The 223297-nt window shown below is 41.9% G+C and overlaps 4 protein-coding genes across 11 annotated transcripts; 1 reads left to right on the top strand and 3 right to left on the bottom strand.

Moving 5' to 3' along the window:
• Positions 1 to 6813: 6813 nt before the first annotated feature.
• On the bottom strand, positions 6814 to 88802 carry adcy9.L (adenylate cyclase 9 L homeolog). The gene is given in 15 exon segments (NM_001085833.1): positions 6814 to 7893; positions 13594 to 13635; positions 16039 to 16101; positions 16103 to 16112; positions 16115 to 16187; positions 18700 to 18859; positions 20072 to 20280; positions 20532 to 20634; positions 21020 to 21179; positions 21181 to 21225; positions 21228 to 21240; positions 22517 to 22618; positions 29293 to 29477; positions 86684 to 88481; positions 88484 to 88802. Coding segments are annotated over 15 exon segments (4062 nt in total). The 5' UTR covers positions 88508 to 88802; the 3' UTR covers positions 6814 to 6818.
• A 9398-nt stretch (positions 88803 to 98200) lies between these two features.
• srl.L (sarcalumenin L homeolog) lies at positions 98201 to 140054 on the bottom strand. 4 transcript variants are annotated; one of them, XM_018236531.2, is made up of 8 exons: positions 139950 to 140050; positions 112809 to 114014; positions 111043 to 111141; positions 109348 to 109443; positions 106061 to 106096; positions 102656 to 102772; positions 101050 to 101283; positions 98201 to 100826 (listed from the first exon to the last, which is right to left on the bottom strand). In XM_018236531.2, exons 1-8 carry the CDS (start codon positions 140008 to 140010, stop codon positions 100015 to 100017), a joined length of 2661 nt encoding a protein of 886 aa, XP_018092020.1. In that variant the 5' UTR covers positions 140011 to 140050; the 3' UTR covers positions 98201 to 100014. The 4 variants fall into 4 exon arrangements, 3 of the variants coding, with proteins under 3 accessions (XP_018092020.1, XP_018092021.1, XP_018092022.1); XR_001933204.2 differs by lacking the exons at positions 106061 to 106096; positions 112809 to 114014 and having other exon boundaries at positions 98201 to 98870; positions 98925 to 100826; positions 139950 to 140054; XM_018236532.2 differs by lacking the exon at positions 106061 to 106096.
• Positions 140055 to 160364: 20310 nt separating this feature from the next.
• Positions 160365 to 173896, bottom strand: tfap4.L (transcription factor AP-4 (activating enhancer binding protein 4) L homeolog). 4 transcript variants are annotated; one of them, XM_018236536.2, is made up of 7 exons: positions 173512 to 173896; positions 166392 to 166557; positions 165022 to 165120; positions 164528 to 164698; positions 164010 to 164153; positions 163714 to 163875; positions 160365 to 162840 (listed from the first exon to the last, which is right to left on the bottom strand). In XM_018236536.2, the coding sequence occupies exons 1-7, from the start codon at positions 173598 to 173600 to the stop codon at positions 162667 to 162669; spliced, it is 1005 nt and encodes a 334-aa protein (XP_018092025.1). In that variant the 5' UTR covers positions 173601 to 173896; the 3' UTR covers positions 160365 to 162666. The 4 variants fall into 4 exon arrangements, with proteins under 4 accessions (XP_018092025.1, XP_018092026.1, XP_018092023.1 ...); XM_018236537.2 differs by having other exon boundaries at positions 164010 to 164150; positions 173512 to 173894; XM_018236534.2 differs by lacking the exon at positions 173512 to 173896 and adding an exon at positions 172304 to 173483.
• Positions 173897 to 191447: 17551 nt separating this feature from the next.
• glis2.L (GLIS family zinc finger 2 L homeolog) lies at positions 191448 to 219007 on the top strand. Of its 2 annotated transcripts, none has more exons than XM_018236539.2 (7): positions 191448 to 192187; positions 204542 to 204743; positions 205912 to 206054; positions 206761 to 206934; positions 207414 to 207547; positions 213860 to 213978; positions 216456 to 219007. In XM_018236539.2, exons 2-7 carry the CDS (start codon positions 204566 to 204568, stop codon positions 217187 to 217189), a joined length of 1482 nt encoding a protein of 493 aa, XP_018092028.1. In that variant the 5' UTR covers positions 191448 to 192187; positions 204542 to 204565; the 3' UTR covers positions 217190 to 219007. The 2 variants fall into 2 exon arrangements, with proteins under 2 accessions (XP_018092028.1, XP_041433521.1); XM_041577587.1 differs by lacking the exon at positions 191448 to 192187 and adding an exon at positions 204098 to 204254.
• The last annotated feature ends 4290 nt before the right edge of the window (positions 219008 to 223297 follow it).

Raw genomic sequence — 223297 nt, forward strand, 5'->3', positions numbered from 1 at the left:
ATACAAATCAGGCCTGTAAATGATGTAGAAAAGGCACAAAAGTCAGATATCTTACACATGGAAGACTTCTTAGGCTAAATGACGGTTATCTCTGCCAGACAATATTGAAATCTCATTTTGTTTGCTGCTGGCGAGTGGTTTCATGGGCCCAATTATTAGCAATGAATTAATGGCTTGAGCGCATTTTGAGACACAAGCACTGAAATTGCCATTGCAGGAATGAGATGTTATTTCACGGCGGTTGCATTTCATTGATTTAATGGTGCAATACTGACACTTAGTGGCTAGAAAGTAGTATTACAGCACAAATGGAGGGATTCTATTAGTCATATACATTTTATTGGGGTAAAATTGTGCTTGTTAAAGTGGCTTCACCTTCTTAACTTTTGGCATGTTATAGAATGATATAGAAGAAGCACACTGGCACACAAGATGTTTACATGAAGGCGAACCCTTGTGAAGTTTTTTAAAGAGGAGGTGCAATATTTCAGGTCTCCGCCACTTTGTCAAATACAGTGGACCAAGGCGCAAGGTACATTTAAAGGGCACTTTAAAGTGACAAATAAAGTGATTTAGAAAAAAAAAATTAACATATATCACAGTGTTCAATAATTGGTGCAGTTCAGAAATTACAAGAGTCCAATACAAGTAGTGGGTGGAAAGAATTCCAAATTTAAAATACGAAAACCAAAAAGATCAGTCCATTTTAAGTCCATTCAGTGGAAAGTTCATAGTTATAAGCAAAGGAATTCATTTTAAAGGATAATTAAACCTTTAAAATAAGTGAATGTAAAATTGACGAGGATGCTATTCTAAGCACTTTTGCAATGTGCATTCATTTTTTTTTTTTTTTTAATTCCAAGATATTAAAGGGATACTGTCATGGGAAAAAAGTTAATAGTGCTGCTCCAGCAGAATTCTGCACTGAAATCCATTTCTCAAAAGAGCAAACAGATATTTTTATATTCAATTTTGAAATCTGACATGGGGCTAGACATATTGTCAATTTCCCAGCTGTCCCCAGTCATGTGACTTGTGCCTGCACTTTAGGAGAGAAATGCTTTCTGGCAGGCTGCTGTTTTTCCTTCTCAATGTAACTGAATGTGTCTCAGTGGGACATGGGTTTTTACTATTGAGTGCTGTCGGATGGTCGCACACACGGCCCAATAAGCTGTCGAGTCGGTCTATCTGCAGCTTTTATTGGCCTGTGTATGGGGGCCTTAAAGGAGAAGGTAAACCCTTTTGCAAAAAATCCTGTAACCCCCACCCCACGTAGACCCCCTCCCTCCTCCCCCCAGGCTTAGTACCCCCCCTCCGGGGAAATGCCCCATACTCCATACTTACCACTCGTCACAGATTCTTCCAGCGAAGTTCCACACGTCCATCTTCGGCAATCTCTGTAAACTGACTGGGAGATCGACAATTTTCACGTAATTCTGCGCATGTGCAGTTCTCGCAAACCGGCAAACTGCTCCAACTGCGCATGCGCAGAAATACAGATCTCTTAGTCAGCTTACAGAGGACGCAGAAAATGGATGTGTGGAACTTCAATGGAAGAATCTACGTCAAGGAGTAAGTATGGAGTATGGGGCATCTCCCCAGGGGGTAGTTAGCTTGGGGGGAGGAAGGAGGGGGGTCTACATGGGGTGGGGGGTACAGGGTTTTTTGCAAAAGGGTTTCCTTCTCCTTTAAGAGTTTTAGAGTACCAAACAAGCAATTAAAATGGATTCTTTGTAAATTGGGAGGGGTTTGCTTTTGTGGTAGGATAGTGCTATCACCTGCTTCTACCAGCCTTGTGGATTTTCCTCTTTGTGGATAAATGGAGATATTTCTAAGTCATTGCTACTGCAATTTTGTTTAGCTCCCAACAGGATGGTTTTTCTCTGCTTCATCCAAGGCTGACAGTTTGTTTCCTACACTGTGGGGTTTTCCATTTACCCTGACTGAGCATAGTATGTCTATAGTACATAGTCACGGGGCTCTGTGTCCCTCTGTAACTTGCCAGATATGACACTCCTATTAGTCTTGCTTTATTGTTCTGGATTTCACTTTATGTTGTTCTATAGACGTAGGACTTTCCTTGCGAGGCTCAGCCACTCCTGATACACTCTGGTTTCAAGTATTCTAGTTCATCTGACCCAGTATAGCTCTAGTCTGGTGGATTAGAAGCCCTTCTTTGGCTCATTTTGTCTATATGTCCAGTCCAGTCCTGGGGTTGATGGAGTTCATAAAGTGTAGGATAGTTTATTTTCTCTACATATAAATATGTTCCTTACCTGCAGGATGAAGACTGAGTGGCTTTTATGTGCAATTCTGATCATCTACAGCTTGCCTCCACCGCTCATGTGATTACCTTTAGCATTACTTGGGTTATTTTATTTTTGGACCTGGAAACCTTTCTGGGTCACCACTTATACCTTCCTCACAAGGTACCTACTGTATGTTCTGCCATCCAACAAGGGTTCTATTTCCTTAGGTAGTTGCTCTGGTTTCCATTTGGACTGGATTTTCTGGATAAGAAGGTTGTACCAGTGTTTCCATTGTTAGTTGAGTTTCCCTCACGCCGGATCTTACACTGTAAGTATTTGTCACTCCATGTAGCTCTCACATGTCCTTGTCCTGTTCTCTAAGGATCCGCTTTCTGTAAGAACAGATCTGAGTGCTAGACAATTACTTATGTAGATGTTTATGGTTCATGACTCCTGTGTGGCTCTTAGTACATTGTATGCCTCACGCTTTTTGTAATATTCTAAACAGGTCATACCTACAATGGGTCTGTTTTAGGCTTCTCACTCCTACCAGGTGTTTCTTACAGGCGCCTTTCTATTTGCACTGAAACTAGGCATAAACGTGATGGATTCTTCCTGGTGAATAGGAGAGTAAGTATTTCAACTTTGTTTGAGGTCCCCATGTGCAGAAGTGTCTTCGTTTCTCTCTCTTATGTTATTGGATTCACTTTTTTGCTAACAACTCTCATTCTGTAATATAGAGTCTTTACTGTATGATTATTCTTAATTCTTCTTCTAAACTTCTTATTTCTGGGGTTTTCACCTGGGGTCTCTATGTTTACTTCTAGAAGTTGTGTGATTATGGGTAGTGATATTCGGGCCAGCCCGAAACCCAAAGGTAGGCAGGTTTGGACCGGTTCCTGCACAAAATCTTCAGTCATGGGTGGGCCGTGGGTTGAGCTCTTCTCCTGCTCTCCTGCCAGCGACCTAGCACTGCCGGGCTTCTGGACCCTAAATTTATAGACTCGGCAGGCGAGTCTATAAATAGAGGGGAACAGTGGGGCGGTTCGGGAGGGGATGGGTTAGGGTCGGGTGCAGGATCGAGAATTTCTCTACTTGCACACCACTAATTGTGAGCTGTCTCTTCAGGGTCTTTCCTGATGCCTACAGGTTCCTGTTAAGAGCCCATTACTCTCGTATTCAGGGCTGCTCCGGCCATGAGGCATGGTGAGAACTCTGACGCTAGAAGTTAGAAGCGCGAAACGGGAGGTGGCATCGGGGCTGCTGCCAAATAGTAGCTTGCTACATAAAAGTCCATGCAACTTTATCATTTCCCACCGTTTGCAAATTAGGCAATGCTAGCGCATTCGTTTGATTGCAGAAGTAACGCTAGCGAAAATTCGCCAGTGTTCGGCAACTTGTACTTTAGTGAATTGGCGTTGTCGTAGCGAATTTATGCCTGGCGAAGTGTTGCGATGGCTGCGAAAGCCGCTGCTGATGAAATTTCGCCAGTTAGGGAATTTGCCCCTTCGGGAGGATCCTTCTGATTGGAGCAGGGGGAGGGACTATCCCAGTGAGTATTGACATGGAGTTTGACTAGGAAAGGAAGTTTATGGTAAGTAATAAATAAAATACAATCTTCCCTTTTCCTCTGCTCCAGGGGCCGAAGTTTGGGACTCAGTCATGAGGACATGTCATTTTAAATGAAGGGGGGTATATACTAAAACTCCAATTTATCCCATTTTTTTTATTTTAAACAAAGTAGACCTAAGTCCCATCCATGAATTTAACTCATTTATAAAAAAAATCAGTCAGTGCGGGAAAAGTATTGACAAAATTGCGTGACAGTGCAAATCTTACCGTTTTTTTCGATTTTGGTGCTTAAATTGCTCGATCTTTTTTGAATTGTTGCCCGCAAACCCCTCATTTTTTAATTATAATACGAATAATCAGATCACGATGTCTAGAAACTTCTTCAGCTTTTTAGCAGCTTTGGGGTATAATAAATCCCTAAAATTCTATTTTTTTCCTCTAAAAATTCAAATTTTGCCCTTTAAAAATTCGAACAGAAAAAAATCGAGGTTTAATAAATAGACCGTGAAGTGTCTGATATGTTTGGCCACCATTTCATTGGCCATGTGCTAAGGTGTATGTCAGGTCAGGAGATAATGAGCTTTGCTTTATCTGTTTGGTTTGGGTTATTATGCTCCCATAGGAAACAATGAAGCAGAATATACTCTGGCTCATGGTATTCATGCAGCGGCAGCCACTTACAGGTATGATGAGTGAGCAGTTCATAGTTGGAATGAAAACATAAAGGGTAAATATTTCAGTCTCTGGTAGAAATGTTTATTTTGCTCTTTGTGGTTGTATTCCTGCAGAACATCATTTGGTCATAGTATGGCTCCCTACTCTTTCTGCTTTCCCTCAAAACTCTTTGTTCTGCTGCACCTCACTTCATCTCCTTAATTATGTTTTATAGATCCCTGGTTGTCTCCTCCATTGCTCCCAAACCATCCACTCCATTGTCATGTCCATCTCTTGCTGCTCCTTTCCTCTGGAATTCCTCCTCTTCAAAAGCTAAACTCAAGTGAAGTAGAACAACTAGAACTGTATCCCTTTCAGTCTTTGCACTTATGGACCATTTCCCCAAACCATCAGGGTGGGACTGGGCTGGCGGGATACCAGGAAAAAACCCAGACGGCCCCTCTGGTCCAGACAGGGTTGTATTGTGGCATCAGAGTGAGGATGGGGTGGAGGTCCTGGCAGGTTTGTGGGGGCCCTGAGATGGCAGCCCCAGTAGGCCCAGGACCCCCCAGTCTGATGCTGTCACCCATTGTTAAAGGAGAAACAAACCCTTAATAAAAAAAACCCTACCCCCTTACTCTACATAGACCCCCCTTCCCATGGCTGCAGCAGAACAAGGAAGTACATGGCGTAGCTCAGAGGTACACTTGGGGTACGTGGTGGAGTGGAGTAAGGAGGACAAGAGCGGTACATGTTTTGGTGTATAGTGGTGCTGTTATATAAATGTGTAGAAAATACAACCAGATTCCAAGCACCAGATGACGAGAGACTGACCTGACCCTACCACCTGCTTTTGTTAACAAAGATGACGAGACAGCCCAACATCTGAGTACTCAATGTGTTTATTTTGGCAAGTTTCTCTGCTGAACAGAATATATCGCGCAGCGGGAGGAGACGGCGGCTTGGTTGGGGGACCTTCCATTGCCCATGCTTGTCTATGTCCAATGGGATGATACATTGTAAGAGAATAAATACCTGCATTGGTGGGAAGGTGCATGCCTATAGATATATGTGTAGAAGAAATGTATTTGAGCATGTCTGTTTTATTGCAGTTCTGCGACTTAACCCAGGCTCACACACATATATGTATATACATGCAGGCTCTGTCACTTTAAATAATACATTTTCCCCAGCATTTTACACTCGATTTCTGCCACCAAATTCCCCAGTTCTTCTACTTTAAAGAATTCTTCATAAAATTCCAGGACCCGCCCCCCCGACCAACGCCACCAATATTAACGATTTTTGCATGATTAAAGAACCCTTTTCAGCCAGAGATACAGTAATACATTGTTCTGCTATGGCAAAAACAAAAAATAATATTAAATACAATTTTAATAGTAATATTTGGACAAACAAAAGATGAACTGGCAATCACTTGAATCTCTGCATTTTGCTCTAACGTTCCTGCAGGAGGCGACACATCTAACAATACCAAGAAGACGGCTAAAGTGTTAATGAAAACACATTACAATCGCTTTGTCTTACCGTAATAATGAAAGAACCTCCTCACCCCGCCCCCCCTTTTAATACAACCCTCCCCCCCAAAATAATTACCCCCCTCTGTAGGGGAGGAGTCCAGAGAGCCTCATGCTTTTGGCAAGTGGTAGTGAGAATTGTGACAAGGTGTCGCTGATCTCTCTTCTGGGCGGAGGATCTGTAGAGAGCAGAAGGCACGTAGTTCAATCCTCAGTATGGCGGTGGGAAATGGTGGAGGACGTATTCAGCCTATATATATAATAAGGAATTAGCTGTGTTGGTACCTCCCCCTGGAGTGAACGTTACAGAGAAGCCGGGCACATCACTCCTCCCCTTTGCCATACGTATAAGCAGTATGAACTTAAAGAAGATCCAGTGCCTCAACAAGAGTCTTGTTGTAGGCCTCCACCGTTTAACCATGGAAGTAAGGCAGCTGAAGCGCCAAACAGGAGCCTCTTCCCCAGCCTTGCGCTTGGTAAAGGAGACAATGGAAACCCTTGACCCAAGTGGGTCTAACCGATAACGTGACTCTTTCCCCACAATGGAGACGTAAAAATCCACTTAAGATGACAGATGTTAAATCCACAATGAAAGCCTTAGAGACCTGCCAGGATGCAGCCGGGAAGGATGAAGGAAGCCATTTATGTAGGTGACAATCATGGGACAAATGTATTGCGGGGTTATGAAACTCTGAAGGAGGTCTGTAAGCTATCTCTGTAAATGGCATTACCCCTCCCTGGACTGCCAGTCTCCAGCATGAGAATAGGTGGATTCTATCCGTGGTCCATGTTTACTGTGTCTGCCTCACCGTGCTCCGCCATCACGGCCCCTCTCTTCTGCCTTTTCTCTTTTGCGTCCAGCTTCTCCACTTCCCAATTCTACTGCCCCTTTTCCTCCTGTCACCAAGCTACTTATTTCATCAGTGGGAGAGCGGCCAATGCTTCCATCTACCTGAACACGGATGTCAGGAGAGATGCACAGCTGGTGGTGCGGGACAAGACCACCATTGTCTGTACACTTGGGGAATAGGTAGGTCTTCATCTGTCCTTTCCCCTTGACGTTGACCGTCCCCCTATAATCAAAATCGTAACCCATTTTGACCAGCACTCTGTAGCTTTCCTCACTAGCCTGGATACGGCACTCCACGCCTGTCGTGTCCATTCTGCTGGCAATGTTCACTGTGTCCCCCCAGATATCATACAGAAGTTTGGTGGTCCCAATCACACCAGCCGTCAGTGGCCCGTGGTTGAAGCCAATGCGTAACTTGAAGTTAAACCACAGCATATTGTTGTTAAAGTCGTCCACCACACTCATCATTTCCTTGGCAAACTCAAAGAGGGTCTGCAGGTGGCGGTGCGGTTGGCTGCTGTCTTGACATTGGGACGGGTTAAGTCCTGAAGCAGCCATGTATGTAGCTCCAATAGTTTTAATTTTCTCAATACAGGAGTAATGCGGTTTGCTAAGGAGCTCATCGAAGTCCCCAATAAGTTCATTAAGGACGCGGTAGCATTCCTTTCCTCCCTCGTAGTTTTCCTCATAGAACTCACTGAAGTTGACTATGCTGGCAAAGATGACACCTGCATCATCATGGTTCTTGGAGTAGCTCTGTGAGACCTTCAGTTGCTCGGCCACATGGTAAGGGATTATGTTTCGCAGGAGCCAGTCCGCTTGGTCTCTCATGCTCTGGATTTTGGTGCGATGGAGATCGGCCTCGACATCTCCATGATAATGTAGTCGATAGCTGACATCAAACTCACGGTTCAGGAACCACACCAGGAGGAGGAGGAGAAAGTAGGCTACAGCTATTTCTTGACCGAGGCGAGTGAATGGGAGCTCAGTTCTGGGGTTGTCCAGAGTCTCATAGGATGAATTGGATGTGCTGAAAAAATATAAAGTATGTGGTTATACTATAAACTAGGGATATACCTTATGGTAACTAAGCATGTTATTATACTATAAGGGCAAATGTAATGGTAACTAAACATGTTATACAGTAAAGAGGTATGAAATAGTAATTCAGTGTATTATACAGTAAAGCATATCTAATGGTAATTCATCATGTTATAGACAGTAAGGAGATAAATCATCATGGTAGCTTGCTAAGCAGCTGCATTATTCTGCCTTCTGAAGGCCTATCTAACGGTTAGTTTTCCTTACCATAAAAAATCCATTGTACATCCCCTGACCATCCTCTTAATTAGCCAAAATCACATATAATCAATACAGTGTGGCCCATTACTAGCCAAAGAATATAATCACAGATATACAGTATATGGGACCCATCTTGAAGCACCTTGCTGATGAAATTCACCATTAACGAATGGTCTAAAACTGGGTTAATAACCCTATTTACTGTTTAATGGAGTCAACTCAAAACGGTATAGTCTGATAGTCTTGGGTTAGACCAGGGGTCCCCAACCTTTTTACCCCTGAGACTCATTCAAATGTGAAAAGAGTTGGGGAGCAAAACAAGCATGAAAATAGTTCCTGGGCGGGTGCCAAATAAGGGCTGTAATTGGCTATTTGATAGCCCCTATGTGGACTGGCAGCCTACAGGATTCTCTGTTCGGCAGTACATCTGGTTTTTATACAACCAAAACTTGCCTCCAAGCCTGGAATTCAAAAATAAGCTCCTGCTTTGAGTAGGGTTGCCACCTTTTCCTAAAAATGTACCAGCTGGTGGGGGCGGGAACAAAAGGGCGTGGTTTGTGACGTAAAAGGGGGGGTCATGACATAAAAAAAAAGGGGGTGTGGCTGTGCCGCGGCGAAGACCAGAAGGAGGACAAAAGTTAAGTTTCCAACGGATTGGGGGCGGGCCAAGGGGTTTTGTTAAGGGTATTACAAATTTACCGGCAGCTACATTTCCGGTAAATTTGTAATTCCGGGCGCTGGCCTTGACAGGTGTTTTACCGGCTAGGCTGGTAAAACACCTGCCAAGGCTGGGCCGTGCAGCCAGCCCCCCCCCCACATGCTGATTTTCTTTGCGCTTGCAGCTGACTGCTCCCCTGGTAGTTACGCCACAGTAGTTATGCTACATCCAAGTGGTTGGTGAGTAACATGTTGCTTGTGAGCCAGTGGTTGGGGATCACTGGGACAAAGCGTAAGCATATCTGGTCTATCAGCCATGGATCGGCTGCTCATATACTCTGCTACATGCATCCTATTGCTGGGTTTAAACCCAAAGCCCTGTGTTTTGTGATCCCTTGGATTCCCACTACAAAGCAAGGCTGCTTGCTATTGAGCTGCTCAAAGTGCCCGACCCTTATTCCAGTCTCACCAGATTTCTTGCCTGCCCAGGTGGAAGCTTTAGGAACACCACACAGTCAGATCTAGTTGCAACCATGCAGCCGAGGGAGCCCACTTGCTGAAACGCGGCAGTTATAGACAAAAGAGGATACAATAGTTTGTCCCACATGTCCCCTCCATCTCAGGCCGAAGAGGTTAGTATTAACCTTCTGCCTGGCCAAACCGAATCCGAATCCTAATTTGCATATGCAAATTAGGGGCGGGAGGGAAATCTCGTGATTTATTGTCACAAAACAAGGAAGTAAACATTGTTTCCCCTTCCCCCTTCTAATTTGCATATGCAAATTAGGATTGGGTTCGGTATTCAGCCGAATCTTTCGCGAATGATTCGGGGGTTCGGCTGAATCCAAAATAATGGATTCGGTGCATCCCTACATATAAGGCATGTTGGCATCAAGCATCATTTTTACCGGCCAGGGGCGGTAAAATACCGGCAAGGTGGTAACCCTAAGTGCAACCCATTACATGATGATATTGTCATTATATAATTAAGGGGGAGCCCTGGGTTGAGGTGGTTTACCCTAAAAAAGATGTTAAATGGCACCTGTCACCCTAAAATAGAGAGCGTTAGGCTGCCCACACTGGTGCCAGTGGCCATGTTGTTTGCATGCATGGCTGTAATGAAATTCTCATGTAAACGTCTCACAATCTGACGTCATGCACATAATAAGCGAGTTGCGGCACTTGCTCAATGTGCACATGTGTGTGCCCCAACATGGCCGCCTGCAACGAGAGCTCCCTCCTGGTGCGGGCAGTTTAGCACTTGCAAGTGCAATTAAAAAAAAAATATATATATATATATTGTTTCCTTCGATTGGAATGTTGGGTCTATTTAGGGTGACAGGTGCCCTTTAAGGTGAGATTTGAGGAGAATGCCTGTTTAGTTTCTTGTCAGCTTGAAGGTTAATTAGGTTTTGCACATTTTGTCCCAGATCTTCATGGAACTTGGTTCACTGTATAGGACAAGAATGTTTTCATATATCTGTATCCTTGTTATTAGCTTAGGAGCAAATGATACAAGTCAAACAGAGCACTGCTTTGGGCTCATGCCAGACCAGGTATTTTTTTATGCTACAAAATGGCCAGCTGAATATTTTAGGGCTGCAAAACAACTTGTTCCAATAGTAACAGGTAGTTTCCTTCACACTTAATAGGAAGCCGTTGTGAGTCGGCAGCTTATTGGCCCGTGTGGGGTCTTCCAATGGGCTTCCCTGATCGATATCTGTCTGACCTTGATTGGGCAAGTTAAAAAATCCTGTTGGATCTCGCTCCCGCGATCTGACTGCCCGTATATGATCCATTATGATCCGATTGTTGGGCCTTAGGGCCCACGATCGGATCAGCCCGATATCGCTCACTTCAATGTGGGCATATCGGGTAGAGATCCGCTCGTTTGGCGACATCGCCAAACGAGTGGATCTCCACGTCTATGGCCACCATTAAAGGAACAGTAACAGTTTATATAAACTGCTGCTGCTGTGTAGCCATGGGGGCAGCCATTCAAGCACAGGACACACTGTAGATAACAGATAAGTTCTGAAGAATCCCATTGTATACTACAGAGCATATCTGTTATCTGCTGTTATCCTGTGCCTTTTCTCCTTTATAAGCTTTAAATGGCTGCATCCATGGCTACTAGTGATACCCACGGGTTTACCCTCTGGTTGGGTGGGTTCAGGCCAACCTTGCACTCTTCCTTGCGGGTGGCTTCTCTCCCTGCCCGCCACCATCAAATGCCGGCTTCCGACTTTTATAGACCTTGCGCCTGCTTGCCCCACCCCTTTTGTGAAGTCATTGGTGGGGCAGGTCTATAAAAGCAACCTGGAAGTCGGATGCGTCCGGGCGTGGGCTAAGGGAGGGCGGGTTAGCGTCAGGAGATGCCGACCCGCACATCACTAATGGCTGCACAGCAGCTTGTTTATATAAACTATAGTAGAATATCTCAAGTAAACACACCAGTTTTACCAGTGCAGGGCAACACTACATGATATTTTCATTACTTAAATGCACTATAATGTTTTGGTTTGGTTACTGTCCCTTTAAGCCTTTAATGTCAGTCTTTATGTGCTTAAGGGATCATCAGAACTGAACAGAAGGGAGTCAGCAGTAAATAACCATAAATCAGCACAAGAGTCATGTCTGAATCAATAATCCTATGTCTGAAGAGGGATTCTATAGTTTACACCATTTATCATGTAGATGTTTTAGAATGAACAAGAAAAGAGGTGTAAAAACAGAGACAATGGGTTTAGAGGTTGTGGGGGAGGCGGCGGTGTATGGGTGGGGGTTGGGGGTCCCACTCCCAACTGATCAACTTTATCAAGACATTTGTGAAAAACAGACCTGAAATAAATGTAATTAATACACTTTCATTCTCTTTATTTTGCTCCTTAGTTAAAGTGGAGGGTCCCAACCTAACTACCTACAATGTTCAAGTTGTTAAAATATAATTCCCAGAACCCCCAAGAGCCTTGGATGCGTCTGAAAAGCTGGCAGTTTAAGGACGTTTGAAACCACATATTTCTTTATTCTCCAGTTTAAAGACAGGGAAGACAGAAACACTGGAGGATGACGATTTGAGTGAACCCCAAACCTTTCACGAAGATTTAGGCAAATGCCTAACTGAATGTGAACACTAAGGGGCCCATTTACTTAGCGCGAGTGAATGAATAGAAGAAAAAATACTTCGACCTTCGACTACGAGTTTGAATCGAACGTTTCGAACTAAAAATCGTTCGACTATTCGACCATTCGATAGTCGAAGTACTGTCTCTTTAAAGAAAACTTCGACCCCCTACTTCGCCAAGTAAAACCTACCGAACATCAATGTTAGCCTATGGGGAAGGTCCCCATAGGCGTTCTAAGCTTTTTTTGATCGAACGAAAATCCTTCGATCGTTCGATCGAACGAATTGCGGTAAATCCTTTGACTTCGATATTTGAAGACGAAGGATTTAACTTCGACAGTCGAATATCGAGGGTTAATTTACCCTCTATATTCGACACTAAGTAGATGTGACCCTAAGAGTAACAATATATTTAACTTCAGGGGCCCAGTCCCCCCTTCCCCCGTGAAAATGTATTTCCAGGCCCCAATTGCCCCAATAACTCGCTGCGATCCCCCTGCTGCTCCTACTCATAGCTCCCAACATTTGGAAAATAGAAAGGGGGATATTTGACCATGCACATTTTATGGCCACACCCCTACATAGCACTTCCATTTTACAAAATTCGGCAGGCTAAGGAAGGTTTGAACACATTTCTGGGGGTTCCTGGTCAGTGGTATCTTTGCTTATCTTAAATAGTTACAAATATACCTAAGTGCAGCTGCCACTAGTGATGTGCAGGCTGGCCCAAAACCTGCTGGACCCACGGGTCTGATGGGTTCGGTTGGCTCATGCACAAAATCTTCTCCTAGCACTGCCAGCTTTTGGCGCCTAAATTGATGGACTAGCGCATGCCCCTTTTGTGACATCACTGCGGGTCTATAAATAGATGGGGAACGGCGGGCCAGGCCAGATACGGGTTGGGAGGGGGTGGGTTCGGGTCGGGTGCAGGTTGAGAACCACTAGCTGCCACGTATTCTGGGCTCTCAGCCAAAAGCCTCATATTTGATTCAGTTTTAGACACTTTGTATCTTTTTTTTGGCTGTTCAGTGCAGGAGATCAAAAGATCAAAGAGAGAGTTGGGACATTTCAGTAACAATCCGGGACTGCGGGCTGAGCTGTTAAAATGGGGACTGTCCCGCAAAAAACAGGACAGTTGGGAGGTATGCTCATACTACCCAGGAATCAGTGGGAGCAGGGTCTGCTTCCTCGGTAGTTATGCCACTGTTTCTAAATCACGTAATCTAAAGTCATGTGATTTGAAGGGTTTGATTGGTTTTGGCCAAATCTGAATCCTGCTGAAAAAGGCAAATATTTGGACTAATCCTGAATTATTCCTAGTTACTGACAACTTATCCACAGTGATGCTTCTCCTTTAAGTACATGGGTATCACTTTGCCCTAGAAAGTGCCCGGTCCTATGACAACTGCCCCCGCTGCATGAAAGGCAGTTCCGCTATAGTCACTTACCTACTAACACCTTCTCAATGTTACATTGTCTATTTGGGGAGTAGAAGCCCTTTGTTCATGCCTTACACACCAGCTGCTATAATATTCCCTAAAGGTCAAATTTACATTCTATGCATTTGCCTAAAACCGTAAACGGAATCTTCTGGCTTCCTTGTTACTAAGTCTTTCCCAGTATTTCCCATGGATATTCGCCACTTACCTTAAATTTGCTTCAATGTCTGTCCCAGGATCCAGCGGAGGCCTATAATATAGAAACAATGAAGCTGTAACTTTGCTCCAATAATAAGTGGCACTCAGATGTTCCTATAAAATATCTGAATAATGTCAGTATAACATAGAGGGGAAATACACCCCCTTCTTCAAGATGAGTTCACAAAACAGCCCTTGTACTTAAAATACTTTTTGTCCATTGTTACAATTAATATCTTTGTTTTTTTGTGTTCTTTCTTCATTATCTGGAAACCCAATATCCAGAAAGCTCAGAATTATGGAAAGGCCATCTCCCGTGGACTCAATTAGAATTAAATAATTTTTTTTAAATGATTTTCAATAATAAAACAGTCGCTTGTACTTGATCCCAACTAAGATATAATTAATCCTTATTGGAAGCAAAACCAGCCTATTGGGTTTATTTAATGTTTACGTGCTTTTCTAATAGACTTAAAGCATGAGAGATCCGTTATCCAGAAGGCCCAGGTCCCGAGCACTCTGGATAACAGGTCCCATACCTGTAGTAAAAAGTGCAAACTGTGAAACTGAGTACACTTTAATTTTTTTATCTTTCTGGGAGAGATGGAGAAAGTACTTCAACAATCAACTCAATCAATTTACCATTCTCAGTTATACCCCATGTATAATAGATTCCTTATCTGTAAACCTGAGACATAGGAAGCAGTTAATTTTGCCTAATGAAAAAGTTACTCAACACAGGACCTATTTATTTTGCTCATATTGAACAAAGGAATATGTTGTCCATAAAAAAAATCCCCAGTAGTGATTTTTATACAGGTATGGGACCTGTTATCCAGAATGCTTGGGACCTGGGGTTTTCTGGATAACGGATCTTTTCGTAATTTCGATCTCCATACCTTGTCTACTATAAAATCTTGTAATTATTAAATAAACCCAATAGTCTGGGTTTGCTTCGAATAATTATATATTAGTTGGGATCAAGTCCAAGCTACTGTTTTACTATTACATAGAAAAAGGAAATCATTTTTAAAAATGTGGATTATTGGATAAAAGGAGTCTATGGGAGACGGTCTTTCCATAATTCGGAGCTTTCTGCATAACACGTTTCCTCATAATGGATCCCATACATGTTTAGAAGCAGTTATTTAACTGTGCCCCAGCCCACAGATTTAACTGGATGTTGGGTTCCAATTTACTTAAAAGAGGTAGTTCATCTTTAAGTTAACTTTTAGTATGTTGTAGAATGACCAATTCTAAGGGCAGAGACAGATGAGAAGATTTGGGGAGATTTAGTCGCGCGGCAACAAATCACCACTTCTTCGGGCGACTAATCTCCCTGAACTGCCTCCCCACCAGCTAGAATCTAAATCGCCGGTGGGATGGTACTTGGAGAGCTTCGTTTTCCGAAGTTGCCTCGTGAGGAAACTTTGGGCAACTTTGGACAATGAATCGCTCCAAATGCCATCCCACCGGCAATTCTAGCTGGCGTGGGAGGCAGTTTAGGGAGATTAGTCGCCTGAAGAAGTGGTGATTTGTTGCCGTGCGACTAAAGCTGCCCATAGATGTTGAGATTGTTAAAAGATCCGATCCTCATCGTGAGACCACGATTTTCTCGGAACGATCGTCTGATCGTACAAATTGAACATCAACCCCATCTAAAAACAAATGCTCTGTAAGTCTACAAATATATTGTTATTTCTACTTTTTATTCTCATCTTTCTATTCAGGCCTCTCCTATTCATATTCCAGTCTCTTATTTGAATCAATGCATGGTTGCGAGGGTAATTTGGACCCTAGCAACCAGATTTCTGAAATTGCAAACTGGAGAGCTGCTGAATAAAAAGTTAAATAACTCAAAAACCACAAATAATAATGAAAACCCATTGCAAATTGTTTCAGAATATCCCTCTCTACATCATACTAATTACTAATATTTAATTTAAAGGTGAACAACCCTTTGTCAAAGCTCCATAATCCTCCAGGGCAGAGCTAAGGGCAGAGACACACGCTCAGATTCTGGGAGATTTAGTCGCTCGTTGACAAATCTCCTCTTCTTCGGGGCGACTAATCTTCCCAAACTGCCTCCCGCCGCTAGAATCTAAATTGCCGGCAGGATGGCAACTTCGGGCGACTTTGGAAAACGAAGCGCACCGATTGCCATCCCGCCGGCGATTTACATTCTAGCCCGGTGGGGAGGCAGTTCGGGGAGATTAGTCGCCCCAAAGACGAGGAGATTTGTCTCTGGGCGACTAATCTCCCCGAATCTGAGCGTGTGTCTCTGCGCTTAAGGTTACAATCGTTTTTACGCTTGAACTTCAATGTATTGGTGCTTTGCTCCTGCACTGTGTCCAACAGCAACAGGTATAGTGGGGATGGAAGGGGACTTTGATAGGAAGACATGTCACTATGTCTTCACTTTCAACAACAAAATGGTTCTCCTTCCAGTACTCACCTTTGTGGGCACAAGGGCAGGTAGATGAGGATGAGCATGGTGGCGCCTGCTATGGTGGCAAGTGAGGAGCGCAGCCAGGAGCTGAGTTGGCAGAAGTTACAGTACTGAACCATCGGGATGAGAAGGGCTGAACACAGGAACATTGTGTACTGTGGAAAATAAAAGTGGAGAAAAAAAATAATTAAGTCAACCCCAACTAATCCTGTTAGTTTTGAGATACTTGTGGTATTTGTTCACATAGTCATTGTGGCCAAGGACAGAAAGAGGTCAGTGCTGATACTAATCAGGTATTACTGGTAATGGCAGAAATTACTGAGTCCCTTCAAGTTCTTCTATTAAAGGGGAACTATCACGAAAATGAAAATTTTATGAAAGCTTCCTCATACTGAAATAAGAAACTTTCTAAATACAACCATATAAATATTCTGTACTGTTCCTGAAATAATCAAGTTCATCTTCACTATCCCTCTTTCAGCATCTGTTTCTGTACCGTACCGATTTCTACCAAACTCGAATCGGGTTTTTTTTCTCCGAAAATTGAATCGGATTTGACTTTTGGGGTTGTTTTACATATTCAATTTTTTTAATAAATAACCCCCTAGTCAAATTTTGAGTAAAATCTAATTTCTGTAAGTTAAAAAAACTCACATGAATTCAAAATCTTGGATTTGGCAGAATCCGTAGCCAGCTGAAAAAGGGTGAATCCCAAACCAAATCCCGGATTTAGTGCATCCCTACCTATTACGCACCACTGACTTGTGAACCTAGTGGCCTGGACACTGTTTGTGAAGATATCTACTGGTTGAACCTAGATACCTGGATCTCAAAGGGGAGAAGAAGTGTAACTGTGGCATTAAAGTAGCATTAATATTTTATTGGTTATGTCTAAGTTGTCCTTTATGCGGACTGTACTCATCTCTAGCTACTAAAAGTCATCTCCATTAAAGGGGAACTATTGCGAAAATTAAAATGTAATTTTAGATTCAGCATACTGATATTGGAAACTTTCTAAATACAATCAATTACAAATTCTGTACTGTTTCTGAAATAATTAATTTATCTTCACTATTCCTCTCTCAGTATCTGTTTCTCTTCATTCGCTATTGACTCAGGAGTTGGGTGTCAGATAAATGATCCAATATATTTTATAGGAGGCTTCTTTTGCCTAGAACAGGGGTGTCCAAACATTGGAAAAAGAAAAATTGTCTGGGGCCACACATGAAATACACAAACACGTTTGATTTGTAAAAGTAAAGGAAATACACAGAAAAGAACTACAATACCAGTTGGATAACCAGATGGAGCTGTACACTGGAATATGGGACACCTGGATAATAAATAGACGTATTATTATATTGTTATTACTAACTGGGCAATGGGCAGAGTCCCACCTCCTCCTATTTCCTTGGGAACCAAGCCTTTCCAGCTGGGCCGCATTCATATGCATCCTGGGCTGCGTGTGGCCCTCGGGCCGGAGTTTGGACACCCCTGGCCTAGAAGATGTATTAGAGCTCATTCTATTAAAATCACCAGACATCATGTCTCTCTACATGCAGAATTTGTGCAAAAGGCAGTTATTTTGTTAGATTTTGTTTGTACTGGAATCAGTTATTTGAGTGAGCTCTAATTCATCTGCTAGGAAAGGAAGCCCCCCTTTAAGATATATTGTATCTAACTGTCAATGACTATCTGACACTCAACTGCTGCAAGAATGAAGAGAAACAGATGCTGAGAGAGGGATAGTGAAGATAAAATTGATTATTTCAGAAACAATGCAGACTTTTTAATTGATTGTATTTAGAACGTTTCTTACTTCAGTATGAGGAAGCTTATATTAAATTTTCATTTTCACGATAGTTCCCCTTTAAATATTTTTCTGAATAGGACACAAAAGTTGAAGACTAAAAACAAATTACTTTCTTTTAAAGGAGATGGAAAGCTACCAAGGCAGTTTATTGCCAATAGATTAATCACAATAGTGCAAGTTATAATGCTATATTTATTCTGTAGAATGCTTTACCATACCTGAGTAAACAGCTCTAGAAGCTCTCTCTGTTTGTTTAGGATATTAGCTGCCATTTTAGCTTGATGTGACATCACTTCCTGCCTGACTCTCTCCCTGCTCCATAGCAGGCTCAGATTACAGCAGGGAGAGGGGGGAAGGGAGGGGAAGAGGAGCAAACTGAGCATGCTCAAGCCCTGGCCCTGGAGGTTTAAGTTGAAAACAGGAAGTCTGATACAGAAGCCCATGAGTACACAATAGAAGGAAAGAAATGCTGTGTTTCTTTTGACAGAGGACTCAGAGCAGCATTACTTTGAGGGTTTACTGGTATATTTATATAGACCTTTCTGATAAAGCTTACTTAGTTTTAACCTTTCCTTCTTCTTTAAGAAACAGCACAGGTAGGTTTTTATAACATTTAGCTGTAGATAAACATTTGTTTTCTAGTTAATGCTATAGAATTCACTTTGCCATATACAGTGTCTGTTAGCCACAGATTTTGGACTTTCCAACCTCATGAACTATGGTCTCTATCAATTAAATATGACAAGGGAATGTTATAAAACCTATATTATATTTTAGACACTCAATGATGAACCGTGAATGCTATTCCATGGCAGGCAGCACACAATATTTCAGCTGCATAATCACAGACTTACGTGTATGTCGGTGTAGAAGTCAGAAGAGAGGTACGAGAAGATGACAGCTGCTGGGAGACACACGAGGACAGTGCCAATGAAATGCCGAGGGACCCAACCGGAGATGATCTCCAGGAGACGTCTGGTACACAGCAGCATGTCCTCAAGGTAAAATGCCATCCTGGGTATAGAAAGTCACAATGCAATAAATATCACATGTTCTGGGTTTAGATCAATCTCTTTTTTTCTGTTGGAATGATTTTTTAAAATGTTCTCCCAGAGAAGGCTACTGGGTCAACACTGGAGGGAGGTTAATGAATTGATGGAAGATTTGAGAGTTTACATTTAGGGTAAGGTTACATGCCGCGAGTGCCATGCCGCAGGCAATTTCTCATTGTACCAGGCAGAAGACAGGGGGAAGCAGTTCAGGGAGATTAGTCGTTGGGCGACTAAATCTGCCCGAATCTCCAGGTGTGACATTACCCTAAGACAACTGATGGCTCCATAGTGGACGAGGAACAGCTTACTGGACACGTATTCGCTTTGTTTTTGGCCTCAGGAGCAACCTCCTGACTAGAGGCTTTCAAACTTTATTGGGTTGAGGCCAGGGCCACCATCAGAATTCGTGGGACCCCGTACAACTACATTTTCTGGGCCCCCCTTCAACTAAAAAAAAAACATTGGTGGCATGGATCCCCTACAAGTTAAAAAAAAACATTGGTAGACAGGGACCAGTACGAGTAAAAAAAAACCCTTGGTGGCCAGCCCCCCCCCAAGTTAAAAAAAAACATTTTTGGCCAGGGTCCCCAAAGTTAAAAAAAAAAAACATCAGCGGACAGGCTCCCCCCAAGTCAACAAAAAAAAATCAGCTGCCAGAGCCCCCCCAAGTTAAAAAAAATCAGCTCCCAGGACTCCCCAAAATAAAAACATCAGTGGCCAGGCCCCCCCAAGTTAAAAAAAAACCCTCAGTGGCCAGGGCCCCCAAGTTAAAAAAAAAGACAAGTGCCCAAAGATTTAAAAAAAAAAAAAAGGTGTTTGGCATGGCTCGGCAACTACTTCAGCGCAACTTGGCTCATTCTTGGCTCCTACTTCAGCACAACTCAGCTCCTACTTCGGCAGTTCAAGGGGGGCCCGGCTAATCCAGGAAACGCAGCATGACTGCTCCCCTTAACATATAGAAACCATTTGGCCTGGGACAATTGTCCCCCAAGTGTCCCCATGATGGCAGCCCTTGTTGAGGCCCTACGTTTGGACCAGGAGCCTGAAATGTTGCCTAGTTTTTGGCACAAATAAACACAGCTTAATCATCATTTTCAGAGTGCTGCAGCGTGATTTTTGGGATTAGTACATAACAGTGTTACAGATGGTCCAGTGTAAATACTTGTCTGCTCACCTGACAGAAACCAGCAGTGAGAGGAAGCCCAAGAGGCCACAGACAGACAGTAGCACCAGTGCCAGAGTTGGAGGAGACACAGGATTTGTGCCCGGCTTCAGGAAACAAGCCACAGAGAGAAGTACAAAGATGAAGTAGGAAAGGAGGACGTCCTGCAAGGAGCTGAATGTGGCACTGGCAAAGGTCTTCACTGGAGCCATCCGCATAACCTGCACGGGCATAGAGGAAACCATGTTATCAATGGCACAGAGTATGCACAAGAACATTATGTTTGACTGTTGAAAGCACTCACACGTCTCATTGCAACCAAGGTACTTGTATGTAAAGTCAAAATACAGCATGCGGAGTATGACAAAGCCATGAAGGATATTCATGTATCAAGTGCTACTTGATACACAGCAAAAGAAAGGCTAATCTTTCCTTTCATTTCTTTCACCGCTTCTAAATGACAATACAGTACCTCCTCCTGATAGCTGGCTCGGTATGACGTCTCCAGCTCCTTGTCCAGAAAATTCAGGCTGAGTGGATTTATAGGCGGCTTGAAGAAGTAATCTTTCATCAGGCTGTGATAAGAGAGAAAGCCCAGCAGGGGGCGATGTAATCCTCTTGTTTCCGCACACATTACTCTTTTTAAATATGCGCTCTGCAGGTTCTCTATATCTTTCTACAAGTTCTTCTTCCTCGGTGCATTATAGCATTCTCGCTTCTCCCCACATTATCATCATCATTTATTTATATAGCGATGTCAAGATACGCAGTGCTTTATCCTCGGTCCCTTTTAAAATCCAGTCTCATCCTCCCATTTTATCCTTTATGAATATGTATCCATGTATAGACCTTACCCCAAACCACCATGCCTATATAACCATTCTTGCCTATAGTAGCTCTGCCCCACCATCTTTATCCAGACAAATTCCCTCCATGCCTCTGTATCAATCCCCCATTCACCTGTCTTCCTTGATAACTTCCACAAAGTGTGCGTCGGTCTTCTCTCGGATGTTCTTAAAGCGGAGAGGAAGCAGAGCCGACTGGTCCATACTGACGCCACACCAGCGACCCTTCTCTTGGAGCATATCATAGAGTGAAGCCTGGCTGTTGGTAAGAGTGTCCTCCGGTGGAGGACTCAGGAGACCGTTCTGGGTCTTTAAGTGACGCCCAATGGCAGAAGGCTGCAAAAAAGGGAAAATATATGATAGAATACATTTATATACACCCTTATATCTTTTATTTGGCATTCTAGACAGTAGAGGTTTGTACCTAGCGGAAGTAGGAAATCATAACATTAAAGGGCTGGTTCAGATTTAAAGGGGACCTGTCAACCTAAAAAATAATTCCAAATCCTGTTTTATGATGTTAGGCAACCAACATGAACTTCACTCACATTATATAAACTATTTAAATCTTGTTTCTGTTTAGTCTTGGAATTCACAATCATGTACAAAAAGGCAGCAGTGGACACTGTTATTAAGGCAAAATCTTTTTTTATGCACCAAAATGGGGCACCTGATGCCCATGCGCATGCACTGGCTACAAAATTGTTGGAGATGGAGGGGTAATGTAAGGAGAGCAGTGACATCTAGGAATTGCAGAATGGAAAGTGAAAGTTGAGAGTTTTAAACAAGTTCATAACCAGTATGGTTGTTTTAATAAAAAATAAAAAAAAAAAGAATTTGGGTTTAATGATTCATTCTAAAACTTTTATTGTACAGATTTTCAGGTGTGGATGACAGGTCCCCTTTAAGTTAACTTTTAGTATGTTATAGAATGGCCAATTAGGCAACTTTACTATTGGTCTTCATTATTTATTCTTTAATATTGGCCATCATTGTTTATTTTTTTTTTATAGTTTTTGAATGATTTGCCTTCTTCTTCTAACTCTTTCCAGCTTTCGAATGGGGGTCACTGAACCCCCATCCAAAAAACAAATGCTCTGTAAGGCTACAACTGTATTGTTATTATAACTCATATTATATATGTATAACTCATATTACTATTCAGTCCCTCGCCTATTCATATTCCAGTCTCTTATTCAAATCAGTGAATTTCAAATTTAAAATCAATTGCTAGGGTAATTTGGATTAGCAACCAGGTTGCTGAAATTGCAAACTGGAGAGCTGCTGAATAAAAAGCTAAATAACTCAAAAAATAAAAAACTATTTTAAATTGTCTCAGAATATCCCTCTCTACATCTACTAAAAATGCATTTTAAGGTGATGCAAGGTCTATGGCAGGAGGTAGGTGAAGTTGTGGCCAGACATTGAGCAATGGGATTTTGTGCAAGTAAGTTGAGTCAGTATCAATTCTACAGAAACGAGGGGAAACAATTAACAAATTAATAGGACTTTATAGGCCCTTAATTCAATTCTCCCTTGCCCTATGGGAAGTAGAAATTTTTCTTCTTCATGCACATATCCCTCTATAATTCTCTATAATTATTATTCTTACCCGCGGGGCTCCTCCTTTCCATTCTTCACCACCCCCATTGGCAGCAGACACGCCTTCTTCAGGGCCATCTCGGGCGGCGGTTTCTCCACAGGAAGGACAGCTCTGAGCGGCAGGAATAAATACAAGACCACCGTGAACTCACTAACTGCAATTATCACATATTTATGGAGCAGAAAAAATATTCTCCAGCTGCACTGCATAATAGCACAACAAATTACCACACAGCCAAAAAGATGAATGGCGTTCCAAGAGAACTTACAAAAATAGGTTGTGGGGTGGAGGGAAAATTACAGATATTTGTGAGGAGCTGAAAGGTGGAGGAGGATGACAAGCTGGTCAAAGGAAGGAAAAGATAATCCCTCTGTCCACTCATCAGCTGTAGTTTCTTTCCTGTTCCCCACACATATTTTTATATGTAATACAGAAAGGCCCTTGCAGATTATTCTCCTAATATGTAATAGCAGCAGAAACTAAAATACAGTGATATATGTTCCTTGTGTCATTGTGACCACAATGTAAATTAAATGCTGGGGTCACAGTGACATGAAAAGCTGGGGTCACTGTGACATATATTGCTGGAGCCATTCTGTTATTAATTACTGGGGTCACTGTGACATATATTGCTGGAGCCAATCTGTCATGTAATGGGGTCACTGTAACATGTATTGCTGGAGCAATTCTGTCATGAAAAGCTGGGGTCACTGTGACATATATTGCTGAAGCCATTCTGTTATTAATTACTGGGGTCACTGTGACATATATTGCTGGAGCCACTCTGTCATGTAATGCTGGGGTCACTGTGACGTATATTGCTGGGGCCATTCTGTCATGTAATGGGGTTACTGTGACGTGTATTGCTGGAGCTAGAGTCTTGGGCGGGTCCATTTTTTGGGACCCGTACCCGATGCGTCCCAGCAACCTGTAATCCGCATCCCGGACCCGCAACCCGCATTCTTACCGGCTTGGAACCGCTACCAGACCCTACCCACAAGTACCTTATCCGCAACCCTGACCCGCTGACCATCAAGAATCAGGAAGTGCTGTCATTGTAAACCAGAATTTACATCACTGGAAGTAGACGTGAGCAGAAAAAAAACAGTAAAACAGGAAGTGCTGTCATTGTAAACCGGAAGTGACGTCATGGGAAGTAGCCGTGACCAGAAAAAAAGAAGTAAATATCGCTATTGAGAAGTCCCGCGGCCCAACCCGCAAAACCGACGACCCACGTCTTTACGCGCACCCAGAACTTCTCCCCTCAACCCAAAAAGTACTGCAAGTTTTTGCAGGTAACCCGCGGGTACCGGACCTGCTGCAGGATGGAGCCACTCTGTCATGTAATTTAATAAAATGCTGGGGTCACTGTGATCTATATTGCTGGAGCCATTCTGTCATGTAATGGGGTCACTGTGACATATATTGCTGGAGCCATTCTGTTATTAATTACTGGGGTCACTGTGACATATATTGCTGGAGCCACTCTGTTATGTAATGGGGGTCACTGTGACGTGTATTGCTGGAGCCACTCTGTCAGGTAATTTAATAAAATGCTGGAGTCACTGTGATCTATATTGCTGGAGCCACTAATTTAATAAAATGCTGGGGTCACCTCATTACAAGCTGCATTTTACATTGTATTACATTGGCCCCTTAAAACAGCAACACGAAGATGTTTCAGTTATTTAATAATTTCATTTTTAATTAATTTAATAATGGATGCGCAGGCCAGACCAAATCTGAAAGCCAAGGCACTATTATTAAACACTGTCATAGAAGCTAAAGGGGCAAATGATGATTCATTCCCTCCTGATATTTCTATTAGAGAAACCAGAAGGGAAAATCAAAATAATGTAGGTATCAGTGACCCTTTAAGGGTTGATAAATACGATGCGCAGCACCCATACTAGTAAAACAGTCCCCAGACATCTTGTTAGGGGAACAGAATTCAATATAAAGCCCACTGGAGATTGTGTGGAACAGATAAATAAGTTCATTCCTTGCAGTTGACACAATTCAGTGAGGGAATGACGCTCGCCTGCCACTAGAACATGACGTATGTGTGAGCGCTGCCCTTCTCTCTGCCTGTGGGAGGCCTTGGCACATTAATGGACTGGGATTCAATAAAAGCCTCATTACTTTTGCTTTCTACTCACTTCCCCATTGGGAGATAGACCCAGGGGATCTGTAATTAATTGCTGCTAATGAGAACAGAGTGTGGCAGGGGACCCTTCCTGTGGAACACACTTCATATCCTGCAGAGATCGACCCTTAACCCTTTCCTGCACAGCTCTGCCTTCAACAAAGGTTGGGCTGAGCATCATCTTACTGACCCATTTTTGTCTGGGATGAGCTCCATTATACATATGTACGTTAATTAGGGCTATATATATATATATATATATATATATATATATATATATATATATATATATATATATATATATATATATATATATATATATATATAGGTGTGGTGTAATACAAACTTTCTCCAACTCTGCGGAGCCAGTGGCTGCAGCAAAATAATCCTCCAAATAGAATCCCAGTTTATATTTTTAAATCTGACTCCGTGATCTTCGTCCCTGCAAAATCTCTAAACAGGTGCCAACTGCTCTACAAAAAAACAAACAAAGCTGCTTGAGTTCTACATGGCTGGGAAGTAAGGCGGGGGCTCCCCCTGCTGTTCATAAGTATAATTGTTTCGCTGCAGAGCAGTTAGGGACCGTCTAAAAATTCCTATCCACAGCAGTAAATGAAGGGAGAATTTCACTGCATACAGTCAGGTTTCTTATAAAAACGGTACACATTTTTAAATCATAATATATTGGAGATAGGTTTCTTTTTCATTAAAGAAAGTAAAAGTGGTATTTTATTTTTTTGCCATTACATGCCCTTTAAAGAGGTTGTTCACCTTTGAGATAACTTTTAGTATAAAGAGTGATATTCTGAGACAATTGCAAATGGTTTTCATCTTTTATTATTTGTGATTTAGCTTTTTATTCAGCAGCTCTTCAATTTGCATCTTCAACAATCTGGTAACCATGTATTGTTTTGAATAAGAGACTGGAATATGAATAGGAGAGGGGCTGAATAGAAGGATCAGTAATAAAAAGTAACAATAACAATACATTTGTAGCTTTACAGAGCATTTGTTTTTTAGAAGGGAGTCAGCGACGCCCATTTGAAAGCTGCAAAGAGTCAGAAGAAAAAGGCAAATAACTATAAAACTAAAAAATAAATAATGAAAACCAATTGAAAAGTTGCTGTAACATAATATGTATATTTTATAGAAAGACATTCAATTGGCCTTCATTATTTCTATAGTTTTTTTTTCTTTTAAATTATTTGCTTTTTTCATCAGACTCTTTCCAGTTTTCGAATGGGGGTCACTGACCCCATGTAAAAAGACCAATGCCCTGTAAGGCTACACATGTATTGTTATTGTTACTATTTCTAGTCTGGCTCTCTTGCTTTTCTTACCAAAAGCAGCCGTGTGCCTGCACCGAGCTGACGCAATGGTTCCAGGTGTAGGCAGGAGAGGAGGCTGATGCCTAAATAGGGGCTAATATTTGGCCTGCCTGTTTCAGCGGGCGGATTTTAGCCCCCGTGTGTGACACTAGCCTTTGAAACAGTCTAGCAGCTGATTAAGAGGTTTGAGAAGAATCATGCAAGGTTGGCTTCTGCTACATTGTTTCTACAGACAGAAAGTGTGCTTTCAGCGTTTCATTGGGCAAAGTTTAATATTTGGGGTTGTATCCCCTTTAAAAGGGGTGGTTCGCCTTTATATTTAACTTTTAGTATGTTATAGAATGGTAAGTTCTAAGCAACTTTTCAATTGGCCTTTGTTATTATTTTTTGTATAGTTTTCTTAATTATTTGCCTTTATTCTTCTGACTCTTCCCAGCTTTCAAATGGGAGTCCCTGACCCCATCTAAAAACAAATGCTCTGTAAGGCTACAACTGTATTGTTATTGTTACTTTTTATTAGTGATGGGCGAATTTATTCGCCAGGTGCGAATTCGCAGAAAATTCCCACAATTTGCTGCCGGTGAATAAATTAGCAAATTGCCACAAAAATTGCTGGCAAAAATTTGGCAGCGTCCAAAAAAAATGGACCCCGGGGTCGGTTTTTTTGGACGCTGGCGCATTTTTGCCGTTACAAATGAGACCCTGGCGTCGTTAGCAAATTTTTCAAAATTTTTTCTATTCAGGCTTCTCCTATTCATATTCCAGTCTCTTTATTCAAATCAATACATGGTTGCTAGGGTAATTTGGGTCCTTGCAACCAGATTGCTGAAATTGCTTCTGCTGTATAAAAAACTAAATAACTAAAAAAACAAAAATAATAAAAAATGAAAACCAATTGCAAATTGTCTCAGAATATCACTCTCTACATCATACTAATAGTTAATTTAAAGGTGAACAACCACTTTAAAAACAGGAACCCCATGAATTTCTGCCTTATGCATTTCATACCTTCTGGTACTTATTTTTAGGGAAAAGGGACCCACTGATTTCAGCAGTTCCAAACGCTGTTAACCCTTCCCTTCAATTGATTAAAACCAATAAGAACAAAATCAATGTAAACATCATGCTGGATAGAAGATACATTTCACAGGCCAGAAGTATACATGCAAATCTGCACAACTTAAAGGAACAGTTCGGTGTACACGTAAAAACTGGGTAAATAGATAGTATGTGCAAAATAAAAAATGTATCTAATATAGTTTGTTAGCCAAAAATATCATGTATAAAGGCTGGAGTGACTGGATGTCTAACATAATAGCCAGGACACTACTTCCTGCTTTTCAGCTCTCTAACTCTGAGTTAGTCAGCGACTTGAAGGGGGGCCACGTGGTACATAACTGTTCAGTGAGTTTGCAATTGATACAATTGATTCAGCTCAGATTCAAAAGCAACATGTGGCCCATGTGGGCCCCCCTCAAGTCTCTGATTGGTTACTGCCTGGTAAACAGGGTAACCAGTCAGTGTAAACCATGAGAGCTGAAAAGCAGGAAGTAGTGTCCTGGCTATTATGTTAGACATCCAGTCACTCCAGCCTTTATACATTACATTTTTGGCTAACTAACTATATTGAAACATTTTTTATTTTGCACAGCCTATCTATTTACCCAGTTTTTATTTTCACACTGAACAATTCCTTTAATACATATAGCTTACCAACAATATAAAGTTACTAAAACGGACATGTCCTAGTGAAGTGCGGGTCTGGATTTTCTTGACCTGCAACTGCCGCCTCCCCTCTAGTTCTAGGCCTGCCCTGCCCCACAATGATGTCACAAAAGGGGCGTGGCAAGTGTGTCTATAAAAACAGATGCCGGAAGCAGGAAGCCGGCAGTGTGCGGTCAAGGGCAGGGAGAACAGGCAGAAAAGCTTAACCCGAATCTGCCCGCAACCCGCAAAGGAAGTGCTGAAGTCGGTCTAAACCCGCCTGACCCGCGGGTAAACATCACTACCACGTGCACTTAAATATATCACATACATACAGATTACAATTAAAAGCTAAATAACTCAAAAAACACATAATTAAAAATGAAAACCAATTGCAATTTGTCTCAGAATATCACTCTCTACTTCATACTAGATGCCCTTTAAAAGGCATGTAAAGGCAAAAAAATAAAATCCCATTTTTACTTTCTTTAATGAAAAAGAAACCTATCTCCAATAAACTTTAATTTAAAAATGTTTACCTTTTTTATAAGAAACCTGACTGTATGCAGTGAGATATGTCCCAAGGCTCATCTTCAGTAAAAATAAATATTTATTATTTACATTTTTAAAAAATATTATGATACATACTGACCCCACATGGCCCACCTTACGCGTTTCGCACCCTCCAGCGCTTAGTCATCTATGACTAAGTGCCGGAGGGTGCGAAACCATTTTTAAAAATGTGAACAATAAATATTTATTTTTACTGAAGATGAGCCTTGGGACATTTATCTTTTTGATATCAATTTTTGTGGGTTGATTGCCTTTTGAACCGGGGCATGTCCCTCTGGCTCTGCCTTAGGCTACTGGACTCCTGATTATGAAATACTGTATGCAGTGAGATTCTCCATTCATTTACTGCTGTGGATAGGAATTGTCACAGTCCCTAACTGCTCTGCAGAGAAACAATCATACTTATGAACAGCAGGGGGAGCCCCCACCTTACTTCCCAGCCATGCAAAAATCAAGCGGCTTTGTTTGTTTCCCTGTAGAGCAGTCGGCAACTATTTAGAGATTTGTATTGGATTTTATTTTTGCCTTTACATTCCCTTTACTGTTTTCAACTCCAGATGCAGGGACAAAGATCATGGAGCCAGATTTAAACAGATAAACTGGGATTCTATTTGGAGGATTATTTTGCTGCAGCCACTGGTTCTGCAGAGTTGGAGAAAGTTTGTATTAAACAATACAAAAACGATAAAATCCACATTAGATTACATGACAACACAGGACCCAGTGCAGTCTGCATATTCTGATTATTAATCAGTTTTGCTGTATTGGCTTCTGGCAGATATTATTTGACTTGTGCTGTTTTGATAATTTATGACGATCCCTAAGCAGCTCAGACTATACTGAGCATGTGCACAGTCTTGGTCTTGCAAAGATGTTTAACAATGTTACAAGATGGTGACCACCTGTGGCCAACTTTGAAAGCATAAATCATTTGTTTGATTAGGCTACTGTTGCAGTAAGTTCATGTTTACAAAATACAGGATTTCGAGACTTTACTGGACAGGCAGACATAAAGACGTGGCCCTCTTGCTCACCTTGAGTGTCTCTGGCTGAGTGCAGTTAGTGTGACTGTCGCTGGTCTCGCTGATTGCCGCTTGGACGTGGGGGGCTAAGGAAGGGCTGCTGAGGTCGGTCCCCTCTTGCACCGGAATCAGGGTCTGGGAGCAGCTGCAGCTGGGCACACGAGTTCTGCGCCCGGAGATCAGGAATGTCTTTAATCCTGCGACACATGGCAAGAGAGAGAGAGAAAAGGTCATCAACAAAGCGGCTCCATTACCTTATCTGTCAGTAAAGGGGAACTGCACTTGTGATAATGCACCCGGGGGTGACCGGAAGCTTATCAATACTTCTCCTAGCACTGTCTGTTTTCTATGAGATTCCCATGATAAAAATCCACCATAGCAGGGATACTCATCCTGTCTTACATGCATTGAAGCTACCCAACACGTATTTGTTGCTGAACTACAACCCCCAGCAACCTGAAAAACATGAATCCCAGGACTTATGACACTTTGACAGGTATAGAGCTGCTTGCTGTTGATCCCTGCATGAGTCCGACTGTGCCGGAGAGATTTAGGAACAGTGTTTAGATGAATTTAAGGCTTTCCCCCAAGAGCTGTAGTAGAACTATATATAGATTTTAGGATTAGTGAGGATTCCCCTACAACTGGGGAATACTGCCAATGTGTTAGGTACACTAGGTATACATATTTTTTCTGTTTAACTCTGGTTAGTAGTGATGGGCAATAAATTCTCCTGCAAATATCCGCGTTTCGCCTACGGCGAATACATTTGTGAATCTCCCCCGAAAATTCGCCAGTGTCAATTTCTGATTTTCACGATTTTTTCATGAAAACGTTTGAATTGCTTGATTTTTTTGTGAAGGCTTTGGAATTGCTCGATTTTTTAGCGAAAACGTTCGAATTGCTAGATTTTTTCGTGAAAACTTTCGAATTGCTCAAGTTTTTTTGGGAAAATGTTCGAATTGTTCGATTTTTTTTGTAAAAGTTGCTCGATTTTATTGAAAACATTCGAATTGTTTGATTTTTCGTGAAAGCATTGGAATTGCTCGATTTTTTTGTGAAAACGTTGGAATTGCTCGATTTTTAAGTGATAACGTTCGAATTGCTCGATTGTTTTGTGAAAACACAATTTTTTTTCGTAAACTTTCAGATTTCACGGTTTTTCAAGAATTTTTTGCCGTTTTTTTGCGGGAAATTTGTGAATTTTACAGCGAAGCCAACTGGGAGAAATTCGCCCATCAATACTGGTTAGTTACCAATAGTATGTGATTGGATAATTATGACTAAGTGCGCTCTAGGCACAAAGTGCGTAAGGCTATTCCAATTTTGAGATGCTTTTTCCTTAAATAAATGATTTTTTTTATCTGCACCATTTTGAACATGTCGGTTCAGTTTGTGCCAGTCCATCTACATATCGTGTACAGACTTTGGAGCCTCCATTGAGCTGAAGGTGTGGGTCATGTTCACCCAGAACCCCCCAAATTTATTGGTGAGTTTATATAGTGAATAAAGTACCCCCTCTTGTAAAATATAAGGATATTATAAGTTACCGAGGAGTTTCATGACCAAATAAAAACACGAGGCCGAAGGCCGAGTGTTTTTATATAGGTCATGGAACTCCGAGGTAGCTTCTAATATCCTCATATTTTACAACTGGGGGTATTTTATTAATTATAATACACAAATTTTAGTGAGTCATGTGACAGAAATTACATCACTACTCACCGTTTATAACTGATGACATCACTACTCCCCGTTTATAAGGATATAATTTACAGGATATTCATGGCTTTTGTGTATTATAAATGGATAATATAGATCAGAATATTGGAAATAACATTATACGTGCATACAAATAAATCCCCAAGAATAGTGCCGGTTCAGATCACGAGCTGCTGCTGATTATTCTCTAGCCCTGGTGCTACAGGCAGTTACTGGTATCTGCAACATCCTCTAACTGAATTATCCAGCGAACAAACAAACAGCAAATGCATTTAGGGCTCAAATGGCGTGTGCACAAAAGAGCCTGCGGGGGGAAAGCAATAAACGAGCACAATCCTGAATATGAAATGAAGCCTTGCGACAGTAAACACAACTGGCAAAGGCATAAGTGATTATATTCCTCCATCACCAGCAGGTGGCAGCAGTCGCACAAACATAATAATAGACGCATTTGTGGGCAGAGCAAAAGATGGAATGGGGGTGGGGGGCACAATTTTAAAGATAAATTCAGTGTGTTTTTATTTTTGAAAGGGAAGCATCAATATTTCCAAATGCACTTTCTTGCTGTTCCTTTAAAAACCCATTTGTTTCACAACGGCTTGAATTTTAGTTCATAAGCCTGCAGGGCAATGAGTTTGCCCCCCCCCCCCCCGAACATTGGTTAAATGGGGGTCCTGCCATCTGGTCGCAATGATCACTTCTGCTTAGGGCATTCACCACAATACGGTTCAAATCAAATCTTCTTTTGTGTGGAATGGCAAACGCAGATGGACAAGTTGGAGTTTTGCACTGAATGCAGCTTGAAGATGGTGGTTAGCACTGAATGCAGTGTGCATAGGGATGTTTGCACTGAATGCAGCTTGTAGGGGTAGGTTTGCACTGAATGCAGCTTGCAGAGGGATGTTTGCACTGAATGCAGTTTGCATAGGAGTGTTTGCACTGAATGTAGCTTGTAGGGGTAGGTTTGCACTGATGCAGTTTGCACTGAATGCAGCTTGCAGAGGGATGCTTGCACTGAATGCAGTTTGTAGGGGAATGTTTGCACTCAATACAGCTTGCAGAGTGATATTTGCACTGTTGCAAATAGTAGGTTTGCATTGAACAGTTTGCAGGGGAATTTTTTTTTATGGATTGGAAAGTTGCACAAATTAAAAATTAGCAGAGGATAGTTGCATTGAACCTGGTTGCAGAAGAATGTTATATGCAATTTGCACAGAGGAAAGTGTTGAGGAATGAACAAAAGGCACGTTGCAGGTGAAGGGGTGGCTATAAAAGGCTGGCCAGGCTTGGCACACTTAGCAGAGGCCTCACTGCACAGAACACACAAGAATCGTCATAACACACAAGAGTTTGCATCAGGGAAGAGAGGAATTTGCACTACAAACAGATGAGTTGCCTGTGATGTGCCTCTTATCTGCTGTGTAGTGACTGCTTTGCATGGGCTCACTTATCTCCATGGCCCAGTGCCCTGCACACACACTTACACACACACACACACACACACACTTACTTACACACACTTACACGCACACACTTACACACACACACACACACACACTTACTTTGCATGGGCTCACGTTCTCTGATCCTGATCTGTCCACCCTTGTACTGGGCAAAATGAGGCCGATATGTTTATTTGGCTCCCAAACTAATGACTTAATCAGAATGGAGGCCTATGGAGAACTGCATCAATGCCCTTATGCGGTTTTTCATCCGAAGGGATTTCTAAACTCCCTGATAAATAGCTGGCTGATTCCGGATTGGCCCATAAACTGTTGACTCATACTGGAGGGCCGTTTAGAGGCAAATTTTTACAAATGGAAATATTCTTCTCAGTGCATCTCATGAAGTCTAATGTGGTATTGGTCCGAGGAGATCTCAGCAGCTTCCAGCATACAGTAGGTGTCCAGAGAAACCAGGAGGATCACTGTGGGGTTCTGGTTTTTATTGTGACGGGACCCAATGGACTGTTCGATGTGGACCGCCAATAGCACTATGTATATATGTACTTTTTAATTTTTTTCTAAAACAAACAGGGAGAATAGGAAGGCGTATCATTACCTAAAAGAAGGTTCCACTGCGCTGAACCTGGAATGTAAGTTCTATGGGGCAGGGTACAATTAGATTCACTGGAAGAGTAAACATCATAAAAATAGTTAATCCCTGATACAATCTCTCGGTAATTGAGAAAGGCCAGTGTAACACAGTCTTGTTACTAACAGAACCATAGTACACTGAATACTCCACAAATGTAGCTCTGACCAAGGTCTTATAAGGAATGAAAATGTTTTTGTTTTCTCTATAGAATCCCTTAGGTACTACCATGGGAGTCACTAACTTTTGTCTCTATGTTTATTTCCTACTATGTGTATATTAGGGAGGCAAGACTTGGTTTTGGAATTCCCAGCACTTTTTACAGACTTCAGATTCAAAGTTGCCATAAACTGGCTGCCAGACCAAGTGGACAGTTTATTGGTCCATGTTTGGGGTCCTTCTCATCTTTTGTGGAGGATTCTGTATTTAGGCGAATCTTAAAATGATGAATTTGGTGCATCAGTTGTTCATATAATGCTGGGAGCTCAGTCAGCCGGGGTGGATATGGCAGTGATTGTCTGGCCGGGGCGAGGAGTTGACAGATGAAAAGCTGAGGCATTGTGCCATGGAGACTTGCTGGTGTGAAAAGGACACTTGTGTCTTCATGTATATTTCACTGAGCATAAGCATTGAGCAGATAAATGAGTAATGAGGAGGGAGTGCCTGGCCGCTGTCCAACAGGCGCACGGAGAAGAAAAGGAGACAGGAAGGAGCACAGAGGGAAGGACACGTTCAACGTCGAGAGGGAAATTTAAAATGGTGATTGAGAAGCTGGAAAAGTGATGGGGGAAGTTGAAGTGAGGGGAGCAAGAATGGGGTGAAATATAAATATTTGGTAGTTAATAATAAAATACGTGGTTTTGAAATAAAAGGGAGTTGAGTGGTGACAGGTGGCAGTGTTATAACAAGACTTTATTTGATCCTAGTTCAGAAACAGAGGGCCCCCAACACTTATCACACCCGCCCTCGTACGGACAGTGCCTCGTACCCACCCTACGGACAGTGCCTCATACCCGCCCTATGGACAGTGCCTCGTACCCAACCTACGGATAGTGCCTCGTGCCCTATGGATGGTGCCTCGTACCTGCCCTATAGATAGTGCCTCAGTTGGTAGGTATGGGAATAAACTGGGGTGATACTGGGGGGGGTGACAAATAGCTACGGATTATATACATCCCACCATAACCACGTGTGTGTGGTGGGCTGTAAATAAAGGTAGTCATTGGCAATGGTTGGGAGGAGAGGGTGAGATACAGAAAGGAAATATTTGAGGAGCCAGGAAAGATTGTGGATTAGAGGTGAGGAGGTAATTGGTTGAGGTAATGGGTTGAGATACTGATAAAGTGCGAGGCGTAGTGATGGGAAGTGCCAGGGTGGTTGCAGCAAAATCAAAAGTAGCAATTTTCGAGCCAATATAAGCTGCCAACTGGGCCCCTCCCTACCAATGCATCTGTTTACTGGCCTGGGTATTGAGCCCTCCCAAAAGCCTGTCTGTTATGTGGCTTAAAACATGATTTTCAAAATACCCTCTAGTAAGGAAGGCATCTGTGAATTTATGTGGTCCTCACCCAACGGGACTCCTTAGACCCCCATTATGATCCCAACATTAGCCTGAGGACAAAGTATAAAAGCATCCCAATCTGGCCTTACATGCTTCTGGCTAAATTGGGTAAAGTTCTGCTCATCCAGCGATCCCACCAAAGTGGAACTTATAACGTCAGTGAATGAAAAGGAGTGATAGCATGATGATGAAGGAGTAAATATTGGAGGGTGAAGGATGTAGAGCAGGAGTGATGGAGAGGTGGAAGTGAAGGAATGGGGATTGATTGAGGCAGTAAATGGGGAATGTTTGGGGCTGTTGAAGCAGTAAATGAGAAGCAGAGCTACTGAAGCAGTAAATGAAATGTATACTTGTGCATTAGGGAGGTCAGTAAGGGTGTGAATAGGCGGCAGGGAACAGACAACAAAAGCCAGCCAAGATCCCTTCAATCTGTGTTTACTGCCGTTATACTTTCTCCAGGGCAGCGCACACTTTCTTCTACTTGGTAAGAACTTGCCCAGTGAGTCCTCTCTGATTTGTGGACCATCTGCCAGCATTGGGCATGGGGCCAAAGCACATAAGAGCAAAGGCACAGAGCTGGGTGAGGAGGTGCAGGCCAATAAAGGGTTTCTCTGCTCTGTGCACTGTTGCACAACAGGCACACTACACACTCCACTACATAGTCACCATCTAGGTTTCTCCATGCCTTACAGTCACACTTTCTTGGTTTCTCTAGACCTTACAATCACTATGATACACTTCCTTGGTTTCTCTGTTCCTATGGTCCCCAACCTCTTTAACCCATGAGCTACTTTCAAAGTATATAGAGTTGGGGAGCAGCACAAGCATGACAAAAACATGAAAAGTCCCTGAGGATGCCAAATAAGGGCTGGGATTGAGTATTTGGTAGCCCCTAAGTGGACTGGCAGCCTACAGGAGCCTTTATTTGGCAGTACACCTGGCTTTATGAAACCAAAACTTGCATCCAAGCCTGGAATTCAAAAATAAGCACCTGCTTTGAGGCCACTGGGAGCAACATGTTGATCACGTGCCATTGCTCTATGCCTTACAGTCTGTATGCTACACTAACTTGGTTTCTCCAAGCCTTATTTCATGGAAGAAATTGTCACACAAAGTGGTGGGTTCCATAGTGGCATAACAGGATTGTTGAGGTCTGTTAGATGAGATTTTTAGCCCCATAGATACTAGGGTATTGGTTTGGCAGGCTATAGACTTTGCCCATACAAAGAACATTAAGCAGTAAAGAGTGATTGAAGTTTATCAGAGCACAAGTCACATGACTTGGGGCAGCTGGGAAATTGACAATATGTCTAGCCTCATGTCAAAATTGAATATAAAAAAATCTGTTTGCTCTTTTGAGAAATGGATTTCAGTGCAGAATTCTGCTGGAGCAGCACTATTAACTGATGCATTTTTAATTTTTTTTTTCCCATGACAGTATCCCTTTAAAGAGCTAAATTTTCATGTTTTTAAGCAGATTGCTGGCTCTTCTAGTGTAGAGAGTTCATCTCCCCTTACCCCAGTTGAAGCACCAAAGTAAGCACCGAGTAGGGTTGCCACCTTTATTTTTAGATGAAAACAGCAGTGGGTGGGCAAGTGACATTGGGGGCAGGGAGGTGATGTCGGGGGAAGAACGGATGACGTCAGGGGTGGGGCTGATGACATGGTGATCAGCGATTGGCTGATCACCATGTCATTCTCTTCAATGTCCTGTCCAGATTTTCTAATTTGGAACTTTTTCCCCCTAAAAACCGGGCTGTCCAGGTGAAATCCAGACAGGTGTGGTGAGGTGGGGACAGGGCCGGATTTACATAGCAGGTGCCCCTAGGCCCACTGTCGTTTGTTTCCCCATCCCCTCCCTTTTATTCAAACAAATTTTCATCATCGGGACCAGACCAATGGGGATTTGCACACAGGAAATTTTAAAAACGGTTGTATCTCATGCGCCTCCCCAGTGTTTCTGAACCAATGTGGGTGTAATTGGGCAGCATGCCACCCCCAATAATCTTGGTGGCCTCTCCACCAGAGCAGAATAGTAAGGGCAACATGTCTGATGCCTCAGAGAGCCACAGATCCAAAAGTGTCCCTGAAACCAGTTCCAAGGCACCAACATACTCGACCAGAGTGGGATGATCCTATAGACCCCGTTGGGCAGGATTTTCAAGACTGACATTTGCACACAGTCTGGAGGGGTCGATTGGGCAGCTTTTCTTGGCCTGTGTATGGACGCCATAACTCTGCAAGTATGGAGAAGGGAGAGAGAGAAGCAGTGGGAAATAATTTTGATGGGACAGATGGGACAGGCAAAAAGGAGACTGCAGAGACTGCAGAGGGAATGACATGAGAGAACAATAGTAATTAGCAGAAAGCAAATGTGTGTGATGGTGGGGGGATATGGTGGGGGGGGATAAAGAGGGGGAGGGCAGAAAGTGAATGCTGATGAGCAGAATGGGGAGTAGGGTTGCCAACTGGCCGGTATTTTACTGACCTGGCTGGTAAAAATGATGGTTGATCCCAATGTTATTAATAAGGAAGAAAGATAAATATATAGGAAGGCCGGTATTTCTTTCTAGAAAAGGTGGCAACCCTGATGGGGAGAAGAAATAACAAATAGGCACAAAGTGACTCCATGGCACATGCTGGGAATGCTGGGGTTAAATTCCTGACTTTGCAGAGTAACACTAACAAATTATTCTCCCCTTGGTTCAGTGCCCGCATGGCATGGTGCCAGCCTAGGGGATACAGCCGACATGGCACAGATAAAAGGCAGGCGTGTAATTAGCTCCCCGGCCCATTGTTCCTGTGCGGGGCACACGTTCTTGTCACCCTCCTCCAGTCAATCCTGACACCTTGGCTCACACTAGAGTGCTGCCTCTGTCTCTCCACTCCCATAATGCCCCACGCTCCAGCAACGCTAGGCAGCCCAGCATGGCCCACGGGTACAAATTCTATTTTGGGATTTATTACCAGTGAAAAAAATCTCTGCCTCACAATCCACATTTAAAGAGGAACACCACCCTTAATCAGTTTTTTTTTTTTTTGCATAATAATATGGTAATTCTAAACAACGTTCCAATAGACATGAATTCCACATTGGATTTAAAGCCATTTGTAAATGTAATTGCTATTTAAAGCAGCATCTGCTGGGGTAAACAGCCCTGCCGGCTCTGGCTCCTGAAATAATAAAAGTGCTGGAAGAGAACTGACTTCTGCTACAACGTTTCAGGAGACAGAACCAGCAGTGCAGACAGATCACTAAGCGCCTTTTTCAAAGGATAAATGTTAAAGAATATTCATGGCTGTTGTACAGTGTACAAGTATGGGACCTGTTATCCAGAATGCTTGGGACCTGGTGCTTTCTGTAATTTGGATCTCCACAATTTGTCTACTAAAAGGTCATTTTGACACTAAATAAACCCAACAGGATTGCTTTGCCTCAAATAAGGATCTGTTATATCTTAGTTTGGATCAAGTATTTTATGAAAGAGAAAAAATAAATTTTTATTTGATTAAAATGAAGTCTATGGGAGATGGTTTTCTGGATACTGGGTTTCCGGATAATGGATCCCATAACTACTACGCGGGCTTCCTTGTTTCCCTGATCTTTTATTGGACGCGGCTTGCAGCTTGACTATTTGTAGGCTCAATAATGGAATTGCGCTTTTACTTTGTACATGTATTTTATTAAGCCCCTGACCCTGTCATATGGAGAATTAAAAGTTATAACACTGGCTTCCTTCTTGCTTTCTATAGGCCAAAAAAATGGAAACCAATTGCAAATTGTCTCAGAATATCATTCTCTACATCATACTAAAAGTTAATTTAAAGGCGAACAACCCCTTTAATCATACAAGTGGCAGCAGCCATATTGATTGCACTGACTTGGACATATAAAATACCATCCATATAATGCAGCTTAACAGTGACCCCAGAGGTAAAATTGTGCCAGAGGTAGAATGCTTACTTGTAGTGATGTGCGGGTCGGGTAAAACCCGACCCACACCCGCCCCTAACCAGCCCCTAACCCGCCCTTAACCAACCCACCCTCGCCCTAGCCCGACTTCCTGCTAACATTTTAAGGTCCTGACAAAGATGTCACAAAAGGGGCGGCAGGAAGTTGGAAGCTGGCAGTTCCAGGGGGCAGGCGGGGAGAGCAGGAAGAAGAGCTCAACCCGGAGGTGCGGGGTAAACCCGCGGGTCCAGCGGGTATCGGACCTACCCACACATCATTACTTGCTTGGTTTTATCCAGGAATACTGTATCTAAGACATGAGAGTTCCCTTGCCCTTTTTTTAAGCACAAAAGGCTATAAACAATATTTATAGCTTTTAAAGATCAATAGCCGATCAATATGACATCCCATTAACACTGAGGGGACTAGTAAAGTTCACAAGGAATCTAGTGAGGAATAATATGAGTTAACATTTACCAGTCCAGTGAGTTTTATGTTTATGGGATGTCAGTATAATTCACTCTTACATTCCATTGCACTGTATAACTGTAGGTGCCAGACTGAAGATGGCGGGGCAATGGCACACACCCTATATTCATATACAGATATATATTCAGGATGCATCACTGCTCCAGCAGCTTCAGTCTGGCAGGTAAGGGGTTACTCTTGTCCATTCTCTGCCTATGAAAAAGATTGGGCTGTACACCAGCTGGATGTAGCAGATACTCACTGCCTTTTATGGGCCAATATGTCAAGGTAAGGGAGGCAGCACACGGGGGAGTGGGGGAGAGAGGGATCACACATGCTTGCTTTAACACCCGCTGTCTGTGTAATGTCTGCCCTGGACATACGCCTCTGAGGAAACCTGAATATAATACACAGCAGCTTTCCTGCACAGCCATACAGGGGCCTTACTACAAGGTTAAAGGCATAGTAACACCAAAAAATGAAAGTAATGAAAATATAATGTAGTGTTGCCCTGCACCGGTGAAACTGGTGTATTTAGTTCAGAAACTCTATTATAGTTTATATAAACAAGCTGCTGTATAGCCATGGGGGCAGCCAGTCAAAGCTGAAAAAGAGGAAAAGGCACAGGATACACAGTAGATAATAGATAAGCTCTGTAGTATACAATGGGATTCTTCTGAACTTATCTGTTATCTACTGGGTATCCTGTGCTGAATGGCTGCCCCCATGGCTACACATTAGCTTGTTTACCATACCTCCCAACATTTTGGAAATAAACAGAGACCATGCCCATTTTTGTGGCCACGCCCCCTAATTACCATGTTCATTTTAAAAAAAATTGTCAGGCTATGAAAGTTTGAACATATTTCTGTGTTTTTTTTTTCCAGTTATTACAGTTTTTCTAATGAAGGTGAATTGCCCTTTAAGCTGTGAGTCTAACTTTTCCCAAGGGACCTGTTATCTTATATTGTTACAATTGCTTGTCTTGACATTGTTACAAAAGTATCTGATCTGCTGATGTGGCCGTTCTGGGCTCTCTGCCAAAAGCCAATTAAGTTAGAAACTTTTTTTCTTTTTCTGGCTGTTCAGTGCAGAGAAAAACGGGACTTTCCAGTACAAACGAGGGACTGCGGGTTGAGCTGTCAAAAGAGGGACTGTCCCTCTAAAAACTGGACAGGTGGGAGGTATGTGTTTACATAAACTATAGTTGTGTTTCTGAAGCAAACACACCAGTTTTACTAGTGCAGGCAATAGTACATTATGTTGTCATTCCATGAAAACACTTTCATTTTTTGGTGTTACTGTTCCTTTAATGAAGGAATGTTGTACAGACTCTGGCACAGCAAAAGAAAATGGCTCTGCAGAGGCGGGATTAGCAGAGTGATGTCAAGTAGGGGGATGTTGCTAACACTACTAACACAAGGTTCAGCTTGCTGGGACCCCAAGGTATGAGGCTTTGCAACAATCGGGCTTCTGAAGTATTCAGCCGGGCACAGCACACAGATGGAATGGCTGGCAACATGCTCTGCAGCAAAGGAATGTACAGTAGACTGCTCTGCACAGATGGAATGGCAAGCACCATGCTCTGTAGGCACAGAATGTCCACACACACGTGTACAAGCAGGGGACAAGAGGGACCTCCCTGGCACTGTCATTGTTTTCCATTACATTAGAGAGGATTTTGCACTTTGGGCAAATCACCTAGTGTGCCAATTCTCTATTGGGCTACAGAGGTGGAATTGCTCAAGGGATACACAGTAGTGCTGTATAATGCAGTGTTGCCCTGTGTTGGTAAAACTGGTGTGTTTGCTTCAGAAACACTACTATTGTTTATATAAATAAGCTGCTGTGTAGCCATGGGGGCAGCCATTCAAAGGAGAAAAGGCTCAGGTTACACAGCAGATAAGCTCTGTAGAACATAATGGTGTTATCTGTTATCCACTATTTAACCTGTGCCATAGTTCCATCCTGTATTGCCTGTAAAATGCTCTGCAAACACAAGTACTCTACAGCAATGAAACAACCATAAACTGCCCTCACAGAAAACTTGCCCTTACAGATAACTTGCCCTTACAGATAACTTGCCTTTACAGATAACTTGCCCTTACAGATAACTTGCCCTTACAGATAACTTGCCTTTACAGATAACTTGCCTTTACAGATAACTTGCCTTTACGGATAACTTGCCCTTACACATAACTTACCTTTACAGATAATTTACCCTCACAGATAACTTACCCTCACAGATAACTTACCCTCACAGATAACTTGCCCTCACAGATAACTTGCCCTTACAGATAACTTGCCCTTACAGATAACTTGCCTTTACAGATAACTTGCCTTTACAGATAACTTGCCTTTACAGATAACTTGCCCTTACAGATAACTTGCCCTTACAGATAACTTGCCCTTACAGATAACTTACCTTTACAGATAACTTACCCTCACAGATAACTTACCCTCACAGATAACTTGCCCTTACAGATAACTTGCCCTTACAGATAACTTGCCCTTACAGATAACTTACCTTTACAGATAACTTGCCCTTACAGATAACTTGCCCTTACAGATAACTTGCCTTTACAGATAACTTGCCCTTACAGATAACTTGCCCTTACAGATAACTTACCTTTACATATAACTTACCCTCACAGATAACTTACCTTTACAGATAACTTACCCTCACAGATAACTTACCCTCACAGATAACTTACCCTCACAGATAACTTGCCCTTACAGATAACTTACCTTTACAGATAACTTGCCCTTACAGATAACTTACCTTTACAGATAACTTACCCTTACAGATAACTTACCTTTACAGATAACTTGCCCTTACAGATAACTTACCCTTACAGATAACTTACCTTTACAGATAACTTGCCCTTACAGATAACTTACCTTTACAGATAACTTACCCTTACAGATAACTTACCCTCACAGATAACTTGCCCTTACAGATAACTTGCCTTTACAGATAACTTGCCCTTACAGATAACTTACCTTTACAGATAACTTGCCCTTACAGATAACTTACCTTTACAGATAACTTACCCTTACAGATAACTTACCTTTACAGATAACTTGCCCTTACAGATAACTTACCCTTACAGATAACTTACCTTTACAGATAACTTGCCCTTACAGATAACTTACCCTTACAGATAACTTACCTTTACAGATAACTTGCCCTTACAGATAACTTACCTTTACAGATAACTTACCCTTACAGATAACTTACCTTTACAGATAACTTGCCCTTACAGATAACAGACCATGAATAAGCATTGCAGAGACAGACTTGCCAGCCAAGGCTCTGCAGAAGGGCACTGATCATACGCGGAATCCTCTGCAGAGACTGTATTATTAGCACAAAGCTCTGCAGAGAAAACATTAGATCATGCGCTACAGAGATAGAAAGATTAGGCAGATGATGGGATTATTAGTTGGATGAGAAAAAAGATAGTTGGACCGATGAAGGGAATACCTAGAATGATATTCTACATGGATAGGGTTATTAATTGGGGGCATGGCAGAGCTGAGATTAAATGCCAGCTGTGGGCACATAGGGCAAACCACTTGACCGAATGGCAATCATATCAGTCCTGCTGGTGCACTCTTAGGTCTGCGGCATTTTCAAGAGATAATCGCCTGTCTTTAGAGTGTCTGTCAGGGTCCAGGCATTCAGGTCAACCGAGTGGCAATTACCCAACCACTGAACTGGAAATAATGTTGTGGCAAAACTCTGGCAATTGCATGTTGTGTTACTGCCAAAGGTGTTACTTCCTACTCATACTGTCAGCTCAACTGGACAGGTAGCCTGAACATTGTCAGACAGGTCACCCCAATCATGTACCCCCCCCGCAACTGACTGACAGACCAACTGACTGAGAATTAATTAATAGTTTTTGAATGATATGCCTTCCTCTTCTCCCTCTTTCCTGGTTTCAACTGGGGGTCACTGACAATGATTGCCCTGCGACAGCGCACATATAAAGCACAATAAAGACCAATTGTACCCTGTTTTAGAATATTGCGGTCTACATCTTTGTAAAAATGAATTAACGGTGAACTACCGACTACACAAAGAGCTTATTAAAGGCAATTTGTTTTCCTGGGATATGTTGGAATTTCTATATCACAGCAGGGAAGATATTTTTTTTAGAAGCACTTAACCTTATATTAGTGGAGTGTACATTTAAATTGTGATTGGGCAGCTGCACCCTCCTCCTATGGACACACAACCAATGAGCCTCGTCCTTTATGAGAGACAGTCTAAACCAGAGGTAGCCAGTAGATCAGATCTACCCTGATAATGTGCAGCAAATTTTTTTTTTGACCATTTTGTGGCCTTACATCCTAATTATCATGCTCATTTTACAAAATTTGGCAGGTTATGAAAGTTTGAACACACTCCCTTCTCCTCCGTGCTTGCTGCTCTCAGCCCTCTCGTGTCCCTGCCTGCAGCCTGTCCTTCTCCCTCCTGTGTCCTTCCCCCGCCCTCTCTCCCTTCCATCGTGCTGCACTTGTCTCCCCACCTTTCCTCCATGCTGTGCTTGTCTCCCTTCCCTCCCTGCTGTGCTTGTCTCCCTTCCCTACGTGTTGAGCTTGTCTCCCTTCCCTACGTGTTGTGCTTGTCTCCCTTCCCTCTGTGCTTGTCTTCCCTCCCTGCTGTGCTTGTCTCCCTTCCCTCTGTGCTGTGCTTGTCTCCCTTCCCTCTGTGCTGTGCTTGTCTCCCTTCCCTCTGTGCTTGTCTCCCTTCCCTCCCTGCTGTGCTTGTCTCCCTTCCCTACGTGCTGTGCTTGTCTCCCTTCCCTCCGTGCTGTGCTTGTATCCCTTTCCTCCGTGCTGTGCTTGTCTCCCTTCCCTCCGTGCTGTGCTTGTCTCCCTTCCCTCCGTGCTGTGCTTGTCTCCCTTCCCTCTGTGCTGTGCTTGTCTCCCTTCCCTCCGTGCTGTGCTTGTCTCCCTTTCCTCTGTGCTGTGCTTGTCTCCCTTCCCTCCGTGCTGTGCTTGTCTCCCTTCCCTCTGTGCTGTGCTTGTCTCCCTTCCCTCCGTGCTGTGCTTGTCTCCCTTCCCTCCGTGCTGTGCTTGTCTCCCTTCCCTCCGTGCTGTGCTTGTCTCCCTTTCCTCCGTGCTGTGCTTGTCTCCCTTCCCTCTGTGCTTGTCTCCCTTCCCTCCGTGCTGTGCTTGTCTCCCTTCCCTCTGTGCTGTGCTTGTCTCCCTTCCCTCTGTGCTGTGCTTGTCTCCCTTTCCTCTGTGCTGTGCTTGTCTCCCTTCCCTCCGTGCTGTGCTTGTCTCCCTTCTCTCCGTGCTGTGCTTGTCTCCCTTCCCTCTGTGCTGTGCTTGTCTCCCGTGCCAAGTGCCTGTTGTGCAAATAATACTGGAGACAGTGGGCAATGCCAAGAGACTTTCATGCAAAGGGTATTGTCTGAAGCGGGTTCTTCTGCTCTATCCCGTGTCTGTAAAATAAAGATGGCGGCTGTGGAACATTAAGGATTTGCGTCTGAAGTCTTGTCTAGCGAGACTTATGACGTCACGACCAGGAAGTGCTGTTTAAACCTTCAGGCAGGTCAAGGTGTACCAAGAAAATGACGGGGATCGACTGGTAGACCGCGATCGACGTCCTGGCCACCCTGGTCTAAACTATACACTTCTATTGGTATCAGTGAGGAACAGGCATGTATGGCATCCTACTATAGGCAACAGGAATGGTTACAAGTATGGCAACACCAGCATGATTGTTTACTAGGGATGCATCGAACCCCCTGAATCCTTTGCTAAAGATTCGGCCGAATACCGAACTGAATCCGAATCCGGGTGGGAAGGGTAAACCATTTTTTACTTCCTTGTAACGTGATTTCCCTCCCCGCCCCTAATTTGGATATGCAAATTAGGATTCTGATTCGGTTTAGCTGGGCAGAAGGATTCGGCCGAATCCAAATCCTGCTGAAAAGTCCGAATTCTGGCCGAATCCCGAACCGAATCCTAGATTCGGTGCATCCCTATTGTTTACATATGGCAACAATGAGAGTCAATACACACAAGCAAACACAAATACACAAGGCCTATCAGTAGGGAAAGGGTGTCTTTGGTTCTAAATCTATAAATGGAGATTCCTTTTTTTCAGGAACCCATTGGAGTGGGATTATGCTGATTGTTGGGTGTATGAATGTATTATTGTTTGTTTGTATTCGTCAGTAAGATTAGAGTGAGTGTCATACAGTTTGCCAGCAGGGGGGCCAGGGATAAATGCCCCCTAGGTTGTCAATGTGAATGATGTTCTTTAATATGCGCTCTAATTATCTTTAAAAGATATAGAAGTCCCTTGCTTTCTACAGCACCACATTTCTCATCTGGCTTCCTGTAGCTCTCATTGACTTCAATGGGAAATGTGCAGTTGGGGTTCTCCATGCCTCGTGTAACATTAATTTAAAGCAGAGCTATATTAATATATACACTATATATATATGTATATATATATATATATATATATATATATATATATATATATATATATAGTCATATTATTAACCGGCACTCACCATCAATCAGTCAAGTCCCGGGTGCTCCTCGAAAGAGAGCATATAGATATAGTTAGGAGCACTCACGGGTGTCGTGAAATAGTGGTTTTATTGGAGTATTACAGACTACCCTACAGACTATGTGGGGTAGTCTGTAATACTCCAATAAAACCTCTATTTCACGACACCTGTGAGTGCTCCTAACTATATCTATATATCTATATATAAAATAGGAAATAGAGGGCCCTAGGGTGGCAGGATTAGGGTGGCAGCCCTTGAGTGCCTATATTATAAATAAATTAAATGTTTTTCTAGAAAAAAATACTAGAAATTTCCTGTGTAAATTCAGTGGCGGGGCTGGGGTGGGGTTGAGGGGTACCTGGCTCTGTGTTGGCGTAGGTGACATCATACACCAGTGGATGTGACATCTGGGCAATTTGTTGCCGATACATGGACCAATAAGCTGCAAACAACTTTTATTAGCCTGTTTATGGCCAGTTTAAAGGGGTTGTCTACCTTTTAAGCTGGCCATACATCGCCAAACGATTACTCCCTGAAATGTCCACCTTTAAGTGGGCGATATTGAGCTGATCCAATCGTGGGTCGCAAGCAGGGCAGCTCGGGCCATGAGGCGGCAAGGTGAGGTCTTGCCTCAGACGGCATGGAGCAGCCCGTTACCATGGGGGCAAAAAGCCGTCTCTGGTAACTTTAAGAGCCATTTTTCCGTTTTTAAAACGGAAATTCAGCTCTGCTAGAGCAGCGAGCACAATATCGCTCGCTTCACTAGCAATGCAGCCCCTCCTCGACCTTCTGATTCTAGAAGTGAATAAGAGACTGGAATATGAACAGCAAAGGGCTGAAATAATTCAAAAACTGCAAGAAAGAAAAAAATGAAGACCAATCCAAAAATTGCTTAGAATGAGCCATTCTATGATATACAAAAATGAAAAGTAAAGGTGAACCATCCCTTTAAGGCTTTTGTTACATCTTAAACAGTCCATATTGAATTGCATGAGCCAGTTCCAACATGGATGGATACCGAACATAAAGCAACACCTACGCTATAAATGTAACTGTATACAAAAAAAAATGGGGTCGGCCTTCAAATGATGTATATACATAACACACAGTAGGACTGGAGCCAGGTTACAAATAATCCTAAAACTGCCTTATAAATAGATTAAGTGTCATTCCTTGAGATTTAATATATGCAATGTACTATGCCAGATCCCTTTAGAAGTATACAAGGCAAGGTACTGGGATATAAATCCAAAGCAAGTGTTCTACTTCAACGACACTTCAAAGGGTTCAACAACTCCAGTAGCCTAAGTGGGTTACATTAGTCAGAAAGTGTCAGCTTTAATATAAACTGAAGGTGCGTTCCAGTATGACTCCATTATAAACAAATACTTATTATTCTGCGGTACATGCCATATCTGGAGGCACTGAGGGAAGCAAGATGGAACACAAGCTCCTGTGTCTTATGGCATCCTAGATGGATTACTCTGCTACTGGCCTTGACTGCTTCCCCGGTGGGTCACAAGCAGTCAATTGCCTGTAACTTGTATCAGAATGTATAAGAAGTCAATACCTATATATAGAAGTCAATACTAATTTCGGAAATGGAGATTTTTGTCTATTATTTGTTAACCATCATTCCCAACCCACCATATTTTGTGTCCCCAGTGTGATGTGTTTGAGCTGCACCGTGGTGGCTTCTAACAAGTTCATAGCCATGGGCGACCACATATATGGGCACTTGCCCCCCCCCCCCTGGACTTGTACTTCATAATATAGGATATTCTCTTGCCATATATATATATATATATATATATATATATATATATATATATATATATACTGTTTTGTTCTTTTTTATATGAACATATTTCTTAAAATTACTATTAAGAACCTAAGGAATGAGAGATTCACTGAATGTATGTGTGTGTCTGTGTGTAACATGCACTGTTAGTGTTAAAGGAGAAGGAAAGGCTTGGTGCACTTGGGGGTGCCAAATGTTAGGCACCCTAAGTGATTGTATTGACTGATCTGAAACCCTGCAACACTAGTATAACCCCAGGCCGGTGCTCCTATCAGCAGAAAACTCCACCACCACGGAGTGATCCTCTTCCTTCAGGCTTCCTCTTTCCTTCACGTGGCTGCGCATGCGCAGTAGAACAAAGAGCCGAACTTTAACTAAAAAGTTGGCTGTTTCATTCAACTGCGCGTGCGTCTGCCCCGGGAAATTTGAAGAAAGAAGAAGACGGAAGTGGATCGTTCCGTGGTGCTCACTGGTATAACCAGGGTTTTGCTTGCCCGTGAATCAGACCTTTTCGTTGCAAACTTTTTCCTGGAAAAGGTCCAGACAGATGACATTTGGGGGGTAGGGAATATGGGTAACATATCTCCCAACATTTTGTAAATAGAAAGAGGGACAAAAATATTTTTGAACCACGCCCATTTTTGTGCCCACACCCCCTAATTACCATATTAATTCGACAACATTTGGCAGGTTATTAAAGTTTGAACACATTTCTGTGTTTTTTCTGTGTTATTGCAGTTTTGCTTATGAAGGTGAATTGCCCTTCAAGATGCAAGTCACAGTTTCCCCAAGAAACCTGTTTATCTTAAATGATTACAATTGCTTCTTTGTTTATCTTACATTGTTACAAAAGATTCTAAGTGCACCTGGTGGTTGTTCTGGCTCTCTGCCAAAATCCAATTAAGTTAGAAACTTTGTATCTTTTTCTGGCTCTTCAGTGCAGAAGATCAAAGAGAAAGTTGGAACATATCAGTAACAAGCCCGTGACTGTGGGCTGAGCTGTCAAAATTGGGACTGTCCCACAAAAAACGGGACAGTTGGGAGGTATGGTGTAGGAGGCAGGGTGCATCATGTTGATGGTGGTATGGGTAACATTTTAAGGGGCTTATGACATCATACATCAAGGTGATGACATGATGGGAACAGATTGGCCAAAATCCTGGGTTCTACCGGAAGTTTTGTCAGCATTTCAAACTCTGAAACCCAAAGACAACCCTATTTGTGTCTCAGGGCCCCCTCTGCCTCAGATTGCCTTCCCCCGATGGTATGTCCAGCAGTCCTGTCCTAAGGCACTGCAAAGACACACCCTGGGGCCTTATTTTTTGAGGTCCCTGAAAAACCGTAAAATGGAAGTTTGACTGTAGATGCTTTAAGAATATTTAATGATGGCCTTTTAAATGGGTTATAATTATTTTAAGGATGCTTTGTCCTTTAACCCAGGAATTAAAAGACCCACGTTGCTTTATATTGTAAGTACCGAAATGGACCTAGGACTAAGGAAATTTGTTGCCCATGTCTAAATTTGCACTACCGGGGGTGACATACTATATCTATCCGCATTGCTTTTGGTGTTTCAGGCAAGCAGGTCATGTTGTGGGTCAGTGGGGCTTTTAAGCAGTCTAGGATGGGGGTCCCCAAACTTTTGAGCCACATTCAAATGGTGCCACATAAATGCTGTGATTGGCTATTTAGTATCCCCTTTGAGGCCACTAGGAGCAACATCCAAGAGGCTGGTGAGCAACACGTTGTTCTCAAACCACTGGTTCGGGATCATTGGTATAGGGTCTATAAAATCAATTTGAGGGTCTCCATGGGTCTCCAGGTGGGCAGCTCTCTGTCATATCAGGAAAACTCAGACTTACCTTCTTTACTGAGATCCATACATTACATATATAAAGCTCTTCCAGTTAGCCTTACATGGGCAGATATTCTTTGCACACTTGGCCAGTCTGAAGTTAAATGGTTCTTGTATGGGGCCAAAAATATGGTAGCTACAACCTCATAAAAGGTATGGACGTGGTCCTCTATAGAAGGATTTGCACAAACCCCCATGTCATCCGACTGTTGCCTATAGGGCCAAATGATCTGATTTTGTATTTAGCACAGCTGGAAAGCCAAATCAGACAAAGATTCAGCCTAACAGTGTCCTTACCAAAAAAAAAACAGCTTTATATAATTTCAAGCTCCACTCCGCAGTACCTGAATGGATGGCCACTCTCTTGTTGATGTGAAACTGCAATTCCCAGTATCCCCGACAAGCCCAGGGGCTAAATATAATTATATGAAATAGCAGGTGTGACCAGTGTTCCCCCCCCCACTAAACAATCTGTTCAGCAGGCGGCTTGGAAAACTACACCCATAAAGGAGCAGGAATCAGAGGAGAATTGAACCTATGCCAGGATAAAGCGGGCAGGCCTCAGAAGGGGTTCTGTTACACTACTATTAACATTGAATGATCTCCAACCCGTGGGATGTATGCCTGGGACATGCTAATGAGCATATAACAAATATAGAATAAAAAGGAAAAGCATTAGGCCAATAGGACCAATAATATTTGGAAATGCAGCAGCAGACATAGGCGTTTCTATGGCTGTTTATACAGCAGCCAACTTGTGCAGGTTCCCTCATATATATATATATATATATATAGTGAATAAAGTACCCCTTTTGTAAAATATAAGGATATTATAAGTTACCGAGGAGTTTCATGACCATATAAAAACACGAGGCCGAAGGCCCAGTGTTTTTATACAGGTCAGGAAACTCCGAGGTAACTTCTAATATCCTCATATTTTGCAACGGGGGGTACTTTATTTATTATAATACACAAGTTTCGGTGAGTCATGTGACAGAAATTACATCAGAACTCACCGTTTATAACTGTTGACATCAGAACTCACCGTTTATAAGTATATAATTTACAGGATATTCATGGCTTTTGTGTATTATATATATATATATATATATATATATATATATATATATATATATATATATATATATATATATTTATTATATTTTCAGGGTAAGCCTGCTGCAGCTTTACTACAGGGTGGAACAGGCATGTGTCCAAGGCTCCTTTGGTCCTTATATGTTACTGCACTGCTTAACAGCCAATATTCTCAAACTTTTTGCCCTTTAGCTTTTGAACTGCAATTCTCAGAATCTCACTGGCTATTTGTGTGTGTACTGTATATTTTATATATATATATATATATATATAACCACTAACTATACTACGCTGCATTATACAGTGGTGGTTTACTGGTCGAGGATTCTCGTGGGAATCGCTACAGTCCCAGACTAATCTCCAAGACTCCTCAGAGCCGCTTCCAAGCCTGCAGGGTCCTGTATCCCACGAGAGGACGGACACAGCTTTCTAAATATACTGCTGGACCGCATTCCAGCCCACGGCCGACTGAGGGAAGGAATGGGAGGATTACTGCGTTCCTCTATTGACTCATAACAGCACTTACCCAAACAGCTGCCTGATAGTGTCAGTAGTGAACAAGCTCTGCCCACACTGAATATTAAAGCCCTTTATTTAGTGCCGACACATTTGCATTTGAAAATAGATAGAAGTGTGTGGCTCAAATGAGTTATTATTTCGCTCTAAAGGTGGTTGATAAAAGCTGCCAACTTGGCCCATCCAGACCAAGTTGGTCTCTTATTCCAACAGCCTTCCATCTTCTATCTGTTTGAAATTGATATCTATCAGGCTGTTGGGTGAGGGGTATGTTGGGCCTATTTGGTTGGTGGGCAAATTGGTTAGAACAAACATATAGATCTTATAATGTATGTCCATCTTTAGGGTCTGGGCACACACTCAGATTCGGGGAGCCCGGCGTCAAATCTCCTCTACTTCAGCGACTAATCTTCCCAAACTGCCTCCCCACCGGCTAGAATGAAAATCACCAGTGGGATGGCACTTGGAGCACTTCGTTTTCTGAAGTTTTCGTTGCCTCACGAGGAAACTTCTGGCGACTTCGGAAAAAGAAGTGCTCTGAGTGCCACCCCACCAGCGATTTACATTTCAGCCGGCGCGAGGCAGTTCGGGGAGATTAGTCGACCCGAATAAGAGGAGATTTGTCGCCGAGCGACTAATCTCCCAGAATCTGAGCATGCCCTGACCCTTACTCCACTGAATTCTGCTGGCATGTAGATCTTTTGCCTTCCTTACCCTATTTTGGGCTACAGTAGCTCACATGGTTCCTACACTTTGGGCAGATTTATCAAGGGTCGAATTGAAAAATCTAAATTCGAATTTTCACATTTATTTTATGGTCAAAACTGTCAAATTTGATTAGGGAGTTATTCAAATTCGATTCTAATAATTCCAATTGATTTGCAAGATTTATCATACTTTTGCCCTTTAAGAACGCAACCTAAAACCTGCCAAATTGCTGTTTAAATCGATGGGAGACGTCTATGGATCAATTTGGAATTGTTTGCAGCCTTCCTGACATTCCAGTTTTTTTCAGAGAAAAAATCTCGAATCGAATTCAATTCAAATTCGATAAGAGTTTTCAGGGTAGATTTAATTCCACCGAGTTTGAAAAATTAGATTTTTCAAATAAATTTTCGACCTTTGATATATGTGCCTCCCCATGTCATTCTAAGAGTTAGCAAGATGGCACACAAGTAGGGTTGCCACCTTTTCTGAAAGGTTTTACCGGCTGGTGGGGGGAGGAACAAAAGGGTCAGTCTGCGATGCAAAGGGGATGGAGCCACGTATCGTACCGTGACACAAAAAGGGGCGGAGCCACATCGCAAGATGGCAGAAGGCACAAAAAAAGTAAGGCAGAAAAAAGTAAGTTCTGAGTGAATTGGGGCAGAACAACAAGACGTTGTGAGTTTTCTCCAAAAGTAAACACCAGGGTCGGACCGGGTGCTAGGGGCCCACCGGGGCTACTGCCCCAGGGCCCCCCTCCAGCCCCCCCCTGTCGCTCTGGCGCCAAAACAACAAGAAGTTGTGAGTTTTCTCCCAAAGTAAACACCAAAATTAAGATAAAAAAGTCAAATAATTTATTGGGACATACAAATGACCGCCTAACGCGCAACGCGCTTTGTAACTGAGGCCTATGAGTAAGTGCCCCAGTAGGCACGAAACGCGTTAGGCGGTCATCTGTATGTCCCAATAAATTATTTGAATTTTTTATCTTAATTTTGGTCTTTACTTTGGGAGAAAACTCACAACTTCTTGTTGTTTTGGCGCCAGAGCGACAGGGGGGGGCTGGAGGGGGGCCCTGGGGCAGTAGCCCCGGTGGGCCCCTAGCACCCGGTCTGACCCTGCATGTGAGTGTCACAGACACTTTCCAAGATGGTGACCCCCTGTGACAAGTTTGAAGTCCTGGATCATTGCTGCTATTGACAAGCTGAAACTTTGTAACTGAGGCCTATGAGTAAGTGCCCCAGTAGGCACGAAACGCGTTAGGCGGTCATCTGTATGTCCCAATAAATGATTTGAATTTTTTATCTTAATTTTGGTCTTTACTTTGGGAGAAAACTCACAACTTACATTTTTCAAAGTCCACCAATTGACTCCAAATAGATTCTAAGAGGTCCCCCATAGGCTAAAACAGCAATTTCGACAGGTTTTAGATGGCGAATGTTCGAAGCTGAATTTTTAAAGAGACAGTACATTCTAATTTTTAAAAAAAAAATTCAAATTAGACTCGAATTTGGACTATTCCCTAGTCAAAGTACACAAAAAAATAGCTTGAAATTCACCTCGAACTTTGATAAATCTGCCCCTTAATGTTTAAATGATTTTCTAGTAGACTTAAGGTATGAAGATCCAAATTACAGAAAGATCCAATATCCGAAAACCCCAGGTCCCGAGCATTCTAGATAGCAGGTCCCATATATGAATGAGAATTGCTATATTCCATGTTCATATACATACAGTCTTCGGTTCCATAGAAAAGCATCAAATCTTCATGAAATAAAAAAAAAAAAAGACAGTTTATTGAACAATACATTTGGAATAGAGCATATTGGGAAGAGTGTATATTTCAGGCAAATATTATCTGCCCTCATACTGGCACTTCCCACCCGCTGCATTGTCAGAGCCAGTTTGTGGGCCTTGAGGCTCACCTTGCTTACAATGTGCCTTCCTGCAGTGAGGATATTTTTAGCTTGCTCCTCAGCCAACCAAGCGTCACATTATTGTGTGACATTTTGCAGCTGGGTCACATAAGAGCCTGATGGAAAAGTAATACAGAATTCCGGCTGGGGGGAACGACTGATATGTAACGATTGCAGCACCTTACATAGTAGAACAACCCCTTCCCAAAGCTCTGTCTGTTTTGGTGCCAGTGGACACAGTACTTATGCATATTACAATTGTTTCTTTGCTTATGTTGCTTATTGTGTGGGCATCCCAGATCGATATCTGCCCGAAAGTCAGCCAGATGCCGATCGGGCAGGGTAAAAAATCCCGTTGGATGGTGGCCACATCTGTTTGTTGATTCCGTTCCCGCGATCCGACTGGCCATTTAGCCTCCATTCTGATCGTTGGACCCTAGGGCCCATGATCGGATCAGCCCGATATCGCCCACATCAATGTGGGCATATCGGGGAAAAATCCGCTTGTTTGGCGACATGGCACTTGGATCGCTTTGGCTTTCCGAAGTCGCCCAAAGTTTCCTTGTTCTGAGTGCCATCCCGTCGGGGGTTTACATTCTAGCCAGCAGGAAGGCGGTTCGGGGAGATTAGTCGCCCAAAGAAGAAGCGATTTGTCACTGGGCGACTAATCTCCATATAGCAGCGTGCGTCTCTGCCTGGTCTCTGGTATCTCCTGATTATTTTGCTCTTCAATTGAATTCAATGATGTATATGCATGCCAGCAATGTACTCGTCGGGGGAGAAGCAGCATTGCACAGGTAGAGATTAGGCATTTACCCAACAATGAGATGAGTCAGATCACACAGCACTTCATGTTCCTGTTTGATCATATAAAAACAAAAAATGAACAAAGAAAAGAATTATAAGAGAAGCTGCCTCTTCTTCTTCTGAACATCTATGCTGTAAAAAAAAAAAAAAAAAAGATTTTAAAGGGGACATACCCAAGGGGACATACCCAAAAATAAAACAAATTTGAAACAGTTGACTTTTAAAAGAGCCTGCAAGGCTGATTTGTGCTACATTGTTTCAGAGACAGAACCAGCAGTGCAGAAAGGAATAAACAGACACTGCTTTTACAAAAAGAAATGAGCCGGGGTACAGAGTATAAACTTTTCTCCCAGCATGCAAAAAAGCGCAGGATGAGATCAATGCTCAGTGTGGCATGGCCCTAAACGTAATAAAATATAGTTTGTAATTGACGCGTTATGTTGGAGTTTTAACATGGTTTGAATCACAAATAGGAATTCGGCCAAAAACTGAACTGAATTGGAGCAACTGGACTATATGGAATTGGGCTAATGTGCATATTTGGATTTAAGGCACAATAGCACATGGGAAAGCAAAGAGGCTTCAAGCCCCAGAATTCACTGCTTCAATATGGATGGTACAATGACTCTGTGAGCCTAAAGCTGGCAATACATAGGGAGATCTGCTCTCTCCCTGTTATGCACCTTGAGGTGGGCAATATTGGGCTGATCTGATCAAGGGCCCTAGGGCCCAACGATCGGATCACAATGAGAAGTATATGGGTGAATGGATCGAATACTGCATAAATAAACCAATGAAGTCCTTGATCCGACTTTTTAAACCCGCCCAATCGACATCTGGTCGACTTTCGGGGATCAGGGAAGCCCTTCGGAGGGCCCTATACACTGACTGCCGTTTATATCTGCTTGTGTATGGGGATCTTAAGGTGTGTTGTACAACGGTTCCTACAAGTAAAGGTGGCCATACACAATAAGATCTGCTCTTTTGTCGAGGTTGCCAAACGACAGGATCTTTCCCCAATATGCTCATCAACTGCAGGGCATCGGGTTATTCCGAACGTTCGGCCCTAGGGCCAAACAATCGGATTATATGAAGGAAATGGGTGCCAACGGGTTGTAGGACCACATCAACTAGCCGATGCAGTCCTCGATCACAGGAAAAAGACCTGTTGGAAGCCCCCAACCTTAAGAATGGCCATACATGGTCCAATATAAGCAGCTAACTCAGTTGTGGACTCTATTGGGCCTGCCCGACCTATAGCTGCCCAAAAATTGGTTAGATCTATCAGGCAGGTTTAAAGAGTCCCACAGGTCCAGGCCCTCACTCCCGACCATTTAGCTTGAGGGACAAACATTGAAATCAGCTAGGTATCACCCAGATCAATGTGGGCATATTGTGGAAAGGTCCACTCACTTGGGGACCTCACCAAGTAATTGAATCTTTCAGTAGAGGCAGTCTCTCAGTCGGAGGAATCAGGTATGTCCGTGTAAAGAAAAACAAACATATTTATCTTCCGCAGTTCACATAGTGTTTATGTACCTTTTCTGCACAACCCAACAGAATGAGCTCATGTCAAAGAGGGGGTATTTCTTCCCAAAAAACTACAAATGTCAAAGAAAGCACATGTCTGATGTAATGGAAGTAGCTGCAGGACAACACATAGTCCTTTACACAAAAGTATACTGTTCCCACTCAGTGAGTTGAAAAGAGCACGTGGATTTGAAATATTTGAAATTCTGCAAAGGAATGAAAACGTATTCACAAGCGCTACAAGATGCCTATTCACTAACCAGCAGCATGTGATCACTGTAGTTTTCTTTAACGCTACACGCTGAAATCTCTAAATTTAGTGTAATGGCACCCAAGGTGTTTTTTCATCATTCCCATAACAACAAAAAACAGAAACATTCCAGATAGTAGATCCCATAGCTGTACGTTGTAATTATCTCCTGCTTTGGCAGATCTCCCTTGTTTGTAAGAATCAGTCTATGGGTAAATAAACCTTAGTCAATACTTTGGAATTTTGTTGAATATTTTGTAAATATTTGTGCAACTAATTGTTATGTTGTTGTTGTTACCAAGGAAGAGCAGAGGGTGGAGGATGCTGGGAGCTGTAGTTCACACATGGCTGAGCAAAGAGGTTAGTATAGTAGCTAACCAGGTTAATGTGACATCAGATGAAAATGCTGGAAACCACTTAGTCACTTCCATAGATTTCTATGGAAACCATCTGACATATTTGTTGCAGGCAGTTGCATCTACAGTCTACAGCCCTGATTGGCATAGCGTGATAGTCATCTGCATAAATATCTATGGGAGATTGCATGAGATGGTTTAACTTTTTAGCCATATACTGGAAGGTTATAACGACCTGTTGGGAGTGAACTGCATCAAGGACTGATGAGGTCCTCGCCCTTGGGATATTCTAGCCAGTCCAATCAATATCTGTCTAAGCCACAATGCAGGGCCAGCTCACCTCCCTCCCACAAGACATTTGTGAACACATAAGTGAAATGAAGTGACGAGAGGGGAACACCAAGGCTGAATCGTGCAAAGCACAAAGAAAACAGAATATGTAGTTCGGAGAAAACATAGAAGACTTTCAAGGAAAGGAAACATTAGATGGGGGGAGGCAAACTGGGGAATGTGAAAGCTAGGAAATGCAAAATAGAAGGCTGGAGGATGGGAAGATGAATTGAGTGGGAGAGAGGAAAGGATGGAGGAGGGAGATTAAGAAAGGAATGCACTTGAAGATGGTTGAAGTGGGAGAGATACAGAAGGTGGAAGAGTGGAGAAGAAAAAAGAACAAGGAAAAGAACCAAATAGATGAATTATATTTATAGGAAAGAGCTTGCCATAACCTTGCCAATGCCCAACAAAAATATTCTAGTATATTTAAAACTTTTCATAGCTCTTCAACTGCAGGCCAGCAGGCCCAACGTTACACAGCAAGCCATAATTACTACACCAGTCTGACCATGGGTTTGAAAGACCTGCTCATAGGACTTTACAATTGTCCCTGTTTAGGCAGGAGTGGTATTTGGGGGCATGACCTGATGTAACAGGTTGGGCCTGGACAGAGCAGGGACGAAAAGCCAAAAAGGTATTTTTCCCAGGCCACAGTCTTGGTATTTCTGCTATGAGGCAAGGGGACTTAAAGGCACATACTGTATCACCACTAGTTAAGAGCAGGTCTGAAGTATTTCAACTCCAACACAACAACGCCTAAACCAGCCCAGTTGTCTTCTATTTTATGATCAGAACCCAAACTGATGACTCATATATGGGTGGGATCAGTCACCATAAAGGAGGGGCCAGCACTATTACATCACAAAAAAAGATGGGCCATGTTTGACGTTTGACTTGCCACCCATCTTATTTCTTGGCCTTCCCTAAACACACCCAACCTGCAGGTTCCTGGTCATCACCACCATCCCCCTCTACCTCAATGAAATGAACAGAAAATGTCACAGCTTGGTTTGCTACCCATAAATGATGTCATTTGCAATGTTGGCCTCAAATAATGGGTGGATATCGGATGGTGGAGAAAAGTTACGTGTCCAGCCTAAGTGCAAAACTTCCTGTTTATTTTAATAGTAAACTTGGCTCTTTTAGTATAAGTGCTTAGTACTGCTTTATCTAATCTAGCAATAAGCCCCTCACCCCAGCAGGGTTTGCAACAGAAGGGCATGCAAATAAATATGGGAGTCAACAGGGCAGATTGGCTTCACGGAAAAAAAGGTGGACAAAATTGTCTTTAACAGGAGAATAAGAGGTCACAGTTTGTTCCCTTTCTAAATTTGACTTAAATTCCCCATTGCTTGCTTGGAAAGAGGCACACTCTATAGCTTGCAACAAAATATAGCAGCCGCTAGGCTAGGACTGAAATAGTAGCCAGGACTCAAATGTGTCTATCGCCTATGGGTCGAGGACCCATGGTGTGTAGGTTTGTCTTCTTTAAGATCATAAAAAGGGAATACTAATACTAAAATGAGGTCTTAAGACTGATTCCCAGATTGAAGATAGAAGAGTAGACAACTTCAGTTGTTTCAGTGCTACAGCTCCCCCTTCCACCTGCTACTGTGTGCTTGTGTAGTTCTCTAACAGCTGCAGTGTCCTGTTGTCAAGATATTTCTTTCTGTAGCCACTTGTGACCATGTACAATGCGGAATTCCTTGCCAAAATTCTGTCTGATTACAGCCCCAAAGCAAATCCCTGTGCCCCGCGATCACCAAGCGGCTTATGGAACAACACAAAAGCCCAATTCATTGTGCAATGCTGACTCTTTGCATGTTTGTTCATTGGCGACAGGCCTAAAATATCATCTCCTCTATAGGGAGGAACCACCCGATTGGGCCATGATCCATTTACTTAAACATCTGATGCAAAAGCAAAATAACTTGCACCTTGGTCACTGTGTGTCCCTAGGGTGGACAGACTCAAGCCCAGACATGATGGATGTTTTTGCCCCTGCTTTGGCATAAATTCTTCATAACGAATAATAGGCAGATGTAATATTTTTACACCAGGCGCAAAATGTCTCAGTGGCCAAATTGCTTTGAAGGTGGCATGAGGCAGCAGAGCTTTGTGGCCAGAAGAGGGAAAGCATTGGGATGGAGGGCAGCAGGACAACTGGTAGCGGAATGCCATGTCCACTTCCCATAGAGGCAGTCACACAAAAGTGTAGGTATGAGACCAAAAATGATCTCAGAAAGCTTTTTCTTATCACCCAAAAGCATGCCTTGCATCTTGCTCACACTCCCCAGATTCACAAAATCCCACACTCATTTCCCACAAACCCCACCCTTTTCTCAAGTCCACATAGATACGTAAGTGCCCCTGTACCACAGGCCTGAAGGTGGCCATAAAAGTTGCCAACTCAGTCTGCATATGGTGCCAACAGACGACCTGAATGACCAATATCTGTCTGAAAATCATCCAGATATCGATAGGCCAGGTTTGATTTTCCTGTCAAGGACAGTGTCTATATGTTGATGCGGCCCTCAATCTCATGGCCTGCATAGCTGCAATTATGATCTGATTGTTAACCAAATGATTAGATCAACCCAATATTGCCCACCTCCAGGTGGGTATATAAGATTGTCAGATGAATGGATCTGGATGACCAGCTTAAGACACCAATATTAAAAGATGTAGGCAGCACAATGGAGTGGCTCAACCCTGATTAAAAGGTGAAAAAGAGACAACTCTCCAATTACAATATAGTTGGCAAACGGTTTCATGTTACCAAACGGTTTTGCTTAAACGAAGGTTGAACATTGTTTTTGTTATGGAAACTTGTGCTAATAGTTATTTAACTGTCAGTCCTTAAACAATCAAATGTTCCATGCTAGGACAACCCGGGGCCACACCTGTAAAGTTGAGATCCAGTGTAGGCATCCAAAAATCAACAAGCCAACCATGTGGCCATATAACCAAACAATAAGATTTGAAAGGAAGTGAGGAGGAGCTGTGGTTTGTCTTAAATTCTTCATCTGTTCATGCGCCTCTACCCACCCATAAAGAAGATGACATTTTATCAGTATGGGCAGCAAACTTGGACTAGGATTCAAAATAGGCCCAGGCATTTCAAGTACACAGAGGCCCAAACAGCGGCCCACCAACCCAATAAATAGTGAATGTCTTGGCATTTTACAGCAGCCGATCAGATTGCAAATCCGGGTCCGATGGACAGATCAACTGTAAGCTGAGAAGGCAGCAGAATGGTCTGTCCAAACTAACCCCCAGGCAGACATACATGATGAGATAGTCTAGTAAATTTTTATATTGCACTTATAGTGGGGAAATAGGTACAACTCCCATCATCTTCAATTTAAGCCAATTGCAAAACGGTGACACCTGGCCAGGATCGCACAGTGGCCAAGACAATACTTTGTTCGTCCTGCTTCCCCAAGACACATAGATGCATGCCGGATGGAAGGGGGGGGGTTAGTGTGTGTTAGTGATAAGCTGGGTTAGGTTCCAGACAACAGAGGGATATGCTTAGCACCACATCCACCTAGGTACTTGCTTCTTCTGCCTACCCCTAGTTCTATATAGACACACACACTTTTAAGAGCTTGGTTAAAAATAACACATGCATATATCCAATTTTTGTAATATTGAAACAATATCATCACAACTTCACACTATTAAAATATGTTTATTTGTTACACTACTCCCTTGGTAGTCATTTGAAAGAACTAGGTTGCTTTTCAGGAGAGGCCTTGATGATTTCAGCTTGCAATTATCTCTTCCCAATTCCATTAGCAGCATGTACTTAAAGGCAAAAGCAAGATTTTTACACCCATCTATTTACTGTTCACTGGAACAACCATATCTGTTGCCATGGCGGAGACATTCTCATTCAATGTATGGTTTCCCTGGGGATCATAAATTGATTGCACTGATCTGCTGAAGACTATGAAGAATGCCGCAACTGTGCATGAAATGTGTTATGAACAAAGCCAAAGTACAGGGCCAAAAAAGGTCAAAACTCACAAGTCATAAATGTGGTCCAGTTACACCAGACCCAGACTCTCAGCTAGGGGAGCAGATATCAGAAAAAGAGGCAAGAAGGGAGGTAGGCACTCAAGGGATCCACAAAGGCCATGTAAATAAAGTCTGTCTCATCTCTGGCAGATGTTCCTTCCTTCATTCTGGGCCAAGTTGGCAGCTTTTTAGCAAGTTTATAAGGCCCTCAGATAGACCTGCCTGACCAAAATCGGCCAAATATTGATCATGGAGGTTTAAAAATCCCATTGGGATTAGGACCGCATCAGCTAATTGATGTGGTCCTCATCCCAAGAACCTGAATAGTGCTCTGATCATTTGGTGTGAGCCCGATATCACCCACCTCAAGGTGGACATATCTGGGAAATCTCTGCTCGTTTGCCAACCTCGCGCCAACGAGTGGATCTGTAAATGTATCACCAGCTTTATGCTTTTCATACTAAAGCACAATCATATAACTTTAGGGTGAAAATCAGGGTCCACTTGTCACTATTGGGAATTGCTCTGTGTAACATGAGATAAGATATAAAATATAACTGAAAGAAAATCTCATTGGAAAGTGCTTTTGTTGTACAGGTATGAAATCTGTTATCTAGAAACCCATTAGCCAGAAAGATTGGATTACAGCCATCTCCCAGACACTCCATTTTAATGAAATGATTCCGTTTTTTTAAAAATGACTTCCTTTTTCTCTATAGTAATAAAACAGTAACTACCTAAGATATTATTAAGCTTTATTGGAGACAAAACAATTCTATTGGGTTTGGTTAATGATTCAATGGGTTTTTTTAGTAGACTTAAAGGGGTTCTGTCATGATTTTTATGGTGTAGTTTTTATTTCTAAAATGACACTGTTTACACTGCAAATAATTCACTCTATCATGTAAAATTTAATTCATGAAACAATAAGTGTATATTTTTTAGTTGTAATATTGGTGTGTAGGCCACATCTCAGGTCTTTTTGCCTGGTCATGTGCTTTCAGAAAGAGCCAGCACTTTAGGATGGAACTGCTTTCTGACAGGTTGTTTTTCTCCTACTCAATGTAGCTGAAGGTGGGACCTGGATTTTTACTATTGAGTACTGTTCTTACATCTACCAGGGAGTGGTTATCTTGTGTTAGGGAGCTTCTATCTGGTTACCTTCCCATTGTTCTGTTGTTAGGCTGCTGGGGGGGTGATATCACTCAAAATTGCAGTACAGCAGTAAAGAGTGACTGAAGTTTATCAGAGCACAAGTCACGTGACTGGGGGCTCCTGGGGAACTTACAATATGTCTAGCCCCATGTCAGATTTCAAAATTAAATATAAAAAATCAGTTTGCTCTTTTGAAAAATGGATTTCAGTGCAGAATTCTGCTGGAGCTATTAACTGATGTGTTTTGAAAAAAGCATGTTTTCCCATGACAGTATCCCTTTAAGGTATGGAGGTCCAAATTAAGGAAAGACCCCTTATCTGGAAAACCATAAGCCAGGGGCTATACCATACCATAGTAGTCAGTGGAAGACAGCTGTCACTCTGTATTAGTTCAAGAGAAAATACAATGTGATCCACAAGTAAGCAGTGATGATATTACTGTATTACTGTATTACTCATACACAAACGTAAATAGGCTTTATTGACTTTTTGATATGGCTGCTTTCAACATGTCACGGCATTATTACAATATGCTTTTAAATATATGGCCGTACTATAAACTGGGCTACGGTTAAGTGGTGAATTGACCACTTACTTATGATTTTTAGATTTTATATTCAAACGACTTCTGTTGTTTAAAGGTTATTCTGAGCTCATACAAAGGAAGAAGTAGATTAGTTATACATTATTCAGCATATAGTTCTAGCTTCTTTCTAAATATAATTCCAGCTTCTGGTGGTCTAGTGGCCGACGGGGACGTCTGCCGAGTGGTTCCTCTCCCTCTGGTGCCTGTCACACCTATGGCGTGCGGCACGCACTTCTGGGTTTTTAGAATTTCACACCACAACACAATCATGTCACACGCCCGGCACGAAAAACGTAGAAGTGTGCGCCACGTGCCATAGGAATGACCGGCACCAGAGGGAGAGGAACCACGCGGCAGGCGTCCCCGCCGGCAACTAGACACCAGGATAAGCGGTCATTACAGGTGGCATCTTCAAGACCATTTTGGTCGACCCTGCACTTCTCTTTGCATTCAAATGCATTCAAACGCCAGCTTCCGGCTTTATAGCCGAGCGCCTGCTCGCCCCGCTCCTTTGCTAACTGCATCGGTGGGTAGGGTTGCCACCTTTTGCTAACTTTTTTACCGGCTGGTGGGGGCAGGTACAAAAAGGGGCGGGTGTGATGTCAAAGGGGCGGGGTTGTGCCATAAAGGGGCGGGGCCACTGCACGCCCAGGACAAAAACGGAGGAAAAAGCTAAGTTTACAGGGGATTGTGGGCAGGTCCAGGGGTCTTTTTAAGGGTATTACAAATTTACCGGCAGCTTCATTGCCAGTAAATTTGTAATACCGGCCCCGGCCTTGGCAGGTGTTTTACTGGCTAGGCCGGGTGGCAACCCTATCGGTGGGGAGGTGCGGGTCTATAAAAGGAACCCAGAAGTCGGATGCGGGCCGGTGCGGGCTAAGGGAGGGCGGGTTAGGGTCGGGTGCGGGTCAGGAAAAACCTGACCCACACATTACTACCCTGCATATATCTTACACACTACATTCAGTGCCACTAACATACATACATAAAAAATCTATGTTTAAAAAAACAATATTTGTATAGGTCTATATTCCTGTTTTTTATACTTTTATATATTATATGGTCTTTATTTTTCTTTTTATATTTTATCAGTTCCGAACAAACTCCGCTTATTTGCAAACACATATATCCTGGTGTCACTGGCCCTTTAAGTTAATGGTCAGCTGTATAATAGTGACAAATACTAAAGGGAATCACAAAACAAACAGTGCAGGAAAATTCCACAGGTGTGAGGGAGGTTTTCATCACAGTTCTGGATCCCTGACCTCCGTCGGGTCAAACGCGTTTGTCTCAATGCTGATCCTTTCACAGTTGTTAATTCTCATGACAACTCTTTATTTCCAGTTCAAGAGCCTGTAATTAGTAATTGTGATTTTTTTTTCCTCTACTTTCTTAATAAAAATGTAAGTGTCTTATCTGTTTTCTTAAAAATGGGTTTTCCCACCAGAGAACAAAGAGTAATTAGAGATCAAAGATTATCTACCAAAGATTCTCTAGTATTCAAAAACCTGAATACTATGGTGCACAGTAAGTAGTGTTAAGGACAATGCCTTGGAAGGCGTGCTACACCTTTGAAAAACAAACCCTATTTTTCTTAAATACACAAAGGCTGCAGGCAGTAATGCAGATGCAGGAAGTTATCTGCCTCCCTTGATAAGATGTAATTAGTGGTGCTCCAATGCCTTCAATATTGCTCAGCATCTTAAATACTTTATCTCTATTTTCTGGAAATATTTGTCATATAGTCAATATTTAGGCTAGGGCCAGGCCAAGCGGATCTCTGCTTGTAGAGAAACGCTCCTGATCGAAGTGCCTGCACCCGAAAGAATGTTCATGTACATAGTACATGAGCTTTGGGCTCTCTATGCCTTTTAGGGTAAGGGCACACCTGGAGATTCGGGGAGATTTAGTCGCCCGGTGACTAATCACCTCTTCTTTGGGGCGACTAATCTCCCCGAACTGCTTCCCCATGTCTTCCATCTGCTTTAATGAAAAAACGCCTGCGCCACTGCACTCGCAGCGCTTCGATTTCCGAAGTCGCCCAAAGTTTACTTGTGAAGAAACTTCGGGCGGCTTCGGAAATCGAAGCGCCGCAAGTGCATTGGCATAGGCGTTTTTTCATTGAAGCAGACAGAAGACACAGGGAAGCATTTCGGGGAGACTAGTCGCCCCAAAGAAGAGGTGATTAGTCACCGGGCGACTAAATCTCCCTGAATCGTTCAAAGAGGGTTTGAGGGGCACACACCTGGTTAATTTTCTCAATTGTTTGGGTGCACCTCCCGCAGTGTCCTTCCCCACTGGAATACAGGAATCAGAGACAAAATGGGCAGCACTCCTGGATAAAGTTAAAAAATTGCCTTTATTTACCAACAGCAGGGCAGCATAGCAAAGTTTCGAGCCTCGCACGGCTCTTTTTCAAGCTTGAAAAAGAGCCGTGCGAGGCTCGAAACGTTGCTATGCTGCCCTGCTGTTGGTAAATAAAGGCAATTTTTTAACTTTATCCTGGAGTGCTGCCCATTTTGTCTCTGATTCCTAAATCTCCCCGAATCTCCAGGTGTGCCCTTACCCCAATACTGGATTTGTAGCTTCTTTCAAAGGTACTCCAAAGATGCACCTTGTAGGCAGGTCCAGATCTGACCAAACGCGTTTGTCTCAAAGCTGATCCTTTCACAATTGTTAATTCTCATGACAACTCTTTATTTCCAGTTCAAGAGCCTGTAATTAGTAATTGTGATTTTTTTTTTCTCTACTTTCTTAATAAAAATGTAAGTGTCTTATCTGTTTTCTTAAAAATGGGTTTTCCCACCAAAGAACAAAGAGTAATTAGAGATCAAAGATTATCTACCAAAGATTCTCTAGTATTCAAAAACCTGAATACTATGGTGCACAGTAAGTAGTGTTAAGGACAATGCCTTGGAAGGCGTGCTACACCTTTGAAAAACAAACCCTATTATTCTTAAATACACAAAGGCTGCAGGCAGTAATGCAGATGCAGGAGGTTATCTGCCTCCCTTGATAAGATGTAATTAGTGGTGCTCCAATGCCTTCAATATTGCTCAGCATCTTTAATACTTTATCTCTATTTTCTGGAAATATTTGTCATATAGTCAATATTTAGGCTAGGGCCAGGCCAAGCGGACCTCTGCTTGCAGAGAAACGCTCCTGATCGAAGTGCCTGCACCCGAAAGAATGTTCATGTACATAGTACATGAGCTTTGGGCTCTCTATGCCTTTTAGGGTAAGGGCACACCTGGAGATTCGGGGGGAGATTTAGTCGCCCGGTGACTAATCACCTCTTCTTTTGGGCGACTAATCTCCCCGAACTGTTTCCCCATGTCTTCCATCTGCTTTAATGAAAAAACGCCTGCGCCAATGCACTTGTGAAGAAACTTCCGACGGCTTCGGAAATCGAAGCGCCGCAAGTGCATTGGCTTAGGCGTTTTTTCATTGAAGCAGACAGAAGACACAGGGAAGCATTTCGGGGAGACTAGTCGCCCCAAAGAAGAGGTGATTAGTCACCGGGCGACTAAATCTCCCCTAATCTCCAGGTGTGCCCTTACCCCAATACTGGATTTGTAGCTACTTTCAAAGGTACTCCAAAGATGGTACTCCTTGTAGGCAGGTCCAGATTTGTGGAAAGGCCACAAAGGCCCAGGACTAGGGTGGCAGAATTTTAGGGGTGCAGCATGCTGCCCAATGACACCTGCATTGGTTGAAAGCACTGAAAATTCGCAGGAGATACAATAGTTTTTTAAAATTTCTGTGCACCAATTCCCTCTACTCCGGACCTGATGCTGAAAATTTGAGCCTGTGCACAAAGGAAGGGGAGGGGATGGGGGCCATGAACGTCAGCGGGCCTAGGGGACTGCTTATGAGGAAGTGGCGATAGCCACCAAATGCATTAAATGTAGTCTTTGCGTGTGCTTCATGTTATTTTAACAGCTCTGCTGGTGCTCCGTGTGAAGAGATTTCTGATGAGCAGGCCTAGGGGTCCCTGCTATTTAAATCCAGCCCTGCTTGTAGGGTGAAGCACCCTGTGTGCAGGTAAAGGGTGTCTAAACTACAATTCTGTATTAGAGCAAATACATGAATTTAGTTTGAAGATCTGAACATCTTTCCACAATATGGTCACCTACATGTTTTTACACCAGAGGGGGTAGAGGGGGGGCGGTTACACAATGTCAGAGGAGGGGTCCAGGATGCTCTCTGCACAAGAAGAGACACATTTCCAGTTTGAAAAATGGAAATTCAGCTCTTAAAGTTATTAGGAGTGGCATTTTTGTTGCCACTGGTAACTAGTGCCTGAGGCTAGTTGCTAGTTTCACTAGTCTTATTGGAACAGCGCCCCTGGGTCTTTGATATTCAAACCTGGTCGATAGACATTTGTCTGATCTGTCAAGGAGGAAGTTAGTTAGCGAGGGCCCTAACATGGACAGATAAGCAGCTCCCTGACACAAATTAGCAGAAATGTGTAGATAAAAAGGCTACCTGTGCAGAACAATTGGCACCAATATTTTATCTATCAGTCAAATGTTCAGTTCCACAACTATGGCCGGGTGTAGGGGTACATGAACACTTGCTCAGAATACACACAGCTGCTTCCCAGCTCTTTCTAAGGCACATTGTTTCGCTGGTGAAAACAGTTGTTTCCCTGGACTACTTTCCTTTTTTAAAGAAATATTTCAGCTAACTAAAAATGATTCCGGAATTTATCTTCAAATACTTCAGCCTTCTGTTTCCACTTGTGCTGAGAGATTCATCATTAAAGGAAAACTATATCCCCCCCCCCGAACACTGTAGGTCTCTATAAAAAGATATTGCATAAAACAGCTCATATGTAAAACCCGGCTTCATTTAAATAGACCATTTTCATAATAATATACGTTTTTTAAGTAGTATGTGCCACTGGGTAATCCTAAATAGAAAATTGCCATTTTAAAAAATAAGGGTCGCCCCCTGGGATCGTAGGATTCACGGTGCACACAAACCATATTTGGTCATGAGCCAATTAACAGACAGAGTTCTGCCTTTTGCTTCCACACTTCTTCCTGTTACAGTTAGAGCTGTAGTATTTCTGGTCAGGTGATCTCTGAGGCAGCACACAGACCATCCCAAAATGGTGGCTCAAGGAAAGAGATGCAAAAGGGCAATATTTACTTAAATATATATTCCAGTTTGTTAAGATTCTTTAATATGTCACTTAATTTGATATAAACTATCTGTTGCTTAAGTATTCATTTTGAGGGTAAAGTGTTCCTTTAACTAAGGAAGTAATACCTATTACACAGAGCAAACTGACTTCAGGGTTAAAACTACAAGAACTGGCTGTGGATACACAACAAGGTCCTACAGTTTGGCGAGGTAGCCAAAAAGCAGATCTTTGCCAAATCTGAGTCACATTAACAGATGACCATGCATGCTTGTTTAAAAAATCAAAGCACCAATGTGGTCTTTATATGACTGTATTTTCTTATCTGCTTAATTTTGATTTCATTCAAATATCAGTGAGAAAGACCTTTGGGAAGGCCCCATATAAACAGCTGTCAACTTGGCCCATGCATAGGCAGCTTTACTATTGGCAAACTTTGCTGAAGGCAAGTGAAAAGTCAAACACAGGAACAATAGACATTACTCAGTCCTGTATCAAACAGCCAAGTGGCAGTGAGAGTGATAAGGCGGAACCCTCCAAGTTAGCCAGTCTCCATAACAAGACACCAAGAATTTCAGGGCAGTGCTGAAATGATTCCAGGGCAAGATGATGGCAGATCTCCATTTGTTTTTCTCTGCAGGCCGAGAATCCACTGCCCAGCCGCACCTTTACACCAGGTCTGCCTGCCCCCTGAAGCATTATTTCTATTGGGGTGCAGGCAGACGCGGCAGATTTTGGCACTGAAACGTGACATTTTGCATTTCACGCAGAAATCCACTTGAAGTTCAAAAGACTAGGGGAGCAGCAGGGTAGCAGATTCTTCTTCTGCAGAGAATCTGCAATGTAATTCATCGTCTGGCCCTAGCCTTAGAGCTCAGGGTGTTTGGATTACAAAAGAGCACTGATATTTATGGACTGGTCTTTGCTTGTCACAGAAAAGCCAGGTTAAAGGACCAGTTACACTAAACATTTATAAGTAAAAAACACATTGTAACCCCCTTTAGTAACACCTCTATTCAGGTCAATTGCTGTTATCAATTGTTGGTCCACTAGGGGGGCGTGCCTGATGCTCAGATTCAGAGAGATTTAGTCGAGATTTAGTCGTCCTCACTAGGAAACTTCAGGCAACTTTGGAAAACAAATCGCACCAAATGCCATCCTGCCGGCGATTTACATTCTAGCAGGCGGGAGGCAGTTCGGGGAGATTAGTCTCCCTGAAGAAGAGGAGATTTGTCGCTGGGTGACTAATCTCCCCAAATCTGAGTGTGTATCTCTGCCCTAATATCCCCTGCTACTCAGATATTGTGAATGCCTTTGAAAATCCTAAGCACTCAAGTTACTAATAGAGACTGTATCAAATGCAGGTTACTAGAACCTGGACCTGCAGTAGTTCAATTTGATGAATGATTACAGGTCAACAACAGAACATGGTTCAGATCCATTCCCTAGGATGGCAGAAGTGTTCTTGGCTCATAGTAGGCTAGTCAGTTTCAAGGAGCTAATGAAGGATCATGGGAAAGTGACTGCCAGTCACAGTATGTAAAAGGGCGGCTGTAACATCTGACTTTCCCCTGGGGTGAGGGAGTAATGGGGAATTATCTAGAGAGAGAAAGATTAACCCACACCTGGATATCTCATTAACACACCTGTTATCTGTGAACCTGCACTGGAATGCTTTTGAGGCTGTATTGCATAGATATTCCACGTAATGAGGGTAGGGCTGCTTGACTAAGCCCATTAAGCAAAGTGGGTATTTTATCATTTTGAAACATAAGTGCGTATGTCACAGTAGGGACAACAGGTGGAAAACAGCAGCTTTCAAACGTCCCTCTGCCAGTCAACTCTTTCCATAGTAATCTTTGGGAAAAGCACAAAGCAGTGACATGGATGCAGTCATAGACATGGGGGTACATTTCAACCTCCATTGTTTCTTGAGTTAAAACTTGAAGATTTAGGTTTAAGAACACGGGCAGATTTGGGGAGATTTAGTCGCCTGGCGATTAATTGCCTTTTCTGCTGGGGACAATCTGCCTGAACTGCCTTCCCCCTGCCTGCCGCCTGCTATAATGACAAAACGCCAGCGCCAATGTACTCGCGGCGTTTCAATTTTCGAAGTCACTCAATTACCTCACAAGGAAACTTCAGAAATCTCCCCAAATCTACCCATGTGCCTAAGCCCTAAGGGCTTTAGCACACGGGTAGATTCGGGGATTCGTTCCTTGTCCAGATGTCAAATGTTCAGACCATTAGGAGGGGCCCACAGACCAATAATCTGCTGACGCAGATCAGCCCAAGTATGAGCACCTTTATTTAGTTGTTATTCTATAAATACCAACGGTGTGCACTGTCACATCAGAGCTATCTTTAGTGGGACCTAATTGGGGCACCCGTAGAGCCCCAAAGGGCAACAGTTCTTGGAAGAAAAGGTGAAAGCCAACAGTTCAAGAAGGTCAAGGTGGTGTCTCCCTCAATGGTGACAATAGGGTAAGACAGCGACAGTAAAGGCTATCAGTAATGTGCAGGTCGAGTTTCCCACAACCTGCAACCGACCCTAACCCGCCCCCTCCCAACCCAAAGCCGGGCCGGCCCGCTCCGTCCCCTCTATTTATAGACCTGTGCCGGCCTGTGATTGTGTTATGACATTACTAAAGGGAGAGGGCAGGTGCAAGTCTATAAATTCAGGGAACGGAAGCCGGAAGCAGGCCCGCGACCCAAAGATTTTTTGCGGTAGCCAGCCTGAACCAGCCCAACCTTCGAGTAAACCTGGCCCACACATCACTAATGGCTATACATGGACAGATTTAAGCTTCCAATTCAGATCAAGCACTTTATCTGCTTCTTTATGAGTCCCACGACAGGTCTGCCCAACTGATATCTGATGTAAAATCATCCAGATATCAATTAGGCAGGTTTTAAAATCATGTCAGACAAGCAGCACAACGGCACATTGATGGTACCAATAGGCCCCGGCCTGATGCATATTTCAGTTGTTTGCCCTATCGTCAATAATTAGATCAGTCCAATCTGACCACCCACATGACCGCACCAAACAAGTGGATTTAGCCATATATGGCCAATTTAAGGTTAGATTTTATAAGTAGGAGAAGTGAGCAACAGTAATGCACTATACCACTGTTACCTATTGTGTGTCCCTTTAGTTGTTATTGAAGTATATTCCCTTAACTCACAAGTGAGCTACTAGAGGGGACATATATCTTGCACTGACTTGCCCTCTAAAGGTCCCCATAGATGCAAAGATTTCTCTTGCCTAATGACCGATTTTAGCAAAGTCCGACCAATCCTTCGAAATTATCATGCGGTTAGTGGGATTCGAACGATCAAACATCTTACGATTTTTCAGCCGACATCTGTCAGGAAAATGATTGGCCAGGTTAAAAAAACTTTGTCAATCCCAGTGCAATCTATCTATGTTTGCAGGGCCAAATTGCAAATTGGTCTTTTTAGTTGATAGACAATTCGTACGATCGTATGATCGTACGATCGTTCCGAAATAATCATGGTCTCACGGTGATGATCGGTTCTTCTAAAAATCTCAACATCTATGGCCAGCTTTAGGCTTAGGGCACACAAAGTAACTGCTATGGGACACAGAAGTGTTGCGCTATGCAGCCTTAATTAAATCACTAGGCTTGCTAAGACACGGGCACAATTAGCTAGGGACGATCGATGGTAAAGCATAGGCAGGCCTAAGGAAGAACTTGATCAAGCCCAATAAGTAAATGGCAAGATGTGACTTCCAGCAAAGGATTTCATATGAAAGAATATGTATAAGAATAAGCAGCTTTTTAGATTACTGGTTACCTTCAACCCCTAATGTACAACCTTCACAGGTGAGGAGCTTACCCCTTTTGTTGTAACCACCTGTGCATCAACGTTTCGGGGGGGGGGGTGGTCACCCTTCCTTCATCAGGATAAAACAAAAGGGCTACCATAACATTTAAAGCCTATCTAATCACACCCAATTACCAATGGTTCTCAAAGTCCAATGTGAATCCAAAGTGTACAGTTTCCAGTTTCCACATCCAGAATGCTTCCCTATTGAGTAAAGCCAATTTCCTGTTATTACCTGAGTGTTCTATGACTTTTTCTAGGATTCTCCATCTAATTTGGGAAACGGCATGTTTTTCTTCAAAAAAATTTTGCTTTTCTTAAGGGTATTACAAATTACCGGCAACTACATTGCCGGTAAATTTATAATGCTGGCCACGGCCTTGGCAGGTGTTTTACCGGCTAGGCCAGTAAATTACTGGCCGGGTGGCAACCCTAGATGCACACCACTGTCAAACACAGGCACAAAGTGGATCATCCATGCTTATGTTTATATTCAACAGCCACATTCTGTATAAGACATATTAACGCACAGCATGTGCACAATCACACACCCAATCTCTGCAGGTTTTGCCTGACCCTTCCCTTTAGTGTGTACAGGAACAATAGAAATCAGGTCTGAACCGCCTGCACTTCCTATAACAGAATTCCACTTACATACCAATGAGATATACAAGTGGCCCCAGATTGATTAACACTTTCATCGCTACATATGTATTAGTGATGTGTGGGCCAACGTGAAATCTGTGAGTCCCATGGGATTTGTGCACTGCAGCTGGGCTCCAGGAAGTTGGCCTTAATCGTTGGTTGGATAGTGTTTCTGGAGCCCACGATCTTGGCCTGTCAGGTAAAAATTCATGGTGGGTGGATTAGGGCGAGTGCCTATTCTCTTTACTGCTTGTCCTGAATATAGTACATGTATCACTGAAACATGACATATACGTTTTAATACATAAGAGCCATAAATAGCCTGTAAAATATATAGTGAATTACAGGGCAGGAACTAGAGGTAGGCAGAGTAGGCACGTGCCTAGGGCGCAAAGCTGGGGGGGGGCACCAGGTACCCTCTCTTTATCCTAGTCCCCCCTATTCCGGTCGCCCCTCTCCGCTATCAAGCTGGTTATTCCCGGGTGAGAGGGAGTGCGTGTACGTCTAATTGTACTCCCATCTATTTGCGTGCCTATTCGACGTGTGCCCACCCGCGACTATCCGCGCATATGCTCTTCAGTGCGTGTGAGGCGGTGCGGCCGGGCAGGTTGCCTAGGGTGCCATGGCCTGGCAGGTTGCCTAGGGCGCCTGGCCCAGCACTGGTGAATTAAGTAGCCCCTCTTGTAAAATACATAGTGAATAAAGTACCCCCTCTTGTTAATAAGGATATTATAAGTTACCGAGGCACCGAAGGCCGAGTGCTTTTATACAGGTCATGGAACTCCTCGGTAACTTCTCATATTTTGCAACAGGGGGTACTTTATTTATTATAATACACAAGTTTCAGTGAGTCTTGTGACAGAAATGACATACTTACAGTTTATAAGGCTATAATTTACAAGATATTGATGGCTTTTGTGTATTATAAGGATATTATTACAGATACAGAAGAGTTCCACGCCCCTATATTTCTATACAGGTCATGGAACTCTGAGGTGACTTCGAATAGCCTCATATTTTGCAACAGGGGGCACTTTATTTATTATAATACACAAGTTTCAGTGAGTCATGTAACAGGAATGATATCACTAAGCTCCGATTATAACCGATTACATCACTAAGCACAGTTTATAAGGATATAATTTATTGAATTTTCATGGCTCCTGTGTATTATATCTTTATATCATTATAAACAGTTCTTAGTGATACAATCAGATATAAACAGTGCTTAGTGATGTCATTTTTGTCAAATGACTCACCTGAACTTTTGTATTATAAGTATATTATAAGTGCCATGACCTGTATAATATGGTCATGGAACTCCTTGCTCACTTCTAATATCCTCATATTATGCTTTTATTTTAGATTATGGGTACTTTATTCACTATATCATTTCATTAACCGTCAGTTTCCTATATGAGTCTCTTACTCAAATTTCCATTGGTGTTTCTACTGTTTATAGAAAACAATACTGGTGTTCCCTTTTTAATATAGCACTTCAACAAAGCCAGGGGTGTAATTATCGAGGAAGCAGGACATAGTGGGCCCTATTGGATACTGATTAATACGAAGTTTCAATATATGTGTATGACAAAAAAGACTTGGTTTAATTTTGTGGGGGGGGGTACTAAAATGATTTTGCTGATAAGCCTAATAAATATACTTTATACCAGCTAGGCTTATAAGACAACAACCTTGTTGCAACCATATTTCCATTACAACTTTTTCCTTTTTTATTCTCTACTCCCCCTCATTACTCTCAGCCATGGGACCTTGGTGTACAAGGACTGAACAACAACACCATGATAAGTGGAGCACCAATGGCACCAAACATTCAGAATGTTCTGAGCTGTGACGTTACAAGCTGTATCAGAAAAAAACTTCAGCTCATCTGTTGCTCTGTGCCAGTTGTCTCTGGTCCCACACAGTCTATGCTTTGGGACAATGAGAATTTGGCCACAAATTGGTCTGTGGATCAACTAGGTAACTGCTGATATTATGCCCTGTCCTAGTCACAATGGACGACATGACTACATATGCCTTATAAAAAAAAATTCATGGCAACTCTCATTAAAAGCAATGGCCACACCCAGTTTTAGTCATCCATACCCACTCTCCAATGAACTTCACCCCCTTTTAGATCAGCAAATCAGATTTAATGGAACAGTGAAATTTAAAAAATTTTATCCATAAAATTAAAACAACACCTGGTGTTTAGAAAAAAACAAACAGTAAAACTCCTCTCCATGTTCTTCAAAGCATTTTGAAAAATGGCGATAGGTCGATAAGCTCTGCAGCTATGAAACTATGTGCGCTCCCCGACATCTCTTCTCCTCACAGGACTTCTGGCTGTGGTGCATAAGCTCTCTCTCTTCTTGTCACATGTAGTTATTGTATGAGCTTATAGTCGGGGAGGACTGCGTTTGAGAAATGCTGCAGGAAATTTGGGTACGAGAACTCGGAAGTGGCTGGTGGCTGCCCGCATGTTAGGGCTGCCACCTGGCCGGTGTTTTATGGGCCAGGCCAGTAAAAAATGATGGCTGATCCAAATGTTATTAATAGGGGGAAAAGATAAATATATAGGAAGGCCGGTATTTTTTTCCAGAAAAGGTGGCAACCCTACCGCACGTATGGAAGAAGAAGCTATCTGGTGCTGCAAGATGGAGGGGACCCCTTTGAGTGCACAGAAAAGCAGCAGTTTCAAGTGGATCGCTCCATTGTGCTCAATGGTATAACCCCGGGCCAGTGCAGTTTTCTGCTGATAGGAGCATGGGCCCAGAATTTCAGGTAATTCAACACAATCACTTGGGGGTGCCTAACATTTGGCACCCCCAAGTGCAGGATGGCTTTTCTTCTCCTTTAACAATTGGGACGAAGACCACATCAACATGCCAATGTGTTCCTTGTCCCAAGGGTTTTCAAACCTGCCCAAATTATAATCTGGGCAATTTTTTGCAGGCCCATCAGTGGAGCCCATAAACAGCCAATAAGTTGCCCACTCAGTTTGGAGTCTGGCAGCTTTTATTGGACCATGTATGGTCAGCTTTAGAAACAATAAGAAGTGAAGCTGGGGTGCATCTTTGTTTTACTAATATATTTTACATATCTCTACAATGGAAACCTTTGTCTCTTGTGTGAGCTGATTTGTTGCGAGTGAATGCACAGTGAGAAGGCATTGTGTGAAGGGTGCCACTATTTAATTGCATCCCAGACAACCACATCAGTCAAACTGTGTCTGAGCAGCTGTTTTTTATACCAACACTTGTCGTTACGGTCACAATGTGTCATTGGCGGCAGTTGGTTTTTACAGACAAGCTCCCTGTTTCTGTGTAAAATAAATAAATAAATATTGCCTGTGTCTCAGGCTTTCAGATACAGAAGCATTAATTATACCGGGGTAATGCGTGAAAGGGTAAGGGTTGACTAACTAGCATCATTGGTAGTTAATCAAATATATCAGTGGTGTATATGTCCCCTTTAAGGCAACTTTAAGAACTGCTCTTACATGTTATGAAGCAAAAAAAGTCCAAGAGATCAGAGGTCATTCAGTAGGGTTGTCTTCACAACAGTCTTTCCCCAAACACCATAAACAAATAGCTCAGGCCAAAGAAATGTGTTGTTACGCAAGTTATTGGGAGGTGGGGGCTGAAAAGGTGTGTACTCGTGTTTCTTCCCTGTTGGCCAGACCTTAGCTTCTGCTCCTGATCCAAGTCATGTATAAATACGTTACCACAACACCATCCTTACCGGGACACTGACAAGCCCTTGAGCAAAACAGTTACATAATGTACTGGATGGATCTGAATTTACAGAGCAACATATGGTGATATGAAAATGAGAAGTGAACAATATGCAAAGTAGTTATTGCTTGTAAATGTAACTTTTGTAGTGTCCTGGGTTTGCATCCTTTACTTCTTCATTAAGTGTAAACATGGTTGCAAAGCCCCCCCAAAAAAAGATGTATGCGACTTAAAGGAAACCTTTGGTACCATTATAAAAATTGGGCAAAACACAACAAATGCCAAGTTGTTTATACAAGTCAGCCATTTCCATCTAGTTAGTATAATATTCCCACTGGGTGTGGGGTCCTCAGCTACCAATGTGGTGGCTCAACAAACCAACAGGGTGAACACAGGGTGGACATCAGTAGATCATGTGTAGATGAACGCAACCTGGAGGGGAGCAGTGAGCTAATGATTGGGGGGGGGGATGTGGAGGATCTGACTAGTGCTGAAGAGTTATGAAGCAGCAAGAGAAGATCGTGAGCAACTATTGGCAAGATGGCGGGTGCTGGGCCTTGGCCACCAACAGAACTTGGTCCAGCACTTGGCCAAGTTTTGATATCCTGAAGATTAAAGTAGAACTCCAAAGCCTTCACACCTGAGCCTCATTCTGAAAAGCATAGTTGAGCAGTGTGGTTGGGGTTGCCATCACATGCCTCTTAAGATGCTCTTCTCTGAGCAAATGCACGTAAAGACTGGTCCAGATTAGCCTCAACTCTGCATAACCCTATCGGAAGATTGCAGAAAAGCAGTTCTGCTTGTAGAGAAAAAAGTACAGTAATGGCCACATTTAAGGAGTCCTCAGTATTGTGGGGAGGTGGTGGAGAGGGGTCTGGATGACAGAGCAGTTAGGTCATACACAATTACTTGCAGTTATTCTGGAAAGATGGGAATTGTCCCAATATAAAGACACAAGAACGCACAAACTCTTCCCATTAAACTGCAATGAAAAAATATAATGCCACTATCCCAGAGCTGAATTGCAACCCTACTTAGCCCCAAGGTTCTGTGTGCACTGTATTGTTAAATTACTCGCATCCAGGAAGCCTGCTCGATTAGGCAGTCAAATCCCCTTAAATAACTAGCCTCAAGTCAAATGAACTGATTTGATTGCCCCAATAATTAAAATAGTAAAAAGAGATCTCCTTTAATTTACAGGAAGGATGTCCCGTTGAGAATTAGCTTCAGCATGATCATACTGATAAACAAAGAGGCCAAAGATCTGCTAACTGTGGAAAAGCCAAACATAGACTTCCTGATAATGGCTAGCCACTTGGGGTATTTCTGCATTGCTCCAGGATGCCATATAGTTGCTTGATTAATTTAAATTAACATGCTGAGTTCATCTCTTACTTTAGTCAAAGTAATGACTGAGCATGATTAGTGTTTCTCAGTTTAATCGGAAAGCATCCCCAGACAGTGACTTCATTGCATGCTATATTTATTTTATTGCTTAAAGGGTAACTTTGCATCACTGCCCCACAGTTTGTTAATGCTAATGCATAAGGGCTAGAAAGAAGGGCAAAAATGTTTCTGAAAAATACATTGTTGACACAGCGCTGCGTTTTGTGCTGTAAAGGGCAGAAATCACACTACGTCACTCAGGTGATGTTTCTGGACACGGAATGTGAAAAAGCTCACACAGCTAGGTGGCACTTGGTTAAAGACTGGGCAAACAATGCCTGCAAGGGCAACGTATACAGTAGTGGATACGGAATATATTATTGCTGCTTGAAAAACGTCACTCAGGTGGTGTTTCTGGAGACGGTATTATTATTGATATTTAGACAGAATGTGAACAAGCTCACACAGCTAGGTGGTAGTTGTTTGAAAATGAAGAACACACTGGGCAAACAAATTGAAACAATGCCTGCAAGGTCAACGTATACACTACAGCAGTGGATACGGAATATATTATTGCTGCTTGAAAAACGTCACTCAGGTGGTGTTTCTGGAGACGGTATTATTATTGATATTTAGACAGAATGTGAATAAGCTCACACAGCTAGCTGGCAGTTGTTTGAAGAACACACTGGGCAAATAATGCCTGCAAGTGCACTACTATGAAGAACAGCAAACAGCACTGGACACGTTAAAGAACAGTGAGATAAGTAAAATAAAAATATATATATATATATATATATATTTAAAAAAAAAATTACTCTGGTTGGTGCTGAACTACTAGGAGCAGCACACCAGTCCCACTCCCCAACACAGCTAGACTAATAGCACTGGGCTCTTATAGTAGCAAAGTAAAAAAACAAAAAAGAAAATAAAAGCAGTCCTTACAAGGACTATTGGGTTACAGGCAGCAGTCAGCAGATGAGAGATCAGCAGCAGTGCCCACAGCAGCTACATACAGAGCACTGCAGTAGAAGGTAGATTACTAGCCAGCAAAGCTACCTAACCTAAAATGTCCCTCAAATCCCTGCAGAGTTCTGTCCCTACAATACAGAGCAGTATCAAGTAGATTACTAGCCAGCAAAGTTACTATCAACTGTCCCTCAAATCACTAACAGCTCTCTCCCTACACTAGCTCTTCCAAGCACACACAGGCAGAATGAAAAAACGCTGCAGGGCTTCAGTTTATATATGGAAGGGGAGTGGTCCAGGGGGTGTGGGGGTGGTCCAGGAGGGAGAGCTTCCTGATTGGCTGCCATGTATCTGCTGGTCTGGGGTGAGAGGGCAAAAATAAGCGCCAGCTAAGGCGAACCCAAATAGGCGAACGTCGCGCGACGTTCGCGAACATTCGGCGGACGCGAACACCCGATGTTCGCGCGAACTAGTTCGCCGGCGAACAGTCCGCGACATCCCTAACGGTGAGAGGGGTCCTCCAATCTGGTGTTCAGGGCCCACCGAGGGTATATATAAAGTATTTTCCATTAGCCTTACCGAGTAGCAGACTCTGAACTAAAAGTGGCCAATCTCTCATCTGGCTCTTCCAAAAAAAAAAAAAAGGCCTGGATACAACGATTGTTAGGATGTTAAATGTGCAAAAAATTCTAAATATCATAGTAACACATGCCTAAATCTAAAAAAGAATCTATGCAAAAAGTATTTGGAAGTTGTCATGTGCAACAAATGGAAGGCCCCTAGTTTGACCTCTTGCAGTTCAGGGCTGAACTACATGAAAGACTTTTAGTTAACTTCTTGTTCCAGGCTAAAGTAGGTCCCATTGTTTCCTAAAGGATAAAGAGTGCTCCAGCTGTAGGCTACAAAATGTGTCCATCAGAAACTAAACCTATTTTTAGTCTCTTACAACAATTTCAGCTTTATTTGGAATATTTTTCTCTTTTACACTATATTTCAAATAATCCAGCAAAGGTGCATAATAAGCTGTCGCTTGGTCTGGAGGGGCCAAGTCAGCAGTTTTAATGTGTGTACGGCCACTTTAAAATTAATTTTATCACTACACAATGGGATTCCCAACCTGCTGCCTTTGTTTTTTTCTAGGGATGCACTGAATGCAGGATTTCGTTTTGACCAAGATTTGGCTTTTTGCCTGGCCAAAACTAATCTGAATCCAAAAAAATCACATGGCTTTTTGTCACACAAACAAATAATACCTTTATTATTAGACATGCGTTTCATGTCTGGTTCTCTTCCCCCCCCCTAATTTCACTAATTTACATAGTTAGTTAGTTAAATTGGGTTGAAAAAAGACAAAATCCATCAAGTTCAACCCCTTCAAATGAAAACCCAGCATCCATACACACACCGCTCCCTACTTTCACATAAATGATATATACCCATATCTATACTAACTATAGAGTTTAGTATGCAAATTAGGATTTGGATTCGGTTCTGTATGCGGCCAAACCTTTCACAAAGAATTCAGGAGTCGGCCGAATCCTAAAATAGTGGATTCGGTGCATTCCTAGTTTTTTGAGGGATTTGGGAGTAGGGAGACGTGACGTTCCAGGCTACACACTAACAGATGCACACACTAAAACAAAATCCTATTTTCCAGACATCACAGTAATAACAACAACATCTCCGAGCTGAGTTGCATAACTGAGGTTTATCTATTACAAAGACGGTCAAAATCACACATTGATTCCATCTGTTTCTAGCTGCCCCAATTTACTATCTTCTGATTGCCCCTCCAGCCTCAAGGCAACACAGTGCTCCCAGACCTCCCTGACGCACAGACATCAGAAATGAAAGCTGGAAAGAGTCCAGGCAGCACTGAGAAATAATATTAGCTTGGGCTGCACGGAAAAAGGAAAATTACTATTCCAGAGGGAGATGGATGTTTTTTAACCCCTATACACTCTCTCCTGCTGAGTGCCTCTTCTATCCCAACCAGGAAATGAGGTGAAGTGACGCAAAGGAATGTGATCAGGGAAGACAAGAATGATAAGCCTGAGGTATTCAAGGCTCTGGACTAACCAAGGATGCTGGAAGTTGTACATGCTGGAAAGTCATTGCAGATACAGTAAGTGTTGTAACAAGGGACTGAGGTCATACAAGGAAAGATTTTATCCTCCACCTCCCACAAGGCTCCTGTAGCAGATCTTTACTGTATAGCACAGACTTAACCGTTGCATGGTCTACTTTTAGCCAAGTTAGATGTTCAGGTTCTACCATCTTAAATGCTGCACTGCCACAAAAAAGTTATTTCAATTGTTACACCGTATAATAACAAAACGTACAAGGGTGATCCAATGGAGTGGTTTGTAACTGGGATGTGGAGATCTACTGATAACCAGCTCAAGATCTACTGGTAGATCCCTATCATACTTTTGAAAGAAACAGATAGTGGTCTGTCCTGTCCTATAAAATTATAGTTCCATTATAAGAAAGCAAAAATAAGTCATACCCTTACAGTCCAACCAGCATGGCATTATGCTGTTGATGGTGGTTACTGCACAATAGGCCATAAATTAAATTCTCCATAGCAGGGACAACCCATAGGTTTTCTCATAGCCTTTTCTGATAGATAATGCATCTAGTGATGTGCAGGTCATGAACCTAACCTGCAAAATGTTGCTATTGTTGGACACGCAGCCAAGATATACTTGTATCTTCACAGACAATATTTCTTATTTTTAAGGGTATGAAGTGTTACAAGAATATTTTCATTAAACATGGTCTAATGCAAGTTAAAACCTGGTCAAAATGTTTTCTTTTAATTCTTTTCCTTTTGCTTTATTTCCCCAAGCTTGTTTAAAGGAATTAGGCCAATGGAAAACAGGGTCTTCCAAGTGCCACTGTCCTTTTGTGGAAAGCTATGGAGGTCAAAATGCCCTAATCTGCCTGAAGCTGCCTCCAATTTATAGGAAGCTGTCAGCCTGAAGAAACAGAACCGTGGCAATGCCACGTGCAACCACTCGTACAATATACATCTGTTAGGTCCACGGGCCAATCAAATTCCAAATATGGCCACCTCAAATGTGGGATTTTGTTCATGCATAATCGTGTAGCAGCCCTATGCAGTAAAAGTCCCCATACATGGGTAGGTATAAACTGCCAACAGATTAAGTCGGCAGCTTATTGGGCAGTGTATGGGGCCATCTGACGGGCTTCTGCGATCGATATCTGGCCTAAAGGACAGTATTCGGTCCTTGATCCGACTGCCTGTATTATTTATTGTGTGAATAATAGGTGGGCGTATTGGGGAGCGATCCACTCGTTTGATGATGTTGTCAAACGAGCAGATCTCTGTAGGTATGGCTAGCTTAAGAATGTCAAATTGGCTATAGCGGGTTTTTTCTTTCAATTGCTTGATGGTTTAATAAAACAATAATATGAATAATGCAAATATGGCAATTAGAACAATTTAACAATAACATTCAATTTAAATTTTCATATACATCAAAGCTGCAACACTAAAAAGGCCAAGAAACAAATTCCCTTTGTCTCCCCCCAAAAAAACAAACAATAAAAAAAACCTACAACTCTCATTTTCTAGAACTACAAAGAACACTGACTACTAATCCAGTTTATGTTGTGATGGTCTGAGAGGAAATGATACTAGCATCTGCAGCAAGATGGAAAGTCAAGTAAGGGCTAAATTAAATTCTCAGTGATTTGGGAATATAAAGGAATAGACAATTTCATTAACTCCAACTAATGCAAAAGACAATAGATTTGTACTAGAACAATGTTCAAGTGGGTTCACTGGCTAAACAGTATAGATCATGAATGGTACTAAGTAGTTTCAGCCGGAGGGGAGAAACACCAGAAGACAACTATACAATACCTCTTTAAGGGCTGCCTTCCTCTACCAAATTATTCTTTCACGGTTCCCTTCTAGTAGAACATGGCACTGGAAACTCTAGAGTAGACCCAGTCTCATTTTAACATGAGACAATTAAAACTCTCTACATGCACTGGCAACAAAAGAAAGCGTTAGAAACAGATAAACATGGCACTTGCAGGTTGTAGGAAAAACCTTGTGTGTACATTTTGATGATATGTATTATTGAAAGGCTGTAATTTGTACTTCATATTATATCTGGTGGTATAAAAATATGACTTTAATACAACATGCCTAAGGAATAAATCAAGTTAGATGTAGATGATTGTAGATGTAGCTCAGCAACAGATTCATATTCTAGCAGATGACTTGCCAATTCCAGATATGCCCCAATAGAATAAAGCTGACCATACATGTAATAATAAAATGTTGTCTGCTTGACAATCCCGACAGATATCTTAGAACCATGGATATAGGTTGGTTTGTCCATGATAGAAAACTTAATCTGCTGGCATGAACAAACAAAGATACTGAGAGGAGCTGGACATACACGTAGCAATAACTTTTGAAACCTTTAGTAAATGTATGCTTGGGTGTCAATCCCAAACAATATTTTCTAATCATGGCCATCGGTTGGTTTGTTACAGATGGAAAATGTCATCTTCTGGCCGAACAACAAGAAGATGACATTTTTATAAAGCAAACAATATGAATATACAAAAACAGAAAACAAATGTATGGATTTTGAGGGCATGCATTCATCCATTTAACTTCCTTCTAGAAATATATTGTATATCATGTCTTGTGAAAGATAAAAATACAACAAAAATAATATTTTTCCCACAGTCACATTCTGATGATGTCACATTAACCAAGTGTGGCCAATTGGCCAACAGAAGCCATATTATAGCAACACATTGAGTGTGTTGTGAGCCTGCAAATCATCTTGCAAGCTATTCACAAGGAATCATTATTTTAATGTACACAATGCTGATCTGTTAACAGCGTAATAATAAGTTGCTGCCCTCAATATACAAACAAAAAGGAACAGAACAGAAAAAAACTATTTCATGCCTTTTTTTATAGGTCTGAGGAACATTTCTGAAGTGATAAAATTCAAAATATTTTCTACATCAACCATTTATAACATGGTCAGATTTATCACTGGTTACAGACTCCATTTTAAAAAGCAAGACAATAGCCTAGTCAGATTTTTAGATGGGGAAATAAATGAGAGTTTGTCTTAAAATAAACTAGTAAAGTCTGAGGATTTCATTCATAAATGAGAATGACTGAGTTCCCTTAACAAGCAGAGAAAATTAGCGTTTCATTTTCCAACAATGTTCGTTTGTAACAATTTACAATAACCCTTTTTGTTTTTTCCATTGGCAGTATTATTTAAGAAAACCCTGTGGCCAATAAAGATTTTCTGTTTAATTATTCGGAAGGGTTTTTTTTACAATGAGAGCTGTGAATATGTGGAATTCTCTGCCTGAATCAGTTGTACAGGCTGATACATTAGATAGCTTTAAAAAGGGGTTGGATGGCTTTTTAGCAAATGAGGGAATACAGGGTTATGAAAGATAGCTCATAGAACAAGTTGCTCCAGGGACTGGTCCAATTGCCCTCTTAGAGTCAGAAAGGAATTTTTTCCCCCTGTGAGGCAAATTGGAGACACGTCAATTGTTTTTTTTGCCTTCCTTTTTTCGAAACTAGCAGTTAGGCAGGTCATATACTTGAACTTGATGGATGTGTGTCTTTTTTCAACCAAACTTACTATGTAACTATGTAAAGAAAACCCTGTAGCGCTGTAGCTAAAAAAGCATGCTCTGATATTTCATGACCGGCCAGTGAAAGGATATATGGACATGCCAAACAGTACATAGTTTTGTAGCACATGCGGATGTAGTAATTCTGGTTGATTAGTGACTCTAGAGGCTGGTGACAAAATGCTTAGAATTCTTATTTCGGTTCCAATGAACTCATGTATACTGTTTATTGTCTGGCCAGCAAAATGCTTGAAATTAAGTGTGCCAGCGCCCATACATATAAAGTGCTGCAGTGGGTGCTCTGTTTATGGTAGGCCTACATAGTTATATAGTTAAATCGGGTTGAAAAAAAGACAAAGCCAATCAAGTTCAACCCCTCCAAATGAAACCCACACACACCCCTCCATACCCTCACATAAATTATATATACACATATCTATACTAACTATAGAATTAAGTATCACAATAGCCTTTGATATAATGTCTGTCCAAGAAATCATCAGCTGAGTCTCTGTCATGAACTCTTGTCTACAGGGATGGGCGAATTTGACCAGTTTCGTTTTGCCAAAAATTCGCCGCCGGCGAAATGTCTCAGACGCCCATTAAAGTCTATGGACGTCCAAAAAAATTTGTCGTGCGGCGAAATTATTTTGTCGCGCGTCTTTTTTTTTGACGCACGTCTCCATACAAGTCTATGGGCGTCATTTTTTCGGCGAAACGAGGCGAAAAAATTCGTCCATCCCTACGTTGTCTATAGTATATAAGGACTAGGGATGCACCAAATCTTTCATAAAGGATTTGGCTGAATCCTGAAGGTAAGAACGGGTAAAAAAGAAAAAAAATCCACATGTCCTTGTTCTTGTGAAGAAAACTCTTGTGATTTTAAAGATTAAGATCCAATTTGGCCAAGTCTTGGATTTGACTGCATCCGAATCCTGCTAAAAAAGGCTAAATCTCAGACCGAATCCAGGAATCAGAGACAGACTACATTTCTTATTATTTGTGCCCAATGTTTTATAACCTTATGTTTCCAATTTATAATAACATGTCTGCCAGTGCAACTTAGTTTTGTGCAAATATCCATCTGAAGACATGGATTCAATAAACTGATTTAAATCTCTCCTAAAATACCATGCAATTGCTGGACCATATTTGCAAACTTTGGTCTAGCAGCCATGTGGGTCTCATTGGACATAGCCTACAGATGTACACAAGTATTAATAAAGCATAGATAAGGCCATCAGTTAGAACCTATTAAGAGGCATGTTTAATAACATTGGATATAAATGTCAACAGTGATGATGCCCATAGAAACCAATCAGCAATTAGATTAGAAAAGTCGCACGAAAATTAGTTATATTAGTTTTGTACGATTTTGGGACTATGTGTGGATCGTCTGGACATTTTTCGGACCATGGCGATTGGTCGTTTAGTTGATCGGCTGTCAGCTAACGATAATATCTCTGCATGTATTGCCTATCTGATGATTTCAGTGACTGTCACTAATATTTGTCGGACATAACTTTTATATGATTGTTGTCATAGCTAGAACATTGTCTGATTTGTTTTTTTTACTACTTTATTTAATCTGAATGGTTAGTTGCAGGTCGAAAGATTGTGACATACGATCGTTCGTCTGATATGATGCTAAAATCTGCAGGTCTATGGCCAGCTTAAATCAGTTTAACTCAGCATCGCTGTACTACAACCAAGTACGTGTATTGGATATGTTATGAAGTAAACCCAATATCCAGAACGTTCAGATTACAGGAAGGTCATCTCCCATCTCCCAATCAAATATTTAAAAATAATTTCCTTTTTAATATAATATAGAAATTTGTATATGATCCTAACCAATATGCAAAAATCCACAGTGTAATCAAAACAATCCTATTGGGTTTATTTAATGTTTAAATGTTTTTTTGTAGACTTAAAGTAATGTAATTCCAGTTCCTATGCATTCTGGATAATAGTTCCCATACCTATACGAATAAATATAGATTAATCGCTGTCATGGCCGGAAGACGGATATTATGTAAAAAATCGGTATCAGTAATAAAATTATGATTGAATGAAGTTAGTGGTTTCAGTTTGCTAGCATCTGTATTTTTCAGAACACTGTTTGATATGCCTATATCAAGCTTTTAACATCAGGTCCATAGGATGCAAGTTCATCTTTACACTATATGGAAAATGAGAAATGAAGGCGTATGTGGGACATAACAAAGCATCTATGCATGTAACCTTAGACAGATGAGGTTTGCATTGTAGACCAATTACCCCAATTACGCAATCAGGTTGCAAAGTGACACCTTCTTCATGTGCCTTGACTGCTTTGATTAGTGCAGCCATTTCTACTGCTTTTAAACACCATGTCACAAAGAAAAAAAGGATAATTTTTTTTAAGTACTAGATGCAATCTAGTACTTAAGTACACCCAAGCACTCCCAAAACACTTTGTTGACTGACAACTCACTGAAAGTACCTGGATGTGTAAATGGGCAGTAAACTACAGCTTTAACTCTACCCTTCAATTATATGTTTTTTTTTCTAATTAGTAGAACTTCTTAGTAATTTATCAGCCTCCACACAATAGAAGTAAAGGTGACACTTTGTTAATGTGCTTATGAAAATGACATAGCTGTGAAAATGATTTGCAGTCAATATGAAGAAATCAGCATTACTAAAAAGATAGCAAATCTTCCATTTTGAATAAAAAAAAACCAAAGGTCTTTACCTTTTAGCTGATCAGCTGCCACAATCTGTCCTAAACGTTCGACCACCATACTGTCCTCCATTAAGTAGCGATCATCCAGGTATCTAGCAGTTTTCTCAGAAATATGCACTTTGCCAGCAACTCCAAGCTGTTCCATCAGGTTAGCCAGGTTGACATCATTTGACCATACATCGAACTTGAACCTTCTCATTCCAAGGATACCACAAAGAACCGTACCAGTGTGTACACCAACACGCATGTTAACCATCTCCTTCTTTTCCTGGCAAAATTGGTCAATTGCCTCGATCATACCAAGCCCCATCTCAATGCAGCAATAAGCATGGTCTGGTCTTGGCTCAGGGCACCCTGCCACACAATAATAGCAATCGCCAAGAGTGCTAATTTTTTCACATTTTGTCTCCTCGCACAGGCGGTCAAAGCGACCAAAAAGGTCATTGAGGAGTCCTACTAAGGCATGAGCTGACTTGTTAGCACTCATCTTGGTAAATCCAACAATGTCTGCAAAAAGAATGCTCACCTGCTCAATCCTCTGCATCTTGAAAGGTCTAAAGATTATAGGTGTTTTCTGAATAGAGGACTTCTTTTTGCGGCTTTTAGGGCTGGAGGCTGAGTGGCGCTTCACAGAGTTTTCACTTTCATCATCTCCCTGTTTCATTAAGTCATCTGCAATGATTCTTGGCATAACTGAATGAATCATTCTCTCTTTAAGTGCTTTCTCCACTTCCAAGTCCTTGCCATGCATAATGGACTGGCCAACTTTTAAGAAGGTGCTACGAGATCGGACCTCAGACATTATGAAAAGATGAACACCTATAGCATGAATGCAAACATGCAACAGTGCCTTGCTGAGAAGCTCCCAGTGGGCCATCCTACCCACTAACAGAACAAAACAGCTTTCATCTCTAAAGTGATATCCAAATGTTTCAAACAGAATTGAGTAAGCAACACCAAGGCAGGCACTGAGGTACAGAGGCAAGTGCATGACTGTGTAGAGGAGAAGCAGGACTTCCACACATATGGAGAAACTGCCCACCTGAGAGAGGCAAGAGGATGAACCTGTTGCTGAAAAGGATGTAAGGTTTGAGAGACTGTCACTCCCTAATCCAGGGTTTAGCACTTGGAACTGAGAAGCCAAAGTCAGCGCAAAAACCAGCAGAGTAACAAGCAAGGAGATTGCTGTGCAATGGCGGGCATAAGACTTTGTAAAGGTGAAGAAAAAGAATCCTAGGCACACTATAAGGAAGCACAGGGTAGGTACCAAGTGACTAACAAGCTTGGTCTTCATGTGGACACTAAAGTAGATGCTCCACAGCAGCCCTGCTACAGAGAGGTACATGAGAGCATAACGGAACCTGCGCTGGGTCTGAGGGAAGCACCTTTCCACACAGGCTTCCTCTAGGTTATTGGAATCAAATTTAGGGTTCCACCAGTTTGATGTGGACCTCTCAAACAACTGAGGGAGCTTTTTTTGCCTTCGGGCACCCCCAGAGCCTCCAGTCTTTTTAACTCCAGACTCTCCTGAACTGCAGCTGGATGAAATACTGTACTTGCAACGTCTGGATGGCGCTTGGTGGTGCTGCCTATTGATTCTAACGGTCACGCTACTGCCGTCCCCGCTGCCATCACACCTAACCTCGGTATGATGCAGCAGCTGCTGGTTCACAGGGGAAGCCATGTTGTTGATATAGAGTTTGTCTGGGACTTTTCCCCCTACCAACTCCCCTCCACCACCTCTACTAACCCCTCCTGCTGTAAGCTTCAGACAAACAGAAGGGTTTTGACAGCTTCTAGCTTGCCCAAGACTCCAGTCACTTGTATCTCCATGCAAAGTAGTCTGTGCATTCGCTGTGCCCTGGCAGCTTCATGCAGCAACAAGGCACAATCTCCAATGTCTTCAGACTCAGGCAGACCCTTCCAGGATAAGGCGATACAGTGCATACATTTCTGTGTATGTACGTATCTATGCTTAACAGACCAGAGGCTTGTCAAACCCGCCGAGGATCATTTCCCCCCTCCTCCCCTCTGTAAATATTTAGGATCTGCTCAGTCAGAAATGCAAGCCCTGATATAGACAGATATATGTCATCCAAGGCAGGGGGCTCCATCTGTCTTTGGGGAAAGCATCCAAAATCCACTTCAGAATAATCCAATCAGGAGCTTCAGTGGTAGATAGTCCCTGTTTTTATTATAGGTGGGCTCCTTTGAAAATGCTTTAGCCCTTTTGAAAGTACTGCAGTTTCCAGTAGGGTGGTCTTCTTGGTGTGTGTCTGTTATGGGTGTCAATGGATTGCTGCCCCTTCCTTTTCACTGTCTCTTCTTCAGTGGGGTACAGCAGTGCATCTATGTCTGACGAGGGGAACACAGAGAAGAATCTGAGGCTCTTTTTCTGTCTCTTCAGCCATGAGGGGCCTCTGGCAACCGCACAGACAGGCCGCTCTCCCTTTCCTGACTGATTTTCCTATGCTGTGCCGACAAGGGAGGGAGGAGGAGTAGGAGGAGAGGAGACGGGAGGGGGCAGGCAGAGACAGGAGGGATGGGAAAAGGGGCTACACAGGAAAATAGACCGTTACACGTACGTGATTGTAGGGAAAAAAAAAACCCGAGAAGGGCAAATATAAAGTAAAAGAGTCCGACCTCCCCCCCCCCCTTTATTTCTACTTGGCGCACTCCGTGCCTTATATAAAGGAGTGCGGCTACATGTTTAATATCAGTTTTTTTAAGTAGTCGGCTGTTGCTGTTGCTCTGAGTGGGCAGGGCATGTCCCAGCACACTTATCTACAATTTCGCTGACATTTTCACAAACCCGCGGAGCCCATGGTGGCTCCCAGTGCAAAGGGTGGGTGTTAACTCTTCGTTGTCTAGAGAAAAAAAAAAAGGAGGCGGGCATTTTTGTGTGAGGTACAGTAATGGGGTTAATTGATGCCTCATTTATAGGTGCGTCAGTCAGAAAAGGGCGGCAACGTGTGAGTCGCAATCAAGCAAGACCTTGTTGGATGTAGAACTGCAGCTCTTTTCAACCTTGCTGACAGTTGCACTCACTTACTTTGATGGCTGTACATTTTCTCAAACACAGGAGTACGTTGATGAGGGAAATGTTATCAGGTCCTCCCTGTTAAATGGTATGGGGCACAGCAGGTCTGGACTGAGAATTAAAACAGGCCCTGGCATTTGAGGTTCACAGAGGCCCAATCAGCCCACACAGAGGCCCAAACTGCCCCCACCAGCCCACTAAATAGTGACTTTCTATGGGACCTTATAGCTAGGGGTTGTCAACTGGCCCGTAAAAATGATGCTTAATGCCAATGTTAATAGGAAAAATGGCAAGAATATAGGAAGGCCGGTATTTTTTTCCAGAAAAGGTGGCAACCCTACTTATAGCAGCCCCTCTGGCATTTGCCAGAACCCTGGCCTGGTGCACAGGCAAATTCCAGTCACGAGTAAACACAGGGTAGCCAAACACTGGTAAACAATATGTTTCCTGTTGGCAACATGTCATAACCTTTTTCTCTGATAATGTTGGGAATCCAGCCGCCATTGACTAATAACCTGGGCCTCCGTTGACGAACAGTAAAAACCCGGGTCTCCGTTGAATAGCAGTAATAACCTGCGCTGGTGCTCTCGTGGGTCAGTCATTTATCGGAAATTGCTAATCGCCTGACCCTTGTGTGTGCCGGCAGAGCCCAGGTAATCAGCTTATTAATAGGGCCAAAAACAATAGTCTCCATGCCCAATATATGTATCAGTGCAGTCACATATTTGATGGCTGTTGAGGGAAAGGTTATCAGGTTCTCGCTGTTTAATGGTATGGCGCACACGCAAATTCCAGTCACGAGTAAACACCTGGGCCTTGCCTGTACCCTTGCAGGTCAGTCAATTATTGGAAATTGCTAATCGCCTGATTCTTGTATGTACCGGCAGGGTCCAGGTAATCAACCTTAATTGGTGGAGGGACCAATGTCCTAAGGGAGGATTCTTGCCTTGTCCCTTTAAACTGTCTTTTCTTTGGCTATTCCTTGCAAGGCAACCACTCATAATTGAGTCATCAGTCAATTGGATTATTTATAGGGCCAAAACAATGGTCTCTGTGCCCAATATACGGATAGTGACGCAGTGTATCAGGTTGAGCTGGCCCCTAATCTCTGTCCAAATAGAGAAAGATCTACAAAATTCACAAATCTTGACATGTATGGCCAGCCTTAAACTACAAGATCTTTTTTTTTTAAACTTGTCGAGAGGGCCTTTACTTTTTGCCTATGGGTGAGTAGATTATATTGTTGTTGTTTGGCCTTTATGCCCTACAGAATTGCTGCCAAATCAAACACATAGGCTAGTTAGCTCATAATTGAGGCTGCACTGATGTCTCACTTGGAGTTATGGAGCCTCACCTGTTGGCTTGTAGTTGCCATCATTTGATACCTTTTTCACAAACGTATATTGAAATTGATCAGTCAGGGCCACGCTGTCACTGTGGGACCTCCACAGTTGCAGGAATTTCTCCCATTATTATAACCCTGTCGGATACACTACATTTTCAATAACTGCAGGTTACAGAATGAAGCACACACTGATAAATGTTTTCTGGCCATAAGATCATTGAAATTCTTGTGTGAAAAGCAGGAACGTTTCCAAGGACAATCATTTCCAGGGAGGACAGATTAAATACGAGGACTGGATTTGTGGAAAGCATGACTTTCAACTATGAATTAATTCCACGTCTTGCATGCCAAATTAGCAGTTAAATTGTGTGTTGTAAACTGCATTGCTTTCTCTGCAGCCAAGAAGAATGCTCTTTGAATTTACATCACTTATTGATTAGACTTTCAGCAGTTGAATTGTAAATATGCCTGTTAAATGGGGTAGATTCAGCAACCCTGTAGGCTGAAAGAGTGTGGTAGAGCACAATAACACACCACTATTTCCTTTATCTTCAATGGAGGATATTATCATTGGCTAAGTAATGGGGTGAGATGGTGCCTATAGTAGCAGGAGGGGTAATAGCCTATAGGAAGGGACAGTGGCTGTGGGATAGCAAGTATAGTAGGGAGATATGGTGCCTATAGTAACAGTGGGAGAATAGTCTCTGGGAAGGGAGTGTGACTGTTGGATAGCAGGTATAGAAGGAGAGATGGTGCTTATAGTAACAGTGGGATAATAGTCTCTGGGAAGGGAGTGTGATTGTGGGATAGTAGGTATAGTAGGGAGAGATGATGTCTATAGTAACAGTGGGATAATAGTCTCTGGGAAGGGAGTGTGACTGTGGGATAGCAGGTATAGTAGGGAGAGATGGTGCCTATAGTAACAGTGGATAATAGTATCTGGGAAGGGAGTGTGACTGTGGGATAGCTGGTATAGTAAGGAGAGATGGTGCCTATAGTAGTAGTGGGATAATAGTCTCTGGGAAGGGAGTGTGACTGTGGGATAGCAGGTATAGTAGGGAGAGATGGTGCCTATAGTAACAGTGGGATAATAGTCTCTGGGAAGGGAGTGTGACTGTGGGATAGCAGGTATAGTAGGGAGAGATAGTGTCTATAGTAACAGTGGGATAATAGTCTCTGGGAAGTGAGTGTGACTGTGGGATAGCAGGTATAGTAGGGAGAGATGGTGTCTATAGTAACAGTGGGATAATAGTCTCTGGGAAGGGAGTGTGACTGTGGGATAGCAGGTATAGTAGGGAGAGATGGTGCCTATAGTAACAGTGGATAATAGTCTCTGGGAAGGGAGTGTGACTGTGGGATAGCAGGTATAGTAGGGAGAGATGGTGCCTATAGTAACAGTGGGATAATAGTCTCTGGGAAGGGAGTGTGACTGTGGGATAGCAGGTATAGTAGGGAGAGATGGTGCCTATAGTAACAGTGGGATAATAGTCTCTGGGAAGGGAGTGTGACTGTGGGATAGTAGGTATAGTAGGGAGAGATGGTGCCTATAGTAACAGTGGGATAATAGTCTCTGGGAAGGGAGTGTGATTGTGGGATAGCAGGTATAGTAGGGAGAGATGGTGCCTATAGTAACAGTGGGATAATAGTCTCTGGGAAGGGATTGTGGCTTTGGGACAGGCCCGGACTGGCAATCTGTGGGTTCTGGCAAATGTCAGAGGGGCTGCAGTGAGGTCCCATAGACAGTCACTATTTAGTGGGCTGGTGGAGGACTGTTTGGGCCTCTGTGTACTTAGAATGCCAGAGCCTATTTTGACTCCCAGTCCAGACCTGCTGTGGGATAGCAGGGATAATAGTGTCTGTAAAGGGACTGTGGCTTTGGGATAGTAGGGCTTTGGGATAGTAGTAGTGTTCCATGACCACAGAACGGCATAAGGCCCAAACTCATAGAATTCCAAGGAGTTGTCTAAGATCCACATTATGTTTTATTAAAAAAAAAATCCCTGTCACATTTATCAGCAGAGGGAGACTGAGAAATTAATGGAAAACATGTGCGTAATACTGGAGCTAAACTTGTAGTGAGCTGCATTCCCCTGGATCATGTGTATTGTTTGGCATGGCTGCAACTCTGCACTTGGTTTTCCACTGACCGTGCCACTTTGGCTCCCATTTTCGACAGAGTGGCATTGACTCGCGTTGTAAGTTTGTGCAGAGCGTTTGATATAGTACACATGAAAGAGAAATGCTGCTCTCTTGTGGTAAATTGCTGAACTGCAATGGCAATTGTTTTCAGACAGTTGCACACCTTTCCCTAAAAGCAATGTTCATTTGTTCTTTGTTTTCTACTTCAGGAATGGTACCTTTGATTGGTCTAGCGTGACTTCAGTTAAAAGGTAACTATTTGCTATTTATTCTTACCAATGTACAGTTATTGGTTATATGTAAATGTATACTGCAGTCGATAGTAGTTCCTTTCTGTTCTGGTCTGACTCTTGGGAAAAATGTAGCAGAAGTCTGTTCTACTCCCGGTCTGTTAATCAGTTGCCTTGTGCTACATTGTTTCAAGAGTCTGAACCAGAAATACAGATAACATAAACAGCTGACAAATACTTCTGCCAATAGAAATTAATTTACTAATAATTTTAAAACCATTGAATATTTACCTTCAACTTTGAGTAAATTTTAGCACTTTGCACTTGCCCTTGCTTTTGTAAATTAGTCTTTTTGTCTCAAACATTTAGGACATTGATACATTCATTGAACCTAATTGTTTAGTAGTCCCGCTGGCAGGCAACATATAGCCTGGACTCGCTTCCCATCCCTTTCAGTGGCAATTGTCTGGACCTAGAAACAAAATTTCTTCCATACACCACGTACTTGAATCACCAGGGTGCATTCACTTCTTTGGCTGCTCCCAAGCCCAATCCTATCCAGTAGGGATGCACCGAATCCAGGATTCGGTTCAGGAATCCTTTTGCCCAGCCAAACCAAATCCGAATCCTAATTTTCATATGCAAATTAGGGGCAGGGAGGGAAATGGTGTGACTTTTTGTCAGAAAACAAGGAAGTAGAAAATGTTTTCCCCTTCCCACCCCTAATTTGCATATGCAAATTAAGGTTCGGTTTTGGTTCGGTATTCGGCCAAATCTTTCGCAAAGGATTCTGGGGTACTTTTTTCCATACAAAGTCGCTGAATTGTCTGGACCCACCTGGTACATTCATGGATAAGCCATTGCCACTGAAGTGAATGTGCCAGGGATTTCTGCATGTGCCACTGACCTTAAATGTAATTTAATGGATTTTCTAGCAACTGCTAATGGGTCACCCCAGTAACATCAGATAACTTTCTTCTTGGTAACTTAAAGGAAATCTAATCCCCAAAATAAATACTTAACCAACAGATAGTTTATATTGTATTAAGTGGCCTATTAAATAATCTTACCAAACCGGAATATATACATAGAAACCTTCACCTGGAGTGCTGTCCAGGTCCTGTATGTTTTTTTTACTAGCACCCAGGTTTTGCTGCAGCCTACGATGTGCACCCTCTGGACTATATATATATATATATATAGTCCAGAGGGTAGTTGGCCAGCTTAAATATATTGCAATATATGGACAAACAATCCCTGTTTTGTTTAAAGGGTAAGGCATTTTTCAGTAGCAGTATGCACAAAATGTCTCTGTCTTAAATATATTGATAATGGGTTGAGTGCTGAGGACTCTTGTAATTGTATATATATATATATATATATATATATATATATATATATATATATATATATATATATATACATACATATACAATTACAAGAGTAATATATATATATATATATATATATATATATATATATATTATTTATAGTTAAAATTGCACTTTTATATCTGTTCCCTCGTGCCACCTGCCAGAAATACTGCAGCTGTAACTGATGTGTGGGAGTAAAAGAAAGAACTTTTTCCATTCACATGACCTAACACATACGTGTGCACTTGGTTTGTTTGTATGCACTTTGAATCGTATGATCCCAGGGAGCCATCCTACTTAAAATGGCAATTTTACCCAAGGGCACATACTATTGAAAAGGTAAATTGTTTATGAAAATGTATTTAGAAGAAGCAGGGTTTTACATTTGAATTGTTATAAGTAATATATTTTATACAGTTGTTCATGGCCAGCGCCGAGTTTACAAATGAAGCACCCCGAGGCCAGCCACCTCCTGAGTTCACCTTCCCCCCAACGCACGCAAAAATTAAAATTTCATCTGTGCAAAATTGTGCCTCCTAGGCCCAGGCCTTCATGGCCACAAATCTGGGCCTACTCATGGGCATTGTTTTCTGTTAACTTTCAGAACAGAGCAACATCAAACATTTTTAGTGTTATTCATTAAGCTATGCGGGCCCCCAATGTTCTATTTGTATGGTCAGTGTTCTTCTCAAGAGGTTTTTTGCCAGGCACATTTTCTTTGGACACCAAGGCCCTGCTCCTAACTTAAATGAATATACTAATAGTTACAGACGCTGGGCCAAGTGCATAAAAAGACTATACATATACAGATAGAATCATATGAAACAAAATATTTTTGTACGTATTACATGCAAAATCAAAAATTATCTATGAATATGTCATCCCCCAATGCACCAAGTTGGCCTTTGTTTGGTTTATCAGCAAGGTTAGCTGCAGCTCCTCTACACTATCTGTTGCTCCAATCCTGAATGATGGAACAATAGCAAGGTGGCTGGGACCATTCAGGTGACTTGTGGGATGCGCCTGTGTCTGTATGCCTTCAGATATACTATTCCTATTGGAACTAGCCCAGTAGTAAGCACCATTTTCACAGCGAATCATTTGTACACATTTGTACCAGTGGTCCACGTCCCCAGTTGAAGGCCAACATTTAGGCAAACTCTAACAACTATTCATCCATAGTTCCAATAATATCTTGGAGGGCAAATAAGTGTTCTCAAATTTTACCTTCAAGCTGGATTTCAATTGTTATTTTAAATTGTACTTTTAAATCCTTTAAATTGACATATAGGCTGAGCCTTTGCAATGTAACTTCTCTGAGCCTACTGGGATTAAGAATCACTGCCTTCCAATTTACGATATATGAGCATGACTGCAAATTAATGCCTTTCAAGTGTCATAATCTGGTGGGCCTGTTTTTACCAAAGGACTCAATCTGCAATACCAGGTAACGTTATAACTCTATATTTTATTCACCTTAAACAAAATGTGTATACAATAGAAATATTGCCTCTTATTCTGATTAAAAAACTGTATTTTTTATTAAAGGGACCAGCTCTATATAAACAGTGCTACATTGTTTTACTTATTCTGCAAATTTTAAAAAGAAGCAAATCAGTTCGCTGAATCACAGATTTGATAAGCATGATTTTTCTCTTACATGGTGCAGCTGTTACTATGATTTTTGATGAAATTGGTGGAGTGCTAAGCCACAATCATAAATTAACCCATATGTATAGCGTTTAGGGCAGCATACACCAGCATGCAATAATTCTTGAGTTGGAAATGTATTCTGCCTATTATTTTAATTTTAAAAATTCAGTATTTTTGTTGAAATATACAACAATTAACCAATGAATATGCGGAACAATCTCCCCACGTTGCTTGGCATCCTTGGGTTAGCAGAAACCAATATGTGGTTGTATAACCCCTTTATTGTGTGGGTGTCAGGAAAGCTAGAGTCAATTAATAGAAGAGTTCAAGCAGTGAAAATTGCTTAAGTGTAACAGCCAATTGAAGAGAACTCAACAGAGGGGAAGACAGGCAGAAGTCAATAGGCAGGCTGAAGTCAAACATAGTTAAAGACAGGCAGAGGTCGGTAGGTGGGCTGAATTCAAGCGTAGTCGGAAGCAGGCAGAGGTCGGTAGGCAGGCTGATGTCAAACAAAGTCAGGGACAGGCCGAGGTCAAACAATAGAAGATCAGAAGTATCCGAAGGCAAGCCGAGTCAAACAGGAAACGTTCACAAGTATAGAATCACAAGCCAGGAAAATAACCAATCGATTTTAACTTCCTCAGACGTCTATTTAAAGGGGCGCCAAACGTCAGGGCGTAGCGTGATGACGCTGTGCGTCAAACATAGCGTATCCGCGTCTGTCGCGGCGCACGTCTGATTAAAGCGCGCACAGGCAACAAGCGGCGAGAATGTACAGGACCATGCACACCCCTGCGCAAAGACTTAGCTGCGTCCAGTGGTACCTTACAGTGGGTAAGCACTGGATGTGTGGTCACCAGGCTTTATATACCTTTACTGCCCCATTACCACATGATGCCTAAGAAGGGCAGGTTGGTGGTGGTGCAGTTTTTCCATTTCAGCCTGGTTTGAGTTGGGAGAGGGAGTATTGTGGTAGGAATTCTGTAAGAGCATACTTGCAGGCAGCTGTCCTGGTCCCTGTGGGAGCCAAGTACCAAGTCTAAAGTTGGTGATGACTTCTAAGCTTCCTGACCCAGCAGTCAAATATCTGATATATGATTCCTATGTGTGCAAATCAGAGTATCCCATTGCTTAGCCCCAAACTAATGGTATTAAAATGTTCCACCCAATCAATATCTTCTCCCGTCTCTTGCCCAGGTAAGTCTTGCGCAATCCACATATCGCACTGTAAAACTCAGTACCATTTAGGTGTATGGCACATATGGCATTTTAATTGCCATTATCCCCTTGTATTGCTTCAAGTTCACTTAAATTAGGAGCAACGTAGGTTGCCCAACATCTGATAAATAGTACTCCAAACATGCCCATATTTATACTTCTTATGCCTTATACTAAGTTTAAGACTGTGATCACTGGTTGCATTCCTTCCTGGAGTCTTGGGGGACAGAGTTGGTTTAGGGGAAGTGTTCTTACTTTTGTTTCTCTTAAACCAATATTCAGTGGGGAAACTGGCTACTAATGGGCTGTGCTTGTTTGAACTGAAATTGCTAAGGAACTGCTGTTTTTATTTAGGAAACATCCTTTGATAAATAAACACTGTTTTGGTATCTCAATGATGAAGTTAACAGTGGGGCAATACTGTATTATATTAAGGAAATTCTTATGATGTAACTACAGGGGTAACAGGGAACACAGGTAGATATATTATATATGATACGGAACCAAAAAAAAGAAGTGACAAATTTGTTTTAACAAGCTCAAACAATTTTATTTCAAGAGGAGAATCAGTCCAGAGGCTCATAATAACAAACTGGAAGGATAATTAATGATAAAAAAATATCGGATTCATTATTTGGACCAAGGAAGTGTCGTCTGCTGCTTATCCCATTCATTTATATCTAACTACTTTATATTAATCCAACAAAAGCTGAAGGGGCCTGCAGGACTTTGCAGGAGGATGGCAATAATCCATGCTTCCATGATGGTTTTTGATGACCCGGTCAAAATCTTCCAGAAGGAATATTTCAATTAGCTCCAGATGTATCTCAGTATAGTGATCCTTCTGCAACAGGCGCAGGACCCTTCAGCATGCAGGCGATTAACTAAACTTACATAAAATCACACTAAAGTCAAAACATTTAGACCTTTAACCCTTTTACGCTAATCGCTAACCTTCCAGTCTCCAACTCAAATATCTGACAGATAATATAATCCTGATTGACGTCCTACAGAAATTTAAAGGGTTATGGTATCCCTTAAAATGGCTGTATTTCTTTTTATTGAAACCCTTTATACTGTATTGTTTAGTGGACATTATGCAACTATATTTTAGCAGCATTACTGTCTGGTATATGTACTTATTTAGATTTACTGGCAAGTAATGATTTAATGACACTTTCTATAAAAAAAAACAAAAAAACAAGTTACTGTGATTGTGTGCAATTGTGGTAAATTGAAGCACATGAACAAAGACCATGCATCTTTATGTGTCTAACTGTCACTTGTGCGTACAAAAATCTATTAATAAATCCTCGAGCTGCTGATACTACTGGTGCATTGTAACATGCTTAGATGGCCTTGTAAAGATAAGAGAGAGAAGCATTTTTGCCTATTGCATCTTCAGTTTCGAGGTTGCTAAGGAACAGAACAGCAACCAGTGTAAAATTGTAAAAAAGTGGCACAAATAGGAAAATGCAGCAGGCAGTCGTAGGGTTTAGCAAGAAACACAATAAAAACATATACATACAGACAGTAATGTTGTTTTAAATATAGGCAGTTTAAAGGGAGCCATGGCATGTCAAACATACATCGGATAAACTCAGTACAATTATGGTAAACTGAGCATTGCTTTTCCACCCCAACAGTTACCTATAGTTTTAAACTACTGTATTGTCTTAATAGGTAGTTAATAGTAGATCCATAAAACATTGTGTTGGTATCTTAAATAATTAAAACTTACCAATTCAATGGTTGCTAGAGAGACTTTGTGTTCTATAGGACATAGGTTTAGCCATGGAGTGTACATATTTACAATGATGGAAGGACCATCACAACATAAAAAATGGCATTTTTAAACATTCTTCTTATTTGGGTTTTTGCTATGCCAGAAGTATCAGAAGAGACTACAGTAAATTGAGATTTCTCACTTGCCCTAGTCATCTCATTTCTAAAAAGAATGGTATAGAGCTATTGTATTATTGTTTCTTTTTAATGAAATGTTTGTGAAGTTAAAAACCTAGTTAGAGTAAAGTGAAATACTAATTGGCTGCAGTCTCTCTCAGAGTCCCATCACGAATATCAGACTTCCTTTTAGATACCTCAAGAGCTTTCCTTAATTCTTTAAGAATGACCACCAATGCATTGATCTTTTCAGTACAGAAGGGTTTATACAGTATCATCTTTGCAACACACCCTGAGGAGACATTGTAAGGAGGGTAGAGTCCTCAAGGTCTTCTGGAGCTGATTAACTTCATCACTGAAAGATCACGGGGCCTTGTTATGGTGCTGAAACACTTTGAGATTGTTTTTCTGGAAAATGATGGTGTCTAGAGGGAAAACAGTTAATGCTTCCTGTAGCGATTTTTTGGAGCCTCTCCGCATCCGGTCACATCACAGTTGAGTGCCCCAGGTTTTTTACCGAGGCCAATGCTGCCAAGAAGATCTGGGAGCTCATGGGTGATGGCTTTCTCAATCTTGTCTAAAAGGCAGCCACCCATGTAGGAGCACTGCTGGGAAAGGAGTTTAAAGCTTGTAATTGGGTTAACTCCAAAGAAATCTTTGTAAGCTTCTTTGTTGGGAAGATCAAACTTACTGACGTTGGTCTTAGCGAGGATGGATTTGAAGATGAAATATTTGTCAGGGTCTTCAATAATGTCCTTAAATACTAGCTCTCCATCACTGAAAAATGTCATCTTGTCTTTATAAGTATGAATATAACGGTCCACTAGAAGAGCATGGATGCGAACCCTAATAGCGTGCTGCCGGATAAAAGCAATCTTGTTTTCTAGACGATTCTCAATGACCTGGTTGAGATCTTCTAAAAGGGAGATCTCCTCCTTAAGGAAGAGTTCCCTGTGTGTATCAGGATGGTAGTCATCAGCCCAGAAAGAGCTGACATAGACTCTTGGTGGTTCCGTCACATTGATCAGTGGAGCCAAACTCCAGAACAGTGCTCCATAAACCCTCATTAGTTCTTGAGTGGCAAAGCTGTCAGCCTTATTTAAGATTATACGGATTTGGGACTCTCGTCCTTTCAGCTGGCGGAACAGCATTTCCAGCTCCAGGCCAACATCTAGTTTGGTTGGGTCAAAAACCACAAAGATCAGATCAGCACGATCAATGAACCATTGGCAAACTTCATTAAATGGGTAACCTATAAAAGATATTTAAAGTAGAGGTTAGACATCATAGACGGCGTTATCAGCTCTTATGAAACAATCTGTAAAAATATGCTATATCATATATTCAAAAGATGAAGCTGTAGTCTCATCAAGGAAGTAATGGTAATGTTTTTTTAAATATTAAATGCCACTCTAGGAAGAAATGCTGATAATTTAGGTGGAATATTGAGCCATGTTAGAGGGACTATCACCAACCTCTCTCCTGCTGTTTGCGGTTCTCAATAATCCCAGGGGTATCCACAAAGGAAACTCTCTCCAGGAGCTTGTGAGGGATCTCAATGCCGATCAGCTTCTCCAGAAAATTCTGTCCAAACTTCTCAAGTGGGGAAAAAGAGCGGGAACTATCAGCTGCCATAACAATGCCCTCAATAGTCTTCATCTTTGGCCCATGCATCAGGACTGTGAATTCAGATGTAGTGGGCTCAGCACCTATAAGAGTGATGATAAGGGCATGTTAGAAACACAATTAAGTAGTGTTTATAAATTTTCATATTATTAATTATTTATTTGCACAAACTTTGCCTTCAAATAGTAATACATATTGAGTATATTAGATGAAGCACAGTGGCTTTATAAGCAATATATGCCTCAGCGTCTCCAAGATCACCTTATTAGCATTGAAATATTATTTTAAAGGTAAAGTAATGTGTGAAGTAAGTGCATACTTACAAACATAAAACAACAAACATAATTTTGTCACTGGAAAGGGCATACTTTATTTCTTCTGATCATCATGCTTTAGGGAACATCAGTACGTATACTGGACTCCATAAATAGGGAAAAAACATTTAGAGATTCATCAGCAGTTCCTCTACTTCAGGGCTGTCCAACTGGCGGAACGCCCCCCCCCCTTGTGTGGCCCTCCCCCCACCTACCTGCTGTGTTTGCTTACCATGTGTAAAATTTAAATGGTATCACTATAGAGATTAACTGGCCCCTGCATTTTTTAAACCTCAAATTCAGACTAATCCCCTGTATTGTTCACACCTGTGACCCCCCTTCCCTATGCTCTCTGTAAGTGTCATACTCTGCCTGTGCCTGACATACTTTGCCTGTGTGTGCCCTGCTCTGCCTGTGTGTGCCCTATGCTGCCTGTGCGTGCCCTTCTCTGCTTGTGTGTGCCCTACTCTGCCAGTGTGTGACATACTCCTGTGTGTGACATACTTAGCCTGTGTGTGACATACTCTGCCTGTGTGTGCCCTACTCTGCCTGTGGAACATAAGCCTGGTATTTGTTCTGGGGCTTTGTTAGCATTTGAAAATAAATTATTGTTAGGGGCCCCTAAGGTGTTTAATCATGTGCTGTGGGTTCTGTGTTATTCACAGGGGATGATGAAGTAAATGGATTTAAGGGTATGTCTTAATATGACAACTTTTTTCACATATGAGTGAGCACCAACCATTTGGATATTTGGTGTGCTACTACAATTAATGTGGATATGGTCTTGTGGTAACATGGGTGTGGTTTAAAAACAGGGAGTGTTCAACAATGGCCTCCATTATCGTCCCTCCACCATGTAGGCCAGAAAAATTTCGGCCCTCGATAACACAGCTGTTGGACAGCACTGCTCTACTTTGCTTAAACCATATATACTTCTTGATGAACACACTTATGCTTCTTGATGGACACACCTTTTTTTTACCTTGTTTATATAATTTGATTGCCATCAAATTGTTTGTAGAGTTGTTTTGTAATATAAAAGTGTTTATAAGAACACTTGGTTGGGTGGTATGCACATACAGTTACGAAAACAAAGCCACAGCTTGGTGGAGGAAAATTTAAGAACAAACTTTAAAATTACCTGTATAAAGCTGATATGGAGTATCATCCAGTCCCAAGAGGTAGTTGATCATGGTGGACTTGCCAACACTCCAGGGACCCAAGAAGAGGACCATTGGTTTGGAAGTGATCTCACCATCTGGTGATGGAAGAAAAAAAAAACTGTCAGCACAGAACCAGGTGTGGAAATTGGAAAATAAATAAATAACCACAGTAATCTATTCACTTCAGATCAGTTAAGTATGTTTAACCAAACCCACATATGATAAATATTAACAGATTTTGCATAGAAAACGCTCTGCTAAGATTCTTGGAAAATGACACTCCCCATTAGATAGGCAACAATACCTTGGAAAAGTGGACCAGGTTGCATCCATAGACTTCTTAAGGTTGCATCTTGACCTAAAAGAGTGTACGGTAGGAGAATGCATAGAGGAGAGACCTTGCTGCTATGTTTACAGACAGCTAGGCAATACCATCCCCTTCACGGAAGTGTATTTTCTAGAAAGTACAACCTTTCCATGGGGGCTTATATGCATATATACTTTTTGATAGGTTCAATGAAGGATACGACTTACAGTGCTAAGTATCCCTTAAAGCTATCAAATGAACTAAACTACAAACCCAACTTTCCAATCTCTGGAAGTGATCGGCCCATTACATCTTCTCACTTGCAGCTAGTTGAAGAGCATGAACCCATCTTGTGATGTATTGTTCATCAGCTCATTAGCACAAGGTGAGTCAGAATGGAAACACATTTAAAACCACACTGTAATGGGGTGGTCATTACATACCAAACATTCTTAAATAGAGGATTGGGGGGGCAATCATGCAAGAATCAGAAGATTCCCTGCACATTTAATGCATTGTTGCAATTTAATGTACAAGTATTTTGGTCATTTTAGTGTTATACTGTCATCACATAATTAATTCCATTTATATAAATACTATTTGCATTTTTTTACTCAAAATTAATCCCATTTATATAAATACTATTTGCATTTTTTTACACAGCCATTACTATTATTTTGTGTCACAGTAGGGCAGTGCTGTCTGACTTTTTCAAATCAAGATCCCTTTGACGTCCAGCCAAAATATCCAGGACCCTTCATGGCCCATTACAGATCCAGATATATAACAACATTGCTATAACAGGCATTGAGTGCAGAGGAACTCTTGTACTTTGTGGCCACAGCCTCATTACACCCCCTCCTAATGGTTTTTAAAAATTAGTGGTGAGCACAACTTTCCCTTGTTTGTTATAGTTTATACAGGAGCAGTGGCCAACTCCATGTTGTAGCTCCCACCCTACCCAGCTATAGTCAGGTGATCCCACTGGTTTCTAATAAAAGGGCAACAAAGTTTGGGAGTTTTACTTTGAAAGCAGCTAGTACGTTGCAGGTAAAACTTAGTCCCTTTGTAAAATGTATAATGAAGCAATAGAATTCTTACTGAATCAGATGCAATTTGAGTATAGGACTGGCCAGATATGGGATGACTTTGATGTAGTTGGCCAGCTTAAATATATTGAAATATATTGAAATATATGGACAAACAAAATGTTTTGTTTAAAGGGTAAGGCATTTTTTAGTATCTGTATGCACAAAATGTCTCAATATCTTAAATATATTGATAATGGGTTGAGTGCAGAGGATCTCTTGTATTTGACTATAACAGGCATTCATTATAATTCTAAGAATATTTCGAACTGTACATTAATTTACACGTAAGATCTCCCCCATGCTGGGTTTTGTTTACAGTCAACTGTGTTTATATTAGAGAAAGTGCGCAGGCGAAAACATAACAAATAAGCAGGAAATACTGATTATATCTCACCTACTACATGTATATGGAGTCAGATTTGTGATCCACAAATTAATTATGCACCAAATTTAACTTGTTACTGTAGGAAGAGATCTAACTGTATTAAAGGGGATAATTAAGACGCATCATAAACAACATGGGGAGCCAGTCTGGGATCCAGGAGCATAGTTTAAATCTCTTGATTTGCCTACTGAGTTAATGCACATCAGCTTTCATTAAATTGCTTTTTTATTGTTATACTTATTCTATGTTTGGCTTTCTGTGATCTATATTAGGGCAGGCAGGTCTGTTTTAAAATAATTTATCACATCTTAAAGGAGAACTAAAGCTTAACTAAAGAAGTAGCTAGAAATGTTGTACATTATGTTTTGGGCTTCTGTACCAGCCCAAGGCAACTACAGCCCTTTAGCAGTAATGATCTTTGTCTCCAAAGATGCCCCAGTAGCTCCTCATCTTCTTTTCTGCTGATTCACTGCACATGCTCTGTGCTGCTGTCACTTACTGAACATTAACTTAATGTTATGACTTTACATCAACAATATATATATATATATATATATACAAGCTGTTGCTGTAACACTGTAAATATAAATCCTTGTTGTATACAAATATCCCTGAAAGTCAGGAATACAGAAACAATCATGATAAAAGGCCCTACTCCCTTGTTAGCCTAGTTGTGCCTCACCTTGGGTGACTATGTTCATTGCATTAAGACACCAGGCCCAATGAATCCATATGCAATGAAGCAAGTCAGTCATAAGAGACAGCATGTTAACTGAATGACCAATGAGGTCAAATATACTGGCCATTTTTTATGGATCTATGATGTTAGCTCATTTGGACTTGAGAAAAATCCATCTCCCCTAGCCTCAGGCATCACATATTATGTTGTATGTTTTAGGTCTTATGGAATGTGCCATGAAAACTCATCTTCATATGGCTTTTTGAAAACCTATCAGTGCAGTATAATAAATATTCATATTTATAAGTTCATGCAATTGTTCACACCATATGAATATTCTGCAGTTCTCTTCACTTGTTGCATATTGACAGGTACACCTGAACATTCTACATCTTTCTCTGTTGCTCGTAGGGTTCATCAAATTGCTTCCTCTGGTCAGTTTCAATGTATAATGCACTTGGCTTCAAAAAGTCTGTATTTTAAAAGAAGCAGATGTTCCTTAGTTCTCCTCTGGTTTTATTACACAGGGGAGTGCATGGCACTTAGCTAATCAAAGTACAGACTTCAGAAGCAAAACATAATACATATGTTTCATGCACCTTACAACATATTCAAAGTTCTGCATTACTCTTCTTCCATAGAAGAATCATTTAGCATTTTGCACTATAGTTGGAAACTAAGTTATTGTTAGTATAGCCCACACTTATTTTTTGGTTCTTTTGAAGCAAAAAATCAGCCTCAAGGAGAGCAAGTGGAGCACAGGCAGAAGGGCAGTGATTAGTAATTAAAAAAAAAAAAGCGGGGCCAGCCAGAAGCTATGTAAAATAATAGCCATTATCCACAAAAGTGAAAAGTATGAGGCCAGACACACAAGCTGAGAAGGCCAGGCTGGATACGTGCATCTCTGCAAGATATACCCACCTGGGGCCGAGTCAGCAAGGGTACGTCCTTGATAAGCTGTTAGCACAGGGGAGGGAAATGACATGTCAACATACAGAACAGTTAGGAAAGAGGAAGGTGAGCAATATGGCAGAGGTGTCCAATTTAAAAATTAGGACCAATTTAGTCATTGTCGTTTGTGTGTCCCGCGCCAGCCTGGCTTACAGCTCAAAATCCAGTTAGTGGATAACAGAAATGTAGCAGAGAAAGTGACCTGAGAATGTCCAGTGTTGGACTGGGACCCCAGGGGCCCACCCAAAAACCTTAGACCAGCTCCCACACTCAGTACTATTATTCTTCTCCTCCTCACCTCTATTCTCCTAGTCTCTATTCTTTACATACTATAATCTATTATTCCATCTACTTTGTTCTCAAAGGAATAGGGAATGGCCATGAAAAAGGCCAAATGTTTAGCAGCACAAGGGCCCACTGACAGATCTGGACTGGGATTCAAAATAGTCCCTGGCATTTCAATTACACAGAGGCCCAAACAGCATCCCACCAGCCCAATAAATATTGACTGTCAATGGAAACTTACAGCAGCCCCTCTGGCATTTGCCAGAACCCACAGATTGCCAGTCTGGGCCTGCCCACTGACACCTGGGCCCACCGGGAGTTTTCCTGGTATCCCGGTATCTCAGCCAGTCCAACACTGAGAATGTCCATCTAGTGACAATGATAAAGTGGAACGATATATAAAAGATAATGTACCCCTCTTATAAGCATACTGTATGATAGGAGTTCTGGGACCATAAAGAAGTTATATAATCGACGGATTAAATAAGTTACATAGGGATACAGGTTTCCTTATTATGTCTGCATTTTGAATTTGTATGTATGTCTATATATAATGTATACTTTTGTTGACTAAAGATGCTTAAAATCTATTTCTTAATTGTGGGTATTATTTGATTCTAAGAAAATCCTGCCACCTAAAACCTGCCCAGACCCTGATCAGGACAAAACATCTTGAAAGCGGGAAACAAACAAAACATAATTGTGCTTTTTGGCCATGAGTCGCAGCATAACTCAAGCTCGAACATTATAAATCAGCCCCTATGTCATTGTTTCTCAACCACCCACAGCCATCAATGTGCAGTCTGCCCATAATTAATATGCATGCATGCTTAGCACATATACTTGCTGTCTTAAAGGGTAACTATACCAATGAACATTGCAGGTCTCTTATAAAAAAAACATATTGCATAAAACAACCCCTATGTAAAAGACTATTTAATCAAAATAAAGCCTTTTCATTAAAAATATACTGTACATTTCTAATAGTATGCGATACTGGAAAATGGCAGCTGGAAAAACTAGTACGAACTTCTGACTAGTATGAAGCACCGTGCTTGCGTGCAAACCAAGAGCATACATACATGCTAAGGTAAATAAGACAATGAATGGACATAAATTATTAGTTGGTTACGTATTCATTGTGCAGGTGTAGTTTTCCTTTAAAGTTTACTTCTTCTATATGTGGGAAAATGCTAGTTATATAGAGAATAATTATCAGTATATTAGAAGTCACAGAAGGAGTTTGGCTGAGTTCTTTTATACACAGGCCGAGATTTGTGGTGCATTCACCTTCCAATACTTTTTTTTTTTAGTTTAGTTGGTTTCAGATAGTTTACCAAAAATTAAGAATTTTTACAATTATTATTATTTTTTATGTGTAACCGTTTTTTCTAATATTGAAGTGCAAAGTGTAATTGCATGTCCATTCATTGTCTTATTTACCTTTTTTCAACTTCTAAAGCAGCTCTGGGAGGGGGTCGTCGACCCTGTAAACTGTTATAAATTGATACATTTAGTTGATAAATTTCTTATTTGTCCCTGCTGAGCAGAATCCCTGGGTTTCATTACAGGCAGCTGTTAGAATTGATACAATAGTTGCTAATACTCCAGAGATGCTGCTGAGAAATGTATCAACTAAATGTTGCAATTGTAGCAGTTTAGAGTCTGCACCTGAATTACTGAGCTGCCAGACTCAAACACCAGAGACATTAAACTTTAAACTTAGATTTTGGAAAAACAGTAAAAAAATGGAAAGTAATTGAAAAAAATCTTTATTTCTGGTGAACAATCTGAAAACAATTGAACTGAAAAAAGTGTTTGGAAAGTGAACAACTCCTTTAAGTTTTCCCTTGTTTTACATTGTTGTTTTGTGGTACCAACTATATATTGTGCATAATACATTTCCCTGATTTTACATTTTCCTGGATTTTACACCATTTTTTTCTGGTCCCCTGAAAAACGTAAAAAATGGGGGTTCTACTGTATGAGGATATTTGAAATTCCATGAATTGTATAAAAGCACTTGTCCTCATGTTTTTATATGGTCATGGAACTCGTCAGTGACTTATAATATCATATATTTTATGGGCTACAATATTCACTATATACAGGGGCAATCCTGACCCCTCTGCAGCCCCCCTCTCCCACCCCCCGCACTCACCTCTTTGGCACCAGAGGGGGACTACAATGCTAGTGCAGCATGCAATTGTGCTCGCTACACTAAAAAAGCTGATAACCAGCTGAATTGGCACAAAGCCCCTGACTATATATTTCACAATCTATTTTATTATATGCCACAATCCTGGCTTTTATAATACCATTTCTATTTATATGAATGGTTTCTGCATCCCTGACCATAATAACTACTGAAACATTGAAACCCTGAGAGCTTATTTTTGTATTTATGTGTGCCTGAAGCAGAGGGAGAATGAGGGTGTTGATTTAATTTAAAATGACCTCATATGGAAATGGAACCCAAGGCTCCATGAACAAGAGGCTAATTATATAAAGAGAATATCCGCATTGAGATTTTTTTCCATCCAGTAACATTTACATTTCCTAGACCTCAGCAGTTTCGATTTTGGTCACATAGGACCCACCGGAGAACCTGATATCCAAGGCCCAACTCTCACAACAATTAATCGCAGACAGTGCCAAATGGTATAGAGGTTATGTAGGCTTATGGTGGAAGTTACAAAGGGCCAATGGGAAACTTTTCAGACTGGAGCCCACTAGACTTGGTTCTTTATATTGTACTAGATCAGTTAAAAACCAAATACTTTTTGTTTGTCCTTATTTACTGGAATTGGACAAACTGTTGCCCTGCGTTTATGTGCTTGCAAAGCTTCATCGAGGTCTCTGTTTTCCTATTTTCAGGTTTATATACTTGCGGTCAATGCATAGGCTGCTAAACAGAGGCTCAGAATGTTTGTTGTTGTGAGAGTTTTTGATGGTAGGACAAATATTTTTACCTGTAATTTCATGCTGTCTCAGCTCATTGTATTTATAAGACATTTCCAGAGGTCTGATGGCATTTTGATAGATTTTCCTTAGCTTCTGCAGTGCTCCTGTAAGAAGAAGAGACATTTAAAATTATAAAAAAAATTGTAAAAAAAAAAAGGTTTACAAACAGCCATTGTTGACAATGGAGCAATCATAATGGCTTTACACTAGGAATCTCTATTTTCTACACCCCAAAAGATGTCCCTACTGCTGTTCACTGCTGTCACTAAGTCTGAGTAAAATTAAATCATTTATTTATAAAAACCACAGAGTTCAGATTACCACTTTAGTGTAAAGTCCATATGTAAAAGCTTCTGCCAGGGTGAGGTTGGAATTTACACCAAAATAATATACCTCAATGGACTTTGCATAAGTCTACTAATGGCACACAGAAATCAACTAGTAAAAACTAATTTTAGAATCTTGTGCAATTCTACCAAATATGTAATTTTTCTGTACAAAATTTTGCATCTGAAATCTGCAGCTTGTTTTTTTTTTCCTTCAAATTTTTAATTGCAAATTTGCGATTGTGTCTAAGCTTTTAAAGGTTTACTGTCATGGGAAAAAATGTTTTTTTTCTAAACTAATCAGTTAATAATGCTCAGCTGAATTTTGCACTGAAATCCGTTTCTCAAAAGAGCAAACACATTTTTTTATATTAAATTTTGAAATCTTACATGGGGCTAGACATATTGTTAGTTTCCCAACTGCCCCACATGTTGACTTGTGCTCTGATAAACTTAAGTCACTCTTTACTGCTGTACTGTAAGTTACATAGTTAGTTACATAGTTAAATTGGGTTGAAAAAAGACAAAGTCCATCAAGTTCAACCCCTCCAAATGAAAACCCAGCATCCATACACACACCCCACCCTACTTTTAATTAAAATTCTATATACCCATACCTATATTAACTATAGAGTTTAGTATCACAATAGCCTTTAATATTATGTCTGTCCAAAAAATCATCCAAGCCATTCTTAAAGGCATTAACTGAATCAGCCATCACAACATCACCCGGCAGTGCATTCCACCGGGTGATGTTGTGATGGCTGATTCAGTTAATGCCTTTAAGAATGGTTAGTGATATCACCCCCTCCCTTCCCCCCCCTCCTCCCAGCAGCCTAATTACAGAACAATGGGAAGGTAACCAGATAGCAGCTCCCTAACACAAGATAACAGCTCCCTGGTACATCTAAGAACAACACTCAATGGTAAAATCCAGGTCCCACTGCAACACATTCAGTTACATTGAGTAGAAGAAACAGCCTGCCAGAAAGCAGTTCCATCCTAAAGTGCTGGCTCTTTCTGAAAGCACATGACCAGGCAAAATGACCTGAGATGGCACTACACACCAATATTACAACTAAAAAAGGTCTTAGTATAATGGGCTGTTCGGTCGATCAGGGACATAGCCATGCATCCGAGGGTCATTTTGATGGCAGCCCTGGCTACGGGAGCCCAAAAAATCCAATTCACTAAGGAGTGCTTTAGGAAGATGGATACATTCTAATACAATGATACACCAATTACAACACTGACAATCAATGCATTCTATTTTATTATTCTGTCAATATTCGAATTATTCTATAAATGCTATTATTTATCTTAGTTAATGTTACATGCCTGAATTCCTCTTCTTGAGTTTGTATGTGTTTTACTTACCTGAGTAATCGTCTTTTGGCTTATCCTCTGTGAGTTTTAGAGTGTTGTCTATGTGGTTCCGGTCCCTTGCAGCTATTTCTTCTTCTTTTTCCACATCATCTGTAAGGAGGAGCAGAGGAGAAATTCAGTTAGATCTCTGTGTAAAACTTTGCCAACATACAGTATTTCATCAAATTAATTGAAATATTTTTATTAATTTGAAATTTAGGTGGTGGGTGTGGTGTTGGGTATTGTATTGGGCTCTGACTAAACCCTAGCAACCATTTACACGTCTTTTCACAAATCAGACCAGGTTTCCCAGTAACTAGCTGTTGGAAATTACAGGAACTGGGGAAAAACATTACCTGCCCCTTCCCCAAATAGTAGTAATGTGCAGGTCAACATAAATTTGACCCACACCTAACCCTCCTGCACCCGACCTGAACCCATCCGGCACTTCTTTTTATAGACCTGCACCGACCCATCTCTGCTCTCACGAAATGGGGCGAACAGGCACACGCCTTTAATTAGATGCTGCTAGAAGAAGAAGCCAGCACTGGAAGGTTGTGGGCGGTGAGATTGGAAGGGATAGCTCAACCAGAAACCAACCTGCAACCGGTGTGCGGAAGGTTGCCCAAACCTGCCCGACCCCATGGGGAAATGCAGTTTTTTGGTCGTTCAATAATTTAAACACACTCAAGAGCAAGAGATGACCTTAGCTGCTATATAAAAAAGATTAACCACATATTGCTACTTAACATCTTTACCGGTGCTTATTTCAGTATGAACTAGACAGAAAAAAGGCCTCTCCACCCAACCTTTGCTCTTCCATAATTGCAAGATGCCCATTAACCATTGGCTTAACCTAACCATTATTCTGCTTTGATCTATTATGCCCAATATAAGATAGACAGTTATGTCATGAATTAATCATGCTTTAGGAATACCTGGAACTGAAACTCACTACATGATGGAGACCAACTTGCTACTTTGCCTGACTCTTACTAGGAGAATTGTGTGGCACTACATCATTACATAATATTCCTGAGTCAAGCACACTGTCATCTGTATATTTCATTAGTATACTGTATCTGTGTGGAGTGATCCATGGTTGCTTTGGTGGATATGTCAGAATTAGACACCTCTTTTTAAAACTAGCTCTGCTCATGTGTTGAAATCATATAAGGATACAATTTTAACAAGGGCTTAATATAGACGTGTAACCACTACCATCAATTAAAGACAGGAGTCTTAGTATCACATCAACAAAAATAACATTAGATGCAATATTGTTCATTGAATGAACATATAAATAAGATAAACAAAATAGATTAACCTTAGAATACACTATAATATAACAATTAGAATTGTATTAGTATAGTTTTAGTGTTATCTTAGTATGTATTAAGGTGATAGTCACTATAGTTTCTATTTCATTAACTTCGTTATGCAACAATAGATAATATGAAACAATGTGTAGGCATATCCAGTGATGATATACGATAACATTGAAAGCTCTGTTCCCAGCAATTAGCCTACTACACTCTCAAATTAAGTGATCATTTGCTGAGATTCAATTAACATTGATACATAAAATCCCTAGGCAAGGAGGTTAATAATGTGCAATTAGTTGTTAGTCATCCTGATAAATGTTTTTTTTGCCCTGGTTACTTCTGTGGTTCTGTACAATAGAAGAAATCTAAGACTATTCTAGACACTTCCTTCGGAACAGTCCACTCTCTCCAACATATCCATATAAAATACATCAATAATAGCTGGGTTGCTACCTTTTAAAAACTGTAGCCTTGGGTTTTCAGTATTCTTTGGGGTTGCGTCCAAAAGTGACTCTGCTGGTTCACCCTTATATGATGACTCAACTTCTTCACTATTCTCTTTGTCAGCAGAATTCAGAATTGCTTTCTCTGGTTGTGATGGTGGGTCATTATCCACTGTGGTCTCGGACAGTGATGGTGGGTCAGTATCCACTGTGTTTTCTGCCTGAGATGGTGGGTCATTATTTATTGTATTTTCTGGCTGAGATGGTGGACTGTTATCTAACTCTGGTGTGTCTATAACAGTTGCTTTATTTAAATTGTTGCTACCATCTGGCTCTGGAACTACCTTCTTGTTGTCTTCTATTGATGAGACATCCATATCTTCATTCTTATTATCTGGTGTGACATCCAAATCTACCTCCTGCTCTTCTACTGAAATATCTTCTTCGCTCAAATTATCCTCATTGTGTAACCTTTCCCCTTCTGTTGCTTCCTCATCAGAGGATTCATTATTGGTATTTTCATCATCATCATCATCATCATCATCATCATCTTTTGCCTGAGAACCTTGATCATCACTATCAAGCTCCATTACATCTTCCAGTCTGATATTATGTGTCTCTTCATTTGAAATGCCTTGGTTTTCTTCATGAGACTGTTCATTTACCGCTACCTCCTCCAGAGAATCATCCACAGTCTCCAACACCAATTCTTCCTGTTCAGAATCAAGGCTGTTGTTATTTAAAATATCTGTGTTAATATCTGAGGTAGAAGGATCCTTCATCTGTGATGAAACATCCACCTCATAATTTAGGTAATTTTCACCCTCTAATGTGATCTCTTTCTCATCAAGTGGAGAGTTTTGCAACTTAACTACTTCTTCAACTTTTAAAGTACCATCCACTTCATCAGTTTTTGAGGCTTCTTCCTCTTTGGAGCTAATACTTGTTACTGTTTCACAAGAGGGTACCTTCTGTGTAAAATTGGGTTGTTCCTGTCCTTCAGCCTGTACCTTTATTTCTTCCCCACTCTTTGATATGCAGTTGTGTTTCATATCTTCATCACCGCCATGTGTTAAGGGTAGAAGTAGGTTACTGTCAACTGGAATTTGTTCAGCATACAGCATCTGGTCATCCAAGCTAGGGTCTACATAGGCTGCCTTGGTCTCCACAAAGGTTCCTGCATCATCTGTGCCATCAGGTTTTGAGGCTTGCAGTTCTAAACAGAAGACCATCAGTCAATGTCATCTCAGCACTGAGCTCGAGAAACACACTTGGGTATTGTGTGTAGTGTCAATTTATCCAATATATAATAGGTACAAAACTTAGTCTAGTGGTCCTAACAGTGGTGTAACTATATGTTCCTGGGCCCCCCAGCAGCCGCAGGGTCTGCTTCCTCTGTAGTTACGCCCTTGGGGTCTAACCTTTTGGATTCATGTTTTAATATTTCCAAATCAATAAGTCTCCATAAAGTAGTAAACACTTACTATGTAACACTAATGTACCAAATGGTACACCACCATAGAGGTCGTTTCACACCCATACAAAAATAAGGCAAGAATATTTATATCTACATTTTGTCTGATCTCCATGCAACAAGATGCCATTGCTGCAGATTGTGTTTAAATTCAAACTACGTAAATAACATATCATTCTGAAAACCTTATGTACCTAATGGATGAATGGACCTTAAAATTGTTCCAAAGAGTAGTTATAACTGCTGCACCATGAGAATAATTCATGAAATGATCAAATATATGAGTAGATATAAAACCATCTTATAGGACAGTTTGAGGTTCTTGAGCCTTTGGAGAGCAGATAAAGATGGTCGTTACATTAATAGTGAAGTTTACATTCACTTTATTTTTCCTAAAATGTTCAGTGCACATATTGGTATAAGCCAATCTGAACATGGTGCTATATTTATTTGTATGCTTCTGTCGATCCATATGAGCTGGGGTGCTGTTATTACTCTAATATATAGATAATTATAAGATATATAATTATAAGATAATAATAAAAGGATGTCCCTGATTTACAAGGTTTTTATAACATATAGTAGAACAGAGGTCCCCCCCAACTTATTTTACCCATGAGCCATATTCAAATGTAAAAAGAGTTGGGGAGCAACAAATCCATGGAGATCCAAAATAAGCAGAGCCGGGCGAACCCAGCCAGGCGCCCTAGGAAACCTGGCTGGGCACAGCGCTGGCTGAGTGCGTGCTCGAGTGCGCGTGCTCGAGCGCACATGCGCCAAAGTGCATTAGAGCGCGCATGCGCCAAAATGTGCTAGAGCGCACATGCGCAGAAGCGCATTATTACCAAAAGATATGGGGAGAGACGGGACCGGATAATGGGGTAGGCGACAGAGGAGGTACGTGCCTGGTGCCCCCCCAGCTTTGCACCCTAGGCACGTGCCTACTCTGCCTACCCCTAGTTCCGGCCCTGAAAATAAGTGCTGTGATTGGCTATTTGGTAGCCCTGATAAGGACTGGCAGCCTACATGAGGCTCTGTTTGGTTCTGTTTCTGATTTTCATGCAACCAAAACTTGCCTCCAAGCCTGGAATTCAAAAATAAGCACCTGCTTTGAGGCCACTGGGAGCAACATCCAAGGGGTTGGTGAGCAACACATTGCTCGCAAACCACTGGTTGGGGATCACTGTAGTAGAATGAAGTAACAACCTATAACTCTCACAATAAACATCTCTCAGACATAGGCGTGTGTTCTTTTGCTAGGGATGAAAAAAATATTTCTAAATCATGAATTGGTCAGTATAATGAACTAATATTCACCTTTCAAGAAAATATAAAATTGTGCTCATCCCTCAGCACAGGCATATTTGCTGACTGCTGCAATATATGCGATAGAGTGGTATTAAAAGCACACATTTTAAGTGCCATAAAATGTCCATTATCTGCTTCCTTGTGTGAGTGTAGTCCTTGTGACTATTATCTGTTTAGTAGAGGTGAGGATCCTGGGCTGGTAGAGTAGGCACGAGGAAATGTTGTTTCTTGGGTTCTATCTTGGTTGAATGATGTTGCCTGGTGAGTTTGCACTTATGTCATTGTTGTTTTTGGAGTGTCAGTCAAGGTGGTTAGCGAAAGAAGCCATGGCTTTATTAATGATTGCGGGTTAGCCAGTTCTCCTGCAAAGATCACCTACACTGTAATGGGGATCATTACATTTAGCGAGGCCTCCAAATGTAGAAGCTTTCTCAAGAACATAGAGCATTGCTTCTCCTGTTTGGTGATCCATGGACTTCCTGCTAATGCAGCTGCGGAATTGTGGGTTCTTAACCTGTTACTGTAGTACTGAGCAGTAAAATAAGCACACATTTTCTCCCCCTTTAAGATAAATTGTTCCCCCCCTGTCGTAGCATGCAACAGTGGATTTCAAATGTCCTACTCCATCAACATCTCCTTTGCATATGGTATATTGGGTTCAGCAACATATGCTTCGCTCTTTAATATGTTAGTGATAAATTAGTCATGGTCAGTTAAAGCACAGCGACAGAACAATTCAGTAGCAGCCAGTGTTCCCCAAGGGGAGACAAAACCAGGTTAATAGCAAATCAGGTCTATGGTCAGATAGCTAGATGTTCCTGTGTGTGACCCATATACTGTAAAGCTACAACCTACTGAATGACCAATGAAATGAATGCGGTCTGAAAGAAAGATATGTAATAAAAAAAAAAAAACATCTATCCTAAGAATCATTCTGCATTCTGTCATAGTCACTGATACAGGTATAGGATCTGTTATTTGGAAACCTGTTATCCAGAAAGCTCTGAACTACATAAAGGCCGTCTTCCATAGACTCCATTTTATCCAAATAACCCAAACTTTTAAAAACTATTTCCTGCTTTCCTTTTGAAATATATTCTGCCATAGTCACTGATACAGGGATAGGATCTGTTATCTGGAAACCAGTTATCCAGAAAGCTCTGAAGACCATTTCCCCTAGACTCCATTTTATTCAAACAATCCAAACTTTTAAAAAATATATCCTTTTTCTCTGTAATAATAAAACAGTTCCTTGTACTTGATCCAAACTAAGATATAATTAATCATTATTGGAAGCAAAACCAGACTATTGGGTTTATGTAATGTTTACGTGATTTTCTAGTAGACTTAAGGTGTGGAGATCCAAATTATGGAAATATCTTGTGTCTGACAGACTGACATTTTTTATTTAACTGTCAATGGCAGTCCCCAGCAAGTTACTACTTGACCAAATGAATGATCCAAATGAATCCCCATAGCTTTATCAGAAGCAGAAACATTTTAAGCTTCCTAGGCCGTGATTCTTTCCAGGACAATAATCAAATGTATTTTCTGTGACAGAAACTGCTCCATGTTTGTTTTTTGCAGGTAAATAAGTAGATTCCGAGTGAACAGGTGATCTCTTTGCATAATATACTCTATAATATACTGCTAACAAAACAGTCACAAAAAAGAGGTGAAGGGAGGTGGCATATACTGGTAATCTTATCAGCCTTGCAAGGTGAAGTAGAGTTAAGGTGGCCATAGACGTAACAATTATGATCTTTCTTGGAAAAGCTCTTTCCAAGAAAGATTGTTTGTTTCAACACACACGTGTAGAGCTGAATCATCAGATATATAGACAGAAACAATAGAATTCTACCTGTATCTGACCATTCAGCACTAACAATGGGCAATGTTTAGGTCCCTTCAATGGCACCCGATCAAAATTTTTCGTCCAGCCCGATCGACGAGCCGACCGTTATCTAAGTCTTCTGCCGATATCAGTTGGCTCTTTTCCACCATACACGCACCGAATATCGTACAAAGATTAGTTTCGTATGATATTATCTGTGCGTCTATGGCCAAAGTAAAGGAGCTTTTGTTTCCCTCTTTGCCCTGTTTAGCTCAAGAATGCTAAAAACTATACAGTGAAACCTCAATTTTAAGTGTTCCCTCATTTTACTTTGTTGTTTTGTTGTCCCACCTTTATAATATACATTTCCCTAATTTTACATTTCCCTGATTTTACATTTTACACCATTTTTTCTGGTCCCCTGAAAAACATAAAATTGGGGTTCTACTGTTGATATTTTCTGATTAAAAACAATAGACAAAAAGTATTTTCAGCACAAGCCATATTCATAGTTCATGTTGAACATGGAGTATACTTCCCCTTTAACATCATTCCCACGCTTATTCTGTAAGGCCACTTGGGGGCGTCCCAGTCATCTGTCCCCCCCCCCCCCGCGCTAGTAAATTCAGCATAGAACTAGAAATATTGCTGTTATATTTTCTACCTTAGGGCTCTTACACACTCCCATTTTTACCTGCGCTCCCCTGTGTTGCGCTTTCTTCCGTTCAACCGCAGGGGAGAGCAGGAGTAGACGCAGTCAACTATTTTAAAGGGGGCTGAACTCACTCACGCATGTAAGCGCCAAACGCAGTTGAAATGCAACATGCTGCGTCCCAACCTGTGTTTGGCGCTTACATGCGTCTGTGTGAAAATAATTGACTGCATCTACTCCTGCGCTCCCCTGCGGCTGAACGGAAGAAAGCGCAATGCAGGGGAGCGCAGGTAAAAACGGCCATGTTTAAGAGCCCTTTATGATGTGTGCTGGTTGGTTCTGATTGGCTCATTAGTCACCCATGTGCACCAGCAGGAAAAAAAATGCGTTCCTCTGCTGCAGGAAACAGCATGTGTTACTCTAGAGAAAAAACAGATTATGTCTAAATAATGCCGAAGGCTTTACAGGACATAGGACAAATGCTGTAAAATTCTGCTTACCCCTCAGTGGTATTAAAGGCTTCCCATTGTATTGGCAGCTGTGATTGTATCCAATAACACAGAGTGACAAGGAGGGTGCTCATGCCCCGTCATACCTTCCTTTTGGAAACATACTGCAGCTGTTTAACTCATCATTTACAACTCTCCTGTGCTGCATTTGGTGGGCACAAGGGATATTTAAAGCTACCGAGGGGTTTGAACATTCTGAACCACTCTGGAAAATATGTTGCTAGGGTTATAGTTCAACATTCCATGTTAATTCAGATGGAAATCCCTTAAAAGTTTCCAAAGTTGCTGAACGGGCTAAATAAGCAGGTATTACAGTATATGTAATAGTGTCAATTAAAATAGAGCAGAGGAGATAAAAAATATTAAGAAAATATCTTGGGAGTGTATTTTTAGGGACCCATGTAGTAACACATACCTCCCAACTGTCCTGTTTTTAGAGGGACAGTCCCTCTTTTGACAGCTCAACCCGCAGTCCCTTGTTTGCTATTGTAAAGTCCTGTTTTTCTCTGCACTGAACAGCCAGAAAAAGAAAAATAGTTTCTAACTTAATTGGCTTTTGGCAGAGAGCCCAGAACAGCCACAGCTGCAGATAAGAAACTTTTGTAATAATTTTGAGATAAGCAAATAAGTAATTGTAACAAAATAAGATAACAGGTCCCTTGGGAAAAGTTAGACTCACAACTTAAAGAGCAATTCAGCTTCATTACCAAAACTGTAATAACTGGAAAAAAACACAGAAATATATTCAAACTTTCATAACCTGCCAAATTTTGTAAAATTAACATGGTAATTAGGGTGTTTGGCCACAAATGGGTGTGGTTAAAAAATGTTTTGCAGGTCAGTGGCCATTGGCTTCAGTGGAGGGATGCTTAAAGGAACAGTAACACCAAAAACTGAAAGTGTTTAAAGTAATACAAATATAATGCAATATTGCCCTGTACTGGTAAAACTGATGTGTTTGCTTCAGAAACACTACTATAGTTCATATAAACAAGCTGCTGTGTAGCAATGATGGAAATTGAAAAAAGTCTATATGGCACAGGTTAAATAGTGGATAACAGATAACACTATTATGTTCTACAGAGCTTATCTGCTGTGTAACCTGAGTCTTTTCTCATTTAAATGGCTGCCCCCATTGCTACACAGCTGCTTATTTATATAAATAATAGTAGTGTTTCTGAAGCAAACACAGCAGACTGCATTAAAACTATTTATTTTTGTTGATGTTACTGTTTCTAATGGGAAGTGATTACAACAGTGCCACATGCTGGTCATTTTCCAACTAGTCTGACCATCAAGTAGTCAAGGAAGTTGTCAGGAGAAAGAAAGAGGCTGCTCTGATGTTCTTCTGCTTAGGAAAAAAATAGAAACCTTTCTCAAATCTTTCCTAAGCAGAAGAACATCAGAGCAGCCTCTTTCTTTCTCCTGACAACTTCCTTGACTACTTTATGGTCAGACTCGTTACAAAATGACCAGCAGGTGGCGCTGTTGTGACAAAATTCATTCATATTAACAGTACATGTATCCCTTAATATCTTTAAAAAAATGAATGTACATTGCAAACGTTCTTAGACTAAAACCCTCATCAATTTTACATTCACTTGTTTTAAAAATTAACTTTCAGAATTGAATAATGCAAATACAGACTTTAAAGGGTGCAGGGGCAGGCCAATTTGACATCCCCAGGTATGCGGATACAACTCAGATTCCTGTGTGCTAATCATAGGCGGAAATGTGCTGCTGTGCAAGTCTAGCAGGCAAGCATCTGCCCTTTACAAATGTAAAAATATATTTCAAATTTGCTAACTGGTGTTCTGCCTGTTCCACCGGCTAAAGGGTACAGGGATAATCCTGCGAAGAGAGCTGACATTCATGTGTTCTGCTATTTTAACAGAGTTCCTTGTGGCCTTATTAACCATTTCATTCCCATTACTTCTTTTCCCTTTACGCATCATTTTGTGCTGCTGACATCAAAAATATGGGACCCTATGCAGGAGGCTTTACACCAATCATTTTCACGAGTTTTGGTAATCATATTAAAGGGATGATTCACCTTTGCGTTAACTTTTAGAACGGCTAATTCTAAGTAACCTTTTCAATTGGCCTTCATTTTTTCTTTTGTATAGTTTTTGAATTATTTGCCTTTTTCTTCTGACTCTTTCCAGCTTTCAAATGGGGGTCAGAAAAAACAAATGCTCTGTAAGGCTACACATTTATTGTTATAGCTATGTTTTAATCGCTCACCATTCTATTCAGGCCCTCTCCTATTCACATTCCAGTCTCTTATTCAATTCAATGCATGGTTGCTAGGGTAATTTGGGTAATTGCTGAAATTGCAAACAGGAGAGCTGCCGAATAAAAAGCTAAATAACTCAAAAAACACAAATAATGAAAAATGAAAACCAATTGCATATGGTCTCAGAATATTGATCTCTACTTCATACTAAAAGTTAATTTAAAGGTGAACAACCCCTTTAAAGGGGACCTGTCACCTGAAAAAATACTCTAAATCCCACTTTATCACATAAATTAAGCAAAATAAACTTTAATTACACTATATAAATTATTTGAATCTTGTTTCCTTCATTCTGGGAATTCATAATTATAACAAGCAGGCAGGAGCCATTTTGTGGAAACTGTTATTAAGACAAGCCTTGTATCATCTCAGAATCTTGTTTGTGCACCAGACTAGGGGACCTGATGTCCATCCCCATGTCCTGGCTACACAATTAAATGGTAAAGATAGAGGGGGACTGTGGGGAGAGCAGTGACATCTAGGAAGTGCTGAATGGAAAGTGAAAGTGATTGCCTGCCTTGTCTTTGATTGACAGCTGAGATTTTGAAATGAGTATACAACAGCTATGAATGCTTTAATAAAAAAATAATTTGGATTTCATGTTTAATTTGAAAAGGACTTTTATTATACCGCTTTTTATGTCTGGGTGACAGGCCCCCTTTAACCAAAACCTTATATGTGACCCTCTATATTTCAACTCCTGTCTGGGATGTCACAGACTGCCACCTAAGGCCTAATTTCAGACCTTTGGGGATTAAAGGAACAGTAATATTAAAAAATGAAAGTGTTTTAATGTAACCTTCAGCTGTCGCTGGGATCTACCATAGTAACGCCTATGTTTTATGCACTGCCAGAGCTGTGGTACATACCCACGTGCAGATCAAGCACCGTGAACTTATGCTACGACTGCCAGCCATATGCATGCAGTGAAAAACAGACGGAATTGAGCATGGCACAATTTTGGCCTTCAACTGACTTGTGCAAGTGATTCATCACGTGTCCCACTGTAGTCCCTGAACAGAAAGAGACATTTTGGAGAACACCACAGCTCAACCAGAACATAAAACATTCATTAGTTCGGCATTTAAACCTGGGTTGACAATCAGATCACCTGGAGGGTGTGTGCAGACCCACTGGGAGAGGATTACATTCATGGGCAAATTTAGTCCTAATTTATATGTTAGGTTGACAAGACCCAAGCAAGACCCATATACCTGTAATATGGCCACAATAAGACAACTCCATGCCTCCCAAAATTTTGGAAATAGAAAGAGGGACGAAAAGCAGATTTTTTGACCACGCCCATTTTGTGGCCACACCCCCTAATTATCATGTCCATTATACAAAATTTGGCAGGTAATGAAAGTTTGAACACATTTCTGTGGTTTTTATGTGTTATTACAGTTTTGATAATGAAGGTGAATTGCCCTTTAGGCTGCAAATCCCACTTTCCCCAAGAGACCTGTTTATCTTGAACTGTTACAAAAGTATCCAAGTATCGATTCTGGGCCAAAAGCCAATTGATTAAGTGTTTATGACACGAAACGCGTAAGGCTGTGGACACAATAAACTCTCTTCACTTTGAATTCATCAGCCTGGTGGAAGTTTGCCTTCACTGAGTGCCTGCTCCAAAGTTTTTTTCGGTTTGTCTGCTCCCCATGCTGAGGACTCAGGGCAGTGCACCTGGGCCTCTTCCTGAGTTATCACTTCTACTTGGAGACCCTAAACTCCAGATTTATTATCAAAAGCCAATTAAGTTAAAAACTTTGTATCTTTTTCTGGCTGTTCAGTGCAGGAGATCAAAGAGAAAGTCGGGACATTTCAGTAACAATCCGGGACAGCGGGTTGAGCTGGCAAAATTGGGACTGTCCTGCGAAAAACGGGACTGTTGGGAGGTATGTAAATCTATTGAACCAAGTGAAAAATCAAACAGAGTTGTTTAGAAAAACGTGACAACAGTACCCCTATAAAGCTGATTCAGCTGAGAGGAGCTAACCCACCAGCCTAATGTGACAATCCATAGCAGGTGTCCGACAAAGGAACAATAAATAGCCTCAAAGAAACAGCAGGTCTGGTGTCATACAGTCCCCGTCGTTGGCACCATATGGTTAATCCCAAACTCCTGCACTCTGGCTGCCAAAGAGTTAAACTGGCCAAATGCTTTAACACCTCTAATGCCAGGGGGATTAAACCTGCTCCCAGAGTGACACATGCTTTACATTGCAAACCTACAGTATCACTGATTTTTATTAGCCTTTATCAGCCACAGTGAATAATGCAAAAGGAAAAAAACACAGCCATATCATCATTATAATGTAAGGTTATGCATTTAGGTTTAAAGATCTGCAGCCTACTTATACCCTCAGTTCAATCCCCCTTAGAGGTCAAGCTTGTGGCCAAAGCTCACTTAATACATAACAGGGTTAGGGTAAGGACACACGGGCAGATTCGGGGAGATTAGTCGCTCCGGCGACAAATCGCCTCTTCTTCGGGGAGACAATCTCCCCGAACTGCCTTCCCTCTGGCTATAATGAAAAATCGCCAGCGGGATGGCACTTGCGACACTTTATTTTCTGAAATCACCCGAAGTTGCCTCACGAGGAAACTTTGGGTGACTTCGGAAAAAGAAACACCACGACTGCCATCCCGCTGGCGATTTTTCATTATAGCCAGAGGGAAGGAAGTTTGGGGAGATTGTCGCCCTGAAGAAGAGGCGATTTGTCGCCGGTTGAACTAAATTTTTCTGAATCTGTCCCTGTGTCCTTACTCTTACAAGTATAGGAAAACATAGAGGTATGAGTAAATTATGAGTAAATTAGCCATAGCTCTGAGAATATATAGGGCAGCATATACGTTTTCAACCAAAATCTCACCCTAGTTGATCTTCATACTGGGCTTTTAGGTGTATCTAGGATAGCAAATATCCATAATCCATAAAGCTTACCCCAATTGACCTTAGTATGATGCAGTGATATTCCGCGTCAATTTGCAATTGTTTTTAATTTTTTATTATTTGTGTTATTTAGCTTTTTATTCAGCAGCTCTTCAGTTTTCAATTTCCACAATCTGGTTGCTAGGGTCCAAATGACCCTAGCAACCATGCATCAATTTGAATAAGAGACTAGAATATGAATAGGAGTGGGCCTGAATAGAAACATGATTTATAAAAAATGGCAATAGCAATAAATGTGTAGCCTTACAGAGCATTTGTTTTTTAGATGGGGTCAGTGACCCCCCCCCATTTGAAAGCTGGTCAGAAGAAGAAGGCCAATAATTTAAAAACTATAAAAGAAAAAATGAAAACCAATTGCAAAGTTGCTTAGAATTATCCATTCTATAACATACTTAAAGTTAACTTAAAGGTGAACAATCTCTTTAAAGGCATTAAGATACATCCTTGAGTCCTTGATGAAGAAAGACCTAAAGCTGGCCATAGACGTAACAATTATGATCTTTCTTGGAAAAGATGTTTCCAAACAAGATCTTTTGTTTCAATACACACGTGTAGATCTGAATTGTCAGATATACAGGTAGGAAACAATAGAATTCTCTCTGTATCTGATGATTCAGCAGCACTAACAATGGGCAATGTTTGGGTTCCTTCAAAGGCACCCAATCAAAATTTTCCATCCAGCCCGATCGACGAGACGACCGATATCCATGTCTTCTGCCGATATCGGTCTGCTTTTTTCCCACCATACATGCACATGAAAATTAGTTTTGTACGATATTATCTGTGCGTCTATGGCCACTTTAAGACTACTTGTGGGTAACAAATGCCAGTGGCCCTCTTCAGCCCTGCCAACCCAGACCTGCTGCTGTTCTGCAGAGAGATCAGATTGGAGCAAAGAAGAGGAGGTACATGGTTAGAGGAGAAAGTATGTGGTGGCCCTCTAGGGAGAAATATGGTCAGCATTTGTTTCACCGTGACCTAGGCTCCTGATTGGCTATCACCTTCCTAAGTGCACATGCATAAAATACCACAAAGGACAATTAGCTGGGCCACAGACTGCAATTAATACACTCAGGCATCTTAATGTAGCCTACACACACAGATACTTCTATCCTGCTAAAAAACACTGCTTTACTTGCAGGTCAGATGCCTTTTACTTATTCAAAATATTCTGTCACCAGCTCTGCTGATTTTGTGTCACTGGCATTCAGTCGCTTGACCCAGGAAGATTATGGGAAAAGTATTTCTCAGAAGTCAAGGCTGACGCCTCAGAGTTACATTCATTACACACTCAGCATTGGGAGAGCATAGAAATATCCATCATGCAGATTTAGCTCCTTCCGTGCCCTTGTGGAACAGCCTGGCTGAAAGGGAAGCAGCTGCGTCATTGCGATACTTTCTGACACAAGTGAGACAAGTAAAATGAATGATGATTAATGAAGGTTCTATGAATGATGATTAATGACACAATCAGCAAGGAAGGCTTTTAATTTTGCTGAGGGTAGTAGATCAAGGTGCAGAAGGCTGTGTGGAGACCATCAAGAATATTGTCTTTTTATGATAGAAAAGCCTGGTTGGGCTCTCCAAGAATTTCTACACAAATTAACTAATTTATGCTACCACAAGGGTCTCCGCTCCATATTTATGACCAGGCCCCCCAAAAACCTTTCAGAAACGCTGATAGAAGTGATGCTGCTAAAGGAGCAGGTCCACTTTATTGTCTTTTTGGAGGGTGCAATGGAGACCTAGTGTTGGAAGTGGAAAGTGACAATTTTCCAATTATTGACAGCACCAATCATTGGCAACGAGACCGCCATCAGTCTTTTATCAAGCCACTTGGCTTGATAAAAGACCCATGGTGGTCTGAAACGTTGCCAAGTGCCTGGCTGAGTCAAATCCAAAAAATCAAGCGAGTTTTCGTCACATAGACAAGTAAGCCAATATATTTTTAATCGCCCACACATAAGGCGGTACTCTTTCCCCTTGTTTCCCGATATTTTGATATGCAAATTAGGGGTCGGATTCGGTTTGGGATTCGGCTGAATCTTTCAAAAAGGATTGGGGATTTTATCCCTTTTATCCCTAATGAAAAACTGAGTAGACTTAGGTCAGAATGTTGGAATATAAGTAGTTGGTACCAAGTTTACTCCATGAGGGGGCAGTAGCTTGGCTTTCTGTGCAAAAACATCAGTGCACCAGTGCATTCATTTCATAGCTGCATCATGACATGCCGCTACATTCACAACTGCTGGGTCACATAGGGGGTTATTTATCAAAGGTTGAGTTGTTTTTTTCCCTAAAATTTCAGGGTAGTTTTCAGTAAGATTTTCAGTTAGATTTATTATGCCCTGAAGCCGGAAATAGCTTGAATCTGAAAATATCTGTTGAGGTCATGTAGAAGTCAATGGCAGAGGTCCCTTCAACCATTTGAAGATGTTTGTAGCCTTCATAATGTTCAGGTTTTTTTCAGTGGTTTTCGCTCGAAAACTGTCACCCCGATTACACTGATTCAAGTTAATTTACATTCAAGCTTTTTTCATAAATTAGAAAACATTTGCGTTGTGAGTTTATTCGAGGTATAAAAAAACCGTACAAACCTGACCTTTGTTAAATAAGCCCTATAGTGTGGGGCCGGTGATGTTTGTCTCCAATGTTTTACACAGCATGATAAATAGATCCCATTTGTAAGTTATCATCCTCCTGTTAGTGGGAGTCAACGCTAACATTCTGAAGAAAGAAGCAACTAAGATAATTTAATGATGTGTGTTATTAACATATTGGTCCCAAAAAGATCAGAGAGCAACCCAAAAAAGTAGATTCTACAGCGCCAGCAGTGAGGTCCCTGACATTAAGTGCCATAGAACTAAGAATCTACGGCTAGTCAGGTTAGAGGAACAAGTCTTCGAAAAGGTGCATAGGTGACGGCACCCCCAGGGGAACTTGTTTTATAGTGTGCAAAGTTGTCTCCTAATAAATCTTATACATAAAATGACCTCCTACATTAGCAAGGTTTCCCTCTGGGCCCCTTGTGCACTTGTATAGGCTCTTAATAGCACAGGCCGACGTTTCACAGTTTTTCAAAGGAACAAATAAAATATTTACAAGCATTTTAGCTTGCACTAGAATGAAGTGATTTGCTTAGCCCTGAAAGCATTTATGACCTTCCCACAAAGGAGCCTCATTTATTCCAACATGGCACACATGGCTGTTCTAAGCTTCAACCCAAACCTTTTTCTGTGATAGGAGTGGCCATACACGGGCATAAAAAAAAAAAAAAGCTGCCAATATCATTCCTTTAGACAAATTCGGCAACTTATCTGCCCATGTATGGGGGCTTTTGATGGGTCTCCCAGATTGATATCTGGCTAAAAATTAGCGCATTGGCCAGTTGATGTGGTCCTGTAGGACCATCGGCGCCCCTCACCATTGTTAGAATCTGATCGTTTGGCCCTAGGGATCAGGGAAAGATCCACTCGTTTGGCGACCTCACCAAACAAGCAGACGTTATAGGATATGACCACCTTTATAATAGACGATAGTATGAGAGCTGTGAGACTGACATCCAAGCATACCAAGGCCATATATTTGTAATATAATCAACCAATATATGGTTCAGCCTCCTAGATAAATACAGGATAATATTGCATTGCCTGCCCAGGGAAGGCCAATGGTGTGCACATATGATACTTCATGTCAGCAACTCCCCAGTGAGATACCAATCCAATACAGGTATGAGACCTGTTATCCAGAATGCTCGGGACCTGGGGTATTCCAGATAATGGATCTTTTCGTAATTTGGATCTTCATACCTTAAGTCAACTAGAAAATCTTGTAAAAATGACATAAACCCAATAGGCTGATTTTGCCTCCAATAAGGATTCATTATATATTAGTTGGGATCAAGTACAAGCTACTGTTTTATTATTACAGAGAAAAAGGAAATCATTTTTAAAAAATTGGGTGATATATCACAATGGAGTCTATGGGGTAAATTTATCAAAGAGTGAAGTTCCGCAGCTCTCAATTCATTTCTATGGGATTTTGAAAGGCGTATTTATCAATGGGTGAAGTGAAAGTTCACCCTTTGATAAATACGCCTATAAAAATCCCATAGAAATGAATGGAGAGTGGCAGAATTTCACTCTAGTGACGGAACTTCACTCTTTGATAAATATACCCCTATGGGAGACAGTCTTTCCGTAATTTGGAGCTTTATGGATAACTGGTTTCCAGATAACAGATCCCATCATACATGTACCAGTTTTCTCCATCAGAGGCAGGGGTGCTTCGCCAATGAGGCGAGTTGAGGCTGTCGCCTCAGGCGGCAGAGCCCCACTAGGTACCAGGGGCAGCAAAAATGCTGCTCCTGGTACTTTAAGAGCAAATTTCCGGGGGAGGGGGGGCAGCAGCGACTGCTGCTGCCTCAGGCGGCAGAGGGGCCAGGATCGCCCCTGATCAGAGGTATAACGTCTAAAAGGATATTTTAAATGGCAGGGCTGGATAATTATCTGACTGATGACACAGAGTCAGTGCACTATTCTGTTGGTCAGATATACTTACCGTATCCAACTGTAACTGTGTATTTGCTAGGGATCATCCATAGCTATCATTTGCCATGCTCTGAGCACAGATGCCACCTAATACCACAAGGGAATACCCTTTCTTTAGCAAGTGCACGTCTAACCTATGCCAAGCTGTGGGGACCTCTTGCCATTTCCAAGGGATGTGCCACATATCCTGTTACATAATTACTGTTATTAAAACAGATGCTCATATCCAGAATGAGTCGGGGTTTCCCATATCCTCAGCACACTACATTAAAGGAGAATGAAAGGCTAATATTAAGTAAGCTTTATCAGAAAGGTCTATATACATACACCAGTAAACCCTCAAAGTAATTCTGCTCTGAGTCCTCTGTCAAAACAAACACAGCATTTCTGTCCTTCTGTTGTGTACAACAAACTTGACATAGACGGCACTTCTGGGAAGGGTTTATTGTGGCAGGTTGCTGGACAGAAGAGGCCTAACGCGTTTTGGGATAAGATCCCTCAATCATAGGCTAACCAAAAAAAAACAAAAAACGTGTATTGTGTACACATGGGCTTCTGTATCAGACTTCCTTTTTTCAGCTTAAACCTCCAGGGTACGGCATGAGCATGCTCCATTTACTCCTCTCTCCCTGCTGATATGAATCTAAGCCCAGAGCTATGAATGAGCAGGGAGAGATTCAGGCAGGAAGTGATGTCACAACAAGCTAATATGACAGCTGCTATTCCTAAACAAACAGAGAGAGCTTCTTAGCTGTTTACTTAGGTATGGTAAAGCATTCTGCAGAATAAATATAGTGTTCTAGCTTGCATTATTGTAGCTAATCTATTGGCAATAATCTGCCTCTGTAGCTTTCCTTCTTCTTTAACATCATCCTGCAGTCAGTGCTTTGCGGGTAATGGACATTTTTTTTGGGGGGGGGTGCTATAACTTTCCATAGGGGAATGCCAAAGAGGTAATTGCCTGGGCAAACATATTGTCAAAAGACTGGGGTAGCAGGTGCAGCAGGGCAAGATGGTGACAGTGAGACAAGATGACAATAGTAGAGCAAGATGAGTGAGAGTGGCCACTGCTAATAGGAGGGAAGATTGCTCCAGATCCTGCACTTTGTAGGGCTGATCACAGAAGATATTATATGTATACAAAAGACAAATAAACCTGTTGTCCAGTGGACCGGCAGAGACGCCTGCCGCGGTGATCTGCTCCTCCCAGGGCCCAGGGGTGTGCTGCCAGTGAGGTGAGTTGAGAAACTCGCCTCAGGCGGCAACGCCGGAGAGGTTTCCAGGGGCGGAAAAAAGACGCTCCTGGTACCTTTAAGAGCAGAATTTCCGTTCTTTAAACCAGAAATTCGGCTTTACTAATGCGAGAGAGCGCAATTTCGCTCTCCGCATTAGTGTTCCTGCCTCCCCACCCAACAGGTAAGCCGGCGAAGGGGGTGGCATTGCAGCAGCTGCCTCAGGCGGCTATTAGCTTAGAATCGGCGCTGTCAGTGCCTGTTGCTCCTATGGCGTGTGCGGCATGCACTTTCGGGTTTTACGCGCCGCAGTGTAATGACGTCACCGTGTTTTGCCATGAACTTTGAATATTTAAAGGGGCTTTGGGCTAAAAATCATTGCCCATTGTTAGGTCTAAATTGATTAGTTCCTGGGGGTGCTTTCATGTGTGATTCTCTGGTTTTTGATCCCTGCCTATTTGACTTTGCTGAACTCTGCCAATACCCAGGCACGGATTTGCGGCAAGGCCGCATAGGCCCGGGCCTAGGGCGGCATCAATTAAGGGGTGGCAATGCCGCCCAGCTGCAATATTCTTGCAGGAGCACTAGCGCCGAACGGTTACTGCTCCAGAATCAAGGCGACAGGTGTGGCTTGCGCAATCTTCAAGTTTCCAGGATGCGCGTGCGCCATCTTCAAGCTTGATGCGATGCGCATGCGCGTAATCTTCTGGGCCCTCTGGGCAAATCCGGCCCTGCCAATACCGACCTTTTGACTGCCTGACTATTCTTGAACTCTGCCTGTACCATCCCCGGCCTGTCTGACCTTACTTGGACTCCGCCAGTACCGTCTCCGGCCTGCCTGACCACGCTATATCGTCTACTCCTTGTGAAGTTGGTGTTGCCTTCCATCCTAAACTTGCATTACGAACGTGCCCCTTGTCTCAGAATATTACCCTCTACATCATACTAAAGGTTAACTCAAAGGTTATACTAAAGGTTAACTCAAAACGAACCGTTTCATTTCATTGCATTGTTCCATAGCATCCTTCAACTATATGGACAACTCCAGCATGCTCCAACATATTATCAAGGATTAAATCATGCTGAATGCTGTAGTCCTTCAAGGACAGAGGAGGATTATTGAATCAACTATTTATCTGTTGCAATCAGGGGTGTAACTACAGAGGAAGCAGGCCCTTACACCGCTGTAGCTGCTCTGTAACTATCTGGCATTACAACCTAATGTGGGACCAGGTAGATTAATATAATCACAGTAGGCAAATGCTCACTGGAGAATCCATACTTTTGAGAAATCCAGTCAATAAATGGTGAAGTTTTATGGTCAGTCATAAACACTGAGGCAACCCCTTTCACGACAGGGCAATCCCACTCCCATCCACTGACAGGGATCTCCGCTGATTACAAAAGCTATCTTGGTCACCAGCAAAGCTCATCGGAAGACGTCTCACTAACCAGAACAGGTGTCGTCCACAAGGTTACAATAAGGCTGGTGGGAAAGTTGCCTTGCTGAATGTTCATGTTGTAAAGCTTTCAAATATATGAATGGGTAATGGACTGAACACTTCAGCAGATGTGAAAAAATGGCAAAATGTCACCTTATCTAAGCTAAGCTCATGGTCCTCCACTGTTAAAACAGACACCAATACACATATATGGTTCTTCCCATATAAGGGGTATATTTATCAAAGAATGAAGTTACAGATCGCCTCAGTCCACTAGAGTAAAATTCCGCCACTCTCCATTCATTTCTATAGGATTTTGAAAGGCGTATTTATCAAAGGATGAACTTTCAGTTTCACCCATTGATAAATACTCTTGTAACAATCCCATAGAAATTAATGGAGAGTGGCGGAATCTCACTCTAAAGGACTGTGGCGATCTCTAACTTCACTCTTTGATAAATATAGCCCTAAGTATCTTCCCATAAACTGTATGTTAAATTCAGTGGTTCCCAAACTGTGGCTCCCTGGGAACAGGGAGGGCTCAGTCTGAATGCCATTTAAGGTGGCCATAGACATCAATCAGCCACTATATGCAACATACTAGCCTGGGGTCCAAATGGATGTTTATTAGAGGAGAAGCAATATATGGCTGTGCCATTCACTCAGGTCAACAGCCCAAATGATCTGAAAATGAATGAATACTATGGGGCAGATTCACTAAGGGTCGAATTTCGAAGTAAAAAATACTTCGAAATTCGACCCTCGAATTGAAATCCTTCGACTTCGAATATCGAAGGATTTAGCGCTAATCCTTCGATCGAACGATCGAAGGATTTTTCGTTCGATCGAACGATTAAATCCTTCGAATCGAACGATTCGAAGGATTTTAATCCAACGATCGAACGAAAATCCTTCGATCAAAAAAAGGTTAGCAAGCCTATGGGGACCTTCCCCATAGGCTAACATTGACTTCGGTAGCTTTTAGCTGCCGAAGTAGGGGGTCGAAGTTTTTTTTAAAGGGCAAGTACTTCGACTATCGAATGGTCGAATAGTCGAACGATTTTTAGTTCGAATCGTTCGATTTCGTTCGATTTCGATCGAATTCGAACGAATTTAACCAATTTTTTTACCCAAAAAATACTTCGAAATTCGAAGTATTTTTCATTCGAATCCTTCACTCGAGCTTAGTGAATCTGCCCCTAGGTGTTTTTCTGTATTCATATTTTAGCTAAGGAGGACTTGAACTGAAAAAGTTCAACTATGGTCAGATTAATTCTATATCTATAAATTGTTTGTTCACAAGTCAATATCTGCTGTATCTTTGGGCATCTCAACTTTAAAGGAATTGTTCAGTATAAAGACAAGAACTAGGTAAATAGATAGGCTGTGCAAAATAAAAAAGGTTTCTAATATAGTTATTAAGCCAAAAATGTAATGTATAGAGGCTGGAGTGACTGGATGTCTAACAGAACAGAACACTACTGCCTGCTTTGTAGCTCTCATGGTTTCCACTGATTGGTTACCAGGCAGTAACCAATCAGTGACTTGAGGGGAGGCCACATGGGTCATAACTGTTGCTTTTGAATCTGAGGTGAATGCTAATGATTAATTAAAAACTCACTGAACAGTTATGTCCCATGTGCCCCCCCATCAAATCACTGACCAACTCAGAGTAAAGGTGGCCATACACGAAAGTTGGCCAGATCTCGATCGGATGGGACGAAAAATCCCGTCGGATCGCGGGCGCATCTATTCATTGATACGGCCCACGATCAGATCAGCCCGATATTGCTCAGTGGGCATATCAGGGAGAGATCCGCTCGTTTGGCGACATCGCCAAACGAGCAGATCTCTCCGTGTATGGCCACCTTTAGAGAGCTGAAAAGCAGGAAGTAGTGTTCTGGCTATTATGTTAGACATCCAGTCACTCCAGCCTTTATACATTACATTTTTTGGTAAATAACTATATTAGAAACATTTTTTTATTTTGCACAGCCATACCCAGTTTTATTTTTACACTGAACTATTCCTTTAACAAAGATAAGAATTAGTTCATAGTGTGATATGTACTCTGTACCTTCAACCCCCTGCAGGGGACCCTCTTATGCCTCTCGCATTACACCGCATTCACCCCTATTGTCTCGTGTCTTTTACTCCAACCGACGTGAGACAAAAATCCACAGACAAATACATCTGCTGGACTGGAAGGGTGGACTATGGACCACCAAAAGGTTCAGCATCTCCAGAATAAGCCCCAGCTGGTTACTGGTGGTGAACAATAAGGCAGAGAGTGAAATATAACCTTAAAAGGATAGAGTCTGTGCCCTCAAGTGTGCAGTATGACAGTGTGAGAAGAGAGCAGCTGTGGGCATGACTGTAGAAAGGAGGGGTGAGTTTGCAGGATAAAGACACATTGACCATGCAGGGACAGAGGAGGGAAGAACTGAAGCTAGGCCTGGAGCATAGGGATGTGCTAGTGCTTAGCAGTCAGGTATCTGGTTACAGCAGTGTTTCCATTATTAGCCAGCTCACTAGAATCATTTGCTAGGCATCCTGAGCCCAGGGGGAGCAGAGAGCAGCCTAAAATTAACCAAGGGCGAGCAAGGGTATGACCAAGCCAGCTGATGAGGGAGATGTCACAGGCTTCCCAATCATCATGTTTTCTTTTGGATGCTCAAAATCATATACAGTGAAAATGGTGAGCCCAGCATTTCAGTATAAATAGGGGATAGCCCCGCAGAAGCCACCTTGTATTATTTTACCTACTATGCAATAGGTTTAACTGCGTTAGAGTTAGAGCATCCTGCAACAGTGAGACCGGCTGGCGTAACTAGCAGATATTCAGCTAGTCAAGCTTCGAGAACCATTATTGGGTTAACAACTGCTAATTGTACAGTCTACAGAATTAAGCATGGGGGGGGGCTTTAAACTGTGCCACCCTCTTGGCAGCCACAGGGTCTGTCTTCTCTAATGACAACAGGAAGACAATAGCAGGATTCCAGGAAATGTAAATGTAAGGCAAGATGGCATCACTAGGGCATAATGGCAAGACTAACACTCTATATCATTAGATGCCACCATGAATGGACAGCTTTATTGATATACTGTATAATACACAATATGAATATCCTGTAAATTATATCCTTATAAACGGTGCTTAGCGATGTTATCGGTTATAATTAGAGTTCAGTGATGTTATTTCTGTAACATGACTCAATGAAATGTGTATAATAATAAATAAAGTACCCCCTGTTACAAAATATTAGAAGTCACCTCGGATTTCCATGACCTGTATTAAAAGATGTTTGGTAACTTATATTATCCTTATATTTTACAAGAGGGGTACTTTATTCTCTATATATGTTTGTGCGTGTATGAAAATGTGGTTATGCTGATCTGTTTTGCCCTAGGCGCCACATCATTCTCAAACCTTCATCCGACACTTGCTCTTAGCAAAAGGTCAAAGAGCCCCTTTGAAGCCCACCCAGTGAGGACGTTATTGGTTTTCTGTTTCAGGAGAATATATGGGTAGTGATGTATGCCTACAGCATGTGGAAAATATATTCCTTTCCATATACCTCTCTGCATTCAATAATACCTGTTGTAATAAACTTCTTGTTGATTGGCCAATGGCTTCTGTAGGCATGCTGGGTACTGTAGATAAGGAAACCATGCCGTCTTTGCAGTCTTTCAATTCTATAGGAAATGTTGGCAGTCTCCTGACTTTCCAGTCACATGACTGACTAAGAACTGACACTATACATTACCCAAAACAAGCTACATTCATAATCATGTGGTTAAAGGTGGCCATTGACGTAGCAATTACGATCTTTCTTAGAAGAAAGAGCTAAATCGTAAGATATACAGACAGAAACAATAGAATGCTACATGTATCTGATGATTCCGCACTAACAATCTAGTCAATTCTAAAGCAAATCAATTTAAAGACTACATCACTGAGATGAAAGCAATCCCCTATATGGCAGACTGATTGAAGAAACAGTGACTTGAGTCTTTCTGATAGACTAAGACTCAAGGAGACACCATCATTCTCTATTATACCTGCTCTCCAAAAACCACACTCCCTTCCCAAAGACTATTATCTCCACTGTTACTATAGGCACCATCTGTCCCTACTATACCTGCTATCCCACAGTCACAGTCCCTTCCCAGAGACTATTATCCCACTGTTACTATAGGCACCATCTCTCCCTACTATACCTGCTATCCCACAGTCACACTCCCTTCCCAGAGACTATTATCCCACTGTTATTATAGGCACCATCTTTTCCTAAGGTAACTGCTATTTCACAGCCACTGATGGTCTGATCTTAGACTACCCACACACACACACAGAAGAAAACATACTATTTGCCTCCAATTAATTCCAAAACGTCAGCTTTAAAAACAATACAGAACTTTTAATACAGCATCTGAAAATATCTGCCTCGCTTTCAGAAAATTTGGTGGTGGATGCCAAAAGGAGAGTACAATAAGGAACCCCCACCCCAGAACACTGTGATTGACATGAATAGAGTATTCACTAATATAAATGATACATAACTTTATTTAACTCTAATACTGCCAGGTGATACCCTAAGCCTGGCCCTGATTCCCCTTTAGCCGCAACTTGTGCATCTCTATGACAACTGCCTCTAGCAGTTGTCATTTTACACGGCTGAAGTATCTCATCTTTCTATTATTATAATCTATCAGATCCTTAATCTGTATCCTTTCAGACGCCAATGTCAGACACAGCATTTTCTCTGGTGGTAGAGAAAACGTATATTCTGCCCTTTTCTGCTCTGGGCACATGCATTGACACTCATTTTGTGGCTGGGGCAGTAGGGAACCGAAAAGTTGTTCTTAACAATGGCCAAATTAAATTCTTCAATAGAAAAGCAACATGATGATGGAAGGGCATTTTTTAAACTGAATCAGGACCAACAACATTTTTAGGGCGACTACCATGAACTTTTTTTACTATCATTTTGTATTATCCAATTGTAAGATTTTATTTCATATGATAATATATTAGAAATTTTGAGCTGAATTAGACATACTGTATAACTGTTAGTGCTATTCAGCATAAGTGTGATCAACCGGCGATACACTTGTGTGAGCAATCATTGGCTATCCACCTCTTATAACCCAATTTCCTCCAGATTATATAGTCAATAATCTAGTCTATTGGGTTGAACTAGACCTGGCTAATCATGAGCACCATTACACATTCACTAATATTTTTCAATCCAGACTACAGCAATCACTAATCTCTTTGACTTTTACATCTATCTTTAATACTGTTCCTTGTGTCTATGATCTGTAGTCATTGGCCAAGTGGTATGTGCAGCCTTCTGTAATCTAAACCCAGAGGGTCCTAGTGCAGTGCATAGTGGGTGACATTGAAAGGGTACAGTGTTTGGTCTGTGATTGGTTGTACTGGAGAAAGGTGGTAGGAACAAAAAGGCTCTGCAGTCAGAGATGGATTAGTTCAGGGTCAGTTTGAATAGAGCCAGGAGATCTGATTTCATGAGGTTTTTTAGGGGGCATGGGTAGACACAGAAAAATATAATACCATAGTCTGTTATATAAAGGCAACATTGTGAAAATTTCTATTTTTTTCCCTCTGAGATTAAATAGCAACAGTTCAATGACATTGAAGAGCTTTTGTGGATCACGTACCAAGCTTGCTTGTGATATTCCTCTGAAGTGCTGCAATCCCAGAAATAGTATCTCAGTTCTATCAGGGGCCTTCATGCTTTCCAGCTTGCTGACTGATAGCAACTGCACCAGTTGTCAGGGGAATTTCACATAGACTTGTAGTGGGATCTGTGCAGAATTTAGTATGTGCCTTACTAGTATAAGGTCCCCTGTACCCCCCCCCCCAGCATTATCAACTTCAACAATATGTGTAGGCCCTGGTAGCTAAAAGATGCACTTGAATGAATTAGAACAGAATGATCACCAGGCCTGGACTGGCAATCTGTGGGTTCTGGCAAATGCCAGAGGGGCTGCTATAAGTTGCCATAGACGGTCATTATTTATTGGGCTGGTGGGGGTCTGCTTGGGCCTCTGTGTACTTGGAATGCCAGGGCCTATTTTGACTCCCAGCCCAGACCTGATGATCACCACTTGTGGGTTCAACTAGTGCTCTGGGCCTGATCTACCAGAACACACAGCTTATTATAATATCCAAAGACTTTAAGGGCAAAGGCACAAGGTCCTGTGTAACCTAGAAGTGTGGCCCAAACCAGCCTCCATATTGTCACCATGTCCCTGTAGCAGGAATTGGATTTGAAGAAGAAGCAGGGCTGACCGGCACGCAAATGGATCCACAAGACCAGTGAAGATTAGTTAAAAAATATATTTTATTTATACAAAGTTAAAAATATATATTTGCATCTCCATCTGCCCTGCGTGTTTTGCACCCACCCAGGGCGCTTAATCATGGGCTCTGAGTGCCGGTCGGCCCTGCCTCTTCTTCAAATCCTGTGCCGTACCGATCCCTAACCCTGGGGGGCCGGTGCACCAGAGCACATTTACTATTTGGTGAGTCATTCACAATATATTCTGGGGCACCTTGTTTTTCCCAAACTACTGCACTGTAGCAGGAATTGTCAGGCAACAGATGGAAATGGTTATTTTTGCTTTAATGTGCAGATATCGGCCGAACAACAATGGTAAAAGATATAATCAGTCAATTCCAATTGAAGTCTATGGTGGGAGAGGGAGCTTGAGGCTATTTTTAATGCTAAAAGCACCCCAACTAACACTAAGTGCCATCATACTAAGGAACACTCCTCCTGCCAAGAAGACCTAATGAAATAGGTACAATATATCTGTAATCAGAGCACACACACAAAGTGAGCTAAAAAAAAATCACTAAAATAGTCATAAAAGCCATAGTAAATGGGGTGAATTTATGACGATCCCTAAGCAGTTCAGACTATACTGAGCATGTGCACAGTCTTGGTCTTGCACAGATGTTTAACAAAGTTACAAGATGGTGCCCCCCTGTGGCCAACTTTGAAAGCATAAATCATTTGTTTAATTAGGCTTCTGTTGCAGTAAGTTCATACAGCATTTGTAGCCTTATTCTATTTTAGACTTTACTTCCTCTTTAAGACACTATGCACACCCTTTAAATTAATGCACCACTGATTTACTTTAGAAAAAATATAGAATACAATCAATTGCAGATAAATGGGGTGAGCCCAAAAATAACAAAATAATCTATGTATGCTTAATGAATCCAAACATATTTCTGTGGAAGGGTTTGCCGCATGAAGAGAGGAGAATGAAGTGACCCCTTTGATATTGAAGTGAAAAGCCACAGTCCTATTGCATAACTAAAAGCAGTCGGTCATTTAACACCTTCTCGCAGTTCTTACAGTTCCATCTGACGAATTCAATTAGCATTCTGCTGAGAATGTAAAATGCATACTGTTCAGGGTTAGGGGAAAGGACAACTGTAACACACTTGTACTTATTCTGCAGTCCTGCCCAGAATTTCCAAGTGTTTTCTAATTTCCTGGGACAGTCCCTGTTTATATTTTTCTTTCCCTGGTCAGAAAAAAAATGTATACTTGATGGCAACGAAATGGTTTCAAAATGCAAGATAACAGGGATAGGAAGGGTGTTATTTATTATTATAGAAAATATGGCAACCCCATTAGATCTGTCCATCAGAAAACAGTTTCTAGGGTTAGCTATCACCCTATAAGATATAGTTCTCTTAAAGTTGTAGACATTGCTGCTAGTGATATATTTCAATTGATTACATTTGTGGCCACAAATATTAAAGGTCACAACACAGTAAGCGACTCTCTCCTTAAAGGAGTGGTTCACCTTTATCTTAACTTATAGTATGTTATAGAATGGCTACTTCTAAGCAATTAGTCTTCATTTTTACAGTTTTTGAATTATTTGCCTTTTTCTTCTGACTCTTTCCAGCTTTCAAATTGGGGACTGACCCCCAGCTTAAAAAAAATGTTTTGTAAGGCTACAAATGTATTGTTATTGCTACTTTTTATGTCTCTTTCTATTTAGGCCTCTACTATTTATATTCCAGTCTCTTATTCAAATCAATGCACAGTTGCTAGGGCAATTTGGATCCTAGCAACCAGATTGTGGAAATTGCAAAATGAGAGAGCTGCTGAATAAAAAGGTAACTCGAATACCACAGATAATAAAAAATTAAAACCAATTGCAAATTCTCTCAGAATATCACTCTCTACGTCATACTAAAAATTAATTCAAAGGTGAACAACCCCTTTAAGCTACATTTATTCAAAACATGTATATAAAAATGGAGGTTACATCTATCCATGGGCAAGCATTTGGAATACGTATTATATATAAAAATGATATTAAGACAGGGCAAGTTTAGAGTAGGGCAAAAGAGGAATAATGAACCCTCCATGCTAGGACTACAATAAATTTGTTATATGATTCACCCACTGTTATCAGTATGGAAACCAGAGGCGTCCCAACTGCAGCCCTCTGCCTATTGAACTACAAGTCTCAGACCTGAGGGCTGACTGGGGATGCTGTGTATTGAATTTTAACTACAGCTGGAGGGCCGCAGGTTGCACACTGATAGATTACATATATTATTCCCCTTAGATAGGGCTCCAGCCGTCATGCAATAATGCAGAAAATAATTTAAAAAATACCTACTACACACATAACTTGCTCAGTAGGAATCCCCCCCCCCCGAACCCTAAAATATTACAACTTTTTGACACAAGACTAAGTTAGCTCAGCAGAAAGCTCCATGCTCACCGGTTCCAATCACCCACTCTCTCTGCTTTGACATTTTGAAACCACAGTGCTCAGAAAAGATTTGATTTTCCTTCATATGAAAAAGGAATGTCTGATAAAAGGGGGAGTTCCTACCTGCACCCCCAAGCAGCAGAAGAGCTGTCAGGCAGCAGCAGAATAACCCTGGTCCTCTCATGGTGGCAGCCAAGAAATATGGGATGGTTGGCTCCTCTATATATACAACAGCTGACAGTGAGGGGTGTGGTGGTCACACACACACAAACTGTCACACACGTCACACACTGTCACACAGGTGGCCACAACTCATTGACACAGACAGATCTCACCATTTGTGACCCTGGTCAGTAATTCAGAGCAGCCACATAGAAGTGAAGCCAAATACACATTGTTTTCTGCACATAAACAAAGCAGCACTAATACTAGGGGGCACATTTACAAAGGGTCGAATATCGAGGGTTAATTAACCCTCGATATTCGACCGTCGAAGTAAAATCGAAGTCGAAGGATTTACTGCATTTCCTACGATCGATCGATCAAAGGAAAAATCGTTTCGAAGGATTTTAATCCATCGATCTAACGATTTTCCTTTGATCAGAAAATTGTTAGGAAGCCTATGGGGACCTTCCCCATAGGCTAACATTGATGTTTGGTAGGTTTTAGGTGGCGAAGTAGTTGGTCGAAGTTTTTTTTAAAGAGACAGTACAGACTATCGAATGGTCGAATAGTCGAACGATTTTTAGTTCGAATCGTTCGATTCGAAGTCGAAGTAGTAGTTGAAGGTCGAAGTAGCCAATTCGATGGTCGAAATAGCCAGAAAATACTTTGAATTTCAAAGTATTTTTTCTTCTATTCCTTCACTCGAACTAACTAAATGTGCCCCTAGGAGTAGATTAAGCTATCACTGTGTATGTATGAAGTCCTGACTGCATTAGATCAGTTCTTGCTATGTTTTTTTTGCACTAGATGGGGGTATGCTTTGTAGTGACATGTCTCAGGGCAGTGTTGGACTGGGATGCCAAGGGTCCACCAGAAAGCCTTAGACCTTGGGCCCACCAGAAAACCTAAAACCGTGACCCCACCAGAAAACCTTAGACAGTGGACCTTTCCAAACTATTATTCCTCCTTTACTCACTCAACCTCTTTATTCTCCTAGTCTTTTATATACTTACTATATTCTCCCATTATTAAGCATGTTTCCCCATAAAGAAGTAGGGAATGACCATGAAATAGGCCAAATGTTTAGAAACAAGAGGGTTCACTAACACCTGGGCCCACTGGGAGTTTTCCTGGTATCCCGGTGGGCCAGTCCGACACTGTCTCAGGGTAAAACAGACTTTGTGTAAAATGGGTGCTCCTAGCTATTGTTTGACTACAGCTCCCAGAACACCCACTTTAGTGTGTAAGTGGCTGCGTCTTTCTTCTATGCCCATGTGTCATCCTATACATACATGTGCTTGGGGGACAGGATACCATAATAAGGACAGGGGGGGGCCCAAAATGTTTTTTGTGGTGAGATGAATGGACTAAGGCCACTAGCCAGCTTTACTGTTTGCAGCTACCTTGCCTCACTCAATGCTTCTTTTATTATTGTTCTATTATAATTGATATCCCCATCCCTGGGAAGTCACTCCTAGGCCTGGATTAGTGGGAAGGCCACAAAGGTGGGATCACACATAATCTCGTACATAATCACGCAGGATATACCCCAGAACAGGCCGCAGATAATAAAACATTTGCTGACTGGGAGTGAATGTACCGATCTAGGGGCAAATTCACTGACCTCTGAAAATTCGTCAGTGACGACTTCACTCACAGCACAATACTTCGCCAGGCGTAGATTAGCCACGGCAACGCTAATTCACTAAAATCCGAAGTTGCGTCCAGGGCGCCGAACGCTGGCTAAATTGTGCTAGCTTGGCTAATTTGCATACGGCGGGAAGTTAAAGTATAATGGACGTTTATGTTACAGCAAATACATTACACTACACAAGCCCGGGAAACCTTAATAAAATAAAATAAAGTTGTTATATTGCCCTACACATGAGCCCAGTGTATAGTTTATGTGCCATATGTTAGGAAATGTAGGGGGGAACCCGGTTACCCCCTAAAAAATTTACACTATTTTTCAGCCTATCACCCTGAAAAAGGAAAAGACGCCAGGGTTTTTTGGGACTTAGAAAAATGTTTTTTTTTTTGAGGAAGTCCTATCTACTCTATTGCACTTCGCCTGATCTGAGGTGGCGAAGACAAGTCTGACGCAAGAGGTAACGTTCAGTAAAATCTACATCTTAAGTTGGCCATAGACGCAAAGATCTGATCGTATGAATCGAGGATTCGTACGATTTTCGAACCGTGTGTGGAGAGTCCCGACATTTTTCGTCCTGCGGAGATCGGTCGTTTGGTCGATCGGATATGTTAGAAAATTTCTGTCGGCTGCGGATAATATCTCTGCGTGTATTGCCGATCGTACGATTTTCAGTGGGAGACTGTCACTAGCTTTGGTTGGACATAGATATCGTACGATTGCTGTCAGGGGCAGAAACATTGCTGATCTGTTCTTTAACTAATCTGACTGGTAAGACTTTGATCTGAATGGTTAGTGGCGGGTCGGGAGATGGGAAAGTCCGATCGTACGATGATTCGTACGATTGGATCTTTGCATCTATGGTCAGCTTTAGTGACAAGAGGAGCAAAGCAGTACTGCATATAATTAGAGGGTATTTTCCTAAGAGAGATGCATTTCCATTAAGAATCCAAATAAGGTTATAGCACATTTGATTCCAGCTGTTACTGCTTAAGGGGTAATTGGACGGTAATTGTTTAATATCCTGGATATCCGCTAGGTGTCACATGAACACATACCAATGCCTATACTGTATATGGTTACAGTAAGTTTGCTCCTGCCCCTCACAAGCCATTCTGCTGTTGTGAACTGATGAAAACTGCCGACAGACTGAGCCAGCAGCCTATTGGCCCGTGTGTAGCCATCCGACAGGCTTTCCCGATCTCGATCGGGCAGGTTAAAAAATCGATCGGGCAGGTTAAAAATAAGATGTGGTCCCACGATTATGATCCAATCATTGGGCCATAGGGCCCACGATCGGATCAGCCCGATATCGCCAACTTCAAAGTGGGCCAAACGAGCGGATCTCTACGTCTATGGCCACCATCAGTGACACTGGGGCTGAATACTATTTCCAGTTGAAGGTATTATTTTAACGTAACATATGATTTAATGTTGCTCTTTTTTCTGAAACCATATAGGTCCATGTTTCATTATGACTGTATTTTTTATTAAAGTTCGCTGGTGTGTTTGCTGTCAGGTCTGTTCTGCCTCAGCTGTCATGGCAAGGTATGTATATAGATATATGTCATTGGTATGGCAATCTATAAGGCATACCAGAGGCAAGCAATATGGCAGCTTTTAGTCAAATGCATTTACACTATTTGGTCAAAAAGTATGTGGACACCTGCCTTTCAGACATCACTTCCCAAAACCTATAGTATTAATATGAAATTGTTCCTGCCTTAGCTGTTCTTCTCTTCTGGGAAGGTTTTCCAATAGAGGTTGGAACACTGTTAGTGGGATTTGCTTTCATTCAACCACAGAAGAAAGAGATTGGCACTGATGTTGGGCGATGGTGTTTAAGTTCCTCCCACAGGTGATGGATTTGGTTTTTAGTGCAGTTCTTTTATGTTTTCTGATGCAGCGGCGTAACTAGATATTACCAGGCACCCACAGCAAATTATATATCAGGCCCCCAAAATGTCTAGAGGTTGACTTATACCTCCTGGGCCCCCTACAGCTACAGGGTCTGACTCCTCTTTAGTTACGCCCCTGCAGAGATGCCATGATCTGGGGGCATCTTGACCATGCCAATCACTACATGACCATGGCCTTGCCCAGCCCCTTGCTTGCTCCATTGCTTCAGATAATATTTGTGACAGGTGATGATTCTTTGCATTTCAATGGAGTGGATGAATTAGGTTTGGGGTGCAAATTACTAACAGTGGATGACGGACCTGTTACTTTGGGAACTCAGGTAAGAGGGGTTTAAGTTAGGGAGACCCGCTACAGGGAGACATGTCTGTGTAGGTCCTATTTGCTTGCGACTGAATTGTTATTTCTTCTAAATGTTCTATATATCTGTACTTCACAATCACTTACATTTGACCTGGACAGCTCTATCAGCTCTTCCATGAGCTGACAATATATTCTATTGTCAACCTTTACTGTTTGTCATTGCACATGACACAAAAAGGTCTGCACTTTATGATTCACTTTAACGGCACTACACTTTAAGTATTTGTAAATTAGGCAAACGCTTCATGGAATTGTTGTGCCAATTATACTCCTGGTCAAAGTTAATTGCTGATTGGTTGGTATTGGTACCCACACTGGTGCAAACAGTATCTTTATTAGTAAATCAGTAAGAAGTGTAGGTTATATTTTATCTAAGTACTTACAGAAACCAAACCTGTAGACCCATAAATGTGTTGCTTGTGGAACCTCGCAGTGCCTTTTCTATGGAACTTTCCTCTTTTTATACTCAGTAATAATTTACAGGATATCAGTTTGGTAAGTACCCTAGAGATCTGCAATAAAATGTTCTAATTCGATTATGCTTCACACGCCAAATGGAAAAACCAGCACCAAAAGTGAAGTTATGTTGACCCCTTTCTTTTAAAACAATTGAATTTCTTCTGGGAACTGACTTCTCATAGCTAATTTCTTATGGGATCTCTGTTCATCACCATTCCCACTTACTTGGGCCGCTTGAAGAAAGGAAATCAGTATAGCAGGGTGAAAACCATTGAAACATGTATTTATGCTCTTAGGACAATTGCATTTGCGGTCTCTCTGTTTTTTTCCCATAAGAAAATACAACGAAATATTGGCAAATGTCTAAAATTGCCCTTGATGTGTAATGGGAATCCTAGGTTCTATGTTCATGAGTGGTTAGGGATCTCCATGTTTTTAGGCCAATATAGATCAATGAAAACAGCAGCACTCCGGTATTGTTGAAAAAGTGAAGAAATGTACTTAAAGTGCCTTTGGCAACGTTTCGGGCTACTCAGGCCCTTTGTCAAGCCCTTTGTCCATGTTTTTAGGCATTATCTGTAGTAAAAAGACAATACCTGGCCAATTCCAAGTCAAGTCAGATGTCGTGTCAGGTCACTTGCTGTTCCTTCATACAGCAGCGTTTTTAACTGGAGGCCCATTGGAGAGATGTATTGGATAACAGTGTTAAACTGGGCTTTCTAAGGCCCACCAGAGAACCTGGCAGTGAAAGCCCACTCGCACAACGATCATATGTAGACAGTGCTAAATATAATACATTTTATAGAATGCTATGATGAAAATTAAAAAGAGCTGAAGGGAATTGCCCTTGGCCGGAGCCCACTGGGGAAATTATTTGATACTTTGGCAGGCCAGCCTCTCCCTGGTTGATATTCTGATAGACTACAGACAGCCATAGACTTGCAAACAAGGCATAATGCCAATCAGACAGATACCGTACATACATGGTAGACAAGCAAACCTCTCTTTTGTTCTGCTCATTTAAGCTGAAAGCCTCAAGAAGAGTCACAGTGGTGTTAGATACGGTGCATCAATAGATTCATTTTTTTAAACATGCTGGTCCTGAACTGACCAATATCCATAGTAAATGTTACATTAAAACCAAAAACTGTACATTTGGCCAGGGCAACTTATCTCACAACAAGGTTATGATAACATTGCTGTATGATGGTTCCAGGAATATCTAGGGCAACAAATAAGTGTTCCTCACAAATTCTACTCTAATTGACCTTCAAGCTGTGCTTTGAGGCTGGGCCCTCCTGGCTAAGGCTCTGGGTCACCCTAGGGATTCCAAATCCACAGTTTGGGAACCGCTGCCATAGAGTGTATTTCATCTGTCAAAACAACCTTCAATAGTTTAGTTTAATGTAATCTGCCCTGCTGAAATATAATATAAAATGAAATTAGGTCTCACAAGTGCCAGGGCTGGACAGCTCTCTCACTGATGATTTCAGTCAGTGTCTCTGCCAGCCTATCCTAACAAACACTGTAGACATCTGGGTTTTATAAGGAAATGCCTGAAGACTTTCTTTTCTTTGCCTTTGCCTTGAGAGCTGTGTCAAAATAGAAATCCCGATTAAAAAAAAAAATGGTATAGTAGAAGATCAATTTTATATCTATAGAGAATATTCTGTTAGTGTTCTGTATAATTAGATATTTCCTATATAGGCCTAGTATGATGGTGCAGCCGAGTATGATTGTGATGCCAACATAATAGTGTTCTTCATGCATTTTTGTCTGGTTTCCCCTCCTCTAACTCATGTTATGTTACAGACATATGAAAACATTGTTGCAGCTATCCTGATCTTATTGATTTTCTTTTTGGATTTCCCTGTACAGGTATGTGATCCATTATCTGGAAACCCGAAAATTACAGAAAGGTTGTCTCTTATAGACTCAATTTTATCCAAATAATCCATAATTTTTTTTAATGATTTCCTTTTTCTCTGCAATATTAAAGCAGTAGCTTGTATTTGATCCAAACTAAGATATAATTCATTATTTAATGCTTATGTGATTTTCTAGTAGACTTAAGGTATGAAGATCCAAATTACAGAAAGACCTGAAAGATTCTTGATAACAGGTCCCATGCCTGTGTATCAAATGTAACAAATAAGCATTCCATCCAAATAATACTCTTTTGGCCTTCAAGCAAGATTTCCAGGAAAATCTTGGTGAACAAGGAAACATCCAAACCAAATTCTGCCTAAGATTCCCATCAGACCGCTATGGACTTTACATTGGGGTTGGGTATAGTATTAGGACAGTTTGGTTGTTATTTGGATAGTATGGTTGATATTTGATTTGAATGCTTGTTCTCCATGATACTCATGGAGATGTTTGGATGAATTGCAAATGGTCTATATCTAAAGAATATTTACAAACGTGGCCTCTAGCAATTCTACCATGTGGTATTGTCACTAGTTTTGGTGGCTGGGCCCTCATCTCACACCCATACCTTTTTGAATAACACAGGGCCAGTCTGCTAATGGTGCTGTACATGGTCCATAATTCTTTAAGGAACACGTTTATTTATAAGTTTGTGTATCCAGCTGTCTCTTTAAGTAGCTTTATAATGTGTTTTCTCCATGTGAATGAAGGATAGGTCCCAGGGCAAATGTTCCCCAGACCCATCCCCCAGTCCATCATGATCTGCTCTCTAGTTTAAGCTGGTATTTATCTGTTTGCAAGAGCTACCAGTTGTCATGGAGAGATATAGGCTGTTTGTTCTTATATCAATAGAGCATTGCATAGAAATATCCATTTGGTCACTGTCACTTGGGGCATATTGTTTTTAAGAAGTTCAATAATGTGGCATTATAGCTCCGAAAACTATATAAAAAATAGCTGCAGCACCTCTTTGTTGCAAAAAGTGAAAAATGTAATTTATTAGGTCAGACAACCAGGCATCGTTTTGGGCTTAGTTTCACCCTTTCTCAAGTTATCAGCCCCCCCATGGACTAGCAGCTTCCTAGACTAAACAGAAGAGGCAGGAACCTCAGGTGTTTTATTGAAAAAGTTCCATTACCTTTTGTAAAATCCAGTTTTACTACCCCCCATTGCAACCAGGTGAATCCTCTTTCTGCTACTGAACTGAACCACCCAGTTCTAAACACAGCTGAGTTGCAAGTAGAGGACTTGTTTTTATATCAGATGGTGGAGTGGACAGAAGTGAGGAGGTACAAATACAGATTTGAGGCTGCCTCAGAATTCATTAGTCTGTTTGAAAGCAAACAACCTGTGTAGAGGTTGCCACCTTTGCCAATTGTATAAAAAAACAAATGGACAGAGAAGGCAGGGTAATGAGCTTAGGAGGACAATTACATATGGTGTCAGGGGGCTGTGACTGGCCCAATTTTGGTCCAGGTTGCACAAGGCTGAAACAGACAGGCAGTTATGAGCAGGTGGCAACACTAGTCCTTTGGCCTCATGCCTTTGTATGGTCATGGAACTCCGCAGTGTAATATCCTTAAGCTTTCTAGTAAGGGTGTAAATTATCCAATGTATGTACACTGGCACAAATAGTTTGACTCTTTTAAACGAAACTATTCTCAAGGGGCCAAAACAACATCTCACATGCAGGAGGAGACAGATGATTTGGGAATAATGCACCAAATGCTGTAAAACTGTAAAATAATGACATTAGAAGCCGACCATTTTCTGTTATAATACACAAGCTTATGGTATGTCACTTCACAGACTATGAAAATGCCCAGGGAGTTTATGAAGAGCCATGCTTCTCTGGTAACACCCACACTGACATCAAGCTACAGCCCCTCCTGACTTATATTTGAATTATTATTAATTGTAATATTTAAAAATTATAGTACAGTGATACTTAAATTACATGTTCCTGTAAGGTTATATACAGTATGTATATATTGCCACGAGTTGGAACCAGCCAAAGCGACAGCACTCTGAGGAAAGATCAGCAGGACAATGTTTCTGATGCAAAAAAATTATAGAAAGGTTTATTGGTTCCATCTTGGAACGTTCGTCAGGGAATTATATATATATATATATATATATATATATATATATATATATATATATATATATATATATATATATATATCTCTTAGTAAATGGACCCGCACTCTTTGTTTGTAGTGAAAAAATCAATGTGCTTTATTCACAAATTCATTTCCAACGTTTCGGTCCTCTCTGGGACCTTTTTCAAGGTTTTTCCTTGAAAAAGGTCCAAGAGAGGACCGAAACGTTGGAAATGAAATGCGGGTGTGGATCAAGTACAAGCTACTGTTTTATTATTACAGAAAAAAAAGGAAATCATTAAGAAAAATTGAATTATTTGGATAAAATGGAGTCTATGGGAGATGGCCTTTCTGTAATTTGGAGCTTTCTAGATAATGGGTTTCCAGATAACGAAAGCCATACCTGTATAGGTTTTTTTTAAAATTTGTTTTTGTATCGACGCCTAGTCACAGGTATACATGTTCATTCATGCATTCATGTTATTATCAGGGGCGCTCCACCAATGAGCCGAGCTGAGACGCTCGCCTCAGGCGGCAGCGCCAGAGAGGTTTCCAGGAGCAGCAAAAAGCCGCTCCTGCACCTTTAAGAGCCGAAATTACATTTTTTAAACTGGAAATTAGGCTGTACTATTGCGAGAGAGCGCAATTGTGCTCCCCGCACTAGTGTTCCTGCCTCCCCTCCCGACAGGTAAGCCGACGAGGGGTGCAGGCATTGCAGGAGCCGCCTCAGGCAGACAGAATCGGTGCTGGTCACCATTTAGCAATAAAAACATTTTGATTCATGCCGGTATTGTTTGTGTATTCTTGAATAATAACCAAAATGTACATTTAAGGGGCAAATTTATCAAGGATCGAAGTGAATTCGAGGGAATTTTCAAAGTGAAAAAATGTGAAATTCAAAGTATTTTTGGATACTTTGACCATCGAATAGGATACTACGAATTCAAATTTACTTCATATAAGATTTGAAGTTAAAATAGTTTGAATATTCGACTATTCGATAATCTAAGTACTGTCTCTTTAAAAAAACTTTCGCCAAATTGAACCTGCCGAAGTGCTATGTTAGCCTATGGGGACCTTCTACAGCATTTTTCTAAGTTTTTGAAGTTGAAGTAAAAATCGTTCGATCGTATGATAAAATCGTTCGAAACGTTCGATTTGAAGGATTTAATCGTTCGATTTTACTTTGATCGTTCGATGGCCAAATTTGATGAAAAAAGTTCAAATTCGATATTCGAATTCAAAGTATTTTAATTAGATGGTCGAATTTCGAAGTATTTTTAACTTTGAAATTCGACCCTTGATACATCTGCCCCTTATAGTACGAAGTGAGAAGGTAAGATTTGAGAAATATTACACGTTGGGTATGTATAGCTTTTTTATTCAGCAGCTGCTGCTATTTCATTGGTCTGGTTGCTAGGGTCCAAATTACCTTACCAACCATGCACTGATTTAAATAAGAGACTGGAATATGAGTAGGAGATGGCCTAAATAGAAAAATTGTAATAAAAAGTAGCAATAGCTATTAGGAATACATTTGTAGCCTTTTTTAGATGGGGTCAGTGACCCCCATGTCAAAGCTGGAAATAGTCAGAAAAAAAGACAAATAATCAAAAAACTATTAAAGAAAGAAAAGTTGAAAAGTTGCTTAGAATTAGCCATTCTATAACATACTAAAAGTTAACTTAAAGGTGAACCAACCCTTTAATGCTCTATGTGGTTATAAGGTTCGGGGAGGGCCTGTTATATTTCCAGTCCGTTACACATAGAACCTCACAGAAAATATTAATACATGTCATTTACACAGTTTGTAACTGCTTCAAATATAAAGTCCCTTTTGAACTGAACCCTAAGCATGACAGTTTTCTTTCACAACAAGCTTCTCCACACATCTCTGTCCAGCAGCAGCAGCAGAAGAGAATGTATCCTTTCCTCACACAAGCACAGGCCGATCTTTCAAAATGGCTGACACCAAGATTCACATTACCCTTATGTGTGAGGACATGTTGTAACAGTCACGGTTATTTAAGCAATACGGTATTATCTTTAGGCTGCCAACTGTATTTTAGTCTCAGTGAGTCTCTTTTTGTTAACTGAGCTTATTATCTATCCCCTCAAAATTTGATAGCAATACTCTCCCGACCAGTGGTGTGACTGGAATTTACTGGGCCCTGCAACAGGCCCGGCCTGGCAATCTGTGGGTTCTGGCAAATGACAGAGGGGCTGCCATAAAATGCCAGCGCCGATTCTGATGAAGAAGCCGTCTGAGGCGTCTTCTCAAAATGCCGGGAGGGGAGGCATCCAAGGCAGGAACACTAGTGCGGCGACTGCACTCTCTCGCACTAGTAAAGCTGAATTTTCTGTTTCAAAAATGGAAATTCGGCTCTTAAAAGTACCAGGAGCGGATTTTTGCTGCCTCTGGAAACGTATCTGGCGCTGCCGCCTGAGACGAGCGCCTCAACTCTCCCCATTGGTGGATTGCCCCTGTAAGATGCCATAGAAAGTCCCTATTAATGGGCTGGTGGTGAGCTGATTGGGCCTCTCTGTACTTGGAATGCCAGGGCCTATTTTGACTCCCAGTCAAGACCTGCCATGCAGTCCCCATAAACTTGTATGTATAATCTCTGTAAAGCACCTGGAAAATGTATGTGCTATATACAATGAAGAATAACACTAAAGAGTATTTTATTCATATTAAAACGTATTATAGAGCCACAGTACCCTGCTCTATGCTGGATATCACATCCCTGTGTGGTAACAAGTAACAATGATTTTTTTTTTTGTGCAAGCTGCCCCCCCATGACCCACCGCCCCCCCCCCCCGTGAATTGCAATTATACATGTGACTCATATAAATAGCCACGTTTAGCCTGCCTTGAAATCCTGTCGCTGCTGACACAAAGTTGCCATATTTATCCCAATCTCAGACACCTTCTCTGGGGGCAGCTGTTCCCTCTCTTTCTGTTTCTAGAGATGCGGAATGCCCCTGCCCCATAGACTGTTTGGGATTAGCTCCTATGGTTTCAGACCAGCCGCAGATTCGGGAGGGGGGGAAAGACCCATACAGCGATCATACAGTATACCAGGTTTCCGTAATGATTTTATTTTAGTAGATTTTCCTGTAAAACAGCGTTTCCATTCAGAAGGCACCGTTATATAATATAGTACATGTGCAAGGGCCAAATTATATTAAAATTAGGAAAAGCTCCGGATTCACTATTTTAGGATGCCGCCGAATCACAAATCCTTTGTGAAAGATTCATGTAAATTATGGAAAAAAGGGGAAAAGAGAATTGAGCACGCAGCACACACTTAAAAGGGAACTATCATGAAAATGACAATTTAATATACACTTTCTAAAAACAATCAATTAAAAATAATGCATTGTTTCTGAAATAATCAAGTTTATATTCACTATCCCTCTTTCAGCATCTGTTTCTCTTCATTCTGTCTTCATGCAGCAGTTGGGTGTCAGATGGATGATCCAATATATGGTTTTGTGGGGATTCCCTTTCCTAACAGATGTATTGGAGCTCACTCAAATAACTGATTCCCGTACAAACAAAATAAAACAAAATAACTGCCTTTTGCACAAATCCTGCATGTAGAGAGACATGTCTGGTGATTTCAATAGAGTGAGCTCTAATACATCTTCTAGGCCAGGGGTCCCCAACCTTTTTTTACCCGTGAGCCACATTCAAATGTAAAAAGAGTTGGGGAGCAACACAAACATGAAAAAGTCCCTTGGGGTGCCAAATAAGGGCTGTGGTTGGCTCTATGGTAGCCCCGATGTGGACTAGCAGCCTACAAGAGGCTCTACTTTGCACTATACTTAGTTTTTATACAATTAAAATGTTCTTCCAAGCCTGGAATTCAAAAATAAGCTCCTGCTTTGAGGCCACTGGGAGCAACATCCAAGGGGTTGGAGAGCAACATGTTGCTCACGAGCTGCTTGTTGGGGATCACTGTTCTAGGCAATAGGCGCCCCCCTATTTATCTGACACCCAACTCCTGAAGGAAGACAGCATGAGGAGAAACAGATGCTGAGAGAGGAATAGTGAAGATAAACTTGATTATTTCAGAAACGGTACAGAATATTTAATTGATTGTAATTAGAAAGTTTCTTATTTCAGTATGATAAAGCTTATTTTAAATTTTCATTTCTGCAAAAGTTACCCTTTAAGAAATTTTGACATTTCTATTTTGTGTAATAAAAAGTCCCATAATTTTTTTGGATTCAGATTTGTTTCACTTTTTTGCACTTGGATTTGGCAGAATCTGAATCCTGCTGAAAAAGGCCAAATCTTGGCCAAATCCAGAACCTAATCCTGGATTCAGTGCAACCCTAAGTAAAATGATAATGACAGACTGAGAGCCATACAAATCTTTCTGGATAAACACATCTTTAGAGAGCCTGGGCCTTCTCCATTTTCAAAGCTGGACCTCCTGGTCCAATCAAAATGTAGCATTATTCTGAGCCACCATGATGAAAAAGGAGCATAGATGTGGGTCAGACAATACTGGATGAAAGGAAGGGAGAACAGGAATGGAGAGAGGAGCAAAGTGTTTAGCAGGCTCTATTTTTGATTCTGAGGTTTCCTGGTGGACTTCCCTGGTCTGAAACGAAATATGTTTGCTTATTTATATACTCTGAAGCTGCCATACTGCTAGTTGTGGCAAGGTCATAGCCATTAACTGCAAAAATCTCAATAAATGTCCTGTGTATAGTATTAACCCTTTCATACCATACTGTTTCCATTTTGATATGTACCTTTTTAAATAATCTTTTTTTGGACCATCATTTCATAGTAGCTGTTTCTATTTGGTAACCCCAGTTCCTTGGATTCCTTTGAATGAACACCGGTGGGCCCAGTTATGAGAACACATGGTAATGCAGAGGGACAAAAGCAAAGTTACAGTGCCTACACACCAACAGAGGTATGTTATTTGAAGGTAGGACTCTAGGAGGAAAGGTCTGGAAAGCTTGCAGGACTATTTTAGGTAATGAGACTGCTCCCTGCTGGTCACTTTTGGTACTGACAATTTGTTGACAAAAATGTGAGATAAAAATCAGGAAAATATTCGCCAGTAAGAAGTGTAAGTAAAGTAGAGGTTACTGTGCAAAGTTATTTTAGGGCTCCGATCACTTCAGGAATAAGGCATTTTTCATAAACATGATCAGTGTTTAACTGGGGTGCAATAGGCCCATCAGAAAACCTTAGACTACATAGGCCAATTCTCCAAACTCCATTTCTTTTAACCTTCAATCTCCTTTTCTTCTGCTTTCTGCCCTTTTAATACTTTCATCTATCCTTCCCTTCATTTATTTTCTTTGTTCTCATACAGAAATGGGAATTGGGTATGATATATGCATAAAAGGCCAGTGGTTAAAGGCGTTGTTCACCTTTAACTTTAACATGATGTAGAGAGTGATATTCTGAGACAATTTGCAATTGGTTTTCATTTTTTATTATTTGTGGTTTTTGAGTTATTTATCTTTTTATTCAGCTGCTCTCCAATTTGCAACGTGTGCAATCTGGTTGCTAGGGTCCAAATTACCCTATCAACCATTTCCCGAATAAAAAGATGACTAATAAAAAGTAGCAATAACAATATATGTGTAGCCGTACAGAGCATTTGTTTTTTTATATGGGGTCTGTGACCCCTATTTGAAAGCTGGAAAGAGTCAGAAGAAGGCAAATAATTTAAAAACAATAAAAAAGAAAACATGAAGACCAAATGAAAAGTTGTTTATAATTAGCCATTCTATAACATACTAAAGGTTAATGTAAAGGTGAACCACCTTTAAGTAGAGTAGGACGGCCTACTGACATCTGGGCTGCTCACCAGTTTTCCAGGAGTTTTCCTGGTATAACAGTGGACCAGTCCAACACTGAACATAATGAAATTGCTTATCAGCCAATGCCCGACTAGGCCCACTATAACTCCTGGGCCCCAGGATCTGCTTATTCAATAGATATACCCTTGGATTACAATGTATTTTTAATAACAATTTGAAAGATAAAACTAATTGGACCAATGTTGTTTGGCCAAATAGGCCAACAAATTCCCCATCATGGTGTATAGGGAGAATTGACTAGGGGGGAATGTAATACCAGGCTCCAGGTCCAGTATGTAACAACCAATCCAATGTTTTTGCAAACACTAGACACTCTCTGCTAATTGGTTGCAATTGGTTAGTAGAATTTCTTTTCAACGTCTTATGTAGTCAGTTTGGTCCGGATTATTTTGAGGGGGCGGACAAAAATACCCACAGGGCAATTTTTCATCTTGCCCAAAGCCTTTGCAGCAGCCACTTTTCAAGATATTTTGCAGAAAGTTTTCACTGCATACTCCAATGCTCCAGTGCAAACCTGCCCCAGGTTCCCACATATCCCTTGAGCCTATAAACATGTGGTTCATGTGTGGTGTATCTCAGTCAGGAAAAGAGCCACAATACAAATTAAGTTGGTCACACAATTAAAGGTTAGCTCACTTGGCGAGGTTTCCAAATCATCAGATGGTGCCCAATTTAGCCACAGGGTTGCTACCTATTCTGCAAAAAAATACTGGCCATCCTATAGATTTATCTTTTTTCCTTATTAATAACATTAGGATCAGCCATAATTTTTACTGGCCAGGCCGGTAAAACACCAGCCAGGTGGCAACCCTATTTAGCCTCCACTGCAGCTGATCAAATAATTCTGCAGGCCTACGAGGAACAAGAATTTGGTTGACAATATTTTGAGCACTCCTGGTGGATATCAACCCGCTTTTTGGCCAGGCATTAGTTGGGCAGGCAGTGCCAGCAGGTTTAGAGGAGCAGAGTCAGCAGCTTTTATCAATCCTTGTATGGACAGCATTATTTCCATATCCTGTAGGTGGCGCTCCACCTCCATTAACAGGTTTCCCAGTCTTGCAGCAGAGCTGAATGAACAGCAGCAACTTCAATAACAAGAAACAAACTGGTCAGTAGCTGTGGCCGCCCCCGCAGGAATGCCAAGCTAAAGGGATTCTGTCGTGATTTTTATGGTGTCAGTTTTTATTATTACACCATGTACATTGCAAATCATTTATTCTTAATTATGCTACACTACAGTAGCCCATTGATGTTTGCAGACAGTTGGTCATGGAAACACTGTACATAAGGGGCTATAGAGAAATGATAATCTTGGGATAGATTTTCAGTTAAAATCATCATATGCAGGCCCTCTCCTATTCATATTCCAGTCTCTTTTTCAAATAAATGCATGGTTGTTAGGGTAATTTTGACCCTAGCAACCAGATTGCTAAAATAGACTGGAGAGCTGATGAATGAAAAGCTAAATATCTCAAAAACCACTAATAATAAAAACCAACTGCAAATTGTCTCAGAATGTCACTCTCTACATAATACTAAAAGTTACCTCAAAGGTGAACAACCCCTTTAAGGAGTGGCACTAACTAGTGATACCCGCTGGTCGGGCGGGTTCGGGTCGACCTCGCAGTGCTCCTCGCGGGTGGCGGGCGGGTGCAGGTTGAGCTCTTCTCCTGCTCTCCCCGCCCACCACCTTCAAATGCCGACTTCCGGGTTCCGGTTTTATAGTCTTGCGTCTGCTCGCCCCGCCCCGTCACTGAGACGTTATCGGCGGGGGCGGCACGGGTCTATAAAAGGACCCCAGAAACGTGAGTGTGGGTTGCAGCAGTGCGGGTTAGGGTCGGGTGCGGGTCAGGAAAACCCTGACCCACACATCACTAGCACCAACCTAGCCCTCCTTTGTATACTAATAGACAGTACTACACACACCACATTATGCATTCACCAAGCTAGGAGGAAAGGAACCCCTCATGTTAGATTCTGAATGTTGGGGTGCACTGGTACCATGATGCAGCTTCCCAACTCAGGCAGACTTGTATTTTTAGGCAGCTGTACCCCAAAATACAGTGACTTAAAAAAACAAAAATGCCAGCCCTAGGTTATGAAATTATGGAATGGCTCTGCAAAAATATTGACATTTTCTCAATATTCCAGAGTAGCTGTCAATAGTAAAATCTCTCTGGGCATAAAACCCTTAAAGGAATTGTTCAGTATGCAAATAAAAACTAGGCAAATAGACAGGCTGTGCAAAATAAAAAAAAATATTTGTAATATAGTTAGTTTGCCAAAAATATAATGTATAAAGGCTGGAGTGACTGGATGTCTAACATAATAGCCAGAAAACTACTTCCTGCTTTGCAGCTCATTTGGTTTCCACTGATTGGTTACCAGGCAGTAACCAATCAGTGACTTGGGGGGGGGGGACATGGGTCATAACTGTTGCTTTTGAATCTGAGCTGAATGCTAAGTATCAATTGTAAACTCACTGAACAGTTTTGTCCCATGTGGCCCCCATTCAAATCGCTGACTAACTCAGAGTTAGAGAACTGAAAAGCAGGAAGTAGTGTTCTGGCTATTATGTTACACATCTAGTCACTCCAGCCTTTATAGATGATCATTTTGGCTAACTTTATTAGAAACATTTTTTATTTTGCACAGCCCATCTATTTAACCAGTTTTTATTTTTACACTGAACTGTTCCTTTAAAGTGGATTTAGGATGTTCGTGGTTTGCTCAAGAACCATCATTATCTGGTGACTTTTTTGGTCAATGGCAGAAGCTTTAGGCAGAGATCATGATCAGTCCTTTTGAACAGAGGAGCCTTCCACAGAATAAAACTCACATGACTGGAAAGTGATTGTCAGCAATGAGGTAAATCCTTCAGTCCTACTTAGGAAATGCTTGTGCCAGTCTACTGTAGCAACCAATGCCAACAAGCATATAGAATCAAATAGGATGGGCCTTTGTGCTTTTCTAACTAGGTCCCCTATAATACTGGGGGCCTATGATTAATACCCATCCTTCCCTACCTGAAAAAAAAAAAATCCTTTGTGACTTGTTCCAATTTTGATTGGGCAGAGAAGGAAATCCATTTGGCCAATGATAACATCAGCCTGTGTTTAGGCTCTGCAGCCAATCCCATGGACTCTTGATCAGAAAGATTTAGCCCAACTTGTAGCATTCCAAATCAGCCATAGATAGAACATAATTAATCACAATACAGGGTTAAGGCTAACTATATTAATGAATTCCGATTTATATCCCATCCTGTGCAAAAGAATTTAATAATCAGCTGTCGCAAGAGTTTCTAAGACCACCTTTTCTGCTTGATGATTTCTACTGGCCCCCTAAGCTTGGTTTCTATGTGCCCAGAGCTCTCGGAGCATGTGCAGTGCCACCGACATTCAAGATCCAACACAGGGTGCTTGGAAGGCAGGATCATTACTGTTACAGAGCTGCCGAACCACTGAGTGGGTACAGTACAGGGCAGATTTGTCAAGGGTCGAATTGAAAATTCAAATTTTTTTTAAGGTAAAATTCTACTAGGGTGTTAAAATTTGATTTGAGTTTTATCATACTCTGGTGTTTAAAGGGATTGTAGTTGTTTTCAGATAGATCACCATTTTTCCAATTACTTTCTATGTTCACAGTTTTTCTAAATATTGAAGTTTAAAGTGTCATTTTTCACCTTCTAAAGCAGCCCTTGGTGGGGGTCGCAGACCCTGTAAACTGTTCTAAATTGATACATTTAGTCGATACATTTCTTATCTTTGTCCCTGCTGAGCAGAATCTCTGGGTTTCATTACAGGCAGCTGTTAGACTTGATACAATAGTTGCTAATACTCCAGAGATGCTGCTGAGAAATGTATCAACTAAACGTTATCGGTTTAGAATCTGCACCTGAATTACGGAGCTGCCAGACTCAAACACCACAGACAGGAACATTAAACTTTGATTTTAGAAAAACAGTAAAAAAAATAATGGAATTGAAAAAGTCTATTTCTGGGGAACAACCTGAAAACAACTGAAAAAAAGCATTTGGAAGGTGAATGACCCCTTTAAGAACTCAAACTCGACTATTTGGCCCCTAAAACCTGCCGAAATGTTGTTTAAGTCAATGGGAGAATCAATTTGGAGCGGTTTCCTGACATTTGAGGTTTTTATTCAGAGTAAAAACTTGTATCGAGTTTTTTTACATTCAAATCAAATTTGATTAGAGTTTTCAGGTAGATTTAATTCATCCGCGTTTACGAAATTCATTTTTTTAATCATTTTGATTGGTTGAATTTATGCGAGTTTTTAAAAACTCACATGAATTCGACCTTTAATAAAAGTGCCTCCAATTGTATGAAATAAATCATTTAGAGCCATACTCCGTTTCAGTCTTTAGTTCTCATTTAAATTACCAAATATAACTACAATATTTGGTAATTAAAAATGATTTATTTCATACACTTAGAGGCACATTTATTAAAGGTCGAATTCATTAAAGGATTTGCCATTTGGCCACACACATCTGTAGACTAGAGGCCTTAGTGTGGCATCAACTAGATGACGATAGAGTGTATGTTACAGCCAGGACCCCCTCCAAAATAAAACAATCAGGAACACAAACTTTCTAAAAAACAAGGTACAAACATTTTATTCTGTTTCTTTACAAAGGCGACTGCCTCGCAGGGTTTTTTTGTTTTTTAATGTCACTTTCTTAACAAAATATAAAATAGCTTCTCTTTCTCCATAAACACAAGAGCTGAAATGGTATAAAACAAAACAATGACAGAAGATTTTTCCAGATCCCACAAAGAAATAACAGATTGGGGGGGGGGGGAGAACATAGCTGGGTTGCCCCTAGAAACAAGAAATGAACATGTTGCAGCATTGCGGGTTTCGGGTTTGCAGTGAGGCAATACTACTGTAGCACTTACACAAGGTTCCTGCACTGAAGCGAATGCAGTACCAGCCTGTGTAATTCAAGTTTTGTGCCATTTAGAGCCAATGCTCGGCACAATTATCTGCTATTGATTGAGAACAAGTACCAGAACACTGCCTTGTTTGTAAATGACCCCAAATGAGTTGCAAAAGTATATAGCACTGGCCTCCACCACTCTCCATCTGAAACGAGCGCCCCAATTATAGGTAAATAACTAACGGGGGAAAAAGTATCCATCAAAATGTAGCAGATGCTAAGGGGCAGATTTATCAAGGGTTGAATTGAAAATTTTAATTCGAAATTTTCTGGTCAAAACTGTCAAATTCGGCAAGGTAGTTATTAAAATTTGATTCGAGTTTTTCCAAAAATTCTAATTACATTTTTGAGATTTACTCTGGCCCTTTAGGAACTCAAATTCGACGATTCGCCACCTAAAACCTGCCGAATTGCTGTTTAAGTCAATGGGAGAGGACCAGGGATCAATTTGGAGTTGCTTGCAGCAAAAAAACTCAAGTCGACTCTTTGATTTGAGTTTTTAAAATTAGAATCAAACTCGATTTGAGTTTTTAAAATTAGAATCCAATTCGATTCGAGTTTTCGGGTCGATCCTATTCACCAGAGTTGAAAAAATTTGATTTTTATAACAAGTTTCGACTGGTCGAATTTCAAGTTCATGGGAGTTTTTTAAAAAAATTCAATCTTTGAAAAAAAAATGTGCCTCCCCCATGTTCTTATAGGGTGGTTTCTGGTGCAACCAACCGAATCATGCTACAAGTTTTGGTTGAGCAGCAATACTCTCCAACATTCTCCAGCACGAGTCAGGGACAGGAATACCCAACTCCATTTTCAGATTATTACTAGGGATGCACCGAATCCAGGATTTGGCCTTTTTCAGCAGGATTCAGATGAACCAAATCCAAATTTGCATATGCAAATTAGGGATAGGGACGGAAATTGTGTGACTTTTTGTCACAAAACAAGTAAAAAATGTTTCCCCTTCCCACCCCTAATTTGCATATGCAAATTAGGATTTGGACAAATCTTTTGCAAAGGATTCATTGGATCCCTAATGAATACAGCTGGGGTCATTTGGTTGGTTGCACTCCAGAAAGTTTGCAAAAGGGAGTAAATCTCTGAAATCACAGGAGAAATAAATTATCTACTTTTACTTTGTGGATATACATATTCTCCCTTTAGCTGTGGGATGAAATAATATTCCCAAGGAAAAATACTTTATTGCTAATGGGGGGGGGTTATGTACTTAAAAGCCATTAATTTCTATACTAAATGCAAACCCATCATGTGCATATGATCACATATCGCTATTTCCTCCCCTTGCGTCAACTCTTAACTAGTCCAGCAACGTCTGGGCAGCCAAGGTTAAAACAGAGGGGTGCAGAGGCATACATACAAGGCGTATGTAACATTTGTAGACGAGCGTTTCATGCGAGAAGCTCCCATGTTGCACTATGTTCATTTGCAGAGGATCATCTGAAGTCGTATCCACCAGCCGGCAAATAAAGTCTCCAATGAGCTAATCATACGCCGAAAGAATCATTACAGAAGGGACAATCCCCCAGAAATACAGAGAACGTGATACAATGAGATTTAAGTGCTTATGATTTGGGAAGGCAGAAATCACAACTTCAGTGCTAACAGCGTAAGGTAAGCAGACTTTGCCAATGAAACCCCGACCCCAGCGTGTGCCTGTGTGTGTCATGGGCATGAATTCTGCTCACCTTGTGCCTAAAGGCCAGGGTCTATAGTTTTTCCTCCTTGAGCCAAGGTTTTATTTAAGCAGCTTAAGTCAGTTTATCCAATCCTTGCTCGAGCAGGAGAATGCTTAGAATCCAGCCTAAAGTGAACAGCTGCCATCTCATCCTTTCAACACTGTCCGCATGTACAATTCCCTTGCCTTCAATGGCTTACTTGTAATCAATTCAGCATGTTGCATGGCTGCTTAGAAACAAGTGCAGTCTGCAGCATGCATTTGTGCTGATTACAAAGCCATTCTTTACGTGGCCGTGTTAAATATGTGGCAACTCCACCTGCGATGAATAGAGGGGTGAGATTGTGCACCTTTGCACCACCACAGTAGAAATGCCCCATTTGTCTACATTAAAAAAATTGAACAAAAAAAACCCAGCATAATTGGGGTGATGCCTTACTACGGCAGAGTACTGCAGTATATAACACCGGGTGTAAGCTCTGCAACTTAAAATCTCAACAGGCAAGACCAGGAGTATACGATGCTCTCCCCCCTTCCATATGCCCAACAAGTCACAAAAGCCATACAGTATAAAGGAAGAGATAAGTAAATGTCTGCCGAAAATGGCAGAAATGCGAATATAAAAGAAAAAGGGGGCGGGGAGTTTAAGACGCCTTGTTTTTCTATGAAGAGACATTTGCTTGTAATGTGTAGCTGTTAACCCCATTTTGAATCGCAGGGCTGATATGGGCAACCCACGACCTTCCAGATGGGGTTGAACTACAGCAGAGAGTTGTAGTTTTATGCATTCCCGGAGGATCAACAGAACAGACATTCCTCCAGGAGAACTTACCAACAAGTTTATGCTGTCCCATTGGTGAAGGGTTAACAAAGGGTACGAATGTGAAACATAAAAAGCAGCAGTTCCTCTATGAATTTAAATGTTCAGCAAACTCAAGCCACCTCTTTCATTCCCCTTTGACTTTAATGGAAATCTCTTGACACACAATTATTAGGTCGAAAAAGTGTCCTTTAAAGTCAATGGGAAGCAGCAAGGGCCGTTTTTAATGTTGGCAAAAAAACCGGCCAGTTGGCCAACACCATACTTGTGCAGATACAACATGGCAGCACTATAGAAGTAACACAGGCCAGTGCGATTTCTACGGAAGATGCACTTTGGGTGATTTGCCCAACGTATTGGCACCACCATTGTGTTAACATTTAGTTCTCTTCCATCATGTTCCCCAGGGAAAGGAATAGCAGGGGCTGAAAGTGCAATTTAAGGCTGCGTGAGCAAGTTCCAAATCTATACGAGATCTATAAACACCTTGCATCGGAGAATGAGCCTACTTTAACCAAATCTCTCCATCATTGTGTGGGGGCTCTACAGGTCGCTGAACTAATCTTCTACATACTTTTCCCCTTAGAAATGAGGAAAAAATAAATGAAGGAACCGCTGCTTAATATATATCTGCAAGCTCTCAAGAGTACTTTCTTCCCAGAATCCCTTGCGGCATTGTCCTAACAGAGCAGGGGCAATCCCTTAGTGCTTTATCCCTCGCTCCATTGACATCAACCTTATTACAGTATCTTTGAGGCCAGCATTACATACTGCACCAGTGAAGACCCTATTGGTTTTAGGAAGGTGACTATCAAAAGAGGAAGGCAGCCAAAGATGATCCCCTTTTGTATCCTGGTAGCCGTGTCCCCTTCGACTACTCCCAGTCTTTCATCTTTCCCCTAAGGGTGGGGGGCAGCATATGTCAGGGGTCCCCCATTGCATCATCCTTGCTTTGCTCTGCATCGCTCTCATCACATTCTGTGTCTGACGCAGTGTCCGATTCGCCACAAGGACGAGGTGCGTTGACGATGACCGCTCTCCTCAGCTCTTCTTCCTGCAGCTGCTTCTCCCGTGTGCCCTCAATGTGCTGTATTGCCTGACGTAATAAAATGTAAACACATGTAGGTAAACATAAAAGGGAAGTTATGTGCAGCAGGGGTTAATGCACATTTCATAGCTGCTTCTAATACTAGCCCTATACTAAAATAAGGGCTTGGCTGGAGATCAATTTCCCCCCTCAACCTCAAGTCAGCGTTTGATTGGGATAACCCAAAGTGCCAGTATCCTATAAGTGTGTCAGAATAGATATAAACACATTTCAAGGCTTTGAAATGTATTTATAGTCCAACATTTGGTCAAGCTGAGCCTTTTTAAAGGAACAGTTCAGTGTAAAAATAAAAACTAAATGTAAACAGACAGGCTGTGCAAAATAAACAATGTTTTTTAATATAGTTAGTTAGCCAAAAATGTCATCTATAAAGGCTGCAGTGACTGGATGTCTAATAGAATAGCCAGGACAATACTTCCTGATTTTCAGCTCTCTAACTCTGAGTTAGTCAGCGATTTTAAGGGGGGGGCCACATGGGACATATCTGTTCAGTGAGTTTGCAATTGAACCTCAGCATTCAGCTCAGATTAAAAAGCAACAGTTATGACCAATGTGCCTGGTAACCAATCAGTGGAAACCAATAGAACTGCAAAGCAGGAAGTAGTGTTCTGGCTATTATGCTACACATTCAGTCACTCCAGTCTTTATACATTACTAACTATATAAGAAACATTTTTTTTTATTTTGCACAGCCTATTTACTCCGTTTTTATTTTTATACTGAACAATTCCTTTAATTATAGAAGCTTCCAAGGGGAAATCATCTGGATAAGCCCACTATTCACTGTTGGTGCCCCCTTAGCTCGTGAGTTTTGAAATCTACAGGAGAAATGCTACATGGGTTTCTCCCTTCCCCACTCACCTGCACGATTGTGTCCAGATTTTGTCGAGATGTAGACACAGAGCTGATTACAGAGGAATGTCCCATAGTCACAACGTTGACGTGGTGGGAAGGCAGAGGAGGGGCAGGAACAATAACGGTGGGGTGGTGAGTGGGCGCCAGCGGTAGATGAGGTGGCAACAGCTATTAAATGGAAAGGGGGAAATAAAAATGGATTATTGATTACCTTACAGAATTTAGCCATAATCATGCCAAAAAAAGTCTTTCTACTGGCATTGTTTTAGAAGGGTGATAAGCAAGGGGAATCGGAGGCTCACCTGAGAATGAAGATGCTGCTCTTCCCCGTCAACATTTTTGAGCTGCTCTCCCGGGGTCTGTCCCCCGTCCTCCTGCTGCTGGATTTGTTGAGCTATCGCCTTCAGCTTCTCAGGGTACATGTGAGCTTCCAGGGCCCGTGCCTGCTAGCCAATCAGAACAAGTGATCAGGAAGGTTCATCTAGCATTACCTGGCTATATGAAATATGAATGCGGCACTGTCTCTGCTTAAAATGCTTCAGCCCTCACAGAGTGTACCATGCTAAAGAGCAGCGGTTGTCAGAACTACAATTTGTATTAGCCCGTTCATGATAAGAGAAATGCCATATACAGGTAATGGGACGGTTATTCAGAATACTCGAGACCTGGGGTTTTCTGGATTAGGGATCTTTTTATAATTTGGCTCTTCCTACCTTTATGCATGCCTTTTATGCAAACTTGCTTTACAGGGGGAGCAAGAACTCAAGCATTACCCACAACCCCTTGCTCTAGGGAGCTCTTGTAATTGGCCAAAGCTTACCTGCTCTTCCAGCATCATCCGGACAGAGCGTTCTTTGTCCAGTTGCTGCCTGAGCTCAATCATTTCCCTCCGCAGGTCATCAGCTTTCTCTTCCTCCCAGATATCAGGAGAGCCGATCCCTTCATCTTTATCTTCCGCCCTCCGCCTCTTGGGAGAGGAACCATTAAACTCCTGTCAGAAAAACAGAAGGAAACGTGAAGCTCTGCTATTGGCTAATAATCACGGGCATCTGACCAACCGGCCTGCGAGCTGTATGGCTGGATACAGCAATAGTGGCCATACATGTGTCTATAGGGACACCATAAATGTACTGTACAGACAATTAGAAGAAAGAACTCTGAATGAGCCAATAAGCAGTGCTTATTGCTGCAAAGGTGTTTATTCCAACAACATGTTTTGGGCATGAAGGCCCTTTATCAAGTATACTTGAATACAGCCTATAATTGACCCACCTCTACGCGCTGTACAGAGACACGTTTGCACCTTGTACTTACCTGTATAAACCTCTTGAGTTGTGTGTTCTGCTGTAATAACCTAGTCTTCTCTTGCTCCAAAGAGAATATATATTCTGCCGTCTGCTGTAGGATTGCAGCCTAGGGTGAAAGTTGATTCTATTAGGCTAATGATATCAATTTTCTGCACACAGGTAAAAAAAATTAGAGCTTTCAGTGCAACGATTATTAGTGGGCCAAGAGACAGATGCTTATTTATGCCTAACCCGGTTAGTATTTTGTCAGCCGCCAACAAAGCGAGCAATTGCCCCGTGTACCGCTGCCTTAAAAGGGGGATAACATCAAACTATGACAGTTGGCTTAGGCAATAGCAATAAAATGCTACGCAAAGGTAGATTACTTACAAGGAAATTGCATTGTTCTTTTATCTTTGCCAGAAATGCTGTCTCCCTGGTCAATAGGTAATCTATACCGGTATGTTTTAATGAACATTTACAAAATAATTTAACAATAAGTCAACCCTGCTTATTAAAGCATACATTTTTCCTTTTGAAAGATAAAAAAAACAAATCCAAAAACGTATGTTGGAACTATTTTGCAGCTGAAATGCTAAACGACTAACATGTAATAACTTGCCCCCTTACAATATATACTGTATATAAAGTACTGTACAATACAGTCTTTCATGGTTTTGGAGCAAAGCATTATTTACAGAAATGTAGGGCAGTCCAACCTATAGCTCTACAACTCCAAGCACCTTGTCCACCCAATACTATACCTGCTATCCCACAGTCACACTCCCTTCCCAGAGACTATTATCCCACTGTTACTATAGGCACCATCTCTCCCTACTATACCTGCTATCCCACAGTCACACTCCCTTCCCAGAGACTATTATCCCACTGTTACTATAGGCACCATCTCTCCCTACTACACCTGCTATCCCACAGTCACGCTCCCTTCCCAGAGACTATTATCCACTGTTACTATAGGCACCATCTCTCCCTACTATACCTGCTATCCCACAGTCACACTCCCTTCCCAGAGACTATTATCCACTGTTACTATAGACACCATCTCTCCCTACTATACCTGCTATCCCACAGTCACACTCCCTTCCCAGAGACTATTATCCACTGTTACTATAGGCACCATCTCTCACTACTATACCTGCTATCCCACAGTCACACTCCCTTCCCAGAGACTATTATCCACTGTTACTATAGGCACCATCTCTCCCTACTACACCTGCTATCACACAGCCATTTGTAGAGACTATTATCTCACCTGTAGCAGCCACCACCTCCCCAACCATACCTAGGGACAAGGGGAGTTTCTGCTTTGGATCTCCTATTAGCACCTTTGACACACAGATGACAATTATCTTCTTTTGGGCAGCTTTCTCTACTCACCTTGCTCAGTTTTTCCCCATCAGTGTGTGGGATAAGAGTTTTCAGCGACTGGAAGCCAGCATTGATACTTTGCATCCGGCGTCGCTCATTGCTATTGGCAATCTCTCGCCGAATCCGCCGCTCTTGATCTCGTTGTGTTTCTGGGGTTAAAGGAATGTTGGCAAGGCTGTGAAAGAAAGGTCATATTGTTAAAAGCAGTCAAAAGGCAGATAAAAGTGAGGTATAATAGTGTATATCCAGTATTAGCCTATATACTATATAGCTCATAGAATAAACCCAAATAATCTAGTTTAGATGCAACGGAGTCAGTCCTACAACACTGATGTGTGACAGCTCAGGGTATTGCTTGGCTGATATATGCTTAAAGGAATAAATTCAAAAATGTTTTTTTTTTTTTTTAAAGTATTAAAAATATAATGCAGTGTTGCCCTGCACTGGTAAAGCTGGTGTGTTTGCTTCAGAAACACTAAACAAGCTGATGTGTAGCAATGGGGCAGCCATTCAAAGGAGAAAAGGCTCAGGTTACACAGCAGATAAGCTCTGTAGAACATAATGGTGTTATCTGTTATCCACTATTTAACCTGTGCCATATAGTTGTTGTTTTTTCCAATTTCCGCCATTGCTACACAGCAGCTTGTTTATATGAACTATAGTAGTGTTTCTGAAGCAAACATCAGTTTTACCAGTGCAGGGCAACACTGCATTATATTTTCATTACATAAAACCGCTTTCATTTTTTGGTGTTACTGTTCCTTTAACCACCAACATGTTTTCTACATATACATATTTTCAGTGCAGTCTAGGCCTGATGAAGTTAGAAGTCGGGGCAGTTCACTTGCAGCCTGTGCACGGTGTGACCCATTAAAAGACCTCCTTGTGTGGCCCCTCTTGGAAGGCAATGGAAGCCGGATCTGAGGACTATCCCACCCCCCTTTCCCCCTCAAACTCCCCTCAGGGTTTTGTAATCACTTCCAGATGACAATACAGGGGGAGTAAGAAACGCAGCTGAACCCCTGGGGGTGGATAAGGGAGGTGTCTTGAAGGGGAACTCTTGTTTCCTGCCCCCCCCCCGCCACATCTTTTCCCTTCTTGATAACTAGGATTAGTCATAGAGTGGGATTAACGAGAGGACAGCTAAGGGTAATAAGACACCTGAGAGAGCAAATAGGATAAAAGAGAACAATAAAACCCAGGAGGAACACTCCATTATTCACAAATTCTTTCGCAAGTCATCCGGTCTCCCCAACTGTGAATTTGGTGTTACTACACTAACCTGACATGGGCAGGACACATCTGTACTGTACCAAGCGGCCAGAGAAATCAAGGGCAGATGCAATAGTGGCAGCAATAAAGCCTGACCGTACAAGCTCACGAGTTAGTTGTGGGGTGAGCTAACTAGTCATTGCCCTGCAACAAACAGGAAATCATGGGCCTATTTCACTCACTGCCAAAAAGTGCCACTGCAGTACCAGCTGAAATACACTCCCCAGGTGCCATAGCCAGTTCAATGCTTAGCCGCTTTAAAAAGAGGTGGTTCAGCTTTAACACTTATGTTATGGAATGGCTAATTCTAAGCAACTTTTAATTTGGTCTTCATTTTTTCTATTACGTTTTTTTTTAATTATTTACCTTCTTCTGAAGGTTTTAAATGAAGGGGCCACTGACCCTATCTAAAACAAATGCTCTGTAAGGGTACAAATATATTTATAGCTACTTTTTATTACTCATCTATTCAGGCCCTCTCCTTTTCATATTCCAGTCTCTTGTTCAAATCCGCGCATGGTTGCTAGGGTAATTTGGGCCCTAGGAACCGGATTGCTGGAAATTGCAAAGTGGAGAGCTGCTGAATAAAAAGCTTAATAACTCCAAAAAAATGAAAACCAATTGCAAATTGTCTCAGAATATCACTCTCATCATACTAACAGTTCATTTAAGGTGACCAACCCTTTAAATTAACTATCCACCGCAAGGAAGCCAGTGGGTGGATAGATGGAGGAGCAGCTAAGAAGAAAAAAAAAAAAAAAAAAAAAAAAAGACACCACTGATGGCAGATAATGTGAGCTGACGGCATTACTTGTGTGTGCTGAGACCTTCCACAGGTTTTTTTTTGCCTGGTGCACGTTACACCTATGGGCATGGTCTGGTATTCAGGCCCTCTACTATTCATATTTCTAATGGAAATCACTGCATTGTTGCTAGGATAATCTGAACCCTAGCAACCAGACTGCTGAAATAGCAAACTGGAGAACTGCTGAATAAAAAGCTAAAAAAAAAAAAAAAAAGGAAATCCAATTGCAAATTTTATCAGAATATTACACATCATACTAAAAGTGCATTTAAAAGTGAACAAACCCATTTAAATTCCTTCTATAATTTGACAGAGAGCAGATCAACAAATATTTACAATGACATTTAGGGGTAGCACACCTCTGTTTAGCATTGCAACTTGAGCAAGAAAATCTGCGGCTGCATCTACACGTGGACATTAAAATGTTATTTTTAGCCAAAACAAACAGTATGATTAGCAGTTAACCTTTTAGTTAAAAAGCATGTGACATTGATAGTGTTATAAGCACAAGCAACTCTTGCAGCAAAACAGCTGGCTGCAACTCTTGCATCTGAACCAGAAAAGTTCTACAAGCCAGTACACGTCTTATAACCAGGTGCTGCCTGTGTATCCTGCTTCTATTTTGTCTCCAAAATTTTCTTTGAAAAAAAAATCCCATCTTAGATGAAGTGGAATTCCAGGTATGAATACAGGTGCAATCTACTGCATCCTTCCTCAGACACATCTATGCATGGTTGTGATAGGGATTTAGATCTACTGGGGCAGGGACTGATGTCTGTAGGGCTAGTCCACACGAGGAGATTCAGGGAGATTGTCGCCTGGCGACTAATCGCCTCGTCTTTTGAGCGACTATCTCCCTGATCTGCCTCAGCGTTTTCCCCCATAGGCTACAATGAAAAGTCGCCTGCGCTAATGCACACGCGGCGATGCGTTTTCTATAGTCTGAAATTGCCTCACTGAGGCAACTATTAAAAACGCATCGCTGCGTGTGCATTAGCGCAGGCGACTTTTCATTGTAGCCTATGGGGAAAAACGCTGAGGCAGTTCAGGGAGATAGTCGCTCAAAAGACGAGGCGATTAGTCGCCAGGCGACAAAATCTCCCCGAGTCTCCTCGTGTGGCCTTACCCTAAAGAGCTGTGCTCTATGTTGGCGCTATTTAAATATAGACGAACAACAACAATTCGAGAATGCTGCTACTCCTCCCCACCCTCTCAGCAGAATAATAAGGCTTAACTACACAGTGCAATCAGATGACAGGATTCCAACAAACACAACGTAATCTTGTTCCAGACTGGCTGGACCAAATCCCTCAGTCCAATGGAATCAGATCACAGACTCACACAGGGTTGCCCCATGCTCAGTATTTACCACCATGGCCTATCAAAAATAAAACTTCACGCCAATTGCAATGGCAGGATCTCCGTTGCGTAAGTTTTTGGGCCGTGTGTGGAGTGTCCCATCATTTTTCATGAGATGGCGATCGGTGGTTTAGTTGATCAGACAGGTTACAAAATTTCTGTCGGCTACCGATAATATCTCTGCATGTATTGCTGATCTGACGATATCAGTGGGAGACTGTCACTAGCTTTTGTCGGACATAACTTTCGTACGATTGCTGTAGGGGCAGAACATCGGCTGATCTGTTCTTTTACTACTTTATTTGATCTGAATGGTTAGTGGCAGGTCGGGAGATGGCACCGAACGATCGTTCATCCGATATGAAGGTAAATCTGCACATCTATGGCCAGCTTAATCGCCCCAAAGTCTGTACAATGTCAGAACACCCAAATGTCTATTGCTGCTTCCCATGGCCATCATTTTTAGAGCCACAATTGTATACAAGAAGCAGCATCAAGCGGTTCGGGTAGTTCGACTATTGCCGTTTTCAGCCTGATCATGGTAGGTCAAAAACAAAAAGCGACAAAAATAACATTGTCCCGTAGCCTTGAAAACAATGGGGACTTCTAAAACCTGCTGCCAGAGGGGACGGCTTCAATACAAACGCAGTCCGGTCGGTCTGGATTATCTGTATTTAATACACAAGAGCCATGAATATCTTGTAAATGATATCCTTATAAACGGTGAGTAGTGATGTCATCAGTTATAAACGATGAGTAGTGATGTCATTTCTGTCATATGACTCACTGAAACTTGTGTATTATAATAAATAAAGTACCCCCTGTTGCAAAATATGAGGAGATTAGAAGTTATCTTGGAGTTCCATGACCTCTATAAACACTTGGCCTCTTGTTTTGATATGGTCATGAAACGCAACCGTAACTTATCATATCCGTATAATTTACAAGCAGGTGTACTTTATTCGCTATATAATACACAAAAGCCATGAATATCTTGTAAATTATATCCTTATAAACGGTGAGTAGTGATGTAATTTCTGTCACATGACTCACTAAAATTTGTGTATTATAATAAATAAAGTACCCCCAGTTGTAAAATATGAGGATATTAGAAGTTACCTCTGAGTTCCATGACCTGTATAAAAACACTCGGCCTTCGGCCTCGTGTTTTTATATGGTCATGAAACTCCTCGGTAACTTATAATATCCTTATATTTTACAAGAGGGGGTACTTTATTCACTATATAATTAGTGCTTAGTGATGTCATTTCTGTCAGATGACACTGAAACTTGTGTATTATAATAAAGTACCCCCTGCTGCTAAATATGAGGATATTAGAAGTAACCTTGGAGTTCCGTGACCTGTATAAAAACACTCCTGTATTTATATGGTCATGGAACTGCTTCGTAACATACTCAACTCTTCCTTCATCTCAGATTTTTGAGGAATATTTGTCAAGGGATGATAAAAACTAACCAACCGCATAGCCGGTTTTCTTGTGACAAAAACTAAGTTCACAGCATGTTCTGTCAAATCTCTTTGTGGCCTACACTTATTGAAATGGAGACAACCCTAAACTGGGCTTGAAACCAGGCCCTCAGTCATTGTTCTTACAGTAGTTTGTGTAGCACCATATACCCACTGTGTGTGCCGGGCTTACGTGGGGACGCCTCGAAATTGTTCATAAATTGTCAACTACTGTGTCCCTGAACAAGGGGAAGTGATCTCTCACTTGCAGGTAGGGTTGCCACCTGGCCGGTATCTTACAGGCCTGGCCAGTAAAAATGATGGTTGACCCCAATGTTATTAATAGGGATAAAAGATATAGTGAATAAAGTACCCCTTCTTGTAAAATAAGGATATTATAAGTAACAGAGGAGTTTCATGACCATGTTTTTATACAGGTCATGGAACTCCGAGGCAACTTCGAATATCCTCATATTTTGCAACTGGGGGTACTTTATTTATTATAATACACAAGTTTCAGTGAGTCATGTGACAGAAATGACATCAGAACTCACCGTTTATAACTGATGACATCAGAACTCACCGTTTAGAAGGATATAGTTTACAAGATATTGATGGCTTTTGTGAACTTTAAAATATTTAGAAAGGCAGGTATTTTTTTTCCAGAAAAGGTGGCAACCCCACCTGCAGGATATATTTGTACCGTTTAAAACAAATTGAGTTTTTACAAACAGGAGGGTCAATTAAATGTATTGAGAATATAAGCATATAGACCATTAGAATACTCTAAATTAATTTTAAACGTGGAGTTTTACTTCAGGTTACACACAGCGCGCAGGCTGCGCAAGCACAACAGGACAGACATTTCAGAATCACTTCAAAAAGGAAATCCCAATCCCAGCTGCACACGCGCGGGCCATGTGACCTGCGCTCGGACCATGCTTTGTGCTGGGAGAACGCATGGCCAGCACACGGACTACACTTCCCGCCGCCCAGCGCGCCGACGAACTACATTACCCGGCGTGCCACGGGGCACAGACACTCCTACTCCAGGCGGGCTGCACAGTCACTGCCAGGCCTGTCTGCGCTGTTCTCTTTCCCACACACGCGCCTCTGTCTCGCTGGGGACAGGCGACAAGGTCACCGGAGGGGGTTCGGGGATAATTACCCCCCCTCAAGTGCATTGGTCCAATCCACCTACACAGCGCCGGGGTATCCTATCCAACCCCACGGGTAACAACAAGAACAAGGGAGGGGAGCAGCGAGGCCAGACAAGTGAGGGGGCGTGTTGCACAGACACATAACCTGCAGCAACGCCTGAGCGCAGGGGCTTCCCTATGTAAATCACTTTATATTCACATTAAATCCCAGTGCCTTCCCCGCTATTGCTCTTAGACTACATCTCCCAGCAGCGCCTGTAATGCCAGGCTGCAAGTTACACCTGAGCACGAGAACTGCCTTGTACGAGCTGCACCGAGTGGGGCTAGAGATGGAGGGTCACGTGTGGGCAGCATGGAATATATAGATGGAGCGCACAATAGCACATGAGCGCAGTGCAGGTGTCACTATAAACAAATACTGTACAACAACAACAACTTGACCTTGTTATAGACACTCAGTCCCAACGTCATCATCGGGGTGGGCTAATTGGCTAATTAATCCCCCCTATCCCAGCCTCAATGCAATTAGCACTGCCAGGTCATTAGCGCCAACCTGCCCCATTGCCATGTAAATGCTGGGACATCAGCTGAGCTGGAGGAGGTGTGTGTGTGTGTGTACAGACAGCAGTGACATCCCCAGCAGCACTAACACTACTATTACTACTAATGCAATTACTAATAATACGAATACTACTACTAGTAGCAGACGAGAGAGCTGCAGCCCTCCTGCCCGTGCCAGTGTTGTGCCTGTGCTCCCAGTTGTGCAGCATGGCCGGAGCAGCAACACCACGTGGGTCTGTTTGCAACTGACAAATCTCCCCCCGTGTCCTTTAAAAACACCCGATTCCCCCGCAATTCGCACTTGCAGCGCCCACTCGTGCCCCCCATTCCCTCCCGCGTGCTGTCGGGGTGCAGAGGAGCCAGAGGATCCCCGTGTTTGTGTGTGTGGAACCCAGCTGGCCTTCTATCCCCCGCCTCCTTCTCCATGTGATGTGTTAGAGCTCCATGTGTGAGTGTTAGAGCGCGCAGCAATCCCAGCTCATGCCGCATCCCCCGCTCACCTACCTGCACAGCCCCCCGATCACTTCTTTCTCCGTCTTCCTGAAATGCTGCAGGGAAGGGACTTTCTGCGCGGGCATCATGAAATACTCCATAGCAGTCCGTCTGCAGATGCCCCTGCCCCAAACCCAGCGGGTACCCCTCCCGCCCCCTCTTCTCTCTCTCCTCTCTCTCCTGGGCTCTCAAATGGAGATGTGAGTCTTATTGATCAGCGGCGGCTGTGTGTGGGGATGAGTGAGGAGTAGTGTATAGGTGTCCCAGCAACTCGGGGGAGGCGGTGTCTGTCTGTCCTTGTGCTCTGCCTCTCAGTGTGAGTCTATGTGAGTGTGTGTTTGCAGCTGATGTCTGTTACAAGGCGGGAAACAGCTGGTGAGAGATCAGAAACAGCTCCCCTCCCCCTCACCGCTCCCCCTCCTCCTCCTGCCTAATCCCAGCCCTTCTTCCGCAGAGTAAAGCCATTGCATGTAAACAAAGGACTATTTGCCGGCCGATGCACTGGGCTCTGCGCACACACACACGCGAAGCAGCGGCCGATGTAGCGCAGGCGCGGGGCAACACACACCTCTGGGGGACATGTAATGCTGGGGATTCTCGGGGGCTCCTGGTTATATCAGGCGGGGTGGGAGAAAATGTGAATGGGAAGGAGGGGAGAGATGATCTGACTGCATGCGCCACGCTTGGGTGATCAGTCCCATCAGCTGACAGTTTGGCTCACACAGGAGAAGAAAGGAGAGACTGGAGCTGCACGTGGTCACTGGCTGCTGCTGCATCATCCCTTTAACCCCTGCAACAGCAAACACAATGCTCGCCCGACTCCTACCCTTTATATATTCATATGTGGGTTTGTCTCCTGACTGGAAGTGGCAATTAAGCACAGAATGGAACGTACCATCTGCTTGTGTGTGACTGCTGCGCGCTGACACTGCAGGGTCCCCACAGCTGACAATCCAAATATAGTCTCCAGCCAATCAGCAGTGTTTCAGCCATTCACCCTGCAGCATTCTCTCTGTCTCATGAATAGGTTGTACAAATGCATAGTTTCCCACCATGTGTACGAGTGTGTGTGTGTACAGTGCAGGCAAAGAGCATGAGATATGCAAGTCCCATCGTTTAAGATTCTAGTACTGAGTGATATTGTGCCCCCTCTACAAATAAACTGTGTTTAAATGAATAGTATATTCTGGAGCATAACCAGTGGCGGAACTAGATGTTATTGGGCCCCAGAGCACATGAATTTCTAGCCCCCCCAACATATCCAGAGATTGCCCTGTTTTACCAATAAATATTGAAATTACTCATTATTATGCCTCCTGGGCCCCCTGCAGCCACAGGGTCTGCTTCCTCTATAGGCCCTGAGCATAACAAACTCAGTTTCACATATCACACTCACATTTTAAAGGCACACTTTATTGTGTAGCTTTTTGCACATTTAATCATTGGATGAAGTGGTGCAAAAAAAAACAAGCTGGACAGATGGAATGTGGAGCACGAGCAAACCATGCTGGCCAACTTTAGCTCATCCACATTTTTTTTGGTGCTAGACCACTCCCATTCCAAGGCAGACCACGCCCATTCATGGCTTCCCCTGTTGACAAGTTACATTTACAGGGAAGGATCTATGGTTTCTTTTAGGGATGCACCCAATCCAGGATCCAGTTTGGGATTCAGCCTGGGTTTGGCTTTTTTTCAGCAGGATTCGGCTGAATCCAAGTGCTTGGCCAAACAAAAATCATGATGTTTTGTAACACAAACAAGGAAGTCAAACATTGTTTACTGTTTTTTACTCTCTTTCCCCCTCGTTTCCCTAATTTACATATGCAAATTAGGATTCGGTTCGGTATTCGGCTGAATCTTTCTCAAAGGATTCAGGATTCGGTCAAATCCTAAAATAGTGTTTTCAGTGCATCCCTAGTTCCTTTTAGCGCTTCTCACCCTAAACAGAATCGTTTATCCAAATTTAAATTGACTCCCAGAAACAATGGTCACAGGCCCCCAGATTTAAAGGGCTCAGTGACTCCCAGCAACTCCCAACCGTCAGCATGGGGTCACACTGTGATCAACCAGTCTAGCACAACTCTGTAGCTCCCTCTGCTAATGTGGCCCCGCAATATATGAACCATGGTCCTGTCACCAGGGCAGCCATCAGGGGGGGACAGGGGGGAGAGTTGTAGGGGGCCCGAGGGTAAGGGGGGCTCGGCAACGCCACACTTACTTGATTAGCCTGGCCCCCCATCTTTCTGAGAGCTGCTGACTTCGGGAAGGCATGGACGTTTAAGAGGCCCTGGCCACCAATTTTCTTATAATGTGTGGGGGGGGAGCCCTGGCCACCAATTTTGGCCACCAATTTTTTTTTCTCATGTGGGGTCCTAGCCACCAATATTTTTTAATGGGGGGGCCCTGGCCACAAATTTTTTTTATGGGGGTCCAGACCACCAATATCTTTTTATTTTTTATTAACATGTGGGAACCCTAGCCACCAATATTTTTTTTATTTTTTACTGTGTGGTGGGAGCTGACCTGTGGGGTGGGGAGGGGGTACCTGTAGGTGGGGCTTGCAGTGGGCGCAGCCCAGGGGGCCCAGGAAATTTTGTCATAGGGGGCCCTGCGATTTCCGATGGCGGTCCTGCCTGTCACCATATGAAAGCCCCATGCCCGTCAATGCTGATGCCAGGAGTTGCCCTGCTTAAGAATAGGGAATGGTGAAACCTGCAATGGAAAACAGGCCACATGGTGTCAGCAGAAAATAAAGGGACAAAGTCAAGGCAACAGTTAATGAAAGGGCAACATATGATGTGACTGTAAAGAAAGACAATGGGTAGGTAGGTGCAAACTCTGAGGGGTAGAGAGTTAATAACACAAGCAGAAAAAACGGACAAAGGTAATGTTTTCTAAACATGTCCTCTAATCTAGGATCAGAATTAACGTTGTTAATAAACTGGGGAGATATCAGACTGCTGGGAATAATTCTTCCCTATTATCTTTAAAGGAAAACTATACCCCCGGATAATGTCGATCTCTAAAAATATATATTGCATAAAACAGCTCATACGTAAAACCCTGCTTCATGTAAATAAACCATTTTCATCATAATTTTCAGAAGTATGTGCCATTGGTTAATCCTAAATAGAAAACTGCCATTTAAAGAACGAAGGGCTGCCCCCCTGGGATCCTACAATTCACTGTGGACACAAACGAACCAAACATGTTAGGTCACATGAGCCAATGAATGGACAAAGTTTTGTCTTTCGCTTCCACACTTCTTCCTGTTACAGTTAGAGTTGTAGTATTTCTGGTCAGGTGATCTCTGAGGCAGCACACAGACCATCACACAATGGTGGCATTAACTGGCCAATCATAGGCCAATTGGTTACTTTATGGTTGTACATAACCACCTTTATACAGTTCCAATTGTTTGAGTCAACAACCTGAACGATTGGAACAGCAACAAGGGAAGAGACACTATGCTAAGCAACAAGCAGGGCCACCATCAGGAATCACAGGAACCCATACTACTAAGTTAGTAGGGCTCCAACTTTTCACCTTTAGGTTAACTTTTTAGTTGGTGTTCATTTTTCATTTTGTATAGTTTGCCTTGTGCTTATGACTCTTTGGCAGTCAAATAAAAACTATTGCCCTATGAGGCTACAATTTTATTGTTCTTGCTACATTTTTTAATTACTAATCTTTTTATTCAGGCCCTCTCCTATACTCCAGCCTCTCATTCAACAGCCCAGTTACTAGGGTCATTTAGATCCTGGCAAACAGATAGGTGCTAAAATTCCAAACTGGAGAATAAAAAAAACCCCCACAAATAATAAAAAAAACAAAGACCAATTGCAAATTGTCTCAGAATATTACTCATACAAAAAGTTAATTTTAAGGTGAGCAACCCCGATACTGTGCTTGGATTTAAAGCTGAAAACCAGGGCGCTGCAGGCTGAACTTCCTTGATTTAAAGGAACAGTAACACCAAAAAATGAAAGTGTTGTAAAGGAATGAGAATATAGTATACTGTTGCCCTGCATTGGTATAATGGGTGTGTTTGCTTCAGAAACACAACTATAGTTTATATAAACAAGTTGCTGTGTAGCCATGGGGGCAGCCATTCAAGCACAGACTATACGGTAGATAACAGATACTTTTTGAAGAATCCCATTGTATACTATAGAGCTTATCTGTTATCAGCTATGTATCCTGTGTATTTTCTCCTTTTTCAGCTTTGAATGGCTGCCCTCATGGCTACACAGCAGCTTGTTTATATAAACTATAGTAGTACTTATCTGTTATCTACTGTGTATCCTGTGCTTGAATGGCTGCCCTCATGGCTAGACAGCAGCTTGTTTATATAAACTATAGTAGTGTTCCTGAAGCAAACACACCAGATTTATCAGTGCAGCACACCAGTACATTATATTGTCATTACTTTAAAACGTTTTCATTTTTTGGTGTTAATGTTCCTTTAAGCTGTCTCCTCTCTGGTAGGGGGCCTCAGCCTTCCTGCATTGCTCACATTTTCCTTATTTCTGACTCTGTAGTGCCAATACCATTGTAGAAGTGAAAGAACAAGGTGCACCATTCTGTGCAGGGAAGTCACGCTTGCCCGGCTGCTGAGAGAAGCTGCAGTAGCTCCAGCAAGTCGTGTAATAGTAGAACAAGTGGCCAAGTCATGGGGGTATCAAGGGGGGCACAGATCAGTTCTTGCGAATTCCTGACTCGCGTCGGTAGAAGAAAGAAAATGACGGACAGTGTAGGGTGGTGGTTTCCAGACATGGGGTGTGGCTAGGAGACTGGTCGTGGGAGTGTGTCAGGAGCAGATCAGTGGATGTGTGTGGGTGTTGTTACCATGCAGGACAGGAATGCTGTTGATCCTTAGTTGAAAGTAGAGTTGCCACGGTATTTTACAGGCCTGGCGGGTAAAAATGATGATTGATTCCATTGTTATTAATAGGGATAGATAAATATATAGGAAGGCTGGTATTTTTTTCCAGAAAAGGTGGCAAACCTAACTGTAAGTGAAAATACTATACTTGGCGGGGCCTGAAAATATTCCTTCTCTGGAGCCCCTCATTGTATTCACTGTTATTCTACTGCTTGCCTCTTAATTATCTGCTAATTTCCACCTCAAAGCTCATGAACCCTAAAGCGGTATTTGTCAACTCTGCTATATTTCTTGGTGGAAGTCACCTGTATTTATACAGCATGAGAAAAGCTGGAAGACTGTGGGCATAAGCGGTAGGCAGCAGAGGCAACTGGCTAAAGCGCAATAAGTGGGGAGGGGGTGCAATTAAAGTAAAACTATACCCCTCGCCCCTCAAACAATGCAGGTCTCTTTGAAAAGATATTGCATAAACAGCTTATGTGTAAAACCCTGTTTCATGAAAATAAACGTTTTTAGAATGATATAGTTTTTTAGTAGTATTGGTAGCATTGGGTAATCCTAAATAGAAAATTGCCATTTTAAAAAATAAGGGCCGCCCTCTGGGATTGTAGGATTCACAGTGCTCACAAACAAACTATACTTGTTAGGTCACATGAGCCAATTAACAGACAGAGTTCTGTCTTTTGCTTCCACACTTCTTCCTGTTACTGTTAGAGCTGTGGTATTTCTGGTCAGGTGATCTCTGAGGCAGCACACAGACACAAAATGGTGGCTCAAGGCAAGAGATGTAATAGGGCAATATTTACTTAAATATATATTCCAGTTTGGTAAGATTCTTTAATATGCCACTTCATTTGATATAAACTGTCTGTTGCTTAAGTATTCATTTTCGTTTTCCTTTAAGAGAAAGTGGGTAACTGGCCTGGGGGGCAATGAGTTAGTAAGCGAGTGATTGGTGGCGGGTTGTGTGATCAGCAGGGAAGTTTCAAACAAATGACACCACCAGGCTAAGTAGTATTGCTTTAGTCTTTTAATCTGATAAGTGGCATGGTCAGTGGTATATAGTGAATAAAGTACCCCCTCTTGTAAAATATAAGGATATTATAAGTTACCAAGGAGTTTCATGACCATATAAAAACACGAGGCCGAAGGCCGAGTGTTTTTATATAGGTCATGGAACTCCGAGGTAGCTTCTAATATCCTCATATTTTGCAGCAGGGGGTACTTTATTTATTATAATACACAAGTTTCAGTGAGTCATGTGACAGAAATTACATCAGAACTCACCGTTTATAACTGATGACATCAGAACTCACCGTTTATAAGGATATAATTTACAAGATATTCATGGCTTTTATGTATTATAACTACCATTCAACAGGTCAGCTGTATGTTTCACACTTCCTGACCTCTTGCACTGCTGTAAGTTAACTTTTAGTATGTTAGAGAATGTCTAGTTCTAAGCAACTTTTCATTTTTTCTTTTTTTTTATAGTTTTTAAATTATTTTCCTTCTTCTTCCGACTCTTTCCAGCTTTCAAATGGGGGTCACTGACCCCATTTAAAAAAAAAAACAAATGTTCTGTAAGGCTGCAAATATATTGTTATTGCTAGTTTTTATTATGCATCTTTCTATTCAGGCCTGTCCTATTCATATTCAATTCAATGCACAGTTCCTAGGCTAATTTGGACCCTAGCAACCAGACTGGCGAAACTGCAGAACTGCTGAATAAAAAGTTAAATAACCCAAAAACGTATTGCAAATTGTCTCAGAATATCCCTCTCTACATCATACTAAAAGTTAATTTAAAGGTGAACAACACTCCACCACAAGAAAGCCAGTGGGTGGATAGACGGAGGAGCAGCTAAGAAGGGGCTTCAAGAAAGAGACCACTGACAGCAGAGCATGTGAGCTGACGGCATTACTTGCGTGTGCTGAGTCAAGGGAGGTTGATATCTGTGCCTTCTACCATGCCCCTACTGATTGTCCTTATATCCATATATATATATATATATATATATATATATATATATATATATATATATATATTAAAAAATAACTTTTTAAAATTTAAACATATTTTATTGGAATAATTAGAAACAGGCCAATGTTTCGGTCTCCTCCTCGGAACCTTTATCAAGACCCATATATATTTTCATTTTTTATTATTTTGAGTTATTTAGCTTTTTATTCAGCAGCTCTCCAGTTTGCAATTTCAGAAATCTGGTTGCTAGGTTCCAAATTACCCTAGCAACCATGCATTGATTTATAAAAGACTTGAATATGAATTATTAAAAAACTATATAAAAAAAGAAAAAATAATGAAGACCAATTGAAAAGTTGCCTGGAATTGGCCGTTCTATAATATACTAAAAGTTAACTTAAAGGTGAGCCACCCCTTTAATGAAACTCAGAGATTCTGCTCAGCAGGGACAAAGATAAGAAATGTATCAACTAAATGTATCAATTTAGAATATTTTACAGAGTTAGTGACCTCTCTCCAAAAGATATTTCAGAAAGAGCTCGGAAGGTGAAAAATTCAGAAAATGGAAAGTAATTGAAAATCAATATTTATTCCTGGTGAACGATCTGAAAACAGCTGAACCGAAATAAGTGTTGGAAGGTGAACAACCCCTTAAAGAAACAATGGAGAGGGGGGTAATAGAGAAAAACGAGAAGGGAGGAGAGAAACCAGGATGAAGAGACGGGAAAATATATTGATGCACTGAGAAATTCAAGTATCACCAAGAAGAACGCTACCCTCAAACTTCATTCATTTCCATTAATAAAAGGTGAATGAAAAGGGAGGGGGGAGGGAATTAGCCCCATTACCCCTAAGTAATAAGGTGCAGAGGGGGACCAGGAGGGGGCAACATTTTTTGCAGGGAGACTTGGAGCACCAAGTTACACTTCTGCCCTATATATTTATATATATATATTTATATATATACAGTACAACCTTCTCCAGCATAATGTGCACATGTCTGTGTATTGAGTAGGGACATATAACTACATCTGTTGGGGGCAAGTTGTAGAAACCCACCGATGGGATCTTCTCCCTGGGACCACCACTTTCTCATTCACCTTTTATTTATTTTCCTCTGTGAGCAGTGCGTGCATTCATACGAAACACAGGGGCAGCTGGGAAATTGACAAAATCAGGGGCGATCCTGGCCCATCCGCAGCCTGAGGCAGCAGCAGTTGCTGCTGCCCCCCCCTCCCCCGGAAATTCGCTCTTAAAGTACCAGGAGCAGCATTTTTGCTGCCCCTGGTACCTAGTGGGGCGCTGCTGCCTGAGGCGACAGCCTCAACTTGCCTCATTGGCGAAGCACCCCTGGACAAAATGTCTAGCCCCATGTTAGATTTCAAAATTAAATATAAAAAAATCTGTTTGCTCTTTTGAGAAATGGATTTCAGTGCAGAATTCTGCTGGAGCAGCACTATTAACTGATTCATTTTGAAAAAAAGTTTTTTTCCCCATGACAGTATCCCTTTAATGCCCTACACATGAGCCCACAAATGTGGCATGCTCTTCAAATGGTTGGGAAAAAAAATGTTAACACACAAATCTTTAATAGTTACAACTTTTGAAAACAATCCTGCTTTAAAATATGGAAAACGCCAGCGTTTTTTTAGAACTTTTATGAGTTTCTGGCATACAGCGTATGATGTCACTGACATAAGATTGAGGAGGATAAAGCTTTGTCTTATCGGTTCAACAGGTCTAAGCTGATAAAGGAGACTCTGGAGAAAGATGTAACGTTCTGTAAAATTCGCACTTTAGTTAATTTGCGGAGTAACAATCGTTCTCCTGAGCAAAAAATTTGTCTGCCAATAGGGCACAAACCTGTGCTAGCGTCGCAACGGTCTCTTTCGCTAGTGAATTGTTCTCTACGCCTGTTAGTAAATTGCCGGTGTGTCTTTTTATGGGATTTCTGGCGAATTTTTGCTAGCGACAGCCAAATCAGATGGATAAACTTGTTTTAAAAAAAATAAGAATACTATCAAAAGATTCAATCCAACCATTGATTGTTGTGCGAGAAACCCAATCCTTGAACAAAAATATTAAACAAAACCCTCAGTTACGCACAATTAAATCTGGAATTTGTCAAAGGAATGTATGTAGGGAACCTCCTTTATGAAATACCATTTGCTTTGCTTCTGGGTGGCAGCTAGAGGAACGCTGAAACAGAGGTCTGATATCTCCAGGCCTTTAATTAACCTAAAAACACGAATACACGAGGCACATGTACTAATATATGACATGTTCTATTTGCATTGGAATTTAAGTCAAAACAAAGCTCTGCCTATCTATACATTTTTTTAGATTTTGCCCGGCACAACAAAAGTGCATTTTTTTTTGCAGGGAGATGGGAAAGTGTCACTCAGGAGAGCAATATTTTCACTCACTTTAATGCAGAATAAAACTGGTACCAATAGTAGTAAATTGCAACAGCATAGTAAAAACACATTTCCAAATAATGTTAAAGGGGTTGTTCACCTTTGAGTTAACTTTTAGTATGACTGTTCTTCAGGGCACCCTTTTGTCTCCTTGACACTAAGGGGCAAATTCACTAAGATGCGAAGTTGCGCCAGGCGCAACTTCGCCGCACTTTGCCACACTTCGCCAGGCGTAGTTTCGCCAGGGCTCCGCAAATTCACTAAAATCCGAAGTTGTGCACAGGGGTAGCGTAAGGTTGCGAAGTTTCGCTAGCGTTGATTCGCTATATAAAGCGAAGTTACGCTAGCGAAGGCTAATTTGCATACAGCGCGAAATTCAAATTTCAATGGAGGAATACGTATCTGCACTACAAATGCCTAGAAAACCTTCAAATCAGCAAATAAAATTTTTATTTTGCCCTACACATGTGCCCACTGTCTAGGTAAGTTGCCATGAGTCAGGAAATGTAGGGGGGAGGAAGGGGAGCCCCAAAAAATTTTCGATCTTTTTCAGCCTATCAGCCATCATGTAGAAAACACGCCAGCGTTTTTTTGGGACTTAGAAAAAAAATTGACTTTTTTTTTAAACAATCCCTATCTACTCTATTGCGCTTCGCCAGGTCTGAGGTGGCGAAGGAAGTCTAGCGTAAAAGGTAGCGTTCAGTACACTGCGCAAGTTAGTGAATTTGCGTAGTTTCGTCGCTAGCGAAGATTCGCCTGGCGTAAGGTTGCGAAGTAACACTAGCGAAACTACGCCAGCGTTCGTTAGTGAATTTGCGCAGTAGCGAAAATGCCAAACGCTAGAGAACTAACGCTAGCGTTCGGCGCTTCGCGTCTTAGTGAATTTGCCCCTAAGCACAGTGGTATAACTGGATGTTACTGGGCTCCACAGCACATTTATTTTAGTGCCCCCCAACATATCCAGAGGTTGTCCTGTTTTACCAACATACACTGAAATTGCTCATTAATTAGGGTCTCATGGGGACCCCAATAACTTTTTTACTTTGTTGTTTTGTGATGAAAAGTCACATGATTTTAAGGATTCTGATTCATTTCGGCCAGGCACAAGAATTCAGCCGAATCTGAATCCTACTGAAAACGGCCGAATACCAAACCAAATCCTGGATTCGCTGCATCCCTAGTTATTTAGCTTTTTATTCAGCAGCTCTCCAGTTTGTAATTTCAGTTATCTGGTTGTTAGGGTCCAAATTAACCTAGCAATGATGCAATGATTTGAATAAGAGACTGGAATATAAATAGGAGAGGGCAGGAATAAAAAGATCTGTAATAAAAAGTAGCAATAACAATACGTTTGTAGTAGTGATGTGCGGGGTCAGGTTTTACCCGACCCTAACCCGCCCTCCCTCCACCCGCACACCACCCGCCCTCCCTCCACCAGTGCCCACCCGCCTGCAACTTCCGGGTTCCTTATATAGACCTGCCCCATCGATGACATCACAAAAGGGGTGGGCATGCAGACACGCATCTATAAAAGAGGAAACCGGAAGTCGGAAACTGGCAGTTCAAGGTGGCAGGCAGGGAGAGCAGGAAGAAGAGCTCAACCTAGACCCACCCACCACCCGCAACTGGAGGTGCAAGGTTGGCCCGAACCCGCAGGTCCCATGGGTATTGCAGCCCGCACATCACTAATTTGTAGCCTTATAGAGCATTTGTTTTTAGATGGGGTCAGTGACCCCGATTTGAAAGCCAGAAAGAGTCAGAAGAAGAAGAAGGCAAATATTTTTTTAAAATGATATGTTACATGTTATCTATAAAAATAAATAATGAAGACCAATTGAAAAGTTGATTAGAATTGACTTTCTATAACATACTATGTTAAGTTAACTTAAAGATGAATCATCCCTTATATATAAAGAATATTTATATATTTTACTTTCAGGGATTCATTGAAACAACTTTGTATTTGTACCTAAAAATGTGTAATGTTTATTTGAATAGATTTGGGGGGTGGGGTCGAGATTTTGCAAAAGTTTGTGAAATGGTTTAGTCTTCTTTCTCTTATTAAGGAGTTTTTCTGACATGCATGGGAATAAAATTCTAGTTATCTATCTATTATGGAGCATAGAAACCACAATGGTTCATATGGTCCCTGCAAACAAGCCCCTATCACATAATTGTGGGCCCATACAAGGGCCAGTCTGCTTCTGACTGGGACCAGGTGCCTCTGTACAGCCAGTAAAATGAGGGACCCGGATTTTAGAATGAAGACAGATTTACGGAGTTTCGAGTATTAGACAAGAAATGTCCAATACATGTTATTTTGAAGTTATTTGTAGCTACTGAAAGTGGTATTTGCAACTTTGTTTCAAGAATCCCATCCAGAATACTGAAAGTACTGCTTTCACTAGCAATTGCATTTGCAAGAACTTTAAACTATAAATTCATTGAACTTACAAATTTATAACATTTTTTTTCATTAGGCAAAAGACAGATATGGGTGGAGATTCCCTTTAAAAGGGATTATCACAAGATCAAGTGACAGATTTATATCTTGCACTGCTCTAGGCACAGCTCTCTGCCCACCCCCTTCCTTTCCAGATTGGCACAAAGAAGGGCAAAGGAACACCCTCTACCAGTGTTGGACTGGGACACCAGGGGCCCACCCAAAAACCTTAGACCAGGGGCCCACCAAAGAATCATAGACCAGGGGCCCACTCTCAGTACTATTACTGTTCTTATCCAGGGGGGCTCCGCCAATGAGGTGAACTGAGACGCTCACCTCAGGCGGCAGCGCCAAAGAGGTTTCCAGGGGTGGCAAAAAGCTGCTCCTGCACCTTTAAGAGCCGAATTTCCGGGTTTTAAGCGCAATTGCGCTCTCCGCACTAGTGTTCCTGCCTCCCATCCCGACAGGTAAGCCAGCGAGGGGGGGCGGCATTGCAGGAGCTGCCTCTGCGCTGTTCTTATCCTCACTCAACTTCTATTCTCCTTCTATATATAAAAAATTATTTAAACATTACTTAAACCCAATAATGTTGTTTTTCCTCCAATAAGGATTCATTATATCGTAGTTTGGATCTAATACAAGGCACTGTTTTATTATTATTGAGAATGAACTAAAGACTGGAAGAGAGAAGTTGACAGTTGTTTTAATCTCCCTTCAGCCCTGTCCCCTGTGCCAGTGATCAGGGAAAGGCCCCAGCAGCAGTGGGAGTAGGTGAGGAGTAGCATTAGGGTTGCCACCTTTACTGATGGCTAAACCTGAACAGGGGGCGGGGCAGATAACATTGCGGGTGGGGCAGTGATGTAGGAACAGGCATGATGACATCAGAGCTGGGCACAATGATGTTGGTGGAGTTATGACACCAGGGCAAGGTTATTGCATTACTTAGATGCAACTGTCTGGATTTCTCTCCAGTATTTTCAATGTTTTAAAGTGTTGATGCCCAGTTCAAAACCACACAAGTGGCAACCCTATCTCTAGCTATATTCTGCTTGAGGATTAAGCCCAATCCTTTAGTTACAGGTATGAGATCTATTTTACAGAAATCAGTTATCCAGAAAGCTCTGAAATACAGCAATGCTAATTTAGAAAAAAAACATTCTTATTTTTGATTGATTTGATTTTTTGGATCTGTTATAATAAGAAATGAACTGCACTTGATAGTAACTAAGCTACGATGAGTACCAGGTGAGTATCTTAGTATTTAAATGCTTTTCATGTATTGGCCAGATTATTGTTCAGGTTTCATCAGGCTGAAAACCGAACAGAAAGTTCAGACCCGAACAGGCCTTACAAAAACCGAACTGTTCAGGTCAAAACCGAACAGGTGGCAACACTACGTAGAATACCTCCCAACATTTTGGAAATAGAATGATGGAAGAAAAAAATTTTCTGCATGGAGCGTGGCAATTCTTTTTTGACCACGCCTGTTTTGTGGCCACACCTCCTTATTACCATGTTCATTTTACAAAATTTGGCAGGTTATGGAAGTTTGAACACATTTCTGTGGTTTTATTTTTGTTATTACAGTTTTGCTATCGAAGGTGAATTGCCCTTTAAGCTGCAAGTCAGTTTCTCCAAAAGAATGTTTAACTTAAATTGTAACAATTGTTTTTTTGCGTATCTTAAATTGTTACAAAAGTATCTAAGTGCACCTACCACATAGTCTGGGCTCTCTGCCAAAAGCCTCAGTTTTAGAAATTGTGGCTGTTCAGTGCAGGAGATCAAAGAGAAAGTCGGAAAACATTTCAGTGTGGGCTGAGCTGTCAAAATTGGGGGTTTCCCGTGAAAAAACAGGACATTTAGGAGGTATGCTGAGTAGGGGTACAAGTGGGTGAAGGGGTTTTGAAAGTGGTAAGGGTAGAGGGTACAAGCAGCCTAGGGGAACGTCAGATTGAAATCCGGCCCTGAGCAGTGTATGTGTAATAAGCAAAGGTGTAACTCAATGTATAACACAAAAAAGCTATGACTAGACACAGAGCAGAATACGATTGTGTGTATATTGTATGGTGGAAGATCTCCCCATAGTCAGGTTCTGTATATAACAAATATTTTCTTTTTTTGTGTAGCCCTATTTATTATTGGCATATTAACAGCCAGTCCAGAAAAATATTGGCCAGGTGGCAATCCTATAGGGGTAAAACAATTTTATTTTTATACAGGTAAGATGAAGTGGTACATGGGTCCCTGCACTGGCCAAATAGGGAGTCACAAAGGTTAAATCAATCAATAACAACATATCAGGCTGAGAAATACAGAGGGTTGTGTTATACAACAACAGAAAAGTCACCTGTTTCCTGCCCTTGATCTAGGCCTATTTTGTTTTGTAATAAAGGTTAGACCACTATACATTGATATAAGCTGCTAATCCTAAAGACAATAGCACCTAATAAGCAGTTTCATTTATGGGCACTACATGGAGCAGCTGTCACGGATGGAGCAGAGGGCCTCGCTAGCACACAACAGAGGGATTACATTACACAGTCATTCATTATTACTCATTTACAGAATTACAGTAAAAGGCTCCCAGGGACTGTCCCAAATCTTACTGCACCACTCAGCCTATACCCCCCTCCACTATATCATGTGGCTCTTTCTGAATGAGTGGGAGGCCTGGAGGGACTCGGAGAGAGAGAGGCCTGTGAGAGCGTTTATTACGCACTGTGAATTTCGCTCAGCAACATATTCATTGTTGATGCAGACTTCAATTGTGGGGAACTAACACCTCAGGATAAGAGATCTCAGAACAGATCCTACAGTTATTTAGTATAGGTATTTGAGGTACCATGAGGTATAATATAATGTGTAAGTAGGTATACAAGCTGTGTTGGGATGTACAGGGAATAGTGTAACCCCTATATTAAAATATATAGGTGTTCCGTGACCAAATAAAGGTACAAGGACACAAGCTGAGTGCTTTTATACAAGTCATGGGGGTACATTATTTTTTTATGATATATTTAATTCATGTGGCACAAGTGATCTTCACTGATTACATAGGGAATTATGTACCCCTATTGTAAAATGTAAGGATATTAGAAGTTACTGATTCAGCCTGCAGATTTTATATAATTATGGAACTCCAAGACGGCTTCTGTACCCTCATATTTTACAACGGGGTAGACTAATTTTAGAATATACAGGTTACAGTCACTAGTGTGAGACAAATCATTAAAGGAGTGGTTCACCTTCAAACAACTAGTTGTTTTCAGATAGATCACCAGAAATAAAGACTTTTTCGGATTAAAGTGGCATTTTTCACTTTCTAAAGCAGCTCTGGGGGGGGGGTCACCGACCCTGTAAACTATTCTAAATGGATACATTTAGTTGATACATTTCTTATGTTTGTCCCTGCTGAGCAGAATCCCTGAGTTTCATTACAGGCAGCTGTTAGACTTGATACAATAGTTGCTAATACTCCAGAGATGCTGCTGAGAAATGTATCAACTTAATGTTGCAAAATTGTGACAGTTTAGAGTCTGCATCTGAATTACTGAGCTTCCAGACTCAAACACCAGAGACACGAACATTCAACTTTAAACTTAGATTTTGGAAAAACAGTAAAAAATAAATAATGGAAAGTAAGTGAAAAAAGTCTTTATTTCTGGGGAATAATCTAAAAACAACTGAATTGGAAAAACCCCTTTAAACACCGATTATAACTGATCTTGATGGCTCTTGTGTACAGTGTTGGCATGGAGACCCGTGAGCCCCCCTGGAGGACCTTCGGTGCTGCCGACACCCACTTGTGACAACCACCCTACCCATGCCACCCACCATCAAATTCCCTCTCCTGACTGCTGGAGCAGCACCAGGACCCACTGAGATCTCTTCTGGTATCATGGCCAGGCCATTGCTGCTTGCATATTCTATGGATATAATACATAAAAGCCATGAATAGATTGTAAATTAATTCCTTATAAACTGTACTTAGTAATGTCATCAGCTCCAGTTTGGTACTTATTTAATGTAACTTGCATTTAAGGACACAGAGGCCCAAACAGCCGCCACAAGCCCAATAAACAGTGACTGTCTATGGCATCTTGGAGTCAACAGATTTCAACCTCTGAATTCCATGACCAGTACAAAAGCACAAGGCCGCATGGAGCATCTCCTTTTATTATACTGTAGGGTAGTTCTTTCCAACTGGCGGCCCATGCCCCCCCCCTTTATGACCCCCCCACATGAAAGCCTGCCTGCTGTGACTCCTTACTATGTGTTAGATTTAGGGTTAGAGATTAACTGGTCTCAGCATTGTTTAAACCTCAAATTCAGACAGTAATCCTCTGTATTCAAACCTGGAACACTTCTATTGTTCACACCCTAAAGCCCTGTACTGTTCACACCTGAGAGCCAGACTGAAACTGCCCACATTGTTCACCTGTTCACACTTATACAAACTGCTGAAGGGGCACCAGCACTGTATCATTGTATGTAGCACATCTTAGAGAGGTCCTGATAGGTTTCCCTGTCTCCTGCTCTGTTCTGCCTTCCCTATGCTCCATGTGTGTGCCATACTCTGCCTTCCCTATGCTCCCTGTGTGTGCCTTACTCTGCCTGCCCTATGCTCCATGTGTGTGCCATACTCTGCCTGCCCTATGCTCCCTGTGTGTGCCATACTCTGCCTGCCCTATGCTCCATGTGTGCACCATACTCTGCCTGTCCTGTGCTCCCTGTGTGTGCCATACTCTGCCTTCCCTATGCTCCCTGTGTGCCATACTCTGCCTTCCCTAGGCTCCCTGTGTGTGCCATACTCTGCCTTCCCTAGGCTCCCTGTGTGTGCCATACTCTGCCATCCCTATGCTCCATGTGTGTGCCATACTCTGCCTTCCCTATGCTCCCTGTGTGTGCCATACTCTGCCATACTTAAAACAAGAGGCTTTTTGGCAGCTACACATTGATACTTTTGTAACAAATTAAGATAAGCAAAGAAGCAATTGTAGATAAGCAGGTCTCTTGGGAAAACTGAGACTAGCAGTGTAAAGGACAATTCACTTTCATTAGCAAAACTGTTATAGCACATAAAACATTGCAATAAAACACCCACAAATGTGTTCAAACTTTCATAACCTGCCAAATTTTTTAATTAGGGGGTGTGGCCTTAAAATGGGCATGGCCAAAAACTATTTGCCACGCTGCGCAGGCACAAGTTTTTGTCCCTCTTTTCATTTTTCAAATGTTGGGAGGTATGTGCCTATGTGTGCCCTGTTCTTCCCATGGAACATAATCCTAGTGGGGGTTTGTTCTGGGGCTTGTAAGCATTTTAAAATTCTTGTTAGGGCCCCTAAGGTGTGTAATCGTGTGCTGGGGGGGGTGCTGTGTTATCCACAGGGCAGGAGGAGGCATATGGATTTAATAATATATCTTAATATGACAAGTTTTTGTCTCAAATGAGTGATATCCCTGCAGTGAGCACCAATCATTTGGTTTGCTACCACCATAAATGTGGACATGGTCTTGTGGTGATGTGGGTGTGGTTTAAAGTGGGTGTGGTTTAAAAACAGGGAGTAGCTTCCATTATCGGCCCACCACCATGTATGCCAGAAAAATTCTGGCCCTCTGTATCACTGCACTGCTGTAGGGGGTACATTAACTCCAATATATTTGAGAAGGTTATTCATGGCACTTATTACTTACTATTAAAGAATAAACAATAGATCTGTGTGGGTTTAGGAGAATCTGTGGGTGTCTGGAAAGGGGTAAGGGTGTAAGTGTAGAGTGTGTGTCTCTGGGAGTAAATCTACAGAATACAATGAGGAATATTCAATATTAAACATGGATAGACTTCAGTGACTCGCTATACTGAGGGTGGGCACCTAGGTAGGTCCTGTGGGGTGAGGGAGTGATTATTAGGCATAAGGTTCATGGCAGGGGCTGTACAGCAGAGAAACGAATGAATATGAGTGGGTTAAGTCAATTTCCATGTAAACGTTAGGTTAGAGGAGCAGGGCTGGGTGTAGCATGGTATGTGTGTAGTGCTCAGAGCCTGCTGTCTGTATGTTATTGAAAGCCACTCCTTTCCCCTGTGTGCTGGAAGGGAGAGAGAGAGGGAGAGAGAGAGAGAGAGAGAGAGGGCTCTGGCTCTGCAGCAGGAGCTGCCCCCCCCCCTCCTATGGGCTGAGACTGGGAGGGATGAGGGGGGGAGGGAGGTGGAGATTCCCCCTCTGCTCCCCTGCAGCCCCTGTCTAGCTGGCCATGCGCATGCGTAAACCCTGCAGCCCCGGAGTGGTGATTTGCTCTGGAACTGATGTTGGAGGGTCATTCTCAGACAGTTCTGCAGGGCTGCAATAAATCACCCTGCATATTCCCACTCCTCCCTCCCTCTGTCTGTCTCCCTCCCTCCCTCTCTCTCTCTCTCCTTCCTTCCTCCCATCAGCTTGCCACCTCTCACTTTGCAGCCTCTTCTCTCCCTGCTTTCCCAACCCAAACCCCCCACCCTGTCCCCTACACTCACCCTAGAACACTGGGCATGAGATATGCAGCCCCCCTTTACCCTGCTCCTTCCTGACAGCACCACTTCCCTTTATCTCTGCACTCTGAGGGGGTTCAGCTGTGCCAGGGAATAACCCCCACCCCTTTATTCCACATCCTGTCACCCCCATTAATTCCTCCATTCTCCACATCAGGACTATAGGATTTGTCTGAAAAAGGGGGTGCACATTACCCCACTGGATCTAAAACAAGAAGAACTCAAGAGCCCTCCGCTAGACAGGGATCCAGACTGCTCTCTTTTTGGGGGGCTGGGGGGAGGCAAGTTGTATCCTTTTTCAGGAATCCTGCAATTAGACAAAAAAGGAAAGGAATGCCATTCTCAGGATGAATCCTGCTGGAAAAGCCTGACATTTTGGAAACATCAAAGAAGAAAGAATAATCGTCTCTAAGAGAATTTCAACCTGCAGAAGGTGAGAAGGGGTACAAGTGACTGAGAGGGGGGGAGGGATCGCTATGTACCAATGCCCACCCCCCTCGGATGGTACTGGACCTTTAAACAATATACCGTGTTTCCTTTAGATTACCATTTTTCATGTATATATTGTATGTATGTGTGTGTGTGCTTGGGCTTTGGGTATTTGTGAAGATGTTTAATTGGGAACATTAGAAGGTGATTTTTTGGCAGGTTTGGACTGGTCCTTTAGCTACTCTGTGCCTTATTGACCCTCCTGAAGCACAGGGAGCCACCTTGGGGGAAATATCACAATGTGGCTGTATTTTTTGGAATGGTACATGTGTGTGTATGTATGTATGTGTGTATGTGTGTATGTATGTATGTGTGTGTATATGAGTGATAGTTGTTACAAGGGGAGACCTGTCACACCATTATACTATGGGGGGGGGCGGGGGGAGGGAGAGCTGTCACATCATTACACTGGTGGGGGGAGGGGTAGTGAACACCCTTTGTACCCCCTGGTCAGCGTGACATCATTACTGCTCCCTTGCCTGTATTTACAGTGGGACATCCGTATAGGTAGGTGGCCCCCATGGCAGCACTGAGTTTAACAACTAACCCTTATTGTCTGGCTTTGTCCTTAAAAGAACAAATATAGAGCCTTTTGCAGGCGAATGGATGGTGGATACCCATGTATAAGTGGCGGGAGCTTGTGTCTGTGGGGTACACTTTGTGATGTCTAGAAGTAGTTAGAGGTGTCCTGCTGTCATTTCTCTGGGAAATGTAAGTTTTGCTCTTCCCTGGTTTCAAGGAAAATGTGTATGTGGCACTGTGATTGGTACAAGAGCTTGGGCTGTGTGTCAGAAGGGGGTACACGGGGGTCACAATTGTGTGACAAATATAGAGCCTGGGCTGTATAACTGAAGGGGGGGGGTCATGGATAAGTGACATGTACAGGTAAAGAACCTGTTATCCAGAATGCATGGGACCTGGAGATAAGGGTTCTTTCTGCAGTTTGGATCCCCATACCTTAAGTCTAATTAATCAAACTCAATAAGATTATTTTGCCTCCAATAAGGATTATTATATCTTAGTTGGGCTCTAGTTCAAGGCACTGTTTTATTATTACAGAGAAAAATGTTGAATATGATTAATATGATATTTGATTAATATGGAATCTATGAGAAATTACCTTCCCCTATTTAGGAGCTTTCTGGATAACGGGTTTCAAGATAATTGATCACATACCTGTATAGTAACTGGGTTCAGTGGACTGTGTATCAGAAGGGGGTTCATCGGGTCATGATTAAGGCTGTGTATCAGAAGGGGTTTCATCGAATTAAGACTGTGTATCAGAGGGGAATGGGGATTAGTGACACTTTGTATGTGGATTAAGATTAGGTGACAGGTATGGCCCAGGCTGTGTATCAAAAGGTGTCTGGGAATTATGATTAGGTGACAGTTAAAGTGCCTGGGCGGTATATATATCAGAAGGTGCCTGGTTGTTATGATTAGGTGAGAGGGATAGAGTCTGGGTTTATTTATCACAAGGTAGTGCCGATTATGATTAGGTGACAAGTATAGTGCCTGGGCAGTATATATATCAGAAGTTGTCTGGGTATTATGATTAGGTGGGAGGTACTGTGCCTGGGATATAAATCAGAAGGGTGTGGGGATTATGATTAGGTGATGGGTGCTTGGGTGCTTGGGCCGTGCATCAGGAGTGACCGGGTAGATGTATTTTATAGGCATAGCGGGAGGTGTATCTGGGTTAGGTGAAGGTTACATCTGCCTGGTCTGTGTATTACAGGCAGGTGAGTGACTGACGTGTTTCAGGGGGAAAGTTAATCATGACTCAATATATAAGTAAGTGTAGTGGGGAAATAGTATATTGCCTGTATATTGAGGCCTCCCTCATACCCAACATTTGGTCTGGCCATAATAAAGTTACAGATGGTAGGTGCCTCATAATTGTGTATTAAGAGAAAAAGGGCAGTAGGTGTCCTGATGCCTGTGTATTAGGAAGAGGTGAGAGGTACATGTCCTGATGCCTGTGTATTAGGAAGAGGTGAGAGGTACTTCTCCTGAGGTCTTTGTATTTGGAGTGGGGGAGAGGCAGGTTGTTTAGCAAGAAGAAGAGTTAATTGGCCAGATGTCTATGTATTGGAAGATGGAGGGGGTGGCGGTTGCCTGGATTTCTGGAAGGAAGGAGGCTCTGGTGTATGTGCATAAAAGAAGGGAGATTTCGCTGTCCTGTGTATTAAGTGAGGGTAATACTGTGATGTGTGTATTAGGAGGAGAAGAGTGGCAGGTGCCTTGATATGAGAATGTCTTTGTATTAGGAGTAGGGGAGATATATGATTTGTTACCGTGTGTATTGTGACTGGGGTTATATGTGTATAGCAATATGTTCTGAATTATATATCACAGTGATGCTGTATGATGAAGAAGATTGCCCATTATCTGTGTATTACAGTAGCGTAGGCTAATGTTACGTGTGTTTGTGTGGAACAAGCCTGGCAGCAGGTGTATTCCCTTCCCTGTACAACAGCCTGCACTGGCTGACACATTGTGGTGTGACTAGGGGAAACTAGGCGAGCGCCTATCCTTGGTCTTCCTCTGCCGTCAGAGCACCTATTCATTCTGTTGTGCGGCTGCAAATAAAGCACAGACAAAGCTCCGAGGTACAGAGGCATAAAGCTGATTTTATTTAGTAAGGAGTTACTGGGCTGGCCGGGAGCTGTTCAGTTGCAGTCAAACCTTTGTTAAACCCACATTATATTTCACTGACTATTTGGAGCCGAGGTGAATTTTCGAATGAAAAAAAATTCGATTTTCAAGCTATTTTTTGTGTACTTCGACTAGGGAATAGTCCAAATTCGAATATCAAAATTTATCATATGCTTCGACTTCGACCATTCGCCATCTAAAACCTGCCGAATTGCTGTTTTAGCCTTTGGGGGACCTCCTGGAATTTGGAGTCAATTGGTGGACTTTGAAAAATAAAAAATATTTTGGGGAAAAACTTTGAATCGAATTCAATGTGCTATTACTTCGATTCCTACGATTCAAATTCAAGTGAATACAGACCTATTCGATCGAAAACGGACCTATTCGACCAAAAAAAACCTTCAACTTAATTGCAGTTGGTCTTTTTGAATTAGAATTTCGAAGTTTTTTCAATTCGAAATTCAACCCTTGATAAATATGCCCCTACATATTCACGTACAATTTTTAAACAAACATTTTACAGTGTTCTGTTCAAAGGGTCCCCCGCTCCCATTGCAATCATCTTACCCCGTGTGCTGCTTAACTGGGGTTGTGCCACCTGGCCAGTAAAAATGATGGCTGATCCCAATGTTATTAATAGGGAATAAAGATAAATATATAGGAAGGCCGGTATTTTTTGCCAGAAAAGGGTCAACCATATGCTCAACTATTTACCTATAAAACTTGCACCACACACTGATCCCCCCATCCCAGACACAGAGCAGGCCTGGGGCAGTGTGACCTCGGACCCCAGTCTGATCCTGATTTTAGCCATTGAGAAGGGCAACAATCTGCTTTCCACAGATACAGTGATGGGACCAGGAGTGTAAGTTTGTGGCCAAGACACACACACACTAAATCATATCTCCTAATATGTGAAAACCGAAAGAAGGACACAATTAATTGTTGCAACATTAGTGAAAAATGTGAACACCCCCAATTTCTAGCCACCCCCCCAAACCATCACACCCTGTTTACAAAATCACCCCCTTTTTACATGGTTGAAGCAACAGGCACACTATGGCCCAAACACTTCATGACATGGTGGTGTGTTTAATTGTGTTAAAGGGGAACTATCGCTTCCTCATATTGATATTAGAAACTTTCTAAATACAATCAATTAAAAACTCGGCATCATTTCTGAAATAATTATGTTTATCTTCACTATTCCGCTCTCAGCATCTGTTTCTCTTCATTCTCTCTTCATGCAAGAGTTGGGTGTCAGATAGTCATTGACAGTTAGATCCAATATATCTTATAGGGGGGCTTCCTTTTGCCTCTATTAAAATCACCAACGTCATGTCTCTCTATATTCAGAGTTAGCGCAAAAGGCAGTTATTTTGTTTGTACTGGAATCAGTTATTTGAGTGAGCTCTAAATATATCTGCTAGGAAAGGAAAAACCCCCCTATAAGATATATTGGATCTAACTGTCAATGACTATCTGACACCCAACTCCTGCACTAAGAGAGTAGGAAGAGAAACAGATGCTGAGAGAGGAATAGTGAATATAAACTTGATTATTTCAGAAACAGTACAGAATATTTAATTGATTGTATTTAGAAAGTTCCCTACTTCAGTATGCCGAAGCTTATACTAAATTTTCATTTTCACAATATTTCCCCTTTAAATATTTCATGAAAGACACAGTGTTGGCCGTCAAGTCTTTCATGACAGACAGGTGTGGTACCTGAGCATTTTATGACAGACGCAGCAGTGCTCCCTTGTACACAGTGCCTACATGTAATGAATATATATATATACACACACTTTGGGGGCACATTTACTTAGGGTCGAATATCGAGGATTAATTAATCGTCCGTCAAAGTAAAATCCTTCGACTTAGAATATAATAGGATTTCACGCAATGCGTTAGTTGGAACGATCGTAGGAAAAATCGTTCAATCGATCGATTAAATTCTTCGAAGGATTTTAATCCATCGATTGAACGATTTTCATTCGATCAAAAAAAGCTAGAAAAGCCTATGGGGACTTTAGGTTGCGAAGTAGGTGGTCGAAGTTTTTTTTAAAGAGACAGTACTTCGACTATCGAATAGTCGAACGATTTTTAGTTCGAATCGTTTGATTCAGTGGTGTAACTAAATATCACTGGACCCCACAGCAAATAATTTTATAAGCCCCAAAAATGTCTAGAGATTGACCTGTTTTACCAAGTTTTATTGAATTTGTATATGAATTAGAGCCTCGTGGGGCCCCTATACCTTCTGGGCCCCCCTGCAGCCGCAGGGTCTGCTTCCTCTATAGTTACGCCCTGGTTTGATTCAAAGTCGTAGTCGAAGGTCGAAGTAGCCAATTCGATGGTCGAAGTAGCCAAAAAAATACTTCGAAATTCGAAGTATTTTTTATTCTAATCCTTCACACGAGCCAAGTAAATGTGCCCCTTCATGTTCTTTATATCAGCAGGCCCAGATACAAGCAATATTTCACCTTTCATCGTGCCCTCTGGGTCAGTAAGATCAAATTCCAGCACTGAACACAGAATAAATTGATCTTTTTTTTTTTTTGCCATTCAACATTTTTGTTTACTTCTGTGGAAACTGACCCAGAGGACAGAGTGAAGTCAAATTCCTCTTGTGTTGCTGTGCAGTGGAACCAGTCCAAACTCACCACACACAGACGCAATTAAAACTCTGTGGGCCCATGTATTTATTCTTTGCACTGCTTGCAAATTGGCCAGTACTGTTTATGGTAGGCCTACATGTAGAGTAGCTAGCTGCCTGTTTGATTCCAACACAAGCATCAATAGACGTGGCTCCTCTCAGGGTGTAGTTCTATCAGACCGCGTCTGTGGTCCCACTGGAAAATCTGCCCTTCTAGGCCATACTAGATACTCAGCCCCATGCCATTGGCCAACTGAGAAGTGTCATTAAAGGGGAACTATCGCGAAAATGAAAATTTAATATAAGCTTCAGCATACTGAAATGAGAAACTTATATAAATACAATCAACTAAATATTCTGCATCCTTTCTGAAATAATCACGTTTATATTCACTATCCCTCTCTCAGCGTCTGTTTCTCTTCATTCTGTCTTCATGCAGCAGTTGGGTGTCAGATATTCATTGACAGTTAGATCCAATATATCTTTTAGGGGGACTCCTTTTGCCTGGCAGATGAATTAGAGCTCACTCAAATAACTGATTCCAGTACAAACAAAATCTAACAAAATAAGGGCACGACTACACGGCCAATTCCGCCACGATCCGACGCGCTGCGCAAAATTGCAGGCGTCACGTCGGATGCGACGGAAACAAGGTAAGTAATTCAATTGTTGCATCTTGTCGCATTGTTGATGCGACGCGACACGACTGTCGGATGCAGACGCTGCACGCTGCGTCTGCATCCGACAGTCGTGTTGCGTCACATCAACAATGCGACACAAAATCCGACACTGACATTACTTACCTTGTTTCCATCGCATCCGATGTGACGCCTGCAATTTTGCACAGCGCGTCGGATCCCGGCGGAATCGGCCCTGTGTAGTCCTGCCCTAATTGCCTTTTGCACAAATCCTGCATGTAGAGAGACATGATGTCTGGTGATTTTAAGGGCTCTTACACACGGCCCTTCCGACCTGCGCTCCCCTGCATTCCGTTTTTTGGCGTTCAGCCGCAGGGGAGCGCAGGAATAGACGCAAGTCATTATTTGAAATGGGCCTGTACTCACTAAGGCGCGTGTAGGTGCCGAACGCAGGAAAAATGCAGCATGTTGCGTCTGAACCTGCGTTCGGCGCCTACACGCGCATGAGTGAGTACAGCCCCATTTCAAATAATGACTTGTTTCTATTCCTGCGCTCCCCTGCGGCTGAATGCCAAAAAACAGAACGCAGGGGAGCGCAGGTCGGAACGGCCGTGTGTAAGAGCCCTAATAGAGTGAAATCTAATACATCTTCTAGGTAAAAGGAGCCCCCCCTATAATTAGGGTTGCCACCTGGCCGGTATTTCACCGGCCTGACCGTTAAAAATGATGGTTGATCTCAATGTCATTAATAAGGAAAAAAGATAAATATGTAGGAAGGCCGGTATTTTTTTCTAGAAAAGGTGGCAACCCTACCTATAATATATATTGGATCTAACTGTCAATGATTATCTGACACCCAACTCCTACAAGAACAGAGAATGAAGATAAACAGATGCTGAGAGAGGGATAGTGAATATAATATAATAAGGTCCAGGGAACAATTTTGAGTTGTTTGCAGCCTTCCTGACATCGACGTCATTCACGTTAGAATGATGTTGGAACATTGTTGATGGGATTTACTTCCATTTAGCCATAAGACCATGAGGGAGTTTGGGCACTGATAATTGGGATCAGGTGTTCAGTTGGGTTGAGGTCAGAGCTTTGTGCAGGTCAATCAAGTTCTTTCACTCCCACATCAGTGGACCTGGCTTTGTGCATGGGGGTATTACTGTGCATGGAGTATCATTGTGCATGGGGGTATTATTGTGCATGGGGGTATCATTGTGCATGGGGGTATCGTTGTGCATGGGGGTATCGTTGTGCATGGGGGTATCGCTGTGCATGGGGGTATCGCTGTGCATGGGGGGTATTGCTGTGCATGGGGGTATTGCTGTGCATGGGGGGTATTGCTGTGCATGGGTGTATTGCTGTGCATGGGGGTATCATTGTGCATGGGGGTATCATTTTGCATGGGGGTATTACTGTGCATGGGGGTATCATTGTGCATGGGGGTATTATTAGGCATGGGGGTATTATTGGGCATGGGGGTATTATTAGGCATGGGGGTATTATTGGGCATGGGGGTATTATTGTGTTGCCACAGGAAAGAGCCTCCCCCAAACTGTTGCCACAAGCTCAGAATTGACAGGAATGTCATTGTGGAACCAGGCACCTTAGCCGCAAGCATTGGCATTATGTATTCAGGAAAGTACATTGTGTTGGTATCTGCTAAACCCCAAGCCAGACTGATGGGGGAAATCTGTGACTGGATGTTTATGTATAAACAGTAGAAGTGACAGGGCTTATAGGACTTTAATGTGGGGGTTACATAATATATATATATTATTATTTTATTTATACTATACTACATATACTGTGTGTATGTGTGTGTGTAACTTTATATATGAAAAAGGACTTTACTGTGCGTTATGTTTTTTTTTTCTTCTGCTTCGAATCCCTGTAAGATCTATTTGCACCCTTGCTCCATTCTTTCTGCTCCCTCGTCCCTATGCATGCTGAGCAAGTCCCATGAACAATGCTATAGTTGTCCTGGGAGTACAGGGGGGCCTCAGTGGTGATCACAAGACAATAACAAATAAACTAGAAGGGCATAAATGAGTAAACTCATAAAGTGTGTTCCATGTACAATCAGAGCCACCACTGGGGGGTCCAGGGGGTCTAACAATAAGGGCAGGGGGGAACCCCAAGAGAGATTTAAGGTGCAAAGAGAATTGGGCAAAGTGTATGTAGCTCATGGGAGGGGTTTTGACTCAATAAGATAGTGACTAGGGCAGAACAGGGGCTTAGCCCTGTGTGCACTGGCAGTTCTTTTTCATTGGGGCTCCATTCTACTTGTTGGCAGTGTCTACCCCCCTGGGGCCCAGATAATAATAGTTGCCCCCTGAATGGGAGGCCCGTTATCAAGAAAGCTCCGAATTACATAAAGACCAATCTCCCATAGACTCCATTGTAATCAAGTAATTCAAATTTTTAAAAATGATTTCTCTGCAGTAATGAAGTGGTACCTTGTATTTGATCCCAATTAAAATCGATTAAATCCTATTGGGTTTAATTTGTGTTAAAATTATTTTTTTTACTAGACTAAAGGTATGGAGATCCAGATCCCTTATCCTGAACACACCAGATCCAGAGCATTCTGGATAACAGGTCCCATACCTGTATTGGCTCTAGTGTGGTGGCTTTTCACCTGCCACCAGCTCCCATTTATTTCATGGGGAGATGCACAGTCATCTGTAGCCATTTTAGACTGTAAGCTCTACTGGGGAAGGGACTGACATGAACAATGAAGTTGTTTATACTATTGGGGCTACATGATAACAAGGATAATTTGACCCCTTACCAATCGTAGCGCTAATGGCGTGAGCCTGCCCCTCCTACGCCTGAGGAATCTGCTTCCATTTCCCAAACCACCAGGTTTACCCAAGAGCGTGTTTATCCGCCTCTCCCTCCCTCACGCTCTGAATGTTTTTCTGCCTCTTCCTCCCACATCCAATTGACTTTTATTTTTTGCTTCCTCTTTCCATCAAGGTATTTTGTGTGTGTGCCACTGGCGAGACAGAGAGAGAGAGAGAGAGAGAGAGAGAGAGAGAGAGAGAGAGAGAGGGGGCCTCTGTGTGTGCTTAGTACACCGAGTACTAGTAAACCGAGTACTGCACCGAGTACTAGTAAACAAGCCAAGCCTCGGGGCTAATGCCATGGCTTCCTCACAATGTTATTGGTTGTGTTTACTCAATGAAATCACAAAAATCTCTCTCCGAGGGCTATTTTTAAGTTGATGTTTTTTGGGTGTTATTTAAAAACAAATACTTCTCGTTTTGCCGTGTTTTTTTTTATCCGTAGGAGCAGCCAGGAATTCCAGTGAGTAGGCTGGAGCACATGCTAGCAATCATCCGGAGTAATGGGATATCCTTTGAGAACCCCACATGTTTGGGCCTAGTCGCTTTCCGTAAGCTGGATGAATAGTCTGGGGCATTATATATATATTGGCAGTGGGTATAGGGCAGAGAAAACTGCATTTACAAGAGGAATAGGTAGGGGAGACGTAATTTTACGTAAAAAAAAAAATCGAATTAGAAACACTGTCCTAATGTCAGCTCTGTGCCCGGATACTAGTGCGGATCAATGTCCACTGCACAAGCCTTGGCTAACTTCATATTGCCAGACAGATAAATGGTTCTGCGATCAATCACTCTCACTGAAACATGGAAGCAAAAAGCTTTTGGATTCCAGCAGTGTTCTGTTTCAGTGTATCTTGGGTTTCAGAGTGCAGCCCTGTGAGCTTATTGTTGGGAAAAGGAATTCTTGGATGGAGGCAGGGAGAGGGCAGGAGACATGTTGGAACTCGTTGGGATTTGGTGCCTAACAATTAGTAATATTGGTTCACAATGGGAGGGCCGTTCAACCCATTCCCTAATTTTGGACCATTAACCCTCTTATTGCTTCAAACAAAGCCTGTCCTAAATAGAAGCACAAGAAGTAAATCACTACAGGTATGGGAACTGTTATCCAGAATGCTTTGGACCTGGGGTTTTTTCGGATAACGGATCTTTCCACAATTTGGATTTTCATACCTTAAGTCTACTAGAAAATCATGTAAACATTAAATAAACCCAATAGTCTGGTTTTGCTTCCAATAAGGATTAATTTTATCTTAGTTGGGATCAACTACAAGCTACTGTTTTATTATTACACAGAAAATGGAAATAATTGTTAATAATTTGGATTATTTGGATAAAATGGAGTCTATGGGAGATGGCCATTCCGTAATTAAGATCCCATACCTGTATATCATTATGAAATGTTAGTTTGGATCAAGTACAAGGTACTGTTTTATTATTACAGAAAAGAAGGAAATCATCATCAAAAATTGTAATTATTTGGATAAAATGGAGTCTATGGGAGACAGGCTTTCTGTAACTCTGAGGTTTCTGGATAATGGGTTTCCGGATAAAGTATCCCATACCTGTATTTTAATTTATGGGGCCCCAGTAATACCAGAGGGGACCCGGGCTTAAGTCTTGTTTTACAGCAATTATGAATGGATGAAAATGGCCTGGGAGCTGCAGAACTAAGGGTACAATTTGCTGCACAAAGAACACGTGGTGATGGGACCCCCTGCAGTTAATTCTTCACTACAATATGGGGCTGTATATAAGGGAGCCATACACAGGGAGATATGATTGTTTTAAATGATGAATGGTCAAAGAGAGAACAATAAACCATTGATAGAAAGAGAATCGTTAAAGGGCATTTGCACCCAAATGCACGAATAAAGGGAAATTCTCAGCAACTTTCCAGTACATAGTAATTAATGGCTTAAAGTGTATTTGCAAATATGTCCACATACTGTATCTGTCCCTTTCCTTTCTCTGGTGCTGTAGCCATGGATCCGCTGCCTTCTGCTACATGGTTTCGGAGCTGGTAGTGCAGTGAATATAAACAGCCAGACAGACTCTGCTTTTAATATCGACGAGCAATTTTATAACCAATGAGATGAATATTGGGGAGCTGCTCAGAATGACTTGACAATGACCCAGTAAAATTGTAGAACACCCCCCCCCCCCAGTTGGATGATCTTCTGAGGTCCCTGGCTGATACATGAGCCTGGCTAGATAGTGTCATATGGGGGTGTCCTGTATAGGTGCGCTGTGCCTTGTGTCTATATAATAGGTGGAAATATTGACTATATAGGCTATGGCCTATCTCTCTGGAGTAATAAGGGGAGTATATGTAATAAACATAAATATCTGACCCCTCCCCAGCATCCTGTTCCATTTAGTTTCTGTGTCTCTCATTGTCTATCACCCCCCTCTCCTGTTTCATTCTCTTCTCCCCGCTCCCCTCCCTTCCCCTGGCTCACAGCTGGCTGGACACTGTCACCCTGTGTTGTCTGGCGGTGACCCCGGCTTAGCCTTCTGGAAAGGGCGGGGCCTGGAGGAAATATCCTAAGCCTGTGTGTGAATACAATTAGTCACAAATAAATGAGTGGGTGTATTGAATGTATCACTTGGGTTCTGCAGCCCCAGGAGAGTGTAAGTGTTCAGTGCATGTAGTAGTGGTGCCTGTACTTCATTATGTCTCCTTGTTTCCCCTGTCACCCTCCAGCTCCATTTCCTCTTCATTTTGTCCTCATGTTTCCCCTTTTATTATCAATCTGCATCCCCTTCCCACCTCTCTATCGCATTCCCTAACCCCCCACAATTTTTCTCTGTGTATCTGCCCTTTCTTTCCCCCTCCCCCTCTCCCCATACTGTGCTCTCAGGCCTTCATACATTCCTCAGTGTCTGGCTGTGGCTGGCTCTATGCCCAGGATAAGGGGTGGTGTGGGGTGGGGGGGACACGCCTTTATCCCCACATGGCACTAAATAGGTGTCCCTCCCTCTCCCACAGTCCCAAAGGAGGGGAAGTCTTATTCCACATCCCAAGGGTGTGTATGTGGGGGGGGGGGGCTCCCATGCTCCCCCTGTTGCTCCAGGAAAACACACGTGGCAGCTGAATACACCCCTTCACTGCCGGAGACACTGATAGAGTTGTTTAACCATTACACTGCCAGTGAGGTCAAAAACTCCTGAAGGAACAATGAAGCTGCGTGTGGGGTACTGGTGCAATGTCAGATTTTTCTTATTTCCTCAGCACGTCCCTTTAGTATATTATCTCGTGGGCTCACCTTCTCAGGTCACACTGTAAAGGCCAGAAAATTCATCCGTCATACAATACGAAGGAGGCTTTTATAAAAAGTAGCAGTACAGCTGTGCAGTTGTTGTGGCCTCCTTCGTATTGTATGATTGGTGCAATGTTCCAGTTGGGCTGGAGGGGGTTAATGAGCAAAAGCAGCAGTGTGTGCGTGGGCAGTATTTAACTCTTCTCCCCTGTCTCTCTACAGCTGCTGTGAGGGCTCCCTGCGGCCATGCACTCCCTGGATGAACCCCTGGATCTGAAGCTCAGTATTTCCAAGCTGCGGGCAGCGAGGGAGAAACGCGAGCGAAGTGGCGCTAACGCCAGGAAACGATCTGTGCACCATGAGCTGATGATCCGGGATGATGGCACTACAGTTATCACTCCCATTTGCTCCTCACCCCCACCAGGTACCCTTCAAGCACTATAAACTTCCTCCCATCTGTGTGCCCTTTACCTCTCTTTCACCTAATGCTGGCGCCGTGCATTCTGGGCCTTCTGTTTGTTCATGTGGTCAGTGCCCTTTGACTTTGCATTGGCTTTATACAAGTCCTTTTTACCCAGTGCTGCCACTTCATGCCTTCCTTTTGTATCACCCCAGATGGTGCCATCACAACTAATGATAATCATTTGCTCTAGAGACTTCCTTCCTTCTGTTTGCCCTTACCCATTTTACCTGATGTTTCTCCTTGCTCAGTCAGTTTCCTCTTGCTCAGTCAGTTTCCTTTTGCTCAGTCAGTTTCCTCTTGCTCAGTCAGTTTCCACTTTCTCAGTCAGTTTCCTTTTGCTCAGTCAGTTTCCTTTTGCTCAGTCAGTTTCCCCTTGCTCAGTCAGTTTCCTTTTGCTCAGTCAGTTTCCTCTTGCTCAGTCAGTTTTCTCTAAGTCAGTTTCCACTTGCTCAGTAAGTTTCCTCTTGCTCGATCAGTTTTCCTTTGCTAAGTCAGTTTCCTCTTGCTCAGTCAGTTTTCTCTATGTCAGTTTCCTCTTGCTCAGTAAGTTTTCTCTATGTCAGTTTCCTCTTGCTCAATCAGTTTCCCTTTGCTAAGTCAGTTTCCTCTTGCTCAGTCAGTTTCCTCTTGCTCAGTCAGTTTCCCTTTGCTAAGTCAGTTTCCTCTTGCTCAGTCAGTTTCCGCTTGTCAGTTTCCTCTTGCTCAGTCAGTTTCCTCTTTCTCAGTCAGTTTTCTTTATGTCAGTTTCCTCTTGCTCAGTCAGTTTCCTCTTGCTCAGTCAGTTTCCTCTTGCTCAGTCAGTTTCCTCTTGCTCAGTCAGTTTCCTCTTTCTCAGTCAGTTTTCTTTATGTCAGTTTCCTCTTGCTCAGTCAGTTTCCTCTTGCTCAGTCAGTTTCCTCTTGCTCAGTCAGTTTCCTCTTGCTCAGTCAGTTTCCTCTTGCTCAGTCAGTTTCCTCTTGCTCAGTCAGTTTCCTCTTACTCAGTCAGTTTGTTTCACATGACGCTGGTACTGAGCACCACTATCATCCATATGCCAGCAAGAAGTAACTTGGCCTTATAGTAACTTCCTAAAATGCCCTTTTCATAGAACTTTGTTTATTCCCCTACCACTCTCCTTTGTTTTGTGTAGGGTTTCGGTATCGGGATGGAGACAGCCCCCCCTTTTCCTCTATTCCCATTGTGGATCTCAGCCTCTCCCCACCTTCTGGGACTGACTCGCCCAGCCGTTCATCGTTGTCCCCAGAAAGAGCTGCAGGAGGAGACACTCCAGTTGTGAGTTTCACCAGTTTCTATAGTATTGACAATCTGTGGATTCTGGCAAATGCCAGTGGGGCTGCTGTAAGATGCCATAGACAGTCCATATTTATTGTGCTGATGGGGGGCTGTTTGGGGCTCTGTGTACTTGAATTGCCTATTTTGAATTCCAATCCAGACCTGTTGACAATCAGTAACAAAGCTTCCACCTGTGCTAAACCACAGTCGTTGGCTGTTGTTGAGAGGTTGTAGTTCAGCAACAGCTTAAAATACTGGTCAGTAGCAGCAAGTACACAGCCAGTGTTCTTGTGCCAACTACTCATGCAGGTTATTAATTATCTTTCCTTAATGACTAACTACTTCAGGCCTGATGCACCTCACTGCACAGAGGAGTGTAGCACATAGTGTAGCGCATAGTGTAGCGCATAGTGTAGCGCATAGTGTAGCGCATAGTGTAGCACATAGTGTCACCAGTCTGCACACTGCACATGTGTTTGGCCCCTGCCCCAGTGGATCCCTATCACATTAACACACATTATGGTCAATGTTATCAGGAGCCAATTAACCTGCTTGTTTTTAAAGTTTGTGAAGCCCAAACAAGCATGTGGAGATCATACAAACTGCTTGCAGATAGTTCCCTGGCTGGAATTGAACTCAGGACCTCAGTGATGTAAAATGGCAGGACTAACCAGTGTGCCACTTTATCTTTCTCTGTTTTTTTTAGGACAACCCATTGCTTCGCTGCGGAGGGGATTCCGTTTCCAGCCCTTTTCAGTTCTTTTTGCCTATCAGCTCCGGACTTCAGCTGCCCCCTTCCATGTTCATGTCCCCCCCAAAAGAGAAGCGGCTTTCCCTGGAGTACACGGAGCAGAAACAGCTGGTGTGTCAATGGGCGAAGGTAATCGGATTTTACTGCTTTGCCAAACTGCCCCCCCCCCTTAGGGTAGGACTACACGGACGAATTTGGCGCGATGCGACACGACGGATCAACGCTGCAACACCATGCTACAATGCATTCACTGAAATTGTCCGTGTAGTCCTACTCTCAAGTTCTAACTACACCCTTACAGGATTTTTCTCTCCCCCACCACCATGCTTTCTCTTTTGATATTTTACTACCCTTGTTTTTCCTGTTTTGCCTTTTCTGCTTTGCTACTGGGTCACATCTAATTTGCATTCTTCTCTCTTTCTTCTATAAACACATTTTCTATTGTGTCACCTTTATTCATGTTGGTCACCAACCACCTATGCGATTATTTTCACCGTTGCATTTATATCACATTCAAAGAGTGGCATTGAAATCAGGGATGAGGTCACAATGGGCAAAACAGACTAAACCTCTACTTGTGCCATCATCCAAAATGTCTTACCTCGTAGTGCAATCGCCTCTTCGAGCTCCTGCAGGAATTGGTGGACCATGTTAATGATTTCCATGTCAAGCCAGAGAAGGATTCTGGGTACTGCTGCCTGTGGGAAGGCTGTGCTCGTCGGGGGCGAGGTTTTAATGCCAGGTGAGTGTGTGATCATCATTCTGCTGTTGTCCTATTTGAGCACAGGCATCCCATTAACAGTCAGATGTAAGTCTTAGCACTCCATACTAGATGGCAGGGCCAAAAAAGGGGGCATGGTGCATTGTGAGAAATTTGCACCTTTGCCCCTTAGTAAATACAAATTTACATTTATGCCTTTAGGGCAGAGACACAAACTCAGATTCGGGGAGACTAGTTGCCCGGCTACTTCGGGCGACTAATCTCCCCGAATCTGAGAGTGTGTCTCTGCCCTTAAAGAGCAACATCATACAAGGCTATTTCAGGTAGAATGTAAATTGCCAACGGGATGCTCTTCGGATCACTTTGTTTTTCCGAAGTCGTCCGAAGTTTCCTTGCGAGACCCATTCTAGCCCGCGGGAAGGCATTTTGGGAAGATTGGTTGCCAGAAGAAGAGGAGATTTGTCGCTGCGTGACTAATCTCCCAGAGTAACCACTTGTGCCGCCACACTTAAGCAGTTTCAGTAGCCTGAAAACATGCTCCTCCCCCATAAATGTTATTGTAAATTGCCTGACAAGTGCTCATGTCAGTTTATGGGGGGGGGCTAACACTGTGTGTAGGCAGTTACCATTCAGGCGAATTGTAATCATTGCTTTAAGGTTTTCATTTTATGTTATAAGGCAGTGCTGTCAAACTGGTGACCCCCCTTGAGTGTCCCCCACATGAAAGTCTGCCTGCTGTGTCTGATTACCATGTGTAAAATCTAAAAGGTATCACTACAGAGATTAACTGGCCCCTGCATTGTTTACATCTCAGATTCAGACAATAGACTCCTGCATTGTTCTCATCTGTAACCCCCTGCATTGTTCACACTTATAACACTTCTATTGTTCACACTTATAACACTTCTATTGTTCACACTTATAACACTTCTATTGTTCACACTTATAACACTTCTATTGTTCACACCCTAAAGACCGTACTGTTCACACTTCAAAACCAGACTGAAACTGCCCACATTGTTCACCTGTTCACACTTCAGCAATGGTATTGTGAACTGTTCATTTTAGAGTGGTCCTGGTTAGGTCTGGACTGAGATTCAAAATTGGCCCTGGCATTTCAGGTAAACAGAGGCCCAAACAGCCCCCCACCAGCCCAATAAATAATGACTGTCTATGGCATCTTACAGCAGCCCCTCTAGCAGTGCCAGTCCTGGTCCTGATAGCTTCTCTGTCTCCTGCTGTATTCTGCTTGCCCCACGCTCCCTGTGTGTGCCATACTCTGTCTGCCCTATGCTCCCTGTGTGTGCCATACTCTGTCTGCCCTATGCTCCCTGTGTGTGCCATACTCTGTCTGCCCTATGCTCCCTGTGTGTGCCATACTCTGTCTGCCCTATGCTCCCTGTGTGTGTCATACTCTGCCTGTCCAATGCTCCCTGTGTGTGTCATACTCTGCCTGTCCTACTCTGTCTGTGTGTTCCATGCTGTGGGATGTGAGTCTGATGGGGATTGTTAGCTTTTGGAAATATGTGTAAGTGGGACCCCAAGGTGTTTAATCATGTGCTGGGGGGGTGTTATCCATAGGGGAGGATGAGGCATATGGATTTAAGGGCATGTCTTAATTTGACATCATGAACTTGTTTCACATATGAGAGATGAGTGATATTACTGCAGTGAGCACCAGCCATTTGGTTTTTTGGTGTGCTTCCACCATTAATGTAGACATGGTCCTAAAAATTCTGGTGGTAACATGGGTGTGGTTTAAAGTGGGCATGGCTTAAAAAATCAGGGCGTGGCTAACACTGGCTTCCATTATCGACCTGCCACCATGTAGGTCAGACAAATTCTGGCCCTTGGTATCACAGAAGTTGGACAGCACTGTTATAAGGGTTTCATTTTATGCTGTTAAGCAGGGCTGATTATGAGGCAGCATAGCCCCAGTCGGGAACTCCATTAATAGTCATGAGCAGGCCCGGACTGGCAATCTATGGGTTCTGGCAAATGCCAGAGGGGCTGCTATAAGGTGCCATAGAAAGTCAGTATTTAGTGGGCTGGTGGGGGCTGTTTGGGCCTCTATGTGGGCTGATTGGGCCTCTGTGTACCTGAAATGCCAGGGCCTAAATTCTCAGTCCAGACCTGGTCATGAGGCCACATAGTGCTAAGTTTAAAGAGCCCTCCCACCAGTGGGTCCTGTGTTGTGAGACTTACCATCAAATAAAATACTCCTTGCACTAAACACCACTCCCTTCATCTGCCTCAGCCACTCCCAGATTGTGCCAAAACTCCACCCATGATCCACCCAATCTCACCCACTTTCCCATAAGCCTGACTCCTTTTTTATCTTAAAATTTGTGCTTTTCCATCTTGGGGCCTTCATCTGTCAATGGTCCCCTAACTACAGTACCCCCCGTTCCCACTCCTGGTCTTTATAGCACATACTCCTCATAAAGCCCATTATCCCAGTTTGTCTGGGAGGAGAAAACTTTGCTGCGCTTCCTCTCCTACAACGGAACTTCCTGTTTGGGTCGTACAGTCACATTAAATAGTGACTAGAATTTTCTTGTATATAAATAAATCTCCACAGGGTCAAGTTTGAGAGTTAAAGTGGGGCTGTGTGTGTGTATTGCAGCTGCAGAGGTGCGGCTCACACTGATTGCTTATTTCCGACACATGGTTTGTTCAATGCATTTTTGCTGAAAGTTTACATAACCAAAATACACAAAAAGAAAAAAAAAAAAGGCAAGTTGTGCAATGTGGCCTTTGAAAGAGACGGATTACTACAAACATTTTTTTTTTCTTCGCTCTGCCCCAAACACCAGCACCTGGAATCTGAGGTATTGCAAAACACTAGGAAGGAATTTGGGTTTAGTTGAGGAGCGCCGAGCTCCCGCATTTCAGTAGATAAAAGTCATGGATTTAAAGAAATTTGCAGTTAGGTACAAATATGCTCATGTAACTCTGTCTGTCATATTATTTACCTTCAGGGGTATTTTTCGGTACAAGTAGAAAGTGCTTGTCAGTCATTCTATGTTACTCAGGTGCAAGGCTGAGCTCTAGACCCCCTTCTGCCTGTGCCTCAGTAAAAACAAACCTGAAACCTTGACAGCCAGGGTGTTGATAGAATCAAATTCATTGAAAGTTTAGTACAGTTCACTCAGTGGACCACAGTGGTGAATTTACTAAACTCAGGGGGTTATTTACTAAACTCCGAATAGCAAAAATCCAATCAAATCCAAATTTTTATGAAAAAAAATCAAAATTTTTCGGAATTCGTTAGGGTAGGACTACACGGACATTTTCGCGCGATCCGACACACTGCAACAAAATGCATTCGACAAATTGCATGCGACAGAAATAAGGTAAGAGATAGAAATGTCGGATGAAGTTGCAGCATTGATCCAACGCAACACGACTGTCAGATGCAGATGCTGCACGCTGAGATTTGTCGCATGAGTTTTGTTGCAGCGCGTCGGATCGCGCCGAAAACGTCCATGTTGTCCTAGCCTTAAACCCTAAGGATGGAAACATCAGAATCTGAAAATCCAACATTTCAGACCTGTCGAGGTTTCATATAAGTCAATGGGAGAAGTCCCAATGATTTTTTGATGTGCGCTGGGTTTTGTGCAATAATACGAATTTCAGGGTTTTCGGGCATAAAAACATAAGAAATCTGAGTTTTCATGTGAAAAATCCCCAAAAATCGTGAAAATCGGATGAAAAATCCCAAAAAAATTGTGAAAATCAGATTTTTTCCTGCAAAGCAAATATACGGGAAAATGTAATAATAAATAAGCATAAAAACCCAAGCGGATTTGATCGGAGTTTGTAGCAGAAAATATTGAGATAAATATGGACTGATAAATAACCCCCATAGTGTGTGCTGTAGCTTTAAGAAAAGATTGGGGACAGGGTGGGGCACAGGCCTGGAGTGGAAATCTGTGGGTTCTGGCTAGGGTTGCCATCTGGCTGGTATTTTACTGGCCTGGCCGGTAAAACACCTGCCAAGGCCGGGGCGTATTATAAATCTACCCACAATGAAGCTGCCGGTAAATTTGTAATACCCTTAACAAAACCCCTTGGCCTCCCCCAATCCACTGCAAACTAAACTTTTGTTCTCCTTCTGCTATTCGCTGCAACACGGACACTCCCCCTTTTACATCATGGTCCCGTCCCACACCAGCCGGTAAAAATTTTAGGAAAAGGTGGCAACCCTAGTTCTGGCAAATGCTAGAGGGGCTGCTGTAAGATGCCTTAGTCACTATTTATTGGGCTAGTGGGGGGCTGTTCGGGCCTCTGTGTACTTGGAATGCCAGGGCCTATTTTGACTCCCAGTCCAGACCTGGTGGGGCAGTTAGACAGTCGTTGGCTTCAGTTAGCAGCTAACTGCCACTTCAACTCTAGGCTTTGTTACCTAGGACATATGACTCCAGGTCACCACTGATCCAGCCCTGACATGTTTAAAGGGCAAGTCAACCCCCAAAATAAAAATGTGCAAAATAAAAGAAACCATTATTCTTAGCAACTTTTCAATATACATTCATTACAAATGTTCTATGGTTTTTAATTTATTTGTGTATATATTGCTATTGAAAGCAGTGTTTGTCCCTTTCTATTCTCAGACTGTTGATACAATGTAAGACAAGGCAGCTGATTAACAGACCTGGCTTTGTTGGGGAAACTAAGACTTTTGCAACATTTTGTGTAAAAAATAAGAATGTACCAGTGCGTTGTACTCTTTTAGATATAGAAGAATTGTGCTTAAAAAAGTAGTGTTTCAGGCTGATTTATTGAATATTTCTGCAAAAACCCTAATAATCCCTCCCTTCTCTTCCACTTCCTGCTCCCTGAATTCCCAGGCTGTGCAGGGGAGTCGGCGGCTCTCCGCTCACTTCACTGTAGGACAGGAACCAATCAGCAGCTAGCAGGACCTGATAGGGAACTGAATCCTGTCTGTGCTTGTGTGATCGAAGGGCTGTGATTGGCTGTCCCTTTCCTACTGTGCTTCTGGCAGGGACCGTTTGGACACGCCCACCCCTCATTTGCAACACAGACAGGGACCAGTGAACATCTATAGGGAGCTCTAATAAAGGGGCTATTTTTAAAGATATTATGAATTTTTAGCACCATGTAAAAGCAACACCATATATTACTTATGATTGCCTACAAAATTAGGTTTTTTTCATTTATCCTATATGTCTCCTTTAAAAAGTAACAACCAGGAGTTAAACAAATGCTGCTTTCAATATCAATTGTTTTTACAAATACTGTAACTTTAAAAGCACTGAAATGAAATGTATATAGGAAAGTTGCTTAGAATTATGTTTTCTTTTATGAGGCACATTTTTATTTTGGGGTTGACTTGCCCTTTAAGGCTAATGCCACATTAGGCTGATTCTTGGTCTGCAGAAAAACACAGGCCAAGGATTAGCCCCTATGCTGGTATCTGCCTTATTCCTTGCCTGCACCCAGAACCACTGTGTTGAACCGGGTGCAGGCACATGTAGCGGATTACGCTAAAGTAGACATTTCAGTGCTGGAATCCCTGCTTCTGTACCCGGGTCAACACATTAGTTCTGGGTGCCACAATGTTAAAGTAAGGAAGAAGGAAGAGCAGTGGATGATTATCAGCCTGCGCAAAAATGCAGACAGAGAAGCAGCCCCTATGCTGGCATCTACCTTCTTCCTTGCGTTAACATTGTGTTGTTATCATAGCAAAACTCTTTCCTTCACCGGAGCTATTGGCTTATAGACCCTGCTCTTCAGTGGGTAGAAACAATAATATTTGGGCCATAAAATGCCCCTAGCAAGCTCTATGCCACTAACATGTGCCATGGTTGGACACGCATGCACATAATGAGGGGTGGCCCAGCTCACTTATTTTGTACAAGCTTGTGGCGCAGGATCAGTTATCTCCACCCCCAATCTAATGTCACATGCAAGTGCAGGCACCATAGCGCTTACTAGGGGGCATTTTCTGGCCAAAATAGTATTGTTTCCCCCAACTGTAGTTAGGGTTTCTGCAAAAACATACCGGTTTTCCTATATATATATATATTTGGTGTTTTTTTTCTTAATCTTTATTTATTTTTAGGGATGCACCAAATCCACTATTTTGGATTCGGCCGAACCCCCGAATCCTTTGCGACAGATTCGCCCAAATACCGAACCAAATCTGAATTTGCATATGAAAATTAGCGGTGGGAAGGGGAAAACATTTTTTACTTCCTTGTTTTGTGACAAAAAGTCACACGATTTATGTGACAGGGACAGGCTCATGGACAGACACGTGAGATGAGCCCTGGGCAGAGGTGTAATTGAATTTTTATATCATTGCAGGTATAAGATGCTGATCCACATTCGTACCCACACTAATGAGAGACCACATTGCTGCCCCACCTGCCACAAAAGCTTCTCACGGTTGGAAAATCTCAAGATCCACAATCGATCCCACACAGGTCAGTCACCCATGCCCACCCCAGATAACAAGACCTTAGCAAAAGACTCAAGATACACAAGTATAGGCTGATTGTTCTGCAATCCAACTGGGTAATAGGCCACAAAGTTGGAGGAACTAGTACTTGACTAGTTGGCTTCTCACAGACAATCCTTGTGGGATCGGATTGGTCTGCATTTTATGGCCCTATTAAATGAATCATTAAAGGGTAACTATCAGTAAAATGAAAATTTCATATAAGCTTCATCATACTGAAATAAGAAACGTTCTAAATACCATTAATTAAAAATGCTGTACAGTTTCGGAAATAATCAAGTTCATCTTCACTATTCCTCTCTCATAATCTGTTTCTCATTCTCTCTTCATGCAGCAGTTGGGTGTCAGATAGTCATTGACAGTTAGATCCAATATATCTTATAGGGGGGCTCCTTGTGCCTAGAAGATGTATTAGAGCTCACTCTATTAAAATCACCAGACATCATGTCTCTCTACATGCAGAATTTGTCCAAAAGGCAATTATTTTGTTAGACTTTGTTTGTACTGGAATCAGTTATTTGAGTGAGCTCTAATTCATCTGCTATAAGATATATTGGATCTAAATGTCAATGAGTATCTGACACACAACTGCTGCATGAAGACAGAATGAAGAGAAACAGATGCTGAGGGATAGTGAACATAAACTTGATTATTTTAGAAATGATGCAGAATATTTAATTGATTGTATTTAGAAATTATGATGAAGCTTATATTAAATTTTCATTTTCCTGATAGTTCCCCTTTAATCCCTCCCGGGTTCACACAGGAAGAGGAAGTGAGGTGCAGCACTTCCTGTTAGCTTCACTTGTGTGATGATAAGGAGAGTCGTAGTGGCCATATTTATGGGGCTCTGAGGCACAGCATGACAAGTGAACCGTTATTTCACCCATGTCGATGTCTACAACTCAGCCCCTCAGATTCTTGCACAATTGTCTCGATCCTTGAATGATCCTTTCTCATCAGAATGAATTGATGCTTCTCCCTAGGAAAGCACATTACAGCTAAGCTTTTTCTGACCTTGCAGAAGGCTACAGTTGGGTTGCCAAGGGACTGGTAGAAACTTGCATGGATTAAATATCTTCCATTCAGGGCCATTTTCCACATGAGCCAATCATGAACAGGAGGCATTTAAGCCACATGAGTGGACTGAAATTTAAACTGTTGTCACCAACAGGCCCTCAGGCTGCCAACAAGATCTAAGAGATCAATTAAGGCTAAAAAAACATGGATTATCAAGTAAAAAGTGGCCTTTGTTGTGTTTCTTAGGGTAGAGACACACGCTCAGGTTCGGGGAGATTAGTCGCCCGGCCACAGATCTCCTCTTCTTCGGGCGACTAATCTCCCCGAACTGCCTTCCATTTACATTCTAGCCGGCGGGATGGCACTCAGAGCAATTCGTTTTCCAAAGTCGCCGTAGTTGCCTCACGAGGAAACTTCGGACGACTTCGGAAAACTAAGCGCTCCGAGTTCCAACCACATTTGTCGCCGGACGACTAATCTCCCCAAATCTTGAGTGTGTGTCTCTGCCCTTGCTCGTATTCTCATCCAACCACAGATGTAAATAATTCTAAAGATTATTTTGGTTATCGTTACACCCCCTCTGTATCTCACTCGCCAATACTATTCTGAGCCCCTCAGCAGTATTTGCATGTCATTGTACACATGATGTTGAGTGACAGTTAAAAGTCATGAATCCCCCCCAGTATAGATGAAGACCTAAGCAATTATCCTTGCTATGCAGAATTATTTTTACAACCACATTCAGTCATCCATATCCCCAGTGAGCTAATTTTACTTGACATTCCTGTAATGTGGTCATAACACAATAGGAGGCCTATGGGAGGTGGTAAAGAAACTAGCTATCCATTCTAATAGCACCTTGCTTGCAAAGGGACAATACGCTATAGGTCTCTGTTGGTATAAAGGGGTGGTTCGCCTTTAAGTAAACTTTTAGTATGTTATAGAATGGCCTATTCTGAGCAACTTTGCAATTGATTTTCATTAATTATTTTTTAAAGGTTTTGAATAATTTGCTTTCTTCTTCTGAATATTTCCAGCTTTCAAATAGGGGTCAAAAGCTCTTGCTCTGTGAGGCTACAATTTTACTGCTAGTGTTACACTTTATTACTTATCTTCCTATGCAGACCCTCTCCTATCCGTATTCCTGTATCTTGTTCAAACCACTGCCTGGTTGCTAGGGTAAACAAGACCCTAGCAACCAGATAGCTGCTGAAATTCCAAACTAGGGAGCTGCTGAGCAAATTGCTAAACAACTGAAAAATCGGAAAAAAATTAAAAAAACGAAGATCAATTGCAAATTGTCTCAGAATATCAATGTCTACTTCATGCTAAAAGTTTGAAAATTTTAAGGTGAACAGCCCCTTTAATGGCTTATGAATGGTAAATTAGCTTCTAATTCAGCCGCTGTTATTTCCTCGACAGGTGAAAAACCCTACATGTGTCCTTACGAGGGCTGCAACAAGCGTTACTCCAACTCGAGTGACCGATTCAAGCATACGCGCACGCATTACGTGGACAAGCCCTATTACTGCAAGATGCCAGGGTGCCAGAAACGCTACACGGATCCAAGCTCCTTGCGCAAGCATATTAAGGCTCACGGTCACTTCATCTCCCACCAGCAGCGCCAGCTGCTTAAAATCCACCAGCCACCAAAACTGCTAGTTACAGGTGACAGCAGCTACGCCAATGGCACACAGCTTATCATTCCTAACCCGGCAGCCATTTTTGGCAGCCAGTCGCTACCCATTCCTCTGACTCCTGGGCCTCTGGACCTGAGCTCTCTAGCATGCAGTGGCATGGCGTCAGCTCTAGCCGGTCTCCCCAATCCTATGCTGACACTTGCAGGGTCTCCTCTGAACCTGGCAAAAGGGTCTCTTCTTTCACAGGCCTACTCTGCTGCAGGCCTCGGCCTACCTCTGGTCTCCTTGGTAACATCAGGGAAAGTTGAAAATGGAAAGCGCCCTAAGGGTCAGAGAAGAGACAACAGTGAAAGAACTGAGGGGTCAAACTTGAGCCCTGACCCAAGCGAAGGTCTCTCTCTGCTGCCTGGAGGTGTGTTAGATCTCTCTCCCGGACTGGGATCAGAACCTCTGCTGCCAGGATGGGTGGTCATTCCTCCAGGATCTGTATTACTGAAACCAGCCGTGGTCAATTAAAGTCGTACCCCCTGAAACTGTCCACCTGTCCCCTATGCCCCCAAATCTGCCGCTGACAGGAACGCACAGGCCGGTTGGGCACGGGGCCACTCCCTTCAAGACGAGGCATTTCACAGAGACAAACCCTGGACTGTGATATTTGCAGATTTTTTTTGCCACAATCTAAGCTACATGGAACATTAGCAAAGCACCGTGTTAGATTCTGGCAGTGGAAACTTTGGATTTTGATCTTATTTTTTTTTTTTTTCTAAATTGCATTCACTTTTGAATGGATTTTCTCTCTTTTGGGACCAAATAAAAAACCCAATTTGAATGGCAATTCCTTTGAAAAACAAGGAAGCATTGACATTCCTGCAGGACACTTGTGCAGAGGGAAGGAGTAAGTTGGTCTATGACAGGAGCACTATTGTTCGGTGATGCTGTACGGCCCCGGTGATGCTACTCTTCTTGACCTCTGCAGACCTGGTTTGTAGAAACTCACGAGTGAAGGAGTAAAAATCCCTTCTGAGAAAAGCAATAATGCGGGAGATGCTTGGACAGAGGTGAATTTGACAAGAGGGAATGGAGGACAACTTGTCTGGGGACCTTCTCTGATTCTCTCACGCGCTCAAGCCTTTTCCCCATTCCAGTGCAAAACCAGTTTGTTGGTTTGTACAAGGCATCCACTTGAGTATACCCCATTTCATTCCCTCCCTCTCGCGTTCCCATGAATCACTCACACTACCCTCATTTCTCTAGACTTGTTCCACTCATGCATTTTAGTTTACAAATGTATTCTTTCATTCGTTTACACTCCAGATATGCCGCCCTGCGTGTACTGCCATCAACCCACTGCTTTGCTTGCTCCTCCGTTCCATTTCTGCTTTCTCTGAGTCCTCCTCTCTTGCTCGCTCCTTTCTGTCTCTTTAGACCTTCTTACCCATCCTCATTATTGGTCCGTACCATTAGTTTTGCATTTCCCACACAGTCCTTCAGTCTCACCTCTTTTAATCATGCTCAGCCCTTACACATACCTTCTTACTTGATGGTTCCTAAGTCTTCTACTCTTGCTTACATTGTGTTATTATGCTTCTTCTACCACCCACTGGCTATCTCCCAAAACACTTGTCTTATTATTTGTCTGCATACATTTAGTTTTGTCTCTCTAATTTCTTCTGCCTGACCCTCAGTTCTCACCTACTTTTATCATGCTCAGTGTCTACATGCTAAGGGTTCCACTCCTCTTCTCCATATACATATGCACTCTCTCTTTCTCCTACTCATTTCTTGGTTATTTTCACCTCCATTCTCTTTTTTTGCCATTTATTTTACCTAGAACTCTACCATATACCATTCTGTTGTACCACTCTACCCCCATCCTACATACACTATTGCCATTACTTGCTCTGTCTGCTCTACTCCATGCAAGCTTCTTGTTACCCTAGCTAAATGTATCTGTTCTCTTACACTTGTTCTATTCTTTCTTTCTACATGAATCTAGAAAGTTGTGCCACCATATTTTTCTTGTTTCTATTCTTGTTCTGTATGTTTCTCTGCTGTGTGTTCTAGAATGCTCTACTCAATTTCTGCATCTCCCTCTTACTAAATTCTCATGGCTTGTCTTCTTTTTTCCTTTGTTAAGCTTCCTTGTACTCATCTGCTCTAGAACCTTCTTTCTGTCACCTCCTCCACTTTACATGATCCCTCTTTCTACTGATGACCGACCCATCCTCCCGCTCTCTGGATCCCCAATGACAACGCATTCAGGAGCAGTGAATGCCGCTTTTCATCACTTTACTGGAGAGCAAACAGAAATGTTGCTTTCCTTTTTTTTTTTTTTTTTTAAAAAAAACAGTCAAATTCCCTATATATACAAATATATATATATATATCACCCATTTACCATATATGTTTGGAGGAGGATATGTTCAGGCTCCGGCAGTGAAGGAGCAACCCAAGCTATTTTATAGACTGTGTGAATGATGCTTTATGGGGGGATTTCCCTTTGACTAGCCTACAGAGTTACAGTGGTCTTTTTGGGGGGACAATGGGGGACACCAGGTGTGAATTCAGCCATGGGTGAGGTTTAGTTGTTAGTTTGGAGCTTAAAGCAGCAATCCTTTTGTTAGGGAAGAAAGATTATATTCACTGTAAATTATTCTGCAGGTAAAGGAATGGCCCTTTAGGGGGGACACAGGCTGCAATTATAGTTCCATCAAAAGGATTGGAGAATTTTCGGGAAATTGGTCTGAGTATTCCATGCTCAGTGAAGAATAAAGAATATGGACTGTTGCTTTAAGGGAGTGATGCTCTGTGTGACTTGAAGTCACAGGAGTGATGATCTGCAGGCAACCAAGCAAAGTGCCTTCTGTATCATAACTAATCTTCTTGCTCCCCCAACCCATTGTGTGTTTTAACTCCTCTGTGTTTGAGATGCATCGGAATGTGTGTGAGATGCAGAGAGAGAGAGAGCTCTGAGTGACTGCATCATGACGAGACCGCCCCTCGAGTGCGGAGATTGTCTTGTGTGCGCCCAGCGCAGCAAACTGCCAACGAGACGCTTCTCTGAGTGAGGAGCGTTTATAATTCTGACTAAATCTTATTAAAAACAAAGCGAGCTTTGGTTTTAAAAATGTCTTTTTTTTCCTCTCTCTTTTTTTTGATTTATTTTCCTGGACATGTGACCCCAGCCATCCAATGGGTTAAAAGAAAACTATAGCTAAACTACTTGCTGCTCCTATACAAAGGTATTTTGTAACATTCACAAATATATATCTATAAGATTACAATTTGCTTACGAGACGAATGCCTCCATATGGAGGGACAATTCCTAAGTGCTCCAACAGCCAATAAAATTGATCTTTTATCAGTGAACTACCAACCGGTGTTGTTGTCTTACACCTCTGATTATCTGAGCCACCAGTCACTGCTTTCTTAGATATCCCCTAATTCCTTTATTGATGGGGGATAATAATCAGCTGCTCTGATGTTCTTCTGCTTAGGAAAAAAATTAGAAATCTTTCTCAAATCTTTCCTAAGCAGAAGAACATCAGAGCAGCCTCTTTCTTTCTGCTGACAACTTCCTTGACTACTTGGTGGTCAGAATGGTCAGTAAACGACCAGCAGGTGGCGCTGTTGTAACAAAATTAATTCATATTAACAGTACATGTATCCTTTAATATCTTGGAATTAAAACAAAATAAAAAATGAATGTACATTGCAAAAGTGCTTAGACCAGTACCCTCATCAATTTTACATTCACTTATTTTAAAGGTTTACTTATCCTTTAAAGGGGTGGTTAAAGGTGACCCCTTTAAGGTGCCCATACACAATCCAATGTTGCTATCATCCAACAGAGCCGGATCCCTTCTGGATCTGCCAATATTTATTACAGATCAGATTTTTAGTTCAGACAGACTCATGGAATTACAACAGCATCACTAGGTGGCCAAACTGTCTGCCAATGTGCCCATAAATGGATCAGTGGCCAGTCATACCCTGAGCCCAACACTGATTGTATGATTGGAACACTAAAGAAAGCAGAAGTGACAGAAATCACACAAGTTCTATTTCTATTACTCGTCATTGTTCTGTAGCATGCAGACGCCATACCGGAATGAAACAGGAGGTGTAATCAGGGATATGTAACTAACTAACTTAACTAACTTAATTAACTAACTTAATTAAAATTTTGGGAAAAATCAAAAACTAACTATGGAACATTTGTCAATTATTGTAATCTGTTATGCATTGCTTAAAGGGGCGGTTCACCTTTAATTTAACTTTTACTTTGTCATAGACCTGCTAATACTAAGCAAATTCACAACTGGTCTTCATTTTTTCTTTTTTATAGTTTTTGAATTATTAGTCTTCTTCTAATTCTTTCAAATAGGGGTCACTGACCCCATCTAAAAAAAAACAAATGATCTGTTAGGCTACAAATATATAGTTATTGCTACCTTTTATTACTCATCTTTCTATTCAGTCCCTCTCCTATTCATATTCCAGTCTCTTACTCAAATCAATGCATGGTTGCTAGGGGAATTTGGAGAGCTGCTGAATAAAAATAACTTAAACATCGTAAATAATGAAAACCAATTGCAAATTGTCTCAGACTATTACTCTCTACATCATAATACATGGTAATTTAAAGGTGAATAACCCCTTTAACCAATCCCATGATGGTATTCTCTGGGAGCACCACTGTACCACTCTAGGCACCTACTGTATATAGTACATATTCACAGGTGTTTCTTAGCTAATAGATACCCAAGAGACCTCACATTGCAATATTTATATTGTCTGCCCCCTGTGAGGACTACACTGTGATAGTTGGTGATGGTGCTATTCACAAGAAGACTTCCGGTTCTAAAGCAGAGACTTTGTGTTATCAGAGTCATTCCTAAGCCTTCATTCCCTGGTCAACCTACAGCGGCCAATCACTCAGAAAACTGGAGCTTGCACCTACTGTATCTACGATTACAAATGGGGCCACACTCAGTGATGAAGTAGCCACAGATTTTTATGGAGTCAAATGCCAGCCTGCCCCTTTGTTTCCTACTGGCTGCCCCTTTGGAACATCTGGGAACCTAACTGGAGCTCACTCTGTGGCCCTTTGACTCTGACCTATAGCATTTGTCAGTCTCACTTTGTACAGGTATGGGATCCCTTATCCTGAAACCCATTATCCAGAAAGCTCCAAATTACGTAAAGGCAATAAACTCCCATTTCATCCAAATTTTTTTTAAAAAAATGTTGCATCTTCATCCGACAAGATAAAAACAAATGGTGTCGCAGAGAATTTTTTATTCTCACTGAAATAATGTCGGATGTAGGTGCATGAACTAACGACACCATCCAACGTTATCTGATCAGACTTTACATTCTAGCTATGGGGAGGGGGGGGATAACATTTCATAGCATCCAACACAATCTTGTGCTGGTGTTACAAGGCAAGATCAGATAAAATCCCACTAAATCTGATTAAAATCTCCCGTGTAGTTTTACCTTAAAGGAGAAGGAAAGCAACTGAGAAGGTTTATTGCCAATAGATGAGCCACAATAGTGCAAGCTATTACACTATATTTATTCTGCAGAATGCTTTACCATACCTGAGTAAACAGCTCTAGAAGCTCTGTTTGATTAGGATAGCAGCTACCATATTAGCTTGCTGTGACATCACTTCCTGCCTGAACATCTCTCCCTGTTCACTCATAGCTCTGGGTTCAGAATAAAGCAGGGGGGAGGAGGGAGAGAGGAGCAAACTGAGCATGCTCACACCTGGGACAAGGAGGTTTAAGCTGAAAACACGAAGTCTGATACAGAAGCCCATGAGTACACAATACAAGGAAAGAGGGTTTACTGGTGTATTTATATAGACCTTTCTGATAAAGCTTACTTAGTTGTAACCTTTTCTTCTCCTTTAAACCCTGTTGCTTTCACTTCTCCTCTTGTTCAACAGATGCATTGCCTTCAGCCATTTTCAACTTGTAAACAACGATTTCCTTCGTTTTGTGCTTCATTGTCCAGAAGAGCAGCATTGTCTCTTATTCTAAGGCCTTGATTAAAGGGGGTCCTTTAAGTTAACTTTTAGTATGTTATAGAATGTCCTAATCCTAACAACTTTGCAATTGGTCTTCATTATTATTTTTAATATAGTTTTTTTGTCTTCCTCTGCTACATATTGTCAGCTTCCAAATGGGGGGGGGGTCACTGACCCCAGCAGCCAAAAAGCTATTTCTGTGTGAACTTAACATTTTATTGTTTTTATTGGAATTCTCTCCCTGAATCAGTGGTACAGGCTGATACATTAGATAGCTTTAAGAAGGGGTTGGATGGCTTTTTAGCAAGTGAATACAGGGTTATGGGAAATAGCTCATAGTACAGGTTGACCCAGGGATTGGTCCGATTGCCATTTTGGAGTCAGGAAGGAATTTTCCCCCTCTGAGGCAAATTGGAGAGGCTTCAAATGTTTTTGTTTTTTTTTTGCCTTCCTCTGGATCAACTGGCAGTTAGGCAGGTTATATATAGACTTAAAGGTTGAACTTGATGGACGTGTGGCTTTTTTTTCAACCAAACCTACTTTGTTACTTCTTCTTACTTATTTTTCTGTTCAGGCCCTCTGCCGTT

This window comes from Xenopus laevis, chromosome 9_10L (genome assembly GCF_017654675.1).
Source record: "Xenopus laevis strain J_2021 chromosome 9_10L, Xenopus_laevis_v10.1, whole genome shotgun sequence".
Taxonomy (NCBI): Eukaryota; Metazoa; Chordata; class Amphibia; order Anura; family Pipidae; genus Xenopus; species Xenopus laevis.

Coding starts and splice junctions, on each gene's coding strand:
- tfap4.L (XM_018236534.2), bottom strand. CDS start 172,470: ATGCACTTGAGGGGGGGTAATTATCCCCGAACCCCCTCCGGTGACCTT. Junction 164,699..165,021: donor AACTCAAGAGGTTTATACAG/GTAAGTACAAGG, acceptor TTTTTCTGACAG/GAGTTTAATGGTTCCTCTCC. Junction 164,154..164,527: donor GGATGATGCTGGAAGAGCAG/GTAAGCTTTGGC, acceptor CTGATTGGCTAG/CAGGCACGGGCCCTGGAAGC.
- srl.L (XM_018236531.2), bottom strand. CDS start 140,010: ATGAGAGGACCAGGGTTATTCTGCTGCTGCCTGACAGCTCTTCTGCTG. Junction 106,097..109,347: donor GAGACAGCATGAAATTACAG/GTAAAAATATTT, acceptor CTGTGCTAACAG/CTTATCAAGGACGTACCCTT. Junction 102,773..106,060: donor CCTTGCTGACTCGGCCCCAG/GTGGGTATATCT, acceptor TTCCATCACCAG/ATGGTGAGATCACTTCCAAA.
- glis2.L (XM_018236539.2), top strand. CDS start 204,566: ATGCACTCCCTGGATGAACCCCTGGATCTGAAGCTCAGTATTTCCAAG. Junction 207,548..213,859: donor GGGCGAGGTTTTAATGCCAG/GTGAGTGTGTGA, acceptor ATATCATTGCAG/GTATAAGATGCTGATCCACA. Junction 213,979..216,455: donor CCACAATCGATCCCACACAG/GTCAGTCACCCA, acceptor TTTCCTCGACAG/GTGAAAAACCCTACATGTGT.